Raw genomic sequence first — 288358 nt, forward strand, 5'->3', positions numbered from 1 at the left:
AGATACAGTGGAACCTCAAAAATCGAACTTAATCCGTTCCAGGAGCTAGTTCTAAATTCGAAAAGTCTGAAATTCGAAGCAATATTTCCCATAAGAAATAATGGAAATACAATTAATCCGTTCCAGAAACCCAAAAATATTCACACAAAAAATACATTTTATAGAGATTAATTACAGTTTTATATACAACAAATACTATAGTTTTTAATTATGTATAGTAATACATATAAAATAACATTTTTACTTACCTTTATTGAAGATTGGTGATGGCATCTGGAAGATAGGGAGGAGGAGAAAGGGAGTTGGGGTTAGTGTTTGGAAGGAGAATCCCCCTCCATGAGGACTTCAGGTAAAGCCCTCTTTGGGGTTACTTCCCTTCTCTGTCTTTTAATGCCACTAGGACCAGCTCGAGTCACTGGACCCCTGTCTCACAAAATAACTGTCCACAGTGCCCTGTTTCTGGTGCCTCTTTAACTTTTCCCTAAAATGGGACATGGTTCTGTCACTGAACTTGTTGCAAAGATAGCTTGTTTCAGCTTGCTCAGGGTGGTACTTCTGCACAAACATTTGGACATCATTCCACTTGGCACAAATCTCCTTAATCTTTGAAGAAGGCACCTCATCCACTCCCTATATTAACACCTTTTGCAACATCAGCTTCCTTGATTTGTTCTTTCTTTGACAGGATAGAACAAGCTCAACAAGTCTCACACCACTCTCATACTTCTGTATTATTTCCTTCTTCACATCTATGGTGTTTCTCACTTTCTTTACCACAGGGGTACCACTAGCAAGTTTCTTTGGGCCCTTGGCAGCTTATTTCACAGTCCCACAAGCACTAAACACAACGAAATAATCATAAAATGCGTGAATGAGAGTGCAGGTTAGTGTTCACTCAAGCATAAACAAAGCTAGACTGCTCACGGCGCCTGCGCGGGGACGCGGACAGAGCGGGCAGGCAGACAGGTCCCGTACCCGGCGGTCTGAAAATAGGGGCGCGTTTGATAATAGGGCCCCTCAAGGAAGGTTCCTTGATGTTGGTGAGGGGCTCTTGATTTAGGGAATTGGATCTGTGCTCCAGTTCCCCGAATTAAGCCTGAATGCCTTCCACATCCCCCCCCCCAGGCGCTGTATAATCCTCCGGGTTTAGCGCTTCCCCCTTGATTATAATAATAATAATTGATAATAGGGACACAGTTTGTCCGAAAAAATGGTCCTATTTTCGAAACATTCGGTATGTGATACGTTCGATTTTTGAGGTTCCACTGTAACTGCAATCAAATCTCTGTCCCAGATTTTCACTTGGCCGACTTCATGGGACTGAAAAATTACTTGGGTGGGCTAAATTGGGATGTCCTGACTATGGGTCAGGTAGGTGATCTTGGTTGCCAATATGACTTTTTCAGAGCATAGTACTAGCTGCCCAGACAACTTTTGTTCCGAGTAGGGAAATTAGATCTAACAAAAAAGATCCCAAATGGATGAACAATAGATTAAAACATCTCATTGGTCAAAAGAGAGGCATATACCTATAGGTGTATCAAAAGAGGGGATGGACAGTTAAGAAATCAATATATTCAATTAAAGAGAGAAATAAAAAAAGGAATAAGAAAAGCAAAAAGGGATTATGAAGCTAAGGTCACAAGGGCTTCAAAGACTAACCCAAAAGGGTTCTTTCAGGTATACAGAAGTAAGATTAGGAACAAGATTGGCCCACTTAAGAGTAACTCTGGTCAGATCACTGACAGTGATAAGAATATGTGTGAAATTCTAAATACCTACTTCCTCTCAGTTTTCACCCAGGAAAATACTAGCGATATTCCTGAAATAATAGATTATGTAGAACAGGATGATAATAAACTATGTATGATTGCAGTAACTAGTGACATGGTCCTCAGACAAATAGAGAAACTAACACCTAACAAATCCCAAGGTCATGAAGAACTGTTTGCAAGGGTGTTAAAGGAATGTAAAGAGGAACTTAGCATACCTTTGGCTAATCTTTTTAACATGTCACTACAAACTGGCATAGTGCCTGATAAGTGGAAAATGGCAAATGTAATACCTATTTACAAGGCAGGTGACAGGCCCTTGGCTTCGAACTATAGACCAATAAGCCTACCTCCATAGTGGGAAAATTTATGGAATCAATAATTGCAGAAGCAATTCGTAGCCATCTTGACAGGCACAGATTGATTAATGAATCTCAACATGGTTTTACAAAGGGACATTCCTGTCTTACAAATTTACTAACTTTTTTCATTAAGGTGTTTGAGGAGGTAAATCATGGTAATGAATATGATATTGTGTATATGGACTTCAGTAAGGCTTTCGATAGAGTTCCACAACAGAGGCTATTGAGGAAACTTAATGCACATGAAATAGGAGGAGAAATTTTTTCCTGGGTAGAGGCATGGCTGACAAATAGACAGCAGAGAGTTTGCATAAATGGGGAGAAATCAGAATGGGGGCACGTCACAAGCGGTGTTCCTCAGGGGTCAGTGTTGGGCCCGTTGTTGTTCACAGTTTACATAAACGACATAGATGAGGGAATAAATAGCAACATAAGCAAATTTGCTGATGATACCAAAATAGGCCGTCCAATTCATTCTAATGAGGACATTAGAGCACTCCAGGATGATTTGAATAGACTGACGCAATGGTCGGAGAAGTGGCAGATGCAGTTTAATATTGACAAATGCAAAGTTCTAAATGTTGGACAGTTAAATAACCATGCCACATATAAACTAAATAATGTAGCTCTTAATACATGATTGTGAAAAGGATTTAGGAGTTCTGGTTAGCAGTAACCTAAAACCAAGACAACAGTGCATTAGTGTTCGCAATAAAGCTAACAGAATTCTTGGCTTCATATCTAGAAGTATAAATAATAGATGTCCTCAGGTTGTTCTTCAACTCTATATATCCTTGGTTAGACCTCATTTAGACTATGCTGCTCAGTTCTGGTCACCGTATTACAGAATGGATATAAATGCTCTGGAAAACGTACAAAGGAGGATGACAAAGATGATCCCATGTATCAGAAATCTTCCCTATGAGGATAGACCGAGGGCCCTGAATCTCTCTCTCTCGAAAGGCGTAGAATTAGGGGGGATACGATCGAAGTGTATAAATGGAAAACAGGAATAAATAAAGGGGATGTAAATAGTGTGCTGAAAATTTCTACCCATGACAGGACTCGCAGCAATGGTTTCAAGTTGGAAAAATTCAGATTCAGGAAGGATATAGGAAAGCACTGGTTTGGTAATAGAGTTGTGGACGAGTGGAACAAACTCCCGAGTACAGTTATTCAGGCTAAAACCTTGTGTAGTTTTAAAAATAGGTTAGATAAATACATGAGTGGGTGTGAGTTGACCTGACTAGCTTGTGCTGCTGGATCTGGTGCAGTGCTCCATCCTTGAGTGGAGATGACCAGGCTGGGTGGGTCATTGGTCTAATCCGGGGGGGAAACATGGACCTGCTCCGCTTGGGTCAGTAGGCCTGTTGCAGTGTTCCTTCTTTCTTATGTTCTTATGTTCACTCTAAAAGCCTTCTTGCTCATCCGCAATCCTACATTCTGTCTTACTACTAATTATCTCGATAATAACCCTACTGTACACTTTTCCTGGTATACTCAGTAAACTTATTCCTCTATAATTTTTACAATCTCTTTTGTCCCCTTTCCCTTTATATAAAGGGATGATACATGCTCTCTGCCAATCCCTAGGTACCAACAACAGTTAATGAGTTGATGAGTTAATGAGTTGACACAGACATGAACTTAGTCACAAATTATTATTATAATCATAACTAAGTGCTAAACCCATAAGGGTCAAACAGCACTTCACTCAACCACAAAAATATTACAATGTAGTTATGAGTACTGCAGATTACAATACACAGCATACAGCAACATACAGGTATGGTTGAATTTTGACAAGGTGGTTACAAGTTACTGTATTTAAATAGACAAAGGCAGGGTATTTTTCCAGAATGGATGGTAATGTGCCACTGTGGATAAAATATAATTTCATTTCTTGAATATTTATCAATGAGTCTTCTCAGAGTTTATGAATTTTGTGCATTCTAGCACATAATGATGCAGTGTATGACAATAGTTGCTCTAGCAAAGTTTACATTTGGTTGGAGTCTACATTAGATGATGGTAAAAACTTCACTTGTAGCCCAACCAAAGTTGAGCATCCAAGACCTGTGGATTCTGTTGAATGTGCTCTAGACACGTGGCTCCTCTTCCATGATAAAATGGTGATAGATGGTCTGACTGGTGTCAATCTCCCTCCCTCAATCTCCCTCAAGGTAATGGCATCACGCTGAAGCTCTTTTTGTTATCATACTCAAACTTTTAATCTATTCCCTTCTTGAAGGCAATATATGCCTTAACCAATTAATCAGTTTTACAATACTTTTGAAGGGAATCTAATAAGGGTGTACTGTGACTCCAATTCAAACAAACCGGTGTGTGGCTTCTATAATCATGTCACTAAGCCCATTGGGGTCATAGTGCTTAGGAAATGGAAGGTAATCAGGTTTGATTCCAGGAAAGAGCTTGAAGACCTTGGATCAAGAGTCCTTCACTGAGTGGTAATATTAGTAGGAAATAGCAGGGTGAACAATATTGTGAATAGGTGGTTGTGGGATAGCATCTAGATGTAGAGCTGTAGAACTATATTCCAGAACTGAAGTAGAACTTAAAAAAAAAAAGAGAGAGAGAAAAAAAAAAAACTTGCCATATCTTAAAACTTGTTTTTCAAAATTACATTTTTTTTTTAACAGCTCAAGTCAATTAACCCTTAAACGGTCCAAATAGATCGACGTTCAAATCCATAGTGCTCCAAAAGTAGATGTATGTTTTTTTTACATATTTTCAAATATAAAAAAAAAAAAAATGTAGATAAAAGTTTTTTTTACACATTTTCAAATGTAAAAAAAAAAAAAAATGATGTACATTTTTTTACATTCAAATGTTGAAAAACATATATATATATGTTTTTTCAACATTTGAATGTAAAAAAATGTACATCATTTAAATGGTCCAAACGTATATACTATATACGTTTGGACCATTTAAGGGTTAATACAATAACCACCAGTAATATACATTTCTTTAACCAATATAGCCCATATTTTCAAGTATGTACATTATTATTACACTTTGGGGGAAATACTAAATTCATAGAGATCATAGAGCACATTTGCAAGTACAATATTGTAGCTACAGTGCTTAGTCATTTACTGGCTTTAGGCATTATATATTGAGTGTACATTATATAGTATCTGACACACTAACCTTATTGGTAAATGCAGTTATGAAATGCATGAAAAAAATACAAATTTGCTTTTGTATATATCAAAGCTACTTTTACCATTACTTTACATCTGAAATGAAATAATTAAACTGATTACAATAAAAATGCAATCAGTTCTGAATTTGAGTGTCGGAAGTGTGAATAAAATGTTGGTATTTAGTAATATCAAATGTCAAAGTGTTTTTCGTATTATAGTTGGTGTTTATTTTACTCAATGGGGTCTAAATGACAAAAATATGCCTTGATGAGAACTAGTCAAATGCATTAACATTGAAGCTTTAATGACACGATTTTGCTCCATTCATCCTGCATGGGTGAAACATCATCAATAAAGCTTCTATGTAATTTTGTCTCGTACCGTTACCTACCCTGAAATTTAAATTACATTTAAGCTTGGCCAAAATGGTCTGCATAACTATAGGCTTTCTGCATGCACAACTACATGTCACTAATCTCTGTACAAACATTTTATCATGCTGAAATAAAAATTATTATTACAGAATGAGTAAGTGCATAATACCAGTACATATATGGATAAAGGTTGTAAAGTTGAAAGATGTTAATGATCAGTATTATTACAGAACAGAAAATATTGTCAGAAAATGCATTAACATGACAGCTTTGTAATTGTTGGTTAACAATGCTTCTAGAGAGAATTCATAGAATTCATCAGAATTTTACCTTACAGGTGTCAACAACATTTTTAACGATGGGTACTGTACTTAAATTACGAGAGTTGGTACATGAACACTAGGAACACAGACGACTTTCCATAAATATGCTGCTAAAAAGAATGAAATGGAAAAATGTCCTGTTACAAAAAACACTGCAATGTACTATGACTTTTTCTCGGAAAAATTAAATGAAGAAGTTTGAAGTCATCATATGCTAAATTACCGTGAAATGCCAGCAAAGAATGGATTGACTTGAGCATTTCTGAAATGGCCACAACTTACACATATAACAATCTCCCAACTAGGGAGATGCTTTAATGCCAGTACAAGACTCTTGGCTCAAGGAAATTGCATCAACCTTATCATTCTTAGATTGAATCTGATTGTTTCCCTGTTTCCTACACTATGACCCCTGCAGGTTCAGTGCTTTTCCTATTAACATATTTTATCTGGGCACCTCTGCAAAGACAGTGATTATGTGTGAATGAGGTGAAAGTGTTGAATGATGATGAAAGTATTTTCTTTATGGGGATTTTCTTTCTTTTTGGGTCACCCTGCCTCGGTGGGAGATGGCTGACTTATTGAAAAAAAAAATATATATGTATATTTTAAAAAAGGGAACATGATAATGCATATTAAAAGGAAATTATATTGTATATACTATTCAAGGAAAATTCCTCTACTATGGTCAATTGCAAACTTTATTTGAAGTTACATTAGGGATTCTGCTTACAATATATTTAATATGCAACAGTTATTTTAGCTAATGTGCCTGTATTACATAAAGAATTATTAAATTGTTTGGCCTTCAACTGGTTTATCAAATACTGTACCCAAGATACTTGCATGAATTGAACATCCAGTAGGGATTTGGTAGTTTTTGTGAATAACTTGATAATGATATTTGCCAAAACACAGTATTAATTACAGCTTGAGATTATCCATTATTATGATTATAATAATAATTATTGAGATTATCCAAATATTGCCAATCTTGGCTTCCAACATGGCAGCCAAGATTAAAAGAAATGCCAGGTTGTAATACTTTAGCAGTGTGTGTGTAATGAGCCCAAACAATGTTCTAACAAACCACCCCACAAAGGTGGTTTGTTGAGGACAGTAAGGGCTCTTGATTCAGCAAATCAGATCAGACCTCTTCTTCCTTAAATCATGCCTCATTGCCTCCTAGTTTTCGAGGTGCTCCCCCTTCCCTAGAATATATGTATGGTTGGATGATTTGTAAACACGTGGAAGAATTACCAGATACACAGCAAAATAAACATTTCTAAACCACATCTATTTTCTTTGGCTGAACTTTTCCAATTAAATCACTGTCAGAAAAAATAATGGTGAAAAGAAAACTGCAGGTACTAGATCTAGTGCCTGCAGTTAACTTAAGCACTAGATCTAGTGTCTAAGTTAACAACAGACCAAATATATACTTTTGCTGAATTGCCTAATAATGCTGATTTACCAGTGAGCAATTTAAAACTTTAAAAAGATAATTGCATATGAAGTGTAAAGTGTTTAGAACGTCTTTTTTAACAATATTGCTATCTGCAACTTTGCAAAGACTTGGAACCTAATTTTCTTGGCAGTACAGGGATCTTTGCTTTTCCTTGGACTGAACTTGATTACCTCTCTTGCAGTATGACCCATATGGGCTTAGTGCTCTTCCCTCATCACCCTACTTCCCTCATAAATCTGCTATTGGTATCATGTTTAAAATTCAACCTAAGGGTATGTTGGATTTTCATATAAGAAAATGAAACAGTTAGGTTTCATTGTCTTTTTTTTTTTTTAAAACAGGTCAGTGGCTCACACTTTATAAGAAAACTTTTTTCTTTTAAATGATAACCATTCAAACAAACCTTAGATGGTTACAGCATTTTAAAAGGCTTTCTCGACTATCAGTACAATAATATTTTTTTATTTTTTTATTATCACACTGGCCGATTCCCACCAAGGCAGGGTGGCCCGAAAAAGAAAAACTTTCACCATCATTCACTCCATCACTGTCTTGCCAGAAGGGTGCTTTACACTACAGTTTTTAAACTGCAACATTAACACCCCTCCTTCAGAGTGCAGGCACTGTACTTCCCATCTCCAGGACTCAAGTCCGGCCAGCCGGTTTCCCTGAACCCCTTCATAAATGTTACTTTGCTCACACTCCAACAGCACGTCAAGTATTAAAAACCATTTGTCTCCATTCACTATCAAACACACTCACGCATGCCTGCTGGAAGTCCAAGCCCCTCGCACACAAAACCTCCTTTACCCCCTCTCTCCAACCTTTCCTAGGCCGACCCCTACCCCGCCTTCCTTCCACTACAGACTGATACACTCTTGAAGTCATTCTGTTTCGCTCCATTCTCTCTACATGTCCGAACCACCTCAACAACCCTTCCTCAGCCCTCTGGACAACAGTTTTGGTAATCCTGCACCTCCTCGTAACTTCCCAACTACGAATTCTCTGCATTATATTCACACCACACATTGCCCTCAGACATGACATCTCCACTGCCTCCAGCCTTCTCCTCGCTGCAACATTCATCACCCATGCTTCACACCCATATAAGAGTGTTGGTAAAACTATACTCTCATACATTCCCCTCTTTGCCTCCAAGGACAAAGTTCTTTGTCTCCACAGACTCCTAAGTGCACCACTCACTCTTTTCCCCTCATCAATTCTATGATTCACCTCATCTTTCATAGACCCATCCGCTGACACGTCCACTCCCAAATATCTGAATACATTCACCTCCTCCATACTCTCTCCCTCCAATCTGATATTCAATCTTTCATCACCTAATCTTTTTGTTATCTTCATAACCTTACTCTTTCCTGTATTCACCTTTAATTTTCTTCTTTTGCACACCCTACCAAATTCATCCACCAATCTCTGCAACTTCTCTTCAGAATCTCCCAAGAGCACAGTGTCATCAGCAAAGAGCAGCTGTGACAACTCCCACTTTGTGTGTGATTCTTTATCTTTTAACTCCACGCCTCTTGCCAAGACCCTCGCATTTACAATAATAATTATATACTTTCTAGGAGCTAAACCCATATGGGTCACATAACGTTCAACTATCAATATAAATATCTCCCAGCCATAAGTTCTTAACCCTTCAACTATTTCCAGCATATCAGTATACAGGTGATGACTGTCCAATGTAATGATATGCACAATTTTCTGTGCCTTCAAATATGCCTCTGCCAATAACTATGACCTCAGCCCAACTGTTTGGGTCTCCTAAAACCTCTTCAGCCTTTGAAAAATCTAAAACCAGACAGATCCATGTAGTGCATAAGTATCAGTGCCTAACTAGCATAAGTAAACAATCAAATCAGGACCTGTTGTTCCACCACCAGCTTCCCTACCAGCAAACAGTGTGTGCAAATAGCACAAGGATGACTTATTCATTCCAGATTTATTATAATTTCATGATACTAACAGTGGAATCAGTTGAAAAGCACACTTTGTAGATTTAACACAGGATAACCCAACAGTCAAACACTGACTTATTTCCATGTTTCGATGAGTATTACATCTCAAAATAGTAATTGTAATATCATAAGATTTTCTTGTAAATATATGTATTACAGTAGTCTTGAAGGCACACAGGTGTTATGGACACAGAAATTGCATTGTTTATACAGGATAATTCAATAAGGTCAGACGATGTGATTTATTTCCATGTTTTGAGGCGTACTATACCATGAAACAATTGTAATAGGTATTCCTTGTATACATTGTTAGAAGAATAAAGCAATAAAAAACAATTATTTGCATCAATATATAATGTATACTCCAAGTGCAACAATGTTGGGCTATGCCTTTTAAATTACAATTTAATTAAATTTATAAATATTTCTTATGAGCCATACAAATTATAGTAGTTATACATTATCAGATTATATCTGTATTATAGTAGTAGGTTGGTAGACAGCAACCACTTAGGAAGGTACTACCGTCCTACCAACTGAGTGTAAAACGGAAGCCTGTATTTGTTTTACATGATGGTAGGACTGCTGGGGTCCTTTTTCTGTCTCAAACATGAAAGATTTCAGATACATCTTGCTACTTCTACTTACACTTAGGTCACACTACACATGCATGTACAGTACATGTATATGTACACACACACTCATCTGAGTTGTCTTTGATTTTACCTTAATAGTTCTTGTTCTTATTGTTTTTCTTTTCATATCCATGGGGAAGTGGAATAAGAATCTTTCCTCCATAAACCATGCATGTTGTAAAAGTCAACTAAAATGCCGGGAGCAATGGGCTAGTAACCCCTTCTCCCGTATAACTTACTAAAAAGAAAAAGAAGAAAACTGTCAAAGTGGGATGTTTGAATGTGCTTGGTTGTTGTGTGAATGATAAGAAAGAGATGATTGTGAATGTTATGAATGAGAAGCTGGATGTCCTGGCTTTAAGTGAAACAAAGCTAAAGGGGGTAGGAGAGTTTCAGTGGGGAGAAATATATGGGTTTAGGTCAGGGGTTTCAAACAGAGTTAGAGCTACGGAAGGAGTAGCAATAATGAAGGATAAATTATGGCAAGAGAAGAGGGAATATAAATGTAAAAATTCAAGGATTATGTGGAGTAAAATAAGGGTTGGATGGGAAAAGTGGGTTATGTTTATGCACCTAGGGAAGAGAGAAGTGTGGAGGAGAGAAAGATATTTTGGGAAATGTTGAGCAAGTGCATGGGTAGTTTTGAACCAAGTGAGAGAGTACTTGTGATTGGGGATCTTAATGCTAAAGTGGGTAAAAATGTTGTGGAGGGAGTAGTAGGTAAATTTGGGGTGCCAGGGGTAAATGAAAATGGGGAGCCTTTAATTGAACTATGTGTAGAAAGAGGTTTCGTAATAAGAACACATATTTTATGAAAAAGAGAATAAGTAAGTATACAAGGTATGATATATCATGTAATTAAAGTAGTTTGTTAGATTATGTATTGGTGGATAAAAGGTTGATGGGTAGGCTTCAGGATGTACATGTTTAATAAGGGGCAACAGATATATTGGATCATTATTTAGTTGTAGCTTGCATAGTTCCTTTATATAAATGGATGGGGGACAACAAGAGATTGTAAAAATTATATGGGAATAAGTTTACCGAGTATACCAGGTAAAGTGTATGGTAGGGTTATTATTGAAGGAATTAAAGGTAAGACAGAGGGTAGGATTGCAGATGAGCAAAGAGGCTTTAGAGTGGGTATAGGATGTGCAGATTAAGTGTTTACATTGAAGCATATATGTGAACAGTATTTAGAAACAGGTAGGGACGTTTTCATTGCATTTATGGATTTAGAAATGGCATGTGATAGTGGGGCTAGGGGAGCAATGTGGCAGATGTTGCAAGTGTATGGAATAGGTAGTAAGCTACTAAATACTGTAAAGAGTTTTTATGAGGATAGTGAGGCTCAGGTTAGGGTGTGTAGGAGAGAGGGAGATTACTTCCCAGTAAAGGTGGGTCTTAGACAGGGATGTGTAATGTCACCATGGTTGTTAAATATATTTATAGCTGGGCTTGTAAAAGAAGTAAATGCTAGGGTCTTTGGGAAAGGGGTGGTATTAAATTTTGGGGAATCAATTATGAAATGGGAGTTGACACAGTTACTTTTTGCTGATGATACTCTTCTTATGGGAGATTCTAAAGAAAAGTTGCAAAGGTTACTGGATGAGTTTGGGAGGGTGTGTAAAGGTAGAAAGGTGAAGGTGAACATAGATAAGAGTAAGGTGATGAGGGTATCAAATGATTTAGATAAAGAAAAATTGGGTATCACATTGGAGAGAGGGAGTATGGAAGAAGTGAATGTTTTCAGATACACCTACCATCCGACTTACGACCGAGTTCGGTTCCGAGAAACCGGTCTTAAGTCGAAATGATCATAAGTCGAACTTTACTACTGAATATCAACAAAACATTTTTGTAACGACTTTATTTTATTGTTTTATTTTGGTATTTCATGTTTTACTTTACTTTTTATGTTGTTAGTACTGTATTTTATACTGTAAGGTTTAGGATAAACACTGTGTAGAACACAAATAGTTGCTTATTTCCCAGAAATTTGGCATAAAAAACACGGTCGTAAATTGAGTGGTCGTAAGTCGGATGGTAGGTATATTTGGGAGTTGACTTGTCAGCAAATGGGTTTATGAAAGATGAGGTTAACCATAGAATTGATGAAGGAAAAAAGGTGAGTGGTGCATTGAGGTATCTGTGGAGACAAAAAACTTTATCCATGGAGGCAAAGAAGGGAATGTACGAAACTATACCGGTACCAACACTCTTTTATAGGTGTGAAGCTTGGTTTGTTAATGCTGCGGCGAGGAGGTGGCTGGAGACAGTAGAAATGTTGTGTCTAAGGGCAATGTGTGGTGGAAATTAGGAGGTGGTGTGGAGTTCCTAAAAATATTAGTCAGAGGGCTGAAGAGGGGTTGCTGAGGTGGTTTGGTCCTTTAGAAAGAATGGAACAAAGTATAAAGAGTTGGAGAGCATATAAATCTATAGGTAAGGAAGGTGGGGTAGGGGTCATCCTCAAAAAGGTTGGAGGGAGGGGGGTAAAGAAGGATTTGTGGGTGAGGGGCTTGGACTTCCAGCAAGCGTTAGTGTGTTAGATAGGAGTGAATGGAGACGAGTGGTTTTTGGGATCTGATGATCTGTTGGAGTGTGAGCAAGGTAATATTGTGTGAAGGGATTCAGAGAAACTGGTTAGCCAGACTTGAGTCCTGGAAATGGGAAGTACAATGCCTGCACTTTCAAGGAGGGGTTTGGGATATTGGCAGTTTGGAGGAACTTCTAAACTGTCGTATCTGATTGCCTCTGCAAAGACAGTGATTATGTATGATTGATTGTGAAAGTGTTGAACGATGATGGAAGTATTTTTCTTTCTTTTTAGGTCACTTTGCCTAGGTGGGAAATGGCTGTGTTAAAAAAAAAAAAATTGTTTTATAAGGCTCAGAAGAAAGTCAGTAATTATGCAAATGTATTTTGGGCAAACTAGTCAACAGACTTAAATATAGTACCTTTATTTAGACCTAGTATTAACTGAAGTCATTACAGCTTGGGTAATACATTACAATCATAAGTACAATGAGAAGATACAAATAAGGAATCAATCAATTACAAATAAATTACACAGGTTCAATAACCTGCATTTTATGGAGTGGTTAAATTGAGGTGTTGAAATCAAAGCATGAGAATTTACATCTACTATCTTAAGAAACTAGTGCACATACATGTACACAAATATGACCACACCAAATACAAATATTGTAAATCGTAACAGCAGTATCCATGTCCAACTTCATACACCTTCATAATCACGAAACTTGGTTTTCCATTGTCCTCTATACCTGCAACGTCCACACTGAAAAAATTAAATATTACTTATCATAAAGGCAGTATCAAACAATTTAGATAAAGAAAAATTGGATATCAAATTGGGGAGGAGGAGTATGGAAGAAGTGAATGTTTTCAGATATTTGGGAGTTGACGTGTCAGCAGATGGATTTATGAAGGATGAGGTTAATAATAGAACTGATGAAGGAAAAAAGGCGAGTGGTGCATTGAGGTATATGTGGAGACAAAAAACGTTATCTATGGAGGCAAAGAAGGGAATGTACGAAAGTATAGTAGTACCAACACACTTATATGGGCGTGAAGCTTGGGTTGTAAATGTTGCAGTGAGGAGGCGGTTGGAGGCAGTGGAGATGTCCTGTCTAAGGGCAATGTGTGGTGTAAATATTATGCAGAAAATTCAGAGTGTGGAAATTAGAAGGTGTGGAGTTAATAAAAGTATTAGTCAGAGGGCTAAAAAGGGATTGTTGAGGTGGTTTGGTCATTTAGAGAGAATGGATCGAAGTAGAATGACATGGAGAGCATACAAATCTGTAGGGAAAGGAAGGCAGGGTAGGGGTCATCCTTGAAAAGGTTGGAGGGAGGAGGTAAAGGAGATTTTGTGAGTGAGGGGCTTGGACTTCCAGCAAGCATGTGTGAGTGTGCTAGATAGGAGTGAATGGAGACAAATGGTTTTTGGGACCTGATGAGCTGTTGGAGTGTGAACAGGGTAATATTTAGTGAAGGGATTCAGGGAAGCCAGTTATTTTTATATAGCCAAACTTGAGTACTGAAAATGGGAAGTACAATGCCTGCACTTTAAAGGAGGGGTTTGGGATATTGGCAGTTTGGAGGGATATGTTATATAACTTTATATATGCTTCTAAAATGTTGTATCTGGGTGCCTATGCAAAAACAGTGATTATGTATGAGTGAGGTGAAAGTGTTGAATGATGATGAAAGTATTTTCTTTTTGGGGATTTTCTTTCTCTTTGGGTCACCTTGCCTCGGTGGGAGATGGCCAACTTGTTGGGAAAAAAAAATGTGTCTATTAAACTTCAAAGTTTCCAATCATATCTCTTATATTATATACAGTATGTACTGTGCATTGTGAACAATTTGTAGGAATTTACTTCTGTAAATTTATGACAAATTAGCTCCAATATGTAATTTATATACGAAGCATTGCATGGCAGCAAAGAATAATCACCACCAAGGCCAAAATCTGTGTTAGTGAAGGAAGTGATTCCTTAATGTGTTGTCTGTTTGTGGGAATATGTAGATATTGTCTTCTGTGTCTTTAAGTTAGGCCCAAGCCTCATAATGAAGTATGGTAGCTTAAGCTTCATAGCTCCAATCTCACCCCCACGCACCTGGGTTTTTTCTCTACTGCATGAATTTGGTGATTATTCTATTCTGTGGCACAATGCCTCATAACTGCATCAAATATGCTTAGCAACAGAATAAGAAAGGGTTGGAAAGAGGGGGTAAAGGAGGTTTTGTGGGTGAGGGGCTTGGACTTCCAGCAAGCGTGCATGAGCGTGTTAGATAGGAGTGAATGGAGACGAATGATACTTGGGACCTGACGATCTGTTGGAGTGTGAGCAGGGTAATATTTAGTGAAGGGATTCAGGGAAACCGGTTATTTTCATATAGTCGGACTTGAGTCCTGGAAATGGGAAGTACAATGCCTGCACTTTAAAGGAGGGGTTTGGGATATTGGCAGTTTGGAGGGATATGTTGTGTATCTCTATACGTATATGCTTCTAAACTGTTGTATTCTGAGCACCTCTGCAAAAGCAGTGATAATGTGTGAGTGTGGTGAAAGTGTTGAATGATGATGAAAGTATTTTCTTTTTGGGGATTTTCTTTCTTTTTTTTTTTTGGGTCACCCTGCCTCGGTGGGAGACGGCCGACTTGTTGAAAAAAAAAAAAAAAAATAATTACAAGGTACTTCAATTGAGTAGGACCCTTCATGGGCTTATGCAATACAAAATGTTAATGCTTTCCTATCATCATCACTACAGCTATTTTCTCACCCATCAACTTACCAAGTATTTTTTATCCATAGGCAGGTGTCTGATGCTGCAAACTTTCCACTATGTACTGAGGAATACCCATTTGAAGAAGTGTTGATGGTGGTAAGCTAGGCAGGTTGGGAGTGTAATGGCAGAGTGCCTCCCAGCATATATCACGAAGTTTTCCTACATTGAGCCATACTTTAGTCACTCTCGCAGTGCGTTTATTGTCTTCGAGATTTTTGACTCCTCCAAACATATACATACATCCATCCTGAAGACAAACAATTTCCATGTCAGTATACTGGACTCTGTAAGATGCATTATTTTAAATTAATATTTTAGTCATCTCATTAATTTTATATATTCACAACAAAATATGCAATTTCAGTCATGTAGTTTTTCATCTGTAAATTATTCATATCATGTGTTATAGATGCTTTCTAAAGTAATCCCCAAATCTATAATATTCATAATTCCATCTACCTTTTTTTTTTTTTTTTGTTTGCACACTGGCCGTCTCCCACCAAGGCAGGGTAACCCAATAAAAAGAAAAACCACTTTCACCATCATTCAACATTTTTACCATCATTTACACATTATCATTGTTATTCCTGTAAAATAAACCTCATACTGTATACTGAAATATGTGGTTTCTTGGTTTCATCTTCCTATTTATCCTATCTTCCTATTTATTATGAAATTAATTTAATAACAAAATTAATAATAATAATAGATCCAGAGGTGCTGACTCCCTCTTGGGTTTGGAGGAAAGAAGTGAGTGTGAAAATGGAGACCTTGGTATACATAGACAAGGTGACACCCAACTGCTGTGGCAAATTTCAACAATGGTCTGCACTGCTAGTGCCAGCAACTGAGAATGGGAGCAGATTCTGAAGAGTACCTGCCAGTCAACTGATGCACCTCTTTCCAAACTACACAGAGAGGCAATGGAATTAACAGTAGACACATTAACTAGCCAACAAAAACATTTTGCTACATGTATAACTGGAAGGGTAAATGCCCTCACCTGTTTAAAAGCAATGAAATGGTTGTTGGTTCTGTTGTAATAGTAGGAGTCCCACACAGAGCATTACAATCGCACTGCATGAGCAATGTCAGACCACCCAGGTACACATTTCTGACAATGCCTACTCAAGTTTCGGTGATTACTAAGCATTGCTACAGTATGAAAAGAGGTGGTAAAAAGGTGTGACAACTTGTTGGAGGAAGACATAGAAGGGGAAACATCAAGATAAGAAGTATGGCATGAATAAAGTGCCCAATCTGCTTGCTGAAACTGCCAACTGGAGCAACAAAGGGGTTGGGCATAATAATGAGAAGTAAGGAGAAGAGGGAAATGATCGCTGTTATGATCAGGTACTAAAGATCATTAAAATTCCAACATTACAGAAGAAGAGCATATAGAGACATCCACACAGGAAAGAGAACGAGTGCAAAAATCTAAATGAGTAGGGATGCCACTTTTTTAAACATGAAGAGGGAGAAAAGTGAGAAAAGCCTCTAACTGGTCACCTTGAAAGTCAGAGTGAGACCCTCTCCAGAGCAAATGATGAACATTAAAATCACTTAATAAAAGGATGAAATCAGAAAATGGATAATGGGCGAGAAGAGGAAAAGATAACATGAGCAGACTGTGTTACCACTTGTCTAAATATACAGAGGCCGCAGTATAATGAAGCAAAATGCAAATGGAAAGCTGAGAGTAAGAAATAACACTATGCAAGAAGTGCACCATTGTTCAATGTCATTGGAAAAGGATCACTGAGATTATAATAAAACACAGCCAGAGATAGGAAGACCAACAGTGGTGTGTAGTTTTGGTTCTTATAAAGAGGTATAAATAAGGAAAACTAGGAGAGCAACACTCAGAGAGCTCTCCCCCTCCAATGATTTCCCATGTATCCTCTGGTTTTTCACTACAATTGCAATAAAGTCATTATCAGAAAAAAGAATGAAACTGGCAACAGAAAGGAGGCAGTGGTTATGGGCTAAGATGGCCAGTAAAGTCAATGTATGATGGTAGTGAGAAGGTAGATACAAGTGATATGTGTGTAGTCCCTAAAAGAAAGACACTGGTCAGCAAGTGTAGGGGTTTGTGAAGGGTGAGAATGTGAAGATAAAGGAAGCAGGTCATTGTCCATCATAGGTTTTGTATCCTCAATAAAAGCTGATATGGCCTCAAGAAGCATGGGTGGTGAATGTTGCAACAAGAAGCTGGAGGCAGTGGAGATTTCATGTCTGAGGGCAATGTGTGGTGTGATTATGCAGAGAATCCATAGCTTGGATATGTGAGAGTGTGGGGTTACTAATAGTAGTATCCAGAGAGCTTAATAGGGGTTATTGAGGTGATTCAGACATTTAGAGAGGATGGAACAAAACAGAATAACTTGGAGGGTGTATAAATATATAGTGGAAAGAAGGCAGGGTAGGGGTTGTCCTAGGAAAGGTTGGAGGAAGCAGGAGCATGTTATATAGGAGCAAGTGGAGGAAAGTTATCATTATGATGTGCTGTTGGAGTGTGAGAAGGTAACATTTATGAAGGGATTTAGGGAAACCAGTTAGACAGACTTTATTCCTGGAGGTGTGAAGTACAGTGTCTGTACTCTGAAAGAGGGGTGGAGATATGCTGCATCGTCACCTCTAGATTGAATGACGATGATGATGAAAGTGTTTCTTCTTTTTGGGGTCACCCTGCCTTTGTTAAAAAAAAAAAATGACAATCAAGTAGCAGGATGTCTTAATAGGCAGATGGAGTAGAGATTTTTTTTTTTTTTTTTTAACAAGTTGGCCGTCTCCCACCGAGGCAGGGTGACCCAAAAAGAAAATACTTTCATCATCATTCAACACTTTCACCTCACTCACACATAATAACTGTTTTTGCAGAGGTGCTCAGAACACAACAGTTTAGAAGCATATACGTATAAAGATACACAACATATCCCTCCAAACTGCTAATATCCCGAACCCCTCCTTTAGAGTGCAGGCATTGTACTTCCCATTTCCAGGACTCAAGTCTGGCTATATAAAAATAACCGGTTTCCCTGAATCCCTTCACTAAATATTACCCTGTTCACACTCCAACAGATCATCAGGTCCCAAATACCATTCGTCTCCATTCACTCCTATCGAACACGCTCATGCACGCCTGTTGGAAGTCCAAGCCCCTTGCCCACAAAACCTCCCTTACCCCTTCCTTCCAACCTTTTCAAGGACGACCCCTACCCCGCCTTCCTTCCCCTACAGATTTATACACTCTCCATGTCATTCTACTTTGATCCATTCTCTCTAAATGACCAAACCACCTCAACAACCCCTCTTCAGCCCTCTAATACTTTTATTAACTCCACACCTTCACCTAATTTCCACACTCCGAATTTTCTGCATAATATTTACACCACACACTGCCCTTAAACAGGACATCTCCACTGCCTCCAACCGCCTCCTCGCTGCTGCATTCACAACCCAAGCTTCACACCCATATAAGAGTGTTGGTACTACTATACTTTCATACATTCCCTTCTTTGCCTCCATAGGTAACGTTTTTTGCCTCCACACATACCTCAACGCACTACTCAATTTTTTTCCTTCATCAATTCTATGATTAACCTCATCCTTCATAAATCCATCCGCCATCTGAAAACATTCACTTCTTCCATACTCCTCCCCAATTTGATATCCAATTTTTCTTTATCTAAATCATTTGATAACCTCATCACCTTACTCTTTTCTATGTTCACTTTCAACTTTCTACCAAACTCATTCACTAACCTTTGCAATTTTTCTTTAGAATCTCCCATAAGCACAGTATCATCAGCAAAAAGCAACTGTGTCAATTCCCATTTTGTATTTAATTCCCCATAATTTAATCCCACCCCTCTCCTGAACACCCTAGCATTTACTTCTTTTACAACCCCATCTATAAATATATTAAACAACCATGGTGACATTACACATCCCTGTCTAAGACCTACTTTTACTGGGAAGTAGTCTCTCTCTCTTCTACACACCCTAACCTGAGCCTCACTATCCTCATAAAAACTCTTTACAGCATTTAGTAAGTTACCACCTATTCCATATACTTGCAACATCTGCCACATTGCTTCCCCTATCCACTCTATCATATGTCTTTTCTAAATCCATAAATGCAATAAAAACTTCCCTGCCTTTATCTAAATACTGTTCACATATATGATTCAATGTAAACATTTGATCTACACATTCTCTACCCACTCTGAAACCTCCTTGCTCATCCGCAGTCCTACATTCTGTCTTGCCTCTAATTCTTTCAATTATAACCCTACCATACACTTTTCCTGGTATACTCAGTAAACTTATTCCTCTATAATTTTTACAATCTCTTTTGTCCCCCTTCCCTTTATATAAAGGGACTATACATGCTCTCTGCCAATCCCTAGGTACCTTCCCCTCTTTTATACATTTATTAAACAAAAATACCAACCACTCCAACACTATATCCCCCTGCTTTTAACATTTCTGTCATGATCCCATCAGTTCCAGCTGCTTTACCCCCTTTCATTCTACGTAATGCCTCACGCACCTCCCCCACACTCACATCCTGGTATACCTCCCTGGCCAGTGCATGAAATTACCGCTTCCCTTTCTTCGTCAACATTTGAAAGTTCCTCAAAATATTCTCGCCATCTACCCAAAACCTCCATCTCTCCATCTACTAACTCCCCTACTCTGTTTTTAACTGACAAATCCATTCGTTCTCTAGGCTTTCTTAACTTGTTTAACTCACTCCAAATTTTTTTCTTATTTTCATTAAAATTTCTTGACAGTGCTTCTCCCACTCTATCATCTGCTCTCCTTTTGCACTTTCTCACCACTCTCTTCACCTTTCTTTTACTCTCCATATACTCTACTCTTCTAATAACACTTCTGCTTTGTAAAAACCTCTCATAAGCTAACTTTTTCTTTTTTATCACACCTTTTACTTCATCATTCCACCAATTACTCCTCTTTCCTCCTGCACTCACCCTCCTATAACCACAAAACTTCTGCCCCACATTCTAATACTGCATTTTTAAAACTATCCCAACCCTCTTCAACCCCTCCCCACCCACTACTCATATTTGCACCAGCCCACCTTTCTGCAAATAGTTGCTTATATCTCACCCAAACTTCCTCCTCCCTTAGTTTATACACTTTCACCTCCCTCTTGCTGGTTGTTGCCATTTTCCTCTTTTCCCATCTACCTCTTACTCTAACTGTAGCTACAACTAAATAATGATCCAATATATCAGTTGCCCCTCTATAAAAGTGTACATCCTGGAGCCTACCCATCAACCTTTTATCCACCAATACATAATCTAACAAACTACTTTCATTACGTGCTATATCATACCTTGTATATTTATTTATCCTCTTCTTCATAAAATATGTATTACTTATTACCAAACCTCTTTCTACACATAGCTCAAATTTACCTACTACTCCCTCCACAACATTTTTGCCCACTTTAGCATTGAAATCCCCAACCACCATTACTCTCACACTTGGTTCAAAACTCCCCATGCATTCACTCAACATTTCCCAAAATCTCTCTCTCTCTTCTCTAGGTGCATATGAGCTTACTATAACCCACTTTTCACATCCAACCTTTATTTTACTCCACATAATCCTTGAATTAATACATTTATAGTCCCTCTTTTCCTGCCATAACTTATCCTTCAACATTATTGCTACTCCTTCTTTAGCTCTAACTCTATTTGAAACCCCCGACCTAATCCCATTTATTCCTCTCCACTGAAACTCTCCCACCCCCTTCAGCTTTGTTTCACTTAAAGCCAGGACATCCAGCTTCTTCTCATTCATAACATCCACAATCATCTCTTTCTTATCATTTGCACAACATCCACGCACATTCAGATTTCCCACTTTGACAGTTTTCTTCTTATTCTTTTTAGTAATTATTACAGGAAAAGGGGTTACTAGCCCATTGTAGAGATCTTGGAGGTATTAAAACCACAGGAGACAGAAAAGGGAGGGGTCCTGAAAGAAAGGAATCTGGATGGAGACGGGGAAATAGCGGACGTAAGTGAGGGCGGATGTATATCCACAAATGTGACAGATGGAGGAGGCAATGGGGAAGTCACAGAGGGTGGGGAAAGTTAAGCATAGAGGAGCAAGAAGTTGCAAGGGAGTTTTGGAGGAAGAGATGAAAGTGCACCTGAGAAAAGCTGTGTTGAAGGAGAATCAAGGGAAATGGAGGAAGACAAAGTGGGAAGAAATGCGTTACGGCAAAGAGGTGGGAATGTCAGCAAGGACTGCAAAAGGGTTAAACACAGGGGTGACTATAGAAGAGGGTACAACAGGAACATGAGAATGCTGAGGCATTCTGGAGTAGGAGAGCCATGAGGTCTTTCTTGAAAATGGAGTAGTCACTGACATAGCATATGAAAGGTTCTCCTTTTCCTTGAAACAACAGATTTCACATTTTCTCAAGTAAAGTGGGCATCAGTGGGAATACACAGGGTGAACTTCACTGGAGTTAAAGCAAGTGAGAGGCAGGCCACAGGAAGGATTATGATATGTTGCACTACAGACCAGGAATTCCACCAGTGATCTACAATACCTGGCAGGGTGGCCAAGCGCCAGCAATATCTACATTGTTGAGGTGTGGGGAGCAACTGTTTGGAGCACCTGTAAGTATTGGTGTGCTATATAAACAGAAGCTGGAAGCTCCCAGCAGCTGAAGGTTAGTTTAGCAATGTTTCTAGGATCAAATCTCCAACTCCAGGCAGGGTGGATTAAGTTTCCACCTTAATGACTAGTAGGTACTTGAGCTCAAGCTGCTCCTGAATATCCAGGCCATATTGCAAAAAATCTTGTTAGATAATGATATATAAGATGAGGGAAGAACCACAGCTAAAACTGAGAATGGAAAGTCTGTGCTTAGTGACAGGGTTGTCATCAAAAGATTGAAGGGAAAGACTGGCAGCTTACTCAGTATCATTCACAGTGACAATGTGCATCCTACTCTTGAAGGCATGAAGGGACACAGTTTGACCTACATGCGTCGTGACTGCTTTGCTAATGGCATGGTCAGTAAGGTAATCAGCAGGTGTCATCAGCTGAAAAGAAGGTTTTGTCTAAGATGGTCACTGTAATAGAGTGAGGGGGAATATGTTTCCAGGTATGTTTCTTAGGGTTGCAGGAAGAAGGAATGTCAGTGATAGCACTGGCATCATCAAGTATGGGCTGAGGGCATTCAGATGTTGATATCAAGCCAATCTGTCCTGTTGTGGCAAGTGGCTGATTCAAAAATCAATGTGGGTGAAGCTGGGTTGCAAGGAAGGTCCATGGGTAGGTCAGGATGCTCCAGGGGTAAGAGGCTGGGGAAGAGGAAAATAGGCAAATTATGAACTGGACTATGCATGAATTAATTTTTTTTTCTAGAAATTGGTAGGGGGTAGACAACAGCTCCGGGGAGAAACAAAGATTGTATGTCATTCTCCTTGTCCAAGAGTACCTTTGTCTCACCAAGTAGTGTCGATGCTGCACAGAAAGGACTCCCTACCCTACCCTTCATGCCAGTAAACCAGCAATTCAGGACGGTAACCTCACATCCACTGAGCCACCTTGGCCAACAAAAGCGAAAAGCAATCAGTAACCTGCCAAAAGTCATAACCCCCTTTGCCTACCACTTCCCCGAACCAATAAACAGCCTGCAAGATACTCTTGTTACCCAAAGACACATGAAGCCACCCTCCAGAACTCTAGACACCAGCTCAGCACATCCCTAGATTATCTAGTTCCAATGGCAAACACCATCAACATGAAGGGGTCTCAGCAGAATGGGACAGACAACGATACCTTTACATTTCAACCTATGAGCCTGCACTTTAAAGGGGGGGTTTGGGATATTGGCAGTTTGGAGGGATATGTTGTGTATCTTTATATGTATATGCTTCTAAACTGTTGTATTCTGAGCACCTCTGCAAAACCAGTGATAATGTGTGAGTGTGGTGAAAGTGTTGAATGATGATGAAAGCATTTTCTTTTTGGGGATTTTCTTTCTTTTTTGGGTCACCCTGCCTCGGTGGGAGACGGCCGACTTGTTGAAAAAAAAAAAACAAGGAGGGGAGGGGGGTAGAGGGCAATCAAGAATCAATTCAAGGAAGGAGACAAAAGGTCTAATTCTTCGGATCAAGAGTCCCTTACCACACCAAGGGACCCTATCCCTTGAAGAGTATAGTAACAATACTAATGTATATATGCCATTCACACAAATTTCTATCTTTAAAGATAAAAAGTTCCTACCTCTGTTACAGCTGCCGAATGAAAGTAGAGTGGTACTGGTGATTTGCATGGTAATTTTTGCCACTCAAATGAAATCAGATTCAGTCTCCAAAGATCAGCAAATGCTTCTACACCATTATAACCACCATGGATGTAAACATCTGAAATAAAAGAAAATACATGTTTTTCAATAAGTCACTCAAAATGCTATGTACCATACAGACTGCAAGTAACTTTCTCCTCTTGGCTACTGACAAAATAAAAGTAAAATCCATCAATATTTTACATTCTTCTTCCAGCGATATAATAAAGATGGCGAGGTAGCACTGTTCTGCACACTTAACCTCAACATTCTTTTATATACAGTATGCATTTTTTACCACTTTATGATATAATCATATTATTAAGAAGGAAGTGGGCCATATAGTTCTGTAATGTGAATATAATAACACTTCTACATACACAAAGTTGGTTTAGAAAGTTTGCTTGCTAAATACAAAATGGCTGCTACAGAACCAATTTTTACTTAAGATATCGTTAAATAACTAAAAGGTTTATTTCTTTCTTTATAAAAACAACTTGAACTTAAGTTTTTCTAAAAAAATATTAAACCCAATTCACATAATTTTTTACTGAAATTTGCACTCAATGTTAACATAAAATCGATATTCTATATCCTGCTCAAATGCGTAATCATAAAAGTTTTACTGTATTTTCAAATATTTACATTTTTAGCTTTAACATTTCAATCCTGACCAATGATCCCTAAATTTTTTCTATCCTTATGAAGAACAAATGCTGTTATGTGTACAAGTATAGATGCAATTACATGTGTGAAGACTGAGACAAGACACTTGTGAAACATTTGGGAATCTCTGTAATAAAGATTCTCAAATGTTGCACAAGCATCTCATTCTTTAACTTGTCAATTTTCTAAACTATTTACATCATGTGTACATGATGTAAATGGTAGCAACTTAAAATTCAGTGAGTAAGACATGTGTGCAACACTTGGGTATCTTTACCGCAGAAATGTTTTTGCCAAGTGGTAGTTGTATCACTCCAATACTATATTTGTATTTGATTGATAAAACCGGCAGGCCGGACTTGAGTCCTGGAGATGGGAAGTACAGTGCCTGCACTCTGAAGGAGGGGTGTTAATGTTGCAGTTTAAAAACTGTAGTGTAAAGCACCCTTCTAACAAGACAGTGATGGAGTGAATGATGGTGAGGGTTTTTCTTTTTTGGGCCACCCTGCCTTGGTGGGAGTCGGCCAGTGTGTTGATAAAATGATGATTGATTGATAAATCCACTGGTTAATGAAATATTTTCACAATAAAGACACCCAAGTGTTGTATGTGTATCTGAGTCATCCATGTCGGTTTCCTAAGCCATATATAAGAATTTGCAATTTTTATTGCAGTAATGCAGTATTTATAGCTATCAAACCCCAATGGTATTTAAGAAGTGAATACTGAATATGAAAACTTAATCTACTATACCAAAATGTAAATCTGCCATGCATGTTGTAAGAGGTGACTAAAATGCCAGAAGCAAGGGGCTAGTAACCCCTTTTGTATAAATTACTAAATGCAAAAAGAAAAAACTTTATGAAAGCATTTTTTCTTTTTTGGGTCACCCTACCTTGATGGGGGACAGCTGGTGTGTTAAAAAAAAAAAACTGTAAAACAAAAAAAAAAAAAGGCACTAACTTGACATTGAAAATGTACTCTGTCTTAACAGTCAATACATCAGTATGATGCACTTCTTTGGCTGTTACACAGGCATGTAGCTTCATGGGAAACATTGGTCCTAACACCTGACTACCCAATGTACAGTACAGTACAAACATCAGTTGCTCTTGTCTATATATATATGATGGTTTGGCCCTCTCCTAATATCATATCCTGCATACCACTTTCATATACTTATTTCATTCTTCTTATCTCAGATGTATCGGTTTCTGAACATTCACTACAATAATTTTTATTATTGTATTCCAGGTAAGGTTCAGTTGCATAGACCCTCTTACAACCCAAATTTACATAGCACAATTCTGTTGCATTTTTTTTTTTTTCAACAAACCAGCTGTCTCCCAGCAAGACAGGGTGACCCATAAGAAGAAACTCCTTCAATATCATTCACTCCATCCCTGTCTTGCCAGAGGGGTGCTGATACAACAGCTCAAAACTGCAAATATCCCTACTGCAATCAAAAATTTTAAGAGCTCAAGAAAATCTTGATTCTTTCTTCTTTCAGCACACCGGCCATATCCCACTGAGGCGGGGTGGCCTAAAAGGAAAAACGAAAGTTTCTCCTTTTACATTTAGTAAATACAGGAGAAGGGGTTACTATCCCCTTGCTCCCGGCATTTTAGTCGCCTCTTACAACACGCATGGCTTACGGAGGAAGAATTCTGTTCCACTTCCCCATGGAGGTAAGAGGAAATAAACAAGAACAAAAACTAGAAAGAAAATAGAAAAAAACCCAGAGGGGTGTGTATATATATGCTTGTACATGTATATGTAGTGTGACCTAAGTGTAAGTAGAAGTAGCAAGACGTACCTGAAATCTTGCATGTTTATGAGACAGAAAAGAGACACCAGCAATCCTACCATCATGTAAAATAAATACAGGCTTTCGTTTTACACTCACTTGGCAGGACGGTAGTACCTCCCTGGGTGGTTGCTGTTTACCAACCTACTACCTAGGAATCTTGATTTTATGCACCATAAATACAAAAGAATTAAGCAACATGCAAAATCTGGTAGCACAGTACACTCTGAGATTTTATTCAATCTAGTTGCTGACAGCTAGCCAGCCCAGCCTCCTGCCTTTCCTGCTAAGCAACAGCAGGTCATGTCCACTAGATGGCATTTCTTACCTAAAAAATGCATTGCTCAGCGAGAATTCTTTGGAGCACTCGTGTACCAGCCTCTCTTTCTCGTTCTGTGTCTTTTGATTAACTGCTATACTATATTTTCCGTAGCTGTTACCTACTAATTCTCACTCTTTATTCTCTTTCTGATTATTCCTATCAGTTTTGCCTTCCTACCAACTTAATGAAGAGTTCCTGTCTGCTTACACGTTTTTTTTTTCACTACGTATTAGCAAACACTCATGATTTTACTTGTGACAGGCACAAGATACCATCATAGAATTCTTCATCTATCTCTGATTTTTTATTTAAGGGTTTATGAATACTTGAGCACTAGTAGTATGTACATATACAGATAAAATTTCTGCACAAAAATATGCCTTCATGTTACAGGGGTTTCTAACAACGTTCGTAAATTTGTATATGGTTACAGTAAAGCTAAATAAAATACAAATGACATCCGGTCAGCTTTTACATACTCCCTTGGTGAAAAAGCCTTCAAAATCTTATTAAACCAATTCTACCTCAAAGACAGGTTCTTACAGTTATTTATTCTACTGGCAACATGACATCGTCTAGGCTGGGGATATGTTCCACTATGAATATCTGGTCGTGTCTGAGTGTTGACCCACAAGCGCTCAGACAGCAAGAAAGTTGGTAGGTGTGTCAGGCCACATGCTGCATCTGACCTTCCTCCACCAAACACATACAGCGCTCCGGCAAACTCTACTATTTCATGGCGATATCTGTATAAAGTAAAACATTATGTATTAACAGCAAAGAAGCATTAACATGTGCTGTCAATGTTAGTGTTAAGTTGTAATGTAAACACTGTACAAGAAATTTTATTGGCAAAATATGCAATAGCTGTACAACATTATGAATATAAGGAAAGTATGGTAGTGAGGTTTTTGTGGATACATCTTAAAGCTATACTTAAGTAACAAAAATCAAGAAATTCTCCTGAGAAATATAAATGGAAGTGTAAGCTTAGACATACAGCACCATGAAGAAAAGTGACAATAGTATAACTTCTGAAGAGTAAGACAGTTATAACACTCAAGTAGCTATATGATCCCTTCAGGTTTAGTGCTTAACTTTACAATGTATATTATGTGTATGGTGTAGGAGGTAGGTTACTGAAAGCAGTGAAGAGTTTTTACGAGGATAGTGAGGCTCAAGTTAGAGTATGTAGGAAAGAGGGAAATTTTTTCCCAGTAAAAGTAGGCCTTAGACAAGGATATGTGATGTCACCGTGGTTGTTTAATATATTTATAGATGGGGTTGTAAGAGAAGTAAATGCGAGGGTCTTGGCAAGAGGCGTGGAGTTAAAAGATAAAGAATCACACACAAAGTGGGAGTTGTCACAGCTGCTCTTTGCTGATGACACTGTGCTCTTGGGAGATTCTGAAGAGAAGTTGCAGAGATTGGTGGATGAATTTGGTAGGGTGTGCAAAAGAAGAAAATTAAAGGTGAATACAGGAAAGAGTAAGGTTATGAGGATAACAAAAAGATTAGGTGATGAAAGATTGAATATCAGATTGGAGGGAGAGAGTATGGAGGAGGTGAACGTATTCAGATATTTGGGAGTGGACGTGTCAGCGGATGGGTCTATGAAAGATGAGGTGAATCATAGAATTGATGAGGGAAAAAGAGTGAGTGGTGCACTTAGGAGTCTGTGGAGACAAAGAACTTTGTCCTTGGAGGCAAAGAGGGGAATGTATGAGAGTATAGTTTTACCAACACTCTTATATGGGTGTGAAGCGTGGGTGATGAATGTTGCAGCGAGGAGAAGGCTGGAGGCAGTGGAGATGTCATGTCTGAGGGCAATGTGTGGTGTGAATATAATGCAGAGAATTCGTAGTTTGGAAGTTAGGAGGAGGTGCGGGATTACCAAAACTGTTGTCCAGAGGGCTGAGGAAGGGTTGTTGAGGTGGTTCGGACATGTAGAGAGAATGGAGCGAAACAGAATGACTTCAAGAGTGTATCAGTCTGTAGTGGAAGGAAGGCGGGGTAGGGGTCGGCCTAGGAAGGGTTGGAGGGAGGGGGTAAAGGAGGTTTTGTGTGCGAGGGGCTTGGACTTCCAGCAGGCATGCGTGAGCGTGTTTGATAGGAGTGAATGGAGACAAATGGTTTTTAATACTTGACGTGCTGTTGGAGTGCGAGCAAAGTAACATTTATGAAGGGATTCAGGGAAACCGGCAGGCCGGACTTGAGTCCTGGAGATGGGAAGTACAGTGCCTGCACTCTGAAGGAGGGGTGTTAATGTTGCAGTTTAAAAACTGTAGTGTAAAGCACCCTTCTGGCAAGACAGTGATGGAGTGAATGATGGTGAAAGTTTTTCTTTTTCGGGCCACCCTGCCTTGGTGGGAATCGGCCGGTGTGATAATAAAAAAAAAAAAAAACAATTATTAATACCTAGGTATTTTTATTGTTAAATTGTTTCACCTGCTAAGCAGCCTTCTTTGGTCAAATACAGGAGATTATAACATTGGAAACAGTAAAACAAGTGAAGAGATAATTTAAGGTGATCAGTCCCTCATCCTTAACAAAAGGTGGTCAGTTCTTCAGAGACAAGAAGCCAGAGATGTATACAGTGCAGCTGGAAGTGAGGGGGTAGTAGTTGGAGATTACGTAAGTGAGTGGGGCCGACTACTGGGACTGGGACTGGGACATTCTAAACAGTTGTTACCAATAAAGTTGGAGAAAACATATCGAGCTGCTACACCTTACCCCCAACTCCAGTATACAATCTTGGTCCTCTTACTGACCACTTATAAGGCTGAGGGGCTGATCACCTCAAATTATCTTTCCACTTCCACTTAGTGTTATAATCTCTTGTATTTGACTGAAGAAGCCTGCTGAGCACGCGAAACATTTCAACAACAAAGATACGGTAAACTCTCGATTTAACAAACTAATTGAGGAACTGCCCGAGTGTCCGTTAAATTAGAATGTTAAGAAATAGCAAGTAAAGGCACTCAAATACTCGACTGTACATCTAAAATAGCACTGTACACACAATTTACAGTTATATTACAATACTAATTGAAATTAAAGGAATTAAAAGTACAATTTACATAGATTTTACCCATTATTTTAAAAGTCTGATATATTGAGGTCAGTTACACTGAGGGTTTACTGTACCTAAGAGTTGCATCTATGTCCTACTCATCAACTTGGTGGTATTGTGTACCGTTGATATGCTGATGATATAACTTTTGGACCCATGCATGTCATAAAAGTTGACTAAAATACTGGGAGCAAGAGGCTAGTAACTCCTTCTCCTGTATAAATAACTAAATGTAAAAGGAGGAAAATTTTATAGTTTTCTTCTCTTTTGGGTCATGCTGCCTCGGTTGGAGATGTTCGCTATATTAAAAAATAACTTTGGATAATAACCAGAATTTTTTTTTTTCAACAAGTCGGCCGTCTCCCACCGAGGCAGGGTGACCCAAAAATTAAGAAAATCCCCAAAAAGAAAATACTTTCATCATCATTCAATACTTTCACCTCACTCACACATAATCACTGTTTTTGCAGAGGTGCCCAGAATACAACAGTTTAGAAGTATATATGTATAAAAATACACAATATATCCCTCCAAACTGCCAATATCTCTAACCCCTCCTTTAGAGTGCAGGCATTGTACTTCCCATTTCCAGGACTCGAGTCCGGTTATATAAAATAACCAGTTTCCCTGAATCCCTTCACTACATATTACCCTGCTCACACTCCAACAGCTCGTCAGGTCCCAAATACCATTTGTCTCCATTCACTCCTAACATGCTCATGCACGCTTGCTGGAAGTCTAAACCCCTCGCCCACACACCTCCTTTACCCCCTCCCTCCAACCTTTTCGAGGATGACCCCTACCCCGCCTTCCTTCTCCTACAGATTTATACGCTCTCCATGTCATTCTACTTTGATTCTATGATTAACCTCATCCTTCATAAATCCATCCGCTGACACATCAACTCCCAAATATATGAAAACATTCACTTCTTCAATACTACTCCTCCCCAATTTGATATCCAATTTTTCTTTATCTAAATCATTTGATACTCTCATCACCTTACTCTTTTCTATGTTCACTTTCAACTTTCTACCTTTACACACACTCCCAAATTCATCCACTAACCTTTGCAATTTTTCTTTAGAATCTCCCATAAGCACAGTATCATCAGCAAAAAGTAACTGTGTCACTTCCCATTTTGTATTTAATTCCCCATAATTACCAAGGTTTATACCACCCTAGCATTTACTTCTTTTACAACCCCATCTATAAATATATTAAACAACCATCGTGACATTACACATCCCTGTCTAAGACCTACTTGTACTGGGAAATAGTCTCCCTCTCTTCTACACATCCTAACCTGAGCCTCACTATCCTCATAAAAACTCTTTACAGCATTTAGTAACTTACCACCTATTCCATATACTTGCAACATCTGCCACATTGCTTCCCTATCCACTCTATCATATGCCTTTTCTAAATCCATAAATGCAATAAAAACTTCCCTACCTTTATCTAAATACTGCTCACATATATGCTTCAATGTAAACACTTGATCTACACATCCCCTACCCACTCTAAAACCTCCTTGCTCATCCACAATTCTACATTCTGTCTTCTAATTCTTTCAATAATAACTCTACCGTACACTTTTCCTGGTATACTCAGTAAACTTATTCCTCTATAATTTTTACAATCTCTTTTGTCCCCCTTCCCTTTATATAAAGGGACTATACACGCTCTCTGCCAATCCCTAGGTACCTTCCCCTCTTTTATACATTTATTAAACAAAAATACCAACCATTCCAACACTGTCCCGCCCTGCTTTCAACATTTCTGTCATGATCCCGTCAGTTCCAGCTGCTTTACCCCCTTTCATTCTACGTAATGCCTCATGCACCTCCCCCACACTTACATCCTGCTCTTCTTCACTCCTAAAACATGGTATACCTCCCTGGCCAGTGCATGAAATTACCGCCTCCCTTTCTCCGTCGACATTTAAAAGTTCCTCAAAATATTCTCGCCATCTACCCAAAACCTCCATCTCCCCATCTACTAACTCCCCTACTCTGTTTTTAACTGACAAATCCATTTGTTCCCTAGGCTTTCTTAACTTGTTTAACTCGCTCACTTATTTTCACATAAAATTTCTTGACAGTATCTCTCCCACTCCATCATCTGCTCTTCTTTTGCACTCTCTCACCACTCTCTTCACCTTTCTTTTACTCTCCATATACTCTGCTCTTCTTATAACACTTTTGCTTTGTAAATACCTCTCATAAGCTACCTTTTTCTCTTTTATCACACCCTTTACTTCATCATTCCACCAATCACTCCTCTTTCCTCCTGCACTCACCCTCCTATAACCACAAACTTCTGCCCCACATTCTAATACTGCATTTTTAAAACTATTCCAACCCTCTTCAATCCCCCCACTACTCATACCTGCACCAGCCCACTTTTCTGCCAATAGTTGCTTATACTTCTCCCGAACTTCCTCCTCCCTTTGTTTATACACTTTCACCTCCCTCTTACTTGTTGTTGCCATTTTCCTCTTATCCCATTTACCTCTTACTCTAGCTGTAGCTACCAGAATATAGGAATTATATATACAGTATTATACTACCAGTACTGCCATTTAATGTAGGAAGCATTATGATTATTATAGTCAACAGCCAGCACTAAACCCATAAGGAGCACAGAGTTCCTGAGATATGGGAGGCCATCAGGTTTGCCCCAAGGAAGGAAAGGGTAACTTTTATTCCACAGGTGAAGAACCACTCAGCAGCATCATATACACTGGGCTGCTCCCTTCAAGGGTGCATGATACATCACACTTAATCAAGCCAACTTTAAAAAGATATTGGAACACAGTCTTACGTAAGGTTAGGACAATTTATATAACATAACTATAACGAAGGATGAAGTAGCTATTGTAGTCTGAGAAATTAGATAATGAACTTGAGATATGCAAAAGGATTATTATCACTGTAGTAATCATATTCACTGAGCTGCACTAAATCCATCAGGTCAGTACAGTGTCTCAGGAACTGAAGGTACAATAATCAGGTTTGAGGTAAGGAAAGGGTAGCTCCAATGCCCTGGATCAGGGACCTTTCACTAAAATTAAGGTCATCCCCTTCAAAGAAAGAGCAGTAAGAGAGGAATGTAATCAGCATATTGACAAAATTTCTAACCATAATCACTTCTTCATACTCCTGTCCTTCAGTCTGGTCTCCAAACATTCACTGCATGAAAGATTTAAAGGCATGCAGTAGTTTTATTAAATCCTCACCTCTCCTCTGGATTGGCATTTGGGCTTGTAACACGAGGGGAGAGGTGTTCCCATACTCTTTGGTTAAGGTCTAGGCAGTGTACATCAATACTGTATTGGAAACCAGTGGTACCACCCACAACGTACAATTTATCTTCACTAAGACACACAGCCTGAAAGATGATGATTGTGTTAATCACGTCTTTTTTTTTTCTTGGCATTCAATCTATATTTTGCTACAACTGCTATACAATTAGTTATTCAACATGTTACTTGCTATGACTCATAGGTACATCAAAACTAATTCTTTTCAAACTTTAATCAGACACTGTTCTTTTGCTTCTCTTGAACCTTAAGAGGTTCATTCAGTCACAGTTCTGATGGACAGATTCCTGGTATCATGGTTTGAGAATTTGCACGAATAATAAAACAATGCAGCACTTATAAAAAACGAGAAATATAATATAAATTCACAAGTTGAAAGTATAAGAAAAATATTTCCTCTCTCTATTTCCTGGATGCATCTCTCTCCACCTTTTTCCCTTTTTCTCCTACAAGCTTCAACTACTAACTTAATTTCCCTCTCTGTCCACCAAATGGTACAGTGAACCTCCACTTAATGACCTACATTGGGATCTGAGGAATAGTTTGTTAAAAATTACATTAATGGGAACTGCATTTTTCCATCAGAAGCCCATATTATAACTTGTGATAGGGACCAAGAAGAAAATATTACCAATCTAATTACTATTCATTTTTATGATGAAATTTAAAAAAAATATTTACTCACCAGATAGATCCATTGTTTAGAAAAAGCATATTGATGTCATACTTCCCTACCAGCACCATTACTACCCCCACCACTAAGAAAAAAAATTACTTTGAATAAATGGCTTAGAAAACCGACAAGTTGATAAAAGAGACACTTGTGTAACATTTTGGTATCTTTATTCTGGAAATGTTTCACCGGCCAATGGCATCTTCAGTCCATGCAGAGAACAAAGGAAGACAAGGAGTTTGAGGTAATCAGCCCCTTAGCTTCGGCTTGATGTAGTATTCAGTTCATTAATCTTGACTGAACACATCAACTCAAGACTGAGGGACTGATTACCTCAAACTCCTCCTAATCTTCCACTCTTCTCACCATGGAGTGAAGAAACCACTGCCTGGCAAAATGTCTCCAGAATAAAGATACCCAAATGTTGCACGTGTCCCATTTATCGGCAAATTTATCAGAACAATCCAGCAACAACCACACACCATCACACCCCCAGTCAGTGTTCTGTACAATTACTGTATTTATACTTTCAATGGTACCTCCTGCCTAAAAACTGCATAAATTGGTAAAATCAGACAAATTTATTTTTATTTTTTTTTTTATTATTATCACACTGGCCGATTCCCACCAAGGCAGGGTGGCCCGAAAAAGGAAAACTTTCACCATCCTTCACTCCATCACTGTCTTGCCAGAAGGGTGCTTTACACTACAGTTTTTAAACTGCAACATTAACACCCCTCCTTCAGAGTGCAGGCACTGTACTTCCCATCTCCAGGACTCAAGTCTGGCCTGCCGGTTTCCCTGAATCCCTTCATAAATGTTACTTTGCTCACACTCCAACAGCACGTCAAGTATTAAAAACCATTTGTCTCCATTCACTCCTATCAAACATGCTCAAGCATGCCTGCTGGAAGTCCAAGCCCCTTGCACACAAAACCTCCTTTACCCTCTCCCTCCAACCTTTCCTAGGCCAACCCCTACCCCGCCTTCCTTCCACTACAGACTGATACACTCTTGAAGTCATTCTGTTTCGCTCCATTCTCTCTACATGTCCGAACTGCCTCAACAACCCTTCCTCAGCCCTCTGGACAACAGTTTTGGTAATCCCGCACCTCCTCCTAACTTCCAAACTACGAATTCTCTGCATTATATTCACACCACACATTGCCCTCAGACATGACATCTCCACTGCCTCCAGCCTTCTCCTCGCTGCAACATTCATCACCCATGCTTCACACCCATATAAGAGTGTTGGTAAAACTATACTCTCATACATTCCCCTCTTTGCCTTCAAGGACAAAGTTCTTTGTCTCCACAGACTCCTAAGTGCACCGCTCACCCTTTTCCCCTCATCAATTCTATGATTCACCTCATCTTTCATAGACCCATCCGCTGACACGTCCACTCTCAAATATTTGAATACATTCACCTCCTCCATACTCTCTCCCTCCAATCTGATATCCAGTCTTTCATCACCTAATCTTTTTGTTATCCTCATAACCTTACTCTTTCCTGTATTCACTTTTAATTTTCTTCTTTTGCATACCCTACCAAATTCATCCACCACAATCTGCAACTTCTCTTCAGAATCTCCCAAGAGCAAAGCGTCATCAGCAAAGAGCAACTGTGACAACTCCCACTTTATGTGTGATTCTTTATCTTTTAACTCCACGCCTCTTGCCAAGACCCTCGCATTTACTTCTCTTACAACCCCATCTATAAATATATTAAACAACCACGGGGACATCACATATCCTTGTCTAAGGCCTACTTTTACTGGGAAATAATTTCCCTCTTTCCTACATACTCTAACTTGAGCCTCACTATCCTCGTAAAAACTCTTCACTGCTTTCAGTAACCTACCTCCTACACCATACACCTGCCACATTGCCCCCCTATCCACCCTGTCATACGCCTTTTCCAAATCCATAAATGCCACAAAAACCTCTTTAGCCTTATCTAAATACTGTTCACTTATATGTTTCACTGTAAACACCTGGTCCACACATCCCCTACCTTTCCTAAAGCTTCCTTGTTCATCTGCTATCCTATTCTCCGTCTTACTCTTAATTCTTTCAATAATAACTCTACCATACATTTTACCAGGTATACTCAACAGACTTATCCCCCTATAATTTTTGCACTCTCTTTTGTCCCCTTTGCCTTTATACAAAGGAACTATGCATGCTCTCTGCCAATCCCTAGGTACCTTACCCTCTTCCATACATTTATTAAATAATTGCACCAACCACTCCAAAACTATATCCCCACCTGCTTTTAACATTTTTATCTTTATCCCATCAATCCCGGCTGCCTTACCCCCTTTCATTTTACCTACTGCCTCACGAACTTCCCCCACACTCACAACTGGCTCTTCCTCACTCCTACAAGATGTTATTCCTCCTTGCCCTATACACAAAATCACAGCTTCCCTATCTTCATCAACATTTAACAATTCCTCAAAATATTCCTTCCATCTTCCCAATACCTCTAACTCTCCATTTAATAACTCTCCTCTCCTATTTTTAACTGACAAATCCATTTGTTCTCTAGGCTTCCTTAACTTGTTAATCTCACTCCAAAACTTTTTCTTATTTTCAACAAATTTATGTGAGTAGCTATTCCCCAGGTCCCTCTGGACAATAACATCTACTGTATTATCATCAGGCAATCCTCCCCAGTTGAGTAGGTATATATAGTAAAAAGAAATCAACATCTTTCATAATAGCCACCATAGCTTACCAGGACAAGTCTGGTGATGGCTCAATTGATATCAAGATCTGTTTACATTAAAAGTGTCTACAAGTGTACCAAATTTGGTACTTTTACCATTAAGTGTAAAATTTTTATTTTTGTTTTTTCTGCTCAACTACAATGGGATTACCTCCTCTCAAATACATTTTTTTTTTTAACAAGTCGGCCATCTCCCACTGAGGTATGTTGACCCAAAAACAAAATCCCCCCCACCCCAAAAAAAAAGAAAATACTTTCATCATCATTCAACACTTTCACCTCACTCATACATAATCACTGTTTTTGCAGAGGCACCCAGATACATCAGTTAAGAAGCATATACAAAAAGTTATATAACATATCCCTCCAAACTGCCAATATCCCAAATCCCTCCTTTAAAGTGCGGGCATTGTACGTCCCATTTCCGGCTATATAAAAATAACCAGTTTCCCTGAATCCCTTCACTAAATATTACCCTGCTCACACTCCAACAGCCTGTCAGGTCCCAAAAACCATTCATCTCCATTCACTCCTATCTAATCGCTCACGCATGCTTGCTGAAAGTCCAAGCCCCTCGCCCACAAAACCTCCTTTACCCCCTCCCTCCAACCTCTTCGAGGATGACCCCTACCCCACCTTCCTTCCCCTACAGATTTATACGCTCTCCATGTCATTCTACTTTGATCCATTGTCTCTAAATGACCAAACCCCCTCAAAAACCCCTCTTCAGCCCTCTGACTAATACTTTTATTAACTCCACACCTTCTCCTAATTTCCACACTCCGAATTTTCTGCATAATATTTACACCACACATTGCCCTTAGACAGGACATCTCCACTGCCTCCAACTGCCTCCTCACTGCAGAATTTACAACCCAAGCTTCACACCCATATAAGAGAGTTGGTATTACTATACTTTTATACATTCCCTTCTTTGCCTCCGTAGATAATGTTTTTTGTCTCAACATATATCTCAATGCAGCACTCACCTTTTTTCCTTCATAATTCTATGGTTAACCTCATCCTTCATAAACCCATCCGCTGACACGTCAACTCCCAAATATCTGAAAATATTCACTTCTTCCATACTTCCTCTTTCCAATGTGATATCCAATTTTTCTTTATCTAAATCATTTGATACCCTCATCACCTTACAATTATCTATGTTCACTTTCAACTTTCTACCTTTACGCACCCTCCCAAACTCGTCCACTAACCTTTGCAACTTTTCTTTAGAATTTCCCATAAGCACATTATCAGCAAAAAGTAACTGTGTCAGCTGCCATTTTGTATTTGATTCCCCATAATTTAATCCCACCCCTCTTTCCAATACCCTAGCATTTACTTCTTTTACAACCCCATCTATAAATATATTAAACAACCATGGTGACATTATACATCCCTGTCTAAGACCTACTTTTACCGGGAAGTAGTCTCCCTCTCTTCTACACACCCTAACCTGAGCCTCACTATCCTCATAAAAACTCTTTACAGCATTTAGTAACTTACCACCTATTCCATATACTTGCAACATCTGCCACATTGCTCCCCTATCCACTCTATCATATGCCTTTTCTAAATCCTTAAGCGCAATGAAAACTTCCCTACCTTTATCTAAATACTATTCACATATATGCTTCATCCTCTACCCACTCTAAAGCCTCCTTGCTCATCTGAAATCCTACTCACTGTCTTACCTCTAATTCTTTCAATAATAACCCTACCGTACACTTTTCCTGGTATACTCAGTAAACTTATTCCCCTATAATTTTTACAATCTCTTTTGTCCCCTTTCCCTTTATATAAAGGAACTATACAAGCTCTCTGCCAATCCCTAGGTACCTTCCCCTCTTTCATACACTTATTAAATAAAAATACCAACCACTCCAACACTATATCCCCCCCTCCTGCTTTTAACATTTCTGTCATGATCCCGGCAGTTCCAGCTATTTTACCCCCTTTCATTCTACATAATGCGTCATGCACCTTCCCCACACTAACATCCTTCTCTTCTTCACTCCTAAAAGATATTATACCTCCCTGAACAGTGCATGAAATTACTGCCTTCCTTCATCGACATTTAAAAGTTCTTCATAATATACCTACCATCTACCCAATACCTCCAGCTCCCCATCTACTAACTCCCCTACTCTGTTTTTAACTAACAAATCCATTCATTCCCTAATCTTTCTTAACTTGTTTATCTCACTATAAATTTTTTTCTTATTTTCCTCAAAATTTCTTGACATTGCCTCTCCCACTCTATCATCTGCTCTTCTTTTGCACTCTCTCACCACTCTCTTCACCTTTCTTTTACTCTCCATATACTCTGCTCTTCTTATAACACTTCTGCTTTGTAAAAATCTCTCATAAGCTATGTTTTTCTCTGTTATCACACCCATTACTTCATTCCACCAATCACTCCTCTTTCCTCCTGCACCCACCCTCCTATAGCTGCAAACTTCTGCCCCACATTCTAATACTGCATTTTTCAAACTACTCCAATCCTCTTCTGCCCCCCCCCCCCACTACTCATACTTGCACTAGCCCACCTTTCTGCCAATAGTTGCTTAAATCTCACCCACACTTCTTCCTCCCTTAGTTTACACACTTTCACCTCTCTCTTCCTTGTTGTTGCCATTTTCCTTCTGTCCCATCTATCTCTTACTCTAATTGTATCTACAACTAAATAATGATCCGATATATCTGTTGCCCCTCTATAAACATGTACATCTTGAAGACTACCCATCAACTTTTTATCCACCAATACTTTCATTACATGCTATATCATACCCTGTATACTTATTTATCATCTTTTTCATAAAAATGTATTCCTTATTACTAAACCTCTTTCTACACACAGTTTAATTAAAGGGTCCCCATTTTCATGTACCCCTGGCACCACACATTTACCCACTACTCTCTCCACAACATTTTTATCCACTTTAGCACTGAAATCCCCAACCACAAGTACTCTCACACTTGGTTCAAATCTCCCTATGCACTCACTCAGCATTTCCCAAAATCTCTCTTTACACTTCTCTCTTCTCCAGGTGCATAAATTCTTACTATAATCCACTTTTCACATCCAACCCTTATTTTACTCCATATAATCCTTGAATTTATACATTTATGTTCCCTCTTTTCCTACCATAACTTATCCTTCAACATTACTGCTACTCCTTCTTTAGCTCTAACTCTATATGAAACCCCTGACCTAATCCCATTTATTGCTCCCCACTTAAACTCTCCCACCCCTTTCAGCTTTGTTTCACTTAAAGCCAGGACATCCAGCTTCTTCTCATTCATAACATCCACAATCATCTCTTTCTTATCATTCGCACAACATCCATGCACATTCAAACATCCCACTTTGATGGTTTTCTTCTTTTTCGTTTTAGTAGGCTACACATTAAAAGAGGTTACTAGCCCATTGTTCCTGGTATTTTAGTTGACTTTTACAACACACACGGCTTATGGAGGAAAGATTCTTATTCCACTTCCCCATGGATATAAAAGGAAAAGGAATAAGGACAGGAACTATTAAGATAAAATCAAAGAAAACTCAGATGAGTGTGTATACATAAATGTGTACAAGTATGTGTAGTGTGACCTAAGTAGAAGTAGACGTACCTGAAATCTTGCATGTTTATGAGACAGAAAGAAAACACACCAGCAATCCTACCATCATGTAAAACAATTACGGGCTATTGTTTTACACTCACTTGGCAGGACGGTAGTACCTCCCTGGTGGTTGCTGTCTACCAACCTGCTACTACAAATACATATGGCTACAATTTTTATTACCTGTACAGTTACCAGTACACGATAGAAATCTTTCCCTTTCTATCATCTTCCAAGTCTTTTTATGGAAATTGAACAGCAGCTTTGCATAAGTGCAGGTAATTTGCTTGCTCTGTGGCCTTGTGACTAAAGCTCTCGCTTCACACGGTGAGTGTCTGGGTTTGATTCCAGTGAGGGTAGAAACATTGGGCATGTTTCTTTACACTGGTTGTCTATGTTCACCCATCAGTAAAATGGATACTTGGGTGTTAGTTGGCTGGTCTGGGTCACATCCTAGGACTAAACTGGCCTAGTTTTCACGAAATGCTCTGCATAACAAGATGCTTTCTATATAGTAGTATGTCACTGATGTCAGCTAGGCCTGTATAACATGTACATGTACTTGTAGTAAATAAAAATATTATTATAACTATCAGCATTCTATCAATTTTTGAAACCAAGAAGAAATTTCTCCAACACTGGCTGAAAAGCTATTAATGGTACAGAACATAAAATAAGCTTAAGGATAAAGTAAACCTACCTGCCCATACATAGGATCAGGCTTTTTTCCATATGTGAGGACTTTCTGCCATTTACCAGTAGGTAGATGACACATATACAACTGAAAAGCATAGTGAAAATTAATATATTTATTACAGTGCATTAAATAGAAGAAAATTACATCAATATCTGTAAAGTTATTTTTATTTTATCTTTATACAGTACCATGAAATACAATCAAAATAAGAGACAAATAAAAGAAACATACACATACACACCCACACACTTTTCTCTGATATGCACGTCTGGCAAATCTAAGAAAAGTGTTTTGACATCTAGGTAAGGAGTCATTCACAACACCATACACCATGTATGTCAGGCCCATATTAGAGTATGAAGCACCAGTATGGAACCTAAACCTGGCCCACCATATCATGAAATTGGAGAAAGTGCAGAGGTTTGCAACAAGATTAGTCCCAGAACTAAGGGGTATGTCCAGTGAGGAGAAGGTAAGGGAACTTAACCTGATGATACTGGAGGACAGGAGGACTAGGTGGGTTATAACAACGTACAAAATACTGAAAAGTATTGACAAGATGAACAGGGACTATGCTTCAAAGATGGGGATATTACAAACAAAATGGCACAACTGGAAGTTGAAAACTCAGACGAGTCACAAGGATGTTAGGAAGCATTTCTTTAGCCTTCGAGTTGTCAGGAAGTGGAACAATCTGGAGAGTGAAGTAGTAGAGGTGGGATCCATACACAGCTTTAACCTTTTCAATATCCAGACCCCCAAAATTAAAATTGCTCCCAGTGTCAGCTTCCAAAAAAATTTGAAATGATAGATAATCTTTTTGTGAAGGTAATACAGTGGCACCCTGAGTTTCGTCCGCCCTTAGTATTGTACGCTTCAAGTTTAGAACTGGTTTTTCGGCTAAATTTTGTCCCGAGTTTCGCACTGTGCCAGTGTTTCGTCTCGCGTACCAAATCTGTCCGCCTGCCCATGCCTGTGCACCTCCCCACGCAGGGGTCGTGAATAAGTCTGGCTGCTTGTTTATCTTAGAGTGAACATTACCCTGCACTCTCATCCAAACATTTCACAATTAATTCATTGTGTTTGCTTGTATATTGAGTGCAACTGTGAAATAAGTCACCAAGGGCCTAAAGAAACTTCCTAGTGGCATCCCTTTGGTAAAGTAAGAAACACCAGAGAAGTGAAGAAAGAAATACAGTGGACCCCCGCCTTACGATATAATTTCATTCCAGAAGTATGTTCATGTGCCGTTACCGAACGAATTTGTTCCCATAAGGAATACTGTGAATTAGATTAGTCCGTTTCAGACCCCCAAAAATACACGTACAAAAGCACTTACATAAATACACTTACATAATTGGTCGCACTGGAAGCTGATCGTAAAGCGGGGGGTCCACTGTAGTACAAAAATACGAGAGTGGTGTGCCAACCCTCTCCCTGTTGTGCAAGGTATTGTGGCATTGGGAAGGTCCATGGGGTTGGAGGCGAGTGGCGAGGATGTGGAAGAGTTGGTGGAGGACCACAGGGAACAGCTAACCACTGAAGAGCTGCAAGAGCTTCATCTGGATAAGCATCAGACCACAGATCAGGAACTTGCTTCAGAGGAGGAGGAGGAAGAGGGAGTGGAGGAGGTGCCTTCTTCAGTGATTAGGGACATGTGTGGAATGTGGAATAGGTTGCAAAGTTTTGTGGAAAAATACCACCCTGAGCAAGCTTACACTAGCCATCTCTGCAACAAGTTCAGTGACAGAACCATGTCCCATTTCAGGGAATGTTAGAGAGGTGCCAGAAACAGAGGACTCTGGGCAGTTATTTTGTGTGACAGGGGTCCAGTGACTCTCAAGCTGGTCCTAGTGGCATTAAAAGACAAAGAAGGGAAGTAACCCCAGATAAGGACTTGTTACCTAAAGTCTTTATGGAAGGGGATTCCCCTTCCAAACAATAAATGCTCCCTCACTCCTCCTCCCTATCTTCCAGATGCCAGCAAAAGTCTTCAATAAAGGTAAGTAAATGTTATTTTAAATGTTCATTTAAATGTTAATTTATCTAATGTATTACTAATTTAAGTACTATATGTATTTATCTGTGTTGTGTTTATGTAAAGCTATAGTTATTCTTTAAGAAATGTATTTTTTGTGAATATTTTTGTGGGTCTGGAACAGATTAACCCTTTGACTGTTTTGGTCGTATATATACGTTTTAGGAGCCACCATTTTTGACGTATATATACTCAAATTCTAGCAGCTTCAAATCAAGCAGGAGAAAGCTGGTAGGCCCACATGTGAGAGAATGGGTCTGTATGGTCAGTGTGCACCATATAAAAAAATCCTGCAGCACGCAGTGCATAATGAGAAAAAAAAATCCGACCTTTTTTTTAATTAAAACGCCGACTTTGTGGTCTATTTTTGTATAGTATTTATGGTTGTATTCTCGTTTTCTTGGTCTCTTTTGATAGAATGGACAACATATTATAGAAATAGAGGAGATGTTGATTAGTTTTACTATGAAAAGAACTTTGAAATGGAGCTCAAAGTAGGGGAAATGTTTGATTTTTGCCGATGTTCAAAAGTAAACAAATGATGTCATTTTCCAATAAATGTCCAAGTAGCCATTCTAATATGCAGTCATGAATGGGTTGACATTATTTATACAATTATTACAATATTGCAGTAGTCTGCATAACAGTAAATCTTCTATTTTTTGTTTGAATAAAAATTCAAAATAGAAAGCAAGAGTAATATCAGAGGGGCCTGGAGACATGACTGATGAACAAAGAAAATGTTATTTTAGAGCCAGGAATGTCTGCATTATTTATTCTGGACCCTATTTTGAAATTGTCATATTTTTTAATTTTCGTGAATTTGGCAAAATTGCAAATTTCTGACCACGTTATTGGGTAGTTGAAATCGGTAAATGAGCAGTTTCTTGTACTCAATCGATAGAAAAAATGGAGTTCTAAAGAAATAACTATCAGTTTGATCGACTGGAACAATGGAATTAGCCGAAAATGGGGCTCAAAGTGGGCAAAATCACTGATTCATAAATATCGCCAAGGTCGCTAACTTCACGAGAGCGTAATTCCATCAGTTTTCCATCAAATTTCATTCTTTTGGTGTCATTACAATCGGGAAAAGATTCTCCATCATTTCATAAGAAAAAATATTTTTTTTTTTTAAATTTTGCGACACCATGAGACACCTCAGGATTTGGGGTTGCGACAGTCAAGGGGTTATTTGGATTTACATTATTTCTTATGGGAAATATTGCTTTGACTTTAAGAACATAAGAAAGAAGGAACACTGCAGCAGGCCTACTGGCCCATACGGGGCAGGTCCATGTCAAGCCCCAGCTTAGACCAATGGTCCACCCAGTCAGGTCACCTCCACTTAAGGAAGGGGCATGACATCTGACCCAGTAGCACCAGCCAGTCAGGTCCAACTCTCACCCACCCACACTCACTCATGTATTTATCTAACCTATGTTTAAAACTATACAACATCTTAGCTTCTATAACAGTACTCTGGAGTTTGTTCTACTCATCCATAACTCTATTTCCAAACCAGTGCTTTCCTATATCCTTCTTGAATTTGAATTTTTCCAGCTTAAAACCACTGCAGTGAGTCCTGCCGAGGCTAGATATTTTTAGCATGCTATATACATCCCCTTTATTCATTCCTGTTTTCCATTTATACACCTCAACCATATCCCCCCTAATTCTATGCCGTTCTAGAGAGTGAAGATTCAGGGCCCTCAGCCTATCCTCGTAGGAAAGATTTCTGATACATGGGATCAACTTTGTCATCCTCCTCTGTATGTTTTCCAGTGCATTTATGTTCAATCTGTAATACGATGACCAGAACTGTGCAGCATAATCTAAATGAGGCCTAACCAAGGATATATAGAGTTAAAGAACAACTTGAGGATTTCTATTATTTATGCTTCTTGATATGAAGCAAGGATTCTGTTAGCTTTATTGCAAATGCTTATGCACTGTTGTCTTGGTTTCAGGTTACTGCTAACCAGAACTCCTAAATCCTTTTTGCAATCAGTAATATTAAGATCTACATTATTTAGTTTAAATGTGGCATGGTTATTATCCTTTCCAACATGTAGAACTTTGCATTTGTCTATATTAAACTGCATCTGCCACTTCTCCGACCATTGCATCAGTCTATTCAAATCATCCTAGAGTGCTCTAATGTCCTCATTAGAATGAATTGGACGGCCTATTTTGGTGTCATCAGCAAATTTGCTTATGTTGCTATTTATTCCCTCATCTATGCCGTTTATGTAAATTGTGAACAAGGGGCCCAACACTGACCCCTGCGGAAAACCGCTTGTGACGTGCCCCCATTCTGATTTCTCCCCATTTATGCAAACTCTCTGCTGCCTATTTGTCAACCATGCCTATACCCAGGAAAAAACTGCTCCTCCTATTCCGTGTGCCTTTAGGACATTTCGACTTTAGTCCTAGCTCTTGAACAGATAAAGGACAAAACTCAGGGTTCCACTAACTCCAAAATTACAAAATTTGATGGACAACTTATGGAATTACGCAGGCGAAAATTTAGTGATCTGGGTGCAATTTATTCATCAGCGATTTTGCTTTGAGTTCTATTTTAAATACTCCATTCAACCAAATTCTTAGCTACTTCACTAGCATACCTTCCCTTTTATAGCTTAAGCATAAGAAACTGCCCAGTCAGCAATTACAACTACTGTACTAGGTGCACTCTAAGTCAGTAATTTGGCCAATTTTACTCAAAATTAAAAAGAGAACAATTTAAAAATAGAGTACAAAATAAACAATCTGGACATTTCTGGCACTAAAACATTTCATTTGTTTATTAATCACATCCCCAGGCCTCTCCTATATTGAACTTGCCTTCCAGTTTGAATTCAGAATCACACAAAAACAGAATATTTATTCTATTTCATGGATAATAAAATATAACCAGGAATGATTGGTTTACAGCATCCCAATAATTAAATCAGACCTATTAACCCTTTCAGGGTCGACAGGCCCTGTCAGAGACTTGTTCTCTGGGTCGGCCAAATTTAAAAAAAAAAAAAAATTCTTATGAATTTTTTTTTTTCTAAACATTATAGGCTAAACAAAAAATTTTTACCATCAATACTTACCAAGGTATGGAGGTGTTAAGTTGACAGAAAATGCGCATCATGTGGTAACATCGCCGACTGCCGTCACCCGGTGAGACCAATATGATCAGTATTTTGTAAGTTATTTCTCTTTCAATACTACACAATAACGGCATAAACACTGTTGTCATTGTTTTGTTTACAGAAAATATGGCCTAGTGGCTAAAGCTCCCGCTTCACACATGGAGGGCCCGGGTTCGATTCCCGGCGGGTGGAAACATTTCGACACGTTTCCTTACACCTGTTGTTATGTTCACCTAGCAGCAAATAGGTACCTGGGTGTTAGTCGACTGGTGTGGGTCGCATCCTGGGGGACAAGATTAAGGACCCCAATGGAAATAAGTTAGACAGTCCTCGATGACGCACTGACTTTCTTGGGTTATCCTGGGTGGCTAACCCTCCGGGGTTAAAAATCCGAATGAAATCTTACCTTATCTTATCTTACACAAACAAACGATATGAAAAGTTGTTTAATACTATTTTTCTATATTTTATATACACATATACAGTCACAGGGAATGTTTCTAGAAGTTCTGCAGCCTGTGGAAGTCTTTGAAACGTGGTGTCATGCACAGTGGTGTTTTACACTCCTCACACACAAAACGAGTGTCTCTGCGTTGTTGTGGGTGTTTTTTTGTATGTGCACAGACATAACACCTCTTCTGAGCCTTTTTCTTGAAAGCAGGAGCAGGCAGTTTTACCACGAAGTGATCACCATGCTTCAAACGAGAAGGAAGTTGTTGAAAATTTGGTGGGCGGTCTATTGCAAGTGTTGTTCCTTGGTACTTGAATACTATTTGTCTGATGACAGACAAACAGAATTTGCCATATGGTGGTTTGTTTCTGGTCCTCATCTTATACATATTATAAGCATTCAGCATGGAAATGTCCAGAAGATGGAAAAAGAGTTTTATGTACCACTTATAGCTCTTGCGAACACAATCAGCAAACCCAATCTGCATGTCACATTTGTCCACTGAATGCATATTGAGGGTGTAGTCCATCACAGCTGCAGGTTTTAGAATGGGTTCATTGCTTTCTCTATGCTGCCTGCCAGTGTCTGCCATTTCATTAGGGTGAACTGATGACAACAGTGTGACATCTCGTTTGTCATGCCACCAAAATGCCATGATGTCATTGGCAGCAAACGCCTGCACCTCACCTCTACGAGTGCCAGTGTCAAACCTGGGCATATGTTTCCGATTTGCACGCACTGTGCCACACACATCTGTCATGTTCACTCGCAAAAAATCACTGAGTGCGGGGCTTGTGTACCAGTTGTCAGTATATAACATATGCCCCTTACCAAGGTATGGTTCTATCATTGTTCAAACCACATCACCAGAGATGTCCAATAACTTCCTGGTATTTTGCAATGTATAACTTCCAGTGTACACAATAATATCCAATACCAGACCACTGTAACAATCACAACGCACAAGCAACTTTATACCAAAGCGTTTCCTCTTGCTTGGTATGTACTGCTTGAAAGAGTCTTCCTTTGAACAGAATCAAAGACTCGTCAATTACAAGCTTCCTGAAGGGATAAAAATACATATTGAATTTCTCTTTCAGATACACAAACACATGCCTAATCTTATATAACCTGTTGTTTCTGTCAGGCATGGTTTTGTCCGAGAAGTGAAGCAAACGTAACAGTAGCACAAATCGATTCACTGGCATTATATCACTGAAACCTGGGGTTGCAATCATGCGGTCTGTTGACCAGTATGATTTCACACTGTGCTTATACACATGTGGCATAAGCATTATTGTGGCAAAGAAAAGATACATCTCAGCCACAGTTGTCTCCTTCCACTGGTGTAGACGTGATTTTGGTGAAAGTATTGTGTTTGTCATGGTGTACTCGTAGTATGTGTTGCTTTCCATGACAATACTTTCCATCAGGGGTTTGTCAAGAATAACTGGAAACATTCCAGTTCAGTGGCATTGTTTCCCAGTGTACAACATGGCTGTATTCCACTTGGGCTGTCATCAAACTGGTGGGGATTTGACAGCTTCCTGCCAATCCCAGGTGCAGTCAGCTGGTGGGTACTGGACAATGACAGGTGGTTGTGGTTGTGGAGGTTGTGGTTGTGGAGGCTGGTGTGGTGGGTGGGTGGGGGATGGTGGCCTTTGTTGTAGATCAGCTGAGGCAGCGGCGTGGGTGGCAGCATGGGCCACTGCTGGTGCCTCACGGCCAGCACCACCACTACCACCACCATGCACATTTTCCATCCCAATTGCAACAGTATCATCGTCATTTTCACTGTCAGTTTCTGTTGTACAGCCACAGGATGTACTCTTGAGATGTACTCCTTACCCTTGGAATAGCATATGGCACACTACCAGAGCGCATATATCGTCTCATATACTGACGCTTCACTGGGGAATATTGCACTTCACTATCACTACTGGAACTAGTTTGAAGAGCTTGTAGTTCATAAACACTATCATCACAAATGCTCACATCTGAGTCTGGGATTTGGGAAAATAGGAGTTTCCTCTTTGATTCTGGTACAACTGAGCATGAACAAGACGGCCCAGCACCAGAGGTGGAAGGCTGAGGGTCGTCTGGGTTTTCCTCACTATGTATTACCGATATTATGGTCATTAGTTTCGGTCAAAACCTCACCAAAACCTTGAAGCTCATCTTCACTGGCACTTCCATCTGTATTAGAACTGTCACTGGGGAACAAAAGTGTCCCAATTCGCCAAGGAGTGAGGAGCTTCTTACCGCAAGGCATGGTGGACAAGGTGTACTAATATGGCATTCCCACAATGCGCCACTGGGTCCCAGATTTTTTTTCTACTGGGCATACCCACTACACAGACCCATTCTCTCACATCTAGGCCTACCAGCCTTTTCCCGCAAGATTTGAAGGCGCTAGAATTTATTCATACTAGTACGTCACAAACCCTGGCGCGTAAGCCGTACTAGTACGGCCGAAACCCTGAAAGGGTTAAAAACCCATTAAACAGACATGGAGGTGTATGGAGCCTTGCCTGTTCTCAGGAAAATCAGCAAAAATAGATTATTTCCATTATCTTGAGTCCAGTTTCAAGCTACTTCTGCCCCTGAAACTAACCAAAATTGTCTCCATCTCAGTAGTGTGTCTTCCATGCCATCAAATGATCCAAGAAATGGCCAACAAAACCATGAAAACCATTCTAGAAAACACCTGAAACTTGCTATTTTAAACCAAACACTTGGTAAGTTTTTTGCTTTTCTCATGCTCTTCCCATCATTCAAAAAGTATCCTGCTGATTTTTTTTGTGAATGTGCACTTTCACTGTGCAGACCCATTCCCTCATGTCTAGGTCAAAATTTACCACTGACAGATTATCTGAGTGGGATGAGCTCATGGCACAGAACTATGTGAGGGACCTGGCCTCAATGACATAGTTCTGTGTGACAGCCAGTGAAAGGGTTAAGAAGAGGTATGACAAGGCTCTTATAGCTGGAAGAAAGTGAACCTAGTAGCAACCAGAGAAGCAGAGCCAAGAGCTGTAACTCAACCCCTGCAATCAAATATAGGTGAGTATGTATAGATGGAGTACACATACACGCATGCACGCACGTGAACACAGACAGCTACTGCAGCATACGGGCGTCTGGCAAACCTAAGAATAGCGTTCCGATACCTCAGTAAGGAATCGTTCAGGACTCTGTATACCATATACGTGAGGCCCATAATGGAGTATGCAACACCAGTTTGGAATCCACACCTGGTCGAGCACATCAAGAAATTAGAGAATGTGCAAAGGTTTGCAACAAGACTAGTCCCAGAACTAAGGGGATTTTCCTATGAAGAAAGGTTAAGGGAAATTAGCCTGACGACACTGGAGGACAGGAGGGTCAGGGAAGACATTTTTAACAACATATAAAAAACTGCGAGGAATTGACAAGGTGGACAAAGATGGGATCTTCCAGAGATGGGACACAGAAACAAGGGGTCACATTCGGAAGTCAAAGACTCCTACGAGTCAAAGGGATGTTAGGAAGTATTTCTTCAGTCACAGAGTTGTCAGGAAGTGGAATAACCTAGAAAGTGAAGTAGTGGAGGCAGGAACCATACATAGTTTTAAGATGAGGTTTGATAAAGCTCATGGAGCAGCGAGAGAGGACCTAGTAGCAGTCAGTGAAGAGGCAGGGCCAGGAGCTATGAATTGACCCCTGCAACCATAAATAGGTGAGTACAAATAGGCGAGTACAGATTAATAGATGAATGTTGGAATAAGACCACTACGAACATCAGTAAAGCAACTAAGGAGTATAGTTAACATTTTATAGAATATTTTACGTACCGAATCTGACGAAGAATCCCCAAACGGCATAGCTGTTCCTCCAAACACAAGCATATTAGGCCCAAGTTGGACAGCTGAATGAGATGCTAATTCTTCAGGCATTCTACCCGTACCCTCAATTCTCGTCCATGTACTGCTCACAGTATTGAACTGCCAAAGCTGGAAAAATATATAAATATGTATATGGTACAGTCCCAAGCAGCATTCATCCACACAGTACTGTTTTAATAAAACACAACTAATATACCCAAGTTCACACTGCATGGGAAGAACTTGCCATAAATTTTTGAAAAAAATAAGCATCAGTTCACTCTGCATGTACTGTGCCTTTTTTTGTTATTTCCTATACTATTATCAGTCATGTGTTATTCAATCAATTTTCAATCTTTCCATCACCCATCTCATTTCTGGGTATTAACCATGAAGGTACCAAGAATAAACTGGAATCTTTGATAGTATTAAAGAAAGTGTTAATTTTATATGCTTTATAGTGGTACACAACTGCACCTATGATACCTTAACATGTTTATCAAATAACTGCAATATTTTTGAGGCATTATCTCATATCTGGATATTAATCATGACACTCCAGAGAAATACTAGTGATGCTAGAGGTGCTAACACTGATCCTCTGATGGTACTGAAGTGTTAGTTTTTATAAGCTTTGCAGTGATGCATGACTGTACATATGATGCCTTACTCTGTAAGAACAACAGCCATCCACTTCAGCCCAGGAGAGCCACACCAACATTCTCCACACATTTCAAGATTAACAGGTACCACCAACCAGAATTCAGGATAGGAAATAAATTACATATTTTATTATTTTTTTTATTATCACACTGGCCGATTCCCACCAAGGCAGGGTGGCCCGAAAAAGAAAAACTTTCACCATCATTCACTCCATCACTGTCTTGCCAGAAGGGTGCTTTACACTACAGTTTTTAAACTGCAACATTAACACCCCTTATTTGGCTTTTTTTTAAAGTCTCAAGAATGTAACCCTATTTTCCATTACTCCTTGTTTCATTTATTAAGTGTCAAGACTCAGCTCATGGATCTGTTTCCTAGGCCACCTTGATCAACATCGCTGATTTCTGGCCTCTAAGCTTTATCATATCCTCCACTGCCTCATCCAAGTTATTCCACTCTGCAGCCACCCTGAGACTAAAGCAATATAATTCCTTATATACTTCTGGCTCATCTTTATCTGCAGCTTCTACATGCATTCCCTTGTTCCAGGTCCTCTATATCCAAACAGTCTATTATAAGAACATAAGAAAGAAGAAACACTACAACAGGCCTACTGACCCATGCAAAGCAGGTCCATGCCACCAGACCTGGTAGCCCAAGCTAGTCAGGTCCAACTCACACTCACTTATGTATTTATCCAACCTATTTTTAAAACTACACAACGTTTTAGCCTCTATAACTGTACTCAGGAGTTTGTTCCACTTATCCACAACTCTATTACCAAACCAGTGCTTTCTATGTCCTTCCTGAATCTGAACTTTTCCAACTTGAAACCATTGCTACAATTCCTGTCTTGGCTGGATATTTTCAGCACGTTATTTACATCCCCTTTATTTTTTCCCGTTTTCCATTTATACACCTCAATCATATCCCCCCTAATTCTAAGCCTTTCTAGAGAGTGCAGATTCAGGGCCCTCAGTCTATCCTCATAAGGAAGATTTCTGATACATAGGATCAACTTTGTCTCCCTTCTCTGTAGGTTTTCCAGTGCATTTATATCGATTCTGTAATATGGTGACCAGAACTGTGCAGCATAATCTAAATGAGGCCTAACCAAGGATATATAGAGTTGAAGAACAACTTGAGAACTTCTATTATTTATACTTCTTGATATGAAGCCAAGGATTCTGTTAGCTTTACTGCAAACACTTATGCACTGTTGTCTTTGTTTCAGATTACTGCTAACCAGAACTCCTAAATCCTTTTCGCAATCAGTAGTATTAAGATCTACATTATTCAGTTTATAAGTGATATGGCTATTGTCCTGTTCAACATTTAGCACTTTGCATTTGTCTATATTAAACCGCATCTGCCACTTCTCCGACCACTGCATCAGTCTATTCAAATCATCCTGGAGTGTACTAATGTCCTCATTAGAATGAATTAGACGGCCTATTTTGGTGTCATCAGCAAATTTGCTTATGCCGCTATTTATTCCCTCATCTATATCGTTTATGTAAATTGTGAGCAACAAGGGGCCCAACACTGACCTCTGTGGAACACAGCTTGTGACGTACCCCCATTCTGATTTCTTCCCATTTATGCAAACTCTTTGCTGCCCATTTGTCAACCACGCCTCTACCCAGGAAAAAATTTCTCCTATTCCATGTTTCCTCAAAAGTCTCTGATGTGGAACTCTATCGAAAGCCTTACTGAAGTCCGTATAATCCCTAACCTCTGGACCCTTTAAAGTTTCTTCACATGCTTGAAGAGGGACAGGCTCAATGTTTGGGCCACATACTCAATGATTGACCCAACATATAAGACTCTGAAAGATTTGTTATTCAGGCTCCTAAATCCTTTTCTGTGATTTGCTAATCTTGCACATACCTTTAATGTTATACGGTTTGTATGTTCTTCAGTGAAGGTAACATGATTTCAGGTAAAATGCTGGTTTCCAGGAAGTATAACCAATGTGTTATATGGAACACTGCTGTATACATAAATACAGCATAGACATCAATTCAGTACAGTATACTAATAAACCCAAGACAAATAGAAAGGTATATACATGTCAACACCAGGATTGTGAAGCAACTACAGAACTAAGTGTGTGCATACCCTCCTGTGCTTCCTATGCACTAGACAAGTACACCTCTCCACTGCAGGGGTAGGGGTAGCATAGAGTAAGTGCTACTCCACTTACCCTATGCTACCCCTACATCCACAAACTACAAATCTGGGCCATAATTGCTGTATATGAAAGCACTAATACAATATGGAGCAATGTGTGACCAACAGCTCGATTCAGGTGAGACCAACCCTGACAGAAGAAGCTTGCTGCTTGCTAAAAATTCACAGATATAGATACAGATTCAACTTTCAGGCTAATGGAAATAAGTATTTTATATGGGACTATACACCAAAAATACACAGGGACAGCACCACATTTACCATTTCAAGAAAAGCCCGAGCCACTGTAGTCAAAGGCAAATCTGAAGACCACAACACTATCCACTACTGAAAGGAATCTGGTAACAGGAAAAAAAAAAAAGACTAACTGCATACAAAAATATGTAAATAATAACGATTTCTTTATATCAACTGAGAGCTCATGAAGCTTCAATTTCAAGCCAAGAAAAATGGAAGGTAGCCAGTGCTTCAAGCCTAGTAACTTTTTAAAAATAGGATAGATTAAACACTGAAAATACCACGAGCATAACACCATTCCTTTAAAAAACAAACATGTAAACACAAAGTAACCTCTCTTTCTCACTCACACATGCACAAGTGCAACCACACACAACATTATTGTATGTGATATACCGTGCATGAGCTTACTCATCCCATATTTTTTGCCTGTGAGGTTATAGCTGCATGAATTATCTCCCAAAACCCTCTACCAAAATTCTGAGGAAAGCTAAATATTTGCTAATTCCACCAAACATGGCACTGCTTTCCTTAAGACAAATAACACGAGTCCTACATGTACTGTATTACCAAAAAAACTAAATAATTTCACTTGACAGTTTTAAAGTAGCCATAAAAAAATAAATATGCTTTTTTTGGCCTATTGTAATTAAAGTATGGCTCCATATTTTGTTGAAATTTATAAAACAGGGATATACCAAATACATAACTTTTTGATAGCACCTATATTATTACTCTAATTTTGAATCTATACATTGCACATAGTTAAAGTCAGAAAAAACCTCTTGTGCTAACCTCTTGGAACAATGGATGAGTTCTTTGCCAGGTGTCATCCAAGTACTCATTGGTAGATATCTTGGGATTGTAACCACCAAATGAATAGAAAGACAATCCATGGCAAACAATGCGATGACCACTTCTTGGCATTGGTAAGGGTGTACCTGTTTGGTAGACACAGTGTTAGCCATCGAGTCATCCTGCCATCTGCTAGATCCTTCCCAGGATCATTTTAAGGCCAGCAATTATAAACCATAAAGCATTATTATGCTGCAGTAATGTACTTTAATACAGCTTCTACAAAGCACTACTAATTACCTTAACATATACATAGTCTGTACTAATATACAAGACCAAATAAATGCAGGAAAAATACTTAACATATTTTGCTATGTTTATATTTACATAAACATTAAAACAAAATACTCTATGATTTTATTTTAATTTTTTCAACAATAACTTATGGAAAAGATGACAAAGTAGGCCAAGGAAAAAATAAATTTCAGCTAACAGAAATAAAATAGAAGAAAATCTTTCTTTTCTTCACTACTGCTGATACAAAAGAGATAAAAGACAGAGTACTAAACAAGTTTTGCAATGATAACAAAGAAAAAGACAAAACTAGACAAACAATTACAGCTTGCTTATATGACAGATGACATCAAGGAAAAAATAATAGAAGCGATAAAAAGACTAGAGAAATACAAAGTTAAAATAAAAGATAGCTATGCCAAAATAATGAAAAATAATATACTATTTTCATTAAATAAAGAAATTAGAGCCAGGGTTAGCATTAATCATGATACAAAATAGAAGAAAGCAAATACAGTAATTTGATGATATTAAGGGAAACTGTAGAAAGAGAAAAGACTTAATGTTTATGGCTGTGCTAACAAAACACAAATCAAAATAAGAGAATTTTGGTATGCAAGATCATACAAATATTATTTATTATTTTTTTTTTATTAACACACTGGCCGATTCCCACCAAGCCAGGGTGGCCCGAAAAAGAAAAACTTTCACCATCATTCACTCCATCACTGTCTTGCCAGAAGGGTGCTTTACACTACAGTTTTTAAACTGCAACATTAACACCCCTCCTTCAGAGTGCAGGCACTGTATTGGATCTGTGCTCCAGTTCCCCGAATTAAGCCTGAATGCCTTCCACATCCCCCCCCCCAGGTGCTGTATAATCCTCCGGGTTTAGCGCTTCCCCCTTGATTATAATAATAATAATGTACTTCCCATCTCCAGGACTCAAGTCCAGCCTGCCGGTTTCCCTGAATCCCTTCATAAATGTTACTTTGCTCACACTCCAACAGCACGTCAAGTATTAAAAACCATTTGTCTCCATTCACTCCTATCAAACATGCTCACGCATGCCCGCTGGAAGTCCAAGCCCCTCGCACACAAAACCTCCTTTACCCCCTCCTTCCAACCTTTCCTAGGCCGACCCCTACCCCGCCTTCCTTCAACTACAGACTGGTACACTCTTAAAGTCATTCTGTTTCGCCCCATTCTCTCTACATGTCCGAACCACCTCAACAACCCTTCCTCAGCCCTCTGGACAACAGTTTTGGTAATCCCGCACCTCCTCCTAACTTCCAAACTACGAATTCTCTCCATTATATTCACACCACACATTGCCCTCAGACATGACATCTCCACTGCCTCCAGCCTTCTCCTCGCTGCAACATTCATCACCCATGCTTCACACCCATATAAGAGCGTTGGTAAAACTATACTCTCATACATTCCCCTCTTTGCCTCCAAGGACAAAGTTCTTTGTCTCCACAGACTCCTAAGTGCACCGCTCAACCTTTTCCCCTCATCAATTCAATGATTCACCTCATCTTTCATAGACCCATCCGCTGACACGTCCACTCCCAAATATTTGAATACATTCACCTCCTCCATACTCTCTCCCTCCAATCTGATATCCAGTCTTTCATCACCTAATCTTTTTGTTATCCTCATAACCTTACTCTTTCCTGTATTCACTTTTAATTTTCTTCTTTTGCATACCCTACCAAATTCATCCACCAACCTCTGCAACTTCTCTTCAGAATCTCCCAAGAGCAAAGTGTCATCAGCAAAGAGCAACTGTGACAACTCCCACTTTATGTGTGATTCTTTATCTTTTAACTCCACGCCTCTTGCCAAGACCCTCACATTTACTTCTCTTACAACCCCATCTACAAATATATTAAATAACCATGGTGACATCACACATATTTGTCTAAGGCCTACTTTTACTGGGAAATAATCTCTCTCTTTCCTACATACTCTAACTTGAGCCTCACTATCCTCATAAAAACTCTTCACTGCTTTCAGTAACCTACCTCCTACACCATACACCTGCAACATCTGCCACATTGCCCCCCTATCCACCCTGTCATATGCCTTTTCCAAATCCATAAATGCCACAAAAACCTCTTTAGCCTTATCTAAATACTGTTCACTTATATGTTTCACTGTAAACACCTGGTCCACACACCCCCCTACCTTTCCTAAAGCCTCCTTGTTCATCTGCTATCCTATTCTCCATCTTACTCTTAATTCTTTCAATAATAACTCTACCATACACTTTACCAGGTATACTCAACAGACTTATCCCCCTATAATTTTTGCACTCTCTTTTGTCCCCTTTGCCTTTATACAAAGGAACTATGCATGCTCTCTGCCAATCTCTAGGTACCTTACCCTCTTCCATACATTTATTAAATAATTGCACTAACCACTCCAAAACTATATCCCCCACCTGCTTTTAACATTTTTATCTTTATCCCATCAATCCCAGCTGCCTTACCCCCTTTCATTTTACCTACTGCCTCACGAACTTCCCCCACACTCACAACTGGCTCTTTCTCCCTCCTACAAGATGTTATTCCTCCTTGCCCTATACACAAAATCACAGCTTTCCTATCTTCATCAACATTTAACAATTCCTCAAAATATTCCCTCCATCTTCCCAATACCTCTAACTCTCCATTTAATAACTCTCCTCTCCTATTTTTAACTGACAAATCCATTTGTTCTCTAGGCTTCCTTAACTTGTTAATCTCACTCCAAAACTTTTTCTTATTTTCAACAAAATTTGTTGATAACATCTCACCCACTCTCTCATTTGCTCTCTTTTTACATTGCTTCACCACTCTCTTAACCTCTCTCTTTTTCTCCATATATTCTTCCCTCCTTGCATCACTTCTACTTTGTAAAAACTTCTCATATGCTAACTTTTTCTCCCTTACTACTCTCTTTACATCATCATTCCACCAATCGCTCCTCTTCCCTCCCGCACCCACTTTCCTGTAACCACAAACTTCTGTTGAACACTCTAACACTACATTTTTAAACCTACCCCATACCTCTTCGACCCCATTGCCTATGCTCTCATTAGCCCATCTATCCTCCAATAGCTGTTTATATCTTACCCTAACTGCCTCCTCTTTTAGTTTATAAACCTTCACCTCTCTCTTCTCTGATGCTTCTATTCTCCTTGTATCCCTATACCTTTTACTCTCAGTGTAGCTACAACTAAAAAGTAATATGATATATCTGTGGCCCCTCTATAAACATGTGCATCCTGAAGTCTACTCAACAGTCTTTTATCTACCAATACATAATCCAACAAACTACTGTCATTTCGCCCTACATCATATCTTGTATGCTTATTTATCCTCTTTTTCTTAAAATATGCATTACCTATAACTAAACCCCTTTCTATACAAGGTTCAATCAAAGGGCTCCCATTATCATTTACACCTGGCACCCCAAACTTACCTACCACACCCTCTCTAAAAGTTTCTCCTACTTTAGCATTCAGGTCCCCTACCACAATTGCTCTCTCACTTGGTTCAAAGGTTCCTATACATTCACTTAACATCTCCCAAAATCTCTCTCTCTCTCCTCTACATTCCTCTCTTCTCCAGGTGCATACATGCTTATTATGACCCACTTTTCACATCCAACCTTTACTTTAATCCACATAATCCTTGAATTTACACATTCCTATTCTCTTTTCTCCTTCCATAACTGATCCTTCAACATTACTGCTACCCCTTCCTTAGCTCTAACTCTCTCAGATACTCCAGATTTGATCCCATTTATTTCCCCCCACTGAAACTCACCTACCCCCTTCAGCTTTGTTTCACTTAGGGCCAGGACATCCAACTTCTTTTCATTCATAACATCAGCAATCATCTGTTTCTTATCATCCGCACTACATCCACGCACATTCAAGCATCCCAGTTTTATAAAGTTTTTCTTCTCTTTTTTAGTAAATGTCTACAGGAGAAGGGGTTACTAGCCCATCTCTCCCGGCATTTTAGTCGCCTCATACGACACGCATGGCTTACAGAGGAAAGATTCTTTTCCACTTCCCAATGGACAATGGAAGAAATAAATAAGAACAAGAGCTATTTAGAAAAAGGAGAAAAACCTAGATGTATGTATATATATATATATATATGCATGTGTGTGTCTGTGAAGTGTGATGAAAGTGTAAGTAGGAGTAGTAAGATATCCCTGTTATCTAGCATGTTTATGAGACAGAAAAATATATTTTCATTTATATATAAATAACTTCATTGATGAAGTTTTTTACCTTCACAGTAAGCTGTATCAGTTAAATGCAAAGATGATAATGTGGGAAACGGTAAAAGTGGTAAGGCAACTGCGAGGATAAATCCCTTTGTCTTGGTAGAATATGGTCAGTCAAGATTTTACCTAAGAGACTGACCATCTATCAAGGTTGAGAGGCTGATCACCTCAGGACTACCTCTCCACTTCTACTGTCTGCAGAACAGTCATCATTTCTGTATTTGACCTAAGTATTGGACATGTATCTTACTTGTCAATGTCTGCATTGTGTACCATCTTAATATGGTATGTCATCACAGGTTCAAACTATAGTTACACAAGAAATTAATAAAAGGTTCAAACAATATACTGTAAAGGTTAAATATACATAAGACAATGTCAGTAGAAATCACTTCTTCCAAGTATTTTATATTACACGAGATGGCTTATCCAGATTATTAAGCTGGAGGATTAGGAGCCCAGGTTAACCTAACAAGAGCCAATTTGGCCTATTTTCACTGGAGATCTTTGATCTTCTTTCCCAGGAAGCAACCCAGAACAGTCTGCTAACACTCAGAAGCAACAGATGTAATGAAACATGCCCAACATTTCTACTTGTGATAGGATTCAACCCAAGTCATTCAGAAGTCAAGAGGTGTTACCACCTGAGCCACGACACACAACACACACTATGATAGTTATATTGTAAAGCCAATTCATGTTCAAACTTAAAGTCAATCTAACTCTTATATTTATTGTTTAGAGCCTCGTTAAAGCATCTATTTCAAGTACAGGCATAGTTCAGCATTATCACTCAGTTGCATAAATAAGTTTATTTAGGTATAGGTACACAAATACAGTGGTACCTTGACTTACGAGTACCCCAACTTACGAGTTTTCCGAGTTACGAGCCGTCGCTCAGTTGATTTTTTGCTTTGAGTTGCGAGCCAAAATCCGAGTTACGAGTGAGCTTCAGATACACCGCCACTTGCAGGAGATACCAAGGAAATATCAAAAACCTCGATAATAACCAATATATAACAACCTTTCAATTTTGATACCACTGGTAATGTCATCCTGCCAGAATGTTCTATAACATATGCCCTAAGTAAAGAGAAACAATTCTGGAACATACATAATATGTATGTTCCAGAATTGGAACATACATATTATGGTTGGATGGCCAGCTGGCTGGCCAAGTGGCTGGCTGGTGGCTGGCTGGCTTGCTGATTTGTTCTGGCTGTCTCTATCTCTTTCTGTCTGTCTGTATCTATCTTTGTATCTGTCTATCTGTCTCTCTGTCTGTATCTGTCTCACAGGTACACACAAATACAGTTATATATAGTGTAAATTAACTAGGATAACCCAAAAAATCCAGACAAAGTGCTATACTATGCTTGAAGATATAAAGCATAATAAGTATGATTGGCAAGTAATACACATTTTCACGCACTTACACTCTGCATCATGAGTAATACCTGTTGGTTCATGAACAGATCTCTCTCTGAGACAGAGACACAAGTAGTGAGACAGGAAGACAAACTCAGGCAGACAGATAAGCAGAGACAGAGATAAACATAGAGCTAGATAGGCAAATAGATAGAAAAACAGACAGAAACACAGACAGACAGACATGTTCATGTGTAAGAGTGAAAAATAAAGCCAAGGCAGTGCATGATCATCAAATGTCACTCCACTGCTGCACTGTCAGCAGTGAAGTGACACTCATCTTACACTGTGCTTCAAGGAGTTTCATATATACTCCAGCATTTCTAAAACATTGCTGGGACCTGGTGAAAAAGGCAAAAACCATTTATTTATAAATACATTTTTCTTATTTAAAAACCCGTAACAAAAATGGGGTGGGTTTTTGGGGGCTGGCAAGGATTAATGGCATTTCAATTAATTTCAATGGGGAAAACTGATTTGATATAGGAGCAAATTAAGTTATGATTATTATTATTATTATAATCAAGGGGGAAGCACTAAACCCATAGGATTATACAGCCCCTGGGGGGGAATGTGGAAGGCATTCAGGCTTAATTCGGGGAACTGGAGCACAGATCCAATTCCCTAAATCAAGAGCCCCTCACCAATATCAAGGAACCCTCCCTGAGGGGAATTGAGTTAAGAGCTTGGTCACGGAACAAATTACTCTCATAAGTCAAGGACCACTGTACAATTATCATACATAGTGTAAATTACCTAGGATAACCCAAGAAAGTTAGTGACTTATTTCCATTTGGGTCCTTGTAATATCTTATTATTTAAACCTTAAAAGTTAAAACAGATAAGTAACTCATCTGTGAAAATTAGTTACAACAAAAGGAGATATATTAGGAATATGGTAAACCGAGTTATTTACATTAACATTAAAATGAGGATCAGCTTACAAAGGTACACAAATGTACACATTATCAGTAAGTATTATTTAAACCTCACACATAGTCTTAAACCTTTATGGTGGTTTCGTCAATATATGTTATGTAGAGTTCTACTCAAATAATTATATATGTAATTATAATCATGGGGAGTGCTAAACCCATAGGATTATAGTGCATGTGAGGGGATGGAAGGTATTCGGGCTCAATTCAGTGAACTGGAGCACAGATCCAATTTCCTAGATCAAGAGCCCCTCACCAGCGTCAAGGAACCTCCCTTGAAGGGTTTACTCAAATAACCCAATAAAATCAAGCATTGTGACTAATTAGTATTTCCAGCAGGGAAGGTACCATGTGTCTCACCCTAACAAAAATTATGTTAATCAATTACATTTATACGACATATTAACAAAAGTCATCAAAATAATCATTACAATTATAAGTCAATCTGGACGACTGCTCTAATAGCACTACAAGCATGTGGATTTTCAACTTTCTCCTGATGGAAGTTCTAATTACTCGTGTGTTTGAAGGATCCATTCATCTTGTCTCCACCTGAGGCTCACTTACCATCTTTAAGGTTCCCCCGAGGTCTCACCGGGTGGAACACCAGTGGTTTAAACTTATAGGTGCCTTTATTAGTTGACATCGATGTGAGTGTCATAAGAGCGACCACCAATCACCTCAACAACCCTCCAGGTACCTCGTATATAAATGTTTACACATCATAATACACTCTATCAGCGACCAATAATATAAAATTCCTCATTTCCCCCATTTAAAAAAATAGCCCTTTCTGCTTTTAGTTAAAAGTATTATGTTATATTTATAACCCAAGTGGGGAAAAAATTGGTAAAACTAATAGTTCACCAGACAGCTTGCCAAGTCATCTTGCAGATTTGACATAAGTATAGCACTTCTCTGGAGTGATGTTCCCAGTTAGATAAGATAAGATAAGATAAGATTTCGTTCGGATTTAATCACTGGTGTTATGTACCCCAGTGATTTATTAACCCACTGGGCTCATAACCTATATGAAGCTTTACCAATGATAAATAAATAAATGAATAAAAACTTTATTTCCACACGAATTATAGTTTCTACAGAATTGGAAAGACCCTGGGCTCTTGATAATTTTTTTTATAAATCCAAATAGTATATTAATGAAAAGTTTTAAGTTAGTTTAGTATTTTTATTATGCACTCCATCCCCATTCTGTGGGCGACAGTCAAAAAAATAATACAGATGCACACAACGGGTCCAGGAGCTGGACCGCAAAGTTTTGATGGATGAACAAGTTACAGTGGTAATGAACTATTAACATGTTTATATCTGGTTACAACAGTAATGAGTTATTTATGAAGACATGAATTAGGTCACAAAATATTACAAAAAAATGTACTTTATATTCCAAGCACCAGTGATCGTCGCTGGGATTAATAAGGTTAGGTAAGCCTATTCAAACCTTACAAAGACGCCCTCCAAACTTTCTTCAGCACTGGTAAGCACTCCTCCAGATGCCTCATAAAAACAGGTACTAACCTCCCCATGAACCAGATACATGATCTGTCAAGCAAGGCATCAGCAACATTTCCCTCCTCCACTGGAAATTATCCCATTCCAAAGAATAATCTCTCCTAACCCTCCTATGGAAAAATTTATAGGGGGTTACCTGTATGTACCTCAACATTATATACATACAAGTAATCTTATTGAGAGACAACAACCATATTGTTTACCGTAGTCACCCCGTGTAGACATGTGAGAAAACTTAACCACCCCTGGTCCCTGCAGGTGGTTCCTTCGACCTAACAATCTTATCCATATCTATCCGAGACCAGTATGAATTGGATAGCACCCACAAGTACGGCGCTACTAATTAATTGTGGACTGCATAGATTATATTAGTTTAACTGAATGAAGGGGGGGGGGTAGGTTGTACATGTATATATCCATAAAGGAAAAAACACTTGTATATAATACCACCACTTATCAGATATTCTCTGGTGGTCACCTGATGTAGCTGGATCACCCCCAACCTATCCAATTACAACATACCTAACTGGCCAGTATCAGTCTGCTATAACTAGAAGAGTTACTTAACTGTGGGTGATTGATGCTCCTTATTTCCTCCGAGGTATCCGTTGGTTTGTCCCGGTTTAGAAGTCGGGACTCCATAAAAACTTCACTATCCTCGGGACAGGAACCACAAGGACTACACGTGTTCATTCGGAGTAAGGCGACTTATTTCACTTCACACATTCTCTTAACTTAGTGTTATTATCAGTGATTACATTACAATTCACACGATGATTTAATGTCTCATAATTATTATGCACATTAGAGGTCATTCCATTAAGATCTGAGACCGATGAGTGATGATTAAATCACAGGTATTTTCCCCTGGACACACTCCATGGCGTCGCACCAGTCACCACCGGTCCTACCATTATTCACTAATTTTACCACTTTATTATGGTGGTCCCGTAAATCACGTTCCCTCACTCTTCACCAGGAACAGTTACGACACTTCCTATTATGAAGTGAGGCCGCCGTGAACGCCAATTTCCTGGTCCCATGCTTTCCCAGCCTCTTAACTCCATTCAAAACACTCCCGCCCGTGATGCCCCAACTCGACCTCTCCCCCGCCCATCAGCGTAGGCGCACAGCTTCCCTGTTGATTCTAGTGCATTTTCAAATACATTTCCTGACCCACATCAACACATTAAACACCTATTAGGCACTATAGCTTCGGAAATTAAATAATTTCCACACCTCCCCCAACTATGATATTGTCTTGGATGCACTGGAGGCCAAACAAAATGTAGATGTAGTAATCACAGACTTTGCGAAAGCCTTTTCGATAAGTGCGATCATAGTGTAATAGCACACAAAATAAGAAAAGTGGATAAGCTCAGTGGCAGCTACAGTGTTCCACAAGGCACAGTACTCGCTCCCATGCTGTTCCTCATCCTCATATCTGACATAGAGGTGTAAACCACAGCACCGTTTCCTCCTTTGCTAACTAAGCCAGAATTTGCATGGCAGTATCACTCTTTGAGGACACTGAAAATCTCCAAGAGGACATTAACCAAGTCTTTAATGGGCCTCAGAAAACAATATGAAGTTCAATGAAGACAAATTGCAATTATTTCAGTTACTCCGCTATGGAAAATTCGAGGAAATAAAAACTGGATCGGAGTATAAAACAAATTCCAACCACACAATAGAGTGAAAAAGTAAAGTGAGGGACTTGGGAGTGATGTCAGAGAATTTCTCTTTTAAAGATCACAACAACGTCTCTACCATGTCTGCTACGACAATAATAGGATTTATATGAGAACTTTCAAAACTAGGGATGCAAAGCCAATGATGATTCTCTTGAAATCACTTATCTTCTTTAGGCAGGCGAAATTGAAGATCTGGAGAATATACAGAGAACTTTTACTGCACGTGTAAGGACAATAAAGCACCTAAATTACTGGGAACGGTTGAAGTCCCTTGATCTGTTCTCCTTGGAATGCACTCAAGAAAGATATATGATAATATACACTCGGAAAATCCTAGAGGGACTAGTCTTAAATCTGCAACATTCCCCCACTGAAAAGCAGGGAAGCTATGAATACGCTAAGAGACAACACAGGAAGTGCCAGGGGGCCCAAGATTGTTCGACTGCCTCCCAGTAAGTAGAAGGGACGAATTACCAATAGACCCCCTGGCTGTCTTCAAAAGAGAGCTGGACAGGTTCCTAGTCATTACCTGACCAGCCGGGCTGTAGTTAGGACGTCAGTTTGCGTGAGGCCAGCAGTAAGAGCCTGGTTAATCAGGCTCTGATCCACCGCGACAAATGGTCATGGACCGGCAGCGGGGGTGTTGACCCCCGAAACAACCCCCAGGTATATAATCAAACCATACCACGGGTGGGGTTTGATCCCGTCGGGTTAGCCACTGGGCCAGCTAGCTTCAATAAGATTCATCCAACTAGGTATATTTCTACACCATAGAAAGGTTAGCATAGGCACCACTGTAACCTAGTTGGATGAATCTTATTGAAGCTAGCTGGCCCAGTGGCTAACCCGACGGTCTGGAGTTTTGAGACTCTCTGACCGCGGGATCAAACCCTACCCTTGGTATGGTTTAATTGCAATCGTGTCATTACGATTTCGTGAGTTATATAATCAAAGCTTCGCCTTGAAGCGAGACAGGATACCTTAAGCTGTACCGATGTTTTAATCACAAAGCACACTTTCACAAACTATGTATGCTGATGGTACTGTTCACCAAGCCACTGGTGCAGCTGGTAGCGCTGCTGTTGTTATACAGTGACGACTCTCATATATAAAACAATATCCAACAAACTGAACTGTTTGCCATACTCCACGCACTCAAATGCGTCCATGTATGAAAGGTTGACAATTTAATTATAGTATTACCTGAAGTTTACCTGGAGAGAGTTCCGGGGGTCAACGCCCCCGCGGCCCGGTCTGTGACCAGGCCTCCTGGTGGATCAGAGCCTGATCAACCAGGCTGTTACTGCTGGCTGCACGCAAACCAACGTACGAGCCACAGCCCGGCTGGTCAGGAACCGACTTTAGGTGCTTGTCCAGTGCCAGCTTGAAGACTGCCAGGGGTCTGTTGGTAATCCCCCTTATGTATGCTGGGAGGCAGTTGAACAGTCTCGGGCCCCTGACACTTATTGTATGGTCTCTTAACGTGCTAGTGACACCCCTGCTTTTCATTGGGGGGATGTTGCATCGTCTGCCAAGTCTTTTGCTCTCGTAGTGAGTGATTTTCGTGTGCAAGTTCGGTACTAGTCCCTCTAGGATTTTCCAGGTGTATATAATCATGTATCTCTCCCGCCTCCGTTCCAGGGAATACAGGTTTAGGAACCTCAAGCGCTCCCAGTAATTGAGGTGTTTTATCTCCGTTATGTGCGCCATGAAGGTTCTCTGTACATTTTCTAGGTCAGCAATTTCACCTGCCTTGAAAGGTGCTGTTAGTGTGCAGCAATATTCCAGCCTAGATAGAACAAGTGACCTGAAGAGTGTCATCATGGGCTTGGCATCCCTAGTTTTGAAGGTTCTCATTATCCATCCTGTCATTTTTCTAGCAGATGCGATTGATACAATGTTATGGTCCTTGAAGGTGAGATCCTCCGACATGATCACTCCCAGGTCTTTGACGTTGGTGTTTCGCTCTATTTTGTGGCCAGAATTTGTTTTGTACTCTGATGAAGATTTAATTTCCTCGTGTTTACCATATCTGAGTAATTGAAATTTCTCATCGTTGAACTTCATATTGTTTTCTGCAGCCCACTGAAAGATTTGGTTGATGTCCGCCTGGAGCCTTGCAGTGTCTGCAATGGAAGACACTGTCATGCAGATTCGAGTGTCATCTGCAAAGGAAGACACGGTGTTGTGGCTGACATCCTTGTCTATGTCGGATATGAGGATGAGGAACAAGATGGGAGCGAGTACTGTGCCTTGTGGAACAGAGCTTTTCACCGTAGCTGCCTCGGACTTTACTCTGTTGACGACTATTCTCTTTTATTTATTTATTTATTTATTTATTATAAATTTGAGCACACATACAGAGGTACAAAAAAATACAGATAAGAGCAGCATGCCAAAGCCACTTATACTATGCCTCTGGCTTAAAATTAACTTAACTAACTCTGTTAAACAGACTATAAAGCACAAGTGAGTATTCTCATTGTCATATGAAGGATTCTGTTAGTGAGGAAATTATAGATCCATCGACCGACTTTTCCTGTTATTCCTTTAGCACGCATTTTGTGCGCTATTACGCCATGGTCACACTTGTCGAAGGCTTTTGCAAAGTCTGTATATATTACATCTGCATTCTTTTTGTCTTCTAGTGCATCTAGGACCTTGTCGTAGTGATCCAATAGCTGAGACAGACAGGAGCGATCTGTTCTAAACCCATGTTGCCCTGGGTTGTGTAACTGATGGGTTTCTAGATGGGTGGTGATATTGCTTCTTAGGACCCTTTCAAAGATTTTTATAATATGGAATGTTAGTGCTATCGGTCTGTAGTTCTTTGCTGTTGCTTTACTGCCCCCTTTGTGGAGTGGGGCTATGTCTGTTGTTTTTAGTAACTGTGGGACGACCCCCGTGTCCATGCTCCCACTCCATAGGGTGGAAAAGGCTCGTGATAGGGGCTTCTTGCAGTTCTTGATGAACACGGAGTTCCATGAGTCTGGCCCTGGGGCAGAGTGCATGGGCATGTCATTTATCGCCTGTTCGAAGTCATTTGGCGTCAGGATAACATCGGATAGGCTTGTGTTAACCAAATTCTGTGGCTCTCATAAAAAAATAATTTTGATCTTCGACTCTCAGTTTGGTTAGCGGCTTGCTAAAAACTGAGTCATATTGGGACTTGAGTAGCTCACTCATTTCCTTGCTGTCATCTGTGCAGGACCCATCTTGTTTAAGTAGGGGCCCAATACTGGACGTTGTTCTCGACTTTGATTTAGCATAGGAGAAGAAATACTTTGGGTTTCTTTCGATTTCATTTATGGCTTTTAGTTCTTCCCGCGATTCCTGACTCCTATAAGATTCCTTTAGCTTAAGTTCGATGCTTGCTATTTCTCTGACCAGTGTCTCCCTACGCATTTCAGATATATTGACCTCTTTTAGCCGCTCTGTTATTCTTTTCCGTCGCCTGTAAAGGGAGCGCCTGTCTCTTTCTATTTTACATCTACTCCTCCTTTTTCTTAGAGAAATAAGCCTTGTGCATACATCGAGTGCCACCAAGTTAATCTGTTCTAGGCATAAGTTGGGGTCTGTGTTGCTTAGTATATCTTCCCAGCTTATATCGGTTAGGACTTGGTTTACTTGGTCCCACTTTATGTTTTTGTTATTGAAGTTGAATTTGGTGAATGCTCCCTCGTGACTAATCTCATTATGTCGGTCTGGGGCTCCATGCATACATGTCTGAACCTCAATTATGTTGTGATCTGAGTATATTGTTTTTGATATGGTGACATTTCTTATCAGATCATCATTGTTAGTGAAGATGAGGTCTAGTGTATTCTCCAGTCTAGTAGGCTCTATTATTTGCTGGTTTAAATTGAATTTTGTGCAGAGATTTAAAAGCTCGTGTGAGTGTGAGTTTTCATCAGAGCTGCCTCCTGGTGTTATTACTGCAACAATATTATTTGCTATATTCCTCCATTTTAGGTGCCTTAAGTTGAAATCCCCCAGGAGCAAGATGTTGGGTGCAGGAGCTGGAAGATTTTTCAGACAGTGGTCAATTTTTAACAGCTGTTCCTGGAATTGCTGGGATGTTGCATCCGGAGGCTTGTAGACTACCACAATGACTATGTTTTGGTTCTCGACCTTTACTGCTAAAACTTCCACTACATCATTTGAGGCATTAAGCAGTTCTGTGCAAACAAGTGACTCTGCAATGTACAGGCCACCCCCCCCCTTTTTACCTGTTCACTCTGTCACATCTGTATAGGTTGCAACCTGGGATCCATATTTCGTTGTCCAAGTGATCCTTTATGTGGGTCTCAGTGAAAGCCGCGAACATTGCCTTTGCCTCTGCAAGCAGTCCACGGATGAAAGGTATTTTGTTGTTTGTTGCTGGCTTTAGACCCTGTATATTTGCAAAGAAGAATGTCATCGGACTGGTGGTATTGATTAGATTTAGATTAGATTTTGCCACCGAAGTGGCTAGTTTATTGTGCATCCCATATCCATCCTGTGGACGGTAGCGCGAGAGCATATGGATACACAAAAGGCCTAGGAACTAGGCCCCAAAGGGTTAACAGGAATACATATGGATTTATATCTACATATCTATAGTTCACTTATCTGTTACAAGCAAATTTAGGAAATTTGCTTAGTATATCTGGTATCTTATTTTCATTAATAAGATATCTTGACATGTCACATAGGTTATTATACTGTCTGTCTCTGTATTCCTCAATAAGTGGACAATTAAGCACATAGTGTTCAAGAGAGTGACCATATGCCTGATCACATAATTTACATTTAGTTTGATCATCATCTGTGTGTCTCCCAAATTGCCAGAAGTACTTGTAACTAAGCCTAAGCCTGGCCACTACAACATCAGTCAGTCTGTTCACATTGCAAGTTGCTCCATAAACATACTTATCTACGTTCATGTTATCATAGTGGGTTATAGATCTACTCAGGCTTCTAACTGCATTCCTATAACAATCATTTTCATTATTTACTTCTCTCCTAATATTATTCCTAATGCTAGACACAGTTATACCAAAGTTATATTCTACATTCTCCTTCTCGATACTCTTCTTGGCTAACATATCAACTTTATCATGAAGGAGTAATCCAATGTGTGATGGGATCCATAGCAATTGAACATTACTGGGGGGGGGGGAATTTTTTCCGGCATTAGTATCTGTATGTCTTATTACGGACACTTAGGAACTGCTGTCTGGGATTCAGATTTTTGTTTGTCATATTTAACTATACTTATGCGAAGTAATTCAAGGAATTGGAGCATAAGTCCAATTGCTTAGATAAATTATTATTATTATTATAATCAAGGGGAAGCGCTAAACCCTGCTTAGATAAAGAGCCACTCACCAGCATCAAGGAATCTTATTTGAGGGGCGATGCACAATAAACTAGCCGTGGAGGTGACAAAACTACACTAAAACACTGACTTAGCTAGATAAGATAAGAGCAATTGTCTAATGCGTTGCTCTGAAAAAATCTTACCTTAACTCTGTGAATCATACACCATCGGCTGCCATCCCAAGAACAAAATAAAACCTTCGGTGACCTGGTGGCTAAAGTTGCCGCTTCACACACAGAGCCCGGGTTCGATTCCCGACGGGTGGAAACATTTCGACACGTTTCCTTATACCTGTTGTCATGTTCACCTAGCAGCAAATAGGTACCTGGGTGTTAGTTGACTGGTATCGGTCGCATACTGGGGGACAAGATTTGAGGACTGACTTTCTTGGGTTATCCTGGGTGACTAACCCTCCGGGGTTAAAAATCCGAACGAAATCTTATGTATCTTGGGTAATACGTCGGGTCATGAGTGGCCCTGTCTCACCGGAAGATCACATGACCTGCTTAAGATGAGCAAGTTTCCAATAGACAGGAGAATAAGACACATGCAACACTTGGATATCTTTATTACAAAATTTTTCGCCAACCAGTGGCTTTATCAGTCCAATGCAGAGAAAAACGGGGAAAATGTGATGTCTGGGTTCGATTCCCAGCGAAGGTTATTATTATTATAATCAAGAGGGAACGCTAAACCCGTAGGATAATGCAGCGCCTGTGGGAGGAATATGGAAGGTATTCAGGCTTAATTCAGGGAACCGGAGCACAGATCTAATTCCCTAGATCAAGAGCCTCTCACCAACATCAAGGAACCTTCCTTGAGTGGTCAGCGTGGGTAAGAAACATTGGGCGTGTTTCTTTACACCTGTTGTCTATGTTCACCCATCAGTAAAATAGGTACCTGTGTGTTAGTGAACTGGTGAGGGTCGCATCCTGGGACAATTATTATTATTATTATAATCAAAAAGAAGCGCTAAGCCACAAGGGCTATACAGCGCTGCATCCTGGGACAAAACTGACCTAATTTGCCCGAAATGCTCTGCGTAACAAGGGGCTTTCTATATAGTAATATGTCATTGATGTCAGCTATGGTCTGTATACCTTGTACATGTACTTGTAGCAAATAAAGATATTATTATTATTATTATTATTATTATTATTATTATTATTATTATTATTATTATAAGAGGGAGAATTTCCAATAGAAGCTACGTCAGGATAATGCTGGTAGCGGTCACTCCTTTCTCTCTCTCTCTCTCTCCAGTAGCTTAAGTTCATTTAGGTACAGGTACGCAAAGGTACAGTTATCATACATAGTAACATATGTGTAAATTACCTAGGATAGCCCAATAAAAGTCAAAGTGACATTTCCATTGGGGTTCTTGTAATTCCACTGGATTTCCCAAAAGGGAGATTACTATTATTATTATATATAGACAGAAGCACTAAACCCGTAATGGTCGCACAATAATATTAATATATTAATCATATTAAAAGGTAAATACAAAAGGGTCATGAAGCGGCGCTGCAAAATAGCAGTACAGAATCTAGGGAATGGAAAGCAGGCAGGTTCAATCCAAGGAAGGAGAGGAAAAATCCAATTCAATGGATCAAGAACCCTCATCAGTATCAATTAACCATCCTAGAGGGGTAGGTGTTCCGTAGCTCGATTGCTAGCTCTCTCAGCTCACACAGTGAGGTCCATGGTTCGACTCCCGGTACAGTTGGATGCATTAAGGAGTGTTTCCTTAAGACATCTGCTGTCCTTGTTCACCTAGCAATGTAAAACAGGTACCTGGGTGTTAGTCTACTGGTGTGGGTCGCATCCTGGGAACAAAATTGACCTAATTTGTGGGAAATGCTCAACATAACAAGGGACATTCTATGTAATAGTATGTCATTGATGACAGCTATGGTCTGTATACATTATACATATACTTGTAGAAATAAAGATTATATCCCGCTGTTAAAGCAAAATGGGGCGAGAGTTGGGGTATTTAAATGTGATGCAAGGAGGGAGAAATTATTATTATTATTTTGTGGTCCACCGATATGACATACAGCACCGGGGGAGGGGAGGGGGGCAATATAAAGGGAACAGGTTTGATCCTAGGGGAGGGTAGATAAATTCCTAGGACCAACACCCCCTCACAATCATTAAGGACCTCACCCTGGAGGGATGGGGTCCTTGACTTAATATGTCTAGCCTGACACTAGATCAGTAACCAAGTGGATATATCATAGTTGGTTGGGAGAGCCTGGATAAGCTATGGTCTTACCACCCCTGACAAGCTAAACCATATCCAAAGAGATTTAAATTTCACAATACCGTAGCTGAAACAATTCGCTCAAAACCTGTGCGTAAAAGAGGAGCCTTATAAAATAAGATTTTGTTTGGTTTTTAACTCTGAGGATCATAAGGGTCTGTCATGTATGACATTCCATCTTGGACCATCGTTACTCCATAATTAACTGAATTAACACTATTTTTTATTTCTTATTGAGTCATACAAATTACAGCAGTTTTACATTCGAACTGATTTTGTTTATAATAAATATAATTTGATACAATATAAGGCTCATAATTCACTATATATATAAATACATATCGAGCAAACTAATCGTAGGGCCTAGACCTAGTATATAATTTAAGTCGGTGTAACTTGGATAATTTATTACAATTATAATTACAATATAACAAGTTACAAACAAAGAACTGATCAATCATAAATAAATTACACTGAATTATTATAATCAAGGGGAAGCGCTAAACCCGAATGATTATACAGCGCCTGAGGGGAAGTGGAAGGTAATCAGGGTTAATTCAGGGAACTGGAGCACAGATCCAATTCCCTAGATCAAGAGCCTCTCACCATCAAGGAACCTTCCTTGAGGGGCCAAATTACAATGAAATTACACCGGTTTAGTAACCTGCATTTTATGAATGGTTAAATCGAGATGGTGAAATCAAGGACAACGGACGGACCGAAACATCGTCAGAAGGTTCCTCTCCTACATGCCAGTTATTGGTTAATACATTATACCAAATTTCCACTATATAGTGATCAAAACTGAGCTCCCAAAATTTAAATGGTCTCCAGCTGATCATTATTTAGTAAACAAACGGTGTTGCCCCACATCCTCTCTAAGGGATCTCAAAACTAATAAGATCAGATAATTTACCATGATATATTTAAATTGTACATTAAATGGCGGATAATAATTCTTATATTTGTAATATAGTAATACTTACCATGATTGATAATTTGAGGGTAATTAAGCTATTAAAAGTTGTAACTAAGAAAGAAAATAAGTAAGTTTATTTAGGCACAGGTATATATAAGTACTACAATTAACACATATAGCGTAAATTACCTAGGAAAACCCCCCAAAAATCAGATAAAGTAATTTATTCCCATTTGGGTCCTTGTGTAGTGACCTTATTACATAGCTTTATTTGGGGGGATTATCAATGAGTAAATCTACACAATGCATTATTTCGCGTGTAAATTATATCCTTGTATCCTCAATGCCATTCTAAAAATTGAATATTACTTACAACACCTAAATAAAAAGTTACTAGTAAGGTGAGGGTGTCGAGCTTCACTTGTTCCTCCCGCCAGCCATTTTCAACTGCCATCTGTTCACTACATCTACTTTCTTACACAAGTACACAGCTTTTTCTCTGTATGTGTGCATGTCTTGTGAATTTTAACAGTGCATATTTAGCTTCTGGTTCCATACGGTTACAATCTTTGGTAAATTGTTTGGTAAGCCAGAGTTGTGAAGTATTTTATTAAGGTATTGGGTTAACCTTATTTAATACTTGGTTAAATCTACATCATGTACTGTGTCCATAATACCTACGTGTCCTTAAGACTTGTAGAATTTAAATATCTGCGGAATTTAACTTAATTAAGTGCCAGTGAAATTAATGTCGACATAGTTGTGTTCGTATTGAATAACGGTGGAAGTCACTTTCTTTGACTTTTTTCGCTTTATCCTAGGTAATTTAAACAGTTTTATATTTACGACATTTGTAATTATCCAGAAATAGTGTAAATTTGTACCTAAATAAGTTTTATATCATGTATCAGAGACTTTAACAACGATCTCGCTGACTTTTCACTAATCTCATATTTTCCAACAGGCAGAGTAGTTCGACATACAAATTAGTAAAAATATAGGAAAACAGCAGAAGGACCTGGGTTTGATCCAAGCACAGGTGGAAACTTAGTGTTTCCTTACATATGAATATGAATATTTATGAATATATATATGAATACAATAAGTGTCAGGGGCCCAAGACTGTTCAACTGCCTCCCAGCATACATAAGGGGGATTACCAACAGACCCCTGGCTGTCTTCAAGCTGGCACTGGACAAGCACCTAAAGTCGGTTCCTGACCAGCCGGGCTGTGGCTCATACGCTGGTTTGCGTGCAGCCAGCAGTAACAGCCTGGTTGATCAGGCTCTGATCCACCAGGAGGCCTGGTCACAGACCGGGCCGCGGGGGCATTGACCCCCGGAACTCTCTCCTGGTAAACAATATCACTTTACCGGGTCTTGGTGCCAACTTTTTGCACTCGACTAAGTATATTTAGGCACAGGTACACATAAATACAATTATCATAGTGTAAATTACCTAGGATAACCTAAAAGAAAGTAAAAGTGACTTACTTCCTTTTGGATTCTTGTTATTTCTACTGGTCCATCTTGCTTTTTTAAGTTGCTCAAGTTGTTAGTTTTGCTCACACTATTTTGCAGAATGTTTCACTCATCTACCCCTGCAAGGGAAGTTTCTTGATGCTGGTGAGGAGCTCTTGATCAGAGGACTTGGACTTTTCCTCCTCTTGGATCGAGTCGGAGTGCCTCCTTTTTCCCTGTAACTGACCACTAAGAGTTTAGAGCTTCCCAATGAATATGTAATCTACTCATATACAATTACCCTCCATTTCCAAACCTGTTTTCTAAATCTGAATTAACCAAACTTTAAGCCATCATTTTAAATTCTTTCTTTGTTAGGCTGTAATATTGCTGCACACTAACAGCACCTTTCAAGGCAGGTGAAATTGCTGACCTAGAAAATGTACAGAGAACCTTCACGGCGCGCATAACGGAGATAAAACGCCTCAATTACTGGGAGCGCTTGAGGTTCCTGAACCTGTATTCCCTGGAATGCAGGCGGGAGAGATACATGATTATATACACCTGGAAAATCCTAGAGGGACTAGTACCGAACTTGCACACGAAAATCACTCACTACGAAAGCAAAAGACTTGGCAGACGATGCAACATCCTTCCAATGAAAAGCAGGGGTGTCACTAGCATGTTAAGAGACCATACAGTAAGTATCAGGGGCCCAAGACTGTTCAACTGCCTCCCAGCATACATAAGGGGGATTACCAACAGACCCCTGGCAGTCTTCAAGCTGGCACTGGACAAGCACCTAAAGTCGGTTCCTGACCAGCCGGGCTGTGGCTCGTACGTTGGTTTGTGTGCAGCCAGCAGTAACAGCCTGGTTGATCAGGCTCTGATCCACCAGGAGGCCTGGTCACAGACCGGGCCGCGGGGGCGTTGACCCCCGGAACTCTCTCCAGGTAAACTCCAGGTATCCTCAAAACCTTATTTACATCTCTATACCTATCTTCCACTTTTATACTTGAATCATACCTCCCCATATTTGTCCTCATTTGGGGCTTGATGGTTCTAAGGACGTAAGAAAAAAGGAGCACTGCATCATGCCTACTATCCCATGCTAGGCAGGTCCAAGTCACCTACTGGCCTAAGCTAGGCAGGTCCAAGTCACCTACTGGCCTAAGCTAGGCAGGTCCAAGTCACCTACTGGCCTAAGCTAGGCAGGTCCAAGTCACATCTACTTAAGAAGGAAAGAGCACTGCATCAGACCTTCACTCCTATTGCTGAATGAAATGCATCGATTTAGCTCTTCTCATAATATTAATAATAATATATAATAGAGTTGCTTTGGAATATTAAACTTCGGCCAATTTATGCTGTAATATCGTACTATTATCTTGCCAGTTGTAGGTACAATGAAACATCTATAAAATCAAGTTTAGTGCTGTAATTAAAATCTTTTCCTTGTGCAGAGAGTAATTTTTGTTATTTGAGCTATGCTTTCTTAAACTGCAGATTTATATTAAATATTTTTTCAAGTTGAATATTACATATTTGCAGGTGATGGTTTATAACTAAAATGAATGCTGATGACCTCATGGAAAACAATGATGTTGACCACTCAATAATAACTGGGCTGGGTTGTAACCCCAGCTCAGTGATAGATAATGATGGTATTTTGGACATTACTGCCCCGCAGGCTACATCTACGGTTGGCAACAAGAAGTCAAGGTTAGTTCTCTTAAGAGACTATCATTAAAATGTTTTGGTTGTCTTGTGATAACGTATTTGAATTCTAAATTATCTCATTGGTTTCTTCAATACATAACAGATTATTACAGTAGCATGTTTAAGGACACTTATTAAAGAAGTTACATGAAATTTTTTTCAAGTGCCTGCTATAAATGGACAAATATTGTGACTATCTTCTCTCTCGACCTGTATCCATGAAATTTACTTAACTGTTAATCATGATCATTTAGTGCTTATATTTGGAACAGGGTATCATTATGCGTGACTCTTAAGACTTCAGTGGGATTATATACCCATAGGTAGCACTGGTAGTGGTCAGCCGTTAAAAAACTGGATTAACAGTCTGTAGGGTGATAAGGCCTGGAGATAAGGGCACCTGTTTGCCATGAACATGTTTCTGGATTTATTACAAAGCATTTCCTTAATTATAAAGGAGTAAGGGAAAGTCTGTTTAGGTATTGCAAGGGTTTGAGCTTCAGGGAATAGAAATGAAAGAAGTTAGTGTTTTTGAGGTGGAAGTAAATGAAGGGAAACTGAGAGTGAGTGTGTATCTAGAATAGCAAAATGTAAGGCTGCTAACAACAGCAAGAATATAACTAAGTACTTGCTGAAACTGCTAAAACCTAGTGCAGGAAGGCAAGTGGTAGAATTAACACAGATAGCCCAAATATATGGACTAATGATTAGACAACTATATTGATAACTTGACTCACGAAATCGTAATGACACGATTGCAAACAAACCATACCACGGGCAGAAATAGAACCCGCACTCAGAGAGTCTCAAAACTCCAGACCGTCGCATTAGCCACTGGACCAGCTAGCCACAATAAGATTCGTCCAACTAGGTATATTTCTACACCATAGGAAGGTTAGCATAGGCACCACTGTGACCACAAATGCAAGTTTTTACAGACGAATCATGTTAACGGCTTTGAGGGGACTTGAGCTAGAGTTCGTCACGGCCACTCTAGCTGGAGATTCGTCTGTAAAAACTTGCATTTGTGGTCAGTGGTGCCTATGCTAACCTTCCTATGGTGTAGAAATATACCTGGTTGGATGAATCTTATTGTGGCTAGCTGGTCCAGTGGCTAACACGACGGTCTGGAGTTCTGAGACTCTCTGATCGCGGGTTCTATCCCCGCCCATGGTATGGTTTGTTTGCAATTGTGTCATTATGATTTCGTGAGTCATGTTAACGGCTTTGAGGGGACTTGAGCTAGAGTTCGTCACGGCCACGCTAGCTGGAGATTCGTCTTTAAAAACTTGCATTTGTGGTCACAGTGGTGCCTATGCTAACCTTCCTATGGTGTAGAAATATACCTAGTTGGACAAATCTTATTGTGGCTAGCTGGTCCAGTGGCTAATGCGACGGTCTGGAGTTTTGAGACTCTCTGATCGCGGGTTCTATCCCTGCCCATGGTATGGTTTATATTGATAACTTGCCTTACTAAAATGTTTTGAGAATATTATTCATATAGGAATGAGAATGTATTATTGATTACAATTTTTTAAGAATCTTAGATTTTTTTTTTTTCCCCTGTACTGTATTAGGAAATGTAACTTATTGATTGATTTTCCACAAATGCACGTAGGGAGGATTTGACAAGGCAGTATTTATGCACACTAGAAGAGGCAAGTGAGGGTCTGTCAGGTGAATTTGAACAATTAAAAAGAATTGGAAGTGTTGCTGCACCTCTATCTCGTCCACTGAATGTCTGTCCTCTGAAGGTAAGCAATTTTTTTTTTTTTATATATTTTGTCCTATGACATTTACTCCATCTACCTTTTGTTAATCCCATGCATCTCACTTTGTCTTTTTTTTATCTACTAATTTCTTCTAAAAGCTTATTAATAAGGAATCTATTATATTTGCTGTTGTCTTCATCAGCTTGTTTCATTCTCCTAGCCATGAATCTCTCAACAACAGTCATAGTAGGAGACTGCTGCAGACAAGTTTCTGACAGCACTTTCTAGTCGTACCTGAACTTGGTTTGCCCACTCGTCCTTTCATTTACTACAGACTTAAGAATTAAATCTTAACAATTCCTTGACTACCCATTCTCTAAAGACATGTTTGCTATCTGGAAGGATTATAATGTATATTCGAGGCATGTTGTGTTGAACATACAGCATCTTCCCGCAGAATAGTGTGAGCAGTCATGTGATTGGATCAGCTGTGTCCACAGTATTGCTGGTCATGCACTCCATTCTCATTCTCTAGCCTTCATGTGTGGTAAATCTATGAAGTGTGAGGTGAACACTTCAATATTGAATATGTATATTAACCTACTTCATTTCTGAAAGGGCTAAAAATACAGTGAACCCTCTTCATTAACTGACCAATAGAGGAGGGGTTATACATTATTACTGATTGTCCAGAACTTCTGAATTGTGAAATCAATTTTTCTCTGTCATCCAGTCATCTTCTGAACAAACAGACTTGATCAGCTGGTTAAGAAAACTGGGCATTAGGAATACAGGTATTGTAACCTGTAGTACTAGAGTGCAGTAATGTTCTGTAATTTTATCATACTGTACATAATTTACAGTAACATTGCTTACCTCTTCATGGTGAAGAAATATATAAACTGCCATGTTCAATAGAGGAGAGACTAAATAAATTTTATTCTAAGTCAGAGGAGCTGTGAAACGTTACTAGTGAAAATAATGTTGATAGCTGAGAAGACATGCCATCGAGATGCCAGATTTAACCTTCTCTATTAGTTGAAGTTTCTGCTAACTGAGAACTACAAACTTTCTCAATACCCCTACTTGCTTTAGGAGCCAATGTTAATTGCACTTCATTTAATATGTTAATAAAGTCTCACTAAATAGAAAGAAAATTAGACTGAATGACTAGTCTATGTGTGAGCACAATCAGTCAACTGCCACAGGTGACCTACAGTTCAGGGAACAATGAAAACAGGTTCTGGACAAGACTGCACTGGCACATACCAGACATAAATCAAAGTCATTGAACTTGGTCTAGTACTTCAGAAGACAACTATGGACCAAACCAAGGTTTCTACACATCTCCCCAATTTTATTGGTCCAAAATTGCTAAAATATGTTAATGAGACGTTTTACTGTATATGAATGTTAATTCGTTAATTAAAAGTGTCCCGATTTGAAGTAGTACATGATACTCTTCTTTGTTGATAAGTGGAAATATACCAGCAACCTTTTGCATTACTTGTTCAGTCTTGATTAGACCATAAAACTGATCTGTCACAAAAAAAAACACAAGATGGGAAACTTAAAATACTCTACATTCATGCTGGTATGTCTTTGTGAATTTGCAGCTGATTGGTGACTTCTTTAGCAACCCTCTTAGATTTTTCAAGTTTATCAAGGTTAGCAAAATGTCACCCAATGAATTATTAATCTAGTCACGTTTAACTCTTTGGCTGTTTTGGTCGCATATATACGTCTTGCAAGCCACCGTTTTTGACGTATATACAGTACATACTCATAAATTCTAGCGACTTCAAATCAAGCAGGAGAAAGCTGGTAGGCCCACATGTGAAAGAATGGGTCTGTGTGGTCAGTGTGCACCATATAAAAAAAATTCTGTAGCACGCAGTGCATAATGAGAAAAAAAAACTCCGACTTTTTTTTTTCTTTTATTAAAATGCCGACTTTGTGGTCTATTTTCGTATAGTACTTATGGCTGTATTCTCATTTTCTTGGTCTCATTTGATAGAATGGAAAACATATTATAGAAATAGAGGTGATTTTGATTGGTTTTACTATGAAAGGAACCTTGAAATGGAGCTCAAAGTAGGGGAAATGTTTGATTTTTGCCAATGTTCAAAAGTAAACAAATGATGTCATTTTCCAATAAATGTCCAAGTAGCCATTCTAATATGCAGTCATGAATGGGTTAACATTATTTATACAATTATTACAATATTGCAGTAGTCTGCATAACAGTAAATCTTCTATTTTTTCTTTTTTAATAAAAATTCAAAATGGAAAGCAAGAGTAATAACAGAGGGGCCTGGAGATGTGACTGATGAACAAAGAAAATGTTATTTTAGAGCCAGGAATGTCTGCATTGTTCATTCTGGACCCTATTTTGAAATTGTCATGTTTTTTAATTTTCGTGAAATTGGCCAAATTGCAAATTTCTGACCACGTTATTGAGTAGTTGAAATCGGTAAATGGGCAGTTTCTTGTACTCAGTCGATAGAAAAAATGGAATTCTAAAGAAGTAGCTATGAGTTTGGTCGACTGGAACAATGGAATTAGCTGAAAATAGGCCTCAAAGTGGGCAAAATCGCCAATTCGTAAATATCGCCAAGGTCGCTAACTTCGCTAGAGCGTAATTCCGTAAAATTTCGTTCTTTTGGTGTCATTACAATCGGGAAAAGATTCTGTATTATTTGATAAGTTTTTTTTTTTTTAATTTTGCGACACCAGGAGACACCTCAGGATTTCGGGTTGCGACAGTCAAGGGGTTAAAGAAAAATTAAATTCTTCTGAAAACAGTTATGCACCACAAAATTCTAGGTTCAGCAGAAAAATTAGGCTTGGCCAACCAAACTTGATGCTTTATTCATAGGAATTGTTGATTTGTTTTTATGTTATGCAATATAATTTTTTTTTTTATAGAATGTTGATGTCAAAGTGAAAATTCCTGAAAACCAGACTTCAGCCTCACTTGAAGCAGAGTCTAAATCGAGACATTCTTCAGGCCTTATGACGGGTATACCCTTGATCAGAATTGATGGTTTGAGTGGTAAGTTTATAAGGAAGCTTGGCATTTTTTGTTTTGATTGATCAATTGAATGATTATTCAGTTGGGCATTGGTACTGATTTTATTTTTTCTCTAAACAGATTTGTCATCAAGCAGATTTTTAGTTGACCATACTAATTTGTCAACCGGTGAATTAACCAGAGCACAACTTGAATGGGATCATCTCCGAGATACTAAGCAACCAGGTACTGTACTATAGTGCTGCTTATATATTTTTTATGAATTAAAATGTTTTTGTCCACACAATTTAAAATTTTGGCATTGTGTACCGTCTTGTTGCAGGCTAAGTACTATTGGGTAACTTGTTTCTTATTTGTAGCGTATATTGGCTATTACAGCTTCAAATTCAGTAGTTAAGTAAGCCCATATTCAGAAAATGAAATTTCGATATTATATATGTTTTCTCTGATGCAAATTTTTCAAATAGTAATGTAATCACAGGTATACTTGAGCAAAAATTTTAAATTAGGAAAGTATAATTTGTAAATACTGTATATTTTTTTTAATTAGAAACCTGTACTTGCCTAATTGTGGTTGCAGGGGTCGAGACTCGGCTCTTGACCCTGCCTCTTCACTGACCGCTACTGGGGCCTCCCTCTCCCTGCTCCATGAGCTTTATCATACTTCGTCTTAAAACTGTGTATGGTTCCCACCTCCACTACATCGCTTGTCAGACTATTCCACTTCCTAACAACTCTGTGGCTGAAGAAATACTTCCTAACATCCCTTTGACTCATCCGAGTCTTCCACTTCCAATTGTGACCCCTTGTTTCTGTGTCCCATCTATAGAACATCCTGTCTCTGTCCACCTTGTCTATTTCACGCAGTATTTTGTACGTTGTTATCGTGTCTCCCTAACCCTCCTGTCTTCCAGTGTCATCAGACCGATTTCCATTGACCTTTCATCATAGGACATTCACTTTATTCTGAGTAAGAGTAGTAGTATTGCTGTTTAATACAGTATGAACATTGGTATTATTGTGCTTTTTTTTTCCATACTGTAATGCTATAAAAGCAAGGAAGTGGGTACTGTTCATGGTGTTAATTTTGCATTACTAGTGTTGCCCTATATTCACAAGATAATATAATTTTTTTATTAGATGATTACAAGCTGAATATGGAAGGCAAGTCTCTTGCAGTAATTCAGACGGATGTTGAGGAATATGGGGACTCTGATCTTAGTCAGGGAGAAGTTGAAGACTTCATTCTACCTGGTAAGAAAACAGCATAAATTGTTTTATTGCTTTAGCAAACTCGTTTTTTTTTTTCTCTCATGTTGGCAGTCTCATACTGAGGAAGGGTGACCCAAAAAAGAAAATTTTATCATAATGTCTTTGCATAGGTGCCCAGATATAACAGTTTAAATGTCACTCCAGACAGCCAATATCCCAAACCTCTCCTTTCTTTAAAAATGTAGGCATTGTACCTCCCACCTGGACTCAAGTCGGGCTAACAAGTTTTCCTGAATCCCTTTACAAAATATTACCCTGCTCACACTCCAACAGCTCGTCAAGTCCCAAAGACCATTCGTCTCCATTCACTCATATCTAACACATTCACATGTCCTCTGCATATCCAGGCCCCTTGTACACAAAACCTTTTACCCCTCTCTCCATCCTTTCCTAGGATGACCCCAACCCCTCCTCCCCTCCATTACAGATTTATGTATCCTCCAAGTCATTCTATTTTTGCTCCATCCTCTCTAAATATCCAAACCACTTCATTATCTCTTCTTCAGCCCTCTAACTAATACTTTTTGTAACTCCACACCTCTTCCTAATTTCCACACTACGAATTCTCTGCATAATATTTACACCACACATTGCTCTTAGACATGACATCACTGCCTCCAGCCTCCCTCTCTCTGCAGCATTCACAACTCATGCTTCACACCCATATAAAAGTGGTGGTACCACTATACTCTCATACATTCCCTTCTTTGCCTCCATGGATAACATTTTTTGTCTCCATGATGCCTCAATGCACCACTCGGCTTTTTGTTCCTTCATCAGTTCTGGGGTTAACCTTGTCCTTCATAAACCCATCTGTCGACAAATCTACTCCCAGATATCTGAACAGTCACTTCTTCCATACTCCCTCCCTCCAATGTGATATCCAGTTTTCTTTACCTAATTCATTTGATACCATCAACACATTATTCTTATCTATGTTTACTTTGAACTTTACACATTATTATTAATGAATACTGTATTATTCATAAAATCCCAAGTAAACAGGTGTAGATGTAAGCATCCTCTAGGGGTATAAGTCATGAGAAATAGGTTAGTGGTACATGAATGGTATACAGTTCTGACAAGATGAAAGATTAGATAAATGTACAATATCTGCCTATCTTTATTTGTAGACATTTTGCTGTTCAGTGTCTTTATCAGTACAGTTTGGAGGACATTGTCCTTGATAAAGACACTGGATAGCAAAATGTCTACAAATAAAGATACATAATATGCAAAACAACCACTGTGAAAGAGTAGTGAAATTCCAAGCACTTTCGTGACTACTCACATTGTCAAGGAGCTATCAATGTTGCACATGTCTAATTTTTCAATAGGTATAAGTGTTATGTATGCAAGAATTGTGGCACTGCTGTTTAGAGAACTTGGGTCACTTATTGGCACATCCAAGTATTTACTGCTTTACTTTTTTGGTTAATCATGTCTTATATAATAGAACAAATAATTATTATACGGTATATTAAGCGACAGTTGTTTAAAAGCTGTTGTATTCATTGTAAACTTCCACATTAGAGCAAAAAAATATTTTTATTTTGAATATGCAAGTGTTGCATCATGTAAGCATCTGAGCCTTGAACATTTGATGGTGCTGCTGTACCTCATCTTCATCCCTCTCATTTGCTCTCACATGCATTATATTTTTCACTTCCTTTTCATCTCTCATCTGCTTGTGCTTTCTTGCTCCATCCTATCACACTTGTGGACTTTCTCACTCTTGTACTGTCACTTGTGCTCATGTTGTGTAGGCTGATGAATAAGGAACTAGAGATTATAAAATAAATAGAATCATGGTAGGGGATTAAACCTCTGTTTTGAGTAACAGGCCCTGTTCTGTATCATTCAGCCATGATGATTTACAATAGGAAAGTTCTAAAACTGGCTGAATGGTACAGCATAGTTCCTGCTACTTGTAGGATCTTGGTTTGATCCCTGACCATTGTTGTTTATTCATGGATAGTCCTTCACTAGGACTAGCTAGCTTTGTGTATTACAGAGTTAGAAATTCGGAGGCAACATGTCCTGACTGTCAGTGAAAAAAATGATTAAAGCCAGTATTTATGGTAGATACTGAAGTCTCTCAAAAATGAGAAATTGTAATTAGTAGTTTGAGAATAAGATACAAGATCTTATGAAGAGTATGAGTAAGCCAGAGTAGTTTGGTAAAGCTCTTTCTGTATCTGATTAAAGATAAAGAATAAATTTGATGTACACCTCAATGGGCAAGTTTCTCATACAAACTATTCTCATAATATAAATGGCAGCATTTATGCACGTTAATCTCATAGTCTTGGTTTTAATCTCTTAATTACAAGACTATCTGAGTGGTATGAATTTCAACTATCCAGTATTTGCTAATTTGTTTAGATTATTTTTGGGCTGTCTTTGTGTAATTCCAACTTTCAGTATATTTGTAGGAATAAAATAAACTGCATGATAGGCTGCAAATATTGCAGATCTGCAGCTCATATCTTATGTTTATATTTCAGGATTAGATAAAAAGTATCTGGAACAAAGTCTGGAGGTTATGAGGTGTCAGGATCTTAGCAGACCTGAAGATCACTCTTATGAAGTCTCCACTATCTCACAAATGAGTAGGTCACTTTGTTTTAAACTTAATACATATTACCATTTTTTTTTCATTCATATAAAAGAACATTTGAAGCAGATTTACCCTCAGCTATTTGCTCCTAGCTATACCTAAAATTATATTATTTTTTTCTTCTATTAATAGTCATTTTCTGTGTTCAGATTTCATAAACCCCTCCTGAAGTAATAATGTTAGTAAACTTCTTGTTACACCTGCTATAAACTCGTGATCACTTTGCCCAGTTTGTTTACGGCTTTCTGCTTAGGCTCTGCACTTTATGGCTACCAAGTTATGTCAGTGAAAAATTTTTGCAATATCATGAAGAATATTATTCAAAAAAAATAATAAATTTATTTGCTTCTTGAGAGTGGAGGAAAAATGATAGACATGCTTTTTGTTCAGTGTTTAGTTTAAATACCAAATGTATTCAGTGGAACTTTAGGTAGTTTTAACCCTTTCAGGGTTTCGGCCGTACTGGTACGGCTTACGCCCCAGGGTTTTTGACGTACTGGTACGCCTAAATTCTAGCGCCCTCAAATCTAGTGAGAGAAAGCTGGTAGGCCTACATATGAAAGAATGGGTCTACGTGGTCAATGTGCGCAGTATAAAAAAAATCCTGCAGCACACAGCGCGTAATGAGAAAAAAAAAACTGTTTTTGGATTAAAACCGACTTTGCACTGTATTTTCGTATGGTGTTTATTGTTGTATTCTAGTTTTCCTGGTCTCATTTTATAGAATGGAAGACATAATACAGAAATTGAGATGATTTTGACTGGTTTTACAATGAAAAGTGCCTTGAAATTGAGCTCAAAGTAGCAGAAATGTTCGATTTTTACCAAAGTTCAAAAGTAAACAAATCATGCCAGGCGTCCAATACACATCAGCTGGCGAGTCTGATATTCTTTCACAAGTGCGCTGATATTATTTATACCATTTCTACACTAATGCAGTAGTCTGCATAACAGTAAATCTTCTATTTTTTGTAAGAATAAAAATTCGAAGTGGAAAGCCAAAGAAATATAAGAAGGGCCTGGGGATGTGATTAATGAACAGAGGACTTGTTATTTTAGTGCCAGGAATGTCTTGTTTATTCTGGACCTAATTTGGAAATTGGCATCTTTTAAAATTTGTGTGAAATTGGCAAAATTGCTAAATTCTGACCATTGTATTGGATAGTTGAAATTGGTAAATGGGTGATTTCTTGTACTCATTCGATAGAAAAAATGGAGTTCTAGCGAAATAGTTATGATTTTTGTTGACTAGTACACTGGAATTGGCTGAAAATAGGGTTCAAAGTGGGCAAAATTGCCAATGCGTAAACATCGTCGAGACTGCTAACTTCGCGAGAGCATAATTCCGTAAGTTTTCCATCAAATTTCATACTTTTGGTGTCAATATGATCGGGAAAAGATTCTCTACCTTTTCATAAGTGTTACAGTCTTCTGTATCCAGAGATAGTGTACAAGGTGATTGATAAAATCACAGCTGGCAACAAGCTTTTATCTGTTACTTACCAAACAGTCAATCAGTAAGAGGTCCAAATGTAAGAAAATAAATGCAAAGGACAGTGCTGAGAAGAAAAAGATGCTGATTTCCATGGACTTAGCCAGGCAATACCAGCTAAGTACATCTATGATACGTAGATACTAAAGCTGTATCAGTTATGTTCAGTGATTAAACAAAACAAAAATTGTATCAGTTAAATTCAGCGATCAAACAAAACAATGTTGTTGGAGGTTTACAGGGCCACTGACATCCTACACCACACCCTCAACCTCTCCCACCATCTCTGCTCCAAGTGTGTAAGTACATGTACACTTGATATAAACAGTTTAACATTTCTTTACATTCTGTAATTTTTTTTTTTTTTCAACAAGTCGGCCGTCTCCCACCGAGGCAGGGTGACCCAAAAAAGAAAGAAAATCCCCAAAAAGAAAATACTTTCATCATTCAACACTTTCACCACACACTCACATTATCACTGTTTTTGCAGAGGTGCTCAGAATATAACAGTTTAGAAGCATGCACATATAAAGATACACAACATATCCCTCCAAACTGCCAATATCCCAAACCCCTCCTTTAAAGTGCAGGCATTGTACTTCCCATTTCCAGGACTCAAGTCCGACTATATGTAATGTATTATGATTTATTATGTTTTTATATATGATATTTCTGCAATTAGCCTCGTAAATACTCCGTTTTCTCTTACAATAAGAGTCAAAGTTAGACAGGAAATGGTGGACGCTTGCGCCGCTGCCTCTGCCACCGTATTATGGCCTATTTTATTCATTCTAGAGTAAGTATCATGTTTCGTTGTTAATTATATTGTTTATTATGTCATATTAGATGAATTGTGATAGATAAATAAGCTGTACAGTTGATATTAGTGTCATATTCAAGTATTTTGTCTTGTCTCCAGAGTATAGGAATGGATTAATGGCTTGTCAATTTATTTAAATGAGGAAAATTGATTTGATATACAAGTAAATTGAGTTATGAGCTAGGTCATGGAACGGATTAAACTCGTAAGTCAAGGTTACACTGCATATCTACGAGCACAGTATAGCACTGGATTTTTTGCATTATCCTAGGTAATTTACACTGTACAGTTGTATTTGTGTACCAGTGAGAGACACACACACAAAGACGGATAGACAGAGGCACAGACACACACACACAGACTGATACAGAGACAGACATACAGAGATAGAGCTAGCCAGCCAGCCTGCCTGCCAAATGCTTATTACATGTTCCAGAATTTTCTCTTTACTTGGGGGATAGGTTATAAGACATTCTGGAAGGGTGTTGCACAAATGTTGCACATTGGTTATTATCAGGGTTTTAGATATTTCCTTGACCACTTGTGGCCACATCCACCTTAAAGCCACTAAACTTGGAGTCAACATCACTTTCCTCTTAAATGGGGTGTGTTAATGACACGACATCAGTGAATCCTTGGTGTTTGCGGTGCCGTTTTCTCAAGCTAGCGCTCAGTTTAACTGGTGCTCCCACAAGGTACTAAGTGGTCCCAGATTTTTTTAATAATGCGAACACCGAGTGTTAAGACTTATTCTATACTGACCAGGCATCTCAAGCCAATTGTGCCAAATTTGGAGGCAGGAAAAATAAAACTTAAATATACATTTGGGGCACTAAAGGTAAGAACGTATATAAGCTAACTTCGTGGAAGGTTCCATGAACCGTGGTGCCTTTCATCTCCACATATCAGCTGTTCCTCTTCAGGTTGTACTAGCTGCGCCCCTTAAGTAAAGTGCTCTGATGCCAGCGAGGAATTCTTGAATCAAGGTATAGGATGCCGCCGCCTCCTCAGATTGAGCCTGATTGGTTCCCAGGCACAGTATGTTTCCTCTGGGCTTACTGCTTCTGCCATCACTGTGATAATAGTAATACACCAGCTGTTGCTTAAAGCCTGCACAGCTGGCACCACAGATAGCAAGAGCTTGCATGAATAGAAGGAAAACAAGACTACTTGAAAAGTGATTCTTGTCAAATTATTGAGGTAATAAGAGGCTTTTCGACAGGTGTCGTGGAGCCTTCCATATTATGTAGACTTTGATATTTGAAAATATTATAATACACATACATGCGTGTTAACCTCATTCAGAGCTAGATTGAAAAATTCACTAGTTTTTGCTCACTGACGATATTGAAGACATGCCAGAAATATTAGCTGTTCTGAACAGTCATTGGTTTAGCTATGGAATTTAACTTGGTTAATTTTTAAGCTGAATAAATCATCCTATTAAGTGGTCTTCTGCCTAAACTGTCTATCCTTCTAACCTTCAAAGACACCATCTTATACACTACTTTCTTTATACGAATCTTAATCTTGCTTTGTCTCTGTAGATGCCTTCTTTTCTCATTACATTGTCAAATGCTCCAAACTTCAGAACACTTGTGGCTTGACCTGATCTTTATCTCCTCTCCTCTCACCTCTTCTCCTTTCCTATACTTTCTGTGCTTGTCCTTTCATATACCTAGATAGGTTCTGTCCTGGGTTTTTGGTTCCACCCTCGTTGACTATTAACACTTGCCGTGCTCCTTTTTTCTTTACTACTACTATGACTGTGAAGATGACAACTACTACTACTGCCACCTACTACTATCACCACCACCTACTACTACTACAACCACCTCCACCTAAGTACCACCACCTACTACTACTACCACCTACTACCACCACCTACTACTACTACCACCTACTACTACCACCTACTACTACTACCACCTACTACACCTACTACTACTACTACCACCACCTACTACTACCACCACCTACTACCACCTACTACTACCACCACCTACTACTACCACCACCTACTACCACCTACTACTACCACCTACTACCACCACCTACTACCACCACCTACTACCATCACCACCTACCACCACCACCTACTACCACCACCTACTACCACCACTACCACCACCTACTACTACCACCACCACCTACTACTACTACTACCACCACCACCTACTACTACTACCACCACCACCTACTACTACTACCACCACCACCTACTACTACTACCACCACCACCACCTACTACTACTACCACCACCACCACCTACTACTACTACTACCACCACCACCACCACCTACTACTACTACACCACCTACTACCACCACCACCACCTACTACCACCACCACCTACTACCACCACCACCTACTACCACCACCACCACCTACTACCACCACCACCACCACCTACTACCACCACCACCACCTACTACCACCACCACCACCTACTACCACCACCACCACCTACTACCACCACCATTACCTCCTACTACCACCACCACCACCTACTACCACCACCTACTACCACCACCACCTACTACTACCACCACCACCTACTACTACTACCACCACCACCTACTACTACCACCACCTTCTACTACTACCACCACCACCTACTACTACCACCACCACCTACTACTACCACCACCACCTACTACTACCACCACCTACTACCACCACCACCTACTACTACCACCACCTACTACTACCACCACCTACTGCTACTACCACCACCTACTACTACCACCACCTACTGCTACTACCACCACCTACTGCTACTACCACCACCTAATGCTACTACCACCACCTACTACTACTACCACCACCTACTACCACCACCTACTACTACTACCACCACCTACTACTACTACCACCACCTACTACTACCACCTATTACTACCACCTATCACTACTACTACCACCTACTACCACTACTACCACCTATTACAACTACCACTACTACCACCTACTATTACAACTACCACTACTACCACCTACTATTACTACTACCACTACTACCACCTACTATTACTACTACCACCTACTATTACTACTACCACTACTACCACCTACTATTACTACTACCACTACTACCACCTATTACTACTACCACCTACTATTACTACCACCACTACCACCTACTACTGTTGAATTAGACACATGAGCAACTCTTGGGTATCTTTACTGAGGAAACGTTTCGCCACACAGTGGCTTCATCAGTCCATACAAAGGGGAAACTTGAACAGGAGGAGAATGAGGTAATCAGTCCCTCAGCCTTGAGTCGATGTGGTCAGTCCATCAATCTTGAATAGAATACGGCATATGAGCGGAGAAGCAGCTTATAAACCGTAGACAGGTGAGGGGGCAGCAGTCGTAGGTGGTGTCACATTTGTTCAATGTGGAAGTAGGTCGTGCCCAAGGGTTAGGCAAGTGAAGAATTCCCAAGTATTAAGATCCCAAGAAGTTGCAGTGTCTGACAGGATTGTAGATGAATGGTTCAGAGAACCAACATGTTGAATTATACACAAATAACCCGCACATAAAAGAGAGAAGCTTACGACGACGTTTCGGTCCGACTTGGACCATTGACAAAGTCACACTGTTATTTATGTTGTTGAATTAGACACATGAGCAACTCTTGGGTATCTTTTGTATGGACTGATGAAGCCACTGTGTGGCAAAACTTTTCCTCAATAAAGATACCCAAGAGTTGCACATGTGTCTAATTCAACAACATGTCGGTTCTCTGAACCATTCATCTACAATCCTGTCAGACACTGCAACTTGGGAATTCTTCACTTGCCTAACCCTTGGGCACGACCTACTTCCACATTGGACAAATGTGACACCACCTACGACTGCTGCCCCCTCACCTGTCTACGGTTTATAAGCTGCTTCTCCGCTCATATGCCGTATTCTATTCAAGATTGATGGACTGACCACATCGACTCAAGGCTGAGGGACTGATGAAGCCACTGTGTGGCGAAACATTTCCTCAAAGATACCCAAGAGTTGCTCATGTGTCTAATTCAACAACATGTCGGTTCTCTAAACCATTCATCTACCACCACTACCACCTACTACTACTACCACTACCACCTACTACCACTACCACCTACTACTACTACCACTACTACCACCACTACCACCTACTACTACCACTACCACCTACTACTACTACCACCACTACCACTACCACCACTACCACCTACTACTACTACTACCACTACCACCACTACCACCTACTACCACTACCACCTACTACTACCACCTACTACTACCACCACTACCACCTACTACTACTACCACCACTACCACCTACTACTACTACCACCACTACCACCTACTACTACTACCACCACTACCACCTACTACTACTACTACCACCACTACCACCTACTACTACTACTACCACCACTACCACCTATACTACTACCACCACTACCACCTATACTACTACCACCACTACCACCTACTACACTACCACCTACTACTACTACCACCACTACCACCTACTACTACTACCACCACTACCACCTACTACTACTACTACCACCACCACCACTACCACCTACTACTACTACCACCACTACCACCTACCACTACCACCACTACCACCTACTACTACTACCACTACCACCACTACCACCTACTACTACTACCACCACCACCACCTACTAACCTACTACTACTACCACCACCACCACCACCTACTAACCTACTACTACTACCACCACCACCACCTACTAACCTACTACTACTACCACCACCACCACCTACTAACCTACTACTACTAACCTACTACTACTACTACCACCACCTACTAACCTACTACTACTACTACCACCACCACCTACTAACCTACTACTACTACCACCACCACCTACTAACCTACTACTACTACTACCACCACCACCACCTACTAACCTACTACTACTACTACCACCACCACCACCTACTAACCTACTACTACTACTACCACCACCACCACCTACTACTACTACTACCACCACCACCACCTACTAACCTACTACTACTACTACCACCACCACCACCTACTAACCTACTACTACTACTACCACCACCACCACCTACTAACCTACTACTACTACCACCACCACCTACTAACCTACTACTACTACTACAACCACCACCACCACCTACTAACCTACTACTACTACTACCACCACCACCACCACCTACTAACCTACTACTACTACTACCACCACCACCACCTACTAACCTACTACTACTACCACCACCACCACCTACTAACCTACTACTACTACTACCACCACCACCACCTACTAACCTACTACTACTACTACCACCACTACCACCTACTACTACTACCACCACTACCACCTACTACTACTACCACCACTACCACCTACTACTACTACCACCACTACCACCTACTACTACTACCACCACCACTACCACCTACTACTACTACCATCACTACCACCTACTACTACACCACCACCTACTACCTACTAATACCACCACCTACTGCTAGCCCTGCTTCCCTCTTGCACAGAGTACAAGAGTGGGAATTCTTACAATTCCTTGTTTCCTTATGACAGAGTTCTTCTGGAAGATTCTGTAGAGAAGTTGCAGAGGTTGGTGAATGAATTTGGGAAGGTATGTACATATATAGGTAGTAGGTTGATAAACAGCAACCACCCAGGGAGGTACTACTGTCCTGCCAAGTGAGTGTAAAACGAAAGCCTGTAATTGTTTTACATAATGGTAGGATTGCTGGTGTCTTTTGTCTCTCGTAAATATGCAAGATTGCAGGTACCTCTTGCTACTTCTACTTACACTTAGGTCACGGTACACATACATGTACACATTTATTTATACACACTCGTCTGAGTTTTCTTGGATTTTATCTTAATAGTTATTGTTCTTATTACTTTTCCTTTTATATCCATGGGGAAGTGGAATAAGAATCTTTCCTCCGTAAGCCATGCGTGTTGTAAAAGTCAACTAAAATGCCGGGAACAATGGGCTAGTAACCCCTTTTCCTGTAATAATTTCTAAAAAGAATAAGAAGAAAATGTTCAAAGTGGGATGTCTGAATGTGCATGGATGTTGTGCGGATGATAAGAAAGATGATTGTGGATGTTATGAATGAGAAGAAGCTGGATGTCCTGGCTTTAAGTGAAACAAAGCTGAACGGGGTGAGAGAGTTTCAGTGGAGAGGAATAAATGGGATTAGGTCAGGGGTTTCAAATAAAGTTAGAGCTAAAGGAGTAGTAGCAGTAATGTTGAAGTATAAGCTATGGCAGGAAAAGAGGGACTACAAATGCATTAATTCAAGGATTATGTGGAGTAAAATAAAAGTTGGATGTGAAAAGTGGGTTATAGTAAGTGTATATGCACCTGGAGAAGAGAGTAGTGTAGAGGAAAGAGAGAGAGAGAGATTTTGGGAAATGTTGAGTGAATGCATGGGGAGTTTTGAACCAAGTGCGAGAGTACTTGTGGTTGGGGATTTCAATGCTAAAGTGAATAAAAATGTGGAGGGAGTAGTAGGTAAATTTGGGGTGCCAGGGGTAAATGAAAATGGGGAGCCTTTAATTGAGCTATGTGTAGAAAGAGGTTTGGTATTAAGTAATACATATTTTATGAAAAAGAGGATAAATAAATATACAAGGTATGATATAACACATAATGAAAGTAGTTTATTAAATTATGTATTGGTGGATAAAACGTTGATGGGTAGGCTCCAGGATGTACATGTTTATAGAGGGGCAACTGATATATCGGATCATTATTTAGTTGTAACTACAGTTAGAGTAAGAGGTAGATGGGACAAGAGGACAACGACAACAAGAAGAGGGAGGTGAAAGTGTATAAACTAAGGGAGGAGGAAGTTCAGGTGAGATATAAGCAACTATTGGCAGAAAGGTGGGATAGTGCAAGTATGACCATAAGAAGAACATAAGAAAGAAGGAACACTGCAACAGGCCTACTTACCCATGCGGAGCAGGTCAATGCCCCCCCCTCCCCCGGATTAGACCAATGACCCACCCCTTGGATTATCCCAATGACCCACCCAGTCTGGTCATCCCCACTCAAGGATGGAGCACTGTACCAGACCCAGCAGCACAAGCTAGTCAGGTCCAACTCACCCACCCACACCCACTCATGTATTTATATAACCTATTTTTAAAACTACACAACGTTTTAGCCTCAATAACTGGACTCGGGAGCTTGTTCCACTCATCCATAACTCTATTACCAAATCAGTGCTTTCCTATATCCTTCCTGAATCTGAATTTTTCCAACTTGAAACCATTGCTGCGAGTCCTGTCTTGGCTGGAAATTTTCAGCACACTATTTACATCCCCTTTTTTTATTCCTGTTTTCCATTTATACACCTCGATCATATCCCCCCTAATTATACCCCTTTCGAGAGAGTGCAGATTCAGGGCCTCCAGTCCATCCTCATAGGGAAGATTTCTGATACATGGGATCATCTTTGTCATCCTCCTTTGTACGTTTTCCAGAGCATTTTTATTCATTCTGTAATACGGTGACCAGAACTGAGCAGCATAGTCTAAATGAGGCCTAACCAAGGATATATAGAGTTGAAGAACAACCTGAGGACTTCTATTATTTATACTTCTAGATATGAAGCCAAGAATTCTGTTAGCTTTATGCGAACACTAATGCACTGTTGTCTTGGTTTTAGGTTACTGCTAACCAGAACTCCTAAATCCTTTTTGCAATCGGTAGTATTAAGATTACATTTAGTTTATATGTGGCATGGTTATTTAACTGTCCAACATTTAGAACTTTGCATTTGTCAATATTAAACTGCATCTGCCACTTCTCCGACCATTGCGTCAGTCTATTCAAATCATCCTGGAGTGCTCTAATGTCCTCATTAGAATGAATTGGACGGCCTATTTTGGTGTCATCAGCAAATTTGCTTATGTCGCTATTTATTCCCTCATCTATGTCATTTATGTAAATTGTGAACAACAACGGGCCCAACACTGACCCCTGAGGAACACCGCTTGTGACGTGCCCCCATTCTGATTTCTCCCCATTTATGCAAACTCTCTGCTGTCTATTTGTCAGCCATGCCTCTATCCAGGAAAAAATTTCTCCTCCTATTCTGTGTGCAGTAAGTTTCCTCAATAGCCTTTGGTGTGGAACTCTATCGAAAGCCTTACTGAAGTCCAATTACACAATATCATATTCATTACCATGATCTACCTCCTCAACACCTTAGTGAAAAAAGTTAGTAAATTCGTGAGACAGGAACGCCCCTTTGTAAAACCGTGTTGAAAATCATTAATCAATCTGTGCCTGCCAAGATGGCTACGAATTGCTTCGGCAATTATTGATTCCATAATTTTTCCCACTATGGAGGTAAGGCTTATTGGTCTAAAGTTCGAAGCCATGGACCTGTCACCTGCCTTGTAAATAGGTATTACATTTGCCATTTTCTACCTATCAGGCACTATGCCAGCTTGTAGTGATATGTTAAAAAGATTAGCCAAAGGTATGCTAAGTTCCTCTTTACATTCCTTTAACACCCATGCAAACAGTTCATCAGGACCTGGGAATTTGTTAGGTTTTAGTTTCTCTATTTGTCTGAGGACCATGTCACTAGTTACCGCAGTCGTACATAGTTTATTATCATCCTGTTCTACGTAATCTATTATTTCAGGAATATCGCTAGTATTTTCCTGGGTGAAAACTGAGAGCAAATAGGTATTTAGAATTTCACACATATCCTTGTCACTGTCAGTGATATGTCAATGATATGCCTATCAGTGTCAAGTGTAAACTCCTACTGTATGCAGATGACAGTGCTCTGTTAGTGACAGGTAAAGACCCACAAGATATTGCTAATGTTTTAACACTGGAACTGGAGTCCTGCAGCAAATGGTTAGTAGACAACAAACTATCATTACACCTAGGGAAAACTGAAGCCATTCTCTTTGGAACGAAACATAAACTGAGAAGGGTAAATAATTTTAATGTTCAGTGTAATGGGGAGGCCATCACTTTGGTTTCATCAGTAAAATATCTGGGAATCCCCTTTGACCCATGCATGTCAGGAGAATTGATAGGGAACAGTGTAGTAAAGAAAGCGAATGCCAGACTGAAGTTCCTGTATAGACAAGCACAGTGTCTACCTAGTGAGGCTCGCAGGACCCTATGTCTAGCCCTTATACAATGCCATATGGATTACGCTTGCTCTTCATGGTACTCTGCCTTGACAAAAAAACTGAAAGATAGACTGCAAATCACCCAGAACAAAATCGTAAGATTCATCCTGGGGCTGGGACCAAGAGAACATGTAGGCCAGGATGAATTACAGCAGTTGGATATGCTGAATGTTGAAGACAGAGTAAAACAACTGAAGCTAAATCATGTTTATAAAATTGCTCACGAACAGTGTTCAGAATATCTTGCTGTCAATTTTGTCAAGGTTGGGAACCAAAGCAATCATAGTACTAGGGGGAGAGAGCACAACTTTGTAGTGCCCACAGTCAGTGGCCAGGCGTCAAACACCTTTTATTGTACAGCAATAAAGGAATGGAACAGACTACCCGCACATGTCAAAGCCAGTCATAGCATGAACCAGTTCAAGAAGACTGCCAAAAAGTGTCTGATGAATGAAGCTACAGAAAGGGAGGGGAATGATTTTCTATTTTTTAGCTAAAATACGTGTAAATTTTACCTTATTCCTAGTAATGACCCTCGTATTGTAGATAGTCTTAATGACCCTCGTGTAGTAGATAGTCTTTTTAGTATGATAATAAGATGTTATCTTCATTGTAGAATAATAAGAAAATATTATAACCTTTATATTATAATAATAAGGTAAAAGGACCCCAATGGAAATAAGTCACTCTGTCTGACTTTTTTGGGTTATCCTAGGTACTTTACACATATGCTGCTATGTATGATAATTCTATGTAACTGTATTTGTGTATACCTGAATAAATTTACTTACTTACTTAATCAGTGTTACTCTTAAGTGGGGGGGGGGGGTTGAAGAGGGTTGGAATAGTTTTAAAAATGCAGTACTAGAATGTGTGGGGCAGAAGTTTGTGGTTATAGGAGGGTGAGTGCAGGAGGAAAGATTAGTGATTGGTGGAATGATGAAGTAAAGGGTGTGATCAGAGAAAAAGTTAGCTTATGAGAGGTTTTTACAAAGCAGAAGTGTTATTAGAAGAGTAGAGTATATGGAGAGTAAAAGAAAGGTGAAGAGAGTGGTGAGAGAGTGCAAATGGAGAGCAGATGATAGTGGGAGAGGCACTTGTCAAGAAATTTTAATGAAAATAAGAAAAAATTTAGGAGCGTGTTAAACAAGTTAAGAAAGCCTAGGGAACAAATGGATATGTCAGTTAAAAACAGAGTTAGTAGATGGGGAGATGGAGTTATTGGGTAGATGGCGAGAATATTTTGAGGAACTTTTAAATGTTGACCAAGAAAGGGAGGCGGTAATTTCATGCACTGGCTGGGGAGGTATACTATCTTATAGGAGTGTAGAAGAGCATAGTGTGGGGGAGGTACGTGAGGCAATACGTAGAATGAAAGGGGATAAAGTAGCTGGAACTGACGGGATCATGACGGAATTGTTGAAAGCAGGGGGGGGGGGGATAGTGTGGGAGTGGCTGGTATTTTTGTTTAATAAATGTTTGAAAGAGGGGAAAGTACCTAGGGATTGGCAGAGAGCATGTATAGTCCCTTTATATAAAGGGAAGGGGAACAAAAGAGATTGTAAAAATTATAGAGGAATAAGTTTACTGGATATACCAGGAAAAGTGTATGGTAGGGTTATTATTGAAAGAATTAGAGGTAAGACAGAACGTAGGATTGTGGATGAGCAAGGAGGTTTTAGAGTGGGTAGGGGATGTGTAGATCAAGTGTTTACATTGAAGCATATATGTGAACAGTATTTATATGAAGGTAGGGAAGTTTTTATTGCATTTATGAATTTAGAAAAGGCATATGATAGTGGATAGGGAAGCAATGTGGCAGATGTTGCAAGTATATGGAATAGGTGGTAAGTTAATAAATGCTGTAAAGAGTTTTTATGAGGATAGTGAGGCTCAGGTTAGGCTGTGTAGAAGAGAGGGAGACTACTTCCCAGTAAAAGTAGGTCTTAGACAGGGATGTGTAATGTCACCATGGTTGTTTAATATATTTATAGATAGGGTTGTAAAAGAAGTAAATGCTAGGGTGTTTGGGAGAAGGGTGGGATTAAATTATGGGGAATCAAATGCTAAATGGGAATTGACACAGTTGGTTTTTGCTGATGATACTGTGCGTATGGGAGATTCTACAGAAAAATTGCAGAGGTTAGTAGACGAGTTTCGGAGTGTGTGTAAAGGTATAAAGTTGAAAGTGAACATAGAAAAGAGTAAGGTGATGAGGGTATGAACTGATTTAGATAAAGAAAAACTAGATATCAAATTGGGGAGGAGTAGTATGGAAGAAGTGAATGTTTTCAGATTTTTGGGAGTTGACGTGTCAGCGGATGGATTTGTGAAGGATGAGGTTAATCATAGAATTGATGAAGGAAGAAAGGTGAGTGGTGCATTGAGGTATATGTGGAGACAAAAAAAATTTATCTATGGAGACAAAGAAGGGAATGTATGAAAGTATAGTAGTACCAATACTCTCATATGGGTGTGAAGCTTGGGTTGTAAATGCTTTAGCGAGGAGGGTGTTGGAGACAGTGGAGATGTCCTGTCTAAGGGCAGTGTGTGGTGTGAATATTATGCAGAAAATTTGGAGTGTTGAAATTAGGAGAAGGTGTGGAGTTAATAAAAGTATTAGTCAGAGGGCTGAAGAGGGTTTGTTGAGGTGGTTTGGTCATTTAGAGAGAATGGATCAAAGTAGAATGACATGAAGAGCGTATAAATCTGTAGGGGAAGGAAGATGGGGTACCTGGAGTTTACCTGGAGAGAGTTCCGGGGGTCAACGCCCCTGCGGCCTGGTCTGTGACCAGGCCTCCTGGTGGATCAGAGCCTGATCAACCAGGCTGTTACTGCTGGCTGCACGCAATCCAACGTACGAGCCACAGCCCGGCTGGTCAGGTACTGACTTAACGTGCTTGTCCAGTGCCTGCTTGAAGACAGCCAGGAGTCTATTGGTAATCCCCCTTATGTATGCTGGGAGGCAGTTGAACAGTCTCGGGCCCCTGACACTTATTGTATTGTCTCTTAACGTGCTAGTGACACCCCTGCTTTTCATTGGGGGGATGTTGCATTGTCTGCCGAGTCCTTTGCTTTCATTGAGTGATTTACGTGTGCGAGTTCGGTACTAGTCCCTCTATGATTTTCCAGGTGTATATAATCATGTATCTCTCCCGCCTGCGTTCCAGGGAGTATAGGTTCAGGAACTTCAAGCGCTTCCAGTAATTGAGGTGTTTTATCTCCGTTAGAGCGCCGTGAAGGGTCACTGTACATTTTCTAGGTCAGCAATTTCACCTGCCTTGAAAGGTGCTGTTAGTGTGCAGCAATATTCCAGCCTAGATAGAACAAGCGACCTGAAGAGTAGGCAGGGGTAGGGGTCATCCTCGAAAAGGTTGGAGGGATGGGGTAAAGGAGGTTTTGTGGGCGTGGGGCTTGGACTTGAAGCAAGCATGTGTGAGCGTGTTAGATAATAGTGAATGGAGATGAATGGTATTTGGGACCTGACAAGCTGTTGTAGTGTGAGCAGGGTAATATTTAGTGAAGGGATTCAGGGAAACTGGTTATTTTTATATAGCCGGACTTGAGTCCTGGAAATGGGAAGTACAATGCCTGCACTTTAAAGGAGGGGTTTGGGATACGTATTTGCAGTTTGGAAGGATAAGTTGTGTATCTTTATACGTATATGCTTCTAAACTGTTGTATTCTGCAAAAACAGTGATTATGTGTGAAGTGAAAGAGTTGAATGATGATGAAAGTATTTTCTTTTTGGGGATTTTCTTTCTTTTTTTTGGGTCACCCTGCCTCGGTGGAAGACGGCCAGCTTGTTAAAAAAAAAAAAAAAAAAAAGTGAAAAAAAAATAGTGAACATTAAAAGTGAACAGAGGAAAGAGCAAGGTGATGAAAGGATAAAAAAAAGTATAGGCAATGAGAGATTGAATATCAGATTGGAGAGAGGGTGTGGAGGAAGTAAATGTGTTCAAGTATTTGGGGGTGGACTTGCCAGTGGATGGCTCTTTGAGACATGAGGTGAACCATAGAATTGATGAATGGAAAAGGGTGGGTAGTGCATTAATGTATCTGTGGAGACAATAAATTTTATTCATAAAGGCAGAAAAGGCTATATACCAACATTGATGTATGGGTATTGAGCATGGGTGTTGAATGTTGTGGTGAGAAGGAGTAGGAGGCAGCGTCTGGACTCAGGAGAGAGGTTGTGTTTAACCCGTAAACGGTCCAAGCAGATCTACGTTCACATGTGTAGTGCTCCAAAAGTAGATCTACGTTTTTTTTACATATTTTCAAATATATAAAAAAAAAGTAAATCAGTTTTTTTACACATTTTCAAATGTAAAAACAAAAAAAAGATCTACTTTTTTTACATACTTTCAAATGTTGAAAAAACATATATATACGTTTGGACCGTTTACGGGTTAAGGGCAATGTGTGGTATGAATGTTACGCAAAGATTTTAGAGCTAAGAAATTAGGGGAAGGTGTTATTCAGAGGACTGAAGAAAGGTAGTTGAGGTTGATTGAACATTTAGATAGGATAGAGAAAAATAGAAGACTTTAACCCTTAAATGGTCCAAACGTATATACGTATACGTTTTTTCAACATCTGAAAGTATGTAAAAAAATGTAGATCTTCTTTTTTGTTTTACATTTGAAAACATGTAAAAAAAAACTTTTATCTACATTTTTTTTGTTATATTTGAAAATATGTAAAAAAAAAGTAGATCTACTTTTGTAGCACTACGAATTTGAACATCGATCTATTTGGACCGTTTAAGGGTTAAGGATATATCAATAAATAAATCTGGGGTGGTGGGAAGAAGGGGAAGAGGTCATCCTAGGAAAGGTTTTAGGGAGGGGGGAAAGGAGGTTGAGTGCTAGGGGGCCTGCATATCCAACAGGCTTGTGAGTGTTAGATAAGAGTGGATGCAATTTTTTTTTTTTTTTTTTTTTTTGCTGTGAGCAAGATAACATATATGAAGAATTAACAGGAAACCAGTTAGCTGGACTTGAATCCTGGTGGTGGAAAGTACAGTGCCTTCACTCAGAAGTAAGGGTGGGATTGTTGCAGTTTGGAGATTCATCTGAACTTGTGGCAAGACTGATTGAATGAGTGATAGTGAAATTGTGTTTTTCTGTGTTGAGTCACCCAGTCTTGGTGGGAGATGGCCAGTGTTAAAAAAATTATGGGTGATAAATGACAGGAGTAAGAACACTGAATTTTTTAAATTTAATTGAGGTTAAATGCTCAGCCCATGTGGGTCATTCAGCACAAGATGTGGTGAAGGCTCAATCCTCCCGTCGTTTTAGCATGAAATAGATGTGCTTCCTATTTGTGCTCAACTGAAAACACCCTGTGTATAGCTTTGGGAAAATGAATGTGGTTTTGGAGGTGATTAGCTTGAGATGCATTTAATATTTACATATTAATCTGATTTTTTTTTATTATTAATACATTGGCCGCTTCCCAGCAAGGCAGGGTGACCCGAAAAGAAAAAGTTTCATATCATTCACACCATCACTGTCTTGCCAGAGACGTGCTTACACTACAGTTATATAACTGCAACATTAACACCTCTCCTTCAGAATGCAGACACTTCTCTGATTTTACTGATACAAAAACAAGATGTCCTGGTACAAAATTAATATATGTTGTGAAATTTGACATTGAACGTCCAAACAGCTTTACAGACTATGGTTGCAATATTTTCATGAATTATTAAATTTCTGAGGAAGCCCATTGATGGTAATATATGTATATATGTAAGTCAGAAAGGTGAAAAGGAGAATGGTAAAGGCTGTATTAATGTTTAATATGGGCAGCTCCAGTGACTGTAAGATTCAGATTACTCTTGGAGAAGCTGACTCAAAACATAGATATAATTAAAAGCACCTAACTTGTTTTAGTAGTTTTGTAAATCTCTTGGTTATTAGTGATACTGTTTTAATGAAAAACAATTATATTTCAGGAGAATGGCATACTAATACCACTGCAAGTGAAGAGGAGGGAAGGGTAGGTGGTTTACCATCCTCACTACTACAGCCTCAGCACTCAAAACTAAAAGAAAATAGCTTTGTTAGTGGTAAGGTAAGAAATAAGAGTAAATTTCATAACCTGATATTTTTTTTTTTTTGTTTATGAAGATATTCAGGGAAACTAGCTAGCTGGATTTGAATCCTGAAGGTGTGATGTACAGTGCTTGCAATATGGAGGAGGGGTGGGAATGTTAGTTCAGAGGGTCATCTGAATTATGATGGCCATACATTTTTGGCAAGACAGCTATTGAAAGAATAATAGTGATGGCTATCATGGTGGAAGATGGCTGATGGGGTAAAAAAAAAGTTACATATAATTCAAGCCTAAGGTAATCAAATGAGAATTCTTAGGATGAATTTTGACAAAAGGAAAAATAAGGCTGGACAATAAAAAAGAAGACATTATTAGGACAGGAAAATGTCATTTTTGTTTTTGTAGTTTGAAATCGTGTTTACATACAGAAATATTCTAATATGTTTAAATGAAAAGTTAAATGGTTCTTGCTTGTACTGTCAGGTGGGTATGAAATTCCAGAAATTGAGAAATCTTAAATTTACATCTCGGTGAGTGCAAAATTGCATTATCTCTTATACACCCCAAACCTGTCATTGTTATGTGAAACCTTAGGAGAAAAGTATTTTGAACGAAGGGAATCACTGAAAAGCAGCACAAATATCAGATGTTAGTGTTTGGGCATATTTAACCCTTTCAGGGTCCAAGGCCCAAATCTGGAGTCAAGCACCAGTCTCCAAGAATTTAAAAAAAAAAAAATTGTTATTTTTTCTTATGAAATCGTAGAGAATCTTTTTGTGAAGGTAATAAAACAAAAAGTACGAAATTTGGTGGAAAATTGACGAAATTATGCTCTCGCGAATTTTGACGTGTCAGCGATATTTACGAATCGGCGATTTTGCCGACTTTGACTCCCATTTTAGGCCAATTACATTATTCCAATCAACCAAATTCTTAGCTATTTCACTAGTATTACTTCTATTCTATCGATTGAGCACAAGAAATCGCCAAGTCAACTGTTTCAACTACAAAATAAAGTGATCGGAAATTGTTAATTTGGCCAATTTAACACAAAGTTCAAAATATTCCAATTTCAAAATAGGGTCCAGAATAAACAATGTAGGCATTCCTGGCACTAAACTAACATTTCCTCTGTTCATTAGTTATGTTTTGAGGCTTTACAAATAAATTCCATTTTGATTTTTATTCACATAATGAATTTTTATTCACACCAAAAAATAGAAGATTTACTGTTATGCAATACTGTGATAATTGTATAAATATCATCACCATATTTGTGAATGTATATTAGACCCACCAGCTGACGTGTATTAGACGTGTGAGGTCGTTTGTTTACTCTTGAATATCGGCAAAAATTTAACATTTCTGCTACTTTGAGCTCAGTTTCAAGCCATTTCCAGTGCTAAAACCAATCAAAATCATCTCCATTTCTGTAATATGTCTTCCATTCTATCAAATGAGACCAAGAAATCGCAAATACAACTATAAAAAACATATGAAAAAACACTGCAAAGTTGCTGTTTTAATCGAAAAATCACGATTTCAGTTTTTTTCTCTCATTATACACAGTGTGCTGCAGGATCTGTTTTATGTGGTGCACACATACCACATAGATGTATTCTCTCATATCTAGGCCCAAATGTACCACTCACAGTTTATCAGAGTGAGCTGAGCTCATGGCGTAGCTCTACGGTTTGGACACTCACCGTAAAGCCGTAGATCTACGGGACGGACCCTGAAAGGGTTAAGAGGGAGAGTAGAATTATGAAATGATCAGAAGATTAACATTATAATCGGAAAAATGGTAGAGTTGAGAGAAATAATGAGTTCTGTATTGAAGAATATAAGAATAAAGGAATAGTTATGGTTTTTTTGATTCCCATTTTCATGAGGTGAGGAAGCATTTGGCCAGAAAGGATGGAAAGGGACTGTAAAAATAAAAGTAGCCACAGATTTTTAGTGTCCCTCATCATCACATTATATCTTTAATACGAAATAGTATTATTCAGATAACTAGTGCTGCCACAATAGCAAAATATCCACAGCATTTATCAGCATTTTTATACAGAAGGTGTAAAATACTGTACCTCACAATTTATTGCCAAAATTTAGACATTTAAGGAAGATTTGAGCCATTCATAACAGTTCTGCCTCTGAGTATCAGTGTTAGCTAATGTGCTAGAGAGGTCTAAAATAAATTGCTGGTTAACAGAGTTTGTACTGATATGCACAGAATTTATAAAATATTTCTACCAACAGGTTCACTTTGATGTTGACCAGATTTCAGCTAATTCGACAATTTTTCGTGGTGGTCTAGAGGAATCCAAACTTTTGTCCACTTCATGTAATTCATTAGGATCCATTGGTGCTGATATGAATGATGTTGAAAACTTCAGTGACCAGTCAAGGTTAGTCCAACAAAAGTAAGCCAATACAAAAATAACAGTTAAAGCACAGAATAAACTGAGGATATTTGCAGTGTAAAGCATCCTTGAAAATGCAGCCTGATTTCAGTCATGATGAGTTCAAATAAATGCTTATGAGCCTATCTACTCTCTCTCACATGCATTCTCATTGATCAAGCTGAAGTTCCACTGTGCATTAGAATGTTGTGTTGCTGTATAACCCCAATGGGACCATTTCCAGTAGTACTAGAGAATTCTTTTTGACATGAATATTGGCACACTTTTGCATAGGGAGGTCCCAGCTTCAGATAGCAACAGTGATGATATTTCTTCTGTTGCATAAAGCTGGTAGTCTCTGAAAGGGTTAACTAAATAATTATAAGCAAGCCCTTTACTTTCTGGTTTTATTGCAGAGATGATGTTGCTAATGAATGGTTTGAAGCTGAACAGTATGAGCTGGCTAGCGTATTAGAGGCAGAGTCCTTTCATGCTCCAGATTTAGATTTTCTGGAGCAAGCAGAAAAGGAAACTTGTAAAGAATTCAAATTTCTAGAAGCAGGAACATGTGATAACAATCTTGAGTTTTCTAGTTTTTCTGGCATTTATGGAGCTACAGAAATTACAGTAAGGTATTTATATGAAATTTGTTTATCTAATTCTTTTCTCATTTGTTTGATTCCATATAATCTTGACTGAACCTTATTTTCTCATAATGAATTTGTAAATATTCAAAAAATTAACACAAATAATGTATAATATGATTTTTTTTTAGGCCTTCATGGATTGCAAGTCCAGAGAAGAATTTAGTTGGCCCAGGGAACAAGATGTTGGTAGATGATTATTTAAAGTCACGTAGCGAAGCTTTAGGTTCCCTTGGATGTGCAGAGAAAGAGAAGCGGGTGAGATTTGAATTTCATTATTGTATAACCAGTTGTTAATTGGCATTATATTTGCATTTACTTAGTAATTAACTATAGTATTTGTTATTACTTTACCTGTTTAAGTTTGGGAGAAATAAGTTCAAGCTCTTGGAGATTCTATTAAATCAAAATTTGTGGTAATTAGCTATATTTACATTGCATAATGAAATGTAACTTTATCTTTTTTTTTTTTTTTTGCTCATTGCACTTCCTCACTTGCCTTATTCTGAAGTATTTTCTGATATTTGTAGAACTTGTGCATGTTTAGTTTATACTTATCTGTTCTGAATTCATTCTTGGTGAATTTACATTGTCAACCTTCATTATTACCAGAAGCGTTATGTATGCCAGGATCACAATGCTTCTTGGCATTCTTCCAGAGATAACGTATCTAGCTGATGCAGCCTCTTGTAGCCCTACAGATCTATATGCTCTCCAAGTCATTCTACTCTGTTCCATTCTCTCGAAATGACCAAACCACCTCAACAACCCCTTTTCAGCCCTCTGAGTAATACCTTTAGTAATCCCACACCTAATTTCCACACTACGAATTCTGTGCACAATATTTACCCTACACATTGCCCTGGGGTAATTGTTATCAACAACCAAACTGCAGAACAAATAGAAAATGATCCATGCTAGATATTTAAAAACTTAAAATACAGTGACCCTTTTATGTCGGTCTCACTGACAACCATTATAAATGAACCGGAAAAAGCAATGATAGAAAGTGAACAACAGATTAGGAGAGCAAAAGATGCTAACTTTGTTTGGATTCCAATCTGCAAATTATGTTAGGATTCCAATCAGCAAATTACTGTATAATAAAAGTACTGTGATAGTTGGAGTGTGAGCAAGATAACATTTATGAAGGGACTGAGGGAAACCGGCAGACCAGACTTGAGTCCTGGAGATAGGCAGTACAGTGTCTGTACTCTGAAGAAAGGTGTTAATGTTAGTGTTTATAACTAGTGTAAGCATATCTCTGGCAAGACAGTGTTGGAGTGAATGATGATGAAAGCGTTTCTTCTTTTTCTGATCATCCTGCCTTGGTGGGAAATGGCCTATGTGTTAATACAAAAAATAATTTTGGGTCACCCTGCTTCGGTGTGAGACGGCTGACTTGTTAAACGACATTGATGAGGGCATAAAGAGCGACATAAGCAAGTTTGCCCATGACACCAAATAGGCTGTCGAATTCATTCTGACGAGGACATTAGAGCACTACAGGAAGATTTGAATAGACTGATGCAGTGGTCGGAGAAGTGGCAGATGTAGTTTAATATAGACAAATGCAAAATTCTAAATGTTGGACAGGAAAATAACCATGCCACATATAAACTAAATAATGTCGATCTTAATATTACGGATTGCGAAAAAGATTTAGGAATTCTGGTTAGTAATCTGAAACAAGGACAACAGTGCATAAGTGTTCGCAATACAGCTAACAGAATCCTTGGCTTTATATCAAGAAGCATAAATAATAGGAGTCCTCAGGTTGTTCAACTCTATATATCCTTGGTTAGACCTCATTTAGATTATGCTGCACAGTTTTGGTCACTGTATTACAGAATGGATATAAATGCTCTGGAAAACATACAAAGGGGGATGACAAAGTTGATCCCATGTATCAGAAATCTTCCCTATGAGGATAGACTGAGGACCATGAATCTGCACTCTCTAGAAAGGCATAGAATTAGGGGGATATGATTGAGGTGTATAAATTGAAGACAGGAATTAATAAAGGGGATGTAAATAATGTGCTGAAAATATCTAGCCTAGACAGGACTCGTAGCAGTGGTTTTAAGTTGGAAAAATTCAGATTCAGGAAGGATATAGGAAAGCACTGGTTTGGTAATAGTTGTGGATGAGTGGAACAAACTCCCAAGTACAGTTATTGAGGCTAAAATGTTGTGTAGTTTTAAAAATAGGTTAGGTAAATGCATGAGTGGGTGTGGGTGGGTGTGAGTTGGACCTGATTAGCTTGTGCTGCTAGGTCAGTTACCATGTTCCTTCCTTAAGTGAATGTGACCTGACCTGACTAGGTTGGGGCATTGGCTTAAGCTGGTAGGAGACTTAGACCTGCCTCATATGGGCCAGTAGGCCTGTTGCAGTGTTCCTTCTTTCTTTTTTTTTTTTTTTTTTTTTTCAACAAGTCGGCCGTCTCCCACCGAGGCAGGGTGACCCAAAAAAGAAAGAAAATCCCCAAAAAGAAAATACTTTCATCATCATTCAACACTTTCACCACACTCGCACATTATCACTGTTTTTGCAGAGGTGCTCAGAATACAACAGTCTAGAAGCATAAACATATAAAGATACACAACATATCCCTCCAAACTGCCAATATCCCAAACCCCTCCTTTAAAGTGCAGGCATTGTACTTCCCATTTCCAGGACTCAAGTCCGACTATATGAAAATAACCGGTTTCCCTGAATCCCTTCACTAAATATTACCCTGCTCACACTCCAACAGATCGTCAGGTCCCAAGTACCATTCGTCTCCATTCACTCCTATCTAACACGCTCACGCACGCTTGCTGGAAGTCCAAGCCCCTTACCCACAAAACCTCCTTTACCCCCTCTCTCCAACCCTTTCGAGGACGACCCCTACCCCGCCTTCCTTCCCCTATAGATTTATATGCTTTCCATGTCATTCTACTGTGATCCATTCTCTCTAAATGACCAAACCACCTCAACAACCCCTCTTCTGCCCTCTGACTAATACTTTTATTAACTCCACACCTTCTCCTAATTTCCACACTCCGAATTTTCTGCATAATATTTACACCACACATTGCCCTTAAACAGGACATCTCCGCTGCCTCCAACCATCTCCTCGCTGCTGCATTTACCACCCAAGCTTCACACCCATATAAGAGTGTTGGTACTACTATACTTTCATACATTCCCTTCTTTGCCTCCATAGATAACGTTTTTTGACTCCACATATACCTCAACGCACCACTCACCTTTTTTCCCTCATCAATTCTATGATTAACCTCATCCTTCATAAATCCATCCGCCGACACGTCAACTCCCAAGTATCTGAAAACATTCACTTCTTCCATACTCCTCCTCCCCAATTTGATATCCAATTTTTCTTTATCTAAATCATTTGACACCCTCATCACCTTACTCTTTTCTATGTTCACTTTCAACTTTCTACCTTTACACACATTCCCAAACTCATCCACTAACCTTTGCAATTTTTCTTTAGAATCTCCCATAAGCACAGTATCATCAGCAAAAAGTAACTGTGTCAATTCCCATTTTGAATTTGATTCCCCATAATTTAATCCCACCCCTCTCCCAAACACCCTAGCATTTACTTCCTTTACAACCCCATCTATAAATATATTAAACAACCATGGTGACATTACACATCCCTGTCTAAGACCTACTTTTACCGGGAAGTAGTCTCCCTCTCTTCTACACACCCTAACCTGAGCCTCACTATCCTCATAAAAACTCTTTACAGCATTTAATAACTTACCACCTATTCCATATACTTGCAACATCTGCCACATTGCTCCTCTATCCACTCTATCATATGCCTTTTCTAAATCCATAAATGCAATAAAAACTTCCCTATCTTTATCTAAATACTGTTCACATATATGCTTCAATGTAAACACCTGATCTACACATCCCCTACCCACTCTAAAACCTCCTTGCTCATCCGCAATCCTACATTCTGTCTTACCTCTAATTCTTTCAATTATAACCCTACCGTACACTTTTCCTGGTATACTCAGTAAGCTTATTCCTCTATAATTTTTACAGTCTCTTTTGTCCCCTTTCCCTTTATATAAAGGGACTATACATGCTCTCTGCCAATCCCTAGGTACCTTCCCCTCTTTCATACATTTATTAAACAAAAGTACCAACCACTCCAACACTATATCCCCCCCTGCTTTTAACATTTCTGTCATGATCCCATCAGTTCCAGCTGCTTTACCCCCTTTCATTTTACGTAATGCCTCACGTACCTCCCCCACACTTACATTCTGCTCTTCTTCACTCCTAAAAGATGGTATACCTCCCTGACCAGTGCATGAAATTACTGCCTCTGTTTCTTCCTTAACATTTAAAAGTTCCTCAAAATATTCTCGCCATCTACCCAATACCTCCATCTCCCCATCTACTAACTCCCCTACTCTGTTTTTAACTGACAAATCCATATTTTCCCTAGGCTTTCTTAACTTGTTTAACTCACTCCAAAATTTTTTCTTATTTTCATTAAAATTTCTTGACAGTGCCTCTCCCACTCTATCATCTGCTCTCCTTTTGCACTCTCTCACCACTCTCTTTACCTTTCTTTTACTCTCCATATACTCTGCTCTTCTTATAACACTTCTGCTTTGTAAAAACCTCTCATAAGCTACCTTTTTCTCTTTTATCACACCCTTTACTTCATCATTCCACCAATCACTCCTCTTTCCTCCTGCCCCCACCCTCCTATAACCACAAACTTCTGCCCCACATTCTAATACTGCATTTTTAAAACTATTCCAACCCTCTTCAACCCCCCCACTACTCATCTTTGCACTAGCCCACCTTTCTGCCAATAGTCGCTTATATCTCACCCGAACTTCCTCCTCCCTTAGTTTATACACTTTCACTTCCCTCTTACTTGTTGTTGCCACCTTCCTCTTTTCCCATCTACCTCTTACTCTAACTGTAGCTACAACTAAATAATGATCCGATATATCAGTTGCCCCTCTATAAACATGTACATCCTGGAGCCTACCCATCAACCTTTTATCCACCAATACATAATCTAATAAACTACTTTCATTACGTGCTACATCATACCTTGTATATTTATTTATCCTCTTTTTCATAAAATATGTATTACTTATTACCAAATTTCTTTCTACACATAGCTCAATTAAAGGCTCCCCATTTACATTTACCCCTGGCACCCCAAATTTACCTACTACTCCCTCCATAACATTTTTACCCACTTTAGCATTAAAATCCCCAACCACCATTACTCTCACACTTGATTCAAAACTCCCCACGCATTCACTCAACATTTCCCAAAATCTCTCTCTCTCCTCTACACTTCTCTCTTCTCCAGGTGCATACACGCTTATTATAACCCACTTTTCACATCCAATCTTTATTTTACTCCACATAATCCTTGAATTAATACATTTATAGTCCCTCTTTTCCTGCCATAGCTTATCCTTCAACATTATTGCTACTCCTTCTTTAGCTCTAACTCTATTTGAAACCCCTGACCTAATCCCATTTATTCCTCTCCACTGAAACTCTCCCACCCCCTTCAGCTTTGTTTCACTTAAAGCCAGGACATCCAGCTTCTTCTCATTCATAACATCCACAATCATCTCTTTCTTATCATCTGCACAACATCCACGCACATTCAGACTTCCCACTTTGACAATTTTCTTCTTCTTATTCTTTTTAGTAATCTTTACAGGAAAAGGGGTTACTAGCCCATTGTTCCCGGCATTTTAGTTGACTTTTACAACACGCATGGCTTACGGAGGAAAGATTCTTATTCCACTTCCCCATGGATATAAAAGGAAAATTAATAAGACCAAGAACTATTAAGATAAAATCAAAGAAAACTCAGATGAGTGTGTATAAATAAATGTGTACATGTATGTGTAGTGTGACCTAAGTGTAAGTAGAAGTAGCAAGACATGCCTGTAATCTTGCATATTTATGAGACAGACAAAAGACATCATCAGACAATACTCCCAGGTCCCTTAATTTTTTTAAAGCTCATTCTTCCCAAAATTTGTTGTTTCTCTGTTCTGCATTATCTCCTCTAGTTTCCCAAATGGAGAGTTGAATTTTCCTCATTGAACATCATTTGTTTTCCCTTGCTCATTTTGGCTTTATTTATATCTTTTTGGGGGTTAAACCCGGCCCTCAGGATGACACCCTCATAAACCGGATTACCCCCAAAGGATGATATGCTGTTTAAATATTTTTCCCCCCATTTTCCGATATAAATTTTTAGGAATAAGATAAGGGGGTCTTTCCCTTTTGGGGAAAAGAGCTCTTACTAAGCAGCCCCCATTCAACTTTTTCCCAAACTACTCCTTTTTTGTTTGTTTTGGAGGAAGTTGAAGTTTCATCCCCCCCACTTTCCATTTTTTTTTAGCACATATTTTTTGATTTTTTCCTAATGATCGATTTTCAAACGTTTTTGAAAAAGTCTGTGAAAATTACCCTGCATTCGTGCATGGGCATGTTGTTAATGGCTTTTTCGAAGTCTATCGGAGTTAGAGTAATGTCGGAAATCTGGCATACATTTATGGAGTTATGAGGCTCAGCCATGAAGAAATCATTTGGGTTGTCGATCCTCAGACTGATTAGTGGCCCACTAAACACAGAGTCGTACTGGGATTTCAGTATTTCACTCATTTCCTTGTTGTCAACTGTGTTAGTCCCATCCTGTCTGAGTAAGGGCTTGATACTAGATGTGGTATTTGCCTTGTTTTTGGCATATGAAAAGAAATATTTCGAATTTCTTTCAATATCACTAATAGCTTTAAGCTCCTCCTGTCTCTCCTGGTTCCTGTAAGATTCATTTAACTTAATTTCGATAGTTTCCACTTCCCTGGTCAGCTCCTCTTTTCGTGTATCAGATATTCTAGCACTCCTGAGGAGCCCAGTGACTCTTCGTTGCCTTCTGTAGAGGGAGCATCTTTCTCTCTCCAGTTTACTCCTCTTCTTCTTAGGGGAATATGCCTAGAACATGCTTCAGCTGCCAGGAAGTTGATCCTTTCAAGGCATTGGTTTGGATCCATGTCATTTAACCCTTTGGGGGTCAGCAGGTCCTCTGAGACATGTTCACAGGGTCGGCCAAATTTAAAAAAAAAAAAAATTATTTTTTCTTATAAAAAGATAAAGAATCTTTTCCCGATTATAATGACACCAAAAGTATGAAATTTGATGGAAAACTTAGGGAAATATGCTCTCGCGAAGTTAGCGGTCTCGACGATGTTTACGCGTCGGCAGTTTTGCCCACTTTGAGCCCTATTTTCGGCCAATTCCAGTATATTAGTCGACAAAAATTATAACTATATCACTAGAACTCCATTTTTTCTATTGAATGAGTACAAGAAACCACCCATTTACCGATTTCAACTATCCAATACAGTGGTCAGAATTTAGCAATTTTGCCAATTTCACACAAATTTTAAAAGATGCCAATTTCCAAATAGGGTCCAGAATAAACAAGAAAGACATGCCTGGCACTAAAATAACATTTCCTCTGTTCATTAGTCACATTCCCACGCCCCTCTTACATTCATTTGCTTTCCACTTTGAATTTTTATTCTCACAAAAAAAAATAGAAGATTTACTGTTATGCAGATTACTGCGTTAGTGTAGAAATGGTATAAATAATATCAGCGCACTTGTGAGAATATTAGACTCGCCAGTTGACGTGTATTGGACACTTGGCATGATTTGTTTACTTTTGATCTTTGGTAAAAATCGAACATTTCTGCTACTTTGAGCTCAATTTCAAGGTACTTTTCATTGTAAAATCAGTCAAAATCATCTCAATTTCTGTAATATGTCTTCCATTCTATAAAATGAGACCAGGAAAACTAGAATACAACAATAAATACCATACGAAAATAATGGAAAGTCCCTGTTTTAATCCAAAAACACTGTTAAAGTTGTTTTTCTCATTACGCACTGTGTGCTGCAGGATTTTTTTTATACTGCGCACACTACTACATAGACCCATTCTTTCATATGTAGGCCTACCAGCTTTCTCTCATTAGATTTGACAGTGCTAGAATTTATACGTACTAGTATGTCAAAAACCCCTGCGTGTAAGACGTACTAGTACGTCTGAAGCCCCGAAAGGGTTAAGATATCTTCCCAACATGCTTCATTTAGGACATGGTTTACCTGGTCCCAGTTGATGTTCTTGTTGAAGTTGTATTTTGTGAAGACACCTTCACAGGTACACGCATTCTGCTGATCAGGACCCCTATGCATGTATGTCTGGACTTCTATTAGGTTGTGATCGGAATTAGTTGTTTTTGATATTCTTATGTCTCTTATCAGGTCCTCATTATTTGTGAAGATAAGGTCAAGTGTGTTTTCTAGTGTTGTTGGCTCCACTATCTGCTGGCTTTTATTAACTCCACACTTTCTCCTAATTTCCATACTCTGAATTTTCTGCGTAATATTTACACCTTACATTGCCCTTAGACAGGACGTCTCCACTGGCTCCAACCGCCTCCTCACTGCTGTATTCACAACCCAAGCTTCACACCCATATAAGAGTGTTGGTACCACTATACTTTCATACATTCCCTTCTTTGCCTCCATAGATAACGTTTTTTGTCTCCACATATACCTCAATGCACCACTCATCTTTTTCCCTTCATGAATTCTATGATTAACCTCGTCTTTCATAAATCCATCCGCTGACATGTCAACTCCCAAATATGTCTGAAAACATTCACTTCTTCTATACTCCTCTCCAGTTTGATATCCAATTTTTCTTCATCTAAATCATTTGATACCCTCATCACCTTACTCTTTTCTATGTTCACTTTCAACTTTCTACCTTTACGCACACTCCAAAGCTTGTCCACTAACTTTTGCAATTTTTCTTTAGAATCTCCTTTAAGTACAATATCATCAGCAAAAAGCAACTGTGTCAATTCCTATTTTGTATTTGATTCCCCATAATTTAATCCCATCCCTCTCCCAAACACCCTAGCATTTACTTCTTTTACAACCCCATCTATAAATATATTAAACAACCATGGTGACATTACATATCCCTGTCCAAGACCTACTTTTACCGGGAAGTAGTCTCCCTCTCTTCTACACACCCTAACGTGAGCCTCGCTTTCCGCATAAAAGCTCTTTACAGCATTTAGTAACTTACCACCTATTCCATATACTTGCAGCATCTGCCACATTGCTCCCCTATCCACTCTGTCATATGCCTTTTCTAAATCCATAAATGCAGTGAAAACTTCCCTACTGAGTATACCAGGAAAAGTGTACGGTAGGGTTATAATTGAAAGAATTAGAGGAAAGACAGAATGTAGGATTGCGGATGAGCAAGGAGGTTTTAGAGTGGGTAGGAGATGTCGATCAAGTGTTTACATTGAAGCATATATGTGAACAGTATTTAGATAAAGGTAGGGAAGTTTTTATTGCATTTATGGATTTAGAAAAGGCATATGACAGAGTGGATAGGGGAGCAATGTGGCAGATGCTGCAAGTATATGGAATAGGTGGTAAGTTACTAAATGCTGTAAAGAGTTTCTATGAGGATAGTGAGGCTCAGGTTAAGGTGTGTAGAAGAAAGGGAGACTATTTCCCGGTAAAAGTAGGTCGTAGACAGGGATGTGTAATGTCACCATGGTGGTTTAATATATTTATAGATGAGGTTGTAAAAGAAGTAAATGCTAGGGTGTTCGGGAGAGGGGTGGGATTAAATTATGGGGAATCAATTACAAAATGGGAACTGACACAGTTGCTTTTTGCTGATGATACTGTGCTTATGGGAGATTCTAAAGAAAAATTGCAAAGGTTAGTAGACGAGTTTCGGAGTGTGTGTAAAGGTATAAAGTTGAAAGTGAACATAGAAAAGAGTAAGGTGATGAGGGTATCAACTGATTTAGATAAAGAAAAATTGGATATCAAATTGGGGAGTAGTATGGAAGAAGTGAATGTTTTCAGGTACTTGGGAGTTGACGTGTCCGTGGATGGATTTATGAAAGATGAGGTTAATCATTGAACTGATGAGGGAAAAAAGGCGAGTGGTGCATTGAGGTATATGTGGAGACAAAAAACCTTATCTATGGAGGCAAAGAAGGGAATGTATGAAAGTATAGTGGTACCAACACTCTTGTATAGGTGTGAAGTTTGGGTTGTGAATGCAGCAGCGAGGAGGCGGTTGGAGGCAGTGGAGATGTCCTGTCTAAGGGCACTGTGTGGTGTAAATATTATTTAGAAAATTTGGAGTATGGAAATTAGGAGAAAGTGTGGAGTTAATAAAAATATTAGAGGGCTGAAGAGGGGTTGTTGAGGTTGTTTGGCCATTTAGAGAGAATGGATCAAAGTAGAATGACATGGAGAGCATTTAAATCTGTAGGGGAAGGAAGGCGGGGTAGGGGTTGTCCTCGAAAAGGTTGGAAGGAAGGGGTAAGGGAGGTTTTGTGGGCGAGGGGCTTGGACTTCCAGCAGGCGTGCATGAGCGTGTTCGATAGGAGTGAATGGAGATGAATGGTATTTGGGACCTGACAATCTGTTGGAGTGTGAGCAGGTTAATATTTAGTCAAGGAATTCAGGGAAACCAGTTACTTTTATATAGCTGGACTCGAGTCATGGAAATGGGAAGTACAATGCCTACACTCTAAAGGAGGGGTTCGGGATATTGGCAGTTTGGAGGGATATGTTGTGTATCTTTATGCGTATGTGCTTCTAAGCTGTTGTTTTCTGAGCACCTCTGCAAAAACAGTAATTATGTGTGAGTGAGGTGAAAGTTGAATGATGATGAAAGTATTTTCTTTTTGGGGATTTTCTTTCTTTTTTGGGTCACCCTGCCTCGGTGGGAGATGGCCGACTTGTTGAAAAAAAAATATATATATATATATGATTCAATGTAAACACTTGATCTACACATCCCCTACCCACTTTAAAGCCGCTTTTCTCATCCGCAATCCTACTCTGTCTTACCTCAAATTTTTTCAATAATAACCCTACTGTACACTTTTCCTGGTATGCTCAGTAAACTTCTTCCCCTATAATTTTAGTCTATTTTGTACCCCTTCCCTTTATATAAAGGAACTATACATGCTCTCTGCCAATCCCTAAGTACCTTCCTTTCTTTCATACATTTATTAAACAAAAATACTAACCACTTCAACACTATATCCTCCCCCTGCTTTTAACATTTCTGTCATGATCCTGTCAGTTCCAGCTGCTTTACCCCCTTTCATTCTACATAATGCCTCGTGCACCTCCCCCACACTTACATCGTGCTCTAATTCATTCCTAAAAGATGTCATACCTCCCTGGCCAGTGCATGAAATTACCACCTCCCTTTCTTCATTGACCTTTAAAAGTTCCTCAAAATACTCCTGCCATCTACCCAATACCTCCAGCTCCCCATCTACTAACTCCCCTACTCTTTTTAACTGACAAATCCATTCGTTCCCTAGGCTTTCTTAACTTGTTTATCTCCACAAAATTTTTTCTTATTTTCATCAAAATTTCTTGACAGTGCTTCTCCCACTTCATCATCTGCTCTCTTTTTGTACTCTCTCACCACTCTCTTCACCTTTCTTTTACTCTCCATATGCTCTGCTCTTCTAATAACACTTCTGCTTTGTAAAAACCTCTCATAAGCTAACTTTTTCTCTTTTATCACACCCGTTACTTCATCATTCCACCAATCACTCCTCTTTCCTCCTGCATCCACCGTCCTCTAGCCACAAACTTCTGTCCCACATTCTAATACTGCATTTGCAAAACTATTCCAACCCTCTTCAACAACTTCCCCCTGCCCCCCACTACTCACACTTGCACCAGCCCACCTGTCTGCCAGTAGTTGCCTGTATCTCACCCTAACTTCCTCCTCCTCTAGTTTATACACTTTCGTATCTCTCTTACTTGCTGTTGCCTTTTTTTTTTTTTTTTTTTTTTTTTTTTTTTTTTTTTTTTTTTTGTCCCATGTACCTCTTACTCTAACTGTAGCTACAACTAAATAATTATTCGATGTATCAGTTGCCCCTCTATAAACCTGTACATCCTGAAGCCTACCCATCAACCTTTTATGTACCAATTCATAATGTAACAAATTACTTTCATTACATGCTATATCATACCTTGTATACTTACTTATCCTCCTTTTTTTATTTATCCTTTTTTCTCTTCATTTAATCGCAGTTGAAATGGAAATATGAAAGCTGTAGTTATGGTAATTATGTATTAAATTGATATACTGGGTAATTTATTATACATATATGAATTCTGCAGCCCAACTTTGGAACCACAGTTCATTCTCCCCCAATGGCTGGGAAACCAATTCCGCTCATAGAAAAATCACTGGAGGAGGATGACGCATCCCAATTGCATCCTCGAGAAGGTGAGACTGGTTCTGTTGCAAATCTTACTCAATTAATAGTTTTTTTTTTATCATTCTTGGACCAGATAGGATATTGCTAGGGTTGCTAATATACAAGTAAAGTATTAATCTTTTTGTTGTGTCATGCAACATTGCTTTGGTTCCTAACTATTAACAAATGTGACTGCTTATGAGTTTTTTCATTACCTTATTTTTAATAAGAAACCATAGGATTTCCATATCTGATACCTATTTTTCTCTAAGAAACATTGATGTTTGTGTATTCATCAATTTGAGGTTGCAAGGGGTCAGTTCTCAGATCGTGGCTTTGCCTCTTAGCTTGCCACTTGCCAGATTTGCTCCCGTTTAGCCTCGTGGGGCCCTATCATGTTTTCTCTTAAAACTGTGTATGGAGCCTTCCTCTTACTTCCTCTTCTAGGTCATTCCACTTTCTGACCACACTAAGATTGAAGAAATGCTTCCTGACACCTCTGTGACTCGTCTCTCTCTAACTTCCAGCTTTCATTTCTGTTTACAAGTATCTGTTTTGCTCCTGTCACAACCCATCCTGTCTTCCCTATTAATCCTCTGAGTATTTTGTATGTTATTAGTGATGGGATAGTACTATAATTTTTGCCCAGTCTGATAATCAGTTTTATGCTAATGCCATTACCATTGAAATTAACAAGTATCCACTGATACTGTGGAAGTTAACCAATACCCACGAACACAGTACATACATGATTTTGGCTGATACCATCATGATTAGCCAATACCCACCAATACCTTGGCACACCCCTACTTCTCATGTCTTTCTGGGTTTTCTCCTCCAGTGTCATTAGTTTCATTTCCATTAGCCTCGTCTCATGGCTCATGCCCCTTAGCACTGAAACTAATTCTTGTCATACTCTGCGCTTTCTTCAGTTTCTTAAAATGCTTTTTTTCAGGTGTGGATTCCATGCTGGTGCATACTCCAAGAAGGTTCTGACACACATTGTATAAAGGACTCAAAATCTCTTTGTTCAGGTTCCTGAAGGATTCTTAGATTTGCCAGACGAGCATTAGTTGCAGAGGTTATCTGGTTGATGTGTGCCATTTGTTGGTGATATGCTAGGCACTCTGCTCAGCCCCTAGGTCTTTGTTTGAGTGTCTGAAATAGTGCACTAAAAATAAATTGTGCAGCTGTTTTCATTTAATTTTTATTCTTTATATTAAATAAGCTTTCTATTGGCACTTGCGTTGCTAGCACAAGTGCTCATCTTGTGAAAATAAATTTAATCGTTTTGCTGTTGGTCATTTAAATCTATATAGGTGTGATCAGTATTGCTGCCATAGGTCTAAGCATAATTCATAGTGCCCTCAAATTTTCTGTGAGCAGCAAATTTTGGATGAGACAAGAGAATGTGTGTGGTGGGTGCATTTAAGGAAAAAAAAAAAAAAACCCTGCCCCATGCAATGCTTGATGGAAACGACTGACCTCTGACCTTGTGTTGGGGTTAAAATAGCAACTGGGGTATTGGTTTTATTAGTTGCTGCTTGATGTCAGTATATAGACCGGAAAATATAATAGCAGTATGGATAAGATTTTGGCCAGTTTCAGAACAAAAGTGGCCTGAAATAGGCCTCAGTGACAGAAATGGCTGATTTTGTGTGGTTTTCTTGGTAAGGTAGGGGCATCCAACCGCCTCCCTTCCCTTCCCAAAATTTTTTTTTTTTTTTTTTTTTTGCTAGGTCTACTTAGTGTTGGGATGGCCTAGCCCATGGTCAAGCATCCTTGGTTATGGTTTATAAGCGAGACATGGGCAAAAACATTGTGTGAAATGGGGGGGGGGGGGGTTGAAGGGCTAGATGGATATAATTTTTATACTTCACTGGTTATCTCCTGTCAAGGCTTACAGTTTTAGCATGTGAATATGTGTGTGACGTAAGTCTGGTGGCAAACTTGAGTTGAACAATATAACCTGAGAACAAGTTGCTTTCCCAAGTACAAAACTTTTAGTAGGCTTTTATTTCACTCATGACTGGATAGTTGTTCTTATGTGGTTGCTGTCTAACAACCTGTTATTGCTACTTTTAATTGTCAAATAAATTTCATATGATATTTAGCAGAAATGTATTAATCTTCTGAATGTCTTTTAGCATTCAGCTAGGTACTGGTATTTTTTTTCATTCTGATATGTTTTAAAACATGGTAATCTTTTTGAAACTTGTATTGGAAAGACTGCCTGCCGAAGCTACTAAATGCGTTAGTGTTACCTGTGTTACTTCAGTGTTTTTTTTTTTTTTTCCCTCAGATGCACAAAAGGAAGAAGCAATGAGTAGTACCCTGAAAGAAGTTGAAGACACTGATAATGAAAGTCAGAGATTTTCTTTAAGTTCTGGATCAGATACATGCACCTCTGAGGTGTACAATATTTCAACAGAGAAAATGTTTTCATCAAACACCTTGAAGGAAAAGAATCTCAATGCTCCCAGCTTGGCTAAAGTGGACTACGTTAAGAATATTAACAAAACCACTAATATGATGTCTTCAAAGGATCTGATGGGGTCTTACCTCAGTGAAAATAAGTCTGATGCTAGTAGTGATCACTATAAACCTGTGTCTAAGACTTTAGAGAAGCCTTGCGGAAGCAGAGAGGAAGCTCTAGCTACAAAATTGTTAATGACAGAAAAAAGTAGAAATTTAGGAAAGAACTTAAATGATATTAAAGGGTCTTTGGATGCAGACACAATAAATTCCTTGTTGTCTGATGCACTTGCAAGTGATAATCCTCAGGCATTAATAGCAAAAATTAAACAGATGGTACAAGAAAAGTCAGTTCTACACAAAACTTTAGATGTGACTGACCTGGATATTAGTACAGAAGTCCTTGAGTTGCGGAAGCAAAGAGAAGCAATGCATTCAAAGCCACAAACAAAAATGGGGCAAAAGGCCGAGGTGATTTCTGTTGGTAAAGAAAATGTTGCCAAAAAGGTTACTCAGAATCTTGTAAAGAATTTGGATAAAAAGTTAATGCCACCACCACAGAGTACAGGCTCACACAGGCCAGGTTTTGGTATCTCACACAAACACATGGAGAAACTAAAAGCAAACAGAAGTAACTCAGCTCCTGAGGATGCAAAATATTCCCTTAAATCAAATTTTACTTACAAAAATGAAAATTTAGAAAACACTAATATTGATGAATCTATTAAAATGGCTCCATACAAATCCACTCTTTTTGAAGACACGCCAAAATTACAGCTAACAGGTTTTCACGAGGGTAACACTGATGGCTTTGATGCATCAACACCGTGTGCACCATTGTCTAGACCAAGATCAAAAACATCAGGTGATGCCCTTCAAGAGAGACCAGTAGGTCAAACAGCCTTTGAAAATTACAGATCTATAACTAATCCTATGAATCAAAGAGCACTGCCTAAAATGGGGGTATCTTCAAGCTCTCTCAAGGTGCCATTAACATTTAACCAAAATAAACCTCCAGCACATTATGGTCATGGCCCATTGATGACCACGGTTAAAAAAGGTTCATTAATAACCCAAGAACCTTTGAATAATCATGCTCCTGAAAATGCTCAACTTTTAGAATCTTCACCAATAAATGCAAGAGATTTTGAAAGTGCAAATGTAGCAGCTACTCTACGATCCACTAGTTTCCCAGCAGGGTTGCAGACATTGGGCAGGGCAGGTGGTACTCCTCCACTTAATTTAGCCAGTCAAGCAGTTCACTGCAAACAAGTCAGCAGGCAGTATCACTCGCACGAGAATGTATCTCAAACAGGTGAGAGTACCAATTTGTAATACAGAATAATGTAAATATGGCTTAAAATAATATTATACTGTAATTGTAATTTAAAAAAATAATTAAAAGCAAATGTTTCAGAGAAAGTGTTTTTAATGTCTTATTTACTGAAGCATGGAAAAATTGAATCCAAATATATATTCCAACTGATGAAATAATTTCAGTACTGTTTATAGTCTTCCTAATTCATTAGCTAACAAAAATAATTTGATTATTTCAGTGCCAGGTGAAATAATGAATCTTCCACAACAAGTAATTTTCCCTAATGTTTGTGTGATTGGCATTGCTTCAGATGTGACCATTAATTTCTATAATCCAACACCTCGCTGGGTTCAGGTTTCCCTCAAGCTGATGCAGGTAAGTTTTATACTGTTTGTTAATTGCAGAAAGTGTCACAGGCTGTAGATTATATACAGTAGGGCCCCACTTATACAGCAGGTTAGGTTCTAGGCTACTGCCGGAAAGCAGAACGCCATTTTTTTCCACTTATAAATACATATAAATGCCAGATAAGTTTACAATAACATATACTAAGTTAGCAATAGAACTTAGGCATTCAATAACAATGAAAAGTAAAATACACACACAGTACACTCATTATTTACCTCCAAATATTCATAGTCTTAATGTAGGGCAAAAGATGAGTAGCATTTACTATAAGAAGTTAGGTGTGGTAGCCCTCCTGGCCACCCTCACATAATATACGACGATGCTTAAATAGTGATAAATGCATATACAGTGCGCTCATTACTTACCTTAAAATATTTGTAGTCTTAATGTAGGGTGAAAGGTGAAAAGTATTTATTTGTAGAAAGTGGTGTGGTAGGTATGGTAGTGTAGGGAAGCCAGCCTGGCCACCCCATCCACTATGTAAACAAACAGACGATGCGACTGGTTATGGTTCATAAACATTCATACAAACACCTTATATTGTGTAGAAGTTGTCTCCACAGTGGTACAGTAGAATAAATAAAGACCAACACTTCCATTCTCATGTAATTTTTAGAAGGAATGATGCTCTGACAAATTATTATAAATTATTATTAGGAATGATTGTTATTTTTTTTTTTTTTTTTTTCAACAAGTCGGCCGTCTCCCACCGAGGCAGGGTGACCCAAAAAAGAAAGAAAATCCCCAAAAAGAAAATACTTTCATTATCATTCAACACTTTCACCACACTCACACATTATCACTGCTTTTGCAGAGGTGCTCAGAATACAACAGTCTAGAAGCATACACATATAAAGATACACAACATATCCCTCCAAACTGCCAATATCCCAAACCTCTCCTTTAAAGTGCAGGCATTGTACTTCCCATTTCCAGGACTCAAGTCTCCATTCACTCCTATCTAACACGCTCACGCACGCTTGCTGGAAGTCCAAGCCCCTCGCCCACAAAACCTCCTTTACCCCCTCTCTCCAACCCTTTCGAGGACGACCCCTACCCCTCCTTCCTTCCCCTATAGATTTACATGCTTTCCATGTCATTCTACTTTGATCCATTCTCTCTAAATGACCAAACCACCTCAATAGCCCCTCTTCTGCCCTCTAACTAATGCTTTTATTAACTCCACACCTTTTCCTAATTTCCACACTCCGAATTTTCTGCATAATATTTACACCACACATTGCCCTTAGACAGGACATCTCCACTGCCTCCAACCGTCTCCTCGCTGCTGCATTTACCACCCAAGCTTCACACCCATATAAGAGTGTTGGTACTACTATACTTTCATACATTCCCTTCTTTACCTCCATAGATAACGTTTTTTGACTCCACATATACCTCAACGCACCACTCACCTTTTTTCCCTCGTCAATTCTATGATTAACCTCATCCTTCATAAATCCATCCGCCGACACGTCAACTCCCAAGTATCTGAAAACATTCACTTCTTCCATACTTTTCCTCCCCAATTTGATATCCAATTTTTCTTTATCTAAATCATTTGATACCCTCATCACCTTACTCTTTTCTATGTTCATTTTCAACTTTCTACCTTTACACACATTCCCAAACTCATCCACTAACCTTTGCAATTTTTCTTTAGAATCTCCCATAAGCACAGTATCATCAGCAAAAAGTAACTGTCAATTTCCATTTTGAACTTGATTCCCCATAATTTAATCCCACCCCTCTCCCGAACACCCTAGCATTTACTTCTTTTACAACCCCATCTATAAATATATTAAACAACCATGGTGACATTACACATCCCTGTCTAAGACCTACTTTACCATACCCCGGCTGGGATTGAACCCGCGGTCAGAGAGTCTCAGAACTCCAGTTTTGAGACACTGACCGCGGGTTCAATCCCGGCCGGGGTATGGTTTGTTTGCAATCGTGTCATTACGATTTCGTGAGTCGAGTTAAGACCTACTTTTGCCAGGAAGTATTCTCCCTCTCTTCTACACACCCTAACCTGAGCCTCACTATCCTCATAAAAACTCTTAACAGCATTTAGTAACTTACCACCTATTCCATATACTTGAAACATCTGCCACATTGCTCCTCTATCCACTCTATCATATGCCTTTTCTAAATCCATAAATGCAATAAAAACTTCCCTACCTTTATCTAAATACTGTTCATATATATGCTTCAATGTAAACATTTGATCTACACATCCCCTACCCACTCTGAAGCCTCCCTGCTCATCCGCAATCCTACATTCTGTCTTACCTCTAATTCTTTCAATTATAACCCTACCGTATACTTTTCCTGGTATACTCGGTAAACTTATTCCTCTATAATTTTTACAATCTCTTTTGTCCCTTTTCCCTTTATATAAAGGGACTATACATGCTCTCCGCCAATCTCTAGGTACCTTCCCCTCTTCCATACATTTATTAAACAAAAGTACCAACCACTCCAACACTATATCCCCCCCTGCTTTTAACATTTCTGTCATGATCCCATCAGTTCCAGCTGCTTTACCCCCTTTCATTCTACGTAATGCCTCACGTACCTCCCCCACACTTACATTCTGCTCTTCTTCACTCCTAAAATATGGTATACCTCCCTGGCCAGTGCATGAAATTACCGCCTCCCTTTCTTCCTCAACATTTAAAAGTTCCTCAAAATATTCTCGCCATCTACCTAATACCTCCCTCTTCCCATCTACTAACTCCCCTACTCTGTTTTTAACTAACAAATCCATACTTTTCCTAGGCTTTCTTAACTTGTTTAACTTACTCCAAAATTTTTTCTTATTTTCATTAAAATTTCTTGACAGTGCCTCTCCCACTCTGTCATCTGCTCTCCTTTTGCACTCTCTTCACCTTTCTTTTACTCTCCATATACTCTGCTCTTCTTATAACATTTCTGCTCTGTAAAAACCTCTCATAATCTACCTTTTTCTGTTTTATCACACCCTTTACTTCATCATTCCACCAATCACTCCTCTTTCCTCCTGTCCACACCCTCCTATAACCACAAGCTTCTGCCCCACATTCTAATACTGCATTTTTTAAATTATTCCAACCCTCTTCAACCCCCCCACTACTCTTCTTTGCACTAGCCCACCTTTCTGCCAATAGTCGCTTGTATCTCACCCGAACTTTCTCCTCCCTTAGTTTATACACTTTCACCTCCCTCTTACTTGTTATTACAAGTTATTATTACAGGTCTGCCATCACAAATCCGGCAATCAGTTATTCGGTTCCTTCAGTTACTCGGCACTATTTTTGGCTAGCATAATTTCAAATTTCCAGGGTCGCCACACCAACCTGCTGGTACTGTTTGGTGGCGCTACTTGCTGCACAAGTCATTCCAATTTCTTTTTCTCCATTTATTGTTTTAACGTGCTTTCTTTTAGCCCTAGCCATGGTTCCAATGAATAAAAGAAATGTTTCTCATTATGTAAAGCACCTACACGGTACATTATCCATTAAAGATAAGGTGGCTTTGAAGCCACTGTCGGTTGCCATGAGCTCAGTCTCGTGAAGCAGGAGAATATGATTTATTATTATGCTAATGTCAGCACTACAGCTTATTTGCCTATCAAAGTTGATCTAATATGACATAATAAACAATATAAATAACATAAAACATGTTAAATACTCCAGAATAAATAATATTTGGCATAACACCTAGCAGTTCGACGGAGGTATGAAGAGGATACGGTATACAAATACAGTGGACCTGCGACCAGCGATGGCATCGATTAACGATAAATCTGACTAGCGATACATTTTAACGCAAAAATTTTGCCTCGACTAGCGCTTAAAAACCCGACCAGCGCTATTCGTTCTGTACCATACACGTCCACTTTGGCCTGAGCGCGCCTCACTTGTCCCTTGGGTGCCTGTGTTTACAAGCCAGCCAGCCACCGCGGTCGCTTCCAAACATACAACAACTGGAACATTTCATATTATCACAGCCTTTGTAGTGATTGCACCTGCAAAATAAGTCACCATGGGCCCCAAGAAAGCTTCTAGTGCCAACCCTACAGCAAAAAGGGTGAGAATTACTATGGAGATGAAGAAAGAGATCATTGCTAAGTATGAAAGTGGAGTGCGTGTCTCTGAGCTGGTCAGGTTGTATAATAAACCCCAATCAACCATCGCTACTATTGTGGGCAAGAAAACGGCAATCAAGGAAGCTGTTCTTGCCAAAGGTGCAACTATGTTTTCGAAACTGAGATCGCAAGTGATAGAAGATGTTGAGAGACTGTTATTGGTGTGGATAAACGAGAAACAGATAGCAGGAGACAGCATCTCTCAAGCGATCATATGTGAAAAGGCTAGGAAGTTGCATGACGATTTAATTAAAAAAATGCCAGCAACTAGTGATGTGAGTGAATTTAAGGCCAGCAAAGGTTGGTTTGAGAGATTTAAGAAGCGTAGTGGCATTCATAGTGTGATAAGGCATGGTGAGGCTGCCAGTTCGGACCACAAAGCGGCTGAAAAATATGTGCAGGACTTCAAGGAGTACATAGACAGTGAAGGACTGAAACCTGAACAAGTGTTTAATTGTGACGAAACAGGCCTGTTTTGGAAGAAAATGCCAAGCAGGACGTACATTACTCAGGAGGAAAAGGCACTCCCAGGACATAAGCCTATGAAAGACAGGCTTACTCTGTTGATGTGTGCCAATGCTAGTGGTGATTGCAAAGTGAAGCCTTTATTGGTGTATCACTCTGAAACCCCCAGAGTGCTCAGGAAAAACAATGTCCTCAAGGCTAATTTGTGTGCTGTGGAGGGCAAACAGTAAGGCATGGGTCACTAGGGACTTTTTCTATGACTGGTTACACCATGCATTTGCCCCCCTAACTGTGAAAAGACCTTAACCTCCTGGTATTAGAAATGCTCCTGGTCATCCTTCAGACTTAGACGACTTTCTAGGGACATGACTTCATTTGAGGGTCGACAGGCCCTCTCCGACGCTCATTCTCAGGGTCGGCCAAATTAAAAAAAAAAAAAAAATTATTTTCTCTTATGAAAAGATAGAGAATCTTTTCCCGATCATAAAGACACCAAAAGTTTGAAATTTGATAGAAAACTTACGGAATTATGCTCTCGCAAAGTTAGCGGTCTCGGCGATGTTTACGCATCGGCGATTTTGCCCACTTTGAGCCCCATTTTCTGCCAATTTCACTGTACTAGTCGACAAAAAACATGAATATTTCGCTAGAACTCCATTTTTTCTATCGAATGGGTGCAAGAAACCACTCATTTATGAAATTCAACTATCCAGTACAGTGGTCAGAATTTAGCAATTTTGCCAATTTCACACAAATTTCAAAAGATGCCAATTTCCGAATAGGGTCCAGAATAAACAAGAAAGACATTCCTGGCACTAAAAAGACATTTCCTCTAGTCATTAGTCATGTCTCAAGGCCCCTCTTATATTCTTTTGCTTTCCACTTTGAATTTTTATTTTCACAAAAAATATAAGATTTACTGTTATGCAGACTACTGCATTAGTGTAAAAAATGGTATAAATATTATTGGTGCACTTGTGAAAGAATATTAGACTCACCAGTTGACGTGTATTGCACGCTTGGCACGATTTGTTTACTTTTGAAGTTTGGTAAAAATCGAACATTTCTGCTACTTTGAGCTCAATTTCAAGGCACCTTTCTTTGTAAAACCAGTCAAAATCATCTCAATTTCTGTAATATGTCTTCCATTCTATAAAATGAGACCAAGAAAACTAGAATACAACAATAAATACCATACGAAAATACACTGCAAAGTCGCTGATTTATTAAAAAAAAATGGTCAAAGTTTTTTTTTCTCATTATGCACTGTGTGCTGCAGGATTTTTTTTAGACTGTGCACACTGACCACATAGACCCATTCTTTCATATGAAGGCCTACCAGCTTTCTCCCACTAGATTTGAGGCCGCTAGAATTTATGAGTACTAGTACGTCAAAAACCCCTACGCGTAAGACGTACTAGTACGACGAAAACCCTCAAAGGGTTAAGTGCCTCCTGGTATTAGACAATGCTCCTGGTCATCCTTCAGACTTGGCAGAGCGACTTTCTAGGGACATGAGCTTCATTAAGGTGAAGTTTTTGCCTCCTAATACCACTCCTCTCCTGCAGCCCATGGACCAGCAGGTTATTTCCAACTTCAAGAAACTGTACACAAAAGCTATGTTTGAAAGGTGCTTTGTAGTGACCTCAGAAACTCAACTGACTCTAAGAGAGTTTTGGAAAGATCATTTTACCATCCTCAATTGTGTAAACATTATAGGTAAGGCTTGGGAGGAAGTGACTAAGAGGACATTGAACTCTGCTTGGAAAAAACTGTGGCCAGAATGTGTAGACAAAAGGGATTTTGAAGGGTTTGAGGCTAACCCTGAGAATCCTATGCCAGTTGAGGAATCCATTGTGGCATTGGGGAAGTCCTTGGGGTTGGAGGTTAGTGGGGAGGATGTGGAAGAGTTGGTGGTGGAGGACAGTGAAGAACTAACCACTGATGAGCTGCTAGATCATCTTGAACAGCAAGAGGGCAGACCTGAGGAAACTGCTTCGGAGGAGGGGAGAGAGAAATTGAAGAAGTTGCCTACTTCTAAGATAAAGGAAATGTGTGCAAAGTGGCTTGAAGTGCAAACCTTTTTTGATGAAAATCACCCTGACACAGCTACTGCAAGCCGTGTTGGCAACCTGTACACTGACAATGTTGTGAACCACTTTAGGAAAGTCATAAAGGAACGAGAGGTACAGGTATCTATGGACAGATATGTTGTGCGACAGAAGTCCAGTGACGCTGAAGCTGGTCCTAGTGGCATTAAAAGAGCAAGGGAAGTAACCCCAGAAAAGGACTTGCTGCCTCAAGTGCTAATGGAAGGGGATTCCCCTTCTAAACACTAAGAAGATCAACGCTCTCCCCTCCCATCCCATCAATCATCACCAGATCTTCAATAAAGGTAAGTGTCATGTAACTGTGCATGTAATCTTCAGTTTGTGTGTATTAAAATTAATATTTCATGTGGTAAAAAAATTTTTTTTTCAATACTTTTGGGTGTCTTGCACGGATTAATTTGATTTCCATTATTTCTTATGGGGAAAATTAACTTGACTAACGATAATTTTGACTAACGATGAGCTCTCAGGAACGGATTAATATCGCTGGTTGAGGGTCCACTGTACCATTCTCCTATCCCTGTCTTGGGGGGCTTATATTAGAGAAAACAGAGTGTAGCACAGGACTAACTGTCATATACACTTGTACTGCACCATAAACCTGAAACAAAGTTATTTTCTCTTATAGATTATCACACATAGCAGCATGTGTGTAGAGAACCTAGGATAACCCAAAAAAGTCAATGTGGCTTATTTTTAGTACCTGGCTTGGGTTAGCCATATATGATTTTTGGTAAATATTTGATTCCCAGTCAGGGTAGAAACATTAGGTGTGTTTCTTTACACCTGTTGTCTATGTTTACCCACCAGTAAATGGGTACCTGGGTGTTAGCCGACTAGTGTGGGTGTTATCCTGGGACACTGACCCAATTTTCTTGAAATACTCTGCATAACAAGTGGTTTTCTGTATAGCAGTATGTCACTGTTGTCAGCTAGGCCTGTATACCTTGTACATGTACGTGTACTAAATGAAGATATTATTATTATTATTATTATTATTATTATTATTATTATATTATTATTATTATTTTCTCAGTTGTTTTTTGGGTTATCTTGTTCAAACTTGAGCAGTGTATGATGGAAAGATACTTCTTCACGTACACCAAAAATTAAAGGAATTAGACCATAAATAGCGGAGATCACTTCTCAGCCATTAGTGGCCGCTTAGTGGTATATTTTTGTATGGTTGTTATGGTTATATTTTCATTTTATCGGCCTCATTTGATAGAATGAAATATATATTACAGAAATAGATATGATTTTGATTGCTTTCATGACGAAAAGTACCTTGAAATTGCGCTCACAGTAGCGAAAATGTTCTACTCTTTAGCGAAGCTCAAGAGTAAACAAATGACGTCACCGTCCAGTACCTGTCCGCCTGCCAGTCTAAATTCCAATACGTAGTCTGAGTTGACATTTTTTATACAATTATTACAATGCAGCAATCTGCATAACAGTAAATCTTCAATTTTTTTTGTGTGAATAAAAATTCGAAATAGTAAGCAAGAGTAATATAAGAGGGGCCTGGAGCCATGACTAATGAACAGAGAAAGTTACTTTAGTACCAGGAATGTCTGCATTGTTTATTCTGGATCCTATTTTGAAATTGGCATCTGTTGAAATTTGTGTGAAATTGGCCAAACTGCCAATTTCCGACCACTTTATTGGGTAGTTGAAATAAGTGAATGGGCGGTTTCTTGTACTCAGTTGACAGACTAGAAGTAAATAAGTTTATTCAGGTATACACAAATAGTTACATAGATTATCATACATATCAGTGTATGTATAGAGAACCTAGGATAACCCAGAAAAGTCGGACAAAGTGACTTATTTCCAGTACCTGGCTTGGGCTTGCCATATATGAATTTTGGTAAATATTTTTTTTTCTCGGTTGTTTGTTGGGCTATCTCATTGAAACTTGGGCAATGTATGATGGAAAGATGCTTCTTAACGTACAACAAAAATAAAAAAGACGGATGGTAAATAAGGGAGGTCACTTCTCGGCCATTAGCCGCCTCTTTGCAGTATATTTTCGTATGGTTTTTATGGTTATATTCTCATTTTTTGGACTCATTTGATAGAATGGAAGATATATTACAGAAATAGACATGATTTTGATTGCTTTCATGACGAAAAGTACCTTGAAATTGAGCTCAAAGTACTGGAAATGTTCGATTTTTGCGTAAGTCAAGTTAGTTAATTTTATTAAGTGTATTCTAACCTAACCACTCTGTAATCCAGTAGACTCGGTAATCTGGCACACTACAGGTCCCAGTGATGTCGGATTTGTGATGGAGGACCTGTATTACAAATTATTATTGCAAGTTGTTATAATCATAATAAAGAAGCATTAAACCCACAGTTGTTATACATAGAGTGAAGGCATACGAAAGGAATATTTATATACAGTTATTCCCCAGTGTTTGATTAGAGAAAAAGTTATTCTTCTGACACTCCTACAGAGCTGCTTTGTGAACAAATCTCATATCTGTCAATTTTTATTCTGTGGGTGTATGTATAATGTTTATATGCTATGTAATGTGTTTCTTATATAATTTTGAAGAAAATATCATAGATGGATTAATGAAAATGTCTTTATTAACATAAAATAAGACATTTAATGTGCCCAAGAGAAATTATTACATAGTATTACTATGTTGAAAAAAAAAAAAATTACTATGTACCTACATGGCATCACAGTGTGTAAGTATATTTAGGTACAGGTACACATAAGCATAATTATCTGAGTACATATAAAATAGGTTGGTAGACAGCAACCGCCCAGGGAGGTACTACCATCCTACCAAGTGAGTGTAAAACGAAAGCCTGTAATTGTTTTACGTGATGGTAGGATTGCTGGTGTCCTTTTTTCTGTTTCAACGTGCAAGATTTCAGGTACGTCTTGCTACTTCTACTTACACTTAGGTCACACTGCACGTACATGTACAAGCATATATATACATACCCCTCTGGGTTTTCTTCTAGTTTCTTTCTAGTTCTTGTTCTTGTCTATTTCCTCTTATCTCCATGGGAAAGTAGAACAGAATTCTTCCTCCGTAAGCCATGCGTGTCGTAAGAGGCGACTAAAATGCCGGGAGCAAGGGGCTAGTAACCCCTTCTCCTGTATATATTACTAAATTTAAAAGGCAAAACTTTTGCTTTTCCTTTTGGGCCACCCCACCTCAGTGGGATATGGCTGGTACGTTGAAAGAAGAAGACGACATAAAATACTCAATAACTTTAAAACACTTGAAATTTTGGAAAGTTTCCAGACATAATAGATGTGCTCACTGAGAATGTAAACAAACCGGGTGGGGTGCACTGTATTTGAAAGACCACTTGCCATATAACAAATTTTGGTCATAATTTGAAATCGCCGTATTAGTGGAATGCCATAAGGTGAAACGCCGTAAAGCGGGGCCCTACTGTACTCCCACCTGTGAAGCAGTGTTAAACTTGCTATGAATTAGGATAGATGAAAAATAAACAAATACTCCTGGCATGAGGCTAGATAAACATGCTGTAAATTTTGTGTTGTAAGTTCCAAAAATAAGTTTCTGTATTGCAGTTATGCTAGATCTAAGGTATTATACTGACAGGTTGATGACTAAGACACATGGGTATGTATCTTGATGTTTCACTTGCACAGTAGGCCTTACTAATGTAATACAAGGGCATGAAGACTCAGACTTGTTCTAGAGCCATTGGAAGATATGAGATGCAGCAGATAGACATACATGGTCACATGTGAGCTGGGCCCATTAGTGAAGCAGGTCATGATCAGAGCTTTAGCAGTGGACTTGTAGATAATGGAGAGAGATGAGGCAGTTTCACTGTCAGTCCCGTAATATTACAGCTTGCAAGCCAGTGTTGGTCCCATAATACAACGCCAAAATTCTAGCGGCTTCCAGTCTTGTGGGAGATAGCTGGTAGACCTACATATAAGAGAATAGGTCTGAGTGGTCATTGTGTGCAGTATAAAAAGAAATCCTGCAGCACGTAGTGCATAATGAGAAAAAAAAGACCGCTAGTGTTTTTGGTTTTAAAACAGCGACTGTGGTGTATTTTCATATGGTATTTATGGTTGTATTTTCGTTTTCTTGGTCTCATTTGATAGAATGAAAGTTATATTACAGAAATAGATGATTTTGAATGGTTTACAGACTAAAAGTACCTTGAAATTGAGCTCAGAGTAGCAGAAATGTTCAATTTTTGCCAATGTTTAAGAGTAAAGAAATCACATCACACGGCCAATACTTGTCAACTGGTGCGTTTAATATACATGTACTTTCACAAATGTACTGATATTATTTATGTCATTTTTACAATAATGCAGTAGTCTGCATAACTAAATATTCTATTTTTTGTGAGAATAAAAATTAAAAATGGAAAGCAAGTGTAATATAATACATTAGTAATGAACAGAGAAAATATTTTAGTGCTAGGAATATTTGCATTGTTAATTCTGGACCCTATTTTGAAGATGGCTTTCCTTGAATTTTGTATTTTGCTGGCCAAATTACCAATTTCTGATCACTTTATTGGGTAGTTGAAATAGGTAAATGGGCAGTTTCTTGTACTCAGTCGATAGAAGAAAAGGAGTTCTAGTGAAATAGCTGAGTTTGGTCAACTGGAACAATGGAATTGGCTGAAAATAGGGCTTAAAGTGGGCGAAATCGCCGATGTGTAAATATCGCTGAGACCGCTACTTCGCGAGAGCGTAATTCCGTAAGTTTTCTATCAAATTTCACACTTTTGGTTTCATTGCTATCTAGAAAAGATTATAATTTCATTTTTATATATATATATATATATATATATATATATATATATATATATATATATAGGTAGTAGGTTGGTAGACAGCAACCACCCAGGGAGGTACTACTGTCCTGCCAAGTGAGTGTAAAACGAAAGCCTGTAATTGTTTTACATGATGGTAGGATTGCTGATGTCTTTTGTTTGTCTCATAAATATGCAAGATTACAGGCATATCTTGCTACTTCTACTTACACTTAGGTCACACTACACATACATATACACATTTATTCATACACACTCATCTGAGTTTTCTTTGATTTTATCTTAATAGTTCTTGGTCTTATTAATTTTCCTTTTATATCCATGGGGAAGTGGAATAAGAATCTTTCCTCCGTAAGCCATGCGTGTTGTAAAAGTCAACTAAAATGCCGGGAACAATGGGCTAGTAACCCCTTTTCCTGTAAAGATTACTAAAAAGAATAAGAAGAAGAAAATTGTCAAAGTGGGAAGTCTGAATGTGCGTGGATGTTGTGCAGATGATAAGAAAGAGATGATTGTGGATGTTATGAATGAGAAGAAGCTGGATGTCCTGGCTTTAAGTGAAACAAAGCTGAAGGGGGTGGGAGAGTTTCAGTGGAGAGGAATAAATGGGATTAGGTCAGGGGTTTCAAATAGAGTTAGAGCTAAAGAAGGAGTAGCAATAATGTTGAAGGATAAGCTATGGCAGGAAAAGAGGGACTATAAATGTATTAATTCAAGGATTATGTGGAGTAAAATAAAGATTGGATGTGAAAAGTGGGTTATAATAAGCGTGTATGCACCTGGAGAAGAGAGAAGTGTAGAGGAGAGAGAGAGATTTTGGGAAATGTTGAGTGAATGCGTGGGGAGTTTTGAATCAAGTGTGAGAGTAATGGTGGTTGGGGATTTCAATGCTAAAGTGGGTAAAAATGTTATGGAGGGAGTAGTAGGTAAATTTGGGGTGCCAGGGGTAAATGTAAATGGGGAGCCTTTAATTGAGCTATGTGTAGAAAGAAATTTGGTAATAAGTAATACATATTTTATGAAAAAGAGGATAAATAAATATACAAGGTATGATGTAGCACGTAATGAAAGTAGTTTATTAGATTATGTATTGGTGGATAAAAGGTTGATGGGTAGGCTCCAGGATGTACATGTTTATAGAGGGGCAACTGATATATCGGATCATTATTTAGTTGTAGCTACAGTTAGAGTAAGAGGTAGATGGGAAAAGAGGAAGGTGGCAACAACAAGTAAGAGGGAGGTGAAAGTGTATAAACTAAGGGAGGAGGAAGTTCGGGCGAGATATAAGCGACTATTGGCAGAAAGGTGGGATAGTGCAAAGATGAGTAATGGGGGGGTTGAAGAGGGTTGGAATAGTTTTAAAAATGCAGTATTAGAATGTGGGGCAGAAGTTTGTGGTTATAGGAGGGTGGGTGCAGGAGGAAAGAGGAGTGATTGGTGGAATGATGAAGTAAAGGGTGTGATAAAAGAGAAAAAGGTAGCTTATGAGAGGTTTTTACAAAGCAGAAGTGTTATAAGAAGAGCAGAATATATGGAGAGTAAAAGAAAGGTAAAGAGAGTGGTGAGAGAGTGCAAAAGGAGAGCAGATGATAGAGTGGGAGAGGCACTGTCAAGAAATTTTAATGAAAATAAGAAAAAATTTTGGAGTGAGTTAAACAAGTTAAGAAAGCCAAGGGAAAATATGGATTTGTCAGTTAAAAACAGAGTAGGGGAGTTAGTAGATGGGGAGATGGAGGTATTAGGTAGATGGCGAGAATATTTTGAGGAACTTTTAAATGTTAAGGAAGAAACAGAGGCAGTAATTTCATGCACTGGTCAGGGAGGTATACCATCTTTTAGGAGTGAAGAAGAGCAGAATGTAAGTGTGGGGGAGGTACGTGAGGCATTACGTAAAATGAAAGGGGGTAAAGCAGCTGGTACTGATGGGATCATGACAGAAATGTTAAAAGCAGGGGGGGATATAGTGTTGGAGTGGTTGGTACTTTTGTTCAATAAATGTATGAAAGAGGGGAAGGTACCTAGGGATTGGCGGAGAGCATGTATAGTCCCTTTATATAAAGGGAAAGGGGACAAAAGAGACTGTAAAAATTATAGAGGAATAAGCTTACTGAGTATACCAGGAAAAGTGTACGGTAGGGTTATAATTGAAAGAATTAGAGGTAAGACAGAATGTAGGATTGCGGATGAGCAAGGAGGTTTCAGAGTGGGTAGGGGATGTGTAGATCAAGTGTTTACATTGAAGCATATATGTGAACAGTATTTAGATAAAGGTAGGGAAGTTTTTATTGCATTTATGGATTTAGAAAAGGCATATGATAGAGTGGATAGAGGAGCAATGTGGCAGATGTTGCAAGTATATGGAATAGGTGGTAAGTTATTAAATGCTGTAAAGAGTTTTTATGAAGATAGTGAGGCTCAGGTTAGGGTGTGTAGAAGAGAGGGAGACTATTTCCCGGTAAAAGTAGGTCTTAGACAGGGATGTGTAATGTCACCATGGTTGTTTAATATATTTATAGATGGGGTTGTTAAGGAAGTAAATGCTAGGGTGTTTGGGAGAGGGGTGGGATTAAATTATGGGGAATCAAATTCAAAATGGGAATTGACACAGTTACTTTTTGCTGATGATACTGTGCTTATGGGAGATTCTAAAGAAAAATTGCAAAGGTTAGTGGATGAGTTTGGGAATGTGTGTAAAGGTAGAAAGTTGAAAGTGAACATAGAAAAGAGTAAGGTGATGAGGGTGTCAAATGATTTAGATAAAGAAAAATTGGATATCAAATTGGGGAGGAGGAGTATGGAAGAAGTGAATGTTTTCAGATACTTGGGAGTTGACGTGTCGGCGGATGGATTTATGAAGGATGAGGTTAATCATAGAATTGATGAGGGAAAAAAGGTGAGTGGTGCGTTGAGGTATATGTGGAGTCAAAAAACGTTATCTATGGAGGCAAAGAAGGGAATGTATGAAAGTATAGTAGTACCAACACTCTTATATGGGTGTGAAGCTTGGGTGGTAAATGCAGCAGCGAGGAGACGGTTGGAGGCAGTGGAGATGTCCTGTTTAAGGGCAATGTGTGGTGTAAATATTATGCAGAAAATTCGGAGTGTGGAAATTAGGAGAAGGTGTGGAGTTAATAAAAGTATTAGTCAGAGGGCAGAAGAGGGGTTGTTGAGGTGGTTTGGTCATTTAGAGAGAATGGATCAAAGTAGAATGACATGGAAAGCATATAAATCTATAGGGGAAGGAAGGCGGGGTAGGGGTCGTCCTCGAAAGGGTTGGAGAGAGGGGGTAAAGGAGGTTTTGTGGGTAAGGGGCTTGGACTTCCAGCAAGCGTGCGTGAGCGTGTTAGATAGGAGTGAATGGAGACGAATGGTACTTGGGACCTGACGATCTGTTGGAGTGTGAGCAGGGTAATATTTAGTGAAGGGATTCAGGGAAACCGGTTATTTTCATATAGTCGGACTTGAGTCCTGGAAATGGGAAGTACAATGCCTGCACTTTAAAGGAGGGGTTTGGGATATTGGCAGTTTGGAGGGATATGTTGTGTATCTTTATATGTGTATGCTTCTAGACTGTTGTATTCTGAGCACCTCTGCAAAAACAGTGATAATGTGCGAGTGTGGTGAAAGTGTTGAATGATGATGAAAGTATTTTCTTTTTGGGGATTTTCTTTCTTTTTTGGGTCACCCTGCCTCGGTGGGAGACGGCCGACTTGTTGAAAAAAAAAAAATAAAAAAATAAAAAAATATATATATATATATATATATATATATATATATATATATATATATATATATATATATATATATATATATATATATATATATATATATATATATATATATATATATATATATATATATATATATTATATATATATTATATATATATATATATATATATATATATATATATATATATATATATATATATATATATATATATATATATATATATATATATATATATATATATATATATATATATATATATATATATATATATATATATATATATATATATATATATATATATATATATATATATATATATATATATATATATATATATATATATATATATATATATATATAAAATTCTTTGACACTGAGAGCAAGTTTGTGAGCAGGGGTCATGACAGTGACAGGGTTAAGACATAATTAGGCATGTGTGTGGGCAACGAATGGAAGTAGGTCATGTCCATTAAGTGAATGTTGAAGTTCTTAACCTTAGCATTGTTTATTTCTGCTGCTGTAACTCCCTTCCCTGTTGACCATGGCTGGAAGTATTGTACAGTAGGGTATTTTTTTCAGGTCTTTGTACCTGTCTGAAATACTGTTTTGTAATTTTGTACTGCATTCTCATGTTTCTTTAGTTCTGTACAGTACAGCAGAAATTTTGTGCCATAATTCCTTACCTTTTCCATACATTTAAAGAAATGTTTAGGTTTTTTTTTTAGCACACCAATTGTCTCCTGAGGTAGGGTGACCTGAAAAAAAAAAATGCTTTCACTATCACGTTATTACTGTCTTGGAAAAGGCATGTTGAAAGTAAAGCTCAGATGCCCCTCCAAACTGTAGTATCCCCATCCTTCCTTCAGAGAAGAGAGACTGCATGTCCAATTCCAAAGATTCAAGTCAGCTAATCAATTTTTTTAATCCCTTCATAAATGTTTCCTTGCTCACACTCCACCAACACACAAACTCATAGAAACCACTTGCCTTCACTCACTCGTATCTAAGGTGCTTGTTTCAAGTCCAAGCCCATCTCTCACAAAACCACCTTCATCCACTTCCTCCACCCTTTCCTAGGCTGACCTCTACCCCTTTGTCTCCACTACAGATTTATACACCCTCCAAGTTGTCTTATTTTGCTCCATCCTCTGAATGTCCAAACCATGTCAACAACCCCTTCTTAGCCCTCTGAATAATACTTTTAGTAACCCCCCCCCCTCCCTTGTTAATCTCAAAACTAATTATCTGCATAATATTCACACCATACATTACCCTCAGACATAACATCTCCATTGCCCTAAATATTGCTGCTATATTTAGGGCCCATGCTTCACACCCATTTATGAATGTTGGTACCATTATACTCTCATACATTTTCCTTTTTACCTCCATGGGTAATGTTCTTTGTCTCCACAGATGCTTTAATCCACCATCCATCATCCACTTCATAATCCCTTCTTCCAATCTGATATCAAACCTTTCATTACCTAATTTTTCTATTATTGTCATTACCTTGCTCTTTCTTGTGTCGTTGGCAAAAAGCAATTGTGATAACTCCCATTTTGTATTACTCTCTCTTTTAATTCCACATCTCTCCCCCAACACCCTATCATTTGCTTTTTGTAACTCCATTTATGAACATGTTAAACAACCACAGTGACAACATGCATCCCTGTTTAAGGCCTACTTTTACTGGAATATAATCTCCCCATCTCCATACCCTAACCTAAGCCTCACTATCCACATAAAAACTCTTAAATGCTTTAAGAAGTAACTTAGCACCTATTCCATACACTTAAAACAACTGCCACATTGCTTCCCTATCAACCATATCATATGCATTTTCTAATTGTTTGAATTGAGAAATGCAACAAAAAATTCATTACTTTTATCTAAATGTTGTTCACTTATGTGCTTCAATGTAAACACTTGGTCTGGATGCAAAATTAATGCAAAAATTTGTGCATTTCAGGAAAGCATAGATGGCTGCCCCACTGCTGTTTCAGCCTTGTTATTTAAGCCATCATATTTTGTAGAACCAAGAAATAAGTGTGAAATTAAGCTGGGTGTTTGCAGCCAGTTCAAAGGATTACTAGAAGCTATCTTTGAGGTTCGAGTGTCGGACCTTGCCAAGGGTTTAGGAACATCTGCAGCTGCTTCACAAGTCTCAATTCAAACAATTATTGTCTCTGCTAATATTAATGAGCCAGATGTAAGTGTGCCTATTTGTTGATTTCATGGCTGGAAAGTCAATAAAATTTTCTTTGAGGGGAATTACATTAGATACCAACACTAGTGTTGGGTATCACTTAATATAACAGCTACCATAATTTGTCTGCTGCTTATTCTTAGCTAAATAATAGCTCAGCTTCAGTAGGAGTTACTTTGTTAAAATGTAAAAATGCAATTTTATGGACATAATGTCTTACCCAGTGACTTTAAAGACCCTATAGATCCTGCATGCTCCATTTTTTTATATACACTTAATATTCTAATTACATTAATGTTCTGAGTTATCCAGTGTTTCTTCTTATTTTTGTTTGATGTGTACTTGGGAAAATTAAGACAGTTGAAGGTCTTTGGGAAAGCATGGTCTTTGTATGTTGCAATGAGGAAGAAGTTAGATGCATTGAAAATGTTTTGTCCAGAATTATTGGACAGTTGTATGAAACATATAATTAAAAGAGAGGAGCTGAAATATTTTTGTTGCGTGAGATTAATAGACGAAGATCGATTCATAAAGTGTAAAGATCTGGGTTGGATAAAAAATGGTGCAGGAAAAAATCTAGAGTTGGGAGTAGAGTATTAAGAGGAAGGGCTTGATCATCCAGATGTTTGAGGGTCACATTATAGTGGCACTGAGTGGTCCATGGCATTTGGTGCATCAGTGTGTGTGAACAAAGTAATAGCTTGGAAGGTAATTGACAGGCAGCTAAAGAGCAGTGATGGAAGCTTTTTATTTTGGGGCCTCGGCTGGAACTTTCAAGGAATTAGAAAAATGTAATTTTAAAATGCATAATTCTTTTGGCTTTGCTGCAGTGTCTATTGCTTTTGAATGGGGAACTAGTACTACATCTGTTTTTTTTTTTTATGCCTAGTTGTGTTGAGCACTTAATATATGATAGTAAAAACATGTTATCAGGCATTTTAGATGCAGTTGATAATGAAAATACTACTTCTCTTTTCCACCTGCTGGCAATTTTCACTTAACGTATGGAGTTGGAAACCTAGGAGCTGTACAAACAAGACCCTCTTGTTTGCTATGCGTACAGGTCTAGAAAGACAGCTGAAGAATAAGTTATGAGTGTTTCTTTGGGTTAATCTGCCTTCGTTGAAAATAGCTGATGCATTAAAAATAATAATTTCAAAGTTATATTCAACAGTTCCTATGATTATCAGTTGAAATTTAGGAAGTGTAGTACTGTTAAAAGATGAAGTAGAGTTGATGCATACAGCACAAAAAACCTTTACAACAGTTTTTATTTCATAATCCATATCCCAGGGCAGACTAGTCAAGGAAATGAATTATTTGTTAAAGTGCCCTTTATTTAATGTTAGTTATTTCCTCTTTCTAGGGGTTGGGGTGCCTTGATGCTGATGAATGGATCTTGATATATAAAAAAATGGAGCTACCATCCCTTTCATTGTAACAAACCTGATTACCTTTCATCCCATCTGGAGCTGTATTACCCATACACATTTAGTTCTACCCAATGAAAATATAATAAGATTGGTATCCCTGACTCAGGTGCAGCTGACATGTGATGGAGAAGATGTACTAGACTTTGGTGTGGTACCAGAAGGATGCACACTCACTCAAAAAGTAGTTATCATCAATCATTCTCCACAGACTCTTCCAGTGGTATTACTTCTACAACAGGTATTTATAAATTTAAAGAAAATTTTTACTCTATACTGCAGCAATTAAAATCATCCTTAGCTGTTCTATACAGTATGTATACCTTTTTTGTGTGAAGTATATCCTGAGTGGTTCAGTATCATATATAGTTAAAGACAGTGATGGTGATTGTTTGGAAGTAGGTCATCTGGCCTTTTTAATTACATTAGTTACTAGGTAACAAAGTTCAGTTGTTATAAATAAGCTCATGGTATTAGTGTAGACTCCTTGTTGACAAGTACATACTGTAGTCTCAAAACTCTCTGTAGCTGGCTTTGGAGATAGTGAATTTCTTAAAATAAATTTTTCAGCTTTAGCAGCATATAGCTTGAAGGTACACAAAGGTTGATTTAAAGATATTTGCTGTTAAATAATTTTATATTGTATCTTAATTTTTTAAATTTTATTTTCAAATTAGTGTAATTTTTGTTGAAGCCTTAACACAAATTACACAGAACCTTAATGGGCAGATCTCAAGGTAATTTATTATAAGGATGTATAACTTTGGTGTGGAGGAGAAAGGGGACATAATGGGAAATGCTAAGAAGAAATTTTTAAGTACTGCCTTGATCATCCAGTAAGTATGTGTGAGCTTATTAGATGAGAATGTGCAGAGGAAAAAAAAAAAAAAAATATATATGTATATATATATATTACGTAAAATGAAAGGGGGTAAAGCAGCTGGAACTGATGGGATCATGACAGAAATGTTAAAAGCAGGGGGGGATATAGTGTTGGAGTGGTTGGTACTTTTGTTTAATAAATGTATGAAAGAGGGGAAGGTACCTAGGGATTGGCAGAGAGCATGTATAGTCCCTTTATATAAAGGGAAAGGGGACAAAAGAGACTGTAAAAATCAAAGGGTTGGAGAGGGGGTAAAGGAGGTTTTGTAAAGGGGGCTTGGACTTCCAGCAAGGCGGGGCGGGCGGGAAGGAGTGAATGGAGCGGGTATTTGGGACCTGCGACTTTGAGGAGCGGGTAAATTTAGTGAAGGATTGGGAAAACCCGGGTTATTTTCATATAGTCGGACTTGAGTCCTGAAATGGAAGCCAATGCCTGCATTTTAAAAGGGGGGGTTGGGGATATTGGCAGTTTGGGGGATTTTTGGGTATCTTTGTATGTGTATGCTTCTAGACTGTTGTATTCAGCCCCTCTGAAAAAACAGTGATAATGTGCAAGTGTGGGGGAAAGTGTTGAATGATGATAAAAGTATTTTTTTTTTGGGGTTTTTTTTTTTTTGGGTCACCTGCCCGGGGGGAGGGGCCCCGACTTGTTAAAAAAAAAAATATATATACAGGGACCCCCAAAACATGGCATCACATAGCGAAATCTGTACCGCATTTTCGAAAAAATTTTGAAAGATACCGATTAAAAACCCCCAGGGGCCCCCGAGCGCTCCCCAAAGTGCGCCACCCGCCCTTAAATTTGGCCCCCCCTGCCATTGTTTCCCAGCCACCCTCGGTAACATCCCATACACCAATATTTCAAATTTTTACAGTTTTTTTTGGGGCTAAAAAAATGAAGGGGCCCAAGAAAGCTTCTAGTCCCAACCCGAACCAATAAGGGTGAAATTTCCCCATTGAAATGAAGAAAGAGATCATTGATGATGAAAGTGGGGGTTTATCGACCTAGCGTTGCAAAAAAACCCCAATCAACCATCCTACTATTGGGACCAAAAAGACAATCAAGGAAGCTGTTCTTCCCAAAGGTTTAATGGTTTCAAACAAAGATGGTAGGAGGAAGATGTTGAAAAACTCTTATTGGTGGGATAAATGAAAACAGCTAGCAGGAGATAGCGTTTCTCGATCTTTGTGAAAGGCGGGAAGGGGGTGAGGTTTTAAATTTAAAAAAAATCCCTCAATAGTGATGATGTGAGTGAATTTAAAGAAAGGGTTGGTTTGAAAATTTAAAAGGAGGGCATCCATAGTGGGGTAAGGCATGGTGAGGTCCCTTTCGCCCAAAAAGCGCTAAAAAATAGGGCAGGAATTCAAGGGTACATAGACAGTGAAGGACTGAAACCTGAACAAGGAATTTTGGATGAAACAGGCCTGTTCTGGAAAAAAATGCCAAGCAGGACCTACATTACTCAGGGGGAAAACCCCCCAGGACATGTTTTAAAAGACAGGTTTTACTTTGGATGTGTCCAATGCTAGGGGTGTTTAAAAGTTAAGCCTTTTTAGTGTATCACTCTGAAACCCCCACCCTAGGAAAAAGAATGTCCTCAAGGATAATTTGTGTGTGCTGTGGGGGGAAAAAATGGCAGGGGTAAAGGGATTTTTTCATAACTGGTTACACCAGCATTTCCCCCAATGTAAAAGATTACCAACTGAAAAGAAATTAGCCCTTTAAGTCCCTCCTGGTGTTGGACAATGCCCTGGTCATCCCAGGGGGCAGAGCACTTTATGGGGAAAAGGAGTTTCATTAAGGTGAAGTTTTTCCTCCTAATCCCATTTCCTCTCCTGCAGCCATGGACCAGCAGGTTATTGAAAACCAAAAACTGTCAAAAAAGCTCTGTTTGAAAGGTGCTTTGTAGTGACCTCAGAAACTCAACTGACTTAAGAGATTTTTGGGAAACACTTTAATATCCTAAATTGTGTAAACCTTTTAAGGTTTGGGAGGGAGTGACTAAGAAGACCTTGAACTCTGTTTGGGAAGAAACTGTCAGAATGTGTGAAAAGGGATTTAAAGGTTTGAGGCAAACCCCGGAGGATTTTTCCCAGTTGGGGAATCCATTGGGGCATTGGGAAAGCCCTTTGGGGGTTGGAGGTTAGTGGGGGGATGTAAGAGTTGGGGGAGAGGACAATAAAAACTAACCACTGATGAGCGATAGATCAACTTAAGAAAGAGGCCGACGGGGAAACTGGTTCAGAGGGGGGGAGAAAAAATTGAAGAACCTCTACAAAGATAAAGGAAATTTGGCAAAGGGCGAATGCAAATTTTCATGGATGAAAATACCTCACACAGCTATTAAGCCGGTGGTGTTATTACACGACAATGTTGGGAAAAACTTTAGGGAAATCATAAAAGGCGAGAGGACAGGCCACTATGGACAGATATCTTGGAAAGAAGTCCCGTGACCTTTAAGCTGGCCCCAGTGGCATTAAAAAAAGGGGAAATAATAGAAAAGGACTTCACCCAAATCCCAATAAAGGGGTGCCCCCTTTTAAACTTAACCTTTTACCCTTCCTCCTCCCATCCCATCAATCACACAGATCTTCAAAAAAATAAGGTCATTATTTTGCATGCCTTTTCAGTTTGTGTGTATTAAAATTAAACATTTGGGAAAAAATTTTTTTTATATTTTTTGGGGGTCTTTCACATTAATTTTATTTCCCTTATTTTTAGGGGGAAAAATTTATTCCATAACAATTATTTCGATAACAATTACCCTCTTGCAGGTTAAAATCGTTAACCGGGGTCCCCTGTGTATATATATATATATATATATATATTATATACATCTATCTTTGGAACAATTTGAAACCTAATTTACATTCTGCAGGCATGTCCCGACTTTTGTTTTTCCCCCCTCATGGAGGGGGAACGATTCGAATTTGGGAGGACTTGGGATGGGTCAGAAAAATGAGGTGAATCAAAAATTGATGAGGGAAAAGAGTGAGTGGTATTAGGAGTCTGTGGGGACAAAGAACTTTGTCCCTTGGGGGCAAAGGGGGGAAGTTGAGGATAGTTTTACCAACGCCTTTTAGGGGGTGAAGGGGGGTGAATGTTGCAGCGGGAGAAGGCTGGAGGGTGGAATGTCATGTCTGGGGGGCAATGTGTGGGTGAAAATAATGCAGAGAATTGTAGTTTGGAAGTTAGGAGGAGGTGGGGTTAAAAACGGTCCCGAGGGCTAAAGGGGGGGTTTTTGAGGGGTTCGACATGTAGAGAGAATGGAGGGAAAAAGAATGACTTCAAAGGTATCAGTCTGAGGGGAAGGAAGGGGGGTAGGGGCGCCTAGGAAGGGTGGGGGAGGGTAAAAGGGGGTTTTTTGGCGAGGTTGGGCTTCCCCGCAGGCCGGGGGGTTTTTTGATAGGAGTGAATGGAGACAAATGGTTTTAATACTTGACGCTGTTGGGGTGTGAGCAAAATAAACGAAGGTTCAGGAAACGCAGGCCGGACTTTAGTCCTGGGGATGGGGACAGTGCCCACCTGAAGGAGGGGAATGGCAGTTAAAAACGTAGGAAAGCACCCCTTTTGGCAAGACAGTGAGGATGAATGATGGGAAAATTTTTTTTCCCCCTTTCCGGGGGAAAGCCTGTGGATAAAAAAATAAAAATATTTATTTATATATATATATATATATATATATATATATATATATATAATATATATATATATATATATTATATATATTATATAATATTATATATAAAAAATATATATATATATATATATATATATAATATATATATATATATATATATATAATATATATATATATATATTATTTTTTCTTTTAAACACGCCCTATCCCACCATTGGGGGGGCCCAAAAAGGAAAAAAAAAAAAGTTTCTCCTTTCCTTTAGATATAAGGGGGAAAAGCCCCTTTCTCCGGGATTTTATGCCTTTACAACACAATTACGGGGGAAGAAAAATTCCCCCCTTCCCCCTGGAGATGAGGAAATAAAACAAGAACAAAAGCTAGTAAGAAAAAAAGAAAACCCCGAGGGGGGTGTATAAATCTTGTACATGATGTGTAGGGGAATGGAACAGAAAAGCAAGACGCCCCGAAACCTTTTCATTTTTTGGAGACAGAAAAACACCAGCATCCTACCATCTTTTAAAAAAAAAACAGGCTTACGTTTACACTCACTTGGGAGGGGTAGCCTCCTGGGGGTTTCTTTTACCAACCTATTTCAATTATATATATATATATATATATATATATATATATATATATATATATATATATTCTTTCTTTAAAAAGCGTATCCCCGAGGGGGTGGCCCAAAAGGGTAAACAAAGGGTTTTTCCTTTCACATTTAGTATTATACAGGAAAGGGATAGCCCCCCTTTCTCCTGGGATTTTATGCTACAAACCATGGCACGGAGGAAGAATTCTATTCCACTTCCCCATGGAGATAAGAGGGAAAAAAAAAATAAGAACTGAAAAAAATAGAAAAAACCCAGGGGGTGTATATATTGCTTTTACATGATGTGTAGTGTGACCAAGTGTGTAGAAATAGCAAGAATACCGAAATCTTGCATGTTCAGGACAGAAAAAGGGCACCCGCAATCCTACCATCATGTAAAAATTACAGGCTTTGTTTACACTCTTGGCAGGGGGTATATTCTCCTGGGGGGTTCCTACCAACCTACACCATGATATATATATATATATATATATATAAAAAATCCCCTATAGATTTATATGCTTTCCATGTCATTCTACTTTGATCCATTCTCTCTAAATGACCAAACCACCTCAACAACCCCTCTTCTGCCCTCTGACTAATGCTTTTATTAACTCCACACATTCTCCTAATTTCCACACTCCGAATTTTCTGCATAATGTTTACACCATACATTGCCCTTATTTATTATTTTATTTTTTTATTATCACACTGGCCGATTCCCACCAAGGCAGGGTGGCCCGAAAAAGAAAAACTTTCACCATCATTCACTCCATCACTGTCTTGCCAGAAGGGTGCTTTACACTACAGTTTTTAAACTGCAACATTAACACCCCTCCTTCAGAGTGCAGGCACTGCACTTCCCATCTTCAGGACTCAAGTCCGGCCTGCCGGTTTCCCTGAACCCCTTCATAAATGTTACTTTGCTCACACTCCAACAGCACGTCAAGTATTAAAAACCATTCGTCTCCATTCACTCCTATCAAACACGCTCACGCATGCCTGCTGGAAGTCCAAGCCCCTCACACACAAAACCTCCTTTACCCCCTCTCTCCAACCTTTCCTAGGCCGACCTCTACCCCGCCTTCCTTCCACTACAGACTGATACACTCTTGAAGTCATTCTGTTTCGCTCCATTCTCTCTACATGTCCGAACCACCTCAACAACACTTCCTCAGCCCTCTGGACAACAGTTTTGGTAATCCCGCACCTCCTCCTAACTTCCAAACTACGAATTCTCTGCATTTTATTCACACCACACATTGCCCTCAGACATGACATCTCCACTGCCTCCAGCCTTCTCCTCGCTGCAACATTCATCACCCATGCTTCACACCCATATAAGAGTGTTGGTAAAACTATACTCTCATACATTCCCCTCTTTGCCTCCAAGGACAAAGTTCTTTGTCTCCACAGACTCCTAAGTGCACCACTCACCCTTTTCCCCTCATCAATTCTATGATTCACCTCATCCTTCATAGACCCATCCGCTGACACGTCCACTCCCAAATATCTGAATACATTCACCTCCTCCATACTCTCTCCCTCCAATCTGATATCCAATCTTTCATCACCTAATATTTTTGTTATCCTCATAACCTTACTCTTTCCTGTATTCACTTTTAATTTTCTTCTTTTGCACACCCTACCAAATTCATCCACCAATCTCTGCAACTTCTCTTCAGGATCTCCCAAGAGCACAGTGTCATCAGTAAAGAGCAACTGTGACAACTCCCACTTTGTGTGATTCTTTATCTTTTAACTCCACGCCTCTTGTCAAGACCCTCGCATTTACTTCTCTTACAACCCCATCTTCTTCTTCTTCTTTCAACGTACCAGCCGTATCCCACTGAGGTGGGGTGGCCCAAAAGAAAAAACTGAAGTTTCTCCTTTTAAATTTAGTAATATATACAGGAGAAGGGGTTACTAGCCCCTTGCTCCCGGCATTTTAGTCGCCTCTTACGACACGCATGGCTTACAGAGGAAGAATTCTGTTCCACTTCCCCATGGAGAACAACCCCATCTATAAATATATTAAACAACCACGGTGACATCACACATCCTTGTCTAAGGCCTACTTTTACTGGGAAATAATTTCCCTCTTTCCTACATACTCTAACTTGAGCCTCACTATCCTCGTAAAAACTCTTCACTGCTTTCAGTAACCTACCTCCTACACCATACACCTGCATTATAGGTAAGGCTTGGGAAGGAGTGACTTGCAGAACTTTGAATTCTGCTTGGAGAAAATTGTGGCCAGAATGTGTACAATAGAGGGATTTTGAAGGGTTTGGGGCTGACCCTAAGGAGCCTATGCCGGTTGTGGAATCTATTGTGGCACTGGGGAAGTCCATTGGGTTGGAGGTGAGTGGCGAGGATGTGGAAGAGTTGGTGGAGGACCACAGGGAAGAGCTAACCACTGACGAGCTGCAAGAGCTTCATCTGCAACAGCAAGAGATCACAGCTCAGGAAATTGCTGCAGAGGAGGAGGAAGAGAGATGGAGGAAGGTGCCTTCTTCAAAGATTAAGGACATTTGTGCAAAGTGGACTGAAGTGCAAACATTTATGGATGAACTTCACCCTAACAAAGCTGTTGCAGGCCGTAACAGCTTTGTTAGGGTGAAGTTCATCCATAAATGTTTGCACTTCAGTCCACTTTGCACAAATGTCCTTAATCTTTGAAGAAGGCACCTTCCTCCATCTCTCTTCCTCCTCCTCTGCAGCAATTTCCTGAGCTGTGATCTCTTGCTGTTGCAGATGAAGCTCTTGCAGCTCGTCAGTGGTTAGCTCTTCCCTGTGGTCCTCCACCAACTCTTCCACATCCTCGCCACTCACCTCCAACCCAATGGACTTCCCCAGTGCCACAATAGATTCCACAACCGGCATAGGCTCCTTAGGGTCAGCCCCAAACCCTTCAAAATCCCTCTATTGTACACATTCTGGCCACAATTTTCTCCAAGCAGAATTCAAAGTTCTGCAAGTCACTCCTTCCCAAGCCTTACCTATAATGTTTATGCAAGTGAGGATATTGAAATGATCTTTCCAGAACTCTCTTGGGGTCAGTTCAGTGTCTGAGGTCACTTCAAAGCACTTTTGTAACACTGCTTTGGTGTACAGTTTTTTGAAGTTTGAAATGACCTGCTGGTCCATGGGCTGGATGAGAGGAGCTGTATTAGGGGGCAAGAACTTCACCGTGATGAAACTAAACTCCTCCACTATTTGCTCTTCCAAGTCTGGAGGATGAGCAGGAGCATTGTCCATTACCAGGAGGCACTTTAGTGGCAATTTATTTTCCAGGAGGTATTTCTTCACACTGGGGCCAAACACTTCATTAAACCAGTCTAGGAAAATTCCCCTTGTGACCCATGCCTTATTGTTAGCCTTCCACATCACACACAAATTAATCTTGGCGACACTGTTTTTCTTGAACACACTGGGATTTTCAGAGTGATACACCAGTAAAGGCTTCACTTTGCAGTCCCCACTAGCATTACTACAAAACATGAGAGTAAGCCTATCCTTCATAGGCTTGTGTCCTGGGAGTTCCGTTTCCTCCTGCGTGATGTAGGTCCTCTTTGGCATTTTCTTCCAAAAGTGGCCTGTTTCGTCACAACTAAACACTTGTTGGGGTTTGAATTCTCCAGTGTCTCCGCACTCCTTAACCCTTTCAGGGTCCGTCCCGTAGATCTACGGCTTTGCGTTCAGTGTCCAAACCGTAGATCTACGTCATGAGCCCAGCTCACTCTGATAAACTGTGAGTGGTACACTTGGGCCTAGATATGAGAGAATACATTTATGTGGTATGTGTGCACCACATAAAACAAATCCTGCAGCACACTGTGTATGATGAGAGAAAAAAAAACTGAAACCAAGATTTTCGATTAAAACAGCAACTTTGCAGTGTTTTTTCGTATGTTTTTTATAGTTGTATTTGCAATTTCTTGGTCTCATTTGATAGAATGCAAGACATATTACAGAAATAGAGATGATTTTGATTGTTTTTAGCACCGGAAATGGCTTGAAATTGAGCTCAAAGTAGCGGAAATGTTAAATTTTTGTCGATGTTCAAGAGTAAACAAACGACCTCACACGTCTAATACACGCCAGCTGGTATATCTAATACACATTCACAAATATGGTGATGATATTTATACAATTATTACAATATTGCATAACAGTAAATCTTCTATTTTTTGGTGTAAATAAAAATTCATTATGTAAATAAAAAATAAAAATGGGATTTATTTGTAAAGCCTCAAAACGTATCTAATGAACCGAGGAAATGTTAGTTTAGTGCCAGGAATGCCTACATTGTTTATTCTGGATGCTATTTTGAAATTGGAATATTTTGAACTTTGTGTTAAATTGGCCAAATTACCAATTTCCGATCACTTTATTTTGTAGTTGAAACAGTTGACTTGGCAATTTCTTGTGCTCAATCGATAGAATAGAAGTAATACTAGTAAAATAGCTAAGAATTTGGTCGACTGGAATGATGTAATTGGCCTAAAATGGAAGTCAAAGTCGACAAAATCGCCGATTCGTAAATATCGCTGACACATCAAAATTTGCGAGAGCATAATTTCGTCAATTTTCCATCAAATTTCGTACTTTTTGTTTTATTACCTTCGCAAAAAGAGTCTCTACCATTTCATAAGAAAAAATAACAAATTTTTTTTTGGAAAATTCTTGGACACTGGGGCACCACTTCAGATTTGGGCCTTGGACCCTGCAAGGGTTAAACTCCTGTGCAAACTTTTCAGCTGCTTTATTGTCAGAACTGGCAGCCTCACCATGCCTTATCACACTGTGAATGCCACTATGCTTCTTAAATCTCTCAAACCAACCTTTGTTGGCCTTAAAATCACAATCATCACTCGTTGCAGGCATTTTCTTTGAGATCGTCATGCAACTGCCTTGCCTTTTCACATATCGACTGCATAATACTATCTCCTGCTAACTGTTTTTGGGTAATCCACACCAACAATAACCTTTCCACTTCTTCGAGGATTTGCGATCTCTTTTTCGTCAGCATATCTACCCCGTTTACAACAACAGCACACTTTATTTCCTTTCCCTTCGCCCCCATCGAAGTGATGGTTGAATGGGGTTTGCCATACATCCTGGCAAGTTCTGTAACACGCACTCTGCTCTCATATTTTTAAATGATTTCCTTCTTGAATTCAATTGTGTTCCTCACTTTCTTTGGTAAAGAAAGCGAGGAACACAATTGAATTCAAAGCTTTCCTTGGGCCCATGGTGACTTATTTATCAGTTGCAAGCACAAAAAACAATGGACTATTATGAAATATATTGTATGAACCTCGGGGTGATGGTCACATGCTGGTAAACAATGGCACACTGAGTGGGAATGGTGCGGGAGACTGGCTTTGTGTGCGCGGTGACGGGCGGACGGGTACCAGACAATTGCCGAATCACGAGTCCAATCACGAACCGCGAGGCTAAATTTTGCCGAAAAAAAACTTGCCGAAAGTCAGATTTCACAAAAGTCGATGCCGACAAAACTCGGGGGTCCACTGTATTCATTTCAAAACAGGGTCCAGAATAAGCAATGCAAGCATTCCTAGCTCTTAACATTTCCTCCATGGCTTTACACATGAATTCCATTTTGATTTCTTATTTACACAAAACCAGATGATTTATTGTTATTCACTATTGTAATAATTGTACAAATAATGTTAGTGCCATCATCAATGCATATTAGACTCACCAGTATTGAACCCTTGAAGTTATTTGTTTACTCTTGAACATCGACAAAAATCAAACATTCCCTTTACTTTGAGCTCAGTTTCAAGCTAATTTCATTCCTAAAACCAATCAAAATCTTCTCTATTTCTGTAATATATCTTCCTTTCTATTAAATGAGACCAAGAAACCATAAATAAAAGTATGAAAATACACCCTGAAGTTGCTGTTTTAAACCAAAAACACAGCTGCCGTTTTTTTCGTCATTATGCACTGCGTGCTGCAGGATTTTTTTTATATATATGGTGCACACTTAATACATAGAACCATTCTCTCACATCTAGGCCCAAGTTTACCACTCACAGCTTATGTGAGTAAGCTGAGCTCACGCTGTAGAACAACAGCACAGACCCTGGCTTCAAACCTGTAGAGCAACGGCACAGACCATCAGGTGGTTAACATAATGAAATACACAAATTTCTTTCATCTTCAGAATATATTCATGAGAGTTGTTTCTACAATCAGTCTCTACACTCCTTTGTTTAGTAGAGTGATGCTCATGCTGCCAAATAAGCATTCCATAGTGTTTTTTATGTGTGTGTTTTTGTTTGTTACTGCAAGAAAAGTTACTTAATTATAATTAAAAATTTCAGGTAGCCGTAACTTCTCCAATATTCTGCTGGAATTCTGAAAAAAATGAATTTGCAAAAACTATCTCTCCTACACGTTTGGCACTTGAGCTTCCAGCAGCTAATAATGAATCTGGTCCAGTGCCACAGACAATGAATGTTACACTTAAAGCTCCGCATCTTGATAATGTAAAAGGTAATTTTTTTTCCTTCTTAGTATAGTAATAGATTGTTTGATGTGCTGGGTTAGTATGTATAATACAGTGTTCCATGTATGATTCTTGGTGGGGAAAGGCCAGTGGTAGGCACAGTTCTGCTAATTAGCAAAATAACTTTTTGTTAAGCGGATTTGCGTTTCTGCTAACATCGGAAACCGTTAGCAGACCAATTAACTCTCGCTAAATAAAGTTCTACTAACTTTGAGCCTGCTAAAAAAAATTTATATGTTGTTGGTGTCAGAAAGCAATGCCTTATCAACGGTGCACACGTTTGCTCCTGCCTGTTGTGGATATTTCTCAACAGTCAGTCAGGCATGTTATTGGCTGACTGTGTAAAAGTGATTTGTCAGTGCCGAAGCAGCAGCAGAATCTGAGCAGCACTGTTATAGTCTTAGTGTCGTCAATCGCCGGGGTGCATTCACTTAATTATGAACAGGGGAGACATTTCTGTTCTGCCTGAGGGTGTTGAGGAGTCTGCAGCAGCTGTGGTTGAAGCATTAAGTGCTGCAGTTGAGCGCCTGTTCTCTATAGGCAAAGATATCTTGAGGGGCAAGAGAACCACCCTGTCAGATGGAAACTTTGAGAGGCTGATGCTCATGAAGGTCAACCAGCATCACATCAAAGCGATGGAGAAGGCCCAGTCAGAGTAGTAATCAGCCCAGCCATCATCCAATCTTGGCATGATACCCATGCTATGCATTTTGTATGGTAAATAAAGTGTATGTTGGATTTAAGTTGATGTTTGATTTCATTTGTTCATTTAACTGTGTGTGCACCTGTATGGCTGTATTGCTGGTGCAGCAATAAGTTGGCCTCAAGGTTTCAACTTTAAGCATGATTTTCAACTACTTGTTTGTAGTTTATTGGGTTCAAAATCTAAATGAAGTTAAATGCAAACATGAACATTAACCCTTTGAGGGTCGCCAGGCCCTCTCAGAGACTTGTTCTCAGGGTCGGCCAGATTTCAGAAAAAAAAAAAAATTCTCATGAAAAAATAGAGAATCTTTTCTCGATCATAATGACACCAAAAGTATGAAGTTAGCGAAGTTAGCGGTCTCGACGATGTTTACACATCGGCTATTTTGCCCACTTTGAGCCCTATTTTCGGCCAATTCCAGTGTACTAGTCGACAAAAATCATAACTATTTCGCTAGAACTCCGTTTTTTTTTTCTATCAAATGAGTACAAGAAACCACCCATTTACCGATATCAGCTATCCAATAAAGTGGTCAGAATTTAGCAATTTTGCCAATTTCACACAAGTTTCAAAAGATGCCAATTTCCAAATAGGGTCCAGAATAAACAAGAATGACATTCCTGGCACTAAAATAACATTTCCTCTGTTCATTAGTCACATCCCCATGCCCCTCTTACATGTATTTTGCTTTCCACTTTGAATTTTTATTCTCACAAAAAAATAGATTTACTGTTATGCAGACTACTGTATTAGTGTAGAAATGGTATAAATAATACCAGCGCACTTGTGAAAGAATATTAGATTCACCAGTTACGTGTATCGGACGCGTGGCATGATTTATTTACTTTTGAACTTTGGCAAAAATCGAACATTTCTGCTAGTTTGAGCTCAATTTCAAGGTACTTTTCGTTGTGAAACCAATCAAAATCATCTCAATTTCTGTAATATGTCTTCCATTCTATAAAATAAGACCAGGAAAACTAGAATACACCCATAAATACCATACAAAAATACAGTGCAAAGCCGCTGTTTTAAACTAAAAATACGGTCAATTTTTTTTTTCTCATTACGCACCGTGTGCTGCAGGATTTTTTTTATACTGTGCACACTGACCATATAGATCCATTCTTTCATATGTAGGCCTACCAGCTTTCTCTTGCTAGATTTGAGGGCACTAGAATTTATGCATACTAGTACATTAAAAACCCTGGCGCGTAAGCCGTACTAGTACGGCCGAAACCCCGAAAGGGTTAACAACAAAATGAACGAGTACAATGAGCAACTGGAACTAATGAAGAAAACAGTCTAATAAGCTAACTCAATCTGTTCGGGCGTTATGGGGTCTCAGTACAGCAACAAGTGTCCTCGGTTGCTCGCGCTACACAAAAAATTAAACAATTGCTATTTTTGCACTAATGGCACGTAATCATCATATGACCTTGGCATTTTATATCTTATTAGGAAGCTGTCCAGGTATGTTCTAAAAGTCTTAAAAGTAGAAGGCCAAAAAACTAAACCGAATCTGAATTTGTGTGAAAAAGTTAGTGTTTAGTGTTAGCTCCTGCTAATTTTTTTGGCCGTTAAGCGATAGCGGAGCTAATTTTTTAATTAGTGGATTGGCGGTTAGTGAAGCTAACTTTTTGGTTAGCTGTGCCCACCACTGGGTAAGGCAGTGTTAGCTTCTGAGTTTAAACTAGTTCCTGGTGCATAAAATTGTTTCACAGATATGCAAGTAATTGAAAGTTTTTCCTTTTCATTTTCTTTCTCTTCCCTGATATCTTCCCCTCTCTTTTCCACCTATTCCTGTTGGTACAAAATTCAGTGTTTCACACTTAAGAAGTTGATATATATTTTTTGAAATATTTTATATGAAATATTTATTTATATTCTGTTTATTCTGTTTTTTTTTGTCTAATTTTCTACTTTACTATGTCCATGAGTTGGTGAGAATGGTGTGGTAGGAGTCAGAAGCCACATGCAGGTGGAGCTCGATACTCCTAACAACTCTACAATAATCATTGCAAGTTTTCCTGTTAAGGTAAGTTTGACACTGTAGCTTATACTAAAGTATTTTGTGTGCTTCTGAAGTTGGACTGGAGTACCTTACCTTAACTCTGATTTACCTTTGATAAGCTCCCAAAGATTTTCTACTTCCAGAGCCTGGCCTTGGGCCAGGCTTGTCTGGTGAGTCAGGCTGATGCTGCTTGTGGCCTGCTGACCCACATATCCATGCTAGCCATTTTCTTTATCAGTGTATTTTTCTTGCATTTTATTTTGACACGTGAATTAAATATTTTACTCTACAGGCACACATTGGAGCAGTCCGCCTTGAGTCTGTACGCACTGTCAAATCTTTGGTGTTGGAAACGATGGCCAATGACACGTGTACTGCTCCTGTTCCTCTGAAGAATTCATCTTCATTTGCACTACGGGTATCCCTCGAGTCAAGGGACCACAAGAATTTGTTTACTGTTCATCCTAATAGCATCGTGATTCAGCCTCATTCACAAGCTTCTCCAAATCTTGTTTTTACACCTCAAGGAGAAGAGGGAAAAATGGAAAGGTGGTGAACTGTTTTAATCATTGTTTTTTGTATGACATTCTTTGATGATAATTACTTATACCTCCTATTGAATGCACAAAAGTAGTATCCTAGATATTCTTGTCTAGGAATAGTTATGGGAGCTTTTGTTGGTCACCCTAAGAACCCTACTGGTTTGTTTTCTATTAGACATGAAAAATAAAGTATATGATTGTTAAAGTGAATATTTAGGAAAGTTTTTATATTTCATATGCATTTCTCAATTTGATTGTAAGTTTGCAACTTTTTTTTTTGTTTAATTTTCAGTGTTTTGTTAATGCGCATTGAGCCAGAGGGAATGGAGTTTGAGGTACCAATAGTGGGGATATCCCATGCACTTCCATCAGCAACAGTCCTCCCTCAGAAACACGTTATGCCAGGAGTTCATGAAACTCTAACAAAAACAAATTCTGCACCATTGTCTCATGTGGTTAGTGTTTTTACTAAATGTAAAAAAGAAGTTAAACTTTATAGTTTTTTCTTTTTTATTTGTGTCTCGGGCGGGGCTCTACCCTTCAGGCGCAGGCACTCTACCCTTCAGGCGAGGACCCTCTCCTTCAGGGCGCAGGCACTCTACTCCTTCAGGGGGGCAGGGACTCTCTCCCCTTTAGGGGCGGGGACCCCTCCCCTTGGGGGGGGGCACTCCCCCTTGGGGAGGCCCTCTCCCCCTTTAGGCGAGGCACTCTACTCCCCTTCCCGGGCGAGGGACCTCCCCCCCTTCCCGGAAAAGGGGACTCTTTCCCTTCCCGGCCGGGGGACCTCTCCTTCAGGGCGGGGCACTCCTCCTTCAGGGGGCAGGCCCTACCCCCCAGGCGGAGGGCCCCTACCCTTCCCGGGGGAGGCACCTACCCTTTTCCCGGCGAGGCACCCTCCGGGGGCAGGTCCCACCCCTTCAGGGGGGGGCCACCCCCTCGGGGGGGAAACCTCTCCCTTTAGGCCGGGGCAATTTTTACCCCCCCTTCAGGGCGCGGGGCCCCACCCCTTCGGGGGGCGGGGACTGTCCCTTCCAAAGGGGCGGGGACTGGCCCCCCTTTAGGGGGGCACTGTCCCCTTAGGGGCGGGGGCCCGTCCCCTTCCCGGGGGGCGGGGACTGTACCCTTCAGGCGCAGGCACTGTACCCTTCAAAGGGGCGGGCCCGTCCCTTCAAGGGGCGGGGACTGTACCCCTGGGGAGGGGGACTGTTCCCCCTTCCCGGGGGCGGGGGCCCGGCCCTTCGGGGGGCGGGGACTGCCCAGGGCGAGGGACTTTCCTTTCAGGGCGGGGGCCCGTCCCCCCTTTAGGCGCAGGCACTGTACCCCCTTTGGGGGGCGGGGGCCCGTCCCCCTTCGGGGGGCCGGCCCCCACCCTTCGGGGTGCAGGCACGCCGGGTGCAGGCACTGTCCCCCTTTGGGGGGGGCACCGTCCCTTCAGGGGGCAGGGACTGTTCCCCTTCCGGGTGGGCCCTTTCTTTTCAGGTGGGGGGCCCCCCTTTAGGGCCCGGCACTTTCCCTCCCGGGGGCAGGCCCCCTTTCCTTCCCGGGGGCAGGCATGACCTCAGGGGGCAAATTTTTCCCCCAGGGGGCCAGGCACTGTCCCTCCAGGGTGGGGACTGTACCCTCCCGGGTGGGGGAGGCCCCCGCCCTTTTCCCGGGGGGGCCCGGCATTTCCCCCCGGGGGGAGGGGCCCGTCCCCCGGGGGGCAGGCACCCCTTCCTCCCGGGTGCAGGCCCCCGGCCCCCCCAGGGGGCAGGCCTGTACCCCTCCCGGGGGGGGCACTGTCCCCCCCGGGAGGGGACTTTCCCTCCCCGGGTGCCCGGCCCCGACCCCCCCAGGGGGAGGGACTGTACCCCCCAGGTCAGGCACCTTTTCCCCCCCAAATTAAAGGGTTTTCACTCCTCCAGGGTGCAAACTTCCCCTCCTCCAGGCAGGGACCCTCTCCCCCCCCGGACTCAGGCCCTCCATAACCCGGGTTTTTCGAAACTCTTCATTTATTTATATTCACGGGAAATGCTTCCAAATTGGGGCTCATACAGTGCTTGGGGGATGGGGGTAAACCAAAGGTTTTATTCAAAAGGGTTTTTGATCCAGTTCCCCGGGTAAAACCCCTTTACTCTTTAAGGCAAAGGCCTTTAAAAGGGTTTGTCTCAATTATGTAACAAACTTAATTTTTTTAACAACTGACCTGGGGATGTCTTAGCTTCTTCAGTGAGGGTTGTCATGCTTCATAGCCAGAATCTGTCAACAAAGTCAAATTGCAATAAAAATATATATTTTTGAAACATTTATCTTATGAATCCTCTTCAAGGGGGGCTCCTTGGCATGGTGAAGAGGCTCTTGGTCTGAGGAATTAGACCTGTTGGTCTCCTTCGTCAGACTGAACCTAATTACCCCCTATCCCCTCCCCCCTTTTTCCTTTCCTCCTCCTCCCCCCTGTCCCTCCCTTATTCCCTTCCTCTTTTTGGGCTTTGGGATTCTTCCCACAGACCTACTGGTTCCTAGGTAGGAGGAAGGGTACCGGAGTCAATCCCATTCCGTTGAGGTTCTTGGCGGTGGTGTAGTTTGCCGTGGAATCTGGATCACCTGGGGATATTCCGTTACCTCTCTGGACTTCCAGGGGGTGGCTTTGGGTGTCTTTCGGGCGACGGGTGTATCTCTGGAGGCTGCCTTTCGGATTCCGGGGGTGGTGGCCAAAGGAGGTATGCTTTGTGGCGGCTATCCAGCCGCCCTCTCTTGTCCACCGAGGTAGCTCGGCAGATGTGAGGTTGCTATCCTGGATTGCTGGTTTACTGGCATGAGGGGTAGGGTATGGCACAGGTTCCATGCTGCATCTGCACTACTTGCGGTGTTGAGGTCCTCTTGGGCGTGGAGGGTGATTTCCGGCCCTTTCATTCCTCCTAGGAACTATTTCCCCCCGTCCCCCCCCCCCCTTTTTTATTTTTTTTCTTAAAAACAAAAGGAAAGAAGTAACCTAACCATGGAAGCCCTAGTACATGAACCTGCTACCCCCGGGCCCCTTACTGATACCGCACCCCGTTCTGACCCTGCCTCGTTTTTTTACCACTCTTTGGACACCCCTGATGCCCCTGTACCTTTTGTTGATGCTGTTTCATCACCGGGGTCTCGACTGACTCCTCTGATTTGTCTGACCTCCGCCCTCCTTTGACTATGCTTCCGGCCTCTCCCTCTACGGTGCGGCATTTTTCGAATCGCCAGCCCGTCCCACATCGGACCAACTCTGGTCCCACTTCTAAACGCCAACGACAGTCTCCTGATGATGTTACTTTGTTACCTTCATATTCTACTCGGAAAAGACCGACACGTCATGCACTCCCTCTCCGCGCTCGGTTTCGGACCACACAATGGACTAAATTCTTTACTTTACGACCGACTTCTTCTATTGCCTATCTTTCCGACCATGGTATTGGCAAAGCGCTCCTACGCCATGTTGGTAGAGATATTTCATTTCATGCTCTCAAGAGTGGTACGTGCATTGTCACTGTCCAGAATGCTAATCAAGCTCATGATCTTTCTCTCCTTTCACATATCGATATTATTCCTATCACTATTGAAAAACATCGTTCTCTCAATTCTTGTAGTGGTACTGTCATTATGCCCCATACCATAGTCCAACAGAATTTCCAGACATGTGGCAATGACATTCTTGAACAGCTGGAACTCCAGGTCTCCCAATCCTCAAAGCAGACACTTATGTCCTTCCTGCCCGCGGGCGGAGACGATACCCTTGCAATGTGGCTTGATTAACTTTCGACAGCCGTGAACTCCCGTCCTCTGTTTGTCGCAGGACATGGGTTGCAAGTTCGAAAGGTGATCCCTACACTGCAACAGTGTAGAAATTACTGGCGATTTGGTCACCCAGCGAAATATTGCAGATCTATAGCCGAATGCCCAGTCTGTGGTGCCGACGACCATTCTAATACGTCTTGCAGTCGACCTCTCTCTTGCCTTGTCATGAGGCTCACCCTATATACTCTCGCAGTTGCCAGTTCTACTTAAATGAGCGTGAAATCCATTGCCTCAAAGAAGCAGAAGGTCTCCCTTATGCTATGGCAGTTTCTCATCTCTGTCTCCAAGGGAGAATACCCCGTGTTTCTTATTCTTGTGTTTCAAAACGCTCCCCCCCCCCCCCACTTCTGGGGTCCCATCTTCTGCAGCCTCCTCTGTTATTACTCCTCCCATAGTCACTCCTGTATCTAATTCTTTTGCTGTCCTGGGCTCAGACGTCCCTACTTCAACACTTCAGTCTGTTCTGACATCTTCGAGTTCTCACTCACAAGCCCTTGTATTGACAAGATCTCGTAGGACACCTTCTACCAGTCGCCCCTCTACTTCAAAGAAGTCCAAAAAATCCCCTTTGCTCAAATCTTCCTTGCCCCCTCCTTCCCTTCTTCTGCCCCCACATTTTACCTTTCCAGTCTCTGTACCTGGTTCTTCCCCTCTCACTGGCTCTATTACAAGTGTGGAGATTCACCCCCCTCCTCGTTCTGTGCCTCCCTCCCTTGTAGCCTCCCAAGTCTCTCCCGCTTCTGCCGCCTCCCAGGTTTCTGCCTCTTCTGTCCCCTCCCCCACTTCTCCAGTTCCCAACACGCTTTCGTCCCCCCTCCCCTATTTTAGTACAGTCCATTACTGTTCCAATCTTTACTCACCCTCCTCCTTTCTATCTCCAATATTGTCTTCCATACAACGTCTTTGAATTCAGAAACACTTGACACTATTTCAGAATATATTGCAGAGACTAAGGCTTCAATGGACACTGATCCACCTCCTGTTCCTTCTCTTCCCTCTCCTCCATCTCCACAACTCCATTCTTCACAACGCTCTGTTCCTTCACTGCTTGAACGTCTTCCGATGCCACCGCACGTAGACTTTTCTAACCCTTTTAGTCCATAGGTGCCCTTCCCTACGGATTCCTGGTATTTTCCTTGTTGCCAATCATGGCCTATTTACAGTGGAATATCAGCGGCCTCAAGGGTAATCGGGGTGAGCTTCAGATGTTGCTTTCCAGGTTTTTCCCTGTTGGTGTCTGCTTACAAGAACCAAAATTACACTCGGCTGTTTTCCAACCTATCTCAGGCTATAATTTATTGTATTTTTGAATCCTTTCTCAGATGGGACCTTTAATGAAAGTACCCTTCTACGCAATGATATTCCGTACTGTCAACTATTTGTCCATACCTCGCTGCATTATACTGCAGCCCGTATCCACTTGAATAAGTGGTTTACAATATGTTCTTTATATATATCTCCTTCTTGGGCATTTTCTATCCCAGATTTTGCCTTTCTTGTTTCATCCTTACCACCACCATTTCTGTTACTTGGCAATTTTAATGCCCACCATTTCCTCTGGAGGGGTCTCATTGTAACTCATGTGGCATTCAGTTGGAGGCTTTTCTCGCCTCTCGCCCCCTCCATGTTTTAAATATGGGTACTCCCACCCATTTTGATCCTCGTACTCGTACTCTCTCTTGCATCGATCTATCGGTCTGCTCTTCCTCCGCTGCACTAGACTTCGCCTGGTCTGTTCTACCGGACTTACATGACAGCGATCATTTTCCAATCATTCTTACTTCTCCTTCATATTCACCACCTTTCCGTAGCCCTCACTGGCTATTTGATCGGGCAAATTGGGACATTTACTCACAACTCGCTGCTTTTAGCGAGGTTCCTTCTTCATCCTTCATTGATGAGCTCCTACACCTCTTCTCGACGTCAGTTTTAACCGCAGCTTCTCATTCTATACCCCAAGCCTCAGGCAGGCATTCTCAGAAGTGCATGCCTTGGTGGTCTCCTCCTTGTGCTCATGCAGTACGTTTGAAATGCATTGCATGGGGCAGGTACTGGTTCAATAGAACCGATGAAAGACTTCTTGATTTTAAGCAGAAGTGTGCGGTCGCTCGCCGTGTCATCCGTGATGCTAAACGCACTTGCTGGCGAGATTGTTTCCACCATCACCTCTGCTTCCTCTATGAGTGCAGTCTGGAAAAAAGTGAGTTAATTGAATGGTAAATACTCTCCTGACCCGGCTCCTGTTCTACAGGTCGCCGGTGTTGATATAGCAAAACCTCTTGATGCTGCCATTGAAATTGGCACTCATCTGGTCCGTATTTCCCGGGGGCTCCATCTATGCCCTTCATTTCTTTCCTCAAAGTCTGCCAGAGAGTTAGTATCCTTGGACTTTTCTTCTCTCAGAGAAAAACAGTATAATGTACCTTCTACACTTCGGGAACTGGAGGCAAAACTTTCAGCTTGCCGATCATTGGCAGCTGGGCCTGATAACATTCATATTTGGATGTTAAAACATTTACATCAGTCAGCCCTTACAGTCCTCTTACACCTCTTCAGTCATATTTGGTCACAAGGAGTTCTTCCCCAGCTGTGGAAATCTGCCATCATTCTCCCTTTCCGCAGGCCGGGTACTACGGGACATGATGCCTCCCACTATCGTCCCATTGCTCTTATTAGTGCAGTTTGCAAAGTGATGGAACGTCTGGTAAATCGACGTTTAATGTGGTATGTAGAGAGAGACAACAGTCTCTCCACTAGTCAATATGGCTTTTGTAAGGGCCGATCTACCATAGACCCCTTACTACGCTTGGATACGTATGTTCGTAATGCCTTTGCGAATAACCACTCAGTTATTGCCATATTTTTTGACCTTGAGAAGGCATATGACAACTTGGAGGTATAATATTTTGGCCCAAGCCCACTCCTTAGGCCTCCGAGGCAATCTACCATCCTTCCTTAAGAACTTTTTAACTGACAGACATTTCCGTGTTCGAGTTAATAATGTGCTCTCCCTGGACTTTGTCCAAGCTGAAGGTGTCCCTCAGGGATGTGTTCTGAGCACAACACTTTTTCTCCTTGCTGTAAATGATTTGGCCTGTTTTTCCATCCAATATTTGGTCATCACTGTGTTGATGACTTCGCTATTGCTTGTGTACTCGCTGACTGTCACCTCATTACAGTTTCTCTCCAGCATGCGGTCGACAGTGTTTCCAATTGGGCCACCACACATGGGTTTAAATTTTCCAGTACCAAAACTCGCCAAATTACTTTCACTAGACGCTCTGTCATCTCCGATCATCCTTTGTACCTCTATGGCTCCTGTAACCCTGAACGTGATAGTCAGGTTTCTAGGCCTTCTCTTTGACCGTAGGTTATCCTGGAAACCTCACATTACCTCTCTGAAGGCAACTTGTCACAGCCGGCTGAACCTTCTTAAAATCCTTGCTCATCTTTCATGGGGAGCTGATCGTCGAACTCCTTTGCTCACATTCAGCCCTCATTTTATCAAAACTAGATTATGGTGACCAGATCTATTCAGCGACCTCTCCTGCTACTCTCTCTAGCCTTAACCCCATCCATCACCAAGGATTACATTTATGCCTTGGTGCTTTTCGCTCTTTCCCTGTTGAGCCTCTATGCAGAAGTGAATTTTCCATCCTTGTCTGATCGCATTGATGCCCATTGCCTTTGCTACTATGTACGCTCTCACGATCTTCGCAATCCTTCCATTTATAGAATGGTCACCGATATTAGTAGACATTATTTGTTCGCCGCCCGTTTGCTCCGTCCCTTCTCTTCGCCTACATTCGCTCTTGTCTTCCCTTCAATTACCACCTTTATATGTTCATTTAGCATCTCACTTTTCCCTACCCCACTGGGAAGTTCCAGCTGTTCGGGTCTGTTCTTTCTCACTCCCTTGCTCGAAAGCCCAACTGCCTACGGTGGCTTCCCACTCTCTTTTTCTTGACCACTTCCACTCTCATTCTCATGCCATCGCAGTGTACACAGATGGCTCTGTCTTCTGACGGCGTCGGATTTGCAGCAGTGTTTCCGGACAGCGTCATGCGAGGGCATTTACTATCTTCGGCTAGCATTTTTACTGCTGAATTGTATGCCATTCTTGCAGCACTTATTCATATCGCATCTATACCTGTGTCATCATTTGTGGTTGTCTCAGACTCCCTTAGTGCTCTACAGGCTATATGGAAATTTGATACACCTCACCCCCAGTTCTCCATATCCAATTTTGGCTACGCCGTATCTCTACCAAGCTTAAAGATATTGTTTTTTGTTGGGTCCCTGGTCATGTTGACGTACAGGGCAATGAACAGGCAGACACTGCTGCGCGGTCAGCAGTACATGACCTACCAATTTCACATAGAGGTGTTCCATTTCCAGACTATTTTGCTGTAATAGCTACTCGCCTTTACACCCGTTAGCAACAACGTTGGTCAACTCTACTCGGTAACAAACTTCAGTCTATTAAATCAAGCATAGGTTATTGGCCGTCTTCTTGTCATCAGTGCAGATGTTGGACCACTCTCTCCCGCCTTCGCATTGGCCACACTCGTCTTACTCACGGGTATCTCATGGAGAGGCTCCCTGTTCCTCTCTGTGAGCAGTGTCAAGTTCCAGTATCGATTAGTCACATTCTGTTAGACTGCCCTCTCTATCAACGAGCACGCAGAATTTACCTCACACGTCATTTCCGCTCTGCTACTCTCTCTCTACTTTCTCTTCTTGCTGATGGACCCTCCTTTAATCCTGACTCTCTCATTTACTTCTTGACAACGACTGATTTACTCTACAAACTCTGATGATGATACCTTTCACACTCCCCTCAGCCCTTTCTACCTCAATCTCTTGCTGCCCTCTACCCTTTCACTATCCACTACCCCGCTGTTCTCCGTAACCTACTACTCATCCATCTCCCTTTTACCACCTGATGCCCTCGCTTCCTTCCTGCCCTGCAGCGCTGTATAGCCCTTGTGGTTTAGTGCTTCTTTTTTATTATAATAATAATATCTTATGAATTGATAGAAATATTTTGTAAATTTACCATATACAAATTTTACATTTTTTGCCCAACCTAGCATACCCTACTCAACATGTCTTTCATCAGTCAGAATTTAGTTTAGTATTGTATCATTAATACACTAGTATTGTATCATTAATGCACTAGTATTGTATCATCAATACACTAGTATTGTATCATTGATACACTAGTATTGTATCATCGATGCACTAGTATTGTATCATTGATGCACTAGTATTGTATCATTGATACACTAGTATTGTATCATCGATGCACTAGTATTGTATCATCGATGCACTAGTATTGTATCATCGATGCACTAGTATTGTATCATCGATGCACTAGTATTGTATCATCGATGCACTAGTATTGTATCATCGATGCACTAGTATTGTATCATCGATGCACTAGTATTGTATCATCGATGCACTAGTATTGTATCATCGATGCACTAGTATTGTATCATTGATGCACTAGTATTGTATCATTGATGCACTAGTATTGATACACTAGTATTGTATCATCGATGCACTAGTATTGTATCATTGATGCACTAGTATTGTATCATTGATACACTAGTATTGTATCATTAACCCTTTGACTGTTTCGGTCGTATATATACATCTTACGAGCCACCGTGTTTGACATATATATATGTACTCATAAATTCTAGTCAAGGTAGTAGGTTGGTAGACAGCAACCGCCCAGGGAGGTACTACCGTCCTGCCAAGTGAGTGTAAAACGAAAGCCTGTAATTGTTTTACATGATGGTAGGATTGCTGGTGTCCTTTTTTCTGTCTCATGAACCAAGATTTCAGGTACTTGCTACTTCTACTTACACTTAGGTCACACTACACATACATGTACAAGCACATATATACACACCCCTCTGGGTTTTCTTCTATTTTCTTTCTAGTTCTTATTCTTGTTTATTTCCTCTTATCTCCATGGGGAAGTGGAGAATTCTTCCTCCAGCCATGCGTGTTGTAAGAGGCAACTAAAATGCCGGGAGCAAGGGGCTAGTAACCTCTTCTCCTGTATATATTATATATGTACTCATAAATTCTAGTGGCTTCAGATCAAGCAGGAGAAAGCTGGTAGGCCCACATGTGAGAGAATGGGTCTGCGTGGTCAGTGTGCACCATGTAAAAAAAAACCTGCAGCACACAGTGCATAATGAGAAAAAAATACTGATCGTTTTTTTTTTTTTCTAATTATAATGCAGACTTTGTGGTCTATTTTCGTATAGTATTTATGGTTGTATTCTCGTTTTCTTGGTCTCATTTGATAGAATGGAAAACATATTATAGAAATAAAAGAGATTTTGATTGGTTTTACTATGAAAGGAACCTTGAAATGGAGCTCAAAGTAGGGGAAATGTTTGATTTTTTCCTATGTTCAAAAGTAAACAAATGATGTCATTTTCCAATAAATGTCCAAGTAGTCATTCTAATATGCAGCCATGAATGGGTTGACATCATTTATACAATTATTACCATATTGCAGTAGTCTGCATAGCAGTAAATCTATTTTTTGTTTGAATAAAAATTCAAAATAGAAAGCAAGAGTAATTTCAGAGGGGCCTGGAGATGTGACTGATGAACAAAGAAAATGTTATTTTAGAGCCAGGAATGTCTGCATTGTTCATTCTGGACCCTATTTTGAAATTGTCATATTCTTTAATTTTCGTGAAATTGGCCAAATTACAAATTTCTGGCCAGGTTATTGGGTAGTTGAAATAGGTAAATGGGCAGTTTCTTGTACTCTATCGATAGAAAAAATGGAATTCTAAAGAAATAGCTATGAGTTTTGTCGACTGGAACAATGGAATTAGCCGAAAATAAGGCTCAAATTGGGCGAAATCGCAGATTCGTAAATATCGCTGAGGTCGCTAACTTCGTGAGAACGTAATTCCGTCAGTTTTCCATCGTGTTTCGTTCTTTTGGTGTCATTACAATTGGGAAAAGATTCTCTATCATTTCATAAGAAATTTTTTTTTTTTTTCGGAAATTTTGCGACACCAGGAGACGCCTCAGGATTTGGGGTTGGGACAGCCAAGGGGTCAATACACTAGTATTGTACCATTAATGCACTAGTATTGTACCATTAATGCACTAGTATTGTACCATTAATGCACTAGTATTGTATCATTAATGCACTAGTATTGTATCATTAATACACTAGTATTGTATCATTAATACACTAGTATTATTAACCCTTTCAGGGTTTCCGCCATACTAGTACGGCTTACGCACCAGGGTTTTTGACGTACTAGTACGCCTAAATTCTAGCAGCCTCAAATCTAGCTGGTAGGCCTACATATGAAAGAATGGGTCTGTGTGGTCAGTGTTTGCAGTATAAAAAATATCCTGCAGCACACAGTGCGTAATGAGAAAAAAAAAAATCTTGGACCGTGTTTTTGGATTAAAACAGCGACTTTGCACTGTATTTTCCTATGGTATTTATTGTTGTATTCTAGTTTTCCTGGTCTCATTTTATAGAATGGAAGACATATTACAGAAATTGAGATGATTTTGACTGGTTTTACTAAGAAAAGTACCTTGAAATTGCGCTCATAGTAGCAGAAATGTTCGATTTTTACAAAAGTTCAAAAGTAAACAAATCTTGCTATGTGTCCAATACACGTCAACTGGTGAGTCTAATATTCTTTCACAAGTGCGCTGATAATATTTTTACCATTTCTACACCAATGCAGTAGTCTGCATAACAGTAAATCTCCTATTTTTTTGTTACAATAAAAATTCAAAGTGGAAACAAAAGTATGTAAGAAGGGCTTGGGGACGTGACTAATGAACAGAGGAAATGTTATTTTAGTGCCAGGAATGTCTTGTTTATTCTTGACCCTATTCAGATATTGGCATCTTTTGAAATTTGTGTGAAATTGGCAAAATTGCTAAATAATGACGACTGTATTGGATAGTTGAAATCGGTAAATGGGTGGTTTCTTGTACTCATTCAATAGAAAAAATGGAGCTCTAGCGAAATAGTTACGATTTTTGTCGACTAGTACACTGCAATTGGCCGAAAATAGGGCTCAAAGTGGACAAAATTGCTGATGCGTAAACATCGTCGAGACCTCTAACTTCGCGAGAGCATAATTCCGTAAGTTTCCATCAAATTTCATACTTTTGGTGTCATTATGATCGGGAAAAGATTCTCTGTCTTTTCATAAGAAAAAATCTTTTTTTTTTTAATTTGCCCGACGCTGAGAATAAGTCTCTCAGAGGGCCTGTCGACCCTGAAAGGGTTAATACACTAGTATTGTATCATTAATACACTAGTATTGTATCATTAATACACTAGTATTGTATCATTAATACACTAGTATTGTATCATCAATACTCTAGTATTGTATCATCAATACACTAGTATTGTATCATCAATACACTAGTATTGTATCATCAATACACTAGTATTGTATCATCAATACACTAGTATTGTATCATCAATACACTAGTATTGTATACACTAGTATTGTATCAATACACTAGTATTGTATCATCAATACACTAGTATTGTATAATCAATACACTAGTATTGTATCATCAATACACTAGTATTGTATCATCAATACACTAGTATTGTATCATCAATACACTAGTATTGTATTATCAATACACTAGTATTGTATTATCAATACACTAGTATTGTATCATCAATACACTAGTATTGTATCATCAATACACTAGTATTGTATCATCAATACACTAGTATTGTATTATCAATACACTAGTATTGTATTATCAATACACTAGTATTGTATCATCAATACACTAGTATTGTATCATCAATACACTAGTATTGTATCATCAATGCACTAGTATTGTATCAATGCACTAGTGTTGTATCATCAATACACTAGTATTGTATCAAGACACTAGTATTGTATCATCGATGCACTAGTATTGTATCATCGATGCACTAGTATCATCGATGCACAAGTATCATCAGTGCACTAGTATTGTATCATCAATGCACTAGTATTGTATCAATGCACTAGTATTGTATCAATGCACTAGTATTGTATCATCAATGCACTAGTATTGTATCATCAATGCACTAGTATTGTATCATCAATACACTAGTATTGTATCAATACACTAGTATTGTATCAATACACTAGTATTGTATCATCAATACACTAGTATTGTATCATCAATACACTAGTATTGTATCAATACACTAGTATTGTATCAATACACTAGTATTGTCTCATCAAAACACTAGTATTGTATCATCAATGCACTAGTATTGTATCATCAATGCACTAGTATTGTATCAATCATCAATACACTAGTATTGTATCATCAATACACTAGTATTGTATCAATACACTAGTATTGTATCAATACACTAGTATTGTATCAATACACTAGTATTGTATCAATACACTAGTATTGTATCAATACACTAGTATTGTATCAATACACTAGTATTGTATCAATACACTAGTATTGTATCATCAATGCACTAGTATTGTATCATCAATGCACTAGTATTGTATCATCAATGCACTAGTATTGTATCAATGCACTAGTGTTGTATCATCAATACACTAGTATTGTATCAAGACACTAGTATTGTATCATCGATGCACTAGTATTGTATCATCGATGCACTAGTATCATCGATGCACAAGTATCATCAGTGCACTAGTATTGTATCATCAATGCACTAGTATTGTATCAATGCACTAGTATTGTATCAATGCACTAGTATTGTATCAATGCACTAGTATCATCAATGCACTAGTATTGTATCATCAATGCACTAGTATTGTATCAATACACTAGTATTGTATCAATACACTAGTATTGTATCAATACACTAGTATTGTATCAATACACTAGTATTGTATCAATACACTAGTATTGTATCAATACACTAGTATTGTATCATCAATACACTAGTATTGTATCAATACACTAGTATTGTATCAATACACTAGTATTGTATCAGTGCACTAGTATCATCAATGCACTAGTATTGTATCAATGCACTAGTATTGTATCATCAATGCACTAGTATTGTATCAATGCACTAGTATTGTATCAATGCACTAGTATTGTATCATCAATGCACTAGTATTGTATCAATGCACTAGTGTTGTATCATCAATACACTAGTATTGTATCAAGACACTAGTATTGTATCATTGATGCACTAGTATCATCAGTGCACTAGTATTGTATCATCAATGCACTAGTATTGTATCATCAATGCACTAGTATTGTATCATCAATGCACTAGTATTGTATCATCAATGCACTAGTATTGTATCAATGCACTAGTATTGTATCAATGCACTAGTATTGTATCATCAATGCACTAGTATTGTATCAATACACTAGTATTGTATCAATACACTAGTATTGTATCAATACACTAGTATTGTATCAATACACTAGTATTGTATCAATACACTAGTATTGTATCAATACACTAGTATTGTATCAATACACTAGTATTGTATCAATACACTAGTATTGTATCATCAATACACTAGTATTGTATCAATACACTAGTATTGTATCAGTGCACTAGTATCATCAATGCACTAGTATTGTATCATCAATGCACTAGTATTGTATCATCAATGTACTAGTATTGTATCAATGCACTAGTATTGTATCAATGCACTAGTATTGTATCAATGCACTAGTATTGTATCATCAATGCACTAGTATTGTATCAATGCACTAGTATTGTATCATCAATGCACTAGTATTGTATCATTAATGCACTAGTATTGTATCAATGCGCTAGTATTGTATCATCAATGCGCTAGTATTGTATCATCAGTGCGCTAGTATTGTATCATCAATGCACTAGTATCATCAATGCACTAGTATCATCAATGCACTAGTATCATCAGTGCACTAGTATTGTATCATCAATGCACTAGTATTGTATCATCAATGCACTAGTATTGTATCATCAATGCACTAGTATTGTATCATCAATGCACTAGTATTGTATCATCAATGCACTAGTATTGTATCATCAGTGCACTAGTATTGTATCATCAGTGCACTAGTATTGTATCATCAGTGCACTAGTATTGTATTATCAGTACACTAATTTCCTGGTATTTTGACTTGATTTTTTTTAACCCTTTGACTGTCGCAACCCCCAATCCTGAGGTGTCTCCTGGTGTCGCAAAATTTAAAAAAAAAAATTATTTTTTCTTATGAAATGATAGAGAATCTTTTCCCGATTGTAATGACACCAAAAAAACGAAATTTGATGGAAAACTGACGGAATTATGCTCTCGCGAAGTTAGCGACCTCGGCGCTGTTTACAAATCGGCGATTTCGCCCACTTTGAGCCCTATTTTCGGCTAATTCCATTGTTCCAGTCGCCCAAACTCATAGCTATTTCTTTAGAACTTCATTTTCTCTATCGATTGAATACAAGAAACTGCCCATTTACTGATTTCAACTACCTAATAATGTGGTCAGAAATTTGCAATTTGGCCAATTTCACGAAAACTAAAAAATATGACAATTTCAAAATAAGGTCCAGAATGAACAATGCAGACATTCCTGGCTCTAAAATAACGTTTTCTTTGTTCATCAGTCACGTCTCCAGGCCCTTCTGATATTACTCTTGTTTTCTATTTTGATTTTTTATTCAAACAAAAAATATTAGACTTACTATTATGCAGACTACTGCAATGCTGTAATAACTGTATAAATAACATCAACCCATTCATGACTGCATATTAGAATGGCTAGTTGGACATTTATTGGACAATGGCATCATTTGTTTACTTTTGAACATTGGCAAAAATCAAACATTTCCCCTACTTTGAGCTCCATTTCTAGGTTCTTTTTATAGTAAAATCAATCAAAATCACCTCTATTTCTGTAATATGTTTTCCATTCTATCAAATGAGACCAAGAAAACGAGAATACAACCATAAATACTATACGAAAATAGACCACAAAGTCGGCATTTTAATTAAAAAAAACGGTCGGAGTTTTTTTTTTTCTCATTATGCACTGCGTGCTCCAGGATTTTTTTTATATGGTGCACACTGACCACACAGACCCATTCTCTCACATGTGGGCCTACCAGCTTTCTCCTGCTTGATTTGAAGCCGCTAGAATTTATGAGTATATATACGTCAAACACGGCACCTCGTAAAACGTATATATACGGCCGCGACAGTCAAAGGGTTAACACATCAGCCGCCTCCCACCGAGGCAGGGTGACCTAAAAACAAAGAGAAAAGCTTCATCATCATTCAACACTTTCACCATTCACTCCTGTCTAACATGCTCATGCACGCTTGCTAGAAGTTCAAGCCCTTCGCCCACAAAGCCTCCTTAACCCCCTCCAGTAAAATTGATGTTCAGCATCTTTGGTAAAGCAGTTGTTGCTTTACAAGTCAACTCCACAAAGCTCATGATAAAAATTACAACTGTTATATTGTCATCCCTCGCACATTCTGTCACCTAATACTGTTATATCAAAAAATGCTTGCATGCCATTGTAATAATTTTTTTGTTACTAGAGTGAAAAGGATTTAGCTTCTGCCTTGGAGAGTACCAAATCTCGCATTGTATTTGGCACTGTGAAAATTGGAGACAGCAGTTCTCAGAAGTTAGTCGTAAGGAACAACTGCACTACTCAAGCTCTTTCACTCTCATTAGGAATTAGTGGCAACAAAGCCTTTCAGGTACAGTATTTTATACTAAGAGCATTTCGATCTTGTTTATTTTGCATAATATTTTGAAAATAAGAATCTTATTCTGATGTATAATCTTCTGGGGCATCTCCTGGTTTTTGCCCCCCCCCCCTTTTTTTTACCCTAGAACAGGTGACGGTAGCTTTCCTATAGGTATTTTTATTTTGTTTTGCCCCTCTAACTGTATTTAATGGAAAATTCCTTTTTGACAAGACTGTCAGGCAGGGATAATATTCAAACTCTCCTTTTTCTAGGGTATTGTACAAGAAAACTGATATTTGTAATACGTAGTTGCTAAATTCAGAAAAATCTAGGTAATTAAAGATATGTATTTAGTGAACAATTAGAAGTAAAGATTTAATAATAATGTTCATTAAACTTATTAATTGCATTCTTTTGCATAACAATACAATGGGCCCCCGGTTTGTAGTGGCATCGGTATCCAATAAATCCGGTATTCGATACATTTTAACGCAAAAATTTTGCCTTGGTTCCCGTTAAAAACCCCGCCATATGCGATTTGTCCAAGACGTGTCTACGGGTGGCCCAGTGTTTACAAGCCAGCCAGTGTGCTCGCATCTAAGGATACATTCGGTACATTCCATATTATCACAGTGTTTTTGGTGCTTGTTTCTGCAAAATAAGTCACCATGTGCCCCAAGAAAGCTTCTAGTGCCAACCCTGTGGTAAAAAGGGTGAGAATTAGTATGGAAATTAAGAAAGATTTTGAAGGGTTTGGGGCTAACCCTGAGAAGCCTATGCCAGTTGTGGAATCCATTGTGCCTACTTCAAAAATTAAGTAAATGTGTGCAAAGTGGGTTGAACTGCAAACCTTTATGGATGAAAATCACCCTAACACAGCTATTGCAAGCCGTGCTGGTGACTATTACAATGACAATGTTGTGGCCCATTTTAGACAAATCGTAAAGGAACGGGAGGTGCAGAGCTCTATGGACAGATTTGTTGTGCGACAGAGATCCAGTGACTCTCAAGCTGGTCCTAGTGGCATTAAAAGAAGGGAAGTAACCCCGGAAAAGGACTTGCTACCTCAAGTCCTAATGGAAGGGGATTCCTCTTGTAAACAATAAGTTTGACACTCCCCTCCTCCCATCCCATCAATCATCACCAGATCTTCATTAAAGATAAGTGCCATGTATTCTACTGTTAGTAGAGTACTACAAACTGTGCATGTCTTCTTCAGTTTGTGTGCATTAAACTTAATATTTCATGTGGTAAAATATTTTTTTTTTTTTCATACTTTTGGGTGTCTTGCACGGATTAATTTGATTTCCATTATTTCTCATGGGGAAAATTGATTCGCTTTTCGATAATTTTGGTTTACGATGAGCTCTCAGGAACGGATTAATATCGCAAACTGGGGGTCCACTGTATTTCTTGCATTTCCTATCATTGAAAATGTTGGTGCATTGTGAGATGTGGATGCTGCATTAGAGAAATTCTCTGTTGTATTCTCACCTTGCACTTCTTCAGTTACTTAACAATTTTTTTTTTTTTTTTTTTTTTTTTTTAACTGGCCAACACCTTCCGACAAAAACTGATCTGACAACGAAGAAAACAATCAATGTCACTCAAGTGTTGTCTTGTCAGAAGTGTGCCAACATTGCATTTCAGATGACCCTCCTAACTAATATCCTAACACCATCCGAGTGAAGGCACTGTATTCTCCACCTCCAGGACGCAAGTCCAACTAACCAGTTTTTCCTGAATTCCTTCATAAATGTTACTTTGTTCTTACTCCAATAGCATGTCAAACCACAAAAACCACTTGTCGCCACTTCTAACATACACGAGCCTTTTTGTTGTCTATGCCCAGATAACTCTAAACCTCCTTTACCACTTCCCTCCAACCTTTCCTAGACTACACCTACCTTTTCTCCCCAGATTATATGCGCTATCATTCTATTTTTCTCCATTTTCTCTGTGTCCCAACTACCTCAACAACTCCCTCCTCATCCCTCTGAATAATAATTTTTGGTAACTCCACACCTCGTGATCTCCAAACTCTGAATTCTCTGCATAATATTCACAGCACATATTGCCTTCAGACATAACATATCTACCACTTCTAGCTGCCTCCTCTCTGCAGCATTCAAAACATGCTTCACAACAGTGTTGATACCACTATACTCTGTTACATTTCCCATTTTGCCTCTATAAATAGTTTTGTCTCCACAGATGCCCTAATGCACAATCCACCTTTTTTTTTTTCTTCATCTCGTATCCTACATTTCCCAGATTTTATTCACCATTATAAATTCAGCCCTCTGATGCATGGCCACCTTACCCTAGTGGTGGGGTTTAAGCAACCTGTCTGGCTAAGAACCTAGCAGTGTATTGGTCCTAAATGGAGGAAAGTTTTTTTTTTTTTCCCCTTTCATCAAAATTTGTGCTGATCTAATAGCTTATTACTTTGAACAAATTATGGATTGGTTTGTTCTGCGACTAAGTTAGTCAAATATTGGTATTAATGGCTCCTGAAATTTTGTATTGTGCTTTCTTTAACTCAGTAACTCTCTAAATCAGGTTGGTGAATTTGGCAGCAAAGAGGGCCAGTGTAAGATGGAAGTAGTGCTCAAACCATGTCAAGAACTAGCCCTCTCTATTTTCCTATGCCCCAAAGAAGTTGAACCATTAAGTGCAACACTCGTATGCAAATATCGTGGTTTGACGAACCCCTTCAAATGCAAGGTAAAATATCTGATGCAGTCATTAATCTTTCTATTTTGGCTAAACTTGTAGTATGCTAGTGTCCTGCTTCATTTTTAACCAGTTTGGTGTCAGTCTCGTAATACAGCTTTGAAGCTAGCGTCGGTCTAGCATCTTCAAATCTTGCTGGAGAAAGCTGGTAGTCCTACATATGAGAGAATGGATCTGCTTGGTCAGTGTGTGCAGTGTAAAAAAAATCCTGCAGCAAGCAGTGCATGAAAGAAAAAAAAATGCTACCGTGTTTTTGGTTTAAAATTGCGAATTTGCGGTGTATTTTTGTATGGTTTTTATGGTTGTACTCTAATTTTCTTTGTCTCATTTGATAGAATGGAAGATGTATTTTAGAAATAGGTGATTTTGAATGGTTTACCTACTAAAAATAGCTTGAAATTGATCTCAAAGTAGTGGAAATATTAGATTTTGACATGTTCAAGAGTAAACAAATCATGTCACACGTTGAATACGTGTCAACTGGTGGGTCTAATGTGCATTCACGAATGTGCTGATATTATTTATACAATTAAACAAATTGAATGAATTGATGAGGGAAAAAAGGCGAGTGGTGCGTTGAGGTATATGTGGAGACAAAAAACGTTATCTATGGAGGCAAAGAAGGGAATGTATGAAAGTATAGTAGTACCAACACTCTTATATGGGTGTGAAGCTTGGGTTGTGAATGCAGCAGCAAGGAGGCAGTGGAGATGTCCTGTCGAAGGGCAATGTGTGGTGTAAATATTATGCAGAAAATTCGGAGTGTGGAAATTAGGAGAAGGTGTGGAGTTAATAAAAGTATTAGATGGCTGAAGAGGGGTTGTTGAGGTGGTTTGGTCATTTAGAGAGAATGGATCAAAGTAGAATGACATGGAGAGCGTATAAATCTGTAGGGGAAGGAAAGCGGGGTAGGGGTAGTCCTCAAAAAGGTTGGAAGGAAGGGGTAAGGGAGGTTTTGTGGGCGAGGGGCTCAGACTTCCAGCAGGCATGCATGAGCGTGTTCAATAGGCGTGAATGGAGACGAATGGTATTTGGGACCTGACGATCTGTTGGAGTGTGAGCAGGGTAATATTTAGTGAAGAGATTCAGGGAAACGTTATTTTTATATAGCCAGACTTGAGTCCTGGAAATGGGAAGAATAATGCCTGCACTCTAAAGGAGGGGTTCGGGATATTAGCGGTTTGGAGGGATATGTTGTGTATCTTTATACATATATGCTTCTAAACTGTTGTATTCTGAGCACCTCTGCAAAAACAGTGATTATGTGTGAGTGAGGTGAAAGTGTTGAATGATGATGAAAAAGTATTTTCTTTTTGGGTCACCCTGCCTCAGTGGGAGACGGTCGACTTGTTTAAAAAAAAAAAAAATTGAAAAGGAAGCATAATATAAGAGAGGCCTGGAGACATGACTAATGAACAGAGAAAATGTTATTTTAGTGACAGGAATGTCTGTATTGTCTATTCTGCCCCCTGTTTTGAAATTGTACTTTCTTGAATTTTGTGTGAAATTTGCCAGATTAGTAATTTGTGATCACTTTTTTGTGTAGTTTAAATAGGTAAATTGGCAGTTTCTTATACTCAGTTAATAGAATAAAAGGAGTTCTAGCAAAATAGCTATGAGTTTGGTCAGGTGGAACACAGGAATTGGCCCAAAATAGGGCTCAAAGTAGGCAAAATCGCTGATGCACAAATATCGCCGAGACCGCTAACTTCATGAGTGTTATTCCGTAAGTTTTTCATCAAATTTCAAGCTTTTTGCTTTCATTACCTTCAGAAAAAGATTTCCTATCATTTCACAAGAAAAATAATTTTCGACACTGATCCAGTTTGCAAGCAGGGGTCTTGACACTCAAAGGGTTAAACTAATTATCATTATTTTAATGAATGACTAATTGTTTCCCCCACCATGCACCTTTTTTCAATGAACTGGCCATATCTCACCAAGGCAGGGCAACCTAAACAGAAAAATGAACATTTTTCTTTTTCAACTAAGCTATTTATACAGGAGAAAGGATTACTAGCCCCTTGCTCCTGGCATTTTAGTCTCCTCTTACGATACGCATGACTTGCAGAAGAATTCTTTTCCACTCTCCCATGGAGCAGGGGAAATAAAGAACAAGAACTATTAGGAAAATTGAAGAAAGCCAAGATGGGTGTGTAAATGTGTGTATACATTAATGTATAGTGTGACCTAAGTGTAAGTAGAAGTAGCATACTCTTTTTCATTTTCATTTTTTTATGCAAGTGGCAACTGTTTCACTTGTACAGTAGCCAAACAAGTTTGAAACCTTTAGTAAATGCTATTACATGAGATAATAAATGTTAACTTGACTGACTAAAAGCAGTTGTTAATATTAGCAGGTCTACGGTATTTGTTGTAATCACATCTTCCAGGTTCCACTACAAGGGTATGGAGGAAAAAGTGAGTTGGAGATTGCTGATGCCTGTGATGGCAAGCCTCTTTTTCTTCGAGACTTGGCACCAGGTTTACCAACTCTAGTCAACACTACTTTTACTAATACAGGAGACAGAGTAATGTTTTTGAAGCTTCTGGTGTTTACAGGTAATTCTTTCCTACATAAATTAGACTTTTAGGGGCCGTTAAATTTTATAAATTGTTAATCTTTATTTAATAATCTAATGTTTTCTGAAGAAAACATGTGCCTAGATTCTCAGCTTGAGCTAAGACTTGCATATACTATATATATATACAGTGGACCCCCGGTTAACGATTTTAATCCGTGCAAGAGGGGTAATTGTTATGCGAAATAATCGTTATGTGAATGAATTTTCCCCATAAGAAATAATGGAAATAAAATTAATCCGTGCAAGACACCCAAAAGTATGAAAAAAATTTTTTTTTACCACATGAAATATTAATTTTAATACACACAAACTGAAAAAGGCATGCACACTTACATGACACTTACTTTTATTGAAGATCTGGTGATGATTGATGGGATGGGAGGAGGGGAGAGCATTATCTTCTTACTGTTTAGAAGGGGAATCCCCTTCCATTAGGACTTGAGGTAGCAAGTCCTTTTCTGGGGTTACTTCCCTTCTTCTTTTAATGCCACTAGGGCCAGCTTCAGAGTCACTGGACTTCTTTCGCACAAGATATCTGTCCATAGTGGCCTGTACCTCTCGTTCCTTTATCACTTCCCTAAAGTGTTTCACAACATTGTCAGTGTACAGGTTGCCAACACGGCTTGCAATAGCTGTGTGAGGGTGATTTTCATCCATGAAGGTTTGCACTTCAAGCCACTTTGCACAGATTTCCTTTATCTTTGTAGTAGGCAACTTCTTCAATTTCTCTCTCCCCTCCTCTGAACCAGTTTCCCCAGGTCTGGCCTCTTGCTCTTGAAGTTGATCTATCAGCTCATCAGTGGTTAGTTCTTCATTGTCCTCCTCCACCAACTCTTCCACATCCTCCCCACTAACCTCCAACCCCAAGGACTTTCCCAATGCCACAATGGATTCCTCAAGTGGCATAATCCTCTCAGGGTTAGCCTCAAACCCTTCAAAATCCCTTTTGTCTACACATTCTGGCCACAGTTTCTTCCAAGCAGAGTTCAAGGTCCTCTTAGTCACTTCCTCCCAAGCCTTACCTATAAGGTTTACACAATTGAGGATATTAAAGTGATCTCTCCAAAACTCTCTTAGAGTCAGTTGAGTTTCTGAGGTCATTACAAAGCACCTTTCAAACAGAGCTTTTGTGTACAGTTTCTTGAAGTTGGAAATAACCTGCTGGTCCATGGGCTGCAGGAGAGGAGTGGTATTAGGAGGCAAAAACTTCACCTTAATGAAGCTCATGTCCCCATAAAGTCGCTCTGCCACGTCTGTAGGATGACCAGGGGCATTGTCTAACACCAGGAGGCACTTAAGTTCTAATTTCTTTTCAGTTAGGTAATCTTTCACATTGGGGGCAAATGCATGGTGTAACCAGTTATAGAAAAATTCCCTAGTGACCCATGCCTTACTGTTTGCCCTCCACAGCACACACAAATTATCCTTGAGGACATTCTTTTGCCTGAACGCTCTGGGAGTTTCAGAGTGATACACTAATAAAGGCTTCACTTTGCAATCACCAGTAGCATTGGCACACATGAGAAGAGTAAGCCTGTCTTTCATAGGCTTATGTCCTGGGAGTGCCTTTTCCTCCTGAGTAATGTAGGTCCTGCTTGGCATTTTCTTCCAGAACAGGCCTGTTTCATCACAATTAAACACTTGTTCAGGTTTCAGTCCTTCAGTTTCTATGTACTCCTTGAATTCCTGCACATATTTTTCAGCCGCTTTGTGGTCCGAACTGGCAGCCTCACCATGCCTTATCACACTATGGATGCCACTACGCTTCTTAAATCTCTCAAACCAACCTTTGCTGGCCTTAAATTCACTCACATCATCACTAGTTGCAGGCATTTTTTTAATTAAATCCTCATGCAACTTCCTAGCCTTTTCACATATGATCGCTTGAGAGACGCTATCTCCTGCTAGCTGTTTTTCATTTATCCACACCAATAAGAGTCTCTCAACATCTTCCATCACTTGCGATCTTTGTTTCGAAAACACAGTTAAACCTTTGGCAAGAACAGCTTCCTTGATTGTCTTTTTGGTGCCCACAATAGTAGCGATGGTTGATTGGGGTTTCTTGTACAACTTGACTAGGTCGGCGATACGCACTCCACTTTCATACTTATCAATGATCTCTTTCTTCATTTCAATGGGAATTCTTACCCTTATTGGTGTACGGTTGGCACTAGAAGCTTTCTTGGGGCCCATGGTCACTTATTTTCCAGAAACAGCACCGAAAACACTGTAATAATACGAAATATTCCGAGTGTATGCTTGGATGTTACCGCGGAGGCTGGCTGGTAAACAATGGCACGGGCGGCACATGTGAGGCTGGCTGAGGGCGCACATTGGACGCGTCTCGGACGAAAATCGGTGAGCGGGTTTTTAATCGGTATGCGCGGCAAAAATTTTGCGATTAAAGTAAGCGGTATGCGAAATAATCGCTATGTGATGCCATCGTTATGCGGGGGTCCACTGTATATATATATATATATATATTTTTTTTTTTTTTTTTTTTTCTGAATTTGGCACTGTTCAGAGATCCTTGGCAGTTTTGAAAAGTTTTTGCAAACATTCCATTTCTGGAGTTTTTTTTTTTTTATTATTAGATTAGATTTTCATGAGTCTTGTGCATTTTTATTGATTTACTAGACAAATTTCCAATATAGTAATACTTCTGTTAATGAAATAAATATTATTACTGTAGTTTACTGTATGTATTGGTTAAATGTTGTAGTTCATTTTGTTCTGTAACAGATGACCAGTGTTCAGAACTACTGCCCTCAAGTGAAATCTCCGTGCAACCTTCAGAATTTGTTTTGGCACCAAAGGAAAATCGGGATATATTTATTGCAGCAACTGGGACTGCTAACATGTTGGCCAAGGCACCTGGCTGTGTGGGAGTGTTACAGGTTATATCAGGGGATGAGATTTTACGCCAGAGATTCCGGAGGTAAGGAGAATTGTATTTTCTATGATTAATTTTGGAGATAAATTCTAGATTGTCACTAGTTGCAAAATATTCAAACAAGAGTACATAATTACTCTGTTGTTCAAATATATAAATTACTTAGTGTAACTGAATTATGTGTTAGATTTTGAGAGTAATATTTGAATGAATGGTGTAAAACTTGAAAGCTAGGGGATTTTTTTTTTTTTCACTGGCCATCTCCCACAATGATAGTGCTTATTTAATAGCCGTCTTACAAGAAGTACAGATGTGATAATTCCAATGACCCTCCAAACTGTACCATACTCCCTTTCCCTCTTTCAGAATGCAGGCAGTGTACTTCCACCTCCATGAATTCAGTTGGGTAACCAGTTTTACTGAATCCTTTCATAAATGTTACCTTTCTTGCACTCCAATAGTATGTTAGGCTAAATAAAATCCCTCTTCTCCTCACTCTGATCTTATACACACTCAAAAGGCTGCTAGATGCTCAGGATCCTAACACTTAATACCTCCATTATCCCCCTTCTCCAATCTGCCCTTTTTATTCCCCTCATCTATTCTATGGCTCACCATTTCTTACACAGACTCTTCAACTGATAAATATTTGATAAATAACTGAAAGCATTTACTCCCTCCCCAAAATACGAGATCCAATCTTTCACCACTTCAATATTTTGCTACTCTAATCACCTTACTCTTTTCTGTGTTGGAATTTTCTTCTACCAACCTTTGCAACTCTCCTTCAGAATCTTCCAAAAGAACTGTCATATCGGCAAAAAGTGACTGTGACAACTCCCACTTTGCATCAGATTCATTATCTTTCAATCCTGCACCTTTCCCAGCACCTTAGCATTCTCATCATTTCCAACCCTATCTATAAATATGCTCAACAACCATGGTGACATCACACATCACTATCTAAGACCTTCTTTTCCTAGGAAATAGTCCCCCTCATACATACTCTACTGCTTTTTGTAATCTACTATCTGTTCCATACATTTGCAACATCTGCCACACTGCTTCTCTACCTACCATTTCATATGCCGTTACTAACTCTATTGATGCAACAAGCATCTCCTTACCTTTCTCTAAGTATTAACTTTCATGTTTCATTGTTAACATTTGGTCTTCATATTATCTACCCTTCCTAAATCCTTCTTGGATGTGTGGAAATAAAACTGCAAATTACTAGTAGACTGATTATTTTTGGGGGGAGGGCTATTAAAATTAATTACTTAGACATTTTTTTTACTTTGTATGATTTGCTTAAATTTTATATAGTAATGTATTTTCCATTCAGAATTTTTAACCTCAAGTATATCCATTTTCCAAATAAAAGCTCAAAAAATGTAGTTTTGTGTTTTGGTCATGGTATACAATTATTTCAGTGAAAATTTAGAAAGATGTACAGTGGACCCCCGCTTAACGATCACCTCCCAATGCGACCAATTATGTAAGTGTATTTATGTAAGTACGTTTGTATGTGTGTTTGGGGGTCTGAAATGGACTAATCTACTTCACAATATTCCTTATGGAAACAAATTCGTTCAGTATTGGCACCTGAACATACTTCTGGAATGAAAAAATATCGTTAACCGGGGGTCCACTGTAGTGCACCCCAGGAGGGTCTTTCAAATTTTTTTTTTTTTTTTTTTAAGACATGGATTCGTACACCATCAGAAATGGTGTATAAATCTTTCTTTGGATCACCTTACTGGTGGGAAATGGCATAGGTGTTAAAAAAAAGTGCTGTACAGAAGTTTCGTTCATCTGTAAAGAGTTCTGAAAAAAAAATTTAAAAAGGTACCATTAATTATGTCTATTTTCACATCTTTTTATAAATATAATATTGTAAGAGGCAGAACCACTTTCAGGCAAAAAAACTTAGGTTTTTCACCCCAACAATGTATGTTAAAAACTGGTATAAACCTTCATAATAAATACCGACAAGTTGGTTTAGAAAGACACATAAGCAAACACTATGACATAGTTATTATGTTAAAAACTACTGTAAAGGCATACTGGTAAAATGACTCTTCAGATGAAAGACTGAAAATGTATACTTAATCTGATAGGAGACATCATAACTATTTGTAAACTTATAAAAGGATATGAAAAAATTATATAAATGTTTTGAGCATCATTGAGAGGGAGAACAAGAAGTTACAGGTGTAAACTAAGGAAGAGTGGATGCCTCAAGGACAATAGAAAATATTTTAGTATTTCACACACAGAGGTATTGTTCCACGACTCCTTACATAAGTTTGAAAGTAAAGTAGATGGAGCTGTTTCATGCTAGTTATTCAGAAGTTAAAAGGACCTCCCAAGGTGTAGAGCTTATCCTTTACAAATGCAATAGTGAAGAAGTAAATGTACAATACTCCAGTATATTTTTTATGTTAAATTTAAAAAAATTACAAACACTAACAGTGCTGGAAATGTTTTATATTTGTAACTCAAAACTTTAATTCTGAAGATAGTCAAAACGATAGACAATTCTATCATAGTAGCTTCTGTTAGTTGTAATTTTCCAAAATTTGGGAAGCAAACATTGAACTTGTTTGTTGCAAAAGAATTGTCCAGTTTGCTTGTACAGTATTAGGAATTTTCTGTGACTGAAAGGGAAAAAACTATGGAAACATTAACATAAGGGAGAGTTTACTGTTTTCACGGTACCTTCTTTGCACATGCACTATTACAGCTAGTAATTCAGTGCACGTATTAATAACTTCAATGATGATGACTTGCAGAAAATTTTCATTGGAGCCATCTGGGCTTATAAAAAGTTTAGGTAAAAGAAGAAAATTTTTAAACCTAAATTATACCCCTTGACTTAGGGATATTATCCATCATCTAAGTGGATTAAAAGCAAATTTATTTTTCTCTATCAGACTTAAAAACAAAGAAGTAAAGATCCGGCGTATTAATGATCCTAGCCTACTGAAGATCAACTGGGATAGTGTTTATACAGGGAAGAAGGAAGTTCAAAATGAAGAAGATTGTCTCCCTCCACAGCCCGAAGATTCTGCCGTCTTCTTCAATTCGTGTTCCAAAATTCAGGTTCTCTAATTTTATTGTCATTCCTTAGATAAGTCATTTTCAGTTTATTTTCACACACATTTTTATCTTGTTTCCTAAAGAAGAATAAGTGTTTCAGTATGGGAAGCTGAACAGTTGACAAGTTGCACCAAAAGGAAACTGAAGATGATGTTTTGGTCTATCCTGGACCATTATAGTCACAACAGTTGTGATTGGATACAGGTTCATGAAGGACTGAAATAATAGCTAAATTCTCCTTTGTGTGTGTGTGCACGTGCACATGTGCGCTTATATATATTTGTGCACATGCACATACAAATTTAAGAATACAAGAATAGAGTATGTGCGCGCGCACACACACACACACACTATTCTTGTATTAAATTGATAAATATTCCACTAAAATTTAATTAGATAAGACTTGGATCCAAGGCTTTTCAACACTTACCTAAAATATAATTACCAGCAGACCCATAAATTAAGAGGAAACTTGATAAACTCCTCTAAATTATGCCTGTTAAGCCAGATTGGTTGGGGGCCAGGGCATAGGGCAGTGACCCCTCCAACCATGAACAAGTTGGTAGGTAGGCAGATGACATGTATAAAATTGCATATGGTGGATGTGTAAAAGTTTAAGTAGAACAATAACAAGGACAAAATTTTCTTATTCCAGATTCAGTTGTATGGAGAGCGTCAAGCTCATGACGATGCATCAAGCACTGTGTTTGCATGTTTAAATGCTGATGATACAGTCAGCTTGGAGGCAGATATCACTGCTGCTGCTGGTGACAGGTAAATTAATATTGATCAAAGAAATTGTACTTGCAGTGTAAGTGTATTTGGGAGAAAGAGAGGTTATAGACCCAATGACAATGTTTAAGTGAAATAACATTACTTGTACCAAGAGGAAACTGGTAAGATATGAAATATCCTGATGAATGAGTAGATCAATAAGAAATATACTGTTTTTAATTTTACTGTGAATGATTTAAATGTTTCATTTGTGTTATATAGTACAAATATTTTGTCTCTTGAATATTAAGATACAAGTCTCGCTTGAATATTAAGATACAAGTCTCACTTGAATATTAAGATACAAGTCTCACTTGAATATTAAGATACAAGTCTCACTTGAATATTAAGATAAAAGTATGATATTAGCTTCCATTTGCATTCGTTACAATTTTATCTCTATTTTTACTGTTTGTTTCTTAATAGTTCTTAAATTAGCAAATTTTCTTCTCAGTTACCAATCGAAAATGGTTTAGAACACTACCCTTGAAGCTTCTCATGTTAAAAGCCACTAAAGGGGCCTGATTACCCCCTTCCCTTTTCCTGCATGCATTAACCTAAAAGGAAAAGAACAAACCTTAGGTTAGACTGTTTGCATATAAATGTAGTATTGATATCAAGAAAGAAGCACGTTTGTTATTTCAGGAGCCTTGTAAACCTAGCACTAAATGAAATTTTAGGTGATTGGTAATTTCAGTGGGAAGAGGTTGAAGAAATAAGCATAAAAATGTTGCATAACAAAAAGTAAAATCATAATATTGAATAAGCAGTTGTGGAAAGACAGCTGGAAGTATAAGTGAGGCTTGTAAAGTTTATAGACACAGTAGGATGTGATACGGTAAATGGTAATATAGTCAGCCTTTCAGATTTTAGTTGGAGTAGATGCTTGTGAAAGGCATTCTTAAGTTCATTTGTCTGGTGTAAATAACAGTGAAGACTTTGACTTCAATTTTGTCTAAAACTTTAGGAATAGATAGTACCTGTGTTATAAAAAAAAAAACAGAATTCTTTTAAGAAGTTAAGTGCACAGTAAAAGCAGTCTGCTGGACTGTGTGCTTGTTGATTGAGAAGCTATCTTGGAAAAAGTAAGAGAAAGTAATGAGGCTGTCAGGATGTGGCATAGATTTAAGAGTGTAGTGTTAGTATGTGTAGCAGAGGATTGTGGTTATGGTGCAGAGAAAGGACATTTAAAATTAAAAAAAAAAAATCATTAGGTAGACTAGATAAGAAAAGAAAAAAATATAAAAGGTGTTTTGAAAACTGCAAACAAGTATATAAAGGAATGAGTGAGGTAAAAAAAAAAATTAAGATAAATGTAGGAAAACAAATATATTTTGTTTATGCAGGATCTCATCACTTTGATAGGACATCTGTCTTATTAAAGTGATGAGATCCTGGATAAACAAAATATAGGCATTAGAGAATAATTTAAGAAATTGTTAAATGTAGATGAAGTAATAGGGAAAAAAAATGCCATGCTTTTGATGATGAACAAGATCTTAGAATGAGTAAAGAGCTGTACATGTGGGTGAAATGGGCAAGAAAGTTGAAAGTATGATTAGCAAGAGAGATGAATTAGGAATTGACATGCTGAACAGGTTGGGGGTGAAATGTTGAAAGCAGAGCATTTTTTGTTACTCTGTACATTGGGAGAAAAGGAATAAAATCATTGTAGGAAATTATACTAGGGATACTTTATGGTGAAATTAAGACACATGTGCAACATCTGGGTATCTTTATTGTAGACGTTTCGCCATCCAGTGGCTTTATCAATACAAATTCTAGGACATAACTTGAAGACAGTAGGACTATATACAGAAAATGAGGTAATCAGTCCCTCAACCTAGGAGTAGGTGCGAAGAGCACCGTAGTCGTGGAGATTCTTTATGGTAAAATTGTGATTGACAAGACACTGTATGATTATAAAGTAAAAATGTGTTGATAAAGTGTCTTCACTGATGCTAGTTAGCGAGCAGTAACAAAACATGGAATTCTGACTATAAATTTTAAAATGGTTTGACAGTGTGGATAGTGAAGTGATTTGGCAAATGAGAGATGTTGGACAAAGATGGGCAGTGTTTTTGTGGTTTTAATGTGGTCTTCATACATTATTTTAAAATTTTAACTGCTAAATGTCTCCCTCTTTTCCCCTCATTTCCCTTGCCCTCTTCCTCCTTACCCTATCCCTCTATCTCCTCTCCCTATACCTATACCTATCCACCTTCCTCTTTTCCTCTGCCCCCTGCCTCTTTACCCTTTCCACCTTCCCCTCTCCTCCCCTTCCTTTCTCTCCCTATTCCCCAGTCCCCTTTCTCTTCTTCCCTTTCCACTTTCCCCCCCACTCTGTCCATCTTTTTCTATACCCATCCCCCATTCCCCAGGTTAGCAATAAGAATAATAATAACTTCCTTTCTCAGATTAATAGATACACACCAGCCAAGTGCACATGGATTTACCAGTCATCAGTTGCAGAAGTGCAGTAATGTTTTACAAGCAGCTGCCACTACAGAGACAGGGATAAACATAACTTGGGATGTTTTCCCTCAATGTTTGTCCATTCTTGCATCAGATGTGTCACCACACATATTTTTTGTTGTCAACTTGAATAATATTCAACAAATGTTTGAGGTAAATAAGTGATTATTTTTTAAATTATTGGGGCACTGTTACCCTAATTGCTGTAATTATAAAAAGTGAAGAGAAATGTACGAGATGAACAGCTGGCATAAAAATGTGTTATCAACTCAGTATCAGCTGAGTTAGCTGTCCTCTGGCCAGATCTCGAGTAGGTATATATGGTATACAGGGTATTTTTTCATTGAAAATGGAAGACAAAACATTAACAAATAACACATTCAATTACTTGCAAGAACTGTCTGATGTACTCTTATCACAAATTACAATTATTATTATTATTGTTATTTTAACACATTGGCCACCTCCCACCAAGGTATTGTGAACAAAAAATGAGGACACTCGCCATCATTTCATCTAATTACTGCCTTTCCTGAAGTATGCAAACATCACAGTTCAGATGACCCTCTGGACTGCAACATTTCCTCTAGTGATGGGATGTTACCAAATTTTTTGTCAATACCAACACTGTTTTAGGCCAAAATTGACACCAAAATTGGCTGATACTAACTGATACTGATACTTAAAAATAACACTTATCCCCACCCCTCTAGAGTGCAAGCACTGGTGGAAGGGTGGTGATATCCCCTCCCTCCCTCCCTCCCTCCTTCCTTTCCCTCCCAAATCTATACACCCTCCTAGTTTTTCTCTCCTTTTTTTTTTTTTTTTTTTTTTTTTTTTTTTTTTTTTTTTTTTTTTTTTTTTTTTTTTTTTTTTTTTTTTTTTTTTTTTTCTCTCCAACAAGTTGGCCATCTCCATGTGTGTAAATTTTTCCCTTAGATCCACTTAACTGTGTACAGGTCGACCATCACTAATCCGGCATCATTGGGACCTGTAGTGTGCCAAATTATTGAGTTTGCTGGATTACAGAGTGGTTAGGTTAGAATACACTTAATTAACCTATCAATAGAAACTGCTACGTCTTCCTCATTTTCATCACTGCTCTCACCTTCACTGGCTTGCTGCTGTGGATTTACAACCATCTGCACAATATCTGAATCAGTATAATGATGAAATTTGAGCCAATATAATGATGAAATTTGAAATTATTCTAGCTGAAATTTGTGCCAGATTAGTGATGGCCAACTTGTATCTAGAAAAGGGACGAAGTTTTAGCTTGTCTCAGAAACATTACAAAATGAGCTAGTATCTTCTGTTTTTTTTTTTTTTTTTTTTTTTTTTTAGTATGGTAGAGCTGAATGTTTGCAGAAAGTTCTCAAATTTGAGATTATTATTATTTTTTTTATTATCACACTGGCCGATTCCCACCAAGGCAGGGTGGCCCGAAAAAGAAAAACTTTCACCATCATTCACTCCATCACTGTCTTGCCAGAAGGGTGCTTTACACTACAGTTTTTAAACTGCAACATTAACACCCCTCCTTCAGAGTGCAGGCACTGTACTTCCCATCTCCAGGACTCAAGTCCGGCCTGCCAGTTTCCCTGAATCCCTTCATAAAGGTTACTTTGCTCACACTCCAACAGCACGTCAAGTATTAAAAACCATTTGTCTCCATTCACTCCTATCAAACACGCTCATGCATGCCTGCTGGAAGTCCAAGCCCCTCGCACACAAAACCTCCTTTACCCCCTCCCTCCAACCTTTCCTAGGCCGACCCCTACCCCGCCTTCCTTCCACTACAGACTGATACACTCTTGAAGTCATTCTGTTTCACTCTATTCTCTCTACATGTCCGAACCACCTCAACAACCCTTCCTCAGCCCTCTGGACAATAGTTTTGGTAATCCCGCACCTCCTCCTAACTTCCAAACTACGAATTCTCTGCATTATATTCACACCACACATTGCCCTCAGACATGACATCTCCACTGCCTCCAGCCTTCTCCTCGCTGCAACATTCATCACCCACGCTTCACACCCATATAAGAGCGTTAGTAAAACTATACTCTCATACATTCCCCTCTTTGCCTCCAAGGACAAAGTTCTTTGTCTCCACAGACTCCTAAGTGCACCACTCACTCTTTTTCCCTCATCAATTCTATGATTCACCTCATCTTTCATAGACCCATCCGCTGACATGTCCACTCCCAAATATCTGAATACGTTCACCTCCTCCATACTCTCTCCCTCCAATCTGATATTCAATCTTTCATCACCTAATCTTTTTGTTATCCTCATAACCTTACTCTTTCCTGTATTCACCTTTAATTTTCTTCTTTTGCACACCCTACCAAATTCATCCACCAATCTCTGCAACTTCTCTTCAGAATCTCCCAAGAGCACAGTGTCATCAGCAAAGAGCAGCTGTGACAACTCCCACTTTGTGTGTGATTCTTTATCTTTTAACTCCACGCCTCTTGCCAAGACCCTCGCATTTACTTCTCTTACAACCCCATCTATAAATATATTAAACAACCACGGTGACATCACACATCCTTGTCTAAGGCCTACTTTTACTGGGAAAAAATTTCCCTCTTTCCTACATACTCTAACTTGAGCCTCACTATCCTCGTAAAAACTCTTCACTGCTTTCAGTAACCTACCTCCTACACCATACACTTGCAACATCTGCCACATTGCCCCCCCTATCCACCCTGTCATACGCCTTTTCCAAATCCATAAATGCCACAAAGACCTCTTTAGCCTTATCTAAATACTGTTCACTTATATGTTTCACTGTAAACACCTGGTCCACACACCCCCTACCTTTCCTAAAGCCTCCTTGTTCATCTGCTATCCTATTCTCCGTCTTACTCTTAATTCTTTCAATAATAACTCTACCATACACTTTACCAGGTACACTCAACAGACTTATCCCCCTATAATTTTTGCACTCTCTTTTATCCCCTTTGCCTTTATACAAAGGAACTATGCATGCTCTCTGCCAATCCCTAGGTACCTTACCCTCTTCCATACATTTATTAAATAATTGCACCAACCACTCCAAAACTATATCCCCACCTGCTTTTAACATTTCTATCTTTATCCCATCAATCCCGGCTGCCTTACCCCCTTTCATTTTACCTACTGCCTCACGAACTTCCCCCACACTCACAACTGGCTCTTCCTCACTCCTACAAGATGTTATTCCTCCTTGCCCTATACACGAAATCACAGCTTCCCTATCTTCATCAACATTTAACAATTCCTCAAAATATTCCCTCCATCTTCCCAATACCTCTAACTCTCTATTTAATAACTCTCCTCTCCTATTTTTAACTGACAAATCCATTTGTTCTCTAGGCTTTCTTAACTTGTTAATCTCACTCCAAAACTTTTTCTTATTTTCAACAAAATTTGTTGATAACATCTCACCCACTCTCTCATTTGCTCTCTTTTTACATTGCTTCACCACTCTCTTAACCTCTCTCTTTTTCTCCATATACTCTTCCCTCCTTGCATCACTTCTACTTTGTAAAAACTTCTCATATGCTAACTTTTTCTCCCTTACTACTCTCTTTACATCATCATTCCACCAATCGCTCCTCTTCCCTCCTGCACCCACTTTCCTGTAACCACAAACTTCTGCTGAACACTCTAACACTACATTTTTAATCCTACCCCATACCTCTTCGACCCCATTGCCTATGCTCTCATTAGCCCATCTATCCTCCAATAGCTGTTTATATCTTACCCTAACTGCCTCCTCTTTTAGTTTATAAACCTTCACCTCTCTCTTCCCTGATGCTTCTATTCTCCTTGTATCCCATCTACCTTTTACTCTCAGTGTAGCTACAACTAGAAAGTGATCTGATATATCTGTGGCCCCTCTATATGAAGATATGAAGATTTAATCTAGAGATCATACAGATTTACCATTACATTGTTGGTGGAATTTTTGTCACTGTTTTCCAGTGGAGTAATATTATTTTCCTCTTTAGGCAACATCAGACTGTAGATGGTTGGGCATTGAGCCAAGAGAAGCCATATTGCCAAGCTTAAGTTCTGTAAAAGTACTTGTGAAACTTGAACCCTCTCGTATGCCTCAAGTTATTAACCCACTGACACACACACTTAAGGTAAGTTATGTGCATACATCTTTATTATATGCATCAAGTGCTTATGATATTACCAGAACATTCCTTAGATATTTTTTTAACACACAATTCCACATACTTGAGCTGAAAACTAACTAATGAGATTCTACTGTAGACAATACATATATGAATCTGAGTTTATAAATATTGGGATGTTGAATACACAAATAACCTGCACATAGGAGAGAGGAGCTGACGACAACATTTCAATCTGATTTGGACCGTTGTGTATTATTCCATTCATGGTATTGTGCCATAACCCTTGAAGAGTTCAAGCCTTTTTGTTATTTTTGGGATATTGAAATTTAGTGTAAATGTATTTTGGTTAATTCATTTTTTTTAATCCCTTAGTTGTGGGATGTATAGAAGTGCACACAAACAATATTACCATTTACACTTTCCTACTATTCTTAATGTAACTAGCACCAACAATATATCCCTCAACTAAACAATTAAAAAAAATAAATTATTTAAAATATTTGACATCATTTCTCAATCTTGAATGAATTGCATCTTATAATCCACAGATTATGTGTGAGAATGAAAGTCGGTGTGCAACTATTACTGTTCTTCCTACTGGAGGTGAAAATAGTGCTGCTCAGTCTCTGACAGTATCAAAGCAGCTTCCATCAGCATCTCCACCAGTTCAGCAGTCTCCAGTGCCTTCCACAGATAGTCTAGCTCCAAAGCCATTAATTGATCTTCAAGCTCCAGAACTGAAAATACCCTCTGTGAGATATCCAAGGTATTAGATATTCTGTAAAACAATTTTTTAACAAACTGGCTGTATCCCACCAGGGCAAGGTGACCTAAAAAGAAAAATTACTTTTTCTTTTTAAATTTAGTAATTTATACAGTAGAAGGGGTTACTAGCCACTTGCTCCCAGCATATTAGTCACCTGTTATGACACACATGGCTTACAGAGGAAGAATTCTTTTCCACTTCCCCATGGAAATAAAGAAGAAGAAGAACTATTAAGAAAATAGAAGACCCAGATGGGTGTGTAAATATATATGTATGTATGTACATGCATGTGTAGTGTGAATTACAAGTAAGTAGAAGTAGCAAGATATACCTGTTACCCTGTGTGTTTGAGACCATTAAAAGACACAGTAATCCTACAATTATGTAAAACAATTACAGGTTTCCGTTTCATACTCGCTTGGCAGGACAATAGTACCTCCTTGGGTGGTTGCTGTCTACAAACCTTCTACGATAAAACATATGTACTTATTATTTTCATTCCAATTAAATGTATTGCATGAGCAAAATTGTACACTGGTATTCTAGATAGTTTTCACTATGTTGGCCAGCTCTACTGAGCTGGACAATCTGGAAGAAAAGTAAGGATAAATGGGAGAAAAGATGAGAGGGAGCTGGAAAGGAATGAAGCTCAGGGAAGAAGCAGTGGAGGATGGTGGGAATGATCCCTAGAACCATCAACATAAAAGAAAGGATTGGTTTCTTTCACTGCAAGTAATTTAAGCTGATATACCTCAGTACCAATCAGTGTCAGAGTATTGTTGTAAAGTATTACCTCTAAAGCATAAAGATTTTTATCAGAAATAATACTAGATGTCCTTGCAATAAAACTGGTGAGAACTATATATTGCAGTATGCTAATTTGACAAGTCAGTGCAGCAAATGCATATGAAGATATATTTATTTATTTTTTTTATTATCACACCGGCCGATTCCCACCAAGGCAGGGTGGCCCGAAAAAGAAAAACTTTCACCATCATTCACTCCATCACTGTCTTGCCAGAAGGGTGCTTTACACTACAGTTTTTAAACTGCAACATTAACACCCCTCCTTCAGAGTGCAGGCACTGTACTTCCCATCTCCAGGACTCAAGTCCGGCCTGCCGGTTTCCCTGAATCCCTTCATAAATGTTACTTTGCTCACACTCCAACAGCACGTCAAGTATTAAAAACCATTTGTCTCCATTCACTCCTATCAAACACGCTCACGCATGCCTGCTGGAAGTCCAAGCCCCTCGCACACAAAACCTCCTTTACCCCCTCCCTCCAACCCTTCCTAGGCCGACCCCTACCCCGCCTTCCTTCCACTACAGACTGATACACTCTTGAAGTCATTCTGTTTCGCTCCATTCTCTCTACATGTCCGAAGATATAAAGTGTATCATATAAATATAGTGCTGTTCTGCATATCTAGTGGATGAATGTATAAAGACACATTGTTGGAAGGTGGGATGGATGTTGAGAGAGTGCAAATAAACACATGCTTACTCTACAGGTCCCCCCCCCCCCCCCCCCACCACGTCAGTAGGTTCCCACCGAGGCAGGGTGACCCAAAAGGAAAGAAAAAATCCCCAAAAAGAAAATAATTTCATCATCATTCAACACTTTCACCTCACTCACACATAATCACTGTCTTTGCAGAGGCATTCAGATATGACAGTTTAGAAGTCCCTCCAAACTGCCAATATTCCAAACCCCTCCTTTAAAGTGCAGACATTGTACTTCCCATTTCCAGGACTCGAGTCCGGCTAACCGGTTTCCCTGAATCCCTTCACAAAATATTACCCTGCTCACACTCCAACAGTTCATCAGGTCCCAAAAACCATTCGTCTCCATTCACTCCTGTCACAGTGCTCACACATGCTTGCTGGAAGTTCAAGCCCCTTGCCCACAAAACCTCCTTTACCCCCTCCTTCCAACCTAAAAGGCCCTACACATTCAATAGACACTCATACTGCCCAAAAACACAAGTAATAATACTACATGCCAACATTTGTACATCTACTACAGGACATAAAACTAATAAAATTGTAATGCAAGGTATGCTGGATGTAGACAGACTACCTGCACGAGTCACCTTAATTTGACTGAAACATATCTAGTTATTACTATAAGCTTGTGGGCATTTTATCAATTGGAAAATTATTATTATTGACCAACTGTAAAAGCAATACATGTATAAAATATACTTTTTATTCAGTTTGTCATTGATATTGTTTCAGCACATCAGCAAATCCTGAGACGACTACAAAGACTAATGTCGCCAACACTGGTAGGAGCCAGACCAACGAGAGTGAAGTAAAACACATGGGTAGCACCGAGAGCCTAGTGCAGTTGGTGTCAGATATTATTAACTTCCCAGATACAGCAACAATGAAAGAAAATTATGTGAAAGTAAAGTTAAGAAATCTTGATGGCCTTGTTCATGTTGTAAGTATACTTTAAGTTTTTCATGTACAATACTAGTAAATGGTTTCTTTATATTTAATATTGTGACTTGCATAAAAGTTTACAGCTGCTTACACACCACCAGGCATATTTATTGTGGTACACATTTTTTTTTTTTTCACAGGGTTTGTAACCATACATTTACCTGATACGGTATCAACATGACCAGTAGATGTAGATTTTTTAAGGAGACATATTGCTTAATAAGTTTGCAAATGGCCTGTCACTCTTCTGGGCACCTCTGCATTTTCATTGTTTACCTGGAATTTTTAATGTGAAAAGCTGAATCATCCCAGTCACACACAATTTCTGGTTGTTAGTTGTTGCTTTAGAAGAGTAAGAGTAGCACAGCAGATGGCCTACCACACATTATTAAACTATACTATCTTCTGGAGTGTGAGCACGATAACTAGAAATTCAGGGTAGCTAGATAACTAAACTTGTCTTGGAGACTGTGATTACAGTGCCTGCACTCTGAAGGTGGGTGGGAATGTCATAATTCAGGGGTTATCAGAATTGCACTATCTACACATTTCTGGTAAAACAGTTGAATTTTTTTTTTTTAATGGGGGCCACTATTGGCAAGAAACAACTGTTGTGGTAAAAAGTAGTGCCACCTGTCTTTCTCTAAGTTTTATTTATTAATTAAGACAGTCGATTTAGTTCTAGATAAAAGCATATATAAATTAAAAATTCAGGATTAAATAGGTTTGAGTGAATTATTAGTTTCCTCCAGTAATTCTGCAAGTTTGCTTGCTGATGCTGATCCAGTGTGCAAAGAGTTGGCACTTAAGGCATATGTTTGAATCTACATTTAGATGTTAATACAGTGGACCCCTGGTTATCGGCTGTAATCCATTCCAGAAGGTCGGCTGATAACCGAATTAATATTTCCCATAAGAATTAATGGTAATACAATTAATCCATTCCAAACAAAAATATTCACAAAAAACTAATTTTTTTTAACAATTATGTAAGTATTACATGCCTTTATTGATGGCTAATGCTGGCTTCTGGATGATAGGGAGGAGGAAAGCAGGAGGAGTTAGTGTTTGGAAGGGGAATCCCCCTCCATGAAGACTTAAGGTAGCAAAGCCTTCTCTGCGGTTACTTCCCTTCTTTGTCTTTTAATGCCACTAGGACCAGCTTGAGTGTCACTGGACCCCTGTCTCACAAAATAACTGTCCAGAGTGCTCTGTTTCTGGCATCTCTTTAAGATTTCCCTGAAGTGGGACAGGGTTTTGTCACTAAACATGTTGCAGGTATGGCTTGTTTCAGCTTTGTCAGGGTGGTGTTTCTCTACAAAAGCTTTCACCCTAGTCCACATTGCACACACCTCTTTAAAATCTGAAGAAGGCACCTCCTTCACTCCCTCTTCCTCCTCCTCTGGAGCAAGTTCCTCAGCTGCAGTTTGTTGCTGTTGGAGTTGATGCTCTTGCAGCTCTTCAGTGGTAAGCTCTTCCCTGTGGTCCTCCACCAACTCTTCCACATCCTTGCCACTCACCTCCAACCCCAGGGACTTCCCCAGTGCCACAATAGAGTACACAGGGTTGGCAGGGTCAGGGTGAGCCTCAAACCCTTCAAAATCCCTCTCTTGGACACAATCTGGCCACAGTTTTCACCAAGCAGAATTGGAAGTCCCTCCCTCCCAAGCCTTACCTATAAGGCTTATGCAATGGAGGATAGTGAAGTGATTCCTCCAGAACTGTCTTAGGGCCAAATGAGTGTCCGAGGTCACTTCAAAGCACTTTCGAAACACTGCTTTTGTGTAGAGTTTTTTGAAGTTAGAAATAACCTGCTGGTCCATGGGCTGGAGGAGAGGAGTGATGTTATGAGGCAAGAACTTCACTGTGATGAAACTGAAGTCCCTAAACACTTAAATTCCATGGTGTTTCTCGCTTTCTTTACCACAGGCACTTTCTTTGGAGCCATGGTTACTTATTTCACAGTTGCACTGCAAGAAAAACCACTAAAAACAATGGTAAACAAGCGAAATGTTTGGATGTATGAGCAGAAGCTTCCTCAGCCACCGAGAGAGAAAGCCAAACTGAAGCGCAAGCTGCCCCAGCAGGCAGATGGACACATCCAAAACGGCTGATAACCGGGCGCCGAAAAACCCTCCGATAACAAAGTTGGCCGATAACCAAACCAGCTGATAACCAGGGGTCCACTGTATAATAAAGATGATAAATAAAATTTTAATGCATGAATTATGTTAATCCAAGATTATTCTGAAATTTCAGGTGAGAGCAGTTGTTGTTAAAGGCCCCTTTGCACTGCGTCACACACAGTTCAGCATCAAGTCAGGCCATTATGTTAGTGTCCCTGTTTACTTCAGGCCACAGAAGGCAGGGATGTATTCAGGTCAGCTTATGTTGACAGTGTTGGAGGAACAGACAATTCTTCCTGTTCAACTGTATGGCAGAGCTGTGTGATAGAATACTTCATTGCTGTAGATGAAAATTTATAGACGGAGGGTTATTTTAATATAGGAATTAAACATGCAAACGTATCTATTGAAGCAAGTCTTGGGAATAATGCTTTGCTGCATAATTATAATTATAGAAATTCCTAACCAGCTGTGATAATTCATATACTGCTAATAAGGAAAGTACATCAGTATAGCTGAGTACTTTGTATTTCAATTATCTTAGTACTTAAAGGATATTAGAATTAGTTAGATGCATTTAAAATGGGTAAGTCATATAAGCCTGGTGTTCAAGGGTTTTAATACATTATATATTTGTAAAGTTTTGCAGAAATATTAGAACCTTCATTTTCGACAATTTTTTTTAATCAAATGTTTATTGCACGCAAATAAAAATTAATCTTGGCAAGTGTACGTAAAATAAAGTTTTTGAATAATCGTAAGAAAATAATGTGGGCTATTCCAGGGATTACAGTACGGTAGTGTCAGAGAAGTGTTCTTCAGAGATCTGTAGTACGAAAGATTTGTGATAAGTACTGAAGGTGAGTTATAATGTTGGTACAGTATACATACTGATGTATATATTTTAGTCGAGCAATACTGTATACGTTATTTACTTAACCTTTGCTACTGTTTTTTTTTTCTTTTAACCATTGCTACATTATATTGGTAGCCCACTTGGTGTAGCATGACACAAACTTGTACTTTTATAGTATGTATTTTTGTACTTTTCCTCAGCTGGTATCATTCCATTTATTGTCTGGTGCCTTGATCTTTGCAATTTCTCCAACATGCTATTTATATGAAACAAAACTACCCTTTTTTATTTCCTAATGAACACAACTAACCTTCAGAAATATTAATGGCCTGTGTCTGAGATTTTGATACATATTGTAACAAAGTGCTTGGTAAATAATACAGCTACTGCATAACAGTAAGAGGCAAATCCTGTATATCCACTTTTAGCTGAGGATTGAGGCATCAGGATAGTATTAAGTAGACAGTCTCAAATAATGAGGTTTTACTGTATAAGATCTTGTATTAAAACTTTTTTCAATTTATAATTAGCTTACAGGTAGTTTCAGAATTCTTAAAACCCTTGAGCAATAGTAGTATTTTCAGTTCATTAACTTTGTTATGGATTTAATAAACTATTTAATGCTTTTTTTTCCCCCCTTTAAAAATCATGTATTTTATATTAAAAAATCATAAAAAATTTAATATTGGATATCATTAATTTCCATAAATAATAAAATTTACATTCTCCAAATGATTGTTGAAATTAGACAAATGATTTTTCAGTAAAACATGAGGCACTGCTGCTGAAAAGAATAAGAGCTAAATTCAAACAATGGAGAAAAATGAAGGTATAGAGGAGACTGAAGCTATGAATCTCAAGTCACCTTAATAAGACAGTATCTACATGTTCCCACCAACAGATGAATAATTAAGGAATTGATTTGTTCACTAACCTGGATATTGGCCTTGATGGCACACTTTTTCTGCTGTGCAATGCCTCTTATACCGACTTCAATAATCACAAAGATCAAAATTATAGGTAAAACTTTCTTTAGAGGTTAATTTGTATATTGCTATTCCAAACTCATGGGAATATGAATATAGGATTTATAATAGAACATTTTATTTATGCCTGATATACAATTGTTTTTATACAAGTGATATAAATAGAAACTGGTACTAATTAACTGGAGCACTCAAAATATTTTGAGAAACCTAAGACATTTTATTACAGGTGACTTATGTTGTAAAATACAGTAGTGTTCATATATAGTACAGGAATGTATGACTAGTATGCAAAGACCACTGGGTAACAAAAGATACAGTAGGGCCTATCACTTCCTAAAAAGGCTTGGGTAACAAGAAAGACTAAGACTTGCTTACCAGAGCACTGACTTCCAAAAGTGATAAAAATATGGTACTGGAAGGACCCACCAGAGGTACTAAGAACTAGATAATTACAAAATTAAAGCTTGACAAAACTAGGCACTGTTATGTATACATAATATACCTTAGTTATTGTGTATAAACTGGCAAGAGTACATACAACAATTCAAGAAACAGTAAAAAAGGCAAGTTGTATCTATTTTAAAAATAATGTTACAAACTACAAAACTGTTCAGGTCTTGGTTGCAGAAGTAATGCTTTCCTATTGGTATAATATAAGAGCCAAGTTTGCATTTAAACTTCTGTTAGGACACTTGGAATTAAAAGTACTGACAACGTAGAGTTTTAAAATAAACACTCTGAAGTGGTCGAGAATCTTTTTCTGAAGGTAATGACGCCAAAAACGTGAAATTTGATGAAACCCTTGTGAAATTGCACAGGTGCAAAGTTGGCAGTCGGCACAATTTATGCATTGGGAATTTTGCCTACTTTAAGTCCTATTTCAAACCAATTCCATTACTGTGACCAAATTCTTAACCCTTTCATGGGCCATGTTGTATTAGTATAATCAAAAAGAAGTGCTAAACCACAAGGGCTATGCAGTGCTGCAGGGAAGGATGTGAAGGTATTAGGTAGCAAGAGAGGGAGGGATGATTAGTAGGTTATGGAGTACAGCAGGGCAGTGGATAGTGCAGGGGTAGAGGGTAGCAAGAGATTGAGGTAGAAAGGGCTGAGGGGAGTGCTAAAGGTATCTGAGTTTGTGGAGTAAATCAATTGTCAAAAAGTCAGAGAGTCCGGATTAAAGGAGATGCCCATCAGCGAGAAGGGAAGGTAAAGAAAGAGCAGAGCAGAGATGACGATGGTGGTAAATTCTGCGTGCTCAGTGATAGATTGGGCAGTCCAACAGAATGTGGCTAACATGCTGGAGCCTGACAATTCTCAGAGAGGAACAGTGCGCCTCTCCACGAGATACCCCGTGAGTAAGATGAGTGTGACCAATGCGAAGACGGGAGTAGTCTCCCAACCTCGACACTGATGACAAGAAGACGGCCAGTAACTTATACTCGGTTTAATAGAATGAAGTTTGTTATAGAGCAGATCAGACCAACGTTGTTGCCAACAGGTGCGAAGGTGGGTAGCAAAACAGTCTGTGAATGGAACACCTCTATATGAAACTGGGAGGTCATGTACTGCTGACTGCGCAGCAGTGTCTGCCTGTTCACTACCCTGTACGTCAACATGACCTGGAACCCAACAAAAAACAATATCTTTGGTAGAGATACGGCATAACCAAAGTTGGATATGGAGAATTAGGGTGTGAGGTGTATCAAATTTTCATATAGCCTGTAAAGCACTAAGGAAGTCTGAAACGACCACAAATGGTGACACAGGCATAGATGCAATATGAGTAAGTGCTGAAAGAATGGCATATAATTCAGCAGTAAAAATGCTAGCTGAGGATTGTAAATGCCCTTGCACGACACTGGAAAAACTGCTGTGAATCCGACACCGAGCCATGCTGTAGTACTATGGGTTTGAGGTCGCTGTCAGTACTACGGCGTGAGCTCAGCTCACTCAGATAAGCTGTGAGCGGTAAATTTGAGCCTAGATACAAGTAGATGAGTCTGTGGTATGTGTGCACCATATAAATTATAATCATGGGGGAGCGCTAAACCCATAGGGTTATAGAGCGCACATGGGGGGGGGGGATGGAAAGCATTCAGGCTCAATTCAGGGAACTGGAGCACAGATCCAATTCCCTAGATCAAGAGCCCCTCACCAGCATCAAGGAAGCTCCCTTGAGGGGCACCATATATATAAAAAAAAAAAAAATGCTACATTGTGCACTGCATAATGAGAAAAAAAACTGCAACAGTGTTTTTGGTTTAAAACAGCAGCTTTGCAGTGCATGCCCCTCAAGGAAGGTTCCTTGATGTTGGTGAGGGGCTCTTGATTTAGGGAATTGGATCTGTGCTCCAGTTCCCCGAATTAAGCCTGAATGCCTTCCACATCCCCCCCCCCCCCCAGGCGCTGTATAATCCTCCGGGTTTAGCGCTTCCCCCTTGATTATAATAATAATAATTTGCAGTGCACGTGTATATGGTTGCATTCTCAGTTTCTTGGTCTCGGTTGTTAGTGGAAGAAGTACAGTGGTACCCCCGAGTTTCATACAGCTCCCAACTCTAACAATTGTGCAAGTGTGTTATTGTAAGTGCTTTTGTAAGTATTTTTGGGGGTCTGAAACGGACTAATCTAATTTACGTTATTCCTTATGGGAACAAATTCATTCCGTAACGGCACTCGAACAGCCTTCTGGAATGAATTATGGCCGAAACTCGAAATAGAGATAATTTTAATTAGTTTCAGGACTGAAAATAGATTGAAATTGAGCCCAAAGTAGTGGAAATGTTCAATTTTTTCTGACTCGAGGGTAAACAAATCACTCACTTGTCCAATACACATCCAACTGGTGGGTCTAATGTGTTAACAAATGTACTGATATTATTTATACAATTATTAAAATACTGCATAACAGTAAATATTCTATTTTTTGTGTTTACCTGGAGAGAGTTCCGTGGGTCAACGCCCCCGCGGCCCGGTCTGTGACCAGGCCTCCTGGTGGATCAGAGCCTGATCAACCAGGCTGTTGCTGCTGGCTGCACACAAACCAACGTACGAGCCACAGCCCGGCTGGTCAGGAACCGACTTTAGGTGCTTGTCCAGTGCCAGCTTGAAGACTGCCAGGGGTCTGTTGGTAATCCCCCTTATGTATGCTGGGAGGCAGTTGAACAGTCTTGGGGCCCCTGACACTTACTGTATGGTCTCTTAATGTGCTAGTGACACCCCTGCTTTTCATTGGGGGGATGTTGCATCGTCTGCCAAGTCTTTTGCTTTCGTAGTGAGTGATTTTCGTGTGAAAGTTCGGTACTAGTCCCTCTAGGATTTTCCAGGTGTATATAATAATGTATCTCTCTCGCCTGCGTTCCAGGGAATACAGGTTTAGGAACCTCAAGCGCTCCCAGTAATTGAGGTGTTTTATCTCCGTTATGCGCGCCGTGAAGGTTCTCTGTACATTTTCTAGGTCAGTAATTTCACCTGCCTTGAAAGGTGCTGTTAGTGTGCAGCAATATTCCAGCCTAAATAGAACAAGTGACCTGAAGAGTGTCATCATGGGCTTGGCCTCCCTAGTTTTGAAGGTTCTCATTATCCATCCTGTTATTTTTCTAGCAGATGCGATTGATACAATGTTATGGTCCTTGAAGGTGAGATCCTCCGACATGATCACTCCCAGGTCTTTGACGTTGGTGTTTCGCTCTATTTTGTGGTGTGAATAAAAAATCAAAATGGAATTCATGTGTAAAGCCTGAGAACATAACTAATGAACAGAAGAAATGCTATTTTAGTGCCAGAAATGCCTGCATTGTTTATTGTGGACCCTATTTTGAAATTTGTGTGAAATTGGCCAAATTACCAATTTCTGATCACTTTATAGGGTAGAAATAGTTGATAGGGCAGTTTCTTGTGCTCAATTGATAAAATGGAAAACATACTACTGGAACAAAGTAGTTGGCCTAAAATAGGACTCAAAGTGGGCAAAATTGCTTATGCATAAATATTGTTGACAGCAAAATTTGCAAAAACATAAGTTCATCAAATTTCATACTTTTTATTTTATTACCTTCAGAAAATTATTCTCTACCATTTCATAAAAAAAAAAATTGAAAATTCTTGGACACTGGATGAGTTTCAGATCTGGGGTCTGGACAATGAAATGGGTTAACTATTTTGCTTGTATTCTTTCATTCTATCAAGTGAGCACAAGAAACTACTCGTTCAACTATCAGAACTACCCTATAAGTGCACAAGGCTGTACTTTGGCCAATTTTACAAAAAATTACTAAACAAAATTTAAGAAGTTTATTTTAATCTGTAAGCATTCCAGCCACTTTAGCCATTTCCTGAGGCCTCTCCTATATTACACTTGCCCTCTACTTTGGTTTCTCTTTTTGTGACTAATTCAAAGTTCAATTTATTTCTCGGATAAAATATAACCAGGAATGATTGGTCATGGTTTAGGGTGTCCCAATAATTGAAGCAAACTTTGTACAAACCCATAAAACAGACTAGGTAGGGGTCTTTCTTGTCTTTGGGAAACACTAAAAATCAAATGCTTTCACTACTGTGAGCCTGATTTCAAGCTGCTACTGGCCCTGAAACCAACCAAAGTTACCTTTCAGTAATAAGTCTTCCATTCCATCAAGTAATACCAAGACATACAATAAAACCAACCTAGAAAACACCTCAAATTCAGTTTTAAACCGAACAGAGGTCAGAAGTTTGCTTTTCCCATCATGCACAGCATGAGTCAAGCTTTTATTTTATTCTTTGCACACTCGCCACACAGACCCATTCTCTCAAGTCTAAGTCAAACTTTATTGCTTGCAGCTTATCTAAAGGAGCTGAGCCCAAAACATATCTACACAAGTGACCATGCTGACAACATAGATCTATGTAAGAGGCAGTGAAAAGGTTAAGTGCCCATAAATGTTTCAATACAATGCACTGCTTTTTCCAGTCACCCTCCATGATTTTACAATCGAGTCATCCATATTATCTGTGCAACTTTCCTTTGAGACTGGCAAATGAAGACTTTGTCATCTGCGAACACAAGCCAATCATGGCACTCTTCAATAATTTTCATTCAACAAAGATTATATTCATGGAAAGCACTAAACCTATAAGTGTCATATAGCCCTTGTGGCTTAGCGCTTCTTTTTGATTATAATAATAATAATAATATAAGTGTCATACAGCATTACATAGTTAACAAGGTGGAAGATGATTTCAGTGACCCAGCATCTCTGACAACTGGTATCTGCCATCGGTGTGGTTATGTAGAAGTTACTGGATACAGGGATCATTACCATTACAGCCTAGTCTCTGACCAGGAGACTGAAAAGATATCACAGAAATAGGGACTACAGTAGTAGACAGGCAAAGCAAAGGTGTATGTATACTGAACTTAAATATTTCAAACTTATGCTTATCTGGTATCTTCTATGTTCATGACTCTTTCAAAGGATGGGCTTTTATATTAGAGAGGGGCTCTTAATCAAAGGAAATTGACTTTACTTTTCTCCTTTCCTTGGATTGAACCTAAATGCTTAGTACTATTTCCTGATTAAAAAAAAAAAAAAAAATCACGACACAGAAAAGACCAACAATTATGTCGGTGCAAAATCTTTAACAGGGTTCAGTTTCACACTCGTGACAGGACGAGTGTAACGTATTAACGTACCGTTTTCGGTGCCCTTTTTTTTTAGTAAAGAGTATAATAAAAATGTGCCCTCCTGGCTGGTTACTGTACAGTATACCCTTTTTTATTGTAATAATGTACAGTATACCGTAATATTACACGATGCAACTTTTATCTCTTGCACCACATTCACATACACTGGTGCCCATGGAGCAGGGAGAGGACCTAGTAGCAATCAGTGAAGAGGCAGGGCCAGGAGCTATAACTCAACCCCTGCAACCATGAGTACACAAGGATATAATACAAAGGGCAGTGTACACTGCTAGTTCATTGGATTTGTCTTTCCAACCAATGCAGTGTTGTCAGCTGACCCTCAACTGATCACCTTGATAGAACACTGAAGGGTAGACATCAGAATGTTCACAACAATAAGCCACTGAGATGGCCATTTTTTATACCAGGCTGTTAAAAATGAACAAGGAATCCCCTGCCACCAAATGCTGAAATGTCTATCTGTATACAATGCAACATTTAAACCTCACCTATGGTATACTAGATAATGTCCTATACCACACAACAACCTTTGACCACTGCATTCTCTGTCTCAATAAATCTAATTTTCGACTCTTATTTATAACATTACGTATATACACTACAGCAGATACCTCAACATGTGGACCGTATAGACAACCATCCATCTATCCTTTGTCAATGCAGTGTCACCGAAGGTCACCTTGATTCTGCTTGATGGTATCATGTACCTTTTGCACACCAGCTGAGCAACCTTCTCACACAATGCACCTGTGACCTGACCTCCCACTGCCCTGTCTTTGCTCCATATAAGGTGACCACTACTTCCTTCACTTGACTCACGAAATCGTAATGACATGATTGCAAACAAACCATACCACAGGAAAGGACTGCACTTGTGGCAAGTGAGTTGTAAAACTCCAGGCAAGCATATAAGCCACTGGGCCAGCTGGCTACAATAAAATTAATCCAACTAGGTATATTTATACATCATAGACAGGTTAGTATAGGCCCCACTGTGACCACATATGCAGGTTTTTACAGATGAATCTCCCACTAGCTTATCCAAAACCAGACCTGTGTTGCAGATGCTGTGTGGAATTTATTCTCACTACTACTACCAACACTGTCCCTCAAAATACAAGCATTTTTATGATTGTGGAAATGCTTGCCAAAAACACCCTACATCCCAGAACAATCATCACTTAGTTCTTCCCTATAGCCTGAGTAGCACCTGACCCAAACCATTATGTATACTGTACTCTGATTTCTTTTTCTCTGTATTGGACTGATAAAAGACCCTGGTAAGTGAAATATTTTTTTGACAAGTGTCCTCATTAATACCTAACTCCAGCACTGTATGACCCTTGTGGGTTTAGTGCTTTTTTTATCACATTGGCCATTTCCCACCGAGGCAGGGTGACCCAAAAAGAAAAAACATTCATCATTCAACACTTTCACCATCGCTCATACATAAACACTCTTTGCAGAGGCGCTTAGATATGACAGCTTAGACGTCCCTCCAAACTGCCAATATCCCAAACCCCTCCTTTAAAGTGCAGGCATTGTACTTCCCACTTCCAGGACTCAAGTCTGGCTGACTGGTTTTCCTGAATCCCTTCACAAAATATTACCCTGCTCACACTCCATCAGGTCCCAAAAACTATTCATCTCCATTCACTCCTATCTAGCATGCTCATGTACACTTGCTGAAAGTCCAAGCCCCTCTCCCACAGAACCTCCTTTATCCCCTCCCACCAACCTATTCAGGGACAACCCCTACCCCGCCTTCCTTCCCCTACAGATTTATACGCTCTCCAAGTCATTCTACTTTGTTCCATTCTCTCTAAATGACCGAACCATCTTAATAGCCCCTCTTCAGCTCTCTAATACTTTTAGTAACTCCACACCTTGTAATTTCCACACTATGAATTCTCTGCATAATATTTACACTACACATTGACATGACATCTTCACTGCCTCCAGCTGCCTCCTTGTTGCAGCATATACAACCCATGCTTCACACTCATATAAGAGTGTTGGCACCACTATACTCTCGTACATTCCCTTCTTTGCCTCCATGGATAATGTTCTTTGTCTCCACAGATACTTCAATGCACCACTCACCTTTTTTCCTTCATCATTTCTTCCATACTCCCTCCCTCCAATGTGATGTCCAATTTTTCTTTATCTAAATCGTTTTATACCCTCATCGACTTATCTATGTTCACTTTCAACTTTCTACCTTTATGCTTAGTTACTATAATATAGCTAGATGAACAAGGGCAATGGGTGTAAACTAGCATGTATGCATTGATCCATTTGTTCTCTAAGAGCATTTCCAATGAGGTATGTTTATTGGAAAATACACAGTGAAATAAGAGATATCCAATACTTAGTGGGATGAATTGTAAAGGACCTGCCTAGTATGGGCCAACAGGCCTGCTGCAGTGTTCCTCCTTTCTTATGTTCTTATGTTCAATATTAGGGTTTTAATATTATGAATTATTATATTCATGAGGAAGTATTAATTATGTGTCACATAACCTAGAAAATGGGAGGTTATCAGGGTTCACACAAGGAAGAAAAAGATATCTCTGATTTCTTATATCAAGAGCCCATCACTAGCATCAAGGCAATCTTTAAGAGTGCATAGAATAAAATGCAATAAGATCACAGTAAACAGGTGACTTTAAATTATGCAAAACAACCAGTGTGAAAGAGTAGTGAAATTCCAAGTGCTTTCGTGACTACTCACATTGTCAAGGAACTATGAAAGTAATACATCAAAGGAAGGCAATTAAAGGGCTTAGACCACACCTCACAGTCAACTCCCACAACAAAGAAACACCTGACGCAGGACAATACTGTGTTTGTAGTCCAGAGTTCATAGATGAAGAAATATCCAAAATTTATGAAATAGCCAATGATCTGAAATACCCGAGGAATGTAATTGATAAATCATTTGAAATTGCTAGAAATACTTTTTACAACCCAAAAAGGGACAACCAACCTTATTCAACTAAAAATATGTTGGTTCTCCCTTACCATGAAAACTTGGTTGATATGCCTTCTCTTCTTAAGACTTTTAATATTAAAGTTGTATTTAAAAATCTTGATACAGTAAAAAAAACTTTTGATAAAGAATTCCCCCCAAAATGCTGACGGATGTGTCTATAAGATTCCTTGTAAAATTTGCGATAAAGTTTATTAATGTCAAACTGGTAAAAGCCTCGAACTTAGGTTAAAACAACATAAATATAGCATTAGAACTGGACAAGATTCCAATGCTCTATTTATTCATGTGAGAGACTTTAACCATCCAATTGATTTTCAAAAAGTTGAGAAAGTTGTATCAAGCAAGTCCATAGTTGACAGAAATATAATTGAATCTTGTTTCATAAAAGGCAGTTCTGAAAATAATATGAATATTTCCTTAGGTTTGTATAAATTAGATTCATTTATAATTAATAAAATTTGGTTAGAGTTTAATACATTGGACAAATAATAAACCTTATTTCTTGGGTAGAATGATTTGTTGATGGGTTGTCATGAGGACCTGTCTAGTTGGACCAGTGGACCTACTGCAGTGTTCCTCTTTTCTTATGAGCCCGGTACTGTCCCGCATCAGGTGTTTCTTTGTTATGGGAGTTGACTGTGAGGTGTGGTCTAAGCCCTTTTATTGCCTTCCTTTGATGTATTACTTTCATAGTTCCTTGACAATGTGAGCAGTCATGAAAGCGCTTGGAATTTCACTACTCTTTCACAGTGGTTGTTTTGCATAGAATAAAATATAAAATTAGATTGAATGTTTCAAATAAAATTTAAAAAATGCTGAATCCTTAGCTCTCTAGAAGTTTCTGCATGAGCATATTTTTGATGACTGCATGTAGTTCAAATTTCTGTCCATTACACAATCCTGCCCAGTCATCACTATTGAGATTCCAGGTCATCACTCCTGCAACACCAGCATCAAGTACCCATTGTACCTGAAAAATAAAAAACATCTGAGGCTACTAAGATATTTTAAACCTAATATAATAGGAATAAAAGGCAAACAAAAGCTTTAGAATATTGTAGCCAAAGTTAAAATTGTTTACGTATGTATTCTTCACAAAATGTTTTAATCAACAATGTTATTCTTTACACATGCATTGTTCTTAGTCTAATATTTAAGTGTGGTTTTTGGATAAGCCATTTTAAAAAGTGGGTAATGCCAAGTACATGAGAGATCATTTAAATACATATATTGATGAGAGTTTTTGAGGTAAGAATTGCTGTAATTAGGGTTCTAATTACTGATTCTTGTTGCATAATATTTGGCTTAAGATGGGAAATACAATCATGCTAGTATTAATTTTCTTGCTTTGTGCCATGGCCTGATGTAAACTGGCTCAGACTGTGATGACCCCTTGATATTTTATTTTCTAATATGTTAATCACCTTCTATGACACAAATACAAGTTTGTTTCAACATGATACATTGTTTATACAGAAATGGGTGACACTTGAGTGCATGTTGAAAGCTCATAATTCCTTCTTTCTTTCAGAAACCGGCCGCATCCCACCAAGGTAGGGTGGACCAAAAAAGAAAAACGAAAGTTTCTCTTTTTAACTTCAGTAATGTGTACTGGAGAAGGAGTTACTAGCCCCTTGCTCCCAGCATTTCAGTCACCTCTTGTGACACACATGGCTTACGGAAGAAGAATTTTGTTCCACTTCCCCATGGAAATAAACAATAACTAGGAAGAAAATAGAAGAAAACCCAGAGGGGGTTTGTATATACATGTATATGCTTGTACATGCACGTGTATGTAAAAACCAGAAAAAAGACACCAGCAATCCTACCAAGTAAAACAATTACAGGTGTCTGTTTCACACTCACTTGGCAGGAAGGTAGGTCCTCCCTGGGCAGCTGCTGTCTACCAACCTACTACCCAGGAAAGCCCATAGTTATGTTTACAAAACAAAATAAATCTGACCCAGTTCCCCATGAAATTAAAAGAAAACAAAACTGCTCAAATAAGAACTATTAGGGAATACAGAAGAAACTTAAGTGTATGTACACACAAACCTTATCAATAATGCTGATATTATCATCATAAGATACCCAATCTCTGTCTCTTACAGCATAAGGAACTTTGCTTTCATTATCAAAGTAACGAGTGGCTCCCTCTTTTACAAAGATGCAGGCCTCCAAATAAGTCAATTTTCCACCCAGTATACCTTCAGCAACTGCAGGGGCCCCAACACTGTACTGATCATTTTCAAGTAACCTGAAAATAAACAAAAAATGACATTTTTTTTTCCCCACCAAGGCAGGGTGACCAAAAAAGAAAGGCCCAAAAAGAAAGAAAAAAAACTTTCATCATCATTCAACACTTTCACTCATACATCACTGTCTTTGCAGAGGCGCTCAGACATCAATAAATAATTTTTTTTTTTATTAACACATCGGCCGATTCCCACCAAGGCAGGGTGGCCCGAAAAAGAAAAACTTTCACCATCATTCACTCCATCACTGTCTTGCCAGAAGGGTGCTTTACACTACAGTTATAAAACTGCAACATTAACACCCCTCCTTCAGAGTGCAGACACTGTACTTCCCATCTCCAGGACTCAAGTCCGGCCTGCCGGTTTCCCTGAATCTCTTCATAAATGTTACTTTGCTCACACTCCAACAGCATGTCAAGTATTAAAAACCATTTGTCTCCATTCACTTCTATCAAATATGCTCACGCACGCTTGCTGGAAGTCCAAGCCCCTCACACACAAAACCTCCTTCCAACCCTTCCTAGGCCGCCCCCTACCCCGTCTTCCCTCCACTAAAGATTTATACACTCGAAGTCATTCTGTTTTGTTCCATTCTCTCTACATGTCCGAACCACCTCAACAACCCCTCGTCAGCCCTCTGGATAATAGTTTTGGTAATCCCACACCTTCTCCTAATTTCCAAACTACAAATTCTCTACATTATATTCACACCACACATTGCCCTCAGACATGACATCTCCACTGCCTCCAGCCTTCTCCTCGTTGCAACATTCATCACCCATGCTTTACACCCATACAAGAGTGTTGGTACAACTATACTCTCATACATTCCCCTCTTTGCTTCCACGGACAAAGTTCTTTATCTCCACAGACTCCTAAGTGCACCACTCACCCTTTTCCCCTCATCAATTCTGTGATTCACCACATCCTTCACAGACCCATCTGCTGACACGTCCACTCCTAAATATCTGAATACATTCACCTCCTCCATACTCTCTCCCTCCAATCTGGTATCCAGTCTTTCATCACCTAATCTTTTTATCCTCATAACCTTACTCTTTCCTATATACACTTTTAACTTTCTTCTTTTACATACCCTACCAAATTCATCCACCAACCTCTGCAACTTCTCTTCAGAATCTCCCAATAGCACTGCATCATCAGCAAAGAGCAACTGTGACAACTCCCACTTTGTGTTTGATTCTTTATCTTTTAATTCCACACCTCTTGCCAAGACCCTAGCATTCACTTCCCTTACAACCCCATCTATAAATATATTGAACAACCACGGTGACATCACACATTCTTGTCTAAGGCCTACTTTTACTGGGAAATAATATCTCTCTCTCCTACATACTCTAACCTGAGCCTCACTATCCTCATAAAAACTCTTCACTGCTTTCAGTAATAACTTACCTCCTATACCATACACCTGAAACATCTGCCACATTGCCCCCCTATCCACCCTGTCATATGCATTTTCTAAATCCATAAATGGCACAAAAACCTCTTTACCCTTATCTAAATACTGTTCACTTATATGTTTCACTGTAAACACCTGGTCCACACACCCCCTACCTTTCCTAAAGCTTCCTTGTTCATCTGCTATCCTACTCTCTGTCTTACTCTTAATTCTTTCAATAATAACTCTACCATACACTTTACCAGGTGTACTCAATAGACCTATTTCCCTATAATTTTTGTACTCTTTTATCCCCTTTGCCTTTATACCCTCTTCCATACATTTATTAAATAATAGCACCAACCATTCCAAAACTATATCCCCTCCTGCTTTTAACATTTCTATCTTTATCCCATCAATCCCAGCTGCCTTACCCTCTTTCATTCTACCCATTGCCTCACGAACTTCCCCCACACTCACAACTGGCTCTTCCTCACTCCTACTAGATGTTATTCCTCCTTGCCCTATACACAAAATCACAGCTTCCCTATCTTCATCAACACTTAATAATTCCTCAAAATATTCCCTCCATCTTCCCGATATCTCTAACTCTTCATTTAATAACTCTCCTCTCCTATTTTTAACTGTCAAATCCATTTGTTCCCTAGGTTTCCTCAACTTATTAATCTCATTCCAAAACTTTTTCTTATTTTCAACAAAATTTGTTGATAACATCTCACCCACTCTCTCATTTGCTCTCTTTTTACATTGCTTCACCACTCTCTTAATCTCTCTTTTTCTCTCCGTATACTCTTCCCTCCTTGTATCACTTCTACTTTGTAAAAACCTCTCATATGCTAACTTTTTCTCCCTTACTACTCTCTTTACATCATTCCACCAATTGCTCTTCTTCCCTCCCACACCCACTTTCCTGTAACCACAAACTTCTGCTGAACACTCTAACACTACATTCTTAAACCTACCCCATACATCTTTGACCCCATTGCCTATACTACTCTCACTAGCCCATCTATCCTCCAATAGTTGTTTATATCTTACCCTAATTGCCTCCTCTTTTAGTTTATACACCTTCACCTCTCTCTTACTTACTGCTTCTATTTTCCTTGTATCCCATCTACCTTTTACTCTCACTGTAGCTACAACTAGAAAATGATCTGATATATCTGTTGCCACTCTATAAACATGTACATCCTTAAGTCTACTCGACAGTCTTTTATCTACCAATAGTCCAACAAACTACTGTCATTAAGCCCTACATCATATCTTGTATACTTATTTATCCTCTTTTTCTTAAAATACGTATTACTTATAACTAAACCCCCTTTCTATACAAAGTTCAATCAAAGGGCTCCCATTATCATTTACACCTGGCACCCCAAACTTACCTACCACACCCTCTCTAAATTTAGGTCCCCTACCACAATTACTCTCTCACTTGGTTCAAAGGTTCCTATACATTTGCTTAACATCTCCCAAAATCTCTCTCTCTCCTCCACACTCCTCTCTTCTCCAGGTGCATACACGCTTATTATGACCCACTTTTCACATCCTACCCTTATTTTAATCCACATAATCCTTGAATTTACACATTTATATTCTCTCTTCTCCTTCCATAACTGGTCCTTCAACATTATTGCTACCCCTTCCTTAGCTCTAACTCTCTCAGCTACTCCTGACTTAATCCCAATTATTTCTCCTCACTCAAACTCGTCTACCCCCTTCAGCTTTGTTTCGCTTAGGGCCAGGACATCCAACTTCTTTTCATTCATAACATCAGCAATCATCTCTTTCTTATCATCCGCACTGCATCCATGCACATTCAAGCATCCCAGTTTTATAAAGTTTTTCTTCTTCTGATTTTTAGTAAATGTGTACAAGAGAAGGGGTTACTAGCCCATTGCTCCCGGCATTTTAGTCGCCTCATACGACACGCATGGCTTATGGAGGAAAGATTCTTTTCCACTTCCCCATGGACAATAGAGAGAAAAAGAAACAAGAACAAGAGCTATTAAGAAAAAGAAGAAAAACCCTAGTATAATGTGACCTAAGTGTAAGTAGAAGTAGCAAGATATACCTGTTATCCAGCTTGTTTATGAGACAGAAAAAGACACCAGCAATCCTACCATCATGCAAAACAGTTACAGGTTTCTGTTTCACAGTCACCTGGCAGGACGGTAGTACCTCCCTGGGTGGTTGCTGTCTACCAACCTACTACCATGTATAGAGTTTTTTATTACATTTTTAAGTGTACATGTATATACATATACTGGATGCCTCAAGAAGTTCTCTGCCCTAAGTACCTATTTAATTTTTGGAAGCTTGCATATGCATAACCAAAACGTATAATACAGTGGTACCTTGACTTATGAGTTTAATTCTTTCCGTAACTGAGCTCGTAACTCAATTTGCTCGTATATCAAATAAATTTTCCTAATTGAAATTAATTGAAATGCCGTTAATCTGTTCCAGCCCCCAAAAAACCACCCCAATGTATTTGTTACGGGTTTCCAAACAGGAACCACCTTCACTACTCCACCCACCACCCTCACTACTCCACCCACCACCCTCACTACTCCACCCACCATTATCACTACTCCATCCACCACCATCACTACTCCACCCACCACCATCACTACTCCACCCACCACCATCTCTATTACACCCACCACCCTTACTACTCCACCCACCACCATAATTACTCCACCCACCATTATCACTACTCCACTCACCACCATCTCTACTCCACCTACCACCTTCACTACTCCACTCATCACCATCTCTACTATACCCACCACCCTCACTACTCCATCCACCACTATCTCTACTCTACCCACCACCTTCACTACTCCACCCATCACCATCTCTACTACAGCCACCACCCTCACTACTTCACTTGCCACCATATCTACTCCACCCACCACTATCACTACTCTGCCCACCACTATCACTATTCCACCCACCACTATCACTATTCCACCCACCACTATCACTACTCCACCCACTACTATCAGTACTACACCCAGTGAAGGAACCTCCGTGAGGCAGGTAAATACCATGGAGGCCTTCCTCAATGTTTCTGGAGAAACTCTGAGTGTTGAAATGGAGGTTACCTCTTCCCCGGATTTATACGAGAACCAAAGAAGGGACAAGGTGCCTCACTACAATCTGGGATTAGTGTGGGAGTATTATCCTTCCAGTTATGTCTTGGAAGAGCATGTGGGATGGGACGAGGTACCTGACATTCCTCTGGGTACAGAGTTGGTTTTGACTTCAGATACGCTGCCAATTAGTGGCGGCGTATCTGAAGCTTGCTCGTAACTCGAATTTTGGCTTGCAACTCAAAGCAAAAAATCAATCAAGCGATGGCTCATAACTCGGAAAACTCGTAAGTTGGGGCACTTGTAAGTCAAGGTACCACTGTATATTTCATTTAATATTAAATTAACAAGTGCCTTAAATAACAAAAAAAGGCACAATACCGTGACTGGGACGATACACAAATAACCCGCACATAGAAGAGAGGAGCTAACGACGACGTTTCAGTAAGACTTGGACCATTTACAAAGTCACACTGGTCCAAGTCGGACTGACACGTCGTCGTTAGCTCCTCTCTTCTATGTGCAGGTTATTTGTGTATAACAAGTGCCTTCCTTTACAAGTAAAAAAGTTTTTTTTATGTAATTTTACCACAATCTCCTTACAAAATAATCAACCATTATGTAGCTCTGACTTGTCTACTAAAATAATTGCTTGAATACAACATTCAAAAAAATAAAAGATTCTATGGGAATGTTTAAGAGATACAGACCAAAAAATTTAAATAAAAAATAAAATTTATTTATATTAGCTTAAACTGGTCAGATGGCACACGTTACAATGTACTATAGTAGATATTGTATACTACAGTAGATTCCTACATATTATGCTACTGTATTTCAAGCTTTCAGCATACTGCTAGTGAAACTTTGTTCCCAAGATTACCCCTTCATCAGAAACTGACTGAGCCTTTGCACTGTAAAGATTGGAAAAACTTTCTTTGAAGCAAAATTGGGTTTGACTGTGGGATGGGATATTTCTCCACTGTGCCTAAGATGTGGCTGTTGTTTTAAGGAAGGGCCTAGCTTGGCTAGACTTTCCATGCTCCCAGTTGCTCTGTGGATGCTTCACATGCCATACACTTGTGTTTTTCACTCCATTTTGATAATTTCATCGAAATATTGATGGCACCAAAATGGAATGTTAGTGATGTTGAAGGTGCCAAGAATTTTACACAATAAGCTATGCCTGTTTTGCAAAAAATTTGAGGTGATAAATATGTTTAAAGGTGGTGAAAGGCTCACGGAGAACGTAAACGCATTTGGTATTATTTTTTATTCTTTTTTATTAGCACACTGGCCCCTCGCACACAAAACCTCCTTTACACCCTCCCTCCAACCTTTCCTAGGCCAACCCCTACCCCGCCTTCCTTCCACTAGACTGATACGCTCTTCAAGTCATTCTGTTTTGCTCGGAGGCCCGGTGGCCTGGTGGCTAAAGCTCCCGCTTCACACACGGAGGGCCCGGGTTCGATTCCCGGCGGGTGGAAACATTTCGACACGTTTCCTTACACCTGTTGTCCTGTTCACCTAGCAGCAAATAGGTACCTGGGTGTTAGTCGACTGGTGTGGGTCGCATCCTGGGGGACAAGATTAAGGACCCCAATGGAAATAAGTTAGACAGTCCTCGATGACGCACTGACTTTCTTGGGTTATCCTGGGTGGCTAACCCTCCGGGGTTAAAAATCCGAACGAAATCTTATCTTATCTTATCTTACATGTCCGAACCACCTCAACAACCCTTCCTCAGCCCTCTGGACAACAGTTTTGGCAATCCCGCACCTCCTCCTAACTTCCAAACTACGAATTCTCTGCATTATATTCACACCACACATTGCCCTCAGACATGACATCTCCACTGCCTCCAGCCTTCTCCTTGCTGCAACATTCATCACCCATGCTTCACACCCATATAAGAGTGTTGGTAAAACTATACTCTCACACATTCCTCTCTTTGCCTCCAAGGACAAAGTTCTTTGTCTCCACAGACTCCTAAGCACCGCTCACCCTTTTCCCCTCATCAATTCTATGATTCACCTCATCTTTCATAGACCCATCCACTGACACATCCGCTCCCAAATTCTGAATACATTCACCTCCTCCATACACTCTCCCTCTAATCTGATATCCAATCTTTCACCACCTAATCTTTTTGTTATCCTCATAACCTTACTCTTTCCTGTATTCACTTTTTATTTTCTTCTTTTACATACCCTACCAAATTCATCCACCAACCTCTGCAACTTCTCTTCAGAATCTCCCAAGAGCAGTGTCATCAGCAAAGAGCAGCTGTGACAACTCCCACTTTATGTATGATTCTTTATCTTTTAACTCCACGCCTCTTGCCAAGACCCTCGCATTTACTTCTCTTACAACCCCATCTATAAATATATTAAACAACCACGGTGACATCACACATCCTTGTCTAAGGCCTACTTTTACTGGGAAATAATCTCCCCCTTTCCTACATACTCTAACTTGAGCCTCACTATCCTCATAAAAACTCTTCACTGCTTTCAGTAACCTACCTCCTATACCATACACCTGCAACATCTGCCACATTGCCCCCCTATCCACCTTGTCATACGCCTTTTCCAAATCCATAAATACCACAAAAACCTCTTTAGCCTTATCTAAATACTGTTCACTTATATGTTTCACTGTAAACACCTGGTCCACACACCCCCTACCTTTCCTAAAGCTTCCTTGTTCATCTGCTATCCTATTCTCTGTCTTACTCTTAATTCTTTCAGTAATAACTCTACCATACACTTTACCAGGTATACTCAACAGACTTATCCCCTTATAATTTTTGCACTCTCTTTTGTCCCCTTTGCCTTTATACAAAGGAACTATGCATGCTCTCTGCCAATCCCTAGGTACCTTACCTTCTTCCATACATTTATTAAATAATAGCACCCACCACTCCAAATCTGTATACCCACCTGCTTTTAACATTTCTATCTTTATCCCATCAATCCCAGCTGCCTTAACCCCTTTCATTTTACCTACTGCCTCATGAACTTCCCCCACACTCACAACTGGCTCTTCCTCACTCCTACAAGATGTTATTCCTCCTTGCCCTATACATGAAATCACAGCTTCCCTATCTTCATCAACATTTAACAATTCCTCAAAATATTCCCTCCATCTTCCTAATATCTCTAACTCTCCATTTAATAACTCTCCTCTCCTATTTTTACCTGACAAATCCATTTGTTCTCTAGGCTTCTTTAACTTGTTAATCTCACTCCAAAACTTTTTCTTATTTTCAACAAAATTTGTTGATAACATCTCACCCACTCTTTCATTTGCTCTCTTTTTACATTGCTTCATCACTCTCTTAACCTCTCTCTTTTTCTCCATATACTCTTCCCTCCTTGCATCACTTCTACTTTGTAAAAACTTCTCATATGCTAACTTTTTCTCCCTTACTACTCTCTTTACATCATCATTCCACCAATCGCTCCTCTTCCCTCCCGCACCCACTTTCCTGTAACCACAAACTTCTGTTGAACACTCTAACACTACATTTTTAAACCTACCCCATACATCTTCAACCCGATTGCCTATGCTCTCATTAGCCCATCTATCCTCCAATAGCTGTTTATATCTTACCCTAACTGCCTCCTCTTTTAGTTTATAAACCTTCACCTCTCTCTTCCCTGATGCTTCTATTCTCCTTGTATCCCATCTACCTTTTACTCTCAGTGTAGCTACAACTAAAAAGTGATCTGATATATCTGTGGCCCCTCTATAAACATGTACATCCTGAAGTCTACTCAACAGTCTTTTATCTACCAATACATAATCCAACAAACTACTGTCATTTTGCCCTACATCATATCTTGTATACTTATTTACCCTCTTTTTCTTAAAATATGTATTACCTATAACTAAACCCCTTTCTATACAAAGTTCAATCAAAGGGCTCCCATTATCATTTACACCTGGCACCCCAAACTTACCTACCACACCCTCTATAAAAGTTTCTCCTACTTTAGCATTCAGGTCCCCTACCACAATTACTCTCTCACTTGGTTCAAAAGTTCCCATACATTCACTTAACATCTCCCAAAATCTCTCTCTCTCCTCTACATTCCTCTCTTCTCCAGGTGCATACACGCTTATTATGACCCACATTTTGCATCCAACCTTTACTTTAATCCACGTAATTCTTGAATTTACACATTCATATTCTCTTTTCTCCTTCCATAACTGATCCTTCAACATTATTGCTACCCCTTCCTTAGCTCTAACTCTCTCAGATACTCCAGATTTAATCCCATTTATTTCCCCCTACCAAAACTCCCCTACCCCATTCAGCTTTGTTTCGCTTAGGGCCAGGACATCCAACTTCTTTTCATTCATAACATCAGTAATCATCTGTTTCTTGTCATCCGCACTACATCCACGTACATTCAAGCATCTCAGTTTTATAAAGTTTTTCTTCTCTTCTCTGGTATTAGAGAAACTATAATTTATTTGATTCAACATGATCAGGAAGAAAGCCCTAAAATACTATAAGGTAAAAAAGTTTTAGGTATTAGGTTGGTAGACAGCAATAGCACAGGGAGGTACCACCGTCCTGCCAAGTGAGTGTGAAATGGAAACTTGTAATTGTTTTACATGATGGTAGGATTGCTGGTGTCATTTCTGTCTTATAAACATGCAAGTTTTCAGATATGTCTTGCTACTCCTACTAGTGGTGGCAGGAACCATACATAGTTTTAAGATGAGGTATGATAATGCTCATGGAGTAGAGAGAGAGAGGACCTAGTAGCAATCAGTGAAGAGATGACCCCTGCAACCACAAATAGGTGAGTACACCTCTCTGGCTTTTCTTCTATTTTCTTAATAGTTCTTGTTCCTGTTTATTTCCATTTATCTCCATGGGGAAGTGGAACAGAATTCTTCCTCCGTAAGCCATGCATGTCATAAGAGGCAAATAAAATGCCAGGAGCAAAGGGCTAGTAACCTCTTCTCCTGTATTATGTTACTAAAGTTAAAAAGAGTAACTTGTTTTTCTTTTCGGGTCACCCTGCCTCTCTGGGATATGGCCAATTTGTTGAAAGAAGAAGAAAAAAAAAGGGTGCAAGCAGGCCGGGAAGGTTGCATAAGAGTGTTTCTTATGGTAACTTCTTCATTTTAAAGTTTGCAATCAACTGCAGAATTTCAGATTTTATGGGGAAAATGCCAACCAAGGTGCTGAAGGAAATTTCCCTGCAGAAATAGAGAAAGTTATTTCTAAAATGGCTACAAGCCTGAGCAAGACCAGACCAGACAGCAACCCAGTAAGGTCTCTGCAGCCCTCTCTAATGATGTCAAGATCAGCATACACCAGCAACCAGAACTTATAAAAAAAAAATTATATAACTTTATAGTTTCAAATACTCTTGCTTTTGAATGTCTAAACCACTAGGCCTAGTAATGTAACATTATCCCTCCCCACAAATATTTCTGTATCAACAAGGAATGACATCTACATTGCAAGGCATCAAAAATTTCATTATTTGTGATTTAAAAAAGTTAAAATATTTTTTTTTTTTGAGATATTAAGAACATAACCCTATTTTTTCTATAAGTTCTTGAAATTACATATCATGATATTACATACAGCCAATTTCAGGAATGTAATCTGAGCAATGTGTAAGCACCCATTGTATTTAGTTTCTTACCTCCATGTGTGTCCAAATGTAGGGATCCCTATAATAAGCTTCTCTTTTGGTACCCCTTTCATTATTAAATAAATAGTGTCCCAGTGAATGTTCATGGTAGAAAAAAAGCCCTTCTCATTACTGGAGTTGCTCAGTGGAGAATTATGGCCTGTGAAGGGCAAGTAGGGCTTGTACATGTGATAGTTGTAGCCCATGACTGATACAAAGTCAACACATCTGAAACACACAAGAGTAACTACAATACAAAGTGACTAAGCACAGTGACAACATTATAAGCTCTCGTGGCTAATACAACATTAATTTTAATTTACAAGTAATTTTCCAGTTTGTGGACAAGCTGTGAATCATTCCAGCCCTGGTATTGTGATTTTAATGATTCATTATTTCTTAATTCTTCATTATTTCTCTAAAGAACTGATTAGTGCATGGTAATGTTAAATGAATGTACTGTAAAAAGTTATAAAGAATGTACTGAAATGAATTTGACAGTACAGTGGACCCTCGACTAACGCTATTAATCCGTTCCTGAGAGCTCATCATTAGTCAAAATTATCGTTAGTCAAGTTAATTTTCCCCGTGTAGGACACCCCAAAGTATGAAAAAAAAATTGTTTTTACCACATGAAATATTAATTTTAATACACACAAACTGAAGAAGATATGCACAGTTACATGACACTTAGCTTTATTGAAGATCAGGTGATGATTGATGGGATGGGAAGAGGGGAGAGTGTTGATGGGCTTAGTGTTTAGAAGGGGAATCCCCTTCCATTAGGACTTGAGGTGGAAAGTACTTTTCCAAGGTTACTTCCCTTCCCTTTAAATCTCTCAAACCAACCTTTGCTGGCCTTAAATTCACTCACATCACCACTAGTTGCTGGCATTTTTTTAATTAAATCGTCATGCAACTTCCTAGCCTTTTCACATATGACTGCTTGAGAGATGCTATCTCCTGTTATTTGTTTTTCGTTTATCCACACCAAAAAAAGTCTCTCAACATCTTCGAGTACTTGCGATCTCAGTTTTGAAAACATAGTTGCCCCTTTGGCAAGAACAGCTTCCTTGATTGCCGTTTTCTTGCCCACAATAGTAGCGATGGTTGATTGGGGTTTTGTGTACAACCTGGCCAGCTCGGAGACACACACTCCACTTTCATACTTAGCAATGATCTCTTTCTTCATATCCATAGTAATTCTCACCCTTTTTGCTGTAGGGTTGGCACTAGAAGCTTTCTTGGGGCCCATGGTGACTTATTTTGCAGGTGCAATCACTAAAAAGGCTGTGATAATATGAAATGTTCCGATTGTATGCTTGGCAGCGACCGCGGTGGCTGGCTGCCTTGTAAACACTGGCCAGAAGTGGACACGTCTCAGACCGAACGAATAGTGTTGGTCAAGTTTTTTAGCGCTAGCCGAGGCAAAATTTTTGCGTTAAAATGTATCGCTTGTCGGAATTATCGTTAATCGATGCCATCGTTGGTCGAGGGTCCACTGTAGTACAATACTAACATCAATGAAAAGAGGACAACACGTGAAGCCATTCAGTGTTAAAAAATAGAGGATGCACATAAGAGCAGAACAGCAGCAGATGTAAGACAGTGCAATTAGAGGGCAAGCCAACAAAGAACAAGAATGTAGTACATAAAGACAATGTAACAAAGCATCTCGTATAAAATATCATAACTAGCATCAGAGATAAATATGGCAATATTAGAGAGTAAATCTGAGAATTCAGTTACCCTTTTAGCTATGTTATGCATCACTCATTTGATTCCCAAGTGTAATTTTGCCGTGAAAAAATTTAACTGTTCAAATGAGCATAAGCATTACTTTTTTAATGAGATAAGACCATAATGTCTCACAAAAAGCAATTAAAACAATATATAACTTGACTTAGTAAATAATTATTTCACAGGAACCATTCCATACTGTTGGCAACATTCTTAGTGTTCAAAAAGTTGAGAATTATGCCAGAAATACCTCCTACAATGAGAATTTGCACAAAAAAAAATATTTATTTCTTTGTTTGGATACATTACTCATATGATAAAAAATAAGTAAATGGTTTAGTTCTATCAAGAAGCTAAAGTAAATAATGACTGTCACTTATTTTATCTAAGACCATTAAATCAAAGCATAAACAGCTATCAACAGGTAGTCATAAGCGTATCATAATACCATTCATAAGTCATTGAAGATAACCATGCTCAGAAGTGACATTTTACAATGACCTGGAGTATTGGTCGCTAGAGAATTCTTCATCATATTGCTAATAATATTTATTATGTTGCACTGCACTTTTTTAAAGCAATATACAGTATGTGAGGTTTAACAGAGAACGTACTTAGCAAGCTGATCTATCTCATAAGAATTATCAATGATGCTCTGTGATGCTCCAACAGCCACAGTCAACAAGAGTGGAGGATGAGACGCTAGCTGAAAGTATAAAGCGTTCTACACTAGAAGTTAAAATTAGTTCTAAAAACAGTATTCTCCCTGCTAAAGGTATAAATATGCCGTTATTTAAGTAACTCTAGGACAAGGCCTTTAATGATAGTATGAAACTTGTACGGTATGCCCAGGGAAATACAGTCCTCCTTACCCCATGATTTTTTCAACATTATTCCCTGTTCTAGTACAAGTATTTTTTTTTACCTCAATAGCCATTGCTCACCAAAACAATGTGCCCCCCCCCCCCCCCCCCGAAAAACAAGGAAATACATTCATCAATGTACATTCAGTCACTGTTTTGTCAAAAGTGTGCTGACATCACAATCCAGAATACCCACCAACTGCAGCATCCCTCCCTTCCTTCAGAGTGCAGGCACTGCATAGATAACACAGATAAGAGTAAGGTAATGAGGGTATCAAATGATTTAGATAAGAAAAAATTGGATATCACATTGGAGGGAGGGAGTATGGAAGAAGTGAATGTTTTCAGATATTTGGGAGCTGGCTTGTCAGCAGATGGGTTATGAAGGATGAGGTTAACCATAGAAATGATGAAGGAAAAAAGGTGAGTGGTGAGCTGAGGTATCTGTGGAGACAAAAATCGTTATCCATGGAGGCAAAGAAGGGAATATATGAGAGTATAGTGATACCAGCACTCTTATGTGGATGTGAAGCTTGGGTTGTAAATGCTGCAGCAAGGAGGTGGCTGGAGGCAGTGGAGATGTCCTGTCTAAGGGCAATGTGTGGTGTAAATAGCATGCAGAGAATTCGTAGTGTGGAAATTAGGAGGAGGTGTGGAGTTACTAAAAGTATTAGTCAGAGGGCTGAAGAGAGGCTACTGAGATGGTTTGGTCATTTAGAGAGAACACAACAAAGTAGAATGCCTTGGAGAGCGTATAAATCTGTAGGGAAAGGAAGGCAGGGAAGGGGTTGGCTCTGAAAAGGTTGGAGGGAGGAGGTAAAGGAGGTTTTGTGGGCGAGGGGCGTGGACTTCCAGCAAGTGTGAGTGAGCGTGTTAGATAGGAGTGAATGGAGACAAATTGCCTTTGAGACCTGACGAGCTGTTGGAGTGTGAGCCAGGTAATATTTTTGTGAAGGGATTCAGAGAAATTGGTTAGCCGGACTTGAGTCCTGGAAATGGGAAGTACAATGCCTGCACTTTAAAGGATAGGTTTGGGATATTGGCAGTTTGGAGGGACACCTGAACTGTCGTATCTGGGCGCCTCTGCAAAGACAGTGATTATGTATGAGTGATGGTGAAAGTGTTGAATGATGATGAAAGTTTTCTCTTTCTTTTTGGGTTTTTCTTTCTTTTTGGGTCACCCTGCCTTGGTGGGAGACGGCTGGTGTGTAAAAAAAAAAAAACATCATTATTAAAAACAATATTTCATTTTTCATATACAGTTCCGGTGTTGCTCAGCCCTTGAAGAAGTTAAGTTTTACAACAGACATTAAAATAAAATTACATTTCATAAATATGAGGCTGTGAAAATTAGAATAAAATTAGCATTTTTAAGCACAAATTTTATGCAACAACTTGAACATAATGAAATCTAATAACGACAAAAAAATGAGAGATGTTACTGAAAAATGATTATTCTGTTATGAGTACACTAGTTAACCCCTTCTCTTGTATAAATTACTAAATTTACAAACAGAAACTTTTGTTTTTCTTTTTGGGCCACCCTGCCTTGGTGGGCTACGGCCAGTTTGTTGAAAGAAGAAAAAGAAAGAGTACACTAGCTATGTATGGCTGGTAATCTATAAAGGTATAATATATACAAGAACTACTAGCAATTAACATGGTTATCTAGTAGGTTAGATAAAAAATGGGTTTCATTATCTGGGTGATAATAATAAAATTATAATAATGACAAGAATATTTTGGTTACATCATGTTAAATTATGCACAAAATTTATCAAAAAGTTACACATTACAGTAATAAAAAAACTGGCTTATACTGCTTGATATTGTACAATCATTGGACACTAAATTGCATTTGATATGTAATGTCAAGTACAATTTCTTACTACACTAAGTTGTAAGGTTTTCTAAGGTATAGTACCACAAAATAAATTTCAATTTAATAGTTAGAAATAACCGAATTAGCACATTACTGTATTATTTTTAACAGAGGCAAGAGTTCAAAGTGAGTAAGGAATTATAACTGAGATAATAATATAGTAATTACGGTGCAGTAACTGTAATAGCTGAGCTAATGCAAGTTTATCCCTCAAAGAAAAAATGGTGAGGGGATCTTGAACCAAGGAAATAGATCTGACTTCTACTTCCTTATATAAAATTTGATTACCTCACAGTCCTCAGAAGCTGTGTGACCCCTGTGGGTTTTGCACTCCCCCATGAACATAATAATAATAATAATAATAATTTTTTTTTTTTTTTTATTATCACACCGGCCGATTCCCACCAAGGCAGGGTGGCCCGAAAAAGAAAAACTTTCACCATCATTCACTCCATCACTGTCTTGCCAGAAGGGTGCTTTACACTACAGTTTTTAAACTGCAACATTAACACCCCTCCTTCAGAGTGCAGGCACTGTACTTCCCATCTCCAGGACTCAAGTCCGGCCTGCCGGTTTCCCTGAATCCCTTCATAAATGTTACTTTGCTCACACTCCAACAGCACGTCAAGTATTAAAAACCATTTGTCTCCATTCACTCCTATCAAACACGCTCACGCATGCCTGCTGGAAGTCCAAGCCCCTCGCACACAAAACCTCCTTTACCCCCTCCCTCCAACCCTTCCTAGGCCGACCCCTACCCCGCCTTCCTTCCACTACAGACTGATACACTCTTGAAGTCATTCTGTTTCGCTCCATTCTCTCTACATGTCCGAACCACCTCAACAACCCTTCCTCAGCCCTCTGGACAACAGTTTTGGTAATCCCGCACCTCCTCCTAACTTCCAAACTACGAATTCTCTGCATTATATTCACACCACACATTGCCCTCAGACATGACATCTCCACTGCCTCCAGCCTTCTCCTCGCTGCAACATTCATCACCCACGCTTCACACCCATATAAGAGCGTTGGTAAAACTATACTCTCATACATTCCCCTCTTTGCCTCCAAGGACAAAGTTCTTTGTCTCCACAGACTCCTAAGTGCACCACTCACTCTTTTTCCCTCATCAATTCTATGATTCACCTCATCTTTCATAGACCCATCCGCTGACACGTCCACTCCCAAATATCTGAATACGTTCACCTCCTCCATACTCTCTCCCTCCAATCTGATATTCAATCTTTCATCACCTAATCTTTTTGTTATCCTCATAACCTTACTCTTTCCTGTATTCACCTTTAATTTTCTTCTTTTGCACACCCTACCAAATTCATCCACCAATCTCTGCAACTTCTCTTCAGAATCTCCCAAGAGCACAGTGTCATCAGCAAAGAGCAGCTGTGACAACTCCCACTTTGTGTGTGATTCTTTATCTTTTAACTCCACGCCTCTTGCCAAGACCCTCGCATTTACTTCTCTTACAACCCCATCTATAAATATATTAAACAACCACGGTGACATCACACATCCTTGTCTAAGGCCTACTTTTACTGGGAAAAAATTTCCCTCTTTCCTACATACTCTAACTTGAGCCTCACTATCCTCGTAAAAACTCTTCACTGCTTTCAGTAACCTACCTCCTACACCATACACTTGCAACATCTGCCACATTGCCCCCCTATCCACCCTGTCATACGCCTTTTCCAAATCCATAAATGCCACAAAGACCTCTTTAGCCTTATCTAAATACTGTTCACTTATATGTTTCACTGTAAACACCTGGTCCACACACCCCCTACCTTTCCTAAAGCCTCCTTGTTCATCTGCTATCCTATTCTCCGTCTTACTCTTAATTCTTTCAATTATAACTCTACCATACACTTTACCAGGTACACTCAACAGACTTATCCCCCTATAATTTTTGCACTCTCTTTTATCCCCTTTGCCTTTATACAAAGGAACTATGCATGCTCTCTGCCAATCCCTAGGTACCTTACCCTCTTCCATACATTTATTAAATAATTGCACCAACCACTCCAAAACTATATCCCCACCTGCTTTTAACATTTCTATCTTTATCCCATCAATCCCGGCTGCCTTACCCCCTTTCATTTTACCTACTGCCTCACGAACTTCCCCCACACTCACAACTGGCTCTTCCTCACTCCTACAAGATGCTATTCCTCCTTGCCCTATACACGAAATCACAGCTTCCCTATCTTCATCAACATTTAACAATTCCTCAAAATATTCCTTCCATCTTCCCAATACCTCTAACTCTCCATTTAATAACTCTCCTCTCCTATTTTTAACTGACAAATCCATTTGTTCTCTAGGCTTTCTTAACTTGTTAATCTCACTCCAAAACTTTTTCTTATTTTCAACAAAATTTGTTGATAACATCTCACCCACTCTCTCATTTGCTCTCTTTTTACATTGCTTCACCACTCTCTTAACTTCTCTCTTTTTCTCCATATACTCTTCCCTCCTTGCATCACTTCTACTTTGTAAAAACTTCTCATATGCTAACTTTTTCTCCCTTACTACTCTCTTTACATCATCATTCCACCAATCGCTCCTCTTCCCTCCCGCACCCACTTTCCTGTAACCACAAACTTCTGCTGAACACTCCAACACTACATTTTTAAACCTACCCCATACCTCTTCGACCCCATTGCCTATGCTCTCATTAGCCCATCTATCCTCCAATAGCTGTTTATATCTTACCCTAACTGCCTCCTCTTTTAGTTTATAAACCTTCACCTCTCTCTTCCCTGATGCTTCTATTCTCCTTGTATCCCATCTACCTTTTACTCTCAGTGTAGCTACAACTAGAAAGTGATCTGATATATCTGTGGCCCCTCTATAAACATGTACATCCTGAAGTCTACTCAACAGTCTTTTATCTACCAATACATAATCCAACAAACTACTGTCATTTCGCCCTACATCATATCGTGTATACTTATTTATCCTCTTTTTCTTAAAATATGTATTACCTATAACTAAACCCCTTTCTATACAAAGTTCAATCAAAGGGCTCCCATTATCATTTACACCTGGCACCCCAAACTTACCTACCACACCCTCTCTAAAAGTTTCTCCTACTTTAGCATTCAAGTCCCCTACCACAATTACTCTCTCACTTGGTTCAAAGGCTCCTATACATTCACTTAACATCTCCCAAAATCTCTCTCTCTCCTCTGCATTCCTCTCTTCTCCAGGTGCATACACGCTTATTATGACCCACTTCTCGCATCAAACCTTTACTTTAATCCACATAATTCTTGAATTTACACATTCATATTCTCTTTTCTCCTTCCATAACTGATCATTTAACATTACTGCTACCCCTTCCTTTGCTCTAACTCTCTCAGATACTCCAGATTTAATCCCATTTATTTCCCCCCACTGAAACTCTCCTACCCCCTTCAGCTTTGTTTCGCTTAGGGCCAGGACATCCAACTTCTTTTCATTCATAACATCAGCAATCATCTGTTTCTTGTCATCCGCACTACATCCACGCACATTTAAGCAACCCAGTTTTATAAAGTTTTTCTTCTTCTCTTTTTTAGTAATTGTATACAGGAGAAGGGGTTACTAGCCCATTGCTCCCGGCATTTTAGTCGCCTCATACGACACGCATGGCTTACGGAGGAAAGATTCTTTTCCACTTCCCCATGGACAATAGAAGAAATAAAAAAGAACAAGAGCTATTTAGAAAAAGGAGAAAAACCTAGATGTATGTATATATATATATGCATGTGCGTGTCTGTGAAGTGTGACCAAAGTGTAAGTAGGAGTAGCAAGATATCCCTGTTATCTTAGCGTGTTTATGAGACAGAAAAAGAAACCAGCAATCCTACCATCATGCAAAACAGTTACAGGTTTTTGTTTCACAGTCATCTGGCAGGACGGTAGTACTTCCCTGGGTGGTTGCTGTCTACCAACCTACTACCTTTAATAATAATAATAATAATAATAATAATAATAATAATAATAATAATAATAATAATAATAATTTTTAACACATCAACCAACTCCCACTCATGTAGGGTGACCCAATAAAAGAAAAGACACTTTCACTGTCATTCAGTCACTGTCTTGGCAAAAGCATCACTGTTCAGATAACCTTCTAAACTGCAACATCACCACCCCTCCCCTGCCCTCTAAATATTACTTTTGATAACCCCACATCTTCTAATCTCCAAGCTACAAATTCTCTGCATATACCAAGTTGTTATGGTGAACAACAATATTCTAATTAACTACTATATTTGTCTCAATCCTAAGTATATAGTAGGTTGGCAGACAGCAATCACCCAGGGAGGTACCACCGTTCTGCCAAGTGAGTGTGAAATGGAAACCTGTAATTGTTTTACATGGTAGTAGAATTGCTGGTATCTTTTTTCTGTTTCATAAACACGCAAGATATCAGGTACGTACTGTCTTGCTACTTATACTTACACTTAGAAAAGAGGAGCTTACGACGACATTTCGGTCTGACTTGGACCGTTTACAAAGTCACTTTGTAAATGGTCTAAGTTGGACCGAAACGTTGTCTTAAGCTTCTCTCTCCTATGTGCGGGTTATCTGTGTATTGTTCCAGTCACAGTTTTGTGCCTTTTTGTTATTTATTACACTTAGGTCACACCACACATGCAAGTACATGCATATATATGTATATACACACTCATCTGGGTTTTCTTGTGTTTTCTTAATAGTTCTTGCTCTGCTTTATTTACTTTTATCTCCATGGGGAAGTGGAAAAGAATTCTTCCTCCATAAGCCATGCATGTCATAAGAGGCGACTAATGTGCCAGGAGTAAGGGGCTAGTAACCCCTTCTGTATAAATTACTAAATTTAAAAAGAAAAACCTTTGTTTTTCTTTATAGGTCACCCTGCCTTGGTGGGATATGGCTGGTTCATTAAAAAAAAAAATTGTCTCATTGTCTGGTACCATTATTCTCTGGTACAATCCCCTTTTTGCCTTCATGGATAATGTTCTTTGTCTCCACAGATGTCTCATAATAAATAATTAATTAATAATAATAATACTAACAAAAATAATAAAAGTTTAAGAGTTGGAATGCTAGACACTTTTTTTTTTTTTCAACAAGTCGGCCATCTCCCACCGAGGTAGGGTGACCCAAAAAGAAAGAAAATCCCCAAAAAGAAAATAATTTCATCATCATTCAACATTTTCACCACACTCACACATTATCACTGTTTTTGCAGAGGTGCTCAGAACACAACAGCTTAGAAGCATATACGTATAAAGATACACAACATATCCCTCCAAACTGCTAATATCCCGAACCCCTCCTTTAGAGTGCAGGCATTGTACTTCCCATTTCCAGGACTCAAGTCCGGCTATATAAAAATAACTGGTTTCCCTGAATCCCTTCACTAAATATTACCCTGCTCACACTCCAACAGCTCGTCAGGCCCCAAATACCATTCGTCTCCATTCACTCCTATCTAACACTCACGCACGCTTGCTGGAAGTCCAAGCCCCTCGCCCACAAAACCTCCTTTACCCCCTCCCTCCAACCTTTTTGAGGATGACCCCTACCCCGCCTTCCTTCCCCTACAGATTTATACACTCTCCATGTCATTCTACTTTGATCCATTCTCTCTAAATGACCAAACCACTTCAATAACCCCTATTCAGCCCTCTGACTAATACTTTTATTAACTCCACACCTTCTCCTAATTTCCACACTCCGAATTTTCTGCATAATATTTACACCACACATTGCCCTTAGACAGGACATCTCCACTGCCTCCAACTGCCTCCTTGCTGCAGCATTTACAACCCAAGCTTCACACCCATATAAGAGTGTTGGTACTACTATATTTTCATACATTCCCTTCTTTGCCTCCATAGACAACATTTTTTGTCTCCACATATACCTCAACGCACCACTCACCTTTTTTCCTTCATCAATTCTATGATTAACCTCATCCTTCATAAATCCATCCGCTGACACGTCAACTCCCAAATATCTGAAAACATTCACTTCTTCCATACTCCTCCTACCCAATTTGATATTCAATTTTTCTTTATCTAAATCATTTGATACCCTCATCACCTTACTCTTTTCTATGTTCACTTTCAACTTTCTACCTTTACACACACTCCCAAATTTGTCCACTAACTTACCACCTATTCCATATACTTGCAACATCTGCCACATTACTCCCCTATCCACTCTATCATATGCCTTTTCTAAATCCATAAATGCAATAAAAACTTCCCTACCTTTATCTAAATACTGTTCACATATATGCTTCAATGTAAACACTTGATCTACACATCCCCTACCCACTCTAAAACCTCCTTGCTCATCCGCAATTCTACGTTCTGTCTTACCTCTAATTCTTTCAATAATAACCCTACCATACACTTTCCCTGGTATACTCAGTAAACTTATTCCTCGATAATTTTTACAGTCTCTTTTGTCCCCCTTCCCTTTATATAAAGGGACTATACATGCTCTCTGCCAACCCCTAGGTACCTTCCCCTCTTTCATACATTTATTAAACAAAAATACCAACCACTCCAACACCATATCCCCCCCTGCTTTTAACATTTCTGTCATGATCCCATCAGTTCCAGCTGCTTTACCCCCTTTCATTCTACGTAATGCCTCACGTACCTCCACCACACTTACATTCTGCTCTTCTTCACTCCTAAAAGATGGTATACCTCCCTGGTCAGTGCATGAAATTACCGCCTCCCTTTCTTCGTCGACATTTAAAAGTTCCTCAAAATGTTCTCGCCATCTACCCAATACCTCCATCTCCCCATCTACTAACTCCCCTACACTGTTTTTAACTGGCAAATTCATTTGTTCCCTAGGCTTTCTTAACTTGTTTAACTCACTCCAAAATTTTTTCTTATTTTCATTAAAATTTCTTGACAGTGCCTCTCTCACTCTATCATCTGCTCTCCTTTTGCACTCTCTCACCACTCTCTTTACCTTTCTTTTACTCTCCATATACTCTACTCTTCTTATAACACTTCTGCTTTGTAAAAACCTCTCATAATGCTAGACATATGCAAGTTAAATACACTGACTGAAGGCAGAGTATAAATCTGATTAAATTTATATTTTAATCAAGTATATTTGGTTCTAGACTTGAAAACACATACAGTGGAACCTCAAATTTCGAACTTAATCCATTCCAGGAGCTAGTTCTAAATCTGAAAAGTTTGAAAAGTGAAGCAATATTTCCCATAAGAAATAATGGAAATACAATTAATCTGTTCCGAAAACTCAAAAATATTCACCAAAAAAAATACATTTTCTAGAGATTAATTATAGTTTTACATACACACAACAAATATAGTGTACAATTATTTTTTTTTTTTTTTTTTTTTCAACAAGTCGGCCGTCTCCCACCGAGGCAGGGTGACCCAAAAAAGAAAGAAAATAGAAAATACTTTCATCATCATTCAACACTTTCACCACACTCGCACATTATCACTGTTTTTGCAGAGGTGCTCAGAATACAACAGTCTAGAAGCATAAACATATAAAGATACACAACATATTATGTATTAATAAATTTAAATAAACATATAAAATAACATTTCTACTTACCTTTATTGAAGATTGGTGATGGCATCTGGACGACAGGGAGGAGGAAAGATGGAGTTGGAGTTAGTGTTTGGAAGGGGGTTACTTCCCTTCTCTGTCTTTTAATGCCACTAGGACCAGCTTGAGAGTCACTGGACCCCTGTCTCACAAAATAACTGTCCACAGTCCTCTGTTTCTGGCACCTCTTTAAGATTTCCTTCTTCACATCTATGGTGTTTCCTCACTTTCATAACCACAGGGGTAACACTAGCAAGATTCTCTGGGCCCATGGTAGCTTATTTCACAGTCCCACAAGCACTAAACACAATGAATTAATCGTAAAATGTTTGAATGAGAGTGCAGGTTAGTGTTCATTCAAGCATCAACAAAGCCGGACTTAGCAGGCTGGCGGACAGGTCCGGTACCCGGTGGTTCAAAAACAGGGGCGAATTAGATTATAGAGATAAAGTTGGTTCTAAAAGGCAGTCGATTTTTGAAAAGTTCGATAAGCGAAAAGTTTGAAATTTGAGGTTCCACTGTACAGTGGAACCTCGGTTTTCGTTTGCCTTGGTTTTCATTGAATTCAGTTTTTGACAACTTTTCTCGTCAAAATTTTGTCCCAGTTTTCATTCATCACCTCAGTTTTCGTTGAGCTGACAGTGGTCCACTGTGCCAAACATGTCTGCCCACACCCACACAAAGCATCCCACACGTTCTGAGTCAGTCTGGCTTTGTTTCTTGTTGGTAGTGTGGCAGTGATAGTGGTAGAGGGTGGTAGTGATGGTGGTAGAGGGTAGTAGTGATGTCATGTGGGGGTTCAATTACGTGGATTGGGTAAAGGAAAGTCACACAGACAATAATGGGGTATAATTATAACGGAATATATGGGAAGCACCAGGTCCGCCCTGCCTCTCTGCTCTCTATCTTAAGCCTGACTCACGAATTGGGTCTTAGGGGTGAGCGGTGTTCAAAAACATGCTATAGTCAGCAGCAACATGAATAACAGTCAGTGATTCATGCAGACGGTTGGTAGTGAGTCATACTACTGGTAACTGATTACTAGGAACTGATACTACTGAGAGCTTGGCGACGCTAACGTATGTCGTCCTGACATACAGCTAATACAAACTAGAGATGGCAGGCATACGGCTTGGGCTGATTCTATAGAATGGCAAAGTACACAACAATTGAAAATTGTAACATACATAAGGAGAATATTGGAATGGAAGCTAATGTAATTTACTGTAATGAAACTTACTGTAATGAAACTTACTGCACTGAAACTTACTGTAATGAAACTGTAATGCATTACAAGGTATGATATAGCACAACTCATCGAATGAGATTCAACATTGGGATTACACAACAGAAGTGATAAAAAAAATTTGATCGATTGATCTGTATTCATGTGATCTACGGATTCTGAGGAAGAAACATATACAAAGAAAGAAGTGTTTAACAGAAAAGGCAGACTTGGTGCACTCAAATCTAGACTGTTAAATCTCAGAATTCGGAGAGAAAGTGAATACACAAAAAAAGAAAATTCTTGATTATTAATAAGTTGATACTGTAATTATTCAATTATACAGGTTATTTACATTTAACCCCAACTCTGCTAGGGTGAGATTGACATATGCAGAATGGGTGTCATCTCTGGGAGGATCAAATTCTGTTGCACTGGCTAACTCATGCCGTATTTGAGGCGGCTCTGAATTGGTAGTTACAAATGATACTTGAGGATTTCTCAATACCTGTCGTGTACGTAGGGAATAACAACATTCAGGTACAGAGTACAGGAGGATTGTCAGAGTCTGTCACATTAGTTTGGGTTGGAACATCATTATCATCACATACTAACTTCATATGATCTAAATGCAATTCTTCATACTGGCCAGTACTAATTTCTCTAATCTTATACTTATTGCCAGTGATATGTTCAACTACTCGATAAGGACCAACAAACTTTTGATCAAGCTTAGGCAATGCAGATGTTTTGTTAAAGTTAGTCAGCATAACTCTCGAACCTACTTTGATTTTGGACGGCTTTCCTCGAGTGTTAGCGACTCTTGTAAATTCTGCTGTTGATTTATGAAGTGTTTCACGGATTCTTCTAAAGACGCTTTGAGCTAAGCTGGTATGAGTTGCTATGAAATCATCAGGGTTGTAATTTGGTTTCGGGTTAGAATATAGTAACTCATAAGGCAAATGTTTATCTACACCATACAATGCATAATGTGGAGTGTCACCTATAGAAATATTGTAAGCAGAATTTATAGCACACTGCACATCAGGTATAACTTCATCCCAAGTTTCACTGTTGGGATTGATAGTGGCTCTCAAGACACCAAGTACTTTCTTATTGGTTCGTTCTGCCTACCCATTGCTGGCAGGATGATGAGGAACAATGGTGGATTTAGAGATCTTGTACAAGGTACACAAATTTTCAAGAATCTCATTACAGAATTCACCTCCATTATCTATTACCAGGGACTTAGGGGTGGTATGCCTGCAGATAATGCGTTCTTTAAACGCTTTAGCTACTGTCTTGGCAGTCTTATCTGCAATAGGAACTAACTCACAATATCTGGTGAAATGGTCTACTATAACACGCAGATGTTTGTTGCCTTGGAGGGAACATTGGATATTAGTTAACAAATCAAGCACAACTCTTTCCCACAGTTCGCTAGTAGTTGGATACACCTGGATTGGATTAGGACCATTAACATTACCTTTGTGTTGCATGCAGACACTACATTTCTTAACATACTCAGAAATATCAGTTGCCATACGAGGCCAAAAGTATTTCAATCTGGCTTGTTTTACTGAGCGATCCATACCAGGGTGCACAACACCTGGTACTTCGTGAACTAGCTGTAAGGCTACATCCACTAGTGACTGTGGAATTACTAACTGGTATACCCTTTTGCTGGGAGTACCCAACTCAGCTGTTCAATACAGTACAGTGACAAAGTCACTGATGGGTGCTGGTGGCTTCATAGTCAGAATAAGATCTTCCTGGAGCAGGAATCGAATCACACCAGACCACATGGGATCTGTTCATTGAGCATTCTTTACATCCTAGGCAGTAAATGGAGGGTCTGCAGTTACTATACTAACATGTCGTGATAAGGCATCTGCGACTACATTTGACTTGCCAGGTAAGTGCTCAAAGGTAGGATTGAACTCTTGGATAGTCAAGGTCCATCTGGCTAACCTTCCAGTAGGTTGTTTGTTCTGAAATTAAGGTATCAGTGGAGCATGGTCTGTCAAGACATGAACAGGGTACTGATAAATAATGTCTTGGAAGTGCTTTAAAGACCATACTATTGCTAAAGCTTCTTGCTCAGTTACTGTATAATTACGTTCAGCCTTCGTAAGGACTCGGCTTTGATCGATCGATCTGTATTCATGTGATCTACGGATTCTGAGGAAGGATATGTGCAAAGAAAGAAGTGTTTAACAGAAAAGGCAGACTTGGTGCACTCAAATCTAGACTGTTAAATCTCAGAATTCGGAGAAAACGTGAATACACACACAAAAAAAATTCTTGATTATTAATAAGTTGATACTGTAATTAGTCACCTATACAGGTTATTTACATTTAACCCCAACTCTGCTAGGGTGAGATTGACATATGCAGAATGGGTGTCATCTCTGGGAGGATCAAATTCTGTTGCACTGGCTAACTCATGCCGTATTTGAGGCGGCTCTGAATTGGTAGTTACAAATGATACTTGAGGATTTCTCAATACCTGTCGTGTACATAGGGAATAACGACATTCAGGCTGATCATCTGACTGAGTATTAGAGGTAGAGGGTACAGAGTCAGGAAAATTGTCAGAGTCTTATCACATTAGTCTGGGTTGGAACATCATTATCATCACATACTAACTTCATATGATCTAAATGCGATTCTTTATACTGACCAGTACTAATTTCTCTAACCTTTACTTATTGCCAGTGATATGTTCAACTACTCAATAAGGACCAACAAACTTTTGATCAAGCTTAGGCATTGCAGACGTTTTGTAAAAGTTAGTCAGCATAACTCTCGAACCTACTTTGATTTTGGACGGCTTTGCTCGAGTGTTTGTGACTCTTGTAAATTCTACTGTTGATTTATGAGTGTTTCATGGATTCTTCTAAAAACACTTTGAGCTAAGCTGGTACGAGTTGCTATGAAATCATCAGGGTTGTAATTTGGTTTCGGATTAGAATATAGCAACTCATAAGGCAAACGTTTATCTACACCATACAATGCATAATGTGGAGTGTCACCTATAGAAACATTGTAAGCAGAATTTATAGCACACTGCACATCAGGTATAACTTCATCCCAAGTTTCACTGTTGGGATTGATAGTGGCTCTCAAGACATCAAGTACTTTCTTATTGGTTCGCACCAATCTGTCATGTGGGGGGTTCGATTACGTGAATTGGGTAAAGGAAAGTCACATAGACAATAATGGGATATAATTATAATGGAATACACCAACCATCCGACTTGCGACCGAGTTCGGTTCCGAGAAACTGGTCGTAAGTCGAAATGGTCGTAAGTCGAAATGGTCGTAAGTCGAACTTTACTAATGAATATCAACAAAACATTTTTGTAATGACTTTATTTTATTGTTTTATTTTGGTATTTCATGTTTTACTTTACTTTTTATGCTGTTAGTACTGTATTTTATACTGTAAGGTTTAGGATAAACACTGTGTACAACACAAATAGTTGTTTATTTCCCAGAAATTTGGTATAAAAAACACGGTCGTAAGTCGAGTGGTCGTAAGTCGAGCAGGTCATAAGTCGGATGGTAGGTGTATATGGGAAGCACCAGGCCCACCCTGCCTCTCTGCTCTCTATCTTAAGACTGACTCACGAATTGGGTCCTAGGGGTGAGCAGCATTCAAAAACATGCTACAGTCAGCAGCAACATGAATAACAGTCAGTGATTCAAGCAGACGGTTGGTAGTGAGTCATACTACTGGTAACTGGTTACTGGTAACTGGTTACTAGGAACTGATACTACTGAGAGTTATGGTAGTAGGTTTACCTGGAGAGGGTTTCGGGGGTCAACGCCCCCACGGCTCGGTCTGAGACCAAGTAGTGATGGTGGTAGAGGGTGGTAGTGATGGTGGTAGAGGGTGGTAGTGATGGTGGCAAAGGGTGGTAGTGATGGTGGCAAAGGGTGGTGGTGATGGTGGTAGAGGGTGGTTGTGATGGTGGTAGAGGGTTATAGTGATGGTGGTAGAGAGTGGTACTGATGGTGGCAGAGGGTGGTAGTGATAGTAGTATAGGGTGGTAGTGATGGTAGTAGAGGGTGGTAGTGATGGTGGTAGAGGGTAGTTGTGATGGTGGTAGAGGGTGGTAGTGATGGTGGTAAAGGGTGGTAGTGATGGTGGTTGTGATGGTGGTAGAGAGTGGTAGTGATGGTGGTAGAGGGTGGTAGTGATGGTGGTAGAGGGTGGTAATGATGATAGTAGAGGGTGGTAGTGATGGTGGTAGAGGGTAGTTGTGATGGTGGTAGAGGGTGGTAGTGATGGTGGTAAAGGGTGGTATTGATGGTGGTAGAGGGTGGTTGTGATGGTGGTAGAGGGTGGTAGTGATGGTGGTAGTGATGGCAGTAGAGGGTGGTTGTGATGGTGGTAGAGGGTGGTTGTGATGGTGGTAGAGGGTGGTTGTGATGGTGGTAGAGGGTGGTTGTGATGGTGGTAGAGGGTGGTTGTGATGGTGGTAGAGGGTGGTTGTGATGGTGGTAGAGGGTGGTTGTGATGGTGGTAGCAATGGTGGTAGAGGGTGGTTGTGATGGTGGTAGAGGGTGGTAGTGATGGTGGTAGAGGGTGGTAGTGATGGTGGTAGAGGGTGGTAATGATTGTGGTAGTGATAGTGGTAGAAATAACCTCTCCTCCCTCTCCCCTCCTCACCATCTTCTATACGCCAACAAGAATCTTCAATAAAGGTAAAAGTGATGTTAAATGTTCATTTATCCATTTCATTAGTCCTATTTATTTATTTCTCACTGTTTTCTGTATGTAAAACTATAGTTATTCTCCATAAAACGTGTTTTTTGTTAATACTTTTGGGTGTCTGGAACGGATTAATTGGATTTACATTATTTCTTAAGGGAAATATTGCTTCAGTTTTCATTGAATTCGGTTTTCGTCAGACTTTCTGGAACGAATTAATGACGAAAACCGAGGTTCCACTGTACTGACATACAATACCTTGAGAGCATTGTTCAGTTGAAGGAGAAGGTAAGTGAACCATGTCTTCTCTTTTGGATTCTTCTTCCCGGGTGGCCAAGCAGGGAACTCCCAATCTAGGTCAAGACCGTCAAATCCATGGGTGGTTAGGAACTTATGTGCATTGTAAGCAAACCTGTGTGGAACAAAAAGTACTGTAATCATTTTTTTAAACTGACTACTGTACTGTACTGTAATCATTTTTTTAAACTGACTACTGTATTATTACTATTATTATAATCATGGAGAGTACTAAATTCATGAGGGTAATTCTGTGCCACACAGCACAGATACAAGTGATGATGGGGAAGGAGAAGTGGAGGTGGTGGTGCTGAGGTAAGAACATACCAGTAGGCAGAAAGGATGGGGGTCACAGATGTAGCAAATCAGTGTTATTTAAGAAATCATACAGTGAGTCTGCAGAAAAAGCGAGACCATCAGAAAAAAAGGCAGACAAAGTAAGCATGCCAGGGCGTCGAAAAAGACACCTGTTCAACGAGCTATAGAACTGCCAAGAAGCATCCATAGCATCACCCTAGAACAATGAACACAGGTATCAGAATAAGTAGAAAGCTGTAGTTTTTTGAGTAAATGAGAATTAATTAATACAGTTTCACTTAAACACTAATTTATAAATACTGTAGTTATATGTATAATTACACTGCATACAGAATTAATATTAACCTTTTGTTTAATACAAATTGCATTTTACTTAGCACAGGTTTATGATTCATGTTGACTTTGTGACTCACACTGCAACTGCTATACGATCTTGAACAAGAGAAGAGAAGCCAGTAGCAAGACTCAGGAGCACATAAAGGTCTGGATTCTGCTTCTTCATAGCCACAACCTCAGCATACACCTTGAAGGATAATAATACATATACAGTATAATTTCACATATGTAGCTGGAATTTAGAATTTTCAATCTTCCCACCACTTGCCAGTAATTACAAAGAGATCAGTAGGTGGGGATTGCTAACAAATCCTTGTGTTCACATTATCCATGAATATTTTATATACCCTGGTGCTGCATTTTGAATACAAAATTGCCATAGTACAGTACAAAAAACAGCAATGGGAGAAAGCAACTCTTTTAATTCAATTTTCACAGTAATTTCATGTACAACAGTGCTTGAAAGTCTTATACCCAGACACATCAGCTTAAAAATAAAACTATAAAATATAGTTGTTTTTACCTTAAAATCTCCTTCATCCACTGGGACAATAGTGGTGTTTTCAATTTTGGCCTTAGAAATAATAATATGTGTACAAAGAGTTGAATCAATATCCTTTGCGGTCAGAGGGGTTTCACTGCTTCCATTTTGAGGAATTGAATAATAGCATAGGATTTTTTTATCTGTAGAATTTTCATTTTCCAAATAATTCTTGTATTCTGAAAATTTTTAAATATTTGTTAGTGAAAATATGGTACAGTACTTATGCATAGCTGCATAACACCTTATTTATTTATTTACAGTGGACCCCCGGTTAACGATATTTTTTCATTCCAGAAGTATGTTCAGTTGCCAGTACTGACCGAATTTGTTCCCATAAGGAATATTGTGAAGTAGATTAGTCCATTTCAGACCCCCAAACATACACGTACAAACGCACTTACATAAATACACTTACATAATTGATCGCATTGGGGAGTGATCGTTAAGCGGGGGTCCACTGTATTTATTTGAACATGATACAGTGAAGTACAAAGGAATACAGTTATTATAGTGCAACATGCCAAAGCCCCTTGTATGCAGAGCATTATGGGCAGGCTTAAAATTAACTTAAGATTAACTAAGCAATGATATAATCAGTGGTAAAAACATTATTGTAAACAGATAACAATTTAGCACAAATGAGTATTACAAAGACAGGTCATATGGTCATTTACTGTGTTGCTGTGCATTCAATAGAATGGAGTTTTCTGTTAGGTAATGTATTAAAAAAAAAACAAAGTTTGATTGGGTCACAGGTTAGACATTTATGAGATACAATAATGAAAACATTTATGAGATACAATTTATGAGATACAATTATTCAGTATTTATTTAGTTGTGGGTGAGTAAGTGATTTTTGAGAAGAGACTTGAATTTATAAACAGACAGTGTTTCTTTTATATTCACAGGTAGTGAATTCCAGATTTTAGGGCCTTTTACGTGCATTGAGTTTTTGCATAGCGTGAGATGGACATGAGGAACATCAAAGAGTGATCTGTGCCTTGTGTTATGGTCATGTGTTCTGTTGAGATTGGCAAGGAGACGTTTGAGGGGAGGGTTTATATCAGAGTTAAGTGTTCTATCAATGTAGTAGGCACAATAATAAGTATGGATGTTTTGTATGGTGAGTAGGTTTAGAGTTTTGAATATTGGTGGAGTGTGCTGCCTGTAGTGGGAATTTGTTATCATTCTGACTGCAGCCTTTTGTTGGGTAATTAATGGTCTGAGATGGTTTATTGTTGTTGAGCCCCATGCACAAATTCCATACGTGAGATAGGGGTAAATAAGTGAGTGATATAGGGCCAGGAGGGCTGACTGTGGAACATAGTACCATATCTTCGATAGTATGCCTACGGTCTTGGAAATTTTTTTGGAAATTTGTTGTATATGTGTTTGAAATTATCAAGGTGGATTCCTAAGAATTTTCCCTCTGTGAGTTTTGTGATAGGTGATCCGTTTATCATTATGTTAAGAGGGACATCTGTAGCTCTGTTACCAAACTGAATGAAGTAGGTTTTGTCAATGTTTAGAGTAAGTTTATTAGTACTCATCCAAGTAGATATTTTCTGTAATTCGGTATTTACAGTACGTATTGGCTAGCGTGACTGGGCTCGGGTGAGAGAAGACGTATGTAGTGTCATCTGCAAATAGTGTGGGTTTGAGTAGTTGCGATGCATTTGGTAGGTCATTTATGTATATGAGAAAGAGATGAGGGCCTAGGACACTTCCCTGTGGGACACCAACTGTAATTGGCTATGCGGAAGAGTTTGCCCCGTTTGTGTACACATATTGGCTTCACAACTTTAATGAATGAATTACAAGAGGATTTAGTAAGTGCTTCAACCACTGCAATTTTTTAAAAAATATAGGATGAACAAATTATTGAAGATGGGACACCAAGATCACAGCAGTGCCTTGTAGCTACAAATAAATAATTACCAAACTCTAAGTGCTGAACACATATTGGTATGTAAGATATATATTATGAAATACTCTAAAGGAGGCACAATTTCTAAAGTATGATTTACAAAGCAATTAGAACCATTTGCTTATTCAGTGCTTGTAACAAAAATTTGCTATCATTAATTCTCTGCCAGTTTTCAACTCGGTTGAAGTTGGCCCCTAATTCAACATTTAATACTGTGCTAAAATCCTTACGTTGGACCTATATTTAACATTCTATATTCAACTTTAACCATAATTTCCTCAAACCCCATATGTTTCCCCACTAAGTTACTCACAAACAATAATTTTAGGCTGATACCAATACCATCAAGATTAAATGCTACCCACCAATACCGATACCGCCAATTTGGCATACCCCTATGTATTGTAATCAGTGCCTTCAATCATTTAATATCAAAATTATTAATCTGTTAGAAAATAAAGTACTTAAAGTCACCTGGCTTACTAAATATTTATCACTGATTTTCTCTAAGGTGTTATCAATATGCCACTTACAAACAATAATAACAATAATGCACTCATTCTCTTCAATCATCTGATAACAAATGCGATACAAAATACAGCTACAAAAGCCACTACCTGACTTAGTCAATCATTAACTCACTGCCAGGAGGTGGTAACAATGAGTCATTCAAATGCAAAAATGAATTTTGTTTTTTCTCCATCATTTGACATCAAACCTGATCAATAAGAGAAGTTTTTATAAGTTACCAGGATATGAACACATTTAAACCTAAATATAACAAAGGCACAAGCTTGCTTTACTAAGCTACCTGCAACAATGTACTTCAGGCGTCTTGTAGCTTGACTGCAAGTGCACTCAGCTCACACAATAAGGTCCAGGGGTCGACCCCAGGTAAGGGTGGAAACATTAGGATGTATTTCCTTAACCTTACTCCACCATCAGTGGATGTAAATTTTTGCTAATTTCCCAAAACAACAATCTGCGCAGAAATACTTACTTATTTCATGGTGTACATAGGCTTTACAAAATGTAAAATGTAAACTAATGCCCAAGTTCAGCCAAGTAGCAGTCGTAAGCTACAGCCATGACATGACTCAATTCTCAGTACAAATTTCTTAAACAACTGGATTAAGTAAGTACAGGTACAGGTACACATAAGTACAATTATTATACACAGTGTAAATTACCTAGGACTCATTTCCATTGGGGTCCTTATTATCTCACATTTTGAAGGCATTGTATGACACTTACAGGTTTAGCACTTTCCAAAGATTATAATAATGTATGTGGCTGACCATAAGACTTAACATAAAAAAGGCCCACTTTTTTACTTGCTAAGTATCTATACCAACCTTTGAGAGGTAATAATACATGGTCACTGGAGGACTCATGGTCGTCATGCTTGAGGGAAGAATTATACACATCACAGCCACAGTAGGAAAGAACAATCATCACCAGAATCCATATTAATCCTAAAATTATTATTTTCCTTGTGTTACTCCTGACAAATTGTGAAGCCATATTAAACTTAGTTTATGTGTGTTGTATTTTACAACACTCTTGATAACAACTATTCACTATTCATACACACTTGTGATGATGAGTTTGAGGCTTTTATATCCACAGTAACATAAAATATTCCTCATCTTAGGTTAGTGCGGCCACTCAAGGTCGTCCTGCCTCCCGCCATAGTCCATAACAGCATCATATTCTAGAACAATATTTATCAATAAAATACAAGCATGATTGTCAGCTGTTATTATTATATTATATCTAAAGCGTAAGTGATATACATTCATACTTTTTCAAGGCTTGAGCAAAAGTTATATTCTTTCTTTGAAGCTAAAACGTTGAGTAATATCGTATCCGTACTGAAGACTGAAGTGGACTCAGCATCATGTGACCATAACTAACTTGTTGATAAACAAATCGTTCGTGGAATTCCCAACTCTGAACTTTATATCCGGATTTAAATTTTGATGACTTAGTGTTAATAATGATGATAATAATAGTAATAATAATAATAATAATAATAATAATAATAATAATAATAATAATAATAACAATAGTAATGATGATTATAATAATAATAATAATAATAATAACAATCATAATAATAATAATAATAATAATGGTAGTAGTAGTAATAGTAATAACAATAATAATAATAATAATATAATAATAATAATAATAATAATAGTAATTATAATAATAATAATAATAATAATAATAATAATAGTAATAATAATAATGATAATAATAATAATAATAATAATAATAGTAATAATAATAGTAATAATAACAATAATGATAATAATAATAATAATAATAATAATAATAATAATAATAATAATAATAATAATAATAATAATAATAATAGTAATAATAATAATAATAATAATAATAATAATAATAATAATAATAATAATAATAGTAATAATAATAATAATAATAATAATAATAATAATAATAATAATAATAATAATAATAATTTTTATTTCTACAAGTACATGGATCCAATGGACATAAGTCAATCTTACCTAATTTTTCCTCTTTAAAAGGGGGGGGGTAAAATAAAAGGTAAAAATGGACCCAGGGACGGAGCCAAAGTTATATTGGGTGGGCAAGTTGCAAAATTTTAACTCTGGGGAGATTTTGGGCACAGTCATGGTAGAAATTACAAAGGTATTTAAAATTCCGGGGGATATAATGGGTCCGGGGCCAAAAAAAGCTCATCAATGACACTCTCGTAAAAACCACTTGTTATGCCCGGCATTTCCCCGGGCAAATTAGGTCAAATTTTTTCCCGGAAAGCGCCCCCCAATCAAAATGACACACAGGTGCCCCTTTTTGTGATGGGTGGACATGAACAACCGGGGTGGGAAAAACGAATGTTTCTTACGCCCTTTCCGGGAATCAGGCCCGGGCCCCCAGTGTGTGAAATGGAGCCGCCTCAGGTAAGGGGGCCCCCGTGAATCTGTAATTTGGGGGGATGGCCGAAAAATAGTTTTGAGGGGGTCCCGTCCCTCCCGCCTTGAAAAAGTGGGTATGGGGACAGTCTTGACACCCCCCAATTGAGCCTAGACCTGTTTTTCCCTCAGTGGGCTTTCATGATTATAATAATGGTCATAGGTGTTTCGCCAGATGGTGGCCCCGTCATGGGTCTTTTCCAGAGAGCGACCCGTCTTAGGCTTCCTCCTGGGGAGAGATACAGCCTTAGGGTCTTAAAGTGGAATGGAGATAACGTCATAGGAGGTGGGGCCTACTAGTACAACAACTGGTTCATGCTATGCAGCTCTCTCAAATCCAGGATCCCAATGGAAATAAGTCACTTTAATATTTTTTTTTTGTTATCCTATGTATGATTGTACATATGTGTACCTTTGCCTAAATAAACTTACTTAGGCCTTCCCATTCATTAGTTATGAATAAGAAAGGTTTAATTTGGTTCAAAACATTACATGACAATGCTCTTATAGGGGTGCAGGTGCATGAAAGATTAAGATAATAATGATCTTTATTTCTATAAGTGCATGATACAACTTATACAGACCATAGCTGACATTAGTAACACACTATATAAAGCCCTGGTTATGCAGAGCATTTCGGGCACCTTGGGCTAATTTTGTCCCCAGGATGCGACCCACACCAGTCGACTAACACCCAGGTACCTACTTACTGCTAGGTGAACAGTGACAACAGATATCTTAAGGAAACACGCCCAAAGTTTTCACCCGTACCGGGGATCGAACCAAAGACCTCAATGTGTGAAATGAATCCGCTACCAACCGGACACAACAGGAAACTCCGACAAATGGCAAATATACGTATACAGGACTCATAAAAATAGGAAAAACAATGTGTTGGACAGAGTGTAGTGAGAGTATCAATCGCATCTGCTAGAAAAATGACAGGATGGATAATGAGAACCTTCAAAACTAGGGAGGCCAAGCCCATGATGACACTCTTCAGGTCACTTGTTCTATCTAGGCTGGAATATTGCTGCACACTAACAGCACCTTTCAAGGCAGGTGAAATTGCCGACCTAGAAAATGTACAGAGAACTTTCACGGCGCGCATAACGGAGATAAAACACCTCAATTATTGGGAGCGCTTGAGGTTCCTAAACCTGTATTCCCTGGAACGCAGGAGGGAGAGATACATGATTATATACACCTGGAAAATCCTAGAGGGACTAGTACCGAACTTGCACACGAAAATCACCCACTACGAAAGCAAAAGACTTGGCAGACGATGCACCATCCCCCCAATGAAAAGCAGGGGTGTCACTAGCACGTTAAGAGACCATACAATAAGTGTCAGGGGCCCGAGACTGTTCAACTGCCTCCAGCACACATAAGGGGGATTACCAACAGACCCCTGGCAGTCTTCAAGCTGGCACTGGACAAGCACCTAAAGTCAGTTCCGGATCAGCCGGGCTGTGGCTCGTATGTTGGTTTGCGTGCAGCCAGCAGCAACAGCCTGGTTGATCAGGCTCTGATCCACCAGGAGGCCTGGTCTCAGACCGGGCCGCGGGGGCGTTGACCCCCGGAACTCTCTCCAGGTAAACTCCAGGCAGAAATGTGTTGAGTTATATAATGAAGCAAATATTTCCCTGGTCATGCCTATGTTAAGGTGTGATAAATATTCGTTGTCTTACCTGAAACTATTTCTAATATTTTTAAAAAATCATATAAAAAGTCCATAAAAATATATATTGTTACTGAATACCTCATGATTTTATAATTACGTGAAACATTAAAAAATTAAGAATAATGTGCTAAAATGTTATTTTATTACATTATTACTGGAAAACTTCAGAAATGGTCATTATAATTATTATTATAGTAATTATTATTGAGTTGGTTAGGATGTTCCAATATGTATTAACTAGGAACGTTGTTTAGCCTGAAATAAATTGCATTAATTCACTACTTCTTTATCTATTTAATATTCTAGAGTTATAGTTTATCGTAATAAGTAATACCAAAATTAATAAGAGATATTTAATGGGGTCTGAGCCACTTTCATAATTTTTTTTAGAAAATGTTGTTGTATAGAATGTTTTGTTAAGCGAAATTTTGGAGGGAAAAAACTGAGCTGGAAGTATCGTCTCGTGCTTTTTTTTTCTCGTTCGAACAGCATTTTTCCGGCAGAATGCGCATCCCCGCTGCTAACAAGTTAGTTTATAACCATTGTTAATGTATACTGTAGTTAGGGAAGGCTGTGTATTGATGTAGAGACGTTTTCTGATGAAATAATCACCTGGGAAAAGTCAGTTCCCAAGTCGGCAGTTATGCTAGTATTATTTATTATATATTTATACCTTGTACTGTTATGGTATATTAATGTTATATACTGTGAAATTAGAATTAACTATATGACTAGTAATAATGGATGGAAATGTCACTCTGACTTGGGTTTTCCTAGGTAATTTAGACTGATAATTGTACTTATGTCTTCCTGTATCTAATAAACTTACATATTTGTTATAGTCATGTGATATAGTCTAGATTAGGCTAGGCTAGCTTATCCTAGCCTAACTACCTTTAAATATATCTTTCTTTTAGTGGCTTACTAAGTTCCTGATGTTACTTGTTAAAGGTGTGTAGTGGAACTGTTTGTGTGTTAATTTATCTTCCAGGAGAGATCGACACCATGCCCAGCCCTTCTAGGGTAGGGTAGGTGCCCGAGCCCGAGCTTACACCTCAAAAGACTGTCATCCCCATTAGCTCCCCTGGGGCGGGGATGGCAGACCAGAGGGGACAGTTGGTGACAAAGATGAGGAGGTACTTATACCTCCTCCCATGGGAGACTTAGGTCTCAGACACTCCCTAAAGAGGGAGCCAAGGCCGGGCCACCACTTGGAAAAGGCCCGGGCCGGGAAAATTACCGGCGAATCTTTAATAATAATAATAATTATCTTCCAGGAGGTAACTTACTTTAATGCCGTCTCATGTTTGTTTAGGCTATACCTTTTCTAACCTCTGTCATGGTTAGGTCAGGTTTGTCAGGAAACAGGACAAGTGTTTGCTGGTGCTGGTCTTAGTCATATGATGACCCACATCTAGAGCTTTTGGTCGTCTGACCGAGACCTTCCAGTGGCTTACCCCCACCACTCCTTTAAAAATTATAGTTATAATTATAGCTATATGATTATTTTTCATAGATTTCTTTAGTATCTGTGATTTATGCTTGCTATAGCTTGCTATAAAGTTTCTCCACTATATAGCCTAATCTGTGTCTGTTTCCAGTATTAGTTATAGAACTATGTATTTTATTTTCTTTATTATTTACCATTCATGTTAATCTATATTTTGTTTTTATATTTCATGTATTATTTGTCTGTATTTTTTATAGGTTACTTACGTCTGTTTTGATCATTTTGTTGTATCTGTTAACTGTTTTATCAGAGTTTTGTGTTATCAGAGTTTTTGTCAATTTTGTCTACCCCATATTAGTAAGATATTTTTTGTTAATATAGAATTATTTGTTGTGAGTTATTGTATGAATTCTGTAACAAAACTAGACCATTTTTATGGGGTTTGGCAGCAACGAGGTACTTTGAGGAAATACCAGTGATTTACTAGAGTGCCTGCCGAGCTTAGCATTTCCTGGTGGAAGCCACAAGTACTACCAAAGGTCAAACCAGTAAAGAGTGGGAGGAATTAATAAGATTCTGGCCAAAAGAAGGAACTTCTGAGGAGTGACCATACAGGACCAGCTGGTGTTATGGCAGAAAGAAAGGGCTTATAGTGTTTACTTGGTTTGGCCCTGTACTATGTCTTCTTATTTTTCCAGCATTATCGATTTATAAATTATCCGGCAGTGAATCATTATTTTTGGGTAATTCATAAACGTGTTACAAAATTTAGTGATGGGTGTGTTTACGGGTGTCTGACCAATGTTATCAAATATAAGTGATTGCCATATTTTCCTTATTTGTGCCAAGTTTGTTTCTTGTGATGTGTTTTTTTTTAATTGTATATATATATATATATATATATATATATATATATATATATATATATATATATATATATATATATATATATATATATATAATATATATATAATATATATATATATGTTCCTCATCCTCATCTTGTTCCTCATCCTCATATACGACATAGACAAGGATGTCAGCCACAGCACCGTGTCTTCCTTTGCAGATGACACCCGAATCTGCATGACAGTGTCTTCCATTGCAGACACTGCAAGGCTCCAGGCGGATATCAACCAAATCTTTCAGTGGGCTGCAGAAAACAATATGAAGTTCAACGATGATAAATTTCAATTACTCAGATATGGTAAACATGAGGAAATTAAATCTTCATCAGAGTACAAAACAAATTCTGGCCACAAAATAGAGCGAAACACCAACGTCAAAGACCTGGGAGTGATTATGTCGGAGGATCTCACCTTCAAGGACCATAACATTGTATCAATCGCATCTGCTAGAAAAATGACAGGATGGATAATGAGAACCTTCAAAACTAGGGAGGCCAAGCCCATGATGACACTCTTCAGGTCACTTGTTCTATCTAGGCTGGAATATTGCTGCACTCTAACAGCACCTTTCAAGGCAGGTGAAATTGCCGACCTAGAAAATGTACAGAGAACTTTCACGGCGCGCATAACAGAGATAAAACACCTCAATTACTGGGAGCGCTTGAGGTTTCTAAACCTGTATTCCCTGGAACGCAGGAGGGAGAGATACATGATTATATACACCTGGAAAATCCTAGAGGGACTAGTACCGAACTTGCACACGAAAATCACTCACTACGAAAGCAAAAGACTTGGCAGACGATGCACCATCCCCCCAATGAAAAGCAGGGGTGTCACTAGCACGTTAAGAGACCATACAATAAGTGTCAGGGGCCCGAGACTGTTCAACTGCCTCCCAGCATACATAAGGGGGATTACCAACAGACCCCTGGCAGTCTTCAAGCTGGCACTGGACAAGCACCTGGAGTTTACCTGGAGAGAGTTCCGGGGGTCAACGCCCCCGCGGCCCGGTCTGTGACCAGGCCTCCTGGTGGATCAGAGCCTGATCAACCAGGCTGTTGCTGCTGGCTGCACGCAAACCAACATACGAGCCACAGCCCGGCTGATCCGGAACTGACTTTAGGTGCTTGTCCAGTGCCAGCTTGAAGACTGCCAGGGGTCTGTTGGTAATCCCCCTTATGTGTGCTGGGAGGCAGTTGAACAGTCTCGGGCCCCTGACACTTATTGTATGGTCTCTTAACGTGCTAGTGACACCCCTGCTTTTCATTGGGGGGATGGTGCATCGTCTGCCAAGTCTTTTGCTTTCGTAGTGGGTGATTTTCGTGTGCAAGTTCGGTACTAGTCCCTCTAGGATTTTCCAGGTGTATATAATCATGTATCTCTCCCTCCTGCGTTCCAGGGAATACAGGTTTAGGAACCTCAAGCGCTCCCAATAATTGAGGTGTTTTATCTCCGTTATGCGCGCCGTGAAAGTTCTCTGTACATTTTCTAGGTCGGCAATTTCACCTGCCTTGAAAGGTGCTGTTAGTGTGCAGCAATATTCCAGCCTAGATAGAACAAGTGACCTGAAGAGTGTCATCATGGGCTTGGCCTCCCTAGTTTTGAAGGTTCTCATTATCCATCCTGTCATTTTTCTAGCAGATGCGATTGATACAATGTTATGGTCCTTGAAGGTGAGATCCTCCGACATGATCACTCCCAGGTCTTTGACGTTGGTGTTTCGCTCTATTTTGTGGCCAGAATTTGTTTTGTACTCTGATGAAGATTTAATTTCCTCATGTTTACCATATCTGAGTAATTGAAATTTCTCATCGTTGAACTTCATATTGTTTTCTGCAGCCCACTGAAAGATTTGGTTGATGTCTGCCTGGAGCTTTGCAGTGTCTGCAATGGAAGACACTGTCATGCAGATTCGGGTGTCATCTGCAAAGGAAGACACGGTGCTGTGGCTGACATCCTTGTCTATGTCGGATATAAGGATGAGGAACAAGATGGGAGCGAGTACTGTGCCTTGTGGAACAGAGCTTTTCACCGTAGCTGCCTCGGACTTTACTCTGTTGACGACTACTCTCTGTGTTCTGTTAGTGAGGAAATTATAGATCCATCGACCGACTTTTCCTGTTATTCCTTTAGCACGCATTTTGTGCGCTATTACGCCATGGTCACACTTGTCGAAGGCTTTTGCAAAGTCTGTATATATTACATCTGCATTCTTTTTGTCTTCTAGTGCATTTAGGACCTTGTCGTAGTGGTCCAATAGTTGAGACAGACAGGAGCGACCTGTTCTAAACCCATGTTGCCCTGGGTTGTGTAACTGATGGGTTTCTAGATGCGTGGTGATCTTGCTTCTTAGGACCCTTTCAAAGATTTTTATGATATGGGATGTTAGTGCTATTGGTCTGTAGTTCTTTGCTGTTGCTTTACTGCCCCCTTTGTGGAGTGGGGCTATGTCTGTTGTTTTTAGTAACTGGGACGACCCCCGTGTCCATGCTCCCTCTCCATAGGATGGAAAAGGCTCGTGATAGGGGCTTCTTGCAGTTCTTGATGAACACAGAGTTCCATGAGTCTGGCCCTGGGGCAGAGTGCATGGGCATGTCATTTATCGCCTGTTCGAAGTCATTTGGCGTCAGGATAACATCGGATAGGCTTGTGTTAATCAAATTTTGTGGCTCTCTCATAAAAAATTCATTTTGATCTTCGACTCTCAGTCTGGTTAGCGGCTTGCTAAAAACTGAGTCATATTGGGACTTGAGTAGCTCACTCATTTCCTTGTTGTCATCTGTGTAGGACCCATCTTGTTTAAGTAGGGGCCCAATACTGGACGTTGTTCTCGATTTTGATTTGGCATAGGAGAAGAAATACTTTGGGTTTCTTTCGATTTCATTTATGGCTTTTAGTTCTTCCCGCGATTCCTGACTCCTAAAGGATTCTTTTAGCTTAAGTTCGATGCTTGCTATTTCTCTGACCAGTGTCTCCCTACGCATTTCAGATATATTGACCTCTTTTAGCCGCTCTGTTATTCTTTTCCGTCGCCTGTAAAGGGAGCGCCTGTCTCTTTCTGTTTTACATCTACTCCTTTTTCTTAGAGGAATAAGCCTTGTGCATACATCGAGTGCTACCGAGTTAATCTGTTCTAGGCATAAGTTGGGGTCTGTGTTGCTTAGTATATCTTCCCAGCTTATATCGGTTAGGACTTGGTTTACTTGGTCCCACTTTATGTTTTTGTTATTGAAGTTGAATTTGGTGAATGCTCCCTCGTGACTAATCTCATTATGTCGGTCTGGGCTCCGCGCATACATGACTGAACCTCAATTATGTTGTGATCTGAGTATATTGTTTTTGATATGGTGATATTTCTTATCAGATCATCATTGTTAGTGAAGATGAGGTCTAGTGTATTCTCCAGTCTAGTAGGCTCTATTATTTGCTGGTTTAAATTGAATTTTGTGCAGAGATTTAAAAGCTCGCGTGAGTGTGAGTTTTCATCAGAGCTGCCTCCTGGTGTTATTACTGCAACAATATTATTTGCTATATTCCTCCATTTTAGGTGCCTTAAGTTGAAATCCCCCAGGAGCAAGATGTTGGGTGCAGGAGCTGGAAGGTTTTCCAGACAGTGGTCAATTTTTAACAGCTGTTCCTGGAATTGCTGGGATGTTGCATCCGGAGGCTTGTAGACTATCACAATGACTAGGTTTTGGTTCTCGACCTTTACTGCTAAAAACTTCCACTACATCATTTGAGGCATTTAGCAGTTCTGTGCAAACAAGTGACTCTGCAATGTACAGGCCAACCCCCCCCTTTTGCCTGTTCACTCTGTCACATCTGTATAGGTTGTAACCTGGGATCCATATTTCGTTGTCCAAGTGATCCTTTATGTGGGTCTCAGTGAAAGCCGCGAACATTGCCTTTGCCTCTGCAAGCAGTCCACGGATGAAAGGTATTTTGTTGTTTGTTGCTGGCTTTAGACCCTGTATATTTGCAAAGAAGAATGTTATCGGACTGGTGGTATTGTTGGTACTGGGGGGGGATTTTTTTTCCGGCATTAGTATCTGTATCTGTTGGTTTGGAGTGGAGGCCATCGACTGTGGTTCCACTCCAGGAATGACTGGATTTGGTGTACGATTTCTGCCATTTCCTGCCAGTTTTTTTTCCTTCCTGATCAGCCGGGCTGTGGCTCGTACGTTGGTTTGCGTGCAGCCAGCAGCAACAGCCTGGTTGATCAGGCGCTGATCCACCAGGAGGCCTGGTCACAGACCGGGCCGCGGGGGCGTTGACCCCCGAAACTCTCTCCAGGTAAACTCCAGGTATATATATATATATATTATATATATATATATATATATATATATATATATATATATATATATATATATATATATATATATATATATATATATATATATAATGCCTGCTGCTTATTTCCAAGCGACGCTACCCTTAAATAGCCAGTACCTACCAGAAGTAAAAACCTTGTACCTTTTATGTCCTGTGACTCCTTATTGGTTTTCCTGCTCTAGCCAACTTTATCATCTCTTCCTTCTGTTGGAACTGTATTTCCTTTCAAACCTACGAACTGTTTGGGAATGAATTTATAATATTGAGCCTTTTAATGTAAGTTGTGAGAATGTGTGGGGAAGCAATGAAACTTCAGGTGAATGCTAGGAAATCGAAGATACTTGGAATTAGTACATAGATTTGGAAACTGAGTTAGTCTTGTTTCATTATCACGACAGAGGAAAGTCCATTCAAGATCTGCGGGATACTCATTTGTAATAAATTGTTATCTGTTTTACAATAATTTTTGTACCACTGAATATATCATTGCTTAGTTAATCTTAAGTTAATTTTAAGCCTGCCCATAATGCTCTGCATACAAGGGGCTTTGGCATGCTGCACTTTAAAAATTATATTCCTTGTACTTCTCTGTATCATGTTCAAATAAATAAATAAATACACTATACTAATGATAGTGCTGAAGCGTGAGCAGTGAATTCAGCGCACGTTTAAAATAGCACTTTTAATCGGAGGAGGGAACTTAAATCATATCATCTAACAACATGGCAGTCCTAGCTGTCAACACCTTACTGCACAATCAGGCATTCTTTGTTGTTTATGCATAACCTTTAATCTCATGAGGCAATGAAAAAGGTGCAAGTGGGGGTATATCATTTTACTTGGAATTCCAAGTGTGAATGGTTGAGCAGGGCTGTCATAATATTGGCAACGAGGAAAAGATGGATGGGGCTGCTTGACTTGAAAAAATGTTCATTGTGAGAACACATGAAATGGAAGGTGGATGGCTCACATAGGAAACTTCAGCGACGGAAGTTTGTTTATTGGGAATTAGGTGATGGTTTGTAAGTGCTGAAGGCGGTCATAGCGGCTGAGGAGCTGGCACACACATTTGCCTACATAGCTTGTATGGAATATTACAAATAATAAAGGCAAATGTGGAATGTAACCTGTGCTCCTGTGTATGGGTATGTATTTGTGTCACTCACACAGTGCACATTGTTTGAGATCTCTCTGCGCACATTTGTTAGTTTTATCACATTTTTTTATCCAAAATCTGCATTTAATATCGCAAACATAACTGTTATACAAAATGAATATTGGTGGTAATTTCAGTTGGATAATAGGTTATCTGTCTAGAATATCCTCTGTTCTCTACCAAGGTTTTAGAAGCGAAGCTAAAGAAATGTCCCTAGGTACATAGCAGGTTGGAATTCTCAGTCCCCTGCTCTGCTAAATGCTTTACCTACCTAACCAATACAGATAACTATAAGCTATGCTCATATCATGATCCATACAACATGGCATATTAGAGCACCATTCTTAATGAGGTTCAAGTAATTTGTAATGGACTAGGCCTCGTCATATCTTCATCAGTGACTTAAAGATATATTATTGTTAGTATGGGAAAGCGGGAAACCCGTAAAGGTCCTTACAAATGATGGGAATTTGAATCACTCAGGTTTGATACAAGAGCAGGAAGTAGCTCCAAATCCATGGATCAAGAGACCTTCACCAGCATGAAGGGCCATCTAAGTTATGTAAACATTGAAGCCTGTTATTCCCACTAATATAGACTGAAACTGATTACGTTTGTGCGATATGCGCTATTTTTAAATTTTACGTGGCTTCCAGTCACGTTTTCAAAGTCATGTGTTAAATGAGCCGTGGATAGAGAGAGGGAGTTATCACTCCAACATGCGAGCCATGATTTACACGTTGACACATCTCCGCACACTATATACATCCTTGTTTTAGAGACTAAAGGATTCTTGATTTGTGGTGAACAGTCTTAATGAGCCTCAAGCAGTCGATAGGCTTTCAACTCAATACCCCCACTAACCAACCTACGCTCTCATTCAAACTTCCTCAAACTTCATATAAAGCGTAGTATACTGATAATAATCTAGATGAGCTTTATTAAAAGTAATGTCTTGGTTAATTGGGTTTAAAGCATATCGAGTGCACTAAGTCATTAGGGTGAATGCAACCTGGATTGAAGTTACCTCAGTATATGTACACGAGAGACATACACGTCTCGGTGTATGTAATCCTGTATGTTTAGAAAATAGCCTGTGCTTTGAAGAGGAACCATATGACGTTTCCGTCCTTCGTGGGCAATTGTAGTCACAACGATGATTAGAAAACAGAGGCCTAAAAACAAAGTGATAGCGAGCGGGGAGAGAAGGGAGAGGAGTAGTAGTAGTAGTAACAGCAGCATCACTAAGAGTAGCATCAGTAGTAGTAGTAGCATCAGTAGTAGTAGTAGCATCAGTAGTAGTAGTAGCAGCAGCATCAGTAATAGTAGTAGTGGTGGTGGTGGCTTGTGCTTCATCAAGATGCAGGGAATCGAACACTTGCCGGCATAAGAGGAGGGTTACCAACATTTCCCAGCAGTTGTTACCTGACTGGTGTTGTGAGAGGGTGTGTTAATGTCTTTCCGGGACTCTCTTGTGCATGTGCTTTCTTTTCATCAATATACAAATTCCTCGAAGGCCATGATAAATATATTGTGCCGTCTTAGTTCCTCTGGTTAGTGTGAGTGATGATTATCGACGGGAATTTATTGTCAATATGAGATGAGTGAAAATTATGTTGGATTCTGAACGGATGGAATAACACCGATTTTGGTATCCATTTATTTCTGGAACTGTTTTCATAAGGTAAGTTTTTGCCAAGTACTTTGGATTACAATAAATGTTTGTATGCAAAGGTGTTTCAAGGGTGATGTCGGAGGGTTCTTGGTCCAAGCAACTGGACGTACCCTCCCCTTCCTTGGATCGATCCTGAATGCCTCTCATTTCCCAGTCGATACATGACCTCAAAGGGTGTATCGTTTCCACCTGGTTGAGACGAAAGCCTATTGCACGGATATTTTTATGATTGAGAAAAATTTACACATCATTACAAATGTGACGTTTTCATTACAAATTGACGCAGTTTTATTACAAATGTGACACATTTTCATTACAAATTTGATGCATTTTCGTTACAAAAGTGACACATTTTTATTACAAATGCGACAGTTTTCAAGCAATGTAAAATAAGTTAGAAAACTGGAGTGCATCTTCTTTTCTCATGTAAAACGTGTATCTTGAGATTTTTCAAGTCTTGAGACATTAAAAATTTCAACTAAAATTTTGATATTTATTGTTAAATATAGTTCAGAGAACTTTTAACATTCAATTAAAAAGCAGAAAATTATCTACAATTTCAGCTTACTATTAAAAATGTTGGGGGGGGGGATACACATCTAGTGTAATGAGAGCCGCTACAGATAACGTTTTACTCACACTATATTTTTTTTCGCGTCTAAGCCTTGAAAAAAAAACCTACAGCGTTCGCCAAGTGTTGTCAGTAAATAATTTCATTAAACTGCATTTGTGCAACTATTTCCATAGTATCGATATTTTATACCATTTTTCTTCATGTAGAGGAGACATGTACATGGACATATTTTGAACTTTGTATATTTCAGTCAGTCGCTGAGAGATTTCAATGCTGCGTGGGACAGACTCTTACCAACCTGGCATGAATATATCTATATATATTCTCACGTGTATATCTTTCTTGATGTGTCTGCACTGAGAATAACAGTCAGTGTTCACTTGGAGGGATATACATCTCCGTTTATATGCACTAAGAATTTAATTTAGTCACAATATGTCTGTCACTGGGATGGAAGTATTTGTGGTGGTAAGAATGCACCTTAATGACCCTAGAGAGTATACCTGGAGAGGGTTTCGGGGATCAGTCCCCCGGTGGCCCGGTCTGTGACCAGGGCTCGTGTGTCGGTAGGTTTTCAACTCAGTTGACCAACCATCCTAAATTTATTTTGATAGTTATGGTGTTGTCACTGAACATTTATTTAAATAACAATGATTTTAGCAGTAATTATAGAAATAAATATTTTGAATAATTTATAATTATCGTGTATACCTGGAGAGAGTTTCGGGGGTCAACGCCCCCGCCGTCCGGTCTGTGACCAGGCCTCATGGTGAACCAGGGCCTGATCAACCAGGCTGTTACTGCTAGCCGCACGCAGTCCAACGTACGACCCACAGCTCGGCTGGTCAGGTATTGACTTTAGGTGCCTGTCCAGTGTTGTGAAACCTTTAAAAAGTAGACAATATAATGAGGTTTTCTGCTGTCTAGCTACTGATTCTCTAGAGGCTGGTCAGGATAGTAAAGCAGAAGGCTCTCTCCCTACCCTTTGCCCACAGCTTGCATGAAAAAGTAGAGAACGGAATTGGTAATACTTTATTACGAATGTCGCTGCTGAAGTGGCTACGGCCACCATCTCGACCACCACTCTAAGCTGTTGCTAATAATTACTGCTACTTTGTCTTATGTTAGTGACGATCTTGAGAAATTCAACAGATGGAACAGCATCAGGGAACTTCATTCTTGCCTGGTGTAGGCAAAGAGTTGGTTAGTGATGGAGTCGAAGGTTCTTAGGCTTTCTTCCTCATGTAGACGTAGCTCATGCTGTACAGGAGTTTCGTTGATGTGTCATCATGTAGTATTGGAGTTGGGTGGATATCAGGTTCAGAGGAGGCTCGTTGAGCTACGTTCAAGATCTGGGTATCGGTCTGTATGCGAGTGATGGCTGCGTACGTAAGAGGTCTTGGTGACGCTAAGTTTCTTCTGTCTCGAGCTTCCTCTTTATTTCTTTTCTAAGAGAGCCCCTCAAGGGAGGTTCCTTGACGCTGGTGAGGGGCTCTTGATCTAGGGAATTGGATCTGTACTCTGGTTCCCTGAATTGAGCTTGAATACCTTCCATACCTCCCCCTCACATGCGCTCCCCCATAATTATAATTATAATAATTTTCTAAGAGTATTTGCTTGCAAGGGGTCAAAAAAAAAAAACAGGGACGCAGTGAGCACACTCAGAGAATTCACTGATTGTTAGAGGTACGTGTAACTAGCTAGGTTTTCCTTACAGTTAAGACATTTTCATTACCTGGAGGTTATTCCGGGGATCAACGCCCCCGCGGCCCGGTCCATGACCAGGCCTCCCAATGGATCAGGGCCTGATCAACTAGGCTGTTACTGCTGGCCGCACGCAGTCCAACGTACGAGCCACAGCCCGGCTGATCCGGCACCGACTTTAGGTATCTGTCCAGCTCTCTCTTGAAGGCAGCCAGGGGTTGGCTGGTAAAAGTGCATTATGTGAAGATGTGACCCTGACTACTACATTCAGCAATGCCCTTGAGTGGGCAGTCGTTAGCACATTGTGGACTGACCATTCTCATACCATGCCAATCGCCGTAAGTTGTGCTGGCCCGCCTTAACGCAGCCTACCGTGATTGTAGGAGTAGCGGTTCCAACAGGGAGTCAGGTGGTATAGTTTAGGTTCAACGTTCCTTTGGTTCATGTAGTAATAAGAGATGCGTAATCCTTCTCTAACAGTTGCTGAGCCATGGAAATTTCTGAGAACCTGATCTTGATCATAGATGAGACATGGGGTATTAGAATAATCTCATGAATCTTGACTCAGTCGTTGAGGTCCACGATTTGTGTCTTCAGGTCGTAGATTAGTTATTTAGTGAGTGCACGGTCCATTCTTTTGACAAACACCAACCTATTAGCTTTCAGTGCTGGCAATGGTACCACTTCGTAATGCTTGTCTTTTAGCAACTTCTTGGCAGAAGCTGCAACGATTTTGTCATCATCGTTGCTGAAGCAGTCCACGATAGAGTCTTTAGTGGCGATCAGGATAGTGAATTTTACTTGGAGTAGTCCTTGGGATACCAGCTCGCCCTGTCTTCATCAGGTCGGCGGTTCCTCCACGAAGTGGCTTGATTTTGACACGGTGGGCTTGCATAATGCAGGCAGTTCCCTTCCCCTAATGAGGATTGAAGGGGGCAGCAGAGTGTGAGCTGCTGCCACTGCTTCCTCGCCCAGAGCGAGACTGATAACCCAGTATTTGAATTATAAAGGTATATAATAGTCCATTATTTTGAAGTGTAAGGGTATATAACAATAATATTTTGAGGTATAAGGGTACATAATACTGTCATATTTTGACTTATGACGAAGTAGTATAGAAGTGCATTTATCGAAGTATCAAGTTGCTGTACAAGAGTCCAGTCTATTGAGGTATGAGGGTGTATAATACTCAATTCATTTGAATCTTGTAATATGAAAAAAGTTTCCATTGTTTTATGGCATTAAGTAATGCAAGTCTATTGTTTTGGGACAACTAAGATAAAGGAAGTAAGATAGAATCAGTTGGTTTTTAATAAAAGGAAGCAAAATAGTGTCAGTTGTTTTGATAATTTTGTAAGTTTTTCTGAAAGAAACGAGGCTACAGGTGGCGATAGTAATAATAATAATTATTATTATTATTTCTACAAGTACAGCAGGTAGTGGTGGTAGTTGAGTGATGACAATAGTGGTGGGTAATGATGGTGGTATAAATATTGGAAAATGATAACAGTTGTGGTAGTGCTGGTTACAATATTTGCGTTATTGACTATTTTATTTGCAGTGAATAGCAGTAATAATGATGGATATTATGACAATCATAGTGGGGGTAGTGATAGTGAGGAGGGAGATAGGTTATGGTTGAAGGGTGAAGGAGGAACGGGAGAGGGAAAGGGGAAAGGAAATACAGGGAGTACTTGGGAAAGACAGATAGCAGTGGACTTGAAAAGTCCACAGGGAGGCTGTCTACTTAGAAGAGCTATTTTCTACTGTCATAGTACACGATAGTTTACTATGACAGTACTCATAGTACAGTAGTATCATGTACTATGAGTGTGAGTCAAGGATAAAAAAGCAGTAGTAGTAAGTGAAGGAGAAAATGAGATTGTAGTAAATAAGGAGAAAAAGGATCACCTCAGTAGGCTTGCTTGTCTTACCAGGCTGGTGTGGATGCTGGCTAAGCTTTTGATGACAAAATTTGTATAACGGCGCTATACAAAGCGAATGCTGATTTACAGACGATATTTCGCCTATGCATTAATAACAAAGCGCTGTATGACCCTTGTAAGTTTAGCGCTTCTTTTTTATTATAGTAATAACAAGACCTGCATGGTCGAAACGTTCTGTAAATAAGGTATGCTATTGAGGTTGGTGCTATTTATAAATTGTCACTCAGCTAACTGATCCTGCAAGTTAAGGGGGTGGGGGTGAACTGATGCTGGTGGTCTCGATCCAAGGAATTGTAGTCATCCTTCTCTTCCCTTCCTCGGATCAACCCTGATTACCTCCCATTCCTCCGGTGTTATATCACCCTTGTGGGTTTATTTTTTTTATAAAAATATAATTATCAACTGTCTAAGCAAATTCGAATGTTTTCCAGAGTGTTTATTTCATAACCATACCCCGGCCGGGATTGAACCCGCGGTCAGAGAGTCTCAATCCCGGCCGGGGTATGGTTTGTTTGCAATCGTGTCATTACGATTTCGTGAGTCATGTTTATTTTATAGTTTGTTCCACTAATGTTGTTTTCACATCCTTATTAATTTTAAATGTTTAATTCATATGTTTTACGGCTTCTGTTTTGGTTTAACATTTTCCTTGTAACATAAGCTGTCTCCACCTGTTATTTATCAACCTGTCAGTGGTTTAACTGCCGTAAGAGTGAAATAAAAGAGGAAAGACTAAATTTCCTTCCATTCTGAACATTGAGGATATAAATTAAATTTTTTGTTATTTAACAGCGAGATATATCGTATCCACGTAGATGAAATCTGTTGATAATTCATTTATTGTGGTGAATCAATCTCTCTCTCTCTCTCTCTCTCTCTCTCTCTCTCTCTCTCTCTGTCTCTGTCTCTCTCTGTCTCTCTCTGTCTCTCTGTCTCTCTCTCTCTGTCTCTCTCTGTCTCTCTGTCTCTGTCTCTCTGTCTCTGTCTCTCTGTCTCTGTCTCTCTCTCTCTCTCTCTCTCTCTCTCTCTCTCTGTCTCTCTCTCTCTCTCTCTCTCTCTCTCTCTCTCTCTCTCTCTCTCTCACTCACTTTTATTGGTGATTAAGGGTAAAAATTGTGCTTGTCATGCAAGAATGCCAGGAATCTGTTTTAACAGGCTATATACACTGAGAATTCTCTCTCTCAGCGTGTATATGCTGAGAGTTTAATCACTGACCAACCGGGCTGTGGTTCGTGCAGTCTTCAAGCTGGCACTGGACAAGCACCTAAAGTCGGTTCCTGACCAGCCGGGCTGTGGCTCGTACGTTGGTTTGCGTGCAGCCAACAGTAACAGCCTGGTTGATCAGGCTCTGATCCACCAGGAGGCCTGGTCACACCGGGCCGCGGGGGCGTTGACCCCCGGAACTCTCTCCAGGCCGGCAGTAACAGCCTGGTTGATCAGACCCTAATCCACCATGAGGCCTGGTTTACTACCGAGCCGCTGGGGCGTTGACCCCCCGAAACCCTCCAAGTAAACTTTTAGGAATTACTGTAGTCTTGTCTGGTGGTGAAAAAGTTATATGCGTCTTAATGACCCCAGTGTAGTGGGTAAGGTTTAAACCCCATTAACCATCTTATTGTGTAAAATTTTATATGCAGTGAATTATTACATCAACAACAGTTATGTTTGTCCATCCGCATTTGTCTTGGTGAAGCATAAAAAAATTCTGAAACCATCCGAATTTTTAATAGTGACAACCAACTCTTCCAAGTAAGAGTTGTTATTGTGATTATTTATAAGGATACACAAGACACGTAGGGATCATATTATCTGAGAAGCGACCCCTGCAACCACATACGAGTACAAATTGGTAAGCACAGCGACTTGTCAGTGGGAGAAAGTCGAGTGTGATCATTGTTTGCTAGGAATTTGTCAGTGCCGCAAGTCTCTAGACTACTATACCCACCCACTTCAACCCGCCTATCACCTACCACTCCATCCCACCTACCGTTTAACACCACGTACATCCTACCGGAAGTTCCCTCCCACTTCCGAGTTCCCATCATTGAGAATAACGTAAAACTACCAGTTCCATGACCAAGCTTAACGACCGACCAGTTACACCGTGAGTCCAATGATTCAATATTAGTGTTTTCCTGTTAATGTTAGGTGAAAGGACTCGTGTACAACTAAATGAGACATTATTGTGGCAACGTTTCGGTCTTCAGGAGCCGTTGGTAACGACTTAACATAGCTTCTGGAGAGCGAAACGTTGCCGCTATAAAATCTTATTAATTGCACGTGTCCTTTTACCTAACATATTGTCGGTAATTCTACCAACATTATTACAATTCCTCGTTAAAGTTTTTGGAGTGGGCTGTTGGGTCATTAAGAGCTTCCTTGTTGTTTGAAGAGCAGTTAGGTCATTAAGAATCTCTTTATTAAGGAAAGGTTTCACTCAGTGGGCTTTGTCATTCCATAGGATGGTCAGAACCCATATTGAGCGAAACATTTTATTTATTAAATATCATACATGTTGTAAAAGTATGTTATCCTACAGCCTGGTGTTGAGAGCTACCTAGTACTTCCATGTTAATAATTGAAGGGCAGTTGGGTCATTAAGAGCTAACGACTGCAATTTAATTCACATAGTTAACGATAAAACCGAGTCCGTGGTTTTTATCGTCGTTTTCTACATACATTAAATGAAGTCTAGAGGCCAGTTTTTCACGATTGATGTTTTTGTTAGGAGAAATATGCATGCCTTCCAGTATACATAAGGGGGATTGCCAATAGACCCGACCCCCTGGCTGTCTTCAAGAGGGAGCTGGACAGATACCTAAAGTCAGTGCCTGAACAGCCGGCTGTGCTTCGTACGTTGGATTGCGTGCGGCCGGCAGTGACAGCCTGGTTGATCAGGCCCTGATCCACTGCGAGGCCTGGTCATGGACCGGGCAGTGGGGGCGTTGATCCCCGGAACATCCTCCACATAGCATCCTGATTTTGATGTAAATCATATGATTTGTTCAATGGAACTTTTGATCACGTGGCAGAGGACTTAACTCTTCCTTCAGCTCCGTCCCTTAAAAAAAATGTGTTGCAGTATAAATGAATCGCAATGACACTTGCTAGACATGGGTTCGGTATGAGTGGATGTGTGGGTCCGTTGGCCCACACATCCATCACAGCCTGGTTGATCGGGTACTTGCCTGAGGTAATCATTTAGTTTCTTCTTGAAAACTTCCACACTTGTTTCGGCAACATTTCTGAAATCTGCTGGTGGTATGTTGAATAGTGTGGGCGTACGAAGTTGACACCTCACCTCTTCACTGGGGTCATTTAGCATTTCCTTCCATATATATCACTCTAGTATGTTATGGTGGTGTGGAGGTGGCTAGTTAGACACTCATGTATCTTCCTTGTATATATCATGTACCTATCCTCCGTTCCAGAAAGTACATATTCATTGCTTTTAGACGTTTCCATCAGTTTAAATGTTTTATTGACTATACGGGCGGTAAGCAGTCCACTGTAGATCAGCAGCTTATAGTTCCTGTCACAGAAATGTCACAGTGGCCGTCCGCGAAATCTTCCCAATGAAAATCTTGTAGCTCTGTGGCACAGCGTTGAACCCACTACGTGCCAGGGCCACTGTTCGAGCCCCCGGCTCTCTATAATTATATATATATATATATATATATATATATATATCTATAGATATATATATATATATATATATATATATATATATATATATATATTATTATTATTATTATTATCACACTGGCCGATTCCCACCAAGGCAGGGTGGCCCGAAAAAGAAAAACTTTCACCGACATTCACACCATCACTGTCTTGCCAGAAGGGTGCTTTACACTACAGTTTTTAAACTGCAACATTAACACCCCTCCTTCAGAGTGCAGGCACTGTACTTCCCATCTCCAGGACTCAAGTCCGGCCTGCCGGTTTCCCTGAACCCCTTCATAAATGTTACTTTGCTCACACTCCAACAGCACGTCAAGTATTAAAAACCATTTGTCTCCATTCACTCCTATCAAACACGCTCACGCATGCCTGCTGGAAGTCCAAGCCCTTCGCACACAAAACCTCCTTTACCCCCTCCCTCCAACCTTTCCTAGGCCGACCCCTACCCCGCCTTCCTTCCACTACAGACTGATACACTCTTGAAGTTATTCTGTTTCGCTCCATTCTCTCCACATGTTCGAACCACCTCAACAACCCTTCCTCAGCCCTCTGGACAACAGTTTTGGTAATCCCGCACCTCCTCCTAACTTCCAAACTACGAATTCTCTGCATTATATTCACACCACACATTGCCCTCAGACATGACATCTCCACTGCCTCCAGCCTTCTCCTCGCTGCAACATTCATCACCCATGCTTCACACCCATATAAGAGCGTTGGTAAAACTATACTCTCATACATTCCCCTCTTTGCCTCCAAGGACAAAGTTCTTTGTCTCCACAGACTCCTAAGTGCACCACTCACCCTTTTCCCCTCATTAATTCTATGATTCACCTCATCTTTCATAGACCCATCTGCTGACACGTCCACTCCCAAATATCTGAATACATTCACCTCCTCCATACCCTCTCCCTCCAATCTGATATCCAATCTTTCATCACCTAATCTTTTTGTTATCCTCATAACCTTACTCTTTCCTGTATTCACTTTCAATTTTCTTCTTTTGCACACCCTACCAAATTCATCCACCAATCTCTGCAACTTCTCTTCAGAATCTCCCAAGAGCACAGTGTCATCAGCAAAGAGCAACTGTGACAACTCCCACTTTATGTGTGATTCTTTATCTTTTAACTCCACGCCTCTTGCCAAGACCCTCACATTTACTTCTCTTACAACCCCATCTATAAATATATTAAACAACCACGGTGACATCACACATCCTTGTCTAAGGCCTACTTTTACTGGGAAATAATTTCCCTCTTTCCTACATACTTTAACTTGAGCCTCACTATCCTCGTAAAAACTCTTCACTGCTTTCAGTAACCTACCTCCTACACCATACACCTGCAACATCTGCCACATTGCCCCCCTATCCACCCTGTCATACGCCTTTTCCAAATCCATAAATGCCACAAAGACCTCTTTAGCCTTATCTAAATACTGTTCACTTATATGTTTCACTGTAAACACCTGGTCCACACACCCCCTACCTTTCCTAAAGCCTCCTTGTTCATCTGCTATCCTATTCTCCGTCTTACTCTTAATTCTTTCAATAATAACTCTACCATACACTTTGCCAGGTATACTCAACAGACTTATCCCCCTATAATTTTTGCACTCTCTTTTGTCCCCTTTGCCTTTATACAAAGGAACTATGCATGCTCTCTGTCAATCCCTAGGTACCTTACCCTCTTCCATACATTTATTAAATAATTGCACCAACCACTCCAAAACTATATCCCCACCTGCTTTTAACATTTCTATCTTTATCCCATCAATCCCGGCTGCCTTACCCCCTTTCATTTTACCTACTGCCTCACGAACTTCCCCCACACTCACAACTGGCTCTTTCCTCACTCCTACAAGATGTTGTTCCTCCTTGCCCTATACACGAAATCACAGCTTCCCTATCTTCATCAACATTTAACAATTCCTCAAAATATTCCCTCCATCTTCCCAATACCTCTAACATATATATATATATATATATATATATATATATATATATATATATATATATATATGCTAGGTAGTAGGTTGGTAGACAGCAACCGCCCAGGGAGGTACTACCGTCCTGCCAAGTGAGTGTAAAACGAAAGCCTGTAATTGTTTTACATGATGGTAGGATTGCTGGTGTCCTTTTTTCTGTCTCATGAACATGCAAGATTTCAGGTACGTCTTGCTACTTCTACTTACACTTAGGTCACACTACACATACATGTACAAGCGTATATATACACACCCCTCTGGGTTTTCTTCAATTTTCTTTCTAGTTCTTGTTCTTGTTTATTTCCTCTTATCTCCATGGGGAAGTGGAACAGAATTCTTCCTCCGTAAGCCATGCGTGTTGTAAGAGGCGACTAAAATGCCGGGAGCAAGGGGCTAGTAACCCCTTCTCCTGTATATATTACTAAATTTGGAAGGAGAAACTTCCATTTTTCCTTTTGGGCCACCCGCCTCGGTGGGATACGGCCGGTGTGTTGAAAGATATATATATATATATATATATATATATATATATATATATATATATATATATATATATATATATATATATATATTTATATGTTATATATATATATATATATATATTATATTTATATATATATATATATATATATATATATACATATATTATATATATATATATATATATATACATATATTATATATATATATATATATGTATATATATATGTCGTGCCGAATATGTAAAACTGGTCAATTAGCAAGAACTCATTTAAAATTAAATCCTTTCTGAAATTTTCTCTTATACGTTTAAAGATATATTTTTTTCATTAATGTTAATGTAAAAAATTTTAATTTTGCATCAAAAGAATCTTAGAAAACTTACCTAACCTTATTATAACAAGAACAATTTATTTTAGCCTAACCCAACTAAATATATTTTAAATACGTTTACAATAATTTAGTACTAAACAAACACAATCAAATATATTTTTTTCGTTAGGTTCAGAATGATTTTGGCGAAATTATTGCATACACAAATTTTCACTTGTCCTATATGGCAAGATGAACGTTGCTATTTAAGCCAAGATCGCAAGTTCTGCCTATTCGGCACGACATATATATATATATATATATATATATATGTATATATATGATATATATACTATATATATTATATATATTATATATATTATATATATTATATATATAATATATTTATTATATATATATATAATATATATATGATATATATATATATATATATATATATATATATATATATATATATATATATATATATATATATATATATATATATATATATATATATATATATATATATATATATACACATATATACATACCAAACTACGGCAGGCCTGGACTCGACCCAGTGAACCTTATACCGCCTCCAAAGACAGCACAATGTACGCATCACCTTACCACTTGAGCCAGCGATACTAAAGAATCACGCATGCAGCTAAGCTACATGTTGGTAAATGATTTAAAATCACCTGTTTCGTGATTTCAGTTGCTATGTAGACTGGTTGTTGAGGTGGGTGTTCAAACAGGAGGAGGCTGAAATTAATCCTCGAGATACCACTGCCCCGAGTGTCCTCGGATCACTAGAAAAAGATGTAGCTCAGCTGCATGCGTGATTCTTTAGTATCGCTGGCTCAAGTGGTAAGGTGATGCGTACATTGTGCTGTCTCTGGAGGCGGTACAAGGTTCGTAGGGTCGAGTCCAGGCCTGCCGCAGTTTGGTAAATGATTTAAAATCACTCGTTTTGTGATTTCATTAATACACACACACACACACCAGGAGCTTGGACTCGACCCCTGCAACCTCAACTAGGTGAGTACACACACACGTACACGTCAACAGCCGTCAAACAAACTAACCTCACCCAGCAACATGCGAACACGAAACATGCATGATACAAATAATTTCAGGGAGGGTTCAGCATTGCCACAGTGAGGTCATTGATCTTTTGATTTACGATAACTGACTTGCGTATCCAGCCTGCTTTGTTGCATGTGTTGGAAAGGTATTCGTGTGTTTGCTGGATTTTGCAGAACAATCTCTCTCTCTCTCTCTCTCTCTCTCTCTCTCTCTCTCTGCAATAATCCCAGGTAAATATTATTTATGCACACCTTTGTTTTTGCTCTGAAACAACTATGGCGAGTTGCCATTTTTAACCTATTGCAGTTTCCCATGTAATCGAATTTTGTCTTGTCTTTTTTATGTAGTCTTGTTAGACTGTGTATGTAGTCTTGCTTCACCCTGATGTAGCCTTCTTACCTTAAGATGTCTCTATGTGGTCTTAATGTTTTCTTATATGATGGAGTATAACTGACAGAATGGTTAAAATAAAGAGCAAAGCATTTACTGAAAGAACGTTTCACTTGTTATATAGGCGAAAGTTTCTCATTAAAAGTTTTTCTTTGTATTTGTGTCTGTTTCAACGTGTCCTTGCGTAGTTTTATATCACAGATATATAACCTTGCCCCCCTAATGTGTAATTGTGTCACCCTAGTGTGTATTTTTCACCCTAGTGAGTAATTGTCACCCTAATGTGTAGTAATATCACCCTAGTGTGTATGGGGTGATGGGCGTATATGCTAATTGCTTAAGACAACAGTTGTGTCCATGAGTGGATGTAGGAGGGTCGTGGTGGACTGTACTTCCTGCTCTTGAGTGTACATTAGCTGTGTGTGTGTGTGCGCGTGTTTACACTCGTGCGAGTGACTGTGTATGTCTGGCGGGAAATATGCTTGTGTACGTGTCATAGTTACCATGGCTATGTTTGTAAAGGCATACACACGTGCACATAGATGACCCTCTAAGCTCGTACGGGTTAATTACACACACATACACAAACACACACAGGCCTTCGACACAGTTCCTCACAAGAGGTTACTGCAAAAGCTAGAGGATCAGGCACACGCAACAGGAAAGGCACTACAATCGATCAGAGAATACGTGACAGGGAGGCAACAGCGAGTCATGGTACGTGACGAGGTGCCAGAGTGGGCGCCTGTGACAAGCGGGGTTCCACAGGGGTCAGTCCTAGGACCAGTGCTGTTTTTGGTATATGTGAATGACATAACGGAAGGGATATACTCAGAAGTGTCCCTATTTGCAGATGATGTGAAGTTAATGAGGAGAATCAAATCGGTCGAGGATCAGGCAGAACTACAAAGAGACCTGGACAGTCTACAAACCTGGTCCAGCAACTGGCTCCTTGAATTTAACCCTGCCAAATGCAAAGTCATGAAGATTGGGACAGGGCAAAGAAGACTGCGGACACAGTTTAGTCTAGATGGCCAAAGACTGGAAACCTCACTCAAGGAAAAAGATCTTGGGGTGAGTATAACACCGAGGACATCTCCTGAGGCGCACATCAATCAGATAACTGTTGCAGCGTACGGGCGTCTGGCAAACCTAAGGATACCGTTCCGATACCTCAGTAAGGAATCGTTCAAGACTGTACACCATTTACGTCAGGTCCATACTGGAGTATGCAGCACCAGTTTGGAATCCACACCTGGTCAAGCACGTCAAGAAATTAGAGAAAGTGCACAGGTTTGCAACAAAACTAGTCCCAGAGCTAAGGGGATTGTCCTACGAAGAAAGATTAAGGGAAATCGGCCTGACGGCACTGGAGGGTCAGGGGAGACATGGTAACGACATATAAAATACTGCGCGGAATAGATAAGGTGGACAAAGACAGGATGTTCCAGAGATGGGACACAGAAACAAGAGGTCACAATTTGGAAGTTGAAGACTCGGATGAGTCAAAGGGATGTTAGGAAGTGGAATAGCCTAGAAAGTGACGTAGTGGAGGCGGGAACCATACATAGTTTTAAGACGAGGTTTGATAAAGCTCATGGAGCAGGGAGGAGGAGGACCCAGTAGTAGTCAATGAAGAGGCGGGGCCAGGAGCTATGAATCAACCCCTGCAACCAAAAATAGGTGAGTACACACACACACACAGAGGAGCTGAAGATCGACCCCTGCAACCACGTATAGGTGAGTACAGTGGAGTGGTAGAGGAAGGACCCTATACATAGCTTGAAGAAGAGGTAGGATAAGTCTCAGATGAAGCCAAGAGAGTGAACCCAGTAGTGCAGTGGTTCCCAAACTGGGGGTAATTTAACCATTTTTGGGGGGTAATGGAGGGGTGACAGAAAAAAGTTATGAATTCTGAAAATCAAGAAAACAATGCGGTACCCGGTATGAGGATTATTGTTAACTTTGTCTTAGTATATAAAGTTGTAAAGTAAACCTATTATAAGTAAGTAATAAAGTTAAACCAAATAACATCAAAAACTAATATACATCAAAAACTAATATACAGTATTAGAAAAGAAGAAATATATAGCTAAGTGTGTGGAAACCCAAAAGTATTTTGACAAGTATGCTTCAGGACAAAAGTCACTCAGTAGCCCAGATCGACCTGTCCAGTACGCATCACTCACTTCCTGAGGCTGCCTCTATTTCACACTGTCAGTTTATCTGTGAGCATCAGCCGAGGTAGACATAAGCTGGTATGAAGCCAAGAATTCCTAAACTAGCTTCAAGTATGCAACTCCATCCATCCCACTGATGTTCTTGACATCTTTGGTAATAGTCATTAGAGATGCACAATGTTCAAATACAATAAATAAAAGAAAATATCTCAAGTGTTTTAATTTAGCCATATATATCAATAATAACAACATTTTGTGAAAGGGGTAACGTGCTTTATGTGGCATGTTAAATTGGGTAACAAGCTGAAAAAGTTAGGGAACCACTGCAGTAGTGGCTAGCGAAGAGGCGGCACCAGGAGGTGAGGCTCGACACCTGCAACCACATATAGGAGAGTACATATGTGAGGACCACAAACGAATACGCAAGGATCAGAAGGTAAGGTGAAAGAAAATGAAACAGCATCAAAGGTTAAAATTGAACGAAGGTACTTCACAATGACATACAGAGAAACCTATTAAAATAATGATCAAATGAAAAAGCTAAAGGAGAGAGAAGGAAGATGACAAAGAAGTGTGTGAAGAGCTTAGCAGAAAGTTCAAAGAGTTTTTCATACAAAGTTTAGCTACTGTGGCCAGAACAGATCAACTGGTTCTAGAAACCATAAACACAGACAGAAGTGATCAGACTACTAAGGAAGGTTGACGTATCTAAAATAACGGCACAGTAGAACACATCTCCAGGGGTGATTGAGGAACAACCAGTATATGACACAGTAACAAGCACATATCACCAGACACTCGAAATAGGACTAGTGCCATTTTTTTTAATACACAAGTGGTCTTTATATATAGGAGGAACAGACAAGAGACACTGAATTACAAGCCAGTGTTTAACATGCATTCTGTCAAAAGTTCTGGAGAAGATTGTAAGGGAAAGGGAAGTGGAGCACTTAAGGGATTCTTTTCAGAAAACTAACATGAATTTGGGGATTGAAAACCTCCTACGATCTTGCTGGAGTTTTATGACAGAATCACAGAAATAAAACAAGAAAGCCAGCAGTGGGCGGATTACATCTTCTTGGAGTGCAAGAACATATTTGACGCAGTTCCACTCCAGCAGTGGGCGGATTGCATCTTCTTGGACTGCAAGAACATATTTGACGCAGTTCCACTCCAGCAGTGGGCGGATTGCATCTTCTTGGACTGCAAGAACATATTTGACGCAGTTCCATGCCAGAGATTTGTCCACAAATAAGAACGTACTTGGTTAAAGGGCAGTGTTCCAGTTGGTCAAGAAGCACTTGAATGACAAGGCAGTGTTACAGCAAATGACAAACCATCAGACTGAAAGTAATAAGTCGGGGTCCCGCAGAGTTCAGTATTAGGACCGCTATTGTTAGTATATACATGTCAGCGACCTACCATAAGGAAAGAGAAAAGGCATTAACCACAAGACATGATCAGCATGAACAGAAGCGCGAAAAGGTCTAAAGGTTTGCAACCAGACTAGTACCGTAACTGAAAGGAATGAATGCTCTATAGAGGAGAGGTTGAAGGAACTGAAACTGACCACCTTGGCAGTGAGAATGACAAGAAAGCCATTAATATGATGTACAAAATCAAAAGGAATTGATAGGACATATTAGGAGACACTGAATTAAGAGGACCAGGATCAAGGGGACACAGATGGAAACTGAAGACAGATGAGACATAAGGATGTAAAGAAATATTTCTTTAGTTCCAGGGTGGTTGGAAAGTAGAATGACTTGGATGAGGCAGTGGTGGAGGCAAACTCAGTACACAGCTTCAATAAGGCCAGAAGTCAGTAATGCTGATGAAGGCGGTCTGGGAGGCGAGTCTGGAAGCTATTTATGGACCCCCACAAACGCAGCTTACCGAGTACTCATCCACCCACAAACCCACCCCATCAGTCACTCACCCACCCCCGTCACTCATCTTCCTCTCGGAGGGAAGTGTGGGTTTTTTTTTTTTTTTTTTTTTTTTTTTTAAGTTTTTGTTGTAATTTTCGTTACACCATGTTAACAGAGAAATGAGAGATTATTTATATTTTAGTGTGTGTGTGTGTATAATGTAAATGTGTGCGTGTGTGTTTGTGCACGTGTGTTACCCTAAAGAAATACTTTCTTAATCTCAAAACTCCAGACCATCGCATTAGCCACTGGACCAGCTAGCCACAATAAGATTCGTCCAACTAGGTATATTTCTACATAGGAAGATTAGTATAGGCACTGCTGTGACCACAAATACAAGTTTTTACAGACGAATCTCCAGCTAGCATGGCCGTGACGAACTCTAGCTCAAGTCCCCTCAAAGCCGTTAACATGACTCACGAAATCGTAATGACATAATTGCAAACAAACCATACCACGGGTGGGGATAGAACATCCCTAGGGTCAATACTTATCCCTTTAAATTTTATAATTAGTCTTATAGAAGACAGACGAAGCTTTGGCCGGCATTTTCATCGTCGTTCCCGCTTCAGGTTAGATACTGGGAAATTAAATTTGCACAATATAAATAAAACATATTCAACACTAGGTATCATTGATGACGCGTCATCAACGATACCTACTATTGCACGTTTAATATATAGTTTAATATATAATTACACAAGATAATATATACTATGTGCACCCAGGAGGCTAGACAGCTGCATTGTGATTTTTTGCTCCACTCAAGGTTGATGCACTGGTTATATTGTTGTTAAAGGAGCCAGATAGTGATTGTTATTGTTACTAAAGGAGCCAGAGCTGTATAGTCCTTGTGGCTTAGCGCTTCTTTTTTATTATAATAATAATAAAGGAGCCAGATGGTGATTGTTATTGTTAAGAGCCAGATAGTGATTGTTATTGTTGAAGGAGCCAGATGGTGATTGTTATTGTTGTTAAAGGAGCTAGATAGTGATTGTTATTGTTAAAGGAGCCAGATAGTGATTGTTATTGTTAAAGGAGCCAGATGGTGATTGTTATTGTTAAGAGCCAGATAGTGATTGTTTTTGTTGTTAAAGGAGCCAGATGGTGATTGTTATTAAGAGCTACATAGTGATTGTTATTGTTAAAGGAGCCAGATAGTGATTATTATTCTTAAAGGAGCCAGATAGTGATCGTTATTGTTAAAGGAGCCAGATAGTGATTTTTATTGTTGTTAAAGGAGCCAGATAGTGATTATTATTCTTAAAGGAGCCAGATAGTGATCGTTATTGTTAAAGGAGCCAGATAGTGATTGTTATTGTTAAAGGAGCCAGATAGTGATTGTTATTGTTGTTAAAGGAGCCAGATAGTGATTGTTATTGTTGTTAAAGGAGCCAGATAGTGATTATTATTGTTAAAGGAGCCAGATAGTGATTGTTATTGTTAAAGGAGCCAGATAGTGATTGTTATTGTTAAGGAGCCAGATAGGGATTATTTTTGTTGTTAAAGGAGCCAGATGGTGATTGTTATTAAGAGCTAGATAGTGATAGTGATTGTTATTGTTAAAGGAGCCAGATAGTGATTATTATTCTTAAAGGAGCCAGATAGTGATCGTTATTGTTAAAGGAGCCAGATAGTGATTGTTATTGTTAAAGGAGCCAGATAGTGATTGTTATTGTTGTTAAAGGAGCCAGATAGTGATTGTTATTGTTGTTAAAGGAGCCAGATAGTGATTGTTATTGTTGTTAAAGGAGCCAGATAGTGATTATTATTGTTAAAGGAGCCAGATAGTGATTGTTATTGTTGTTAAAGGAGCCAGATAGTGATTGTTATTGTTGTTAAAGGAGCCAGATAGTGATTGTTATTGTTGTTAAAGGAGCCAGATAGTGATTGTTATTGTTGTTAAAGGAGCCAGATAGGGATTATTATTGTTGTTAAAGGAGCCAGATAGTGATTGTTATTGTTGTTAAAGGAGCCAGATAGGGATTATTATTGTTGTTAAAGGAGCCAGATAGTGAGTGTTATTGTTAAGAGCTAGTGGTTGTTTATATTAATGTTAATCTTTGGAATCTCATTATGTATATACTGTTGTTATTGTTGTTAAATGACGCAAATAGTGCTCTATTATTATTATTATTATTATTATTATTATTATTATTATTATTATTAATAATATTATTGCTGTTGTTGAAGGAGCCTAATAATGTTTTAAACGTTGTTCAGGGATCTACCAGATATTAATTTCTTATTTTTTGCTGAAAGAGCCAACTAGTTATCGTTAATGTTGTTGTTGATAAATGATATCTAGTCTTGGTGACAGTTTAATAAAAAGATCACTCTACCTGGAATAACGACAAAAAAATAAGTTTGTGAGTGCGCCTGTGTCTTGTTTAAGGAAGATGAGTATTGTGTTGGTAGTTTCTCAAGTGTTCAGGAGTGTTTCTTGTTTGACTGGATATGGTAGCAAGTGTGGGTGAGTTGATGAATCTCAACCCTGGTAAGTGGCGGTTTAATAAGAGGACTTCTTCCACCAAGGGACCTCATCAATTCTCAGTAAAATGCCATAAAACTCGTATTGTTTTAATATGTTTGTCGGTATTTTCTACCAGTAATTTTCGCGCTGTGTCACTAATCACAGTAGTTTTCCAGTTTCCGTTAATTTAGTGAAGATTTGATTATCGTAGTTTAGGGCTGTCGCTTCTCTCAGAATCCACGAAGTTTTATTTGGTGCCATTCTCTGGTGTGCTCAGTAATATAAGTCTCTTATTTCCACGTATGGGAGTTCTCCGTTTTCTCTTCCTCTTTCCAGATCTGAGAGTCGTATGCTTTCCTGTACACATATTGGAAAATCCTTTTGCGTGACTTACCAATGACCGGTGTGAAGGATTCTACCCTCGCAGCCTTGCCTGACGCCCAGGCTACAAACTGCCGGGCCAACCAGGTTGCTGCTGCTAGCGTCTCGCAGGCCCACCTAACAATCAGAATCTGACTAAGCAGACGCTTGTATGAGGCAGTGCTCCACTTTCCTATGGAAACCTTTTACAATTATATATATATATATATATATATATATATATATATATATATATATATATATATATATATATATATATATATATATATATATATATATATATATGCGTGCGCGTGTATTATTATTACCCTGGGCGGGTTCTTTGTGAGCACAGGCAATTAACCTTTCTAATGACGTTCATTAATAATATTAATTATTAACCAGTTCATGTAAGGAAATCACGTGGTCTGGCGGGGTTCCTTGATGGGAGAGAGCTGTAAATGACGTGGGGAGAGTCGTAAATGACGTGGGGAGAGTCGTAAATGATGTGGACAAGGTAGGGTAACTTAAATTCACTAAACCAAGGTCAGTGTACACTTGATTGAAGTGAGTCTACAGTGTAAATTGAAGTGATATTTTACTGTAAATTAAACCAAGTTTATAATCTAGAATGCAAAATTCTTAGAACTAAACAAACTAACAATGAGGGATTGTGGGGGGGAGGGCAAGCATCTTGTGGGGGCCCCAGGGTAAGCATCTTACGTTCTGTAAAGGAGCCTTGGATTCTGTAGGAGGAACCTTGGGTTCTGTAGGAGCCTTGGATTCTGTAGGGGCCTTGCGTTCTGTAGGAGGAACCTTGCGTTCTGTAGGAGGAGCCTTGGGTTGTATAGGAGGAGCCTTGGGTTCTGTAGGAGCCTTGGGTTGTGTAGGAGGAGCCTTGTAGGTGTTGCATGTATGCTGTGTTGTGATGGAAGGTAGTGTTTGAGAGCAAACAGTGATGGAAGTCCAGTATCAGACTGCCCTCCTTCACCTACCTAACTTATAACATCTAACAAGGCCATCGGAAACCTATCACTGTTTGCTTTCTGCTGTTGCTGCCTTTGTTGATCTGCTTTCTCTGATGCTGCCTATGTTGCTCTCTGCTTTCTTTGATGCTGCTTTTATTGCTCTCTTCTTTCTCTACTGCTTCCTCTATTGCTCTCTGCGTTCTCTAATTGGAAAAATGTAATTATTAAGTCTCATGTTAAAAGGTTGTCTTTTATCCTCGTTATCATGACTGCCTCTCCTCTCCTCTCCTCTCCCTCTCTCTCTGTCTTTCTCATTATTGCCACTATTACCGTGGTAATTACTAGTAATTTGTATATAAATTGCTTGCTGGGGGTGTAATTTCTTGCTCTGGGAGAGAAAGTGGTAGAGATGTGACACGCATTGTGAGGGTGAGATACAACGTGGATAACACTTAAGTGATTTATGGCGCTTATTAAACCTGTAATAGGGAAGAATGTGTGTGTGTGGGGGTGGATGGGTGGGTGGTGTGTGCATGCACTCAGTTGTGTATTCAAGTGCTGAATCATAGTTCCTGGCCCCTCCTTAACACTTATTGATAGATTTCGCTGATTGCATTGATTTTTGCAGCAGTGAATTTACACTGCATAAGAGGTCGTTGAAGCCAAGATAGCAAGATCTGCCTAGATAGCAGGCCCTCATATACCCTTTTGCTCCCTTGTGTAATTTGTGTTTTTTTTCCGCTTTCACTTGCGTCCGTGCGCTTCCTCTTGCGTCATTTGTGATGATTGGCTGCAGTGGCATGACGTGGAAGATTTGGGTGGTTAACGAGGTGTCATGTTTTTCCTAGGTGATTAAGTTGTTTACTGATACTGGCGATCTGCCTCGTTTACCAGTGGTTGTAGTGAGTGATGTGACTAGAGAGAGAGGGATGTGGAGAGAGAGGGGGAGCTAATGTAGGTAACAGCTCTTACCTTGTAAATACAGTTAGGAACCCTAAACCTAACCTTGTAAAACCCCGTGTAAAAGAGAGAGAGAGAGAGAGGATGTTTTTATTGTAAGTACAATAAGTGAAGGTATTACGGGTCAACCTTGAGGGCACCAAAAAACTGAATGAAACAGAGCAAGAAAATGAACTCAACTGTGGCAGATGAGAAAATTTGATAAGAGCTCCCTGATCCAGGAGACTCGACCCCCTGCAACTATAAGTAGATAAGTAAACTACAGAGAGTACGTTGCCTCTGGCATGTGGGAAATAAATGAAGAGGATAACAATAGGGGAGAAATGGGCAAGAATTCCAAATGATTTTGAACAGTTGCATAGTCAAGAAGTAGAAAGTATTGTCAGTATAGCGATACTGGCACTCCAGCAATACTAAAAGACAATACTCCAGCAATACTAAAAGACAATACTCCAGCAATACTAAAAGACAATACTCCAGCAATACTAAAAGACAATACTCCAGCAATACTAAAAGACAATACTCCAGCAATACTAAAAGACAATACTCCAGCAATACTAAAAGACAATACTCCAGCAATACTAAAAGACAATACTCCAGCAATACTAAAAGACAATACTCCAGCAATACTAAAAGACAATACTCCAGCAATACTAAAAGACAATACTCCAGCAATACTAAAAGACAATACTCCAGCAATATTAGAAGACAATACTCCAGCAATATTAGAAGACAATACTCCAGCAATATTAGAAGACAATACTCCAGCAATATTAGAAGACAATACTCCAGCAATATTAGAAGACAATACTCCAGCAATATTAGAAGACAATACTCCAGCAATATTAGAAGACAATACTCCAGCAATATTAGAAGACAATACTCCAGCAATATTAGAAGACAATACTCCAGCAATATTAGAAGACAATACTCCAGCAATACTAAAAGACAATACTCCAGCAATACTAGAAGACAATACTCCAGCAATACTAGAAGACAATACTCCAGCAATACTAGAAGACAATACTCCAGCCATACTAGAAGACAATACTCCAGCCATACTAGAAGACAATACTCCAGCCATACTAGAAGACAATACTCCAGTAATACTAGAAGACAATACTCCAGTAATACTAGAAGACAAGACTCCAGCCATACTAGAAGACAATACTCCAGCAGTACTAGAAGACAGTACTCCAGCAGTACTAGAAGACAATACTCCAGCAATAATAGAAGACAATACTCTAGCAGTACTAGAAGACAATACTCTAGCAGTACTAGAAGACAATACTCCAGCAGTACTAGAAGGCAATAATAGAAGACAATACTCTAGCAGTACTAGAAGACAATACTCCAGCAGTACTAGAAGGCAATAATAGAAGACAATACTCTAGCATTACTAGAAGACAATACTCCAGCAGTACTAGAAGACAATACTCCAGCAGTACTAGAAGACAATACTCCAGCAGTACTAGAAGACAATACTCCAGCAATACTAGAAGACAATACTCCAGCAATACTAGAAGACAATACTCCAGCAATACTAGAAGACAATACTCCAGCAGTACTAGAAGACAATACTCCAGCAGTACTAGAAGACAATACTCCAGCAGTACTAGAAGACAATACTCCAGCAGTACTAGAAGACAATACTCCAGCAGTACTAGAAGACAATACTCCAGCAGTACTAGAAGACAATACTCCAGCAGTACTAGAAGACAATACTCCAGCAGTACTAGAAGACAAAACTCTAGCAGTACTAGAAGACAATACTCCAGCAGTACTAGAAGACAATACTCCAGCAGTACTAGAAGACAAAACTCTAGCAGTACTAGAACACTCCAGCAGTACTAGAAGGTTATGTATCCGAGTAACTTAGCAATGTATCCGAGTAACTTAGCAATGTATCCGAGTAACTTAGCTATGTATCCGAGTAACATAGCAATGTATCCGAGTAACATAGCAATGTATCCGAATAACTTAGCAATGTATCCGAGTAACTTAGCTATGTATCCGAGTAACATAGCAATGTATCCGAGTAACTTAGCAATGTATCCGAGTAACTTAGCTATGTATCCGAGTAACTTAGCAATGTATCCGAGTAACATAGCAATGTATCCGAGTAACATAGCAATGTATCCGAGTAACATAGCAATGTATCCGAGTAACATAGCAATGTATCCGAGTAACATAGCAATGTACCCGAGTAACAGCAATGTATCCGAGTAACAGCAATGTATCCGAGTAACAGCAATGTATCCGAGTAACTTAGCTATGTATCCGAGTAACATAGCAATGTATCCGAGTAACTTAGCTATGTATCCGAGTAACATAGCAATGTATCCTAGTAACTTAGCTATGTATCCGAGTAACTTAGCTATGTATCCGAGTAACATAGCAATGTATCCGAGTAACATAGCAATGTATCCGAGTAACTTAGCTATGTATCCGAGTAACTTAGCTATGTATCCGAGTAACTTAGCTATGTATCCGAGTAACATAGCAATGTATCCGAGTAACATAGCAATGTATCCGAGTAGCTTGGCTATGTATCCGAGTAACAGTAATGTATCCGAGTAACTTAGCTATGTATCCGAGTAGCATAGCAATGTATCCGAGTAGCATAGCAATGTATCCGAGTAACATAGCAATGTATCCGAGTAACATAGCAATGTATCCGAGTAACATAGCAATGTATCCGAGTAGCTTAGCTATGTATCCGAGTAACAGTAATGTATCCGAGTAACTTAGCTATGTATCCGAGTAACTTAGCTATGTATCCGAGTAACATAGCAATGTATCCGAGTAACATAGCAATGCATCCGAATAACAGCTGTGTATCCTAGTAATATATCTATGTACCTGAGTACGATAGGTATGTATCCTAGTAACAAAGCTGTGTCCGAGTGAGCATCATGGAACAATGGTTAAGTTAGGTTCGTCAGGAAACAGGACAAGGGTTTTCTGATGCGGGTCTTAGATGAAGACCCGCCGTTGGTGCTTGTGGTCATCTGACCGAGGCCTTCCGCTGGCTTACCCCTCCACCCCTTTAAAAATTATGGTCATAGTTATAACCATTTAGTTAGTACTAATGGCTAGGTAATTAATACCAAGTTACACTTTCCAGCCTTCCTAGCTGCCTTCCCGCCCTCCCTAGTTGCCTTCCCACCCTCCCTAATTGCCTTCCAACCCTCCCTAACTGCCTTCCAACCCTCCCTAACTGCCTTCCAACCCTCCCTAACTGCCTTCCCGCCCTCCCTGCCTTCCCCCCTTCCCTAGCTGTCTTCCCGCCCTCCCTGCCTTCCCCCCTTACCTAGCTGTCTTCCCTGCCTTCCCTTACCTAGCTGCCTTCCCGCCCTCTCTAATTGCCTTCCCACCCTCCCTAACTGCCTTCCCACCCTCCCTAACTGCCTTCCCACCCACCCTAACTGCCTTCTCGCCCTCCCTGCCTTCTCCCCTTCCCTAGCTGCCTTCCCGCCCTCCTTGGCTGCCTTCCCTCCCTCCCTAACTGCCTTCCCGCCCTTCGTAGCTGCCTTCACACCCTCCCTGGCTGTCTTCCCAACCTCTCTAGCTGCCTTCCTGCCCTCCCTTCCTAGCTGCCTTCCTGCCCTCCCTTCCTAGCTGCCTTCCTGCCCTCCCTAGCTGCCTTCCTGCCCTTCATAGATGCCTTCCCTCCTTACTCCCTCCCTAGTTGATTTGCACTGAGTCAGGTGTCATCAACTGCGTATCTTTCTCGCGATAAAGAAAATTCCGCAAATTTAGCGAATTGAAACTTAACTACAGTTATAATCTTGTTATCCTCTCTTTACGTCTAGCACTACACTAAAATAACTACAGTTAGTATCTAGTTATCCTCCCTCTACAACCAGCACTACACTAAAATAACTACAGTTAGTATCTAGTTATCCTCCCTCTACAACCAGCACTACACTAAAATAACTACAGTTAGTATCTAGTTATCCTCCCTCTACAACCAGCACTACACTAAAATAACTACAGTTAGTATCTAGTTATCCTCCCTCTACAACCAGCACTACACTAAAATAACTACAGTTAGTATCTAGTTATCCCTCCTCTACAACCAGCACTACACTAAAATAACTACAGTTAGTATCTAGTTATCCTCCCTCTACAACCAGCACTACACTAAAATAACTACAGTTAGTATCTAGTTATCCTCCCTCTACAACCAGCACTACACTAAAATAACTACAGTTAGTATCTAGTTATCCTCCCTCTACAACCAGCACTACACTAAAATAACTACAGTTAGTATCTAGTTATCCTCCCTCTACAACCAGCACTACACTAAAATAACTACAGTTAGTATCTAGTTATCCTCCCTCTACAACCAGCACTACACTAAAATAACTACAGTTAGTATCTAGTTATCCTCCCTCTACAACCAGCACTATACCAAAATAATAGTTAGTATCTAGTTATCCTCCCTCTACAACCAGCACTATACCAAAATAACTACAGTTAGTATCTAGTTATCCTCCCTGAACGACCTGCACTAAACTAACTACAGTTAGCATCTAGTTATCCTCCCACCCTCTACCACCTGCACTAAACTAAGATAACTACAGTTAGCATCTAGTTATCCTCCCACCCTCTACCACCTGCACTAAACTAAGATAACTACAGTTAGCATCTAGTTATCCTCCCACCCTCTACCACCTTCACTAAACTAAGATAACTACAGTTAGCATCTAGTTATCCTCCCACCCTCTACCACCTGCACTAAACTAAGATAACTACAGTTAGCAGCTAGTTATCCTCCCACCCTCAACCACCTGCACTAAACTAAGATAACTACAGTTAGCAGCTAGTTATCCTCCCACCCTCAACCACCTGCACTAAACTAAGATAACTACAGTTAGCAGCTAGTTATCCTCCCACCCTCAACCACCTGCACTATACCCGCTAGGATGCTGCTAGTTTCTTGTTAATGATCTTTTCATTTCAGGAAATGAAACCGTCTGAAACCCACTGCAGAGTCTGGTCTTGGCTCTGAATTGGGTTTCAGAAATGGGTTACAGAATTACAGGTTTGAGTTATTCGTTAGAACGGAAGGAAGGGCTTATTACAGATTTGTTTTTTGTAACGCACAGTAGACGCTATGTAACTCACTCCACGAGCCTTGGATAACGATTTAGCGGTTTTGTAATTGGGGCTTTACCGGAGGTTCTTAACCGGGGGTATCCATACCCCTTAGGGTATAGGAACCAATAATGGGGGTATGGGACTCGAATTATGGGGGTATGGGACTCGATCTCTAAACAATTTAAAAAAGTTGTTAGATTAGACTATTAGCTGTTATGTTGCTAGGTATCCATATGTAATGTAAAACCAAGATACTGGTATCTTTTGAAGTCATACTGGTACTTGATAGGACTGGTGAAGGGGTCTGGGGATACTGGTACTTGATAGGACTGGTGAAGGGGTCTGGGGATACTGGTACTTGATAGGACTGGTGAAGGGGTCTGGGGATACTGGTACTTGATAGGACTGGTGAAGGGGTCTGGGGATACTGGTACTTGATAGGACTGGTGAAGGGGTCTGGGGATACTGGTACTTGATAGGACTGGTGAAGGGGTCTGGGGATACTGGTACTTGATAGGACTGGTGAAGGGGTCTGGGGATACTGGTACTTGATAGGACTGGTGAAGGGGTCTGGGGATACTGGTACTTGATAGGACTGGTGAAGGGGTCTGGCGATATGTTGGACAATCCACTGGGGGTCTGATATCGTAAAAAGTTTAAGAACCCCTGATCTTAAGTGTGTAATTGGAACCATAGTGTTCTGTAACTGGTATTGTAAGATTTAAAATTAGAACTTTACTCTTTTTCAGTAGGTGTGTACTATTTCTGTAACTTAAGTTCAACTGATTTGACATTTGGACTGTTGTAATTATAATCTTTTTCAATTACGACTCTGATTTAGCAATTAGGGATTAGTAATTCTGTAATAGGGACTCAGGATTTCGTAATTAAATCTGTACTATGTAATTGAAACTGTGGCATTATGTATGTGTGTGTATGCTCACCTATATGTAGTTGCTGAAGTCGATTCACAGCTCCTGGTTCCGTGTTACACACACATATTTATGTATATATATATATATATATATATATATATATATATATATATATATATATATATATATATATATATATAGGGAGATACCACCTCTAGAACTGTCGTAGGGACCCTCATCCTCAGAGAAAAGAATAAAATTGTTTCAAGGAAAACTTAAGGTTCTCCCTGAAGCTGTTTGAGAATTTTCTCCTACCACCCCCTATATTTCAAGTATGTTTTATTTAAAGACAAAATACATTGGCCAAACATTCACAAAAATACAACAGAAAGTAAAACAACATAGGTGACATATATATATATATATATATATATATATATATATATATATATATATATATATATATATATATATATATATATATATATATATCGTGCTGAATGGGTAAAGCTTGCGATTTTTGCTTAAATAGCAACGCCCTTCTTGCCAAATAGGCAAACGAAAATTTGTGTATGCAGTAATTTCGCAAAACCCATTCTGAACCTAATAAAAACATAATTCATTGTGTTAGTTTACAATAATTTAATAATAAACAATCTAAAATATATTTAGTTGGATTAGGCTAAATTAAATTGCGCTTGTTATAATAAGGTCAGGTAAGTTTTTTAAGGTTGTTTTGGTACAAAATTATTAATTTTTACTTTAACATAAATGAAAAAAAAAACAGTTTTAAATGTTAAAGAGAAAATTTTAGAAAGAACTTAATTTTAAATGAGTTCTTGCTATCTGACCAATTTTACTTATTCGGCACTACATATTATATATATATATATATATATATATATATATATATATATATATATATATATATATATATATATATATATATATATATATAATTGTCATCAGGTGGGGCGGTTTTAATACAGGTGAGAATCCTCCCTCTTAACAGCTATCTGCGAGTTGTATAAAAAACACGTAGCCACGAGTGATTCACTTGTGTATCAGAGATAAGGAAAGAGATAGTGGGCAGTAGTTAACACGGTATTATCTGGCTACTTTGTCGCATCTCCCAGTGCTCCCAGGCTCTGACAGTGTTTATTAGTGCTCCGGTCGATGTTTGTCGCGTTGCTGTACGCTTCGCTGAGTTCCGTGTGCACCGTTGCTCTGTCGTTTCGCGTAGCTGTGTTTTTGTCAGGGTTCCGTGTGCTCCGTAGGTCTCCCGTATTGTGTCTTAGGAAGTTCCGTGTGCTCCATAGCTCAACCGTGTCGCGTTGCTGTCTCTCACAAAATTCTGTGTTTGTAGCTCAATCGGGCGTACTGGGGCTCAGCCTTCTAGTATATCCCTCTACATAATAATATTCCATCTTCCCAGACTTCCGTTGTTGTGGCGCGTCCTCTGATACCTTAGCTGTGCGTCGCCGTGGGCACCTTTGAAGTGGCATTCTGCTCCGGACAGCTTCAAAACGGAAGCGTCTGGTTGTGAAGGAGCCATTGTGCGTGACAGCACAATTTGGCGATGACGAGTGGAGGGGAAACAAGCTATTACCCCGTGGTTTGTTCCTCGCCTGCTTCAATACTCAATACTGCAACACGACAACCCTTCTAACCCCTTTCCCGGGTGCTTCAGCCCAAGATTCACCTGTGGGACGAGAAACAAGATTCCACAATACAAACTGAATCATATTTCTTTTCCCAGCTGTTAGAGTGCAACAGGTGCCTGTCTTCTGGGACTGGCAACTAATGAGACGATACCACAACATAGACTTGAACACTGACATGTTTTTCTGTTGGACGAAACATTAAATTACATTAGATTTTGCCGCCGAAGCGGCTGGTTTATTGTGCACCCAATATCCATCCTGTGGACGGTAGCGCAAGAGCTTATGGATATACTAAAGACCTAGGAACTAGAGTCACTACAGAGAAAGTTTAACGACTTGTTGAATGAGTGACTGACCACCACTAATCAAGGCTGAGGGACTGATCATCTCAAAAATTACTTCTGCTGTTTCCAGTATCATCATATACGCCTACTGTGCAGGAAACACTTTGGCAGTTAAGATACCCAAGTGTTGCACGTTATGTTTTAGTCACCAATTTGCCGGTATTGTATACCATCAGTAAGATTCGAGACGTATATAAAGAGCGTCGCTTCCCTAGCTGAGTAGAAACTTTCTCCTCTTAAGTGAAGACAGTATTTTATGGCCCTGACATGGTGGGAGGGAAGAGATCTGTCTCTTGCTGGGTCCTGTGATGGAACGGAGGAGATTGAACCTTCCCTGCTTGTTTAAGGTGAAACTTGTCGTCATTGGTGATGGATACCACCTAGCTTCAGGTGAGTGCTGGCCACTCTGTTCTAGCATAAGGTGAGTATTGACCACTGTTCACCTGGCATAAGGTGAGTGTTAACCACTGTTCTCCTAGCATAAGGGGAGTGTTGACCACTCTGTTCACTTGGCATAAGGTGAGTGATGACCATTCTGTTCACTTGGCATAAGGGACATACTGAACACTTCTTAGCATTATGTAATGACTACTGTGTGAATACTGACTATTGTGTGCTCACCTAGCATAAGGTGAGCACTGACTATTGTGTTCACCTAGCATAAGGTGAGCACTGACTATTGTGCTCACCTAGCATAAGGTGAGCACTGACTATTGTGCTCACCTAGCATAAGGTGAGCACTGACTATTGTGCTCACCTAGCATAAGGTGAGCACTGACTGCTGTGTTCACCTAGCATAAGGTGAGCACAGACTATTGTGTTCACCTAGCATAAGGTGAGCGCTGACTGCTGTGTTCGCCTAGCATAAGGTGAGCACCGACTATTGTGTTCACCTAGCATAAGGTGAACACCGACTATTGTGTTCGCCTAGCATAAGGTGAGTACTGACTATTGTGTTCGCCTAACATAAGGTGAGCACTGACTATTGTGTTCACCTAGCATAAGGTGAGCACTGACTATTGTGTTCACCTAGCATAAGGTGAGCGCTGACTGCTGTGTTCGCCTAGCATAAGGTGAGCACCGACTATTGTGTTCACCTAGCATAAGGTGAGCACCGACTATTGTGTTCGCCTAGCATAAGGCGAGTACTGACTATTGTGTTCGCCTAGCATAAGGTGAGCACTGACTATTGTGTTCACCTAGCATAAGGTGAACACCGACTATTGTGTTCACCTAGCATAAGGTGAGCGCTGACTACTGTGTTCACCTAGCATAAGGTGGTTACAGGGTTCGAGTCATAGCTCCTGGCCACGCCTCTTCACTGGTCGCTACTAACATAAGGTGAGCACTCTCACATTCTCATATCCCCCAGACCAGAAGTTAGACTCTCAGCCTTACAAGAACCTGTTTCGTCGTGCGTAAACTAAATTCCAGTAGAATTGCTCAGTAGTTGTATTATAACTAGCAGGAGATAATTCTTAATTAATGCTAGCATTAATATTTCCCAGGTCTCGGAGAGCTGAGATATTTTAAAATATTTTCGATACGAAATTAGAAAATTTATATAGATCACGAATTCTTACAGAGTTAATGATATGATGCAGTGTTACATGGTCATACATAGGTTCAGTTTCCATTTGAAGTTAGGATACATTAAGTTAGAAATACGTGGAACACCAGCCTTCGGAATTCTATCCCATGAAACACTAGTCTCTGGAACTCCAGCCCCTGGAATACCAGACCCTGAAACACTAGCCCCTGGAACACCAGCCCCTGGAATACCAGCCCTTGGAACACCAGCCCTTGGAACACCAGCCCTTGGAACACCAGCCCTTGAAATACCAGCCCTTGGAATACCAGTCCCTGAAACACCAGCCCCTGAAACACCAGCCCCTGAAACACCAGCCCCTGAAACACCAGCCCCTGTAACACCAGCCCCTGTAACACCAGCCCCTGGAACACCAGCCCCTGGAATACCAGCCCCTGGAATACCAGCCCCTGAAACACCAGCCCCTGAAACACCAACCCCTGAAACACCAGGCCCTTGTACGCATCTGGAACACCAGCTCATTGAGAGAAACTCATCAGAGTGCAGCTTTACAAGAGTGCAACCAGAGAAGGTTAAACCGACGCTAGGAGTGACGCTCGACGGGTCATTACCCAGCTAAGCCACCCAGCCGTAAAAGTTGAGTTTCAGATGGTATTAACATGTAGATCTAGCCTCTAGAGGTTCTTGGTGTTGGTGGCACTGGTGGGTGGAGGCGTCTCTTACACGGCAGACAGAAAGAGAAAGATGGGACTGTCACAGCGAGGAATTATACAAAGGTTGATCATCTCTCGACAATTTTGCTGTCAAAATCCAAGTGGTAGATCTACTGCTGACAGATACCCAACAGGACTTCCTGCATGAACTGTAAGGTAAGGTGTCAGGAGGCAATACAACGTTTGTGGCTGTGGGAGAGGCAATCTTTCTTGACAAGTTGATGAATAAGTGCAACACGGGTATCTTTATAGCTGAAACGTTTCGTCCGCACAACAGGTTTCTTCAGTCGAATACAAGTTAATATGACGGCCAGTATAAAAGTGTTATATTAGCCGGTATTCAGCTGAAGAAATGTGTTGTGCAGGCGAAACGTTTCAGCAATAAAGTTACATATAACGTTGCATATGTCTTATTCATAAGTTATGGGTATTGTGTAACATCAATATTGTTGTTAGATGATTGTGTTGTAGCATTGTCTTTGAAATATCCATAAAAATATGCCTTGGACTATTGAAAAGAAATAGCAAGAAAACTAGAAAAAATGTACAGAGGCAGTAAAACGGAAAAGTTGTTTAAGACAGCTAGTTGAAGCATTACAGCCTGTATAGTGTTCCTCTTTGTTTAACTCTTACTAAAATTGTTTAAGACAGCTAGTTGAAGCATTACAGCCTATATAGTGTTCCTCTTTGTTTAACTCTTACTAAAATTGTTTAAGACAGCTAGTTGAAGCATTGCAGCCTGTATAGTGTTCCTCTTTGTTTAACTCTTGCTAAAATTGTTTAAGACAGCTAGTAGAAGCATTACAGCTTATATAGTGTTCCTCTTTGTTTAACTCTTGCTAAAATTGTTTAAGACAGCTAGTAGAAGCATTACAGCCTATATAGTGTTCCTCTTTGTTTAACTCTTGCTAAAATTGTTTAAGACAGCTAGTAGAAGCATTACAGCCTATATAGTGTTCCTCTTTGTTTAACTCTTGCTAAAATTGTTTAAGACAGCTAGTTGAAGCATTGCAGTCTATATAGTGTTCCTCTTTGTTTAACTCTTACTAAAATTGTTTAAGACAGCTAGTTGAAGCATTGCAGCCTATATAGTGTTCCTCTTTGTTTAACTCTTACTAAAATTGTTTAAGACAGCTAGTAGAAGCATTACAGCCTATATAGTGTTCCTCTTTGTTTAACTCTTGCTAAAATTGTTTAAGACAGCTAGTAGAAGCATTACAGCCTATATAGTGTTCCTCTTTGTTTAACTCTTGCTAAAATTGTTTAAGACAGCTAGTAGAAGCATTACAGCCTGTATAGTGTTCCTCTTTGTTTAACTCTTACTAAAATTGTTTAAGACAGCTAGTTGAAGCATTGCAGCCTATGTAGTGTTCCTCCTTGTTTAACTAACTGTTGGTGTGGTTGTTTAAGACAGCGAGTTAAAACACTACAACCTACATCGTGTCTCTCCTTGTTTAATTCTTGGTGAGAAGAAAAGCTTTTACTCTGGTAAGGAAATGATGTAATTTACTCAGTGCTCAGTTCTGCTTTATCCGCATTGTCAAGTTTTGTGTGTTTTGGCGAACATTACATTTTAGATGTGAAAAAAACAAAGGATTGAGCTTGAAGAAATTAAGATTTTGCTGGTGGGAACGACTAAGACATCTTGACGGGATATTTCTTGTGGAATAAATTGATTTTTTTTTTTTTCAAAATATTTTGTGAAGATGTAGTACTTTCAATCCTTCCAAAATTCATTTTACCTGTTTTATACTTTTATTAACAAGTACAGGCAGAATTTTTTAACGTCCTTGATGTATTTTCGTGTGTCCTTGAAATTTTATTGTATTGCTGGGGGGGACCTCGTATTGACCGTTCAGGGGAGGGCCGTGATACGGTGAAGGGTTTTTGATCCGAGGAATTGCAGCTACCCCCCTTATATGAAACCTTATTATATGGTATTCGTGAAGCAGTGTATGCCTTAACACGACTGATAAACCACAATATTTGAACGTTACCTGACTTTTCGCCCTCCTCGTTGCCACAATTATCCTGCATAAATGTACGTTTATATAAATTTATGTAACCTAACTTGATGTAACTTAATTTATAATAAAGAAAACGAATTCTGAGGACAGAAACTGAAAGCTGTGGGAAATTAACTGTGACCTGGAGAATATACAGAGAAACTTTCAATGCACGGTCACAATGCCTGGTCACAGACCGGGCCGCGGGGGCGTTGACCCCCGAAACTCTCTCCAGGTAAACTCCAGGTCTCCAGGCACGTATACGTACCATAAAGAACCTCAATTACTGGGAACGGTTGA

The 288358-nt window shown here is 39.3% G+C and overlaps 4 protein-coding genes across 19 annotated transcripts in view; 2 read left to right on the forward strand and 2 right to left on the reverse strand.

The window, feature by feature from the left end:
* Nucleotides 1-13133: 13133 nt before the first annotated feature.
* Nucleotides 13134-61691, reverse strand: slim (scruin like at the midline). 3 transcript variants are annotated; one of them, XM_070101028.1, is made up of 9 exons: nucleotides 61563-61691; nucleotides 54049-54194; nucleotides 50131-50289; nucleotides 40666-40746; nucleotides 32852-33003; nucleotides 27081-27283; nucleotides 23682-23821; nucleotides 15405-15645; nucleotides 13134-13384 (listed from the first exon to the last, which is right to left on the reverse strand). In XM_070101028.1, exons 1-8 carry the CDS (start codon nucleotides 61654-61656, stop codon nucleotides 15415-15417), a joined length of 1206 nt encoding a protein of 401 aa, XP_069957129.1. In that variant the 5' UTR covers nucleotides 61657-61691; the 3' UTR covers nucleotides 13134-13384; nucleotides 15405-15414. The 3 variants fall into 3 exon arrangements, with proteins under 3 accessions (XP_069957129.1, XP_069957132.1, XP_069957131.1); XM_070101031.1 differs by lacking the exon at nucleotides 54049-54194 and having other exon boundaries at nucleotides 13249-13384; XM_070101030.1 differs by lacking the exon at nucleotides 13134-13384 and having other exon boundaries at nucleotides 15550-15682.
* An 11469-nt stretch (nucleotides 61692-73160) lies between these two features.
* LOC128691763 (centrosomal protein of 192 kDa-like) lies at nucleotides 73161-198113 on the forward strand. Of its 7 annotated transcripts, XR_011394118.1 has the most exons (33): nucleotides 73161-73252; nucleotides 75781-75951; nucleotides 77567-77702; nucleotides 80589-80715; nucleotides 80815-80919; nucleotides 81835-81948; nucleotides 84474-84578; nucleotides 102056-102174; nucleotides 104416-104564; nucleotides 104975-105190; nucleotides 105334-105460; nucleotides 117488-117596; nucleotides 119870-121357; nucleotides 121599-121735; nucleotides 138984-139223; nucleotides 140760-140891; nucleotides 152123-152294; nucleotides 154954-155051; nucleotides 155320-155576; nucleotides 155862-156024; nucleotides 171952-172116; nucleotides 174670-174834; nucleotides 177237-177405; nucleotides 180171-180366; nucleotides 183258-183426; nucleotides 184079-184197; nucleotides 186615-186825; nucleotides 190674-190811; nucleotides 191357-191574; nucleotides 193815-194022; nucleotides 196284-196404; nucleotides 196935-197010; nucleotides 197771-198113. XR_011394118.1 is itself a non-coding variant. In XM_070101035.1 (32 exons), exons 2-32 carry the CDS (start codon nucleotides 75800-75802, stop codon nucleotides 197839-197841), a joined length of 6096 nt encoding a protein of 2031 aa, XP_069957136.1. In that variant the 5' UTR covers nucleotides 73161-73252; nucleotides 75781-75799; the 3' UTR covers nucleotides 197842-198113. The 7 variants fall into 7 exon arrangements, 5 of the variants coding, with proteins under 5 accessions (XP_069957136.1, XP_069957137.1, XP_069957133.1 ...); XR_011394117.1 differs by having other exon boundaries at nucleotides 196284-197010; XM_070101035.1 differs by lacking the exon at nucleotides 196935-197010.
* Nucleotides 198094-242420, reverse strand: LOC128691827 (chitinase-3-like protein 2). 3 transcript variants are annotated; one of them, XM_070101040.1, is made up of 8 exons: nucleotides 242173-242419; nucleotides 238631-238827; nucleotides 238185-238294; nucleotides 237415-237568; nucleotides 221473-221564; nucleotides 219131-219346; nucleotides 208735-208936; nucleotides 198094-207649 (listed from the first exon to the last, which is right to left on the reverse strand). In XM_070101040.1, the coding sequence occupies exons 1-8, from the start codon at nucleotides 242225-242227 to the stop codon at nucleotides 207503-207505; spliced, it is 1173 nt and encodes a 390-aa protein (XP_069957141.1). In that variant the 5' UTR covers nucleotides 242228-242419; the 3' UTR covers nucleotides 198094-207502. The 3 variants fall into 3 exon arrangements, with proteins under 3 accessions (XP_069957141.1, XP_069957139.1, XP_053636717.2); XM_070101038.1 differs by having other exon boundaries at nucleotides 241934-242416; XM_053780742.2 differs by lacking the exon at nucleotides 208735-208936 and having other exon boundaries at nucleotides 241934-242420.
* Nucleotides 242421-245673: 3253 nt separating this feature from the next.
* The window catches only part of LOC128691825 (uncharacterized), a 1033854-nt gene continuing 991169 nt past the window's right edge, over nucleotides 245674-288358 (forward strand). For 3 of the 6 annotated variants that reach the window (XM_070101043.1, XM_070101051.1, XM_070101045.1), the window contains exon 1: nucleotides 282931-284180. In XM_070101043.1, coding sequence (XP_069957144.1) covers nucleotides 284099-284180 — 82 coding nt within the window. In that variant the 5' untranslated portion in view covers nucleotides 282931-284098. Of the gene's footprint in view, nucleotides 245762-254515; nucleotides 254768-282930; nucleotides 284181-288358 lie in introns of those variants that run through there. The other 3 variants (XM_070101047.1, XM_070101050.1, XM_070101049.1) reach the window with 2 other exon arrangements.

Source organism: Cherax quadricarinatus, chromosome 75, assembly GCF_038502225.1.
Source record: "Cherax quadricarinatus isolate ZL_2023a chromosome 75, ASM3850222v1, whole genome shotgun sequence".
Taxonomy (NCBI): Eukaryota; Metazoa; Arthropoda; class Malacostraca; order Decapoda; family Parastacidae; genus Cherax; species Cherax quadricarinatus.

Coding starts and splice junctions, on each gene's coding strand:
- slim (XM_070101028.1), bottom strand. CDS start 61,656: ATGACACTCACATCGATGTCAACTAATAAAGGCACCTATAAGTTTAAA. Junction 27,284..32,851: donor AATGCCAATCCAGAGGAGAG/GTGAGGATTTAA, acceptor TACTTTATACAG/ATATCGCCATGAAATAGTAG. Junction 15,646..23,681: donor ATTCGGCAGCTGTAACAGAG/GTAGGAACTTTT, acceptor GTTTGTCTTCAG/GATGGATGTATGTATATGTT.
- LOC128691763 (XM_070101035.1), top strand. CDS start 75,800: ATGAATGCTGATGACCTCATGGAAAACAATGATGTTGACCACTCAATA. Junction 117,597..119,869: donor CCAATTGCATCCTCGAGAAG/GTGAGACTGGTT, acceptor TTTTTCCCTCAG/ATGCACAAAAGGAAGAAGCA. Junction 184,198..186,614: donor ACTGCTGCTGCTGGTGACAG/GTAAATTAATAT, acceptor TTCCTTTCTCAG/ATTAATAGATACACACCAGC.
- LOC128691827 (XM_070101038.1), bottom strand. CDS start 242,102: ATGGCTTCACAATTTGTCAGGAGTAACACAAGGAAAATAATAATTTTA. Junction 221,565..237,414: donor AACTGAACAATGCTCTCAAG/GTATTGTATGTC, acceptor TTATACTTTCAG/CTAGCGTCTCATCCTCCACT. Junction 207,650..208,734: donor ATATCAGCATTATTGATAAG/GTTTGTGTGTAC, acceptor TTTATTTTTCAG/GTACAATGGGTACTTGATGC.